The sequence below is a fragment of the Capra hircus genome, chromosome 24 (assembly GCF_001704415.2).
Source record: "Capra hircus breed San Clemente chromosome 24, ASM170441v1, whole genome shotgun sequence".
Classification (NCBI taxonomy): domain Eukaryota; kingdom Metazoa; phylum Chordata; class Mammalia; order Artiodactyla; family Bovidae; genus Capra; species Capra hircus.
The window spans coordinates 15826165-16114522 of NC_030831.1; positions in this window are offsets into that span (position 1 = coordinate 15826165).

A 288358-nucleotide genomic window follows, 5' to 3' on the forward strand; every position below is an offset into this window, starting at 1 on the left:
TTCTCAACATTTTGGTAAATAAATGGTCGATTTTTAATAAGTAGTATTTTTCTATAATTTATATGTCTTATAGATCATTGGTTTTGTTGTATAGAGAACAAATATTAAAAGGGAAGGTTTCAAAACCATGAATAAAATTAAGACATCACAGAAAATTAGAATGGAAAAGATATGAGAAGATAATTGTTTGAGCTAAGGTAGAAGTATTGGAAGTGGCAAAAATTCTCCAGGTTTTGAACAAATTTGAGTATATATTATAAGGGACATGAGGGAATAACTGGTGAAGGAATTAACAATAACAAGTATATTTTTGTCTAAGTGCCAATATTAATGATTTATTTACTGTCATGAAAACACTGGGAAGGATAGGATGGAGTAGGTTAAGAAAAATCTAGTATATTAGATATGTTAACCTAATATCAGAGAAGATATTGCAATATTTAAGTTTGAAACATAAGAAAGACATTGAGGCTGAAAAATATAAATTTTGGAGTAAAAAAATATATACATGGAACTTAGAAGAAACATTGAAAATAGAAAGAAATTTAGTCTATTCACCACTAAATGCTGATTTTGCTACAGAGATAAGATATTCTGGAACTAGCCAGGATAATAAAATTTTCTAAACAATGTCAGTGAAACAATGAGAAATATGTCTGTATCTAGAGATAAAAATAAGTTTTGACCTAATCTTAAATCATCAACCTCTGAAAACCAAATTACACAGGCAGACTATTGAGTGAACTCACAATTTAGCATAAGTGCAAATCATGCTCCCAAATTTCAGTTACTCTAATAACAAGGTAATTACAATATAGTCATAGAGTAAATCATCTAGTTATTGACATCCTTTGAAATAAAGTACAACACAAGAGAAGACTCTTCCAACAGCACAAGAGAAGACTCTACAAATGGACATCACCAGATGGTCAACACCGAAATCAGATTGATTATATGCTTTGCAGCCAAAGATGGAGAAGCTCTATATAGTCAATAAAAACAAGACCAGGAGCTGACTGTGGCCCAGATCATGAACTCCTTATTGCCAAATTCAGACTTCAATTGAAGAAAGTAGGGAAAACCACTAGACCATTCAGGTATGACCTAAATCAAATCCCTTATGATTATACAGTGGAAGTGAGAAATAGATTTAAGGGCCTAGATCTGATAGATAGAGTGCCTGATGAACTATGGAATGAAATTCATGACATTGTACAGGAGACAGGGATCAAGACCATCTCCATGGAAAAGAAATGCAAAAAAGCAAAATGGCTGTCTGGGGAGGCCTTACAAATAGCTGTGAAAACAAGAGAGGTGAAAAGCAAAGGAGAAAAGGAAAGATATAGGCATCTGAATGCAGAGTTTCAGAGAATAGCAAGAAGAGATAAAAAAGCCTTCTTCAGGGATCAATACAAAGAAATAGAGGAAAAGAACAGAATGGGAAAAACTAGAGATCTCTTCAAGAAAATTAGAGATACCAAGGGAACATTTCCTGCAAAGATGGGCTCGATAAAGGACAGAAATGGTATGGATCTAACAGAAGCAAAAGATATTAAAAAGAGGTGGCAAGAATGCACAGAAGAACTGTACAAAAAAGATCTTCATGAACAAGATAATCACGAAGGTGTGATCACTCATCTAGAGCCAGACATCCTGGAATGTGAAGTCAAGTAGGCCTTAGAAAGAATCACTATGCACAAAGCTAGTGGAGGTGATGGAATTCCAGTTGAGCTGTTTCAAATCCTGAAAGATGATGCTGTGAAAGTGCTGCACTCAACATGCCAGCAAATTTAGAAAACTCAGCAGTGGCCACAGGACTGGAAAAGGTCAGTTTTCATTTCAATCCCAAAGAAAGGCAAAGCCAAATAATGCTCAAACTATCACACAATTTCACTCATCTCACATGCTCGTAAAGTAATGCTCAAAATTCTCCAAGCCAGACTTCAACAGTTTGTGAACCATGAACTTCCTGATGTTCAAGCTGGTTTTAGAAAAAGCAGAAGAACCAGAGATCAAATTGCCAATGTCTGCTGGATCATGGGAAAAGCAAGAGAGTTCCATAAAAACATCTATTTCTGCTTTATTGACTATGCCAAAGCCTTGACTGTGTTGATCACAATAAACTGCGGAAAATTCTGAAAGAGATAGAAATACCAGACTACCTGGCCTGCCTCTTGAGAAACCTATATGCAGGTCAAGAAGCAACAGCTAGAATTGGTCATGGAACAACAGACTGGTTCCAAATAGGAAAAGGAGTACATCAAGGCTGTATATCGTCACCCTGCTTGTTTAACTTATATGCAGAGTACATCATGAGAAACCCTGGACTGGGAAAAGCAGAAGCTGGAATCAAGATTGCTGGGAGAAATATCAATAACCTCAGATATGCAGATGACACCACCCTTGTGGCAGAAAGTGAAGAGGAACTAAAAAGCCTCTTGATGAAGGTGAAAGAGGAGAGTGAAAAAGTTGGCTTAAAGCTCAACATTCAGAAATGAAGATCATGGCATCCAGTCCCATCATTTCATGGGAAGTAGATGGGGAAACAGTGGAAACAGTCTCAGACTTTATTTTGGGGGGCTCCAAAATCACTGCAGTTGGTGACTGCAGCCATGAAATTAAAAGATGCTTACTCCTTGGAAGAAAAGTTATGACCAACCTAGATAGCATATTCAAAAGCAGAGACATTACTTTGCCGACTAAGGTCTGTCTAGTCAAGGCTATGGTTTTTCCTGTGGTCATGTATGGATGTAAGATTTGGACTGTGAAGAAGGCTGAGTGCTGAAGAACTGAAGCTTTTGAACTGTGGTGTTGGAGAAAACTCTTGAGAGTCCCTTGGACTGCAAGGAGATCCAAGCAGTCCATTCTGAAGGAGATCAGCCCTGGGATTTCTTTGGAAGGAATGATGCTAAAGCTGAAACTCCAGTACTTTGGCCACATCATGCGAAGAGTTGACTCATTGGAAAAGACTTTGTTGCCGGGAGGGGTTGGGGGCAAGAGGAGAAGGGGACGACAGAGGATGAGATGGCTGGATGGCATCACTGACTCAATGGACGTGAGTTTGAGTGAACCCCAGGAGATGGTGATGGACACGGAGGCCTGGCATGCTGCAATTCATGGTGTCACAAAGAGTCAGACACTACTGAGAGACTGAACTGAACTGAAATAAAGTAATCTAGCAATCTCCTCTCAATAATGACAGCACATTGCAGGTTTTCAGAGAAGTAACATGCTTTTTATCACACATTTTCCCATAACCCAATATCTTAATTGACATCTATTTTCTATCCTTCTATTCTCTTCCCTGGGGTTACTTGGTGTCTCACCTGGTAAAAGAATCCACCTGCAACGTAGAACACTCCAGTTCAATTCTTGGGTTGGGAAGATCCACTGGAGAAGGCATAGGCTACTTACTACAGTATTCCTGGGTTTCCCTGGTAGCTCAGGAAGCTTCCACAAGCCTCTTATCATTGTGCAACAGCGGGCAGACAGATTGGAAACCACAGTTACAGAAAATTAACCAAATTTAGATCACAGCCTTGTCTAACTCAATAAAACTGTTAGCCATGCCATGTAAGTCCACCCAAGAGAGACAGGTCATGGTGGAGAGTTCTGACAAAACATGATGCACTGGAGAAGGGAATGACAAACCATTTCAGTATTCTTGCCTTGAGAACCCCATGAGCATTATGAAAAGGCAAATATACATGACATTGAAAGATGAACTTCCCAGGTCACTATGTGCCCCATATACTTCTGGAGAAAGGTGGAGAAATAGCTCCAGAAAGAATGAAGAGACTGTGCCAAAGTGAAAACAATACCCATTTATGGTTTTGACTGGTGATGGAAGAAAAATCGATGTTGTAAAGAACAATATTGCATAAGAACCTGGAATATTAGGTCAATTAATCAAGGTAAATTGGAAATGGTCAAACCGGAGATGGCCAGAGTGAACGTTGACATTTTAGGAATCAGTGAACTAAAAAGGACTGGAATGGGCAAACTTAATTCAGATGACCATTATATCTGCTACCATGGGCAAGAATCTCTTAGAAGTGGAGTAGCCTTCATAGTCAACCACAGAGTTCAAAATGCAGTACTTCAGTGCAATATCAAAAATGACAGATTGATTTCTGTTCTTTCCAAAGCAAAACATTCAGTATCACAGTAATCCCATGTCTATGGCCCAAACAAGATTGCCAAAGAAGCTGAAGTTGAATGGTTCTATGAAGACCTACAAGACCTTCTAGAACTAACACCAAAAAAAGATGTCCTTTTCATCATAGGGAAATGGAATGCAGAAGCAGGAAGTCAAGAGATACCTGGAGTAACAGGCTAGTTTGTCCTTGGAATGCAAAATGAAGCAAGGCAAAGGCTAACAGAGTTTGGCTAAGAGAATGCACTGGTCATAGCAAACACCCTCTTGAACAATACAAGTGATAACTCTACATATGGACATCACCAGATGGTCAATAACAAAATCAGATTGATTATATCCTTTGCAGCCAAATATGGAAAATCTCTATATACTCAGCAAAAACAAGAACAGGAGCTGACAGGATCAGATCATGAACTACTTATTGCAAAATTCAGACTTAAATTGAAGAAAGTAGGGAAAACCACTAGGCCATTCAGGTGTGACCTAAATCAAATCCCTTATGATTATACAGTGGCCTAGAGACTGTCTGAAAATGGATAAATTTCAGAATGGAAATAAATCTGGAAAAATCTATCCCCAAATGTGTATAGATATTTAACTACATAAATTACTTCTCATTTACAGATCCACAGAAGAGAAACAAGGGCCGTTGCAGAAATTACACCTAAAATACTGAATATAGACTTCAACTACTATTACAAAGATAAGAATTACAGGCTTAGGTGAAGCTAAGTTCAGTTCAGTTCAGTTCAGTCACTTAGTTGTGCTGACTCTTTGTGACCGCATGAACTGCAGCACACCAGGCTTCCCTGTTCATTATCAATTACCAGAGCTTATTCAAACTCATGTCCATTGAGTTGGTGATGCCATCCAACCATCTCATCCTCTGTCATCCCCTTTTTCTGCCTTCAATCTTTCCCAGTATCAGGGTCTTTTCAAATGAGTCAGTTCTTTAAATCAGATGGCCGAAGTATTGGAGTTTCAGTGTCAGCATCAGTCCTTCCAATGAATATTCAAGACTGATCTCCTTTAGGATGGACTGATTTGATCTTACAGTCCAAGGGACTCTCAAGAGTCTTCTCCAACACCAAGTTCAAAAGCATCAATTCTTCAGCACTCAGCTTTCTTTATAGTCCAACTCTCACATCCATACATGACTACTGGAAAAAGCATAGCTGAGATTCAGTTCAGTTCAGTTCAGTTCAGTGGCTCAGTCATGTCTGACACTTTGCAACCCCATGAATCGCAACATGCCAGGCTTCCCTGTTCATCACCATCTCCCGGAATTCACTCACACTCACGTCCATCGAGTCCGTGATGCCATCCAGCCATCTCATCCTCGGTCGTCCCCTTCTCCTCCTGCTCCAATCCCTTCCAGCATCAGAGATTTTTCCAATGAGTCAACTCTTCTCATGAGATGACCAAAGTACTGGAATTTCAGCTTTAGCATCATTCCTTCCAAAGAAATCCCATGGTTCATCTCCTTCAGAATGGACTGGTTGGATCTACTTGCAGTCCAAGGGACTCTCAAGAGTTTTCTCCAACACCACAGTTAAAAAGCATCAATTCTTTGGTGCTCAGCCTTCTTCACAGTCCAACTCTCACACCCATACATGACCACAGGAAAATTCATAGCCTTGACTAGACGGAACTTAGTCGGCAAAGTAATGTCTCTGCTTTTAAATATGCCAACTAGGTTGGTCATAACTTTTCTTCCAAGGAGTAAGCGTCTTTTAATTTCATGGCTGCAGTCACCAACTGCATTGATTTTGGAGCCCAAAAGAATAAAGTCTGACACTGTTTCCACTATTTCCCCATCTATTTCCCATGAAGTGATCCGACTGAATGTCATGATCTTCATTTTCTGAATGTTGAACTTTAAGCCAACTTTTTCACTCTCCTCTTTCACTTACATCAAGAGGCTTTTTAGTTTCTCTTCACTTTCTACCATAAGTGTAGTGTCATCTGCATATCTGAGGTTATTGATATTTCTCCTGGCAATCTTGATTCCAGCTTATGTTTCTTCCAGTCCAGCGTTTCTCATGATGTACTCTGCATAGAAGTTAAATAAGCAGGGTGACAAGATACAGCCTTGACGTACTCCTTTTCCTATTTGGAACCAGTCTGTTGTTCCATGTCCAGTTCTAACTGTTGGTTCCTGACCTGCATACAGATTTCTCAAGAGGCAGGTCAGGTTGTCTGGTATTCTTATCTCTTTCAGAATTTTCCACAGTTTACTGTGATCCACACAGTCAAAGGCTTTGGCATAGTCAATAAAGCAGAAGTAGATGTTTTTCTGGAACTCTCTTGCTTTTCCATGATCCAGTGGATGTTGTCAATTTGCTCTCTGGTTCCTCTGCCTTTTCTAAAGCCAGCTTGAACGTCAGGGAGTTCACGGTTCACGTATTACTGAAGCCTGGCTTGGAGAATTTTGAGCATTACTTTACTAGCATGTGAGACGAGTGAAATTGTGTGGTAGTCTGAGCATTCTTTGGCATTGCCTTTCTTTGGGATTGGAATGAAAACTGACCTTTTCCAGTCCTGTGGCCACTGCTGAGTTTTCCAAATTTGCTGGCATAATGAGTGCAGCACTTTCACAGCATCATCTTTCAGAATTTGAAACAGCTCAATTGGAAATCCATCACCTCTACTAGGAGGTGATGGTATTCCAGTTGAGCTATTTCAAGTCCTAAAAGATGATGTTGTGAAAGTGCTGCACACAGTACACCAGTAAATTTCCATTCCAATACCAAAGTAAGTGAAGTGAAGTGAAGTGAAGTCTCTCAGTCATGTCCGACTCTTTACGATCCCTTGGACTGCAGTCTACCAGGCTTCTCTGTCCATGAGATTTTCCAGGCAAGAGTACTGGAGTAGGCAATGCCAAAGAATGCTCATACTACCACAAAATTGGGCTCATCTCACACAATAGCAAAGTAATATTCAAAATTCTCCAAGTGAGACTTCAACAGTAAATGAACTGAGAAATTCCATATGTTCAAGCTGGATTTAGAAAAGGCAAGAGGAACCAGAGATCAAATTGCTACCATCCGCTGGATCATTGAAAAAGCAAGGGATTTCTGGGAAAACATCTATTCTGCTTTACTGACTATGCCAAATCCTTTGTGTGGATCACAACAAACTGAAAAATTCTTAAACAGATGGGAATACCAGAACACCTTACCTGTTTCCTGAAAAATCTGTATGCAGGTCAGGATGTGGAAAAACAGACTGGCCCAAAATTGGGAAAGCAGTATGTCAAGGCTGTTAAATTATCACCCTTCTTATTTAACTATATGCAGAGTACCTCACGAGAAAAGTTCGGCTGAATGAAGCACAAGCTGGAATCAAGATTGCTGGGAGAAATATCAATCACCTCAGATATGCAGATACCACCCTTATGGCAGGAAGCAAAGATGAACGGAGGAGCCTTTTGATGAAAGTGAAAGAGGAGAGTGAAAAAGCTGGCTTAAAACTCACCATTCAAAAAGAAAACATCATGGCATCCCGTTCCATCCTTTTTATGAGCAATAGATGGGGAAACAATGGAAACATGACAAACTATATTCTTGGGCTCCAAAATCACTGCAGATGGTGACTGCAGCCATAAAATTAAAAGATGCTCCTTGGAAGAAAAGCGATGACCAATCTAGACAGCATATTAAAAAGCAGGGACATTTCTTTGCTGACAAAGGTCCATGTAATAAGAGCTATGGTTTTTCCAGTGGTCATGTTGGATGTGAGAGTTGGACAATAAACAAAGCTGAGCACCAAATAATTGATGATTTTGAGCTATGGCGTTGGAAAAAAACTTTTGAGGGTCCCTTGGACTGCAAGAAGATCAAACCTATCAATCCTAAAGGAAATATCGACCCTGAATATTCATTGGAAAGACTGATGCTGAAGCTGAAGCTCTAACAATTTGGCCACTTGATACAAATAACTGAGTCATTGAAAAAGCCCCTGATGCTGAGAAAGACTGAAGGCAGGAGGAGAAGGGGATGACAGAGGATGAGATGGATAGCATCATCGCCTTGAGGGACATGAGTCTGAGCAGTCTCTAGGAGTTGGTGATGGACAGGAAAGTCTGGCTTGCTGCAGTCCATGGGGTTGCAAAGTGTCAGACATGACTGAGAGACTGAAATGAACTGATATTTAGCATACTCAAGAATACAAAAGAGAATGCTAAGTGAATTTGCCTAGAGTAGTAGTAAAAGAACCATAAGGAAAATTTTTGAAACTATTTTTTATATTTATGTGTATATTTGCCATTGTTTGTTCTTTTTGTGCATTTCTATAGATTCGTCTTCCTTTGATATTTCTTTCCAGCCTGAAGAATTTTTTAAAAGACATATGACTTTCTAAAGAAAAGGATATATCACTCTCTTGTGAGTGATGATTTTTCCAACATATGTAAAAGGAGTGCATATGATGATAGGATAAATAGTGGAAAGAAATTACAGATATCTAACAACATTTAATTAAGCTTTTTTAAAATATAAATTGATTTATTTTAATTGGCTTTACAACATTTAATATAAATTGAGTCCATTTGTTAATCATACACTAAAATTTCCAGAACAACTAGTAAAGAGTGAAATTAGTCATATCTAAAATCCAATAAATATATTAAAATATAAAACCAAAAATTTATTTAACTCAAAATAAAATTAGAAAAAAATCTAGCAATATCAATAATTACATTGCTTGTATTTGAGATGAAAACTCCAGTTTTAAGTTAAAGATTGCCAATAAGATAAAAATTAAGATTTGTCTATGAATATTCTAAAATATGATACAGATAAGATGAAAATAAAAGTATAAAAGTTATATACTATAGAAAAATTAAGCAAAAGAAGACTGATTTATTAGTTTCTCTTTTAAATAATCTTTATTTTTATTGAAGCATAGTTGATTTGCAATAATATATCCATTTCAGGTGTACAGCATAGTATTCAGTATTTTTATAGATTATACTCCATTAATAATTATTACAAGATAATGGCTATAATTTTCTGGGCTATGCAATATATTCTTTTTGCTTATGCTTTTTTAAAATAGAATTTTCTTGATGAAAAAATAATCCTATGGTTACCAGGCAACAAGTGAAATTCGGGTAAATTGGAAGATCTGGATTGACATATACACTCTACCATATACAAACTAGATAATAGCAAAGGATACTCTACTCAATACACTGTAATGACCTATAGGGATAAAAATCTAAAAAAGAGTTGATATATGTATTACTGATTCACTTTGTTGGTCTATTAATTTCTTACTACTATAGTGGCAAATTATCACAAATTCAGCTTCTTAAAACAATACAAACATGTTATCTTAATTTTGGAGGTCAGAAGTGAAAAATGAGTCCCACTGACCTAAATTCAAGGTGGAGGCAAGTCTGTATTGCTTCAAAGGAAAAATCCATTTCTTTGCCTTTCCCACTTCTAGAAACAATAGGCAATCAAATCATTCTGAATTTTGATTTTTCTGTGCCACACTCCCTTCCCTGCGTCTAACGTTTACTCACTTTTTAGTCTATAAAAATCCTTGTGTTTGCACTGGACCCACTCAGACAATTCAGTATAATCTGCCCATTACACGGTCAGCTGATTTAAGACCTTAATTCCCCTTTTCCATAATTTTTTTTACGGTCTCCAGGAATTAGCATGTAGACAATTTTAGTGGGCCATTATTATGCCTGTAGCTGGATATACTACATTAATATTAGATGAAATAAACTACTAGACAAAAATTACTGGCTAAGATAAAGTGAAATATTGCACATTGATATGTTTACTTTATTAACAATTAAATATTTTAAAAGAAATATCTCTCAGTAATGTTGATAGAACATTAGACACAAAAATCAGTAAGGGTTGAAGATCTGAATAACACAGACAGTATGACCTATTTGATATTTATAGAAATATCAGAAGATAACTGCAAAATACACATTGTTTTTTAATGAAAATGGCATTTTACCAAGATTTGCCATATGCTGGCCCATACGAGAAGGTCTAGTCAAAGACAGCACACAGACAGTATGACCTATTTGATATTCACAGAAATATCAGAAGATAACTGAAAAATACACATTGTTTTCAAATGAAAATGACATTTCACCAAGACATGTCATATGCTAGCTCATACGAGAAGGTTTAGACAAGGATTGCAGCCAGCCATGCTCCTCTGTCCATGGGATTCTGCATGCTAGAATACTGGAATGTGTTGCCATGCCCTCCTCCAGGGAATTTTCTGAAACCAGGGGTTGAACCCAGGTCTCCCACACTGCAGGAGGATTCTTTACTGACTGAACCAGGGAAGCCCAAGAATACTGGAGTGGGTAGCCTATCCCTTCTACAGAGGATCTTCCTGATGCAGGAATCAAGTAGACGTCTCCTGCACTGAAGATGGACTCTTTACCAGCTGAGCTACCAGGGAAGCCCATATTTTCTCACTACACTGAAGTAAAATTAGAAGCTATTTATATATACCAAGGAAAATCCCAAATATTTTCAAACTAAATGGCATAGTTTAAATGACATAAATGCAAGCAATAAATCACAAGAGAAACTGCAGAATATTCAAAACAATTATAAAATAAAGTGTTAAATATTTGGGAGATGCAAATAAATAGTGTTTAGAGGAAATTTTATATTTTAAATAACCCAAGGATTAAAAGAAGAATAATTATTAAAGTTAATTATCAATGTTTATACCTCATAAGTAAATTAAAGCAAAAATAAGTAGAGATATAAAATAAACAGAATAGAAGACAACAAAATAAAAGACAGATTAGATAAGTTTATCAAACCAAAGATGACTATTGAAAAGACTAATAGCTAGAAAGACTGATCAATTGGATTAAGAATGAAAATTATATATTTCTGCATATTTTATAGAAATTAAAATTATAATAAAACATAATCATTAATAATATTTTTCCAATACATTTGAGACATTTGATGGAATGAGCAAACTCCTAAAAAGGCACAAAGTACAAAAACTGAAATGAGATGAAGTAGAAAAACTGAATAGTCTTCTTCCAACTACATAAATTATTAAAAACCTTCTCCCACAGACTTATCCACATCCAAATAGAATTTACTGTTAAACTAAAGAAGCTCCAGCACAGTAAAAAAGTAAATGAATACAAATTTTTAAAAAATTAACACAAAAAAATCTCTTAAACTAAAACAAAAATAATAGTTTACTTTTCAACTCTGTCAAATACTTAAGGAACAAATAATAATTTTAAAACACTATTTCAGAAAATATTGAAGGTAGGAAAGACAGGCTACAGAATAGGAGAAAATAATAGCAAATGAAGCAACTGACAAACAACTAATCTCAAAAATATGCAAGCAACACCTGCAGCTCAATTCCAGAAAAATAAACAAGCCAATCAAAAAATAGGCCAAATAACTAAACAGACGTTTCTCCAAAGAAGACATACAGATGGCTAACAAACACATGAAAAGATGCTCAACATCACTCATTATCAGACGAATGCAAATCAAAACCACAATGAGGTACCATCTCACGTCAGTCAGAATGGCTGTGATCCAAAAGTCTACAAGCAATAAATGCTGGAGAGGGTGTGGAGCAAAGGGAACTCTCTTACACTCTTGGTGGGAATGCAAACTAGTACAGCCACTATGGAGAATGGTGTGGAGATTCCTTAAAAAACTGGAAATAGAACTGCCTTATGACCCAGCAATCCCACTGCTGGGCGTACACACTGAGGAAACCAGAATTCAGAGACATGTGTACCCCAGTGTTCATCGCAGCACTGTTTATAATAGCCAGGACATAGAAGCAACCTAGAGGTCCGTCAGCAGATGAATGGATAAGAAAGCTGTGGTACACATACACATAATACATTTGAATCAGTTCTAATGAGGTGGATGAAACTGGAGCCTATAATACAGAGTGAAGTAAGCCAGAAAGAAAAACACCAATACAGTATAATAACACATATATATGGAATATAGAAAGTTGAAAACAATAATCCTGTATGGCGAGACAGCAAAAGAGACACAGATGTATAGATCAGTCTTTTGGACTCTGTGGGAGAGGGCAAGGGTGTGATGATTTGGGAGAATGGCATGAAAACATGTATATTGTCATATGTGAAATGATTCACCAGTCCGGGTTCAATGCAGGATACAGGATGCTCAAGGCTGGTGCACTGGGATGACCCAGAGGGATGGGATGGGGTGAGAGGTGGGAGGGAGGTTCAGGACGGGGAACACATGTACACCCATGGTGGATTCATGTCAATGTATGGCAAAATCAATACAATATTTTAAAATAAAAATAAATAAATAAAAAGATAAAATTTGTTTTTCCAACCTAAAAAAAAAAAAAAGAAAGAAAGACAGGGACACTTCCTAACTCATTGTATAAGGCCAGAATAAATACGATATAACAAAATGAATAAAAATTAACTTACAATAAAATATATCTTATAAACGTAGATGCAAATTTTCTTTAAAATATGTTAGCAATTTGCAATATATCAGTATATGAAAAGGATAGAGCAATATGAACAAGTAGAATTCATCCAAGCAATTCAAGGATAGCTAATAACTGAGAAGTCAACATAATGTACCTTATTAGTAAAAACAAAAGAATAATTCCATGATTATGTCACATGTTTTTTATGATAAAATATCCCAACAAATCAGGAATAGAACAAAACTATCTCAATCTGATAAAAGGTGGATGTAAAACATTGACGGCTAATTATACTTTCTGTGGCAAAATTTCCCATCCCATGTATTTCTTGCGCTGTGGCCTTCTATTCTGGCTCATCAAGAGTTGGAGTATATATTTGGTCCACTTCAATCTGTTCAGGTATATAACTACACTGACCAATGTAGCAAAGTAGAAGTTATACATTTGACTTTCAAGGCAAAGTCATAAAGGTTTTTTGGCCTAGTTTTCATATGTATGAGGGCACAGACTCTGACTACACGGTCGCTGTTAAAATGTTAGTTTGGAAAACCCAGAGAAACCATATGTAGGTCCTCCAGTAAACAGTTCCAGCAGAGGTCTCAACTGACAACCAGAATTAACCACCAGACATATGAGTGAAAGCACATAAACATAATTTTAGCCTCCACTGTTTGAGTCTTCCTTAGCCTTGCAAAAGTTTTAAGTCTTCCTCACAAAAGTCGCTGAGATTGAAGAACAGAGACAAATCATTTTTCTTGTTTAATATTGTAAGAAAATTGGTGATAATAATAAAATATTGGTTTTATTTTACTGCATTTTGACATAGATTATGAAGCAGCAATAGTAACTGCAACACCACCATGTAAGATTAGAAACAAAATATAATTATTTATTTTGGAGAAATGTCTATTTAGGTCTTCAGTCCATTTTTTGGATTGGGTGTTTGCTTTTGATGTTGAGCTGCATAAGCTGTTTGTATATTTTGGAAATTAATATCTTCTTCAGTTACTTTGTTTGTGAGTGTTTCTCCCCATTTTGAGGGTTTTTTGTCTTGTTTATGATTTTCTTTGCTATGCAAAAGCTTTTAAGTTTAATTATATCCAATTTGTTTTCTGTTTATTTGTTTTCATTATACTAGGAGATGAGTCAAAAGAGTTCTATCTGTGATTTATGTCAAACTGTGTCCTTCCTATGTTTTCCTCTAAGGGTTTTTATAGTGTCTAGTCTTATATTTAGGTCTTTAATCAATTTTTAGTTTATTTTTCTGTATGGCATTAGGGACTGCTTTAGTTTTATTCTTTTACATTTAGCTGTCCAGTTTTCCTAGCACCACTTATTGAAGAGGCTATCTTTTCTCCATTGTATGTCCTTGTTTTTGTCATAGATTAGGTGACTATGGAGAAGGCAATGGCAACCCACTCCAATACTCTTACACTGGAAAGTCCCATGGATGGAGGAGCCTGGTAGGGTGCAGTCCATGTGGTCGCTAAGAATCAGACATGACTGAACGACATGACTTTCACTTTTCACTTTCATGCATTGGAGAAGGAAGTGGCAACCCACTCCAGTGTTCTTGCCTGGAGAATCCCAGAGATGGGGGAGACTGGTGGGCTGTGGTCTATGGGGTCGCACAGAGTCGGACACGATTGAAGCGACGTAGCAGCAGCAGGTGACTGTAAATGTGTGGGTTTACCTCTGGATTTGAACCTATTTGCAGGGCAGGGGTAGAAATGCAGATGTACACAATGAATGTATGGACACAGCGGGGTGAAGAGGTGGGATGAATTGGGAAACTGGGATTATCCAATTGGGTAGGGAACTCAGGGAGCTGAGTTCAGTACTCTGTGTTGGCCTAGATGAGTGGAATGGAGAAGGGAGGGAGGGCCAAAGAAAGGGTATGTATAGATACACATGGCTGAGTTGTTTCAATGTATTGAAGAAACAAATACAACTTTGTAAGGCAACTATATCCCAATTAAATAATAATAATAATAAAAGACATAGTTATCTAATCTCACATCTTGTATTTACTATTATCTGGAAATCTCTTGAAAATTCAGTAAGAAAACACAGAAAAACAACAGGCATAAAGATTGGAAAAAGAAAACAAAATTCAGATGAAGTTATTGTCTACATAAAATAATCCCAAGAAGTCTACAAAACAATTAATTTAGAACACTCATGTGAATTTTGCAAGGTCACAGGACAGTTGGCCAATATATTGGGTTGACCAAAATGTTTGCTGTTTTCTTCCTGTATGATGGCTCTAGTAGTACTTAGTTGCCTTTAACTTTACTGAAATAATTTTCTTAGACTGTATTTTTTAATTTATTTATTTTAATTGTAGGTTAATTACTTTATAATAGTGTATTGGTTTTGCCATACATCAGCCTGAATCCTCCACAGGTGTACACATGTTCCCCATCCCAATGCCCCCTCCCTCCTCCCTCCCTGTACCATCCCTCTGTTAAAACAGCTGTCATATCATCATGTGTTTAAAAACAATTATCAAAATTGGTGGATTTTTGTGTAGCCATTTTTAACATTGAAGATGGAAGAAAAAGAGTACAAATTTAAACCTATTAAGCTTTATTATTTCAAAAAAGGTAAAAATGAAATTTAAATGAAAATAAAAGGTTTGTAAAGCATATGGAGAAACTGCTGTGACTGATCAAGAGTGTAAAAGTGGTTTGTAAAGCTTCATGCTGGAGATTTCTCACTGGACAATGCTTCATGGTTGGGTAGACCAGTTGAAGTTGATAGTGATCAAATCAGTATATTAATTGAGAATATTCAGTGTTATACCAATGCAAGAGATGGCTAATATACTCAAAATATCCAAATCAAGCTTTGAAAATCATTTGCACCAGCTTGCTTATGTTAATTGCTTTAACATTTGTGTTACACATAAATGAAAAACACTTCTTTATCATATTCTGTATGTGATTCTGTATTTAAATGTTAGAAAAACTTCTGATTTTTAAAACAAATTGTGATGAGCAATGAATAGTGAATACTGTACGATAATGTGAAATGGAAGATCATGGAGCAAGTGAAATGAACCACTACCAACCACACCAAATGCTGATCTTCATTTAAAGAAAGTGGTGGTGTATATATGGTGGGATTGGAAGGGACTGTTCTATTATGAGCTCCTTTTGGAAAAGTAAATTATTAATTCCAAAATGTACCACTCTAAATTAGACCAACTGAAAGCAGCACTTGACAAAAAGCATCCAGAATTAGTCAATAGAAAATATATAATCTTCCATCAGGATAACACAAGAGCATATGTTTATTTGATGATCAGGAAAAAGCTGCTACATCCTGGCTGGGAAGTTCTGATTCATCTGCTGTATTCACCAGACATTGCATCTTTGGACTTGCATTTAACTAGGTCTTTACAAAATTTTCTTAATGGAAAACATTTCCATTCCCTGGAAAACTGTAAAAGGCATCTGGAACAGCTCTTTGCTCAAAAAGATAAAAAGTTTTGGGAAGATGTAATTATGAAGTTGCCTTAAAAAATGGCAGAAGGTAGTGGAACAAACCAGTGAATATATTGTTCAATAAAGCTCTTGGTGAAGACAAAGAAATGTGGTTTTTTGTTTGTTTGTTTTTAATTTAAAATCAAAGGAACATTGTGGCCAATGCATTACAAAATCAATTTTTTTTAATGTACTAGGGATAGACACATTGAAAATAAAATAAAAATCAATATCATGCACTATAATATCAAAAAACATATAAAATACTTAGGGACAAATCTAACAACTCAGACAAAGTGTGTACATATAACTTTATAAAGTGTCACTGAAAAATAAAAACAGACCTATATTCATGGAAGGGTACATGATTATCAGACTTACTATTGTTGAAGTGTCAAATCTCTCAGATTGGCCTATAGACATAATACAATTTGATTAATAATGCCAGCAGGTATTTTTATAGTAATTTTATTATAAAAATATTAATCCCTGATTTTGGGTGGCTTGTGATTGAGTGGGAAACAATATAAAGGAATTTACTGAGGTAATGGGAATATCCTTTATCCAGATAGGGCTGTACTTTACATAGCTTATGAATTTGTCAAAATTCACTGAACTGTCCACTCAAGAATTATGCATCTACTGTATATAAATTTTACAAAGAATGATAACATTTCTTAATGTTAATATCTTCATTACTGAACTCTAGTTTGTGGATTTGCTTTTTTCCAATGGAATAATAGTATGAGTTAGTAACTGTTAACTAACTGCTGTCTAATTTCCTTAGGAAAATAAATACAAATATTAAGGTTAATGGGAACCATATTTGTCAGTGTTGGAGAAGGGATTGACAAATAATAAAAAGTGGGAACTTGATAATGAGCCTTGTGTTAAGGAAAATCTTAAGACAGAAGAAAACTTAAGCCAGATTGAAGGGGTTTGTATTGACCAAATCTAGGGATGTTTAATTATTTAAAGAAATAGTAATGAAAATGCAGTCTAATCCTTTGACTAAAAATAGAAATTCATGAGCTCATATTGATGCAAGTAAAAAAATTAATTAATTAATATGGGAGAAGGGAAAACTTATTCAGTAGAATCAGTTCAGTTCAGTTCAGTCGCTCGGTCGTGTCCGACTCTTTGCGACCCCATGAGCTGCAGCACGCCAGGCCTCCTTGTCCATCACCAACTCCCGGAGTTCATTCAGACTCACGTCCATCGAGTCAGTGATGCCATCCAGCCATCTCATCCTCTGTCGTTCCCTTCTCCTCCAGCCCCCAATCCCTCCCAGCATCAGGGTCTTTTATCAGCTAATAAATACAGAAGGAATGATAAAGTTAGATAATCTTCAAAATGATTGCTAAAATTAATAAAGATTATAAAAAGATATTTAAGTAATCTCAAAGCATCATACAAATTACTTATGACAATTCAGAAAAATCATAACTTTACTGTGAAGAAACCAGATGGACTCCATTTTAAGAGAATAATCAAAGTGACATCATTAATATGATGTGCTTCCTGTTACAATTTTGTGAAGAAAACAGCTTCATTTCTCTGATAATTGCCAAAAATGCATAGAAAATATATACTTATAAAGTACAATAATGCACAGTTATTGTGGGATATTTTATAAAATAATTGACTCTTAATAGTCAAGTTTAAGATAAAGAAATGCTGAGATTAAAAAAAACTAGGAAGATTTCACAAATAATTCTTACAGGTCTTCCTGTATCAAGGAATAGCTACAGAGAACATCACTGAGAAAATTTTAAAAATATTAAGCATTAACTATGGGTTAGATCATAATTTTGTGATTAATGTTAAATTTTCTGATTTTGGTAATTTTACATTGGTAATGTAAGAGAATACCCTTTTCTAAACAACTTAGAAAATCTAGTTTTAAAATAAATGTCATGAAGATATAATACAGTCAATAATATTGTAATAACTTTGCATGGTTACTGATGGTAACTAGACTTATCATGGTGATCATATCATAGCATATAAAAATACCAAATCACTATACTGTACACCTGAAACTAATAAAACATTGTAAGTCACCATACCTCATTAAAAAGTAAATTAAAATATTTATTTATAAAGATCATGATATCAGTTTTACTCTCAAATTATTTTGAAAAAAAATATGTTGCATACATGCACACACACACTCACAAAGACACATATACAGACAGATAATGATAAAACCAATGAAGCAAAAGGAAAAGGAGTCATTTTGAAGAAAGACTGTCATAAAGTTCCCTGTATTATTCTTGAAATTTTTCTCTAAGTATAAGGTAATGTAAAGATAAAATATTATACTCACAATGAAGCCTTATCCTATGGCTATTGGGTTGAAGTACATACCTTAAAACTCATAGAAAGCTGGTAATTCTGAAATCAAATATCAGAAAATTCTATAGGTTGATTTTCTCTTTTAAAAAAGAGCAGATATGGCTTTCATGAGTATGACTGACAAGTCTTGGAAACGAATTTCTTTTTCTCTAGAGGACAATTGCACTAGCCCTGTATCACCTCTGTTAATCTGCTTCAACCTTGGCCGTAGGTGCCACTGAAAATGAGAATGGTTTTGCCTTTGGGGCCTATTTCATTCATTGATCCTCTGCATAGGCTGACAACTGGAAGGGCAAGTGAATGTGTTTTGTGATCTGTAGGGTTGGTCTATAGGGAACAGAGTTGAAACCCTGATATGTTTCACATGCTTTTCAGAAACAGACCTGGGAAGGTAGTGATTCTACTGTTCTATTCATCTAGCTTGAGACTGAACCCAAGTATGAATGCTTAGAGGAAAATTACTATGGTTCAATGGCTTTGGTCGTGGTTTTAACTAAACTCATATTCGCTGAATACCTGCTATTTCCCTAGCTCTATGCCAGGTGGCAATAGTAGCAAAGACCACACGTGCCAATTCAGAAGATGTAAAGAGAAGTGGGTTTGATCCCTGGGTCCAGAAGATCCCCTGGAGGAGGGCATGGCAATCCACCCGATATTCTTGCCTGGAGAATTCCATGGACTGAGGAGCCTGGTGGGCTACAGACCATATAGTTGCAAAGAGTTGGATATGACTGAAGCATGTCTGCACATGCCAAGAACAGTGAAGAATAACACTTAAAGATTATGTGGTATCTGATTTCAGCATCTTAGATACAGCTTGGTAAAAAAAGAAGGGGCATGACTAAAACACTAATTAATAAACTTAGAGTTATGTGTTCAGAATGCATAGTCAAAGTTTCTCTTTCTAAATGACTAACTATATGTTTTAACTTCTCTTGGATACCCATCCAAATATTAAAAAAATTTTTTTTAAAGAAACAAAACTACAATATCAGAGCTAGAAAACAGAGATGAATGCTGACCTCATTCATTAAGGAAGAAGAATAACAATGGCATCACTTGTTGAGCAATTCTTATGAATACTTCTCATACATTATTTTATTTAATCCCTGAAGAATTATCATTATCAAATGTACCTGTAAACCATGACACATAAGGAAGTTAAATAACTGACCCAAAGTCATATATATTAGAAAGTTCTCTCTCAAGAGAACTGCATATGTAATAATTTAGCATTATGGAATGGAGGGGGTTATAATTTGTATATTCAGAAAAATAAATGATAAATCTCTACAGCCAAATAAGTATTAAAAATCTTTTCCACTAAATGGGCAATATAATTCAAGTCAATTTTAAAAATAGATACGTTACATAATATATTTATTAGGGGTATTTTTTTAGAAGATGCATAAAATAATGATGTGTCTTAAGATTCACTGTAACTCAGGCTTTATAAAGTTCAAAAAGAAGTATAATATCTTAAGAGTTAGATAACCAGGCAGAACATGGATGGGAAGTAGTCAAGGTATGATCCCATAGATATGGAGGATCCAGATTATTTCACAAGTCTATACGTTTGAATTAAAGATGCTTAAAAGTAATGTTTAATTTTCATGTGATTCAAACTTTTACAGAGTTTAGAAGAAGTAGGAAATATTCCCTTTTAAAGCAATATTTAGATAGTAAATGAAGAAGACGAAGTAAGAGCACGTTCTGGTAACACAGAAATTAAAAAAGGCTGCAGGATACAGGCAAGGATACTAAACAAAATATTGTCAAATAAATTAATCACTGTAGATAATATGCCATGACCAAGGAGACTTTAATCCCAATTAGCAAAGGATAACTCTATGAATATATTTTATCATTTTAATATTCCTGAGGGGAAATAAAAACATATTCTTTCAAGATTTTCCAAAAAACATTTGATAAAATTCTATATAATTCCAATAAAACCCCCAAGATTAATATAACATATGCCCAAACTAGTATATTTAATGAAGAAACATTAATCTTTACCATTAAAAATAAGAACAGGAAAATATCTGCCTAGAACACTTTTGAATAATATTTTGAAGGAGCATTTAATGCATTGAACCCACTTCTCATGTCTCCTACAGATTCTTCTTCTTCTTCTTTTTTTTTTTTTTTTTTAACTACTAAGGCTACCTGGAAGCCCCAGTTACATCATAAAATAATATATGGAGTTAGTAGTTGATGGAAAATATTTAATATTATATAATGTGATATCTGAAAAACTCAATGAAATAAAAAACCTTCATTTGCACAATTAAAGATGTAAGTTGTTTTCTTCTTGAGAGAAATGCAACATCTCTATATAACAGCAATTTGGGGGGCATTTCCATGAAAACTTTCCCAAATCACAATTGTAATAGCAAATATAATCTCTTGATGGGAGCTTTACACTATTTGGAATTTGTTTGTAAACAAATGTTTTACTATTTATTTCATTTTTTCTTTTGGTTTTTAAGATTTCTGCAGTAGGCAAAATACTATTAATGTTATTTTCACTTTTTTTTTTTTTTTGCCAATGGTCCTTGTTCTGCCAACCTCAACAGATCACACAGGTCATTGAACATGAGTGGCTTTACAAGCTTACCCTAGCTGTACCAAGGCAACATTATCAACAAGCATGGAGAAAATGTTGATTGTGATGAAAAAGGACTCACCGCCAAACCAAACTTCACATTATTAGGGCAATATTAGTCCCCATTTTCTCCTGGATAAAAGATTATATTGGGTTTTCACTATTTTCACTTTTTAATTTTTGTTCTCAAATATTTGATTTCTTTAAAAAAAAATTCTTATTTTGGGGACTTTTCTGGGGTCTAATAGCTAAGACTCCATGCTCCCAGTGCAGGGGGACTGCATCTCATCCCTGCTTGGGGGACTAAATCCCACATGCCACAACTAAGAATTTGCATGCTCAGCTAAAAAAAGATCCCACATGCTGCGATGAAGAGTGAAGATCTCACTTGTCTGAACTAAGACCTAGCATAACCGAATAAATTCATATAGTTTAAAAATTTTCTTATTCTGGGAGTTTCCTGGCATCCTAGTAGTTAGGATTCCTGGCTTTCACTGATGTGGCCTGAGTTCAATCCCTGGTCGGGTGACTGAGACCCTTTAAACTGCAGAATTACTGAAAAAAAGTTTTCATATTCTATTCTATTATACTGAAAAAAGCATGATGATATCAAGCACTTGGCATTTGTTGAAATTTCCTTTATGGCCTCAATACATTATGTAAGTCTTCCTTTGTTGAAAACAATGTATATATTTTATTTGCCTGTTTAATTTTTGCAATACTTATTTTTTGCCATTTTATTTTATTTTACTTTCTTCTTTATTTTATTACTTATTATTATTATTTTTTACTTTACAATATTGTATTGGTTTTGCCGTATATCAGCATGAATCTGCCACGGCTGTACATGTGTTCCCAATCTTGAACCCCCCTCCCACCTCCCTCCCCATACCATCCCTCTGGGTCAGATATAATTTATGAATTTTTTATTTTGTTATGTATATTTTAAAATTTCTCTGAGAAGTTCAGTTTTTTTCTTTTTTCAAGTTTTTATACCTCCTATCCTTTTGGAGAAATATTTTGGCATCTGGAATCTTGTATCATGAAATCCACTTTCATCCTTTATCCCTTATATCATCTTTATCTTCATCTCTTGTATCTTGAAATCGGCGCACCACCTACAGATATGCTTATTTAATCATTTTTCTTGTAGCCGATTAACTTCATCTCAAAGCATTAATCAAAACTTGAAATAGCATATTCCATGTAATGGAATATTACTCGGCCATAAAAGGATAGAATCTCACCATTTGGACAATATGGATGGATTTAGAGGGTATTATTCCAAGCGAAATAATTGAGTCAGAGAAAAATAAACACCATATGATTTCACTTACATGTAGAATCTAAATAACAAAAGAAATGAAGAAACATAAAGCAGAAACAGATTCATAGGTACAACGAACAAACTGGTGGTTGCCAGAGGGAAGGGGGAGGGCATGATTAGTGAAATAGGTGAGATTAAGATGTGCAGGTTTCCAGTCATTAAGTAAATAATTCACAAGAATGCAATGTTCACCAATATTGAATACAGTTAATAATATCATTATAATTTTATATGGTGTGATAGTAAGTAAATATCATGGTGGTAATTTTATAACATATTAATAAAATATTGAATTACTTTGTTGTACATGTGGACCTAATATAATTTTGTAAGTCAATTATATTCAATAAAAAATAAAATAAAAGTTTTGGTTCTTTAAAAGGTTAATGAAATGGACTATGTTTAGTAACATAGATATAATTTGATATGGCAAATAAAATATGCAGCGGTTCATAACTACCTTGTGGTGTTGTCCATCTAGTAGTGTTTATTAAAATCTCTTTGAATGCTTTCTCAAAGCATGTGATATCAAATATTTTTCCTGGCAATATAAATTCCAGATCTGGGTTTGAAGTAGATGCACATATAACGGATATCTTCTCAAGTCATTGTGATACACACTACCCTATATCATAAGGGATAAGAATATTAGCAATTATATAAAAATCCTAAAGGATTTCAGGGTATCCTATGAAAATATAGGTTTATCATAAGTTTTAGAGCCTTCATTAAGACACAGAGACTCTAACATATCTGGTGATGATTCTGTTATACATTCAGTCATTTATTCATCATATTTTCATTGTGATCGTGTGATACATCAGCTGTGAAATTAGAAATGGGTATATAAACTGAAAATAAAGCAATCCTAGTCCCTACTTTTAAGGATCCTAGTCAACAGAAGAGTAAAGCAGAGATGTATTTTAGGCTCTGATGAATGCTTTGAGATGAAGTAAAGTAGGCTACAGGAAAAGATGGAATATCTTTTTGGAACATCTGTAGGTAATATGCTCTGATTTCATGATGATACAAGAGATGAAGAAGAAAAGGAGCCAGATAGGAACATACTTTTCTATAAGGAAGGTTTTTCTTGCAAAGTTTCTCACTTCCTTGAAGACAATGTAGCAACAAAGTGTCTGACTCCATCCACTTCGAGTAACTTGTATATGAATAGTTATTTTGAGTAATTAGGCCAAGGGACTCACAGTGGGTCTCAGGGTAACATAATCATTCAGCCTACTTGGTTCCACACCACTACTCCTAAGGAGGAGGGAGGGGAACAAAGCTTTCCCAGTTCACACCTGCTTTCACTGCAAATTGACTTGCTAAGAGATTCTTCCATGGTTTGGGACAACCAGCTAGAAACAAAGCATGCTGCTTTCCTTCAAGTATTTGGGCTCTGTTTATCTTGAGTCCCTTTGGTGCCTCTGAGCATTCATGGAAAATTCAATTAATTGAGATCTTTTCCACATATTTTTAAGAGAGCTTAACAGATGATTAACAGCAAGCAGTATATTGTAAGAGTCATAAGAAATAACAATATAACTGTGAGATTTTAGTGGGTTTTCTATACTTGAAAGGTAACATGGAGAAGGTGGGACATTTAATGAATCTTGAAAAATCAATGGATTAGAGCATAGAGTCAGTGAAGCTAAATGAATTAGTTTTCATAGAGAAAACATTGTTGCCAGATCAAGTGTCTTTATTCAAAAACAGAAACCAAATGAGTAACTGTGGGTAATTTAGTGAAAACTTTATTTCCCATAGAAGAAGTTCAAAGACTATGTCTTATTGACAATGTATCAGTGGTATCATTTTCCTATATGAAATATGGCCCATTGAATTTTTCTTACTTCTTCTCCATCTAATTTTTTTTTTTTTTTTGGACCATTGATTTATTTTTAGGTTGAAATGAGCTCATTTTTTTTTTTCCTCTGTGGGGAGAGTATTTTCCTGGAACAAAAAGAAAAATGATTCATCTTTACATAGTAATAAAAGTTTCTAGCAGTTTTGCATCTGTCAAGCCTTGTCAGTTTATCTAAAGCACAAATTATAGAAACTTCTGGTAAGTAAACAATTGTTTCTTTAGAAACACTTACTACTATTTTTTATATTCCTACTGTGATTTACTAATCCTTTAAAAAAAATTACTTCCTTTTTTCCCATATTCAGTCACATCATCAAAATGCAAGGTCAGTTCTTTTAAGTGACAATCCCAATGCACTAGATAAATGGTCAGATGGCAAAGGGCAGATAATAAATGACCTTGGGAGCTAGGGTCTTGAAACTCTCAAGGAAACAATTACAAACGCTTTATATCATGGCAGTAAGTCATTGCCTAAAGCTTGGTCTGTAAGCACGTGTTTTCTCAATAAGGCAGGGAGAAAATGGAGGAACTGACAAGTTCTGTACATGCTTATCCATAATCCATACTAATAAAAATACAAATAACTCAAGAGAAGTTTTTAAAATGCCACCTTTTTTCAGTGTCCTAATCTTATCAAGCTAGATATGGGAAGGAAGTTTGGCTTGCATTATGACAATAGAGTTTTAGCATCTTATCATAAAATTACTTACTTTATGGTTCCTGATTTTTTTTAAAAAATGTTTAGCCATGCATGATCAGTTGTGAAAGTCATTTTACTTAAAGAAAGGATCTGAAATTATGAGCTCAAGAACCAAAATTATGTACGTATCTATTTCCCTCAGTATCTGCCTTTGCCTGTCTCTCTCTGTCTCTCTCTCCCTCTCTCTCACACACATATTAACATACATTAATCTTATTTTTTTCGTATGCCAATTCCATAATGAGTCTGGAAAAATCATTTAATTTTTCTAAAATTTGGTTTTTTCACTGTAAAATGTGTATAATATCTGGTCTGCCTACCTTAGAGTACCGTGATTTCCTCTCTGTTGGACTAGAATTGGCTGGTATTCATCAAACTTGCTCTGTCTATCCTAGGGTTCTAAGAAGGCTATGCAAGATTGTGTGGACATGGGGCATTTTAAGGGAATTAACTGTTAGATCCTCAAATTGCAAGCTTTTGCCTTCTTACAACAGAGCTACTGCAGTTGACAACTCAGTTCTGCCTTTCCCACTGTTTCTTCCACAATCACATCTTTTCTAATTTATAGAAGAAAGGCACATTTCTAATTAATAGAAGAAAGGCATCTTATCCACCCTATACTTAATCAGTAAAATTTTGACTTGTCTGCTCTAGGAGGGTATGAGATTACTCTACTTATGTAAGGTGAAGCGAGCCAAAAGAATAAACTGTGGTAACACTGAGCACAAGCGGCTGTGACGGCAGGCGCACTAAGCGCGGTGAGAGGAGCTACCCCACGTCCAAGATCAGGGGCAGCAGCCGAGAGTGCCAGGTTGCGATGGCGCAGGAATGGCTGAGATGAGCCACCCTGCGTCCGAGGTCAGGGGTGACAGTCTGGAGGAGCCAACCCACCTACAAGGCCAGGGTTGGCGGCCGGGAGGAGCCACCCCATGCCCGAGGCCAGGGGCAGCAGCCGGGGGAGCAAATCCACGCCCAAGGCCGGGGGCAGCAGCTGGGAAGAGCAACCACCGTCCAAGGAGCGGTGGCGGCAATGGCGCAGGAGGGCCTAGAGGAGCTATCCCACATTGAAGGTCAGGAAGGGCGGCAGTGAGGAGATACCCTTCGTCCAAGCTAAAGAGCAGCGGCTGCGCTTTGCTGGAGCAGCTGTGAAGAGATACTCCACTCCCAAGGTAAGAGAAACCCAAGTAAAATGGTAGGTGTTGCAAGAGGGCATCAGAGGGCAGACACACTGAAACCATACTCACAGAAAACTAGTCAATCTAATTACAGTAGGAACACAGCCTTGTCTAACTCAGTGAAACCAAGCCATGTCCATGGGGAAACCCAAGACAGGTGGGTCATGGTGAAGAGATCTGACAGAATGTGGTCCACTGGAGAAGGGAATAGCAAATCAATTCAGTATTCTTGCCTTGAGAACCCTATGAACAGTATGAAATGGCAAAATAATAGGATACTGAACGAGGAACTCCCCAGGTCAGTAGGTGACCAATATGCTACTGGAGATCAGTGGAGAAATAACTCCAGAAAGTATGAACGGATGGAGCCAAAGCAAAAGCAATACCCAGTTATGGATGTGACTGGTGATAGAAACAAGGTCCGATGCTGTAAAGAGCAATATTGCATAGGAACCTTGAATGTCAGGTTCATGAATCAAGGCAAATTGGAAGTGGTTAAACAAGAAATGGCAAGAGTGAATGTTGACGTTCTAGGAATCAGCAAACTAAAATGGACTGGAATGGGTGAATTTAACTCAGATGACCATTATATCTACTACTGTGGGCAGGAATCCCTCAGAAGAAATGGAGTAGCCATGATGGTCAAAGAAAAGAGTCCAAAATGCAGTACTTGGATACAATCTCAAAAACGACAGAATGATCCCTGTTCGTCTCCAAGGCAAACCATTCAATATCACAGTTATCCAAGGCTATGCACCAACCAGAAACACTGAAGAAGATGAAGTTGAATGGTTTTATGAAGACGTACAAGACCTTTTAGAACTAACACCCAAAAGAGAAGTCCCTTAAATGATACTGGAATGCAAAAATACGAAGTCAAGAAACACCTGGAGTAACAGGCAAATTTAGCCTTGGAATGCATAATGAAGCAGGGTAAAGAATAATAGAGTTTTGCCAAGATAATGCACTGGTCATAGCAAACACCCTCTTCCAACAACACAAGAGAAGACTCTACACATGGACATCACCAGATGGTCAACACCGAAATAAAATTGATTATATTCTTTGCAGACAAAGATGGAGAAACCCTATACAGTCAGCAAAAAGAAGACCGGTAGCTGACTCTGGCTCAGATCATGAACACCTTATTACCAAATTCAGACTTAAATTGAAGAAAGTAGGGAAAACTGCTAGACCCTTCAGGTATGACCTAAATCAAATCCCTTATGATTATAGAGTGGAAATGAGAAATAGACTTAAGGGCCTAGATCTGATAGATAGAGTACCTGCTGAACTATGGAATGAGGTTCATGACATTGGACAGGAGACAGGGATCAAGAACATCCCCATGAAAAAGAAATGAAAAAAAGCAAAATGGCTGCCCGAGGAGGCCTTACAAATAGCTGTGAAAAGAAGAAAAGTGAAAAGCGAAGGAGAAAAGGAAAGATATAAGCATCTAAATGCAGAGTCCCAGAGAATAACAAGAAGACATAAGAAAGCCTTCTTCAGTGATCAATGCAAAGAAATAGAGGAAAAGAACAGAAAGGGAAAGACTAGAGATCTCTTCAAGAAAATTAGAGATACCAAGGGAACATATCATGCAAAGATGGGCTCAATAAAGGACAGAAATTGTATGGACCTAACAGAAGCAGAAGATATTAAGAAGAGGTGGCAAGAATACACAGAAGAAATGCACAAAAAGATCTTCACAACCAAGATAATCACGATGGTGTGATCACTCATCTAGAGCCAGACATCCTAGAATGTAAAGTCAAGTGGGCCTTAGAAAGCATCACTAAGCACAAAGCTAGTGGAGGTGATGGAATTCCAGTTGACCTATTTCAAATCCTCAAAGATGATGCTGTGAAAGTGCTGCACTCAATATGCCAGTAAGTTTGGAAAACTCAGCAGTGGCCACAGGACTGGAAAAGGTCAGTTTTCATTTCAATCCCAAAGAAAGACAATGCCAAAGAATGCTCAAACTACTGCACAATTGCACTTATCTCACACACTTGTAAAGTAATGCTTAAAATTCTCCAAGCCAGACTTTAACAATTTGTGAACCGTGAACTTCCTGATGTTGAAGCTGGTTTTAGAAAAGGCAGAGGAACCAGACATCAAATTGCCAACATCTGCTGGATCATTGAAAAAGCAAGAGAATTCCAGAAAAACATCTATTTCTGCTTTATTGACTGCCTTATATGTCAAAGCCTTTGACTGTGTGGATCACAATAAACTGTGGAAAATTCTGAGAGAGATGGGAATACCAGACCTCCTGACCTGCCTCTTGAGAATTCTGTATGCAGGTCAGGAATCAGCAGTTAGAATTGGACATGGATCAACAGACTGGTTCCAAATAGGAAAAGGAGTACGTCAAGGCTGTATCTTGTCACCCTGCTTATTTAACTTCTATGCAGAGTACATCATGAGAAATGCTGGACTGGAAGAAACACAAGCTGTAATCAAGATTGCCGGGAGAAATATCAATAACCTCAGATGTGCAGATGACACCACCCTTATGGCAGAAAGTGAAGAGGAACTAAAAAGGCTGTTGATGAAAGTGAAAGAGAAGAGTGAAAAAGTTGGCTTAAAGCTCAACATTCAGAAAACGAAGATCATGGCATCCGGTCCCATCACTTCAGATGGGGAAACAGTGGAAATGGTGTCAGACTTTATGCTTTTGGGCTCCAAAATCACTGCAGTTGGTGACTGCAGCCATGAAATTAAAAGACACTTATTCCTTGGAAGGAAACCTATGATTAACATAGATAGCATATTCAAAAGCAGAAGGTCCATCTAGTCAAGGCTATGGTTTTTCCAGTAGTCATGTATAAATATGAGAGTTGGACTGTGAAGAAAGTTGAGTGCTGAAGAATTGATGCTTTTGAACTGTAATGTTGGAGAAGACTCTTGAGAGTCCCTTGGACTGCATGGAGATCCAACCAGTCCATTCTGAAGGAGATCAACCCTGGAATTTCTTTGGAAGGAATGATGCTAAAGCTGAAACTCCAGTACTTTGGCCACCTCATGCAAAGAGTTGACTCACTGGAAAAGATTCTGATGCTGAAAGGGATTGGAGGCAGGAGGAGAAGGGGACGACAGAGGATGACATGGCTGGATGGCATCACGGACTCAATGGACGTGGGTCTGAGTGAACTCCGGGAGTTGGTGATGGACAGGGAGACCTGGCGTGCTGCAATTCATGGCGTCGCAAAGAGTCACACAGGACTGAGCGACTGAACTGAACTGAATAAGTACAGCAACTCACTAAGAATTTCTGGACTTTCATCTTCATAGCGCACAATAGGATTGCATTGTCTTGCCAGTGATCCAGTAGTCACAGTGGCACATGTCATTTCTCGGCTGGCATATTTAATTTCTGGTCATATTTTGCCTTCTACCATTGTCACGAACAACTCTCATGATGACAGTTTCTCTAAAGCGTGAATACTGGAGTCATAGATAAGGGCCAGAACCCACAACTGAGTTGAATTGAATTCAAAGAGGGAGAAAGAAATAGATGAAAGCTATAGGGAGATTGGGCTCCCCAGGTGGTAGTAGTGGTAAAGAACCAGCTGGACAATGCAGGAGAGAGAGATGCGAGTCTGGTTCCAAGGTTGGGAAGATCCTCTGGTTGAGGAAGTGGCAACCCTCTCCAGGTATCTCCCCTGGAGAGTTCCATGGCCAGAGGAACCTTGTAGGCTACACTCCATGGGGTTGCAAAAAGTCAGACATGACTGAGCGACTTAGCACATCCCTAAGGAGATTCTGTTCTCTACCTCTTCAAGGATTCAATGATTCTGTGAGTCCCTTGGCTTGAAGTTAAGTCATCCCAGTCATTGTTGCACAGTCACCTTGCCTTCTTCTCTGTGTCTTCTCACCTTTTCCCTCAAATTTCCTTCTGTTTATCTCCTATAAGGGGATTTATCATTGGATTTCTCTTGCGAAGAGTTGACTTATTGGAAAAGACTTTGATGCTGGGAGGGATTGGGGGCAGGAGAAGAAGGGGACGACTGAGGATGAATGGCTGGATGGCATCACTGACTCGATGGACGTGAGTCTGAGTGAACTCCGGGAGTTGGTGATAGACAGGGAGGCCTGGCGTGCTGTGATTTATGGGGTCGCAAAGAGTTAGACATGACTGAGCGAGTGAACTAAACTGAACTGATTGAATTATAGTCGACATTACATTGTGTTGCTTTCTGGTACACAGCAAAGTGACACACACACACACACACATATATGTATACATTACATATATATTCTTTTTCATATTTCTTTCTACCATATTTTATTATAAGATAGTGAATATATTTGCCTGTGCTATACAAGTAGGGACTCATTGTTTTATCTCTTTCCATATAACAATTAATATAGTTAACCCCAAACTCCTCATTGATGTCCCCCATCATTGGATTTAATTACATTTGCGAAAATTGTTTCTCTTCCTCCAAATAGTCTCAGTTTCTAGGGATTAGAATATAAATATATCTTCAGGGAAGCTACCATTCTAACCTACTACAGATAGCAAAGGTAGGTAACTTCTTTCTGCATCATGAATAAGTGGCCACACCTGGAAGTGAAGGTTAGCAACAGAACTGCAGGAGCTTGTAGGGCAGGGTGAAGCAGTTTCTAAACAGAACCTGAGAAATAGCATAGACGAGGCCTCAGTGGTGGTTGTGGTGGTATAGTCGCTAAGTCGTGTCCTACTCTTGGGACCCCCCCAGACAAGAATACTGGAGTAGGTTGTCATTTTCTTCTCTAAGGCCTCTCAGTAATACTCTCTTATTCCCCTTCCCATCATTCACTCAACCATGATCATGCAAACAGCTAAGGAGAACAGATTAACAGCAAGGACATTAATAGAGGCCTAGAATTTAGGTGGCTGAGCTTTGGGCCTGCATGTATAGGAATCTTTGGGGGAATCGTTTTTTCCAAAAATAAGGAAGTAAAGAGAACACTGCTGCTTGAGAATTCTTAGCAAACTTCACATGGGCTGTTGGGTTGGCTTTCTGTGTGTGTTGAGTGACCTTTGTGGCCTATTTTTTGTTTGTTCTTTTTCACTATTAGTGTGGTAAACAAAAAATGGCAGAAAATTTTGGTGTAGGCCTAGGCACAGGCTTGTGACTGGTTCTAAGTGGCTAGTTCTTGAACTTTAGTGGGCATTTAATTCACCTTCAGGGCTTGCAAAATCCCTTACGGCTAGACTTTACTCCTGGAATTTCTGATTCAGCAAATCTAGGTTGGGACTAGTAATCTGTATTTTCCCAAGTGCTGCTGCTGCTTTCTAGTCCAGGACACCCATATTTGGAGGACCACTGTTCTAGGCTTTAGGCTTATTTTTATCTTTTGCAAGGAATCCTGGTTGGATTCATCCAGCTGGCCTCACTAGTGACCGGTTTGAACTTTATAATATAAACCTCATAAGAACAGAGTAATATTTTTCAAAATTTGATGAGTAAATCAATGACCTGAAGTCTTGCTCAAACAAGGATCATGTCTGTGTGCCCTGCAATTCTGGTCTAAGGCAGGCCTGTCCATCCAGAGGATGGAACCCCTAGTTGACATGAAATCAAGGTGTTCCTTGCCCCCTCCCTTGTCCTTGGAATGTATGCTTTAGACACAGTTACCACAGTGAGAGCTGTTTTCAAGGGCAAGGACTGAGAAAACAATGTATTGTTAAGACCATCTGAAAATGAATGCGTGTCTGAACCCTATTTAAGTCTCTATATAAATTTTTTAGATTCTGCTAGCAGCTATGGGATCTGTGCATCTTGTACCACCTAGACAAGTCATTATTTAACTTCCCACCTACCAACCTGGATGACCTGCCTCTTTCCTTGGTCTCTTCTCACCCTCTGAGTTCGGGACTAGTTATGAATTTTACCAGGGGATATCCTGAGGTTGCAGACCATAGATTGCAGTTTGAATTGCCAATAAATTCCCAGAAAATGGCAATGTTACTAGTTCAAAGATCACACTCTGACTATCAAGATGATAGAGAGCATTCATTTTGCTGACTGTGTTCTCTGTGCTCAATTCTTATTGGAGCCTGGAGCAGAGAATGGTTTAGATTATAACAGTAAGTCCTAATTTGTGTGTATCTTCTCTGGAATGTGATTGAAATGCTTCTCTTCTCTTTGGCCTCCAGAAGTAGCTCAAATAATTTATCTACTTTCTTTACATTTTACCTACTCAATCCTATCCTCAACTTAATTCTCCCCTCACAGTGAGTCAGAATCAAGGGTTATATGTTTTATTTTGTCACAAGTTTAGAGGTGAAACCTTAACTAGAATATTAAGTGACTGGCATCCCAGTTGGATTATTTAGCTCTTCTTTAAATGGGAATCAAGTAGGTAGTGTCCAGGTCTTTCATACCCAAAAGCTTCTCAAATTGTAGAGTTTGTTGTTGTTGTTGTTGTTGTTGTTTTTAATATACTTTTAGTGTGATTTTCCTTGGACTGACAAATTATGCCTGGTAATTAGACTAGGAAGAACCAGTGGGCAGAGATTCTTACAAACAGCTGATCAGAAAGAAGAAAGGAATCTTTTGATGTTTCTGCTTTTTTTCTTGGCTGTTATTGCTGCTGGTTTGATCAAAGGATTACTTTAGGTGGTCTGGTTGAGGAGTTTTCATTTGGGTTTGGGGCAGAAACTCTGACCATGAATATATACACACACACACACACACACACACACACACACATATATATATATATATAAATTATATATGTGCATATATTTGGCCTTTTCCTGAAGACATCATTCTTTCTGAAGGCTCATAGTTGTGATGGGGTAGAGCAAAGTTGACTTCCAAGTGATGGCAGTGGCAAGAGCAACTGTAGGGACCTAGGGTCCATTTCCCTGCTGCTTCATAATCTCTATCATCTTAAATACCACTTAACATGAGTGGCTTATAAGGTAGATTTATAAACTAAACATATTATGCAAAAATGTAAGGTTTGAGGAAGTGAAGAAAAGAATGGAAAAAGATTAAAGATAGCTTGAGAACTTTTTGGTTCCTGAGAGTTATTTTAAGCAGTGTGTGTGTGTGTGTGTGTGTGTGTGTGTGTGTGTGTGTAGTAATATCCTCAAGTTATCTTAAGGCACAAAGACTAATAAACACTATTACTCCCATGGAATAGGTTAAGAATATAGAAATGCAGAGATATTAAGTAACTTGCTTAAGATGGCAAAATTCATAAAATTTAGGGTTGAAATTTGAACCTGGGTTTTTCTTTCATAAACATAATATTTTATAGGTCAATTGTTTTATGAATATAAACAGAGATCTAGATATCACTCAGAAATTACAATCTACTACTTAAAACTTCCTAATAAAATGTAAAATTATATAAATCTAAAGGCTTTTATAAATCATATGTAATTAAGACAAGGGAAATCTCCATTTTGGGGAAGCTCCTCAGATTCATGCAGATGGAATAATCTTGATAAAATGGTATCTTGGTGTCAGTGGGGTGCTATTACCTGTCAATATGAAAAGCAACAAGGAATTCTCCCCTTTTCTCCCCTTGCTCTCCACCTCCTCTGCTTTTTTCCTTTTTTTCCTTCCTGGAGTTCAGTCTGGCAGAAAGAGAAAGTGCCTGTCTGGTATAAGTTTGTTCTAAATTTCTGCTTAATTCTCTGGCTCTACCAAAAGGTGGTGACTCTTTAGAGAGAGAATTCCAGGTTGTAATTTGCACTTAGTGTTTTTAAACACAAATTAGTTTTCTTAAAGTGAATTATTAATGTGAACTGTGCTGTTTCTTCCTGGTTTCCTGCTCAACCACTTCTTGACCATCCATTCTAGAGTTCACAGAATGCACACAGTTTTATTTAGATTCACTGAAAAACAAGTTAAGATGCAAACCAGACCCTGCATGAAATGAATTTAGAGGTCAATTAGACAGCATGAGTAGCAACAATGATAACAGAATGGTAAGAATTATTGCTAGTATATATATATATATATATATATATATATATATATATATATATATATAAAACCCAGAGTGTTAACATTGAATCATTTTATTTTTTTACTGCAAATTTATTTATTTAGAATCATTTTAAACAATGGAAATTAATAGTACAATGGTAATAATACCAATATTTATTGAGTACTTTTTGTGTGCCAGGCACTATTCTAAGATTTTTGTCTATCTTTCCCATTCAACCTATGACTTAACTTCTAGTGATATTTTTCTTTGAAAGATGAGACTAGTGAAATATAGAAAGGGTCACATTGATACAGATACATTAAAATGATCCAAAGTACATATTCATGCTTATAGGATTAAACACCTTCTATCCACAAGCAGAGACTGAGTATGTATGTGCATACAAACACACATATTCACTCAAACAGAACGCCTATTATTTTGTTTTTGAACGACCCCAAACAATGGACCTCTACGATATTATAACTGTGGTTATTCCAACTAGTAGTAAGGCAGTATTTAGATAAACTATAGTAATGTAAGTATAGCATTTTTATCTGCAAGTAACATGGTGAAATATTATTAGTTTTCATGTCTATAAGTTTTACTGCTTTATCTTTGACAAAGTCTGAACTAGTACATTGGTGACATTTTTAAAAATTAGTCTTCTGCATTTAAAGACCACTCACTATTGTCATCTATCATCATTCTGGAAATGTCACATTGATTTTATCCTCCTTGCAATAAATGGTAACATCCAAAAAAAAACAAAACAAAACAAAAAACAACAACAAAAAAAAACAAATAATGGTCTGACACTTCAAAATCAGCTGCCAGTCTTGGGTAAAGCAAAAATGAATAAAAGGGCAATTTTACTTGAAGGGCAAGGAAAGGAAGTGAGAAGGAGAGCCATGCTCTGTCAGATACTGGCAATATTGACAGTAGTCCAATGTAACCTGAATTATAATATTTTGTCTTTTCTATTTAAGAAATGTCATATAAATGATAAATTTGGCATGTCATATCATAGGTCTATTAAATTTTGCAGATCATAGTGAATTTTTTGAAAATGAATTTAGATATAGAACCATAGTAAAGACTGAAAGTTGAAAAATCAATGTACACAGGAAGCAGATTACTTCTAGATAACATATTCTGGAATGCCCATGGATCATGTCAAATTAATGATGTATCCTATAATAAAAGATCGGGTGTAAAAGTCATTTGGAACTGCATTAAAAGAACTTGAGGTGAATAAATTAAAGCTGATTCCTTATGGGTACTGAATGAACTGAGAAGCATATTGGAAATAAGCATTTTTTTTTTTAACTGGGAGTCTAGATTCTTGGGTTATATTGCCAGCCCCCCCCCACCCCAGTGATGATTGATGATTTTGGACAGATAAAATGAGCTATCTGCAGCAGAGATTCTTCATTTCCCAATGATGCTAAAAGTATAGCTGTCTTGACCATATTCACAGGGCTTTTAACTTAGTGTGTATGAAATTATGGCTCAAGAACTTGTGTATTGTGTATTATCAAATTCCCTAGATCCATCTGATAATCAATAACGCTTGGAAACCCTTAATTTAGAATCACAGCTGAAGACATAGAGAGGAAGCTATTAAAGAACCTCAAATGGACTCAAACTTTGTCTTTTTACCATAAGGGGTGGACAAGATCTTGAAGCTGAATAATAGTCAAAGAAGTACGTAGAAAAGATATCTGTTTTGTAGTTGTTTTCTTCCAGTATTCTTCCAATTTCTTCCAGATTCTCTAACATCTATTCGGTTAGTGAAAGTCACTCAGTCCTGTCCGACTCTTTGCAATTCCATGGACTATACAGTCCATGGAATTTTCTAGGCTAGAATACTGGAGTGGGTAACCTTTCCCTTCTCCAGGGGACCTTCCCAACCCAGGGATAAAACCCCAGGTCCCCTGCATTGCAGGCAGATTCTTTACCAGCTGAGCCACACGAGAAGCTCTATCTTTATCTCAGTGTAAAGAATGTGTGGATATGGGACATTAGAATGGAGTGAGCAAGATGGACAGTGGACCATTTTTTTTTTTTTCCTTTCTCCCAGTGTGAAGAAGGGTTGATTTTGGGAAATCATTCATATACTGTATAAAGAAAAATTTAAATCTTTTCTCCATATTTCCATTCATCAAAGAATTCACCATAAAAATAACTTCTGTAGTTTGAAAACAAAAATGGCCACAATTATTTTATTTCTGTTAAGCAGTAGAGTTATTTCCTTCACTTTAAATCTAGGCAGCCTTTATGAAATGCTTTGACCAATAGAATGGGGCAACAAAAATGTGTTTTTGAGCCTGAGCTTCAAAGGGATTGTATGCTTTCCTTTCTTTCTCTTGTTATCCTTCCTACCACCAAGACCACTTCTGGGCCAATCCAATGCATGATGAGGGATTATGGGGAGATGATTTAGAAGCTCATAGCAGAGTCCTCTCAAGACCAATCAGGCACCAGTCAACCTGAAATTTGTTAAACCTAGAAGGGCTCAAGAAAGCTAAGTTAATATGGGAGAGTTAAAGTCGTCTCTGCTTGATGTTCATATTTATGGATTGTCATGGAGTTTACTCATGCAGTTTGATAATATATTCATTCAGATGATTTCAAAAAATACTGGGCTTCCTAAACAACATAAATTGATTTTAGATAGCAGTAGTGATATTCTTAGTTATTTTAAGTCACCAAATGTCCAGGGTCAGTGAAAGAATCAGAACCCTTGTGAGTTTTAGAGTAAGTGATTTATTATAAGAATTAGACATTACTCAGTTATGGGAAAGACTGTAAACTGAAGGTTCAAGAAGAAAGATAGAACATCAAAGGAGTCACAAAACCATTTAGAGAAGTGGAGCCACTGAAGAGGACTATGGAAGTGAGGTTAATGTGAAAAATCTATGGAACATTGTAATAATAGCACTTATAGGTCTTGCACCAAGGATCTGGGGGTGGGACTGGGGCTGTGGTTGGTTAACAGAGTCAACAATGAGGAAGACAAGCTGCATACAAAATAAGGAAAAGGGATCCTAGAATCTGAGACCATCTCTGAAGCTGTTTCTATCAAGTTCAACTTTGATGACTTTCAGAGAGTAATGGCTGCTGCTCCACCTCATCTTCAAAACCTCATGTAATTTCCTGTTGGCCAATTTTAATATGATACTATGTAGTGCACAGGTTTCTGGGATCTGCAGTTCCAGCTAAACCAATCTGATGTAGCTCAGTGACCACAGTTACTATATATTAGGTTGAGCATTATATACGTTTTGTTGAAATTATATTGCTACATTCTATTCAGTTCTTTTAAATTCAACCTTTGAAGAAAAGTGTTAAAACTATATGATCATAGAAAACAGAGACGTCATGTTTTTCCAGAAAAACACATAATAAACACATTATCTGGATATAATGAATAATAAACTTATTTGCTTACATTATCAAAGTGGCTTAGAAAGGAATTACGTAAGAGGAATTTGCCTGAACCAGATATAAGCTCTTATTTTCTCATCTACTTTAACCCACACAAAATAGTAGCAATCATTTTCTGTAAATTAATAAAATGATGATCATCTAAAATCACTTCCTGTGTATTCAATCTTCTTGTTTAACTACATTTACCCATTTTCTGAAATGCAAACAACTCTTTATAACCAGCTTTGTTCTATTAATATACTGCCATATATTAACCACCAAAATAAGATTTATAATTTTTCTAGAATGTTTTCAATATATGCTTTTATAGCCAAGCCCTCTTTGCCATCCCATTGAGCCTGTGGTAACCAGTGGCTAGTTTTCAGCCACTGAAATCTTATTTTTTGTGAATTTTCACACAAATAGGAGTGTTTTATCTTTTCTGTTTGGCTTCTTTCACTTAGTATAGTGCTCAAGAGACTCAGGCATGTATCAAAGTTCATGCATTTTAGTTGATAAGCAATATTCCATTTAATGATTATGCCACATTTTGATAGCCCATTCAACAGCTGGTGGAGAGGTGGTCAAGGTGGCAGAAGAGGAAGACACTATACTCACCTCTTTCAATGGACACAAAAATTACCACTACTTATGGAACAACTGTACATGAGAGTGACTTATAGACCAGCAGGAAAATGCTTGTACAACTAAAGATATAATGACAGAAGCATAAGAAAGGCAGAAGGAGCAGAAAGAGACTTAATAAAGTCAGGACCCACAGTTGGGTGATGATTCACAAACAGGAGGAATGTCAAATTGTAAACTTCTTCCCAAAAGATGATTTTGATTGTCACATGAGCTCCCCAACCCAGGAGCCCTGCATTGGGAATGTGAGCCCACAGAATATCTGGCTTTAAAAATCAGAAGGGCTTCTGTTTTGGAGAGCAAAAGGGCTACAGGAAATTGAGACTCTGCTTTAAAAGGGAATCTCACACACACTCGTCTTAGTGTAGAGGCCGTTGTTTGAAAGAATCCTGAGTCATACCTAATTGTTAATCTTGGAGAGAAACTGGAGAGGCAAGAGGCAACTGGGGCTCCTGCTAGGAATGGAGACACTGACAGTAGCTATTTGGGAGATCACATTCTACTGCTCATTTTGCTTGCTCTCTAAAACATAAGCCCTTCTGATTTTTAAAGCCCAGTGTTCTGTGGGCTCATATTCCCAATGCAGGACTACAGGGCTAAAGGATCTCATCATCTTAAGTCATGATGCTGTTGAAGTCCCTTGGACTGCAAAGAGATCAAACCAGTCAATCCTAAAGGAAATCAATCCTGAATATTCATTGTAAGTACTGATGCTGAAGCTCCAATACTTTGACCACTTGATGTGAAGAGCCATTTCATTGGAAAATACTCATGCTGGCAAAGAAAGGAGGCAGGAGAAGACGAGGAAGACAGAGGGTGAGATATTCTGATGGCATCACCTATTCGGTGGATATGAGTTTGAGTAAGCACTGGGAGGTGGTGAAAGCCAGGGAAGACAGGCATGCCGCAGTCCTCAGTGTTGCAAAGAGTTGGACACGACTGAGCGACTGAACATCCTACTCTGACAACACTGACATTGGCACATGGCATTTTGGAATGCTCCCTCTAGCTAGTTAATGATAAGGATTCAGCCCTGACCTCCAGAAAGCCAGCACCACTCTGGAAAACACCAGATCATACAGACTGCTGCATACATACGCAGGTTAGTGTTCCAACAGACCTGTAGCTCCGCATGGGGCACAGCCTCAGTCAACCAGGTTGGGAACCTTTCCCACATACTAGTGCACCCCCAGTAGTCAGCCTTGTTACAAAAACGGGCTCAAACTGCCCACACAAGAGGGGAGCAGCTAGAACATATGCCTCTGCTTATCAGAGGGGAGTGTACTGCTGGACCTCATAGGATGTTTTCTTCATAAGGCACTTCTTCAAGATCCGGGAGTATAAATGACCTACCTAACACATAAAAAAAGACACAGAACTTGAGCAAAATGAGGAGACAGAGGAATATGTTCAAAATGAAGGAACAAGGCAAAACCTTAGACAAGGAACTAAACAAAGCAAAGATAAAAGTTTAAGATAACGATCATATCCTTGTCTTGAAAAACCCATGAACAATATGAAAAGGCAAAAAAAAAATGACACTGAAAAATGAACTCCCCAGGTCAGAAGGTGCCCAATATGCTAATGGATAAAAGTGGATAAATAGTTCCAGAAATAATGGAGAGGCTAAGCCAAAGTGAAAATAAACTTTAGTTGTGGGTGTGACTGGTGATGGAAGTAAAGATGGATGCTGTAGAAACAATATTGCACAGGAACCTGGATGTCAGGTCCACGAATCAAGGTACATTGGAAGTGATCAAACAGAAGACAGCCAAGAGTGAACATTTACATTTTAGGAATCAGTGAACTAAAATGGACTAGAATGGGCAAATTTAATTCATATGGCCATTATGTCTCCTACTGTGGGCAATAATACCTTCAAAGAAATAAAATAGCCCTTAGAGTCAAAAAAAAAAAAAAAAGAGTCTGAAATGCAGTTCTTGGGTGCACTCTCAAAAACAACAAAGTGGTCTTTGTTCTTTTCTAAGGCAAACCATTTAGTATCAGACTAATCCAGGTCTATGCCCCAACCACTAAAACCAAAGAAGTCAAACAGTTCGATATCTACAAGACCTTCTAGAACTAACAATAAAGAAAAAAAAAAAGTCCTTTTCGTTATAGGGGACTGGAATGCAAAAGTAGGAAGTCAAGAGATACCTGGAGTAACAGGCAAATTTGCCTTAGAATACAAAAAGAAGCAGGGCAAAGGCTAACAGAGTTTTGCCAAGAGAATACACTGGTCGTAGCAAACACACTCCTCACACAACACAAGCGATGGCTCTACACAGGGATATCACCAGATGGTCAATATAGAAATCAGATTAATTATATTATCTGTAGCCAAAGATGGAGAAGCTCTATACAGTCAACCAAAACAAGATCAGGAGCTGACTGGCTCAGATCATGAACTCCTTATTGCAAAATTCAGAGCTAAATTGAAGAAAGTAGGGAAACCACTGGACCATTCAGGTATGACCTAAATCAAATTCCTTACTATTATACAGTGTAAGTTACAAATAAATTCAAGGGATTAGAGCTGATCGAGTACCTCAAGAACTATGGACTGACATTTGTAACAATGTAAAATTGTGCAGTAATAGGTGATCAAAACCATCACCAAGAAGAAGAAATGCAAAAAGGCAAAATGGTTCTCTGAGGAGGCCTTACAAATAGCTGAGAAAAAAAAGAGAAAAGAAAGGAAAAGGAGAAAAGGAAAGATATATTGATCTGAATGCAGAGTACCAAAGAAGAACAAGGAGAAATGATCAAGCCTTCCTAAGAGAGCAATGCAAAGAAATAGAGGAAAACAATAGAATGGGAAAGACTAGAAATTTCTTTAAGAAAATTAGAGATACTAAGGGAATATTTCATGCAAAGATGGGCACAATAAGGGACAGAAATTGTATGGACCTAACAAAAGTATAAGGTATTAGGAAGAGGTGGCAAGAATACACAGAAGATTAAAAAAAAAAAACAACAAAAAAAAACACCTATCTGAATGACCCAGATAACCACGATGGTGTGATCACTTACCTACAGCCAGACAACCTGGAGTGTGAAGTCACATGAGCCTTAGGAAGCTAGTGGAGATGATGGAATTCCAGCTGAGCTATTACACATCCTAAAGAATGATGCTGTGAAAGTGCTGCACTCAATATGCCAGCAAATTTGGCAAACTCAGCAGTGGCCACAGGACAGGAAATGTCAGTTTGCATTCGAATCCCAAAGAAAGGCAATGCCAAAGAATTTTCAAAGCACAATTGAAGTCATGTCACAGGATAGAAAGTAATGCTCACAATTCTCCAAGCTAGGCTCAATAATATGTGAATTGAGAACTTCCAGATGTTAAAGATGGATTAAGAAAAGGCAGATGAACCAGAAATCAATTTTCCAACATTTATCATAGATAAAGCAAGAGAATTCCAGAAAAATATCTACTTATACATTGATTATGCTAAAGACTTTGATTTTGTGGATCACAACAAACTGGAGAAAATTCTTAAAGGGATGGAAATACCAGACCACCTTACCTGCCTCCTGAGAAATCTTTATGCAGGTCAAGAAGCAACAGTTGGAACCAGACATGGAACAACGGGATGAATCCAAATTGGGAAAGGAGTACGTCAAGACTGTATATTGTCACCTTGCTTATTTAACTTATATGCAGAGTAACATCATGTGAAATGCCAAACTGGATGAAGCACAAGCTGGAATCAAGATTGCTAGGGGAAATATCAGTAAACTCAGATATGCAGATGGCACCACTCTTAAGGAAGAAAGTGAAGAACTTCTTGATGAACATGAAAGAGGAGAGTGAAAAAGCTGGCTTAAAACTCAACATTTGAAAAATTAAGATCATGGCATCCAGTCACATCAATTCATGGCAAATAGATATGGAAACAATGAAAACAGTGACAGACTTTGTTTTCTTGGGCTTCAAAATCACTGCAGTCATCAGTCACACTTGCTCCTTGGAAGAGAAGCTATGACAAAGCTACACAGAATATTAATAAGCAGAGGCATTACTTTGCCAACAAAAGTCCATCTAGTCAAAGGTATATTATTTCCAGTTGTCATGTATGGATGTAAGAGTTGGACTATAAAGAAAGCTGAGCACAGAAGAATTGATGCTTTTGAACTGTGATGCTGGAGAAGACTTTTGAGAGTCCTTTGAACAGCAAGGAGATCAAACCAGTCCCTCCTAAATGAAATCAGTCCTGAATATTCATTGGAAGGAGTGATGCTGAAGCTGAAACTCCAGTACTTTAGCCACCTGATGAAGAATTGATTTATTGAAAAGGACCCTGATGCTGGAAAAGATTGAAGGCAGGAGGAGAAGGGGACAACAGAGGATGGACTGATTGAATAGTGTCACCAACTAGTCTAGGTTATGGTTTTTCCAGTGGTCATGTATGGATGTGAGAGTTGGACTGTGAAGAAGGCTGAGGGCCAAAGAATTGATACTTTTGAACTGTGGTGTTGGAGAAGACTCTTGAGAGTCCCTTGGACTGCAAGGAGATCCAACCAGTCCATTCTGAAGGAAATCAGTCCTGGGATTTCTTTGGAAGGAATGATGCTAAAGCTAAAACTCCAGTACTCTGGCCACCTCATGCAAATAGTTGACTCATTGGAAAAGACTGATACTGGGAGGGATGGAGGGCAGGAGGAGAAGGGGACCACAGAGCATAAGATGGCTGGATGGCATCACTGACTCGATGGACGTGAATATGAGTGAACTCTGGGAGTTGGTGATGGACAGGGAGGCCTGGCGTGCTGCGATTCATGGGGTCACAAAGAGTCGGACACGACTGCGCGACTGAAATGAACTGAACTGAACTGAACCAACTAGATGGGCATGAAACTTCACTTATCTGTGGTGGACAGGGAAGCCTGGTGTGATGTGCAGTCCTTGGCATCACAGAGACTCGGACATAACTGTGACTAAAGTATAGCAGTTGGTTTCAATATTTCTGTGCAACATTGTATGAAAAATCTGCTAGTAAAACAAATCTAGACTTATGCAGAATGCTATATGATGTTATATGATGTTAGTGTTATATGCAGAATGATTTTTATGTGATGGTCCTTTTGGTGTGGTCTAAGGTGGCTCAGAGGTTAAAGCGTCTGCCTCCAATGCCAGAGACCCGGGTTCGATCCCTGGGTCAGGAAGATCCCCTGGAGAAGGAAATGGTAACCCACTCCAGTATTCTTGCCTGGAGAATCCCATGGATGGAGAAGCCTCGTAGGCTACAGTCCACGAGGTCGCAAAGAGTCAGACATGACTGAGCGACTTCACTTACTTACTTAAGAGAAAAGATAGGAGATACTCAAGAAACAGTGTTTTATACTCTAAGTCTTTGATATAAGAGCCATGGCATTCCAGACAGAGTGTATTTTGAAGCATCACCATAAGGCTAGGGATGCAGAAAGAGCAAGAGCAAGGGAATAGTGTAAGCCCTCCATTTACTGGAATTTCTAAGGGAAATGAAAAACTAGGGAGGGTAAAGAGTTTAGGATTGGCTAGTGTGAATACTAAATGTAAGCTTTCAGCTATATTGTGTTCCCTGATAGCTTGGTAACTGATCCTGGGATGATTAAAGTAAAAGTGAAAGTTGCTCAGTCATGTCCAACACTTTGCATCCCCATGGATTGTGCAGTCCATGGAATTCTCCAGGCCAGAATACTGGGGTAGGTAGCCTTTCCTTTCTCCAGGGGATCTTCCCAACCCAGGGATTGAACCCAGGTCTCTCGCATTGCAGGTAGATTCTTGACCAGCTTAGCTACAAGGGAAGCCCAAGAATAGTAGAGTGGGTATCCTATCCCTTCCCCAGTGGATCTTCCCAACCCAGGAATTGAACTGGGATTTCCTGCATTGCAGGCAGATTATTTACCAACTGAGTTATCGGGGAAGCTTCCCTGGTAGCTCAGCTGGGATGATTAAAGCAGAGGCATGTTGCTACTTTGGGTGTATGGGCCAAACTGAGAAAGTCTGGTTCTGGGGTGGTTAATTTGTAGGTCAAAGGCATGCTCCTGTCTGAGCCCTTTGTCATTCATAAAAATTGACTAGCCCTAAGAGGGGCAATCTCTCCGCCACCATAAAAGTTCTTAAGATGTCAAACATCATGATATAAAAAAATATAAACAATGCATGTGCACACATATATATACATATGATTGTATACATATATAATTTATACTGTGAATTATAAAGTTTACACACACAATGACAAGAAACAGGAAGCATTAAATTCAGAAAGAGCCATATTATTAATAAAATCCCACCTTGTCTGCATGTTCCTAGGCAATTGATTAATCACCCGTAATGCTTAAGAATCTTATTCTGTGAAATTGTAACATCTATTAGCATTGTTCTTATGAGGATGCAGGTGCATAGCTATATAAGGATGGAGTAGCAAAAAGTTACTGAGTGCTTGTTATTGTCAGTGTCCTACGTACTTTACATGTATTTACTCTTTTAAATCTCACGTTTAGCCTTTCTGATAGATACTATTATATCAAAATTTCCCTAAAATTATGACACATTCATTTATAGTATATCTTCTGTGAGGGCCAAGATCCATCTGTTTTGTTACCAATTAAGCACAGCACCTGGATGAGCATGTTTAAATTCTGACCTCAGGGTAAGCTTATAACCAGTGACAGACATGGGTCACCATAAACTATCTGCCTAGGCTCACCATTTGTTTGTTCAAGACAGACCAATTATACTTTAATTGCAGGAAGAGGGATTCTCTAGGAATGGTGCAAGATGAATGCAGTTTTCTTTCTCACCACCTCGTAAATTCCTCTGAGGAGGAACAAGTCTTTTGCCTGAACGAAATCCTAATTAGAGCATGTAAGTCCTTGCAAAACCTGAAAGTTGATCTTGTGTCCAGATTTTGCAAAAAGGATTAAAACCTTTCTATAACAAGCAAGAAAAATGTCCTCTTTGAGAAGGTAGAAAGAAAGATGAATAAAAAAGAGAGATGAGAACAGAAAGGAGGAGAGGAGGGAAGTAGTGGGAGGGGATCTGAAACTTTTCAATAAAGTTACTGAAGCTTACAGAATTCCTAGTGCAGCAACTGTACATTTTTGTGGAAACCATCTGAAGGGCTGAGATTTGGGCCCCTCGTTGACATGGGAGAAAATAGCCCATGAATATAGAAACACAAGATAAAGCACATTATAAGAAATCAAAAATTCAAAATTTACAAGCATCTTAGGGGAGGGATATTCAGGACTAGTTTCCTTTAGTAGATATTTAGGAGATTTTTAGGATATTTAGGAGATAGGAGATATTCACAAGATCTTTAGGAGATCAAACCAGTCAATCCTAATGAAATCAGTCCTGAGTATTCATTGGAAGGACTGATGCTGAAGCTGAAGCTCCAAAAATTTGGCCACATGATGTGAAGAACTGACTCATTGGAAAAGACCCTGATGCTGGGCAAGATTGAAGGCAAGAGGAGAAGGGGACGACAGACAATGAGATGGTTGGTTAGCATCACCGACTTGATGGACATGAGTTTGAGCAAGCTCTGGGAGTTGAGCCTGGGGGTTGCAAAAAGTTGGACACGACTGAGTGACTGAACTAGGGGAAGAATTTGATCCGGTCCCCACAATGGAGTTAGGAGTTTGAACAAATATCAGCAAGATGCTCACATGACCTGAAATCCAACTGGGTTTTAAAAAAATAAAAACAAAATGCTGGTCTGAGAACACAGTGGGGTTGGGTGATTCAGAATCTTAATGGAGAAAGTGGGCAAGAAAATCCTATTTTATTTGAAAAACACTTAAAAACACTGAAGTGGCTTTCAAATGCAAGTGTTAAGGGCTTTTCTAATAACTCCCCCCCCAAAAAAAATAAAATAAAATCTTCCACCATCCTTATTTTCTTTGTAATAGGCCCTAGGAAGTGACAGAAGGAGAAATGCAGGATGCTGAACCCACCCCCCTCCACTCCATTCTGCACCACTAAGAATTTCCTTGGAGGTCACACACAACACTTAGCTTGGAGCTCCCAGGATTATTGATGGCAGCAGCCAGCAGAATAAAAATTCCATAGGTAGGCAGTAAATATTTGAAAAGACCTTTCAGTTTGGGGAATGGTTTATATTGTTGCTTAAAAATGTAGTTTGAGAGCCATGGGAGCCTACGATTGGGTGCGGCATGTTTTACAAATGATACCCATTTGTCCTGAGCGAGAAGCATTCCACCCTGTAAATGTCAGTTTCACAGTGACCAGATATGATGAATGAGTCCTCTGGTTCCTATTAATATGGAGGTCACACATTTAGGAAAAAAAAATTAGAGACCATTGCAAAATTAATTCTCCCTCTCAGTATGGCTAAAATGATAGGAAAGGAAATACGGAGAGCAAGTTTGCAAATATATGAAACATCAAGTTTCTTTCTGAATGTCTCTTTGAGCCTCCAACTTCATAAAGGAATTATCTTAATCATATTGAAAAAAAAGTGAGAGGGCTTGAAATACTATCTCAGATGGAAACTCTGACACCAGGAAGTATCGCATAAATTTCTAGGCACTCAAGCTTGGGATAGTGCAGGCATGATTCCATAGCTCAACTCCTGAAAGGAATAATAATTACTATTTGGCTATTTGTCAAGGTGAGCATTCCTCTGGAAGGAACGTCTTATTCAATTTGGGAGCTGAAATTACACAACTGGTGAGGTATTAAATAACAGCACAAAGCTGAAGAGGGAAAGAAGGCAAGCGAGTAGCTGAATTGTAAGTGAGGAATAAGTAGATAAAGAGTGTGCAGAGGACCTAAAGGAGAGGGTGGTTGGCTTCTCTGATGCTAATTTTGGGCATAATCTGATTATATTCAAATTTCCATGATTTTTGGAAATCCATTTATGCATCTGTTAATGACCAATGGTGTCACTTTGCAATTAGCATGTATGATACAATTAATCAATCAAAAATATTTATTAAAAACCTAATATATTCAAAGTGTCAAGTGTTGCAGAAGATACAAGTATAAATTATAGTACTTATCTTGCAAGTACTTGAGGGATAAATCTATATACATAAAATCTAGCAGTGCATAGAATTTCACAGAGAGAAACAGTCTATTCTTCTAGGTACAGGTGGACATGGGACAGACAGATATTTGCTGCACATTGAGCTTTGAGGATAAATTTGTGTTGCTTTCTCCACATATATTTAACAAATATGTATAATATGCACTTGCAATGCTCTAAGAAGGGTACTAGGTATTAAACATGTAAAACAAGTTAAGTCTCTACTATTTCATTTTTATTATTTCAAATTAGGTAAAGCGTTTTCCATTGCTTGATTTGACAGTGAGCCAGGAATATCATTATTCCTTTAGATAAGAATCAGAAAATTCCCTGGGGAAAAACTGTTCCTATGTATTATGGCAAGTTTCTTGGTGTCCTGACTTTAAATGCAGCCCTGCAGTAGACTCAGCAATTAATAATTTGTAGCAGAATACATGTTAAATATTAAACTATTTTATTTGAAAATCAATGTGTGAATGTCGTGGGTTGGTTTTTAATCTCTAGTATACTTATAGGGAAAACTGACATATATGAGTTATTGCAAAAATATTTAGTCATTGCCATGTTTTATGAAGGAAATACCTGAAGCCCTGGGTCGGGGTTAGAACAAGGACAGGCACTTTTTCTTGACAAAGGTATTAAGGTATTCATTATAACCCCCTGACCATCAAATTACTCTCTGTTTGTCATACCATTTTAAATTTACATGGTACCAGGGCCTTAAATGTCAGGATTACTGTTATAACTTAGACTCTAGTGTCTTTAATTAATGCTTCATGTTCCTGTTATGGTTATTTAGAATTTGCTCAAATCCCTAGAGCTATAAATTTCTTTTACAGGTCTTTGCGGTATGAACTTTAACAAAACAGCTATAACGGGGTAATAGGCAAGGGCAGTATATCACAGAATTGCAGTATAAAAATGGGAGGAAGGAGGGAATATTTTGCAAACAGATTAAAAGATTCTGTTTTTGTCAAGGGGTTTGGGACTAGAACAAATTGGACATAAAGCTTAGAAAGAAAGCCTAATCTCTTTTCTTGTTTTGAGAAGATTTTAAGTTGCCACTTTTTACAAGATAGACAATTTCATTTAAATCTTTGTTAATTCAAATCAATTTAATTCAAATGAATATTTTTTATTTGAATGCCTACTGTGTGTCTGCTATTTTGCTATTTTCTTGCTGCTATAGGAGTTACACAGAAAGGAAAAGGAAAACTCCTCTCACTAATTATTAAAAAAATACAGTTTTGGAGGCAAAGTTAGCATATATGAAGCAATTACAAATCATTACCAGAAAGAACATAAATCTGCCAAATGCACAGAATAGTCTGTGAATTTTGAGTGCTACAGCATCTCATGGGAAAAGATCAATGGGAACTAGAATTATCATGGGATCCGCCATAAAGTAGGAAATATGAAGTGTTTCTTGTAAAATGGACGGCCATTGGAATGTGGAAACACAAGGGAAGACCATTCCAGAGGAGAAAATATCTCACGGAAATTCCTTACAGTCAAATATACTGTATAGTGGATAGAATATATTTTTAGATTTGGAAAGATATAGCTTTGTTACTATTTTATTATATTATTTGTTTAAGGGAAAGGGAATAGCTGGACAGAAATGTAGTGTTTGTGATTTGAAGCATGAGTGTTTTAAATACTTCAAGAATGGCTTGTATGTTTCAAAGAAAAATTAGCATATCCATTGAGGGATATTTTAAATATAAACTGCTTATATAAATTTGAGTAATAGATTAATATACAAAGTGTGTTTCTAATGGCATAACAGTTCTTTAAGTTTCTGATACTACACATTTGCTGGAAGAATGAGAAAGGGGAAAAGGAGAATAAAAAGAGGGGAGAGGAATCCGTATTTATCTTGAACTTCAAAATTCTACAATAAAAGTGTTTTTAAAAGGAAAATAATTAGCTTTAGATTACTTCCTAAATAGTTTCACAGACCTATGCTTGTTTCACTGATCTTGAGTATTGCCTAAATTCAGGAATGGTAAACACAGTGGTAATAAACAGACATGCTAAGACAATGGATGTTCAGTATGTCAATAATTATTTTAGAGACCACTACTTCTATATTCCATAAAGAATACCAGTTATCTGGTGCATTACAATTGAATTCTTGACTGAGCATAATCTTGTAGCTGTTATATTAAAGTTGAATATATCCATTGTCTAAAGATTTGTTAAATATTATTTAACAAGGTCAGAGCAGGCTAGATTATGCTACAGCAATAACTTACCATAAAACCACAGTGCCTTAAGACACCACATATTTACTTTGTCATCTAAGCTACATATGCACTGTAAGTCTCAAATATTCTTTACAAGTGGTTCTCATTCAGGAAGTAGCATAGACAGGATCTATAAAATCTGGAAGGAGAAGAGAAGAAGACATGGCAAAGTGCACATAGACCTTTAAAGACTTCTTCTCAAAGTGATGTCAACTCTAGTCACCTGCCCATGCTTTTCTTAGGCGTGGACATGTTGTGGTGATGGTGGGGAGGGGATGCAAACTTACATAGGGGAAGGAAAACAAGAATTGGAAATATAGATGCACTCTATTGAGTCTGACAAAGAGCACTATAATTTCAGAAGAGAAGATACACAAAGTACCCGATCAAACAGAGCTCAGATATTCCCTGGGGAATAGAGGTATAAAGCATGTGAAAAATAATATCAGATATTATCAGATACATATCAGATAAAGAAAAAAAAATAAGGCAATGCACACAGAACAACAAGGGAAGGGAATACCTTTGCTATGTTAGTCAATAAAAAAACTCTGCTGTATTGAAAAGAGACTTGAAACTAAACGATTAAAAAGGTCAGCTGTGCAAAAATTCTACCAAGATAGCCCTCTTTAGGAAAACAGTCAAGAAGTGTTTCCAGATTAAGAATGAGATGACAAGAGGCTTTGTAAGGCAAAGAAATGCATTTTGCTTTTATTTTTTTTCACAAGTAATTAAAAAAATATTTTATTTTCACAAATGTATTCAGAAATGATAAAATTAATTTATATTTTGAGAGGCCACATGGATGTTCTAAGAGATTAAAGAGAGTAGATACAAGGTTTTGCAAGGGACATTAATCATGAGTGAAAAAAAAATCATATTGCTCTCAGGTTCTGGATATGAGCTACTGGCTGGAAGAAGTTCTCGTTTACTAAGAACAGAACTAAGGAAAGAATACTTAGACATGGTGTGGTTGTAAAGTCGAGGTTTAAGGATTGTGTTTTTTATATATTTAAACTAGTGATAAATGTTTGACATACAAGTGGATTTGTGGAATGAAAGTTGAAGTTGAGAAAAAAAATGTTAAATGCTTACAGGCAAATATTAGAATCTGAAATTAATAATATATTATTCAGAAGAATCTGAACGAAAATAATATAAGAAGATAATTTAGACAGTGGACAACTTCTGCTTCCAGTAATGATGTATTAGGAGAGAACATCAAACAGTTGTGATAAATAGTATTCAAATAGTAAGATGGTGAATTTAAAATCAAAATATCAGTAACTATTTTAAAGGAAAGTTAAATGCTCCAATGAGATATTTTGATGTAGAAATAATTTTTAAAAATAAAGAAAACTATTTTCATAGTGCTAAAATGTTGAATTCACTAAGAAGCTATAAAGGACAGAAACAGCATGGGACTAGCTGAAGCAGAAGATATTAAGAAGAGGTAGCAAGAATGTACAGAAGTACTGTATAAATAGTGTCTTAAGGCCCCTGGTAACCATGATGGTGTGATCACTAACCTAGAGTCAGATACCCTGGAGTGTGTAGTCAAGTAGGCCTTAGGAAGCATCACTATGAACAAAGCTAGTGGAGGTGATTGAATTCCAGCTAAGCTATCTCAAACGCTTAAAGATGATGTTAAAGTGCTGCAGTCAATACGTCAGCAAATATGGGAAACTCAGCAGTGGCCAGAGGACTAGAAAAGGTGAGTTTTCATTTCAGAAGGGCAATGCTAAACAATGCTAAAGAATGTTCAAACTACCAAACAGTTGCACTCATTTCACACAGTACTCGCAAGGTAATGCTCAAAACTGGAAGCTAGCCTTCAACAGAACCTGAATCGAGAATTTTAAATGTAAGCTGCTTTTAAAAAAGGCAGAGGAACCAAAGATCAAATTGACAACATCCATTGGATCAGAGAAAAATCAAGGGAATTCCAGATAAACATCTACTTCTGCACCACTGACTATGCTAACATCTTTGACTGTGTGGTCAAAGAGATGGGAATACCAGACCACTGTACCTGCCTCCTGAGAAATCTGTATGCAGATCAAGAAGCAATAGTTAGAACAAGACATGGAAAAATGGACTGGTTCCAAATTGGGAAAGGAGGAAAACAAGGCTGTATATTGTCTATCTGCTTCAGTTTGGTTCAGTTCAGTCACTTAGTCATTTCCAACTCTTTGTGACCCCATGAATCACAACACACCAGGGCTCCCTGTTCATCACCAACTCCCGGAGTTCACTCAAACTCACGTCCATCGAATCGGTGATGCCATGCAGCCATCTCATCCTCTGTTGTCCCCTTCTCCTCCTGCCCCTAATCCCTCCCAGCATCAGAGTCTTTTTCAACTAGTCAATTCTTCGCATAAGGTGGCCAAAGTATTGGAGTTTCAGCTTTAGCATCAGTCCTTCCAATGAACACCCAGGACTGATGTCCTTGAGAATGAATTGGTTGGTCTCCTTACAGTCCAAGGGACTCTCAAGAGTCTTCTCCAACACCACAGTTCAAAAGCATCAATTCTTCAGCACTCAGCTTTCTTCACAGTCCAACTCTCACATCCATACATGACCACTGGGAAAGCCATAGCCTTGACTAGATGGACCTTTGTTGGCAAAGTAATGTCTCTGCTTTTCAATATGCGATTTATGTTGGTCATAACTTTCCTTCCAAAAAGTAAGCATTTTTTAATTTCATGGCTGCAATCACCATCTGAAGTGATTTTGGAACCCCCCCAAAATAAAGTCTGACACTGTTTCCACTGTTTCCCCATCTATTTCCCATGCAGTGATGGCACCAGAGGCCATGATCTTAGTTTTCTGAATGTTGAGCTTTAAGCCAACTTTTTCACTCTCCTCTTTCACTTTCATCAAGAGGCTTTTTAGTTCCTCTTCACTCTCTGCCATAGGAGTGGTGTCATCAGCATATCTGAGGTTATTGATATTTCTCCCAGCAATCTTGATTCCAGTTTGTCCTTCTTCCAGCCCAGTGTTTCTCATGATGTACTCTGCATATAAGTTAAATAAGTAGAATGACAATATACAGCCTTGAAGCACTTCTTTTCTTATTTGGAACCAGTCAGTTGTTTCATGTTCAGTTCTAACTGTTGCTTCCTGACCTGCATATAGGTTTCTCAAGATGCAGAGTACATCATGTAAAATGTTGGGCTGAATGAAGCTCTAGCAGGAATCAGGATTGCTGGGGGAAATATCAATAATTTATGGCATGCAAATGACACCAGAGTAATGTCAGAAAATGAAAAGGAACTAAAGAGCCTCTTGATAAAACTGAAAGAGGAGAGTGAAAAAGTTAGCTTAAAACTCAACACTCAAATACCTAAAATCATGTCATCCAGTTTCATCACTTCATGGCAAATAGATGGGAAACAATGGGAACAGTGACACATTATTTTCTCACACTCCAAAATCACTGTGGATGATGACTGTAGACATGGTATTTAAAGACATTTGCACCTTGGAAGAAAAGCTATGAGAAACCTTGATGGCATATTCAAAAGCAGAGACACCATTTTGTCAACAAAGATCCCTAGAGTCAAAGCTATGGTTTTTCTAGCAATCATGTGGGAGTTGGATCATAAGGAAGGCTGAGAGCTGAAGAATTAGTGCATTGATGTTTTCCAATTGTGATGCTGGAGAAGACTCTTCAGAGTCTCTTGGAGAGCAACTAGATCAAAACAGTCAAAACTAAAGGAAATCAACCCTGAATATTCATTGTAAATACTAATGCTGAAGCTGAAGTTCCAATACTTTGGCCACTTGATGCGAAGAGCTGACTCACTGGAAAAGACCCTGATGGTGGGAAAAATTGAAGGCCAGAGGAAAAGTGGGTGACAGAGGACGAGATGGCTGGATGGCATCATCGACTCAATGAACATGAGTTTGAGCAAACTTCAGGTAATAGTGAAGGATAGGGAAGCCTGGCGTGCTACAGTCCATGGGCTACCAAAATTCAAACATCACTGAATGAACAGCAAGTAAAACAAAAAGATATAAAAATCCAAATTTGTTAAGGTTTAATGTGCATAAAACAGAAGAATATAATGGGAAAGGACCAATTTTCAATGCTGGAAAAAATTTAAAACAATTCTCCTAGTAAAGAGTAAGGAATAAAAGAACCATTAAGTTATCAATGAGAAAAAAATCCAACATAATTAACACATTAACCTAATTGACATATATGGAAACAGGACACCTAATATCTGAGATTTCATTGTATTTTCAAGCATTTATTGAGCATTTAAACATTTTATGTAAACTTGCACAATTGAATTTTTAATTAGATAATGTTTTTACTTGTTCCTCTTTGTCATATTGTTTTTATTTTCTTCCTTCAGGAGTCTACTTTACCTGATATATATCCACTCTAAATAGTTTTTATTAGTTTAGTGTAATATTTTCCATTCCTTTACCATTTAACCACTTATAGAATAATATTTGAAGTAAGATTTTTATAGACAGCATTATTTGAATAACATTTTCTTAATTCACTCTATCAATCTCTATTCTTTAACTGGTGTGTTTAGAATATTCACATTAAATAAAATTATTGATAATTTAGAATGAAAACTGACATTTTATTGCTTATTTTCTGTTTGCCTGTTGGGTTTTTTGGTTCATCTGTCTCCTCATCCTTGTTTGTCTCTGGATTATTTAAATGTATTTTACCTTCTATCTTGTTTGATAAATACTTCTTGAGTATAGTTCCCCCTGCCAGGTTGCTCTAGAGATTAAAATATACATATGGAGCTTATTGCCTAAGTCCTTTCATCCTCTTTTTATGGTATATGTCTCCAGTGGCACTACCTTCACTTATATTCAGAACAGCATCAGACAATTTTACTCATTAGTTTTGCTTTTAACTTTTACACAATACAAAAATCTGAAGAGAAAATAAAATTTTATTATTTTGCCCATTCATTTACCCATTTACCATTTTTTTGCTCTTTCTTCAGCTATACTTTTATTTCTTTTTATTTATTATATATTTTATTTTTTTCTGCATAAATAGATTTCTTTGATCATTCTTATGCAGCAGATATGCTATAGGCAGTGGCTTCTCAGGCGGCTCTAAGGGTAAAGAACCTGACAGCCAAAGCAGAAGACATGAGAGACTTAGGTTCGATCCCTGTGTCGGGAAGATCTGCCGGAGGAGGGCATGGCAACCAACTCCAGTATTCTTGCCTGAACAACCCCATGGAAAAATGAGCTTGTCAGGCTGCAGTTTATGGTGTCACACAGAGTTGGACATGATTGAAGTGACAGCATGCAGGCACACAAGTGCTGGAAGCACATTCCATTACTGTTCCTTCAATTGAAAGTATATTTTACCTTCATCATTGAAAGATATTTTAGCTGGACATAGAAGTCAAATGGCCATGACTTTTGAGTTGTAGTTCTTCCTGTCAGGATTTTTAGAATATTGTGTCTTTTCCTTCTGGCCTTTGTGGCTTGTGATGAGAAATTTGTTGTCATTTGAATTGTTCTCTAAAGAAGCAGTTCAGCTTAGAGCAGTTTGTCCTCAAGGGTACATTTGACAATGTCTACAGCCATTATTCACTGTCAAACTGAGGAGTGAGGCCAAGCAAACTGATAAACATCCTTAAATACACAGGACTATTTCCCTCAAAAAGAATTATCTAGCTCAATATGTCAGTAGTGCTGAATTGAAAAATCTTGCTCTGTTGGTAATGCTATTGTCATTTCTATCTGCCTGCTTCCAGTATATTTTGTGTTGTTGTCTACAGTTTTCAGAAATTTGATTATACTATGTTTAAACATAATTTTTTTTGTTTATCTTGTATGGTACTCACTGAGCTTCTTAAATTTCTAGATTTATACATTTCACCAAGTTGAAAATTTAGTCATTATTTCTTCAAACATATTTTCAGTACTATGTCTGTTCCCATTCTCTCTGACTCCAATGGCATAAATATTAGATCTTTTTAAACTGCCCTGCAGATCTCTGAGTTTTATTTATTTATTTTTTTGGCTAAGTTTTCTCTCTGTTGCTTAGGTTGAGTAATCTCTATGGCTCTATCTTCTGTTTTATTCTTTCTTCTAGCATCTATACATTTTTGTACTTTTATTTTTTAACTCAAATTTCAATTTAATTCTTTTTGAGTTCAGGTTTTGGAAACTTTTTGGGTTTCTTTCAAAAGTATTTGTAATTGCATTTTATCTGATAATTTCAGAATAAGGATCACCTTTGTTTTGGCCTGCTGATTGTTGTTTTTGCATTTGAGCTGAGATATTCTTGCTTCTTGGTATAACAAGTAACTTTGGACGGTATGTTCAACCTTTTGAGTATTATGTCATGGGACTATGGCTCCTTTTAAATATTTTATTTTAGCAGGTGTTCGACTTGCCTAGTTTAAAAATTCACATTCTGGTTCATTTGCATAATGAAGTGAAGTGAAAGTTGCTCAGCCATGTTCGAGTCTTAGCAACCCCATGGACTGTAGCCCACCAAGCTCCTCTCTTCATGGAATTCTCCAGGCAAGAACACTGGAGTAGGTAGCCATTCCCTTCTCAGGGAGATTTTCCGAACCCAGGGATCGAAGCCAGATCTCCTGCATTGCAGGCAATTCTTTACCATCTGAGCCACCAGGGAAGCCCAAGAATACTGAAATGGGTAGCCTGTCCTTTCTCAAGGGGATCTTCAATTCAGTTAATTGTCATGTCCAGCTCTTTGTGACCCCATGGACTGCAGCATGCTGGGCTTCCCTATCCATCACCAACTCCTGGGGTCTTACTCACCAAGAACTGAACTGGAGTCTCCTGCATTGCAGGTGGATTCTTTACAACTGTGCTACCAGGGAAGCCCCAATTTTCATAATACTTGATTCAAAATGATATTATATATGTATATACACATGTATATATACCATATATAATTATAATATATGGGGTCTTCTGAGGTGGTACAGTGGTAAAGAATTGTCTGCTAATGCAAAAGATGCAGGAGACAAATGCTTGGTCACTGAGTAGGGACGATCTCCTGGAGTAGGAAATGGCAACCCTCTCCGATATTCTTGCCTGGGAAAACTTATGGAGAGAGGAGCTTGGTGGGCTGCAGTACAGGGGATCGCAAAGAGTCAAACAGGACTGAGTGACTGGGCACACACACATAACATATATATAATAATATATATTATATATATAATATAAAATATAAAATAGGCAAAATCAACAAAAAAAAAATAAAAATATATATAATAATATATATATAATATAAAATATAAAATAGGCAAAATCAACAAAATCAAATGTTTATCCAATGATAGTAGGAAACATCTGAAGGAACAATCTAAATGCTGATTTCACAGAGGCATTCTGAAATAGGTGAGAAGAGATGAGATAGAGTACCCATAAGTAGTTGTTATTAGAAATGAGACATATCTTCCATTACAGAAGAAAAGACAGATTATGAAGATCTGGATTCAGATATGGGTTGTGTTTTCTAGTGAGAAAATTAATTGCTTCTCAATAGACTTCATCTGGTTTCTGAATGCAATATGAGGTGAGATCATCAGATGAGCTAAAGGAGGATGAAATGGAAATAGTACAAAATAGTTATCTTGGAATGTGGACAAGTGTGTTTTCTTGAGATATTTATTAGAATTGTTTTAACTGTATTGAATGTCTATTTGAGATTTTTAGCCATCTTGGAATCCATTTGATTAGCAAACATAAAAAAAAAGTTTTTTCAAAGGATCACAAACTCAGAAAATTAATGGAGAATGACTGAAGTTATTAAATGTAGTGTTAAATGTCTGAATGAAATTAATTCATGAAAATTATATAATTACAGTTCACTTTGTTTTATGTGGGCCAATAGAGCCTCAAGTAGGACTTCTGTCTGAATTACTTGTTTTTAGTCCCAAAGGAGATTATGCTAAAAGCATATTAATAATTCATCTATCTGTACCTTCATTGAAGCATTTATTGAATTACTTGTTAAGTCATACACTCAATTTTTTCTGTGACTATATATAAGATTACTGTCAAACAGTTTTTGCAAATTAGATTCATAAAGTGAATAATGAAAATGGTATGATTTTCTTCCTGAGGAACTATATTTTCTGACTAGAATTTTTTTTCTTTAAATGGTGGAGTGGATTACAGTAGTTATTTAAAAAATAAGGAAGTGTGGAACTCATAAAGAAATAAGTAAATTCACATACTATACCACCTGGAAAAATAATTTTTAAGAAGAAATGGAATCAATCCATCTTTAGATTTCATTTTATGCAAGAAGAAGCATACTTTACCCAAATACAAAATCAATTGTAAATTCTAAAATTGATTCAGGAAAGTAGACTAGCTTGTGTATGTAAGATACTCATGTCAATTTAAAATCAAACACTCTAATGTTGATTTTATTTTTTATTTATTTTAAAGGTTCAAAATACATCAGCTTGTTATTAAAATATATATATCAAATCAGACAAGTTGAGCCATATCATTGTGTTCAAAGGGAAAATTTAAAAAATAGGATTTCAATATACATGAGATGTAATATAAGAATTTTATCTTAGTAACTTTAGTGAAGAAAATGGGAAGTTCCAGAAAAGGAGAAAGAAACAATCTTGAATTATAGAAAATGAGGCCTGGGAAATTATTGGATTATTTATATATCTGATCACAGAGTATGAGACAAACATTAATATTCTGAAATGACTAACAGTAAATAAGACAACTTGGAAAACAGTTACATGTTTTTAATTTTTGAAATTTTCTAAATATTTCAAAACCTATATTAGGGAAAATTTCAAACATATATGTCAACATAGAGATCATTATGTATTATATACATTTATCAGTTATCCAGCTTCAATGATAATCAAACCATGGTCAATTTATCTAGACTCTTACAAAAATTTTAGAGATAATGTTATTGATGAGAGAGTTTAGTAAAGAATTTCTTAATTATGTATATTAAGAACATGCTTTGCTAATAGGCCACTTTGCATATTCAGTATTTATAATAACCCAGAACCATAGCTTCTTATCTTACAGAGAAGAAGCTGTAAAAGCTAGGGCAGCACTTCAGGTCCTCTTGAGTTTTTAAGATCTTTGTTAAATCTCTTGCCTCAGTTCTGTTCCAGCTGGGTTTGGACTTCCACACAGGTGCTAGTTGACAGTCCTTTTCCTCATGCCCATGTCTCAGATCTTTTTCCTCTTTCTCATGCTTCTCTGTTGCCTTTGTCAAACCTTAATTGAAGTCTGTGCATTCACAATAAAGAAAGACATGGGCCAACTTTTGGCTCATAAGAGATATGAAAGTGGTAATTTTCCCTTTGTTTCTCTTTAATGAATAGTCTTATGATGCCATTGACTTTTCTCCCTCCAGTATAATTCCATATAACAGAACAACTCATTTAAGTTGCTCCATCTTGATAATGTATCTTCCTTATGGCTCTCCCTGCTTCACCCTCCTCATCCATCACTCTTGCTCTCTAGGATTGATATCCATCATGAAGTAATGGACTACAAACCCTTGTCTTAGACCCTCTGCTCTGTGAAACTCAGGCTAAAGCATCAGTTAAATAAGAATTTTGCTCATGTTTAGTCAATTATTATGTGACAGAATTAATATTTAAACTAAGACTTTTCTTTATCCATATCCAATGCTACTTAGGATCATGAGTGGGAACCAACTGTACTTGTGTATCAGATTACCATGGATAATATAGCCTGCTTTCCAAAGAATATTACAGAATATTAGATAAATTTTAAATTTATGATATGGAAGAGTGGGAATTATTTAGTCTGGGGCCATATATATATATATATTTAAGTATCAAGCCACTGTTGTGTGTCCATCACTGGGTGGAGAGTGGTAATAAATTACTGGTTGGAAGTTGTTTTGTGTGATCAGGTCCTGTTAAGTTGTAGACTTTACCAGTCAATCCATCTCTAAATATTAGTACCTGTAGGCTACTTTCCCTTCCATTTCTCTGAAGGGACCTTAAAAGACCTTCCTTTTCTCCAAAGTAGAAACCTTCAACACACAGTCTGGCAGAAGGAATCACTGCGGTTGAACAGCTGAGAGTCTTATTCGTTCCAGATTTTCATATAATATTTCTGTTTCAGTATAGAACTCTCCCTCAACAACCTTCCTTTCTTGGTATAGCTAAGAGACTGGAGGCAACCTGGTTTAGTTTTTCTGGATGACAAATATCTTATCTACTATGAGTTTTTGAGAAGAGAATGATAGAAGGGACATGGACGTGTTGTATCTTATGCCACGTATTTTAATTAATCTATTGATTCTCATCCCATATTTCCTTTTCACTAGTTGAGGTGATTGGAGCTTCACATCCTTAATTTATCTATGAGTTTCCTTATTTTGGAAACATCTTCTGCCTGTACAGAGAGATTTTACCACTCTTTGTCCTGCAAAAGATATTAATAATGTTACATCCTTGTTCATCTTCCAAAAATTAGTTCTCTCTCATCCATACTTATTCAGTTTACACTTGTGATACTACACCTTTTCATTCACTAGCAGTGATTATATTGCAGCTTGAGATAGATTAGCAATAAATGCACATATTTAACCTGCTTTAGCTGATAGCTCAGTGTTACATTATCCATAATCTATTCTTTCCTTTCTTTTAAATCTACCATTTTCTATTTGCCAGTTTTTCTTTCAGTGTTCACAGAGGATAATATTTACAAGTTAATGTTATATAACATATAATTATTTTCTATTTAGTCATAAGAATATTCCAGGATTTGACTCACTGGACATTTTTTAGAGGGAAATTAAACATTTGATAATGTTTGAAATAGAATAATTCATTCATCAATTAGTATGCACCAAATTTAAACTAGCTTTTGGTTTGTAGCAGTGAAAAGAAAAAAAAAAAATAGAAGCCTTGTGTGTTAGAGAAATTTAAAGAAAACAGGTATGATTTTAAGAATTGTAGCTAAAGGTAAGCAATAAAATACAGGGCCAGGGCAAAATGAGGACATGAATTTCTTGCAGGCTAGGGTAAACACTGGTTTTATTCTTAATGTAAAAGAAAAATATTGAGACATTTTAAGCAAAGGAGCAAATTGCAATAATGGATTGAACTACAAGACTGGATATCCCAAAGCGTCTTATATTGCCATCATAATAATATAGATGCTTGGGATTTGAGAAAAAAAGGATAACAGTATATAAGAGTAGGAGGAGAAGAAAAAAATGACTGATTAGAATTTGTTATGGATTGGACATGAGGAGTGATGAAGACAAATTTTCTAATAATTACTTTTAGTTCTTTGCTTTTGATAGAGACTGAGAGCTTTTATTTTTTTAATTCATTATTATTATTATTGAGCTAAGAAGGAGTGGCAAAAGCCCTGGAATAAGTGGCTGCAAGAATATGAAAATAGTGGGAGAGGTCAAATTTCTGATCTTGAGATATTTGCATAGTGATGTCAGGAAGACATTGGGATGGTAAAGTGTGAGTCAAGAAATAGAGTGTTCAGAGTCATCAGCACACTTATAATTCTCAAATATATGGAAATTGGTTAGATTTTCTAGAGGATAAAGAGGTAGGGGATGTGGTGGTTAACTTGCTTCAGTTTTATAAGATAGATTCAGGGAGAAAAAAAAAGGGCTACAATCTTTAGAGTTCTGGTGAAAGAATAGTGACCATTAAAGGATTTTGACAGGGAGAGACAGTAGTAAGAAAGAAGAAGAAAAATAAAAGTTACATTATGTTTCAAGATGGAAAGAACAGTCAACACTGCTGAATGATGCTGAAAGTAAGGACCAAAGCTACCTATTGGGTCCTTGGCAAGAGGTACGTGAATACAGTGGTAGAAAAAGTATTCACATGGAAAAGAGTTGAAAATGATAATAGGAGTAAGTAGTTGTGTATATTGATGTAAAAAACAGTTTTGGGAAATGTGTTTAAGATGTGATGTACTACAGCTTAGTTTATCAGTGGAAATTATCCAGTTGACAGAGAAAAATAAAGATATTAGAGTGGGAGTAGTGTCCCACAGGTTTTGGGTTGTTGTGTTTTCATTTTCATTAGTTTCTATGCATATTTTGATTTCTTTTTTTATTTCTTCTGTGATTTGTTGGTTATTCAGAAGTGTGTTTTTCAACCTCCATATGTTGGAATTTTAAATAGTTTTTCTCCTGTAATTGAGATCTAATCTTACTGCATTGTGGTCAGAAAAGATGCTTGGAATGATTTCGATTTTTTTGAATTTATCAAGTTTAGATTTATGGCCCAGGATGTGATCTATCCTGGAGAAGGTTCCATGAGCACTTGAAAAAAATGTGAAATTCATTGTTTTGGGGTGAAATGTCCTATAGATATCAATTAGGTCTAATTGATCTAATAGAGTGGGAGTAACTGAAAGAAGAAATGTCCTGAGAAAGCAAGGTCTACATTCAGAGAAGCTGATCTCTGATTAGAGCAGGGTCATTTTCACTGTTGCAAAAAAAGGAGAAATTAAATATTGATGATGGTGGTAGAAGGTTGTGTCTTTTATTTTGATAGTAAAACCCTGTATAGAAGTTATCTAGCTTGTTCAAGTTGGAGGGTATAGAAAGATACAAAAGTATTACTGATGGTTAGAGAATAAATAACAGTATTTCTGTGCGCGGTTTATGTGCCCCTCTGAAGCTGGTCATAAAGAAATGTTATTGAATTATACTCATCTGTTGCAACGAACCTCAATTTGAGTAGTACTTCACTGAGCATTTGTGCAGAGACCAAAAACAAACAAACAAAAAGAAAACAAAAGGAAACTCAAGTGATTGATTTCATATAATTACATGCTTTTATCTGGTAAGTACAATGAATGGAGTGAGGCTTACCGACGTTGGTTATATACATTAACTATAGATATGGAAACAGTAGTCAGAAAGATAAAAACAAGGTGGTATAGAAGCAACAGATATTTAGAAAGGAAGGAAATGTAATTCAGTAAGTTAACAGAGAATTCCAAATCAGATACTTTACCAAGTGAATTTGAGTTCAAAGTGAGTTTGGATGATAAGAAGTAACTATAGGAAAATAGGCAGTTGGGCTTCTGATTTTACCTGTGGCTTCTGAAGCTTGATAAAGTTTGGGCATTTGCCCTGGGAGTAAGCATATAAAATGGAATAGAGGCCAAAGAAGTTAGATGAAAGGTTCATGGTAGAAGAGGCCAAAGAAGTGAGAGTCTAGGTGTTGGATTTATAAAGATGTGTACTACTGTAAGTAAAGTAGAGTGACTGGTGTTGGGTGGAGATGAAGGAAGTGAGATTGGATTAAATAACTATAATCCTTCTGAGGAGCCTGGCGGCTGTGACTGCTGTGATGGCACAGGAGCGCGGCCGAGAAGAGCAACCCCACGTCCAAGGTAAGGAGCTGCAGCTGCGCTTTGCTGAAGCAGCAGTGAAGAGATACCCCAGGTCCAAGGTGAAAGAAGCCCAAGTAAGACAGTAGGCATGGGGAGAGGGCATCAGAGGGCAGATACACTGAAACCACAATCACAGACAACTAGCCAATCTGATCACACAGACCACAGCTTTGTCTAACTCAATAAAACTAGGCCATGCCTTGCAGGGCCATCCAAGAGGGGTGGGTCATGGTGGAGAGTTCTGACAGAATGTGGTCCGCTGGAGAGGGAATGGCAAATCAATTCAGTATTCTTGCCTTGAGAACCCCACAAACATTATGAAATGTCAAAGATAGAACAATGAAAGATGTACTCCCCAGGTCGGTAGGTGCCCAATATGCTACTGGAGATCAGTGGAGAAATAACTCCAGAAAGAAGGAAGACATAGAGCCAAAGCAAAAACAACACCCAGTTGTGGATGGGACTGGTGATAGAAGCAAGGTTCGATGCTGTAAAGAGCAATATTGCATAGGAACCTGGAATGTTAGGTCCATGAATCAAGGCAAATTGGAAGTGGTCAAACAGGAGATGGCAAGAGTGAACATGGACATTCTAGGAATCAGTGAACTAAGAAGGACTGGAATGGGTGAATTTAACTCAGATGACCATTACATGGACAACTTTGGGCAAGAATCCCTTAGAAGAAATAGGGTAGCCATCAAAGTCAAGAAAAGAGTCTGAAATGCAGTACTTGGATGCAATCTCAAAAATGACAGGATGAAGGCAAACCATTCAATATCACGGTAATTGAAGTCTATGCCCCGACCAGTAATGCTGAAGAAGCTGAAGTTGAACGGTTCTATCAAGACCTACAAGACCTCCTAGAACTAACATCCTAAAAAGATGTCCTTTTCATTATAGGTGACTGTAATGCAAAAGTAGGAAGTCAAGAAACACCTGGAGTAACAGGCAAATTTGGCCTTGTAGTACAGAGTGAAGCAGGGCAGAGGCTAATAGAGTTCTTCAAGAGAACACACTGGTCACAGCAAACACCCTCTTCCAACAGCATAAGAGAAGAATTTACACATGGACATCACCAGATAATCAACACTGAAATCAGATTGATTATATCCTTTGCAGTCAAAGATGGAAAAGCTCTATACAGTCAGCAAAAATAAGACCAGGAGCTGACTGTGGCTCAGATTATGAACTCCTTATTGCTCAACTCAGACTTAAATTGAAGAAAGTGGGAAAAACCACTAGACCATTCAGATATGGCCTAAATCAAATCCCTTATGACTATACAGTGGAACTGAGAAATAGATTTAAGGAACTAGATCTGATAGAGTGCCTGATGAACTATGGAAGGAGATTAGCGACATTGTACAGGAGACAGGGAACAAGACCATCTCCAAGAAAAAGAAATGCAAAAAGCACAATGACTGTGTGAAGAGCTGTGAAAAGAAGAGAGGTGAAGCAAAGAAGAAAAGGAAAGATACACCCATTTGGATGCAGAGTTCCAAAGACTAACGAGGAGAGATAAGAGAGACTTCCTCAGTGATCATGCAAAGAAATAGAGGAAAACAATAGAATGGGAAAATCTAGAGGTCTCTTCAAGAAAATTAGAGATACCAATGGAATATTTCATGCAGAGATGGGCTCGATAAAGGACAGAAATGGTATGGACCTAATATAAGTAGAAGATATTAAGAAGAGGTGCAGAAGAACTGTACAAAAAAGATATTCACAACTCAGATAATCACAAAGGTGTGGTCACTCACACCCATCTAGAGTGAAATATCCTGGAATGTGAAGCCAGATGGGCCTTAGGAAGCATCACTACAAACAAAGCTAGTGGAGGTGATGAAATACCAGTTGAGCTGTTTAAAATCTTAAAAGATGATGCTATGAAAGTGCTGCACTCAATATGTCAGCAAATTTGGACAATTCAGCATTGGCTACAGGACTGGAAAAGGTCAGTAGTCATTCCAGTCCCAAAGAAAGGCAATGCCAAAGAATGCACATACTACCACACAATTGCACTCATCTCACACGCTAGTAAAGCAATGCTCAAAATTGTCCAAGCCAGGCTTCAGCAATATATGAGCCGTGAACTTCCAGATGTTCAATCCAGTTTTAGAAAAGGCAGAGGAGCCAGAAATCAAATTGCCAACATCTGCTGGATCATCGAAAAAGCAAGAGTGTGCCAGAAAAAAAGCATCTATTTCTGCTTTATTGACTATGCCAAAGATTTTGACTGTGTGGATCACAATAAACTGTGGAAAATTCTGAAAGAGATGAGGATACCAGACCATTTGACCTGCCTTTTGAGAAATCTGTATGCAGGTCAGGAAGCAACAGTTAGAACTGGAAATGGAACAACAGACTGGTTCCAAATAGGAAAAGGAGTACATCAAGGCTGTATATCGTCACCTTGCTTATTTAACTTTCATTTAGAGTACTTCATGAGAAACCCTTGGCTGAGGGAAACACAAGCTGGAATCAAGATTGCTGGGAGAAATATCAATACCCTCAGATATGCAAATGACAACACCCTTAAGGCAAAAATTGAAGAAGAACTAAAGGGCTTCTTGATGAAAGTGAAAGAGGAGAGTGAAAAAGTTGGCTTAAAGCTCAACATTCAGAAAACGAAGATCATGGCATCTGGTTCCATCACTTCATGGAAAATACATGGAGAAACAGTGGAAATAGAGTCAGACTTTTTTTTTCCAGGTTCCAAAATAACTGCAATTGGTAACTGCAGGCATGAAATTAAAAGATGCTTACTCCTTGGAAGGAAAATTATGAGCGACCTAGACAGCATATTAAGACCAGAGACATTTTTTTCCCAACACAGGTCCATCTAGTCAAGGCTATGGTTTTTTCCAGTAGTCATGTATGGATGTGAGAGTTGGACTATAAGAAAAGCTGAGCACTGAAAAATTGATACTTTTGAACTGTGGTGTTGGAGAAGACTCTTGAGAGTCCCTTGGACTGCAAGGAGATCCAGCCAGTCCATCCTAAAGGAGATCAGCCCTAGGTGTTCATTGGAAGGACTGATGATGAAGCTGAAACTCCAATACTTTGGCCACCTGAGGAGAAGAGCTGACTCATTTGAAAAGATCCTGATGCTGGGAAAAATTGAGGGCAGGAGGAAAAGGGGATGACATGGTATGAGATGGTTGGATGGCATCACCAACACAATGGACATGGGTTTGGGTGAACTCCGGGAGTTGATGATGGACAGGGGAGCCTGGCATGCTGCAGTTAATGGGATCACAAAGAGTCTGACACAACTGAGCGACTGAACTGAACTGATCCTTCTCAATCATAAGATTTGACGTTGTTGACTTTCAGCTTTAATTGCATTAATCATATAATGTATTTTCCTACTCATAATTACTTTGGGGTCAGTCTTCAATAAATATTTAATAAATTTGATTATGCAAAATAACCATATCTCTTTGTTTTGGTTTATCATCTGTAAAATGGAGATCAAATTGTACCAAAGTCACTTCAAGAACTCTTTCAGTTCCAACCAGCATCAGCCCATGAGCTTGTGTTCCAACATCAAGTTTGCTACACTGTTTATGGTACAGCATGACTGTGAATGTTTGTCATGTGAATGTGTGCAAATGTGGTAGGGGAATAAACTTGAAATCAGCAAGCTTGAACAGCATAAGATCTGTAAATGGGGACAGTTTCCGTGGATGCTGTTAGGCTGCTCTTCCTGTTCTGACTTTGGAGGTGGTATGCTACTTCAGGAAGTAACTCTTTTAGTAAATTTGACATTGCATTTTAGTAAAAGGATATACGATTAAATAAACATATTTCTGAAGACTGTGACCAGCAGTTTCTCATTTTTTCCTAAAAAATTAAATACAAATTTAAGGTGAAAAAATTGTTTAAATTACAGAATCATCATGAAAATTCTATAAAGAAAATTATGTCTCATTAATTAATTCTTTAATAGCATGCATAGCATTTATAAATTGAAAGAACTACTTTCATTTCAATTCCTTTGTTATTCATTTTTGTATAAATTGTCATGTCTTTGAGAAATAAAAATATGTATGTTTTTATTCACATGCAGAGTGTCAATAATAGGCCCTTATTTTAATTTTCTGTTTTCTTAAACTACTTGATCTACAGAGTTCAAGTGTCAAAGAAAAGAATGAACTACTTCATATGCATAGGATTTGGCTGATATAAAAATAAGAAAATGAAACTGTCTTTAAAAATGAGGTTTGAATTTTAACAATCATGTATTTTAAAAATCACATATTAGTTTCACATGTACCACATAATTATTCAACACTTTTATAGATTATGCTCCATTTAAATTAAAAAATATATTGGCTATATTTCTCGTGTTATAAAATATATACTTGTAGATTACTTACTTTGTACATAGTAGTTTGTACCTCTTAAGCTCCCTACAGCTATCATGGTCCTCTCCCTTTCTGCTGGTTTCACTGGTAACCACCAATTTGTTGTGAATATCTGGGAGTCTGTTTATGTTATATTTATTCTTTTTTTTTTTTTTTAGATTCCACATATATGTGATAGCACAGTATTTGTCTTTCTCTGACTTATTAAACCAAACGTAATACCTTTTAGGCTCATCTGTGTTGTTTCAAATGGCAGAATTTCATTCTTTTTTATGGTTGAGTAATATTCCATTGTATATGCATACTTGTATGATAAGTTGTTTATCTATTCAACTGTTGTTGAACACTTCTGTTGCTTCCATATCTTCACTATTATAAATAATGATGCTATAAACATATATTTTCAAATTAGTGTTTTCCTTTTCTTCAAATAGGTACCCAGGTGTGGAATTGTTGGACCATACGTGACTCTGAGTGAACTCCAGGAGTTGGTGATGGACAGGGAGGCCTGGTGTGCCGCGATTCATGGGGTTGCAAAGAGTTGGACACAACTGAGCAACTGAACCGACCGATAATTGTTCTGTATTTAGTTTTTTGAGGCACCTCCATGCTGTTAACCATAACAGTATTTTAACAGTATAATTGTTATATTTTTAACTGTATAATTGGCTGCACAAATTTCCAATCCTACCAACAGTGTACTAGAGTTTCTTTTTCTCTACCTCTTTCCTAACATTTGTTGTTTGTAGGCTGTTTTTGAAAGGTCTTCTGAAAGATGTGAAGTAATATTTCACTGCACTTTTGATTTACATTTCTCAAATCTAACCTTTTATTCCAGATTATACGTTGCAGTCCCCTTCATGGAACCCAACCTTGTCATGTCAAAGGGGCTTGCATAAATCAATGAAGCTATGAACCGTGCCAAATAGGGCCACCCAAGACTTGTGGGTGATGGCACAGAGTTCTGACAAAAATTGATCCACTGGAGGAGGGTCTGGCAAACCACTCCAGTATACTATTTGTGAGAACTCCATGAACTGGATAAAAAGACAAAAAGACATGATACCTAAAGATGAGGCCCTCAGGTAAGAAGGTGTCCAATATGCTACTGGGGAAGAGTGACAGACACCACTAAAGCTCCAGAAAGAATGAAGCAGCTGGGTCAAAGTGGAAATGATGCTCAGTTATGGATGTGTCCAGAATTTATGAAACATTCCACAACAGTATGAAAGTAATATCTGATGCTGCAAAAAATAGTATTGCATAGGGACCTGCAACATTAGGTCCATGAATGAAGGTAAATTGGATGTGGTCAAGCAGGATATGGCAAGAGTAAAATCAACATCTTAGGAATCAGTGAACTAAAATGGATGGGAATGAGTGAACTTAATTCAGATGACCATTATATCTATTAATGTGGTCAAGAATCCCATAGAAGAAATGGAGTAGCACTCACAATCAACAAAAGAGTCTGAAATGAAGTACTTGGTTACAACCTTAAAAATGACAGAATGATCTTGATTGTTTACAAGGCAAACCATTTAGCATCACAGTAATCCAAGTCTATGCCTCAAACACCAATGCTGAAGAAGGTGAATTGATCAGTTCTATGAAGATCTAAAAGACCTCCTAAAATTAACACCAAAAAGGATGTCCTATTCATCATAGGGGATTAGAATGTGAAAGCAGGAAGTCAAGAGATATCTGGAGTAAAAGGCAAGCTTGGTCTTGGAGTACAAAATGAAGCAGAGCAAAGTCTAATGGAATTCTATCAAGAGAATGCACTGGTCATAGCAAACAACCACTTCCAACTACACAGGAGACAATTTTGCACATAGACATCACCAAATGGTCAATACTGAAATCAGATTAATTACATTCTTTGTAGCCAAAGATGGAGAAGCTGTATACAGTGAGCAAAAGCAAAACCTGGAGCTGACTGTGGCTCAGATCATCAGCTCCTTATAACACAATTTAGGTTTAAACTAAGGAAAGTGGGGAAAACCAATCGGCAAGTCAGATATGAATTAAATTAAGCCCCCTATGAATACACAGTGGAGGTGAAAGATAGATTCGAGGGATTAGATCTAGTAAACAGAGTGCCTGAAGAACTAAGGACAAAGGTTTGTAATATTGTACAGGAGGCAGTGAACAAAACCATCCCAAAGAAAAAGAAATGCAAGACAAAAAGCTTTTCTGAGGAGGCTTTACATATAGCTGAAGATAGAAGAGAAGTGAAAAGCAAAGGAGAAAGAGAAAGGTACACCCAACTAAATGAAGTTTCCAGAGAATAGCAAAGAGGTCTTCTTCAATGATCAATGCAAAGAAACAGAGGAAAAACAACAGAACAGGTAAGATTAGAGATCTCTTTAAGAGGAAGATGTGAGGGAGGGACAAGAAGGAGGAGACATATGTATATCTATGGCTGATTCTTTCTGATATTTGACAGAAAACAATAAAATTATGTAAAGCAATTATGCTTCAATTAAGAATAAATTAAAAAACAAAATTGGAAATATCAAAGGAATATTTTATCCAAAGATGGCACAATGAAAGACAGAAATAGTAAAGATTATCAGAAGCAGAAGAGAGGCAGAAGAGATGGAAAGAACACACAGGACTGTATTAAAAACAAAACAAAACAAAACAAAACAAAACTTAATGACCTAGATAATTACGATACGGTCTCTCACTCAGGAGCAGACATTCTGGAGTGTGAAGTCAAGTGGGCCTTAAGAAGCAGTTCTACCAATAAAGCTAGTGAAGCTGATGGAATTCCAGCAAGCTATTTCAGACCCTAAAAGATGACACTATTAAAGTGTTGCACTCAATATGTCAGCAAATTTTGAAAACCCAACAGTGACCACAGGAACAAAAAAGGTCAATCCTCATCCCAGTTCCCAAGGAGGGCAGTATTAAAGAATGTTGAAACCACTGGACAACTGCACTCATCTCCCTGCTTGTAAGGGTAAGCTCAAAATCCTCCAAGCAAGGCTTCAACATTAAGTGAATCAAGAACTTCCAGATGTTCAAGGTGGGTATAGAAAAGGCATCGGAACCAGAGATTAAATTGCCAACACCCACTGGATCATAGAAAAAGCAAGGAAATTTCAGAGAAACATCTACTTCTGCTTCATTGACTACACTAAAGCCTTTGACTGTGTGGATAATAAAAAAAATGTAGAAAACTCTTAAAGAGATGGGAATACCAGACCACCTTACCTGTCTCGTGAGAAATCTGCATGTGCAGCAAAAAGAAACAGTTAGAACTCTGTATGGAACAACTGACTCCTTCAGGATTAAGAAAGGAGAATGACAAAATTACTTGTTTTCAGCCAGTTTATTTAATATACAGTCACAGCACACAGAATCAAGATTGTCAGGAGAGATATCAACAACCTCAAATATGCAGATGATACCACTCTAATGTCAGAAAGAGAAGAGGAACTAAAGAACCTCTTGAAGAGGGTAAAGTAGGAGAGTGAAAAATCCGGCTTAAAACTCAAAATGGAAAAAAAAGAAAACACACAAAAAAACAAAATCTAAGACAATGGCATCTGGTCCCATCAGTTCAGTTCAGTTCAGTTCATTTCAGTTCATTTCAGTTCAGTTCAGTTCATTTCAGTTCAGTGGCTCAGTCGTGTCCGACTCTTCGCGACCCCATGAATCGCAGCACGCCAGACCTCCCTGTTCATCACCATCTCCCGGAGTTCACTCAGACTCACGTCCATCGAATCAGTGATGCCATCCAGCCATCTCATCCTCTGTCGTCCCCTTCTCCCCCTGCCCCCAATCCCTCCCAGCATCACAGTCTTTTCCAATGAGTCAACTCTTCACATGACGTGGCCAAAGTACTGGAGTTTCAGCTTTAGCATCATTCCTTTCCAAAGAAATCCCAGGGCTGATCTCCTTCAGAATAGACTGGTTGGATCTCCTTGCAGTCCAAGGGACTCTCAAGAGTCTTCTCCAACACCACAGTTCAAAAGCATCAATTCTTTGGCGCTCAGCCTTCTTCACAGTCCAACTCTCACATCCATACATGACCACAGGGAAAACCATAACCTTGACTAGACGGACCTTAGTCGGCAAAGTAATGTGTCTGCTTTTGAATATACTATCTAGGTTGGTCATAACTTTTCTTTCAAGGAGTAAGCGCCTTTTAATTTCATAGCTGCAGTCACCATCTGCAGTGATTTTGGAGCCCCCAAAAATAAAGTCTGACACCGTTTCCACTGTTTCCGCATCTATTTCCCATTAAGTGACGGGACCGGATGCCATGATCTTCGTTTTCTGAATGTAGAGCTTTAAGCCAACTTTTTAATTCTCCTCTTTCACTTTCATCCCTTCATGGCAATTGGAAGGGGAAAAGTTGGAAGCAGTGACAGTTTTCCTCTTTTTGAGCTCTAAAATCACTGTGGATGGTCACTGAAGCCATGAAATCAGAAGACGATTGCTTCTTAGCAAGAAAGTTAGACAGTGGGTTAAAAAACAAAGACATAATTTTACCAACAAAGGTTTACATATCAAGGCTATGATCTTTCCAGTAGTCATGTACATATGTGAGAGCTGGACTGTAAAGAAGGCAGAGCTCTGAAGAATTGATACTTTGAACTGTGGTGCTGGAGAAGACTCTTGAGAGTCCCTTGGACAGAAAGGAGATCAAACCAGTCAATCTTAAAGTAAATCAACCCTAAATAGTCATGGAAACTGTTGATGCTGAAGCTGACGCTTCAATACTTTGGCCAGTTGATGTGAACAGCTGACTCTTTGGAAAATAAGATCCTGAAGCTGGGGAAGATTGAAGGTAGAAGGAGAAGAGAGTGACAGAGGATGAGATGGTTGGATGGCATCACCAATTCAATGAACATGAACTTTGGCGACATTGGGAGATGGTGAGGGACAGGGAAACCTGGCCTGCTGCAATCCATGGGTCAAGAGTGGGATATGGCTTCCGATTGAACAACAACAAAATACATTTCAGTGCAATATAGTAGATTCACCTGATGAAAATTAATTTTCAAACTGGGACTGCATTATTATTTAAAAAGTACTCCTTGTTTAGTTATTCCGTGAACATTTAAATGTTTAAAGTTGTTCAGGGAAATATTAGGCAAATAGTTTAACTTCTTTGACTCTAGTCATCTCTCTCTCTTTCACTACATTATGAAGTCTGCTCAGTCGCTTCAGTCGTGTCCCACTCTTTGCAACCATATGGACTGTAGCTTACCAGGATCGTCTGTTCATGTGATTCTCCAGGCAAGAATACTGAAGTGGGTTGCCACGCCCTCCTCCAAAGGACCTTCCTGACCCAGGGATCGAACCCAGGTCTCCTGAATTGCAGGGAGATTCTTTATTGTATGAGACACCAGGAAAGCCTTCACTCTGTCTCTATATATGCATGCTAAGTCACTTCTTTCTTTTGGGTCCTGGTGCACACAAGATTTTGCTTGTGGCCTCCAAGAGTCTGTTTCCCCAGTCCTGTGTAATTTCTGGCAGATCTATGGTGGGGTTAATGGTGACCTCCTCCAAGAGGGCTCATGCCGTACCCAGGTCTGCTGCACCCAGAGCCCTTGCCCCTGCAGCAGTCCACTGTTTACCTGTACCTCCACAGGAGACACTCAGACACAGTTCTGGCTCAGTCTCTGTGGGTTGGGCATGTGTTTTGTGTCCTCCCTAGGTCTGAGCAGCTCAGGCGAGCAGGTGCTTGATGAGCGTGCTGTCCCAGGTGGGCTGTGCATCTTAATTACCTTTCCTGTCCTGGCCTCTTTGTTTCCCAGGTGTACTGCGAGAGGACCATCTCAGGTGCCTTATGTCTCCTCTGTAGACCTGATCTCAGGCTGAGACCCTCCTGGCAGGTGCCAACCATATAGAATCTCAGGAATACATGGTTAGCAGCTGGGAACCTGCTCACAGATGGGTGGAAGATGTAGCAGCCCCTTCCCTTCTGACTCTGGCTGTCACAAGCCTGCCTATCTACCTCTGGGCTGGGTGGGGCCTGTACACAGTGGCAAGCTCTCCTTTTGTATTCCTACAATATTTTGTTCTGTGAGCAGGCCAGTTTATTAGGTTAGAGCCTTTTGCAGGAAAGTTTTATTTTCCACAGTTGCAGTTAGGCTTCTATTCTGTAATTTTTTTTTTTTTTTCCTCCCAGTTATGTTGCCTTCTGAGATTCCAAAACTCCCCACAGACACTCCTGTGAGAGGATTCCCTACTGTGTGGAAACTTCTCCTCCTTCCTGACTCCCTCCCTAGGACTGGTCTCTGTATCTAACTCTTTTGTCTCTTGTTTTTTTTTTTTTTTTTTTTTTTTTTTTTTTTTTTTTGTCCTACCTACATTCAAAGAGAATGGGCTGCCTTTCTGGGTTCCTGGTGTCCTCCACCAGTGTTCAGAAGTTGTTTTGTGGAAGTTACTCAGTATTCAAATGACCATTGGATAAATTTTTGGGTGAGAAAGCAGTCTCCCCATCCCATTCCTCTGCCATTTTGGCCAAGAGAGACCCTCTGGCAGAGGCGTGAGTCAGCAGTGTCCTGTTGCAGGGTCTGGGGCACTGAGTGCAACAGTGTATGCATGGGATCTCTTGAAGGAGGCCACCATTATCTTCATTACCTCCACCTTAGTTTGGCCTCAGGTCAAGCAAAAGGGAGGAAACACAGCTCTGCCCATTGATGGAAAACTGGATTAAAGATTTGCTGAGAATAGCCCCGCCCATCAGAACCAGACCCAGTTTCCTCCTCAGTCAATCTCTCCCATCAGGGGGCTTCCATAAGCCTCTTATCCAACAGAAGGCAGACAGGATAAAAACCAGAATTACAGAAAACTAATCAAATGGATGACATGGACCACAACCTTGTATAGCTCAATGAAACTATAACACATTCCTTGTAAGGCCACCAAAGAAGGACGGGTCATGGTGGAGAATTCTGACTAAACAGGATTCACTGGAGAATGGAATGGCAAACCAATTCAGTATTCTTACCTTGAGAACCACATGAACAGTATAAAAATGCAAAAAGGTATGACCATGAAAGAGGAACTCCCCAGGTCAGTAGGTGCCCAATATGCTACTGGAGATCAGTGGAGAAATAACTCCAGAAAGAATGAAGGGATGGAGCCAAAGCAAAAACAATATCCAGCTGTGGATGTGACTGGTGATAGAAGCAAGGTCGAATACTGTAAAGAGCAATATTGCATAGGAACCTGGAATGCTAGGTCCACGAATCAAGGCAAATTGGAAGTGGTCAAACAGGCGATGGTAAGAATGAACATGGAATTTTAGGAATCAGTGCTCTAAAATGGACTGGAATGGGTGAATTTATTCAGATGATGAATATATCCACTACTGTTGGCAAGAATCCCTTAGAAGAAATGGAGTGGCCATCATAGCAAACAAAAGAGTCCCAAAACCAATACTTGGATGCAGTCTCAAAAAAGACAGAATGATCTCTTTCTGCTTCCAAGGCAAACCATTCTATGTCCCAGTAATCCAAGCCTATGCCCTGACCAGTAATGCTGAGGAAGCTGAAGTTGAATGGTTCTATGAAGACCTATAAAATCTTCTAGAACTAATACCCAAGAAAGATGTCCTCTTCATTATAGGGGATTGGAATGCAAAAGTAAGAAGTCAAGAGCTATCTGGAGTAACAGGCAAATCTGGCACTGAAGTATAAAATGAAGCAGGGCAAAGACGAACAGAGTTTTGCCAAGAGAATGCACTGGTCATAGCAAACACCCTCTTCCAACAACACAAGAGAAGGCTCTACTCATGGACATCACCAGATGGTAAATACTGAAATCAGATTGATTATATTCTTTGCAGCTAAAGATGGAGAAGCTCTATACAGTCAGAAAAAACAAGACCAGGAGCTTACTACGGCTCAGATCATGAATTCATTATTGCCAAATTGAGACTTAAGTTGAAGAAAGTGGGGAAAACCACTAGACCATTCAGTTCAGTTTAGTTCAGTTCAGTTCAGTTCATTTGCTCAGTCATGTCTGACTCTTTGCAACCCCATGAATTCCAGCACGCCAGGCCTCCCTGTCCATCACCAACTCCTGGAGTTCACTTAAACTCATGTCCATCGAGTTGGTGATGCCATCCAGCCATCTCATCCTCTGTCATCCCTTTCTCCTCCTGCTGCCAATCCCTCCCAGCATCAGAGTCTTTTCCAGTGAGCCAATTCTTTGCATGAAGTGGCCAAAGTACTGGAGTTTCAGCTTTAGCATTATTTCTTTCAAAGAACACCCAGGACTGATCTCCTTTAGAATAGACTGGTTGTATCTCCTTGCAGTCCAAGGGACTCTCAAGAGTCTTCAACAACACCACAGTTCAAAAGCATCAATTCTTCGGTGCTCAGCCTTCTTCACAGTCCAACTCTCACATACATGCATGACTACTGGAAAAACCATAGCATTGACTAGATGGACATTTGTTGGCAAAGTACTGTCTCTGCTTTTGAATATGATATCTAGGTTGGTCATAACTTTTCTTCGAAGGAGTAATCATCTTTTAATTTCATGGTTGCAATCACCATCTGCAGGCCTGAAAGATGATGCTGTGAAAATGCTGCACTCAATACGCCATCAAGTTTGGAAAACTCAGCAGTGGCCACAGGACTACAAAAGTCTTTTTTTATTCCAATCCCAAAGAAAGGCAATGCCAAAGAATGCTCAAACTACCGCACAATTGCTCTCATCTTACACGCGAGTAAAGTAATGCTCAAAATTCTCCAAGCCAGGCTTCAGCAATATGTGCATTGTGAACTTCCAGATGTTCAATATGGTTTTAGAAAAGGCAGAAGAACCAGAGATCAAATTGCCAACATCATCTGGATCATCGAAAAATCAAGAGAGTTCCAGAAAAACTTATATTTCTGCTATTTACTATGCCAAAGTCTTTGACTCTGTGGTTCACAATAAACTGTGGAAAATTCTGAAAGAGATGGGAATACCAGGCCATCTGATCTGCCTCTTGAGAAACCTATATGCAGGTCAGGAAGCAACAGTTAGAACTAGACATGGAATAACAGACTGGTTCCAAATGGGAAAAGGAGTACATCAAGGCTATATATTGTCACCCTGCTTATTTAACTTCTATGCAGAGTACATCATGAGAAATGCTGGGCTGGAAAAAGCACAAGCTGGAATCAAGATTGCTAGGAGAAATATCAATAACCTCAGATATGCAGATGACCCCATTCTTAAGGCAGAAAGTGAAGAGGAACTAAAACACCTCTTGATGAAAGTGAGAGGAGAGTGAAAAAGTTAGCTTCAAGCTCAACGTTCAGAAAACTAAGATCATGGCATCTGGTCTCATCACTTCATATGAAATAGATGGGGAAACAGTGTAAACAGTATCAGACCATTCAGGTATGGCCTAAATCAAATACTTTACGTTATACAGTAGAAATGACAAATAGATTCAAGTAACTAGATCATAGACAGAGTGCCTGATGAACTATGGATGAAGTTTCATGACATTATACAGGAGGCAGTGATCAAGGTCATCCCTTAGGAAAAAAAAAGAAATGCAAAAAGGCAAAATGGCTCTGAGGAGGCCTTACAGGTAGGTAAGAAAAGAAGAGAAGCAAAAGGCAAAGGACAAAAGAAAAGACATATCCATTTGAATGAGGAGTTCCAAAGAATAGCAAGGAGAGATAAGAAAGCCTTCCTCAGTGATCAATTCAAAGAAATAGAAGAAATCAATAGACTGGGAAAGACAAGAGATCTCTTCAAGAAAATTAGAGATACGAAGGAAACATTTCATGCAAAGATGAGCAAATAAAGTACAGAAATTGTATGGACCTAGATCGGGAAACAGTGGAAACTGTGTCAAACTTTAGTTTTGGGGGCTCCAAAATCACTGCAGATGGTGACTGCAGCCTTGAAATTAAAAGACGCTTACTCCTTGGAAGAAAAGTTATGACCGACATAGATAACATTGAAAAGCAGAGACATTACCTTGCTGACTAAGGTCCGTCTAGTAAAGGCTATGGATTTTCCTGTGGTCATGTATGGATGTGAGAGTTGGACTGTGAAGAAGGCTGAGCACCGAAGAATTGATGCTTTTGAACTGTGGTGTTGGAGAAAACTCTTGAGAGTCCCTTGGACTGCAAGGAGATCCAAATAGTCCATTCGGAAGGAGATCAGCCCTGGGATTTCTTTGGAAGGAATGGTGCTAAAGCTGAAACTCCAGTACTTTGGGCACCTCATGCGAAGAGTTGATTCATTGGAAAAGACTCTGATGCTAGGAGGGTTTGGGGCAGGAGGTGAAGGGGACGACCGAGGATGAGATGGCTGGATGGCATTACTGACTCGATGGATGTGAATCTTAGTGAATCCCGGGAGTTGGTGATGTACAGGGAGGCCTGGCATGCTGTGATACATGGGGTTGCAAAGAGTTGGACAAGACTGAGAGACTGAACTGACCTGAACAGAAGCAGAAGATATCAAGAAGAGGTGCCAAGAATACACATAAGAGCTATACAAAAAAAGATCTTCCTGACCCAGACAACCATCTTGTGATCACTCACCTAGAGCCAGACATTCTGGACTGTGAAGTCAAGTGGGCCTTACAAAGAGCATTACAAACAAAGTGAGCCTTATATATAAAGCTAGTGGAGGAGACGGAATTCCAGTTGAGCTATTTCAAATCCTAAGAGGTGGTGCTGTGAAAGTGCTGCACTCAATATGGCAGTAAACCTGGAAAACTCAGCAGCGGCTACAGGATTGAAAAAAGTCAGTTTTCATTCCAATCCCAAAGAAAGGCAAAGTCAAAGAATGTTCAAACTATCACACAGTTGCACTCATCTCACACGCTAGCAAAGTAACGCTCAAGATTCTCCAAGCCAGGCTTCAAAAGTACGTGAACCATGAACTTCCAGATGTTCAAGCTGGATTAAGAAAATGCAGAGGAACCAGGGATCAAATTGCCAATACCCACTAGATCATGAGAAATGCTAGACTGGGTGAAGCACAAGCTGGAATCAAGATTGCTGGCAGAAACATCAGAAACCTCAGATATGCAGATGACACCACATTTATGGAAGAAAGCAAAGAATAACTAAAGAGCCTCTTGATAAAAGTGAAAGAGGAGAGTGAAAAAGTTGGCTTAAAACTCAACATTCAGAAAAATACGAAAATGTCATCTCATCCCATCAGTTCATGGAAAATAGATGGGGAAACAGTGAGAGACTTTATTGTTTTCTGCTCCAAAATCACTGCAGATGATGACTGCAGCCATGAAATTGAAAGACACTTGCTCCTTGGAAGAAAAGCTATGACCAACCTAGAGAGCATATTAAAAAGCAGAGACATTACTTTACCAATAAAGATCTGTCTCCTCAAAGGTATGGTTTTTCCAGTAGTCATTTAGAGATGTGAGAGTTGAACTGTAAAGAAAGCTGAGTGCTGAAAAATTTATGCTTTTGAACTGTGGTATCAGAGAAGGCTCTTGAAAGTCCCTCGGACTGCAAGAAAATCCAACCAGTCAATCCTGAAGGAAATCATCCCTGAATATTCATTTGAAAGGCCGATGCTGAAGCTGAAACTCCAACAATTTGGCTACCTGATGAGAAGAATTGACTCATTGAAAAAGACCCTGATGCTGGAAAGATTGAAGGCAGGAGGAGAAATGGACAACAGAGGAGAATATGATTGGATGGCATCACTGATGAGGTGGACATTTGTTTGAATATGTTCCAGGAGTTGATGATGGACAGGGAAGCCTGGCATGCTGCAGTCCATGGGGTCGCAAAGATTTGAACACAACTGAGCAACTGAACTGAAGTCACTTCAGTAATGTACGACTCTATGAGACCCTATTAAATGCAGCCCATCAGGCTCCTCTGTCCATGAGATTCTCCACACAGGAATACTAGAGTGGGTTGTCATGCCCTCCTTCAGGATATCTTCCTGACCCATGGATCCAACCTGTTTCTCTTACATCTACTTTCACTGGCAACCAGATTCTTTACCACTAGTGCCACCTGCAAAGCCATATATGTGTATGTGGCTTGTATTTGTGTGTGTGTGCACATACACATTGTACTTAGTCTCTGTCATGTCCAACTCTTTGCAACCCCATGGACTGCAGCTCACAAGGTTCCTCTGTCCTTGGCAATTCTCCAGGCAAGAATACTGAAGTGGGTTGCCATGCACTCTTCCAGTGGATCTTCCCAACTCAGGGATCAAACTGAGGCTTTCCACATTACAGGTGAATTTTTTACCAACTGATCCATCAGTGAAACCCAAAAATGCTGGAGTGGGTAGGCTATCCCTTTTCCAGTGGATCTTCCCATCCCAGGAATTGTACCAGGATCTCAGGCGGATTCTGTACTAGTGAGCTACCAGGGAGGTTCCATATAAATATACATATCATATCTATATGAATACCATATGTATATACATATTGTATCAATATGAGTGAAAATATGATTAATAAAGAATAAACATTAATTTCTGCAGTGTAGAACAAAACTGTAGGAATAGCAGACTTGTTTAAAATTAAATTCAGTTCTTATGACAGTATATACATTCAAATTTTATTTCAAAATTATTGTACCCAGTTATACTCAGATTTTCACAGAATTCTGATTATCAGAAAATTAAAATGATCTATTAAAAGATGTGATTGCAGAGGTGAATGCAAATGTGTGGTAAAAATTTGTACAATTCCTTTTAAAAATCCTAAAGCCTAAACTGACTGAGGATTGTACATATGCATAATAAGCTAACAATAAGGCCTTTAAAACATCTGTTTGAATAGAAGGAACAGGTTCAGATAGAATTTGCAATGATAAAGTAAAACTATTCCTCCGTAACATGGTTTGCTTTGATGTGTTACATATGTTTTCTGGGTTCAAACTGCCTGCAGAATAATTACCCATATTTTAGTGGCTCTACTTGTCCTCTTAAAAAGGATCTTTTACTCTCCACTGCCATTCCTGAGTGCAGTTTCCACTTGTACTAGCCAGTATCACTGTATGTGCCAGACACCACTGCTTCCACCAGACCCAACAGGCAAGGTGGGGCTGAGCTAGTGTGGCTGATGAGTAGTGACTAAGCCTATAATATTCAACAGGGTGCATCCAGAGGTTAGCATAGTACTGGGAGCAGTACTGTGCTTTCAATTTCTTTGTTGTGGAAATATGTAGATTTAATGTACAAGTGAACAGAAAATGACAATGGAAATGATAAATTCTGGTGCAAACCAGCATTAGAAGCGGCTGTGGCAGGGATTTACTGTTGGCTAGTCACAAATATTCAGGAATCAAAAGGCCTCCAGGAAACACTGGTTTACTTTGGACTCACTAGGAATGTGTATGTTTGCATGCATTCTACATTCTTCTTCCAGTTTCAACCGGCTCTGATTTTTTTTTTTTTTCTTTCTTTTTTGCTACTGGTGTTGATTTACCACCTGCAGGTATCTCATGTGGCCAGTGCAGAACCCAAGTGTGTATAGAGGGCAGGCAGTAAAAATGAGGAAAAAAAAAAAAGAAAGAGAAACTGTGGTGGAGGAGTCTATGCTCCATTTAAGGAGCACACGCCTTCAATGGCAGTTGGCCTATATCCTGGAAATGCTAATCCAGTGGTGCTGGATCTTTTGCATGGCAAGAGTAGTTGAAATAACTCTCTATTTTAATACATTGGAAAATAAATCCCCAAAATCAAAAACAGTGCTTCATCAGAGACCAAATAGAACACATCTGTAACTTAGACCAACCCATGATCACTGGTGAAGTCCTCTTTTTCATCCTATTTTGTGTCTCATCTTCAGCTTCCCATCCCTTATTGTGCAAATTTTAAATGTGTAAAATGCAAAGGCTTTCCTTATCAATATTAATAATACACAGGTATCTTAAATGGTTGACAAAAGGAAGTTTTCACCATGATCTGAGCTGTGTTGCAGTATTGGTGAAATAAGTGTACAAGTTACTCTGTCAAGTAGTTAACATCAGTTGTTTCTCCTTGTACTGCACTTCTTAATCATGTTTTTTCTCATGCCCTTAGTATTGTCTGACTTGTGGTTTCCTTGTTGAGGAGAGTAAAAGCGAAGGAGAGGCCTGTATTGCTTGTTGTATGAAACAGAGTGCCGTGGGACACCTGCATGGAAGAGCTAACATAGACTAGGAAGGGGAAATATTGACCAAGTCCTGTGTTTTCTGCAGGCTAGTCAAATTCCTAATCTTGGTGTGTTCAAGAAGGCAAAATAACTTTAGTGAAGGTTGTCATTCAAGATTATTGTATGGGATGGGGCTTGAAATAGAACACATTCCTTAGATTCTTTACAACACTGAGCTTTTCACAAATGAAATAATTTTTCATTTGTAGCTCAAATTCTAGAAATTTCCTTAAGTCTAGGTCTAAATATCAATGTTTAAACTTCCTGAACTGTAAAGGTCTGAAATAATTTGTGATTGCCTTCTGTTTATGGTAGTATTTTGATCATGACAGCTGTGCATATTTAGGATACTAAACACATAGTAAGTGATCAATAAACACTTGCAAAATCAAATTTAATTCACAGCTACATATCTCAGCCTACCACATACACATATGGTCTTAATTTATGGTGGAGTCAGGATATTTAAGAACAGATTAAATTAAAGCAGCACCTGCCAAATTTCTAAAACTAAGGGGAAACAGATTTGCAGAATAATTGGAATAGAAGATGAGAAAATAAGCACAGAGGACAAAGACCAGATTTTACTAAATCCATTTCAATTCAGCACATATTAATGAGTTTTTAGTCTACAGAGGTTCAGTGCTGTGGTGATGTGAAGGTGTTTAAGGACAGTTCTGGCCTGAATTGTAAAGATGTAATTTTCCCCTTTGTCTTCATGATTCCAGAAACTACAAGCAAAGTGTTCATAAGGCAAGAACTATATGAGAACATTAAAATCACTGGGTTCATATTTACCACATCCAAGTAAAAACAGTCATGAATGTTATCTCTCAGGGGTATGGTGATATTACCATTAATATTACCATTAATGCTTTAACCAGTGTAAAGTTATATTCAAAACAGAACCCTGGGAGTTGTGAAGTCTATGAACCAAATGGACAGGTAAAAATGGTAGTAATCACACCAGAGCATCCTGAGAGGCCATATGACATGAAACTTTGAGAGCAGTCCTTTTCTAAAGAATGTGAGCTTGATTAGATGACAGCCTGCCCAATCTTATGACAACACAGAAACACAACTAGGTCATGTGTAGGAAGGCAATCAGTCTTTCCTGCATATGAATAGGCCAATCATTCCTAAAATGATTTACATTCAAAAGGAGAATTCTTGTCTTAACCCATGACTGAAGTGGTGTGGTAGTCTAACTAGAGAAAAGGTCAGTCCTGGCAAGGTTCCCTGTGTTGGGGAATGCTGGTATGAGAGGATAATTTTTAGTCCTATTAGAGGTGTTGATATGGGCATTGATGCATAGAAGCCAGATATAGTGGGAAAAAAATAATGAAAAATGCTGATTAGGAGCTCAGAGAAAGGAATGGAACATTTGTGCTCAACAATAAAATGTAATGCTCTGTTAATCTATTTCTTGGCTGTCCTTACTGTGTTGGTTTTTAAAATACTGTTTCGTTCCTCATTTAGTTCCTTACACTATATTTCTTCCTTTCTCATCACTTTTTCTGTTTTGACACTAACTTTAATTCTGAATAGATTCAACTCCGCCAGTACCTGAATATGAGATGCAATGTCAGCATCAAGAGAATCAATGTTTTTTGCTTTACATGAAATCAAGAAGGTTAGATATGGATAGTACATACTACAACCATTCCCAGTAAAGGTTCAGGAAAAGATCTCTGTCAAAACAATGCAGAGAATTTCTGAATTTCTGGGATAGAGAAATGCCTCATGCCCTTAAATCCATGCCACAGGTTCAAATATGAATGCATATGTGTATATATGGGCTTTCCAGGTGGCTCTGTGGGTAAAAAAATCTGCCTGCAATGCAGGAGAGGCAGGAGATATGGTTCAATTTCTGGGTGGGGAAGATCCCCTGGAGGAGGGCAAGGCAACCCACTCCAGTATTCTTGCCTGGAGAATCTCATGGACAAAGGACCCTAGCGGGTCCATGTCACAGAGCCAGACACAACTGAAGTAACTGAACACGCATGTATGTGTATATATACCATCTATTAGATCCACTAATGTATATTTGTCAAGATAGCTTTTAGACTTAAATGAATCTTTGTTAGTTATTTGTCAGCGATGATCAAATTATAAATATAACTTCATTTCAATTCTAGAAATAAGAGAAATTTAAAATGTGTTTGTCCCAATATCTAGCCATGAACTTAAAAAATAAATTTATGCAAACCTTACCATTTACAACATCTTGTAATTCTATTTTCAACCTTGTCACTTTACTCCTCTTGTCACTTCTGCATAATGGAAAATCTTGAGACTATAATCTACCAACCCAGCTGAGCTTCAGTTCTGTTAACCGCTCTCCTTTTCTTTTTCAACTTTTTATTTAATCTTACCTGGTGTTTATATTTGATTCCATGTATTTGGGCCTTTGATGCTTCATAAAAAATATTTGACATTTTAAAACAGTGTGTTGACGTCAACACATATTTTTTTTTGGATATCTGATTTATTTTCACATTTTGTAGTTACAGGATATCCACTTTCTTAAATGTCACCTCCATTCTTGCAGACACACAAAAAAAGTTGGCCTGTCATTGGTAAGATGCTATCAATGTTGATTTCACTGTGGGTGAAGTCTAGGTCATGAAATGAAGCAGCATGCTTACCTAGTGGGATTATACACACTAAGGGTGGCTATAATAAAGAAGGAAAATACAGATTTTCCCAGGGAGCAGCTTGGTTTTTGGTGTCTGTCCTGAAAAGAACCACAATGGAATACCTATCCCTTCACTCCACAGGAGATGCACCCTCTCCTTCAACACAACCATCATCTATGGAAATAAAGAAATGAGCTCAGACAGAGAGTGCATGTGGCCAAACCCTATAGGGTGCCACTGCTTTCTGGTGGCACAGATTTAATCTCCAGGCACAGAGCTGTTGGTTTTATTTAGGGTAGCAGTTGTTAAGAGCAGAAGGAGCTGCTGGCACCAATGGCGACCCTCTCGGCCAAGCATGATTTCCAACTGTCCTGAATTTAGGAGGAAGGAAAAAAGAGCCACAAGAGGGAAAAAGGGAGAGAGAGAGAGCATGGTAGCAGACCTATTGAAGAGTTGGACTGTAGCTCACACAGAGGAATTCCATTAAATGAACTCATCCGTCATCTTGCCTTTTATTGATGAGTGGCATTGCTTGGTGGCAAGTGACATAGCAGAACAAATAGCTTCAGAGTCCTGGCTCCTGTTCCACAGCACACACGGACGCGTGGGCCCCCAAACAATGAGTCATTACTTATTACATCCATTATTAACTCAGCTCAGCCTCATTAGGCTTAGAAATTGAGGAGAGGAAAAAAAAATCAGAAGCTAAGTAACACCAAGTACCCACACATTTAGGAGGAAGAGGGTGATGTGGGAGAGACAGTGAGCAATTGAAGGGCAGTTAAAACCAGCAACTCAGCAATTGTGACATTTTCAAATCCTGAGGGTCGTGGATAGTTGATTGTGTGTTTTCCCTTTTCTGACATGATTCCACTGAGGACTACATTTTAAAGTAGTAGGGCTGAAGTTAAGAATATAGGAAGTACATCATTAACACCAACCCTTCAAGATAAAGTTTATTAGGAAGCAGTGTAGTCCTTTTAGTAAGGGATGTTTGGAGATTGCTATATGCTGAAACTCACATGCATTGTCACAGCTTCTAAAGGGACTTCTAGAAGTAACAGGAACATCCTGTTTTTGCTGTAAAGCAGTATGCCTACTAACAGTATTACAAGAATGCAGGGGAATATTTTTCTTATTGTTGTTGCTTCTACATCAGTCTGCTGCTGCTGCTAAGTCGTTTCAGTTGTGTCCCACTCTGTGCAACCCCGTAGATGGCAGCCGACCAGGCTCCGCAGTCCCTGGGACTCTCCAGGCAAGAACACTGGAGTGGGTTGCCATTTTCTTCTCCAATGCGTGAAAGTAAAAGGTGAAAGTGAAGTTGCTCAGTCGTGTCCGACTCTTCGAGACCCCAAGGACTGTAGCCTACCAGGCCCCTCCATCCATGGGATTTTCCAGGCAAGAGTGCTGGAGTGGGGTGCCATTGCCTTCTCCACTACATCAGTCTATACTGTCTAAAAGATGATGCTGTAACTAAAAGTAAACATGTTCTTTGGAGTTTAATTTGTCTAACACAGAATTCAAATATTTAAAAGAGAAAATTTCTTTTATTTTTTAGCAATGCTTCATGATGATGGAAATACCATAAAGAATTGTAACTAGTTCTTTGGAAATTTTGTCCTCTGGGACAAAATAGGGACTCATGTTTACAATTTATGGAAGCATCTCTTCTTTTACTGTTAACCATGAGTAAATATAATGTTTCATAGGACTCCATGTCAGACTAATTGACCAACTCTGTCAGCTAAGCTTTTAGTTAAGTCAAAAAATTGGCTCTATGTTTCTCCCTGAATATTAATGAAATTTTAAAAAAATGCCCTTGTGGCCATGACTTTTTGATCCCTAATACATAATCAGTATTATTCCTAGGCTTTCACAAACTTTGTTTTTGAATGCGATCTTTAAAGATTTCAATCTTTTCAGACAGCATAAGAATACATTAGATTTCTTGAACATTCTTTCTCATTTGAATTGCTAAAACAATTATTTTCTATGAGACAGTTTTTAATGTTTATTTTGCATCATATATACAGTAGATTGTTCAGTTGAAGTATGTTTACAGACTGGCAGTTGATTAAGTTGCAAAGCTACTGAAAGAGGAGAAAAAAAAATCAAATCCATATTATTTAAGATAAGTGTTAAATTTCTTCCTTTCTTGAAATTGCTTTTTTGCTAACATAATATTTTGGACAGGAAGCAAAAGCAAAGTGGTCACGAAAATTGGTGTAATATGCAGCTAAATAAATGAATATGTATTGATGTTAACTTTCCCTCTGTGGCTTTTCTATGTCTAAGTTTAATCACGTATTAGAAACTAATGAAATGTTTCTAGAATGTGGAATTACATACACTAACAGATTGTAGGATACTGAGTTTGATTGCACATATATTTGAGATCTATTTTAATATCTCATAAAAATAATTGTTTTTTTTCCCATTAAAACATTCATCTATCTAATATGAAGTTATTTCATATGCATTATAATTATGAAATTATGAACAGTGAAGCCACACTATAACTCTCCTCGTACCATATAAATGGATGGTATTTCTATCTTGACATTAGTATTATAGAAGAAAAAAGAAGGAGATCAGAAACAGAAAATGGAAGGGGAGGAGAAGAAGGAGAGGGTGAAAAACAGGAAGAAAAGAAACATATTTTGGTTTGTCTTGCTAATTTTGAAATTTAAGTTTTGATTGTAATATTTCTAAAAAATACCAAATCTGTTTTATGTTGTTCTCCTTCAAACTGAATTAAGCATTTACTTGTTGGTCATTGTTTGGGTGAAGGCATCTAGCAAAGAAGAATGGATTATATATAAATGATAGTCACTTTTTTTTAAACAACTTCCACTTCAAAATATATTCATAGTTATTCATTCATTTATACTTTTATGCTAGAAGGGATAGATCTATCAGTTTAATGTATCTGTAAGTCTACATTGTTATGTTTTCTCCTTCTGGAATAACAGAATAAATCTATCTTTTCCATAAAATGTCCTTAAAACTATTCAAAGATAATTATGATGTCTTTCAACATATTTCTATTTTTCAGTTTCCGCACGCTCAGTTTGCTTGATTCTACTGTATAGAAGAGTCATTTCAAACCAAATCATCATAGAGAGAATACAAATGTCTCTGAAGTAGGAATGTGATAGCAAGTTGGTGGCTTCACTTGCTTTCCAATCCACCCTTTTGCCCAGGAGACTCCTTCTTCTTTGTTCTTCTATTTTGAAGGGGCTGGACACAAAGGACAGCAAATATTTTCTTAATGTAGAGCTATTTCTCTGATGATGAAGTCATGAGCCCTAGAAAATATCACTGACAAAGTTTTCTTCCTACAGTGGAAGTTTCTCTACTAAACAACTGTTTTTTGTCCAATTCATCTTATTTCCCACTAAAAATTGCTGCAATGTTTTCTTTTCCAGTGCAGCAGAATTTTCTGTGGATTATTGATGAGAGGTGACCTTCTCCCAATAAAATACCTTATACTGCAGAGCAAAGCTGGCATTTGTCTTCATTTTTCACATATAAGCACCACTAGTTTAGAAGTTGACTTGATTTTCTCTTTGTTGCCACCTCTTCTTCAAACTCACCCTAAACTGAACAAGACAAGAACACAAGAAAATGTGAGTATATTTCACTACCATATAATCAGTGATCTTCTGATTCTGGCCATTATCTCCCATCAAGTTTAAGTCTCTCTCTTGCAGGTGAACTCACCTTCCATCCTATATACCACCAAAGACATCCAGTGGTTGCTCATGTTTCTCATAGCTTATGGATCTCAGTTCCTGTGAATTTAATGAGACTTGCTTGCCAGCCAGCCACCAGTCAACCACTTTTGAATATTCAGGAGATAACTCAATTTAAACCCCTCCCTGAAATTCCTTCTACATATTTTCTAAGATTTATAAACCATTTGGTCTCAGATATTCCTATGAACCCCTTTGACAGTTGTTCAGTCACTAAGTTGTGCCCAACTTATTGTTACCCTCTCTGTCCTTCACTATCTCCTGGAGTTGGTTCAAATTCATGTCTATTTAGTGGGTGATGCCATCCAACCATCACATTCTGTCACCCCTTTCTTCTCTTGCCCTCAAACTTTCCCAGCATCAGGGTCTTTTCCAATGAGTCAACTCTTTGCAACAAGTGATCAAAGTATTGAAGCTTCACCATCAGTCCTTCTAATAATATTCAGGGTTGATTTCCTTCAGGATTGACTGGTTTGATCTCTTTGCTGTTCAAGAGACTCTCAAGAGTCTTCTCCAGCACCACAATTCGAAAGTCTCAGTTCTTTGACTCTTAGTTCCCTGGTGGCTCAGATGGTAAAGCATCTGCCTGCCGTGCGGGAGACTGGGTTCAGTTCCTGGGTTGGGAAGTTCCCCTGGAGAAGGAAATGGCAATCCACTCCAGCACTCTTGCCTGGAAAATCTCATGGACGGAGGAGCCTGATAGGCTACAGTCCATTGGGTCACAAGGGGTCACAAAGTGTCACACACGACTGAGCGACTTCACTTCACTAGCCTTTTTTATGGTCCAACTCTCACATCTGTAAATGACTACTGGAAAAATCATAGCTTTGACAATATGCACTTTTGTTAGCAAAGTGATGTCTGTTTTCTAATATGCTGTCTAGGTATGTCATAGGTTTTCTTCTAACTAAGGAGAAAGAATGTTTTAATTTCGTGGCTGCAGTCACCATTCATAGTGATTTGGAGACTAAGAAAATAAAATCTACCATTGTTTCCATTTGTTCCCTATATTTTTTCATGAAATGATGGGTCAGATGCCATGATCTTAGTTTTTTGAATGTATTGACAGTCTTCTACTTTGTCAAAAATGTTCTTAAAGCATCATTAATTCTTCCAAGCAAAGCTTTTCTATGTCTTATTCTTTGTCTATGGGGTACAGGACATCAGCCTCCTGGCTTCTGGGTCTAGTGGAAGGTGCATCCTTTGTTGAAATACAGCTAATCTGATTAGGTTACCATTTAATGCATGTCACTGCCTGATCTGACTTATACTTTCACTACCCTGGCTACTCAGGTTAAACTAAATCTACTCTGCCAAAATGAATGTCAACGTTTTTCCACTTTAAATATATTTTCCCTTTAGATTCCAAATAGAAATGCTAGATATTTTGATGTTCATCATAGATAAGCTCATGCATTTTTTTTCCCCCCAGAGGTACTGACCTGTGGAAAAAATAGGAGATTTACTCACCCAAGTAGAGAGCTGTAGAAGCATAGGACTAAAAAAGATTCAATGTGTGATTGAGTGGGTTTTTGAATGGGACTTAAAAGCCCTATAGAATTAGCCACAGGCAAGAGTTGAATAAGAACCTGTCTGCTGATATGACTGAGGGATGACAGGTAATCTCACTGCCCAAATGTATGCATATTGCCTAAACTACTATGCTGATATTAGAAAATCATTCCTTTGAGTGCTATTTCTAAAGTGCCTCTGTAAAAATGCAAATACCTAGAAGTAATGGAACATTAAACCATTTATAGTCATTTAAATTTCTGTTAGGCTTATAACATTGAAACAGAGCTAGAGTCAATCCAGAAAAATAGTGTATATAAAAGAATTATTGATTTAGAAGATGGAAAATAGAACCTCAAAGAGGGCTATGAGAACTTTGAGATGGGAGATAGTTTCAAATTGGAGACAACAATACCTCCATAGGGCAATTTAAGGATCAGTAGGTAAAAAACAGCAGTGAAACAGTATCAAAAAATATGTTTCCAAAATTTGCCAAATTCACCCAAGATCTGTAGAGTTTTATTTTTTATAAGGAATTGTTATTAGGGTTATGAGTGTCCTGGAACAAATTCCCCAGGGATACTGAGTTATGGCTGCAAATTTGGAAAACACAGCAGCAGCCACAGAACTGGAAAGGTTAGTTTTCTTTCAAATCTCAAAGAAAGGTGATGCTAAATAATGTACAAAGTACTGCACAATGGCACTCATCTGACACACAAGCTCCAAGCTAGGTTTCACATTTGCATTTTATGACTCCTTTCTTCCATTGGCCTAACCTATACTCCCCATCTTCCAACTCCTGTAACTACCAAACTGATCTCTGTAACTATGAGCTTTTTTCACTTTCCACATGAAGGTGAGATCATATAGTATTTGTTTTTCTCTATCTGACTAATTTGCAAAGGAGTTCATGATCTGAGCCACAGTCAGCCTCTGGCCTTGTTTTTGCTGCCTGTATAGAGCTCTTCCATCTTTGGGAGCAAATAATATAATCAATCTGATTTTGGTATTGACCATCTGGTGATGTCCATGTGTAGAGTCTTCTATTGTGTTGTTAGAAGAGGGTGTTTGCTATGACCAGTGTGTTCTCTTGGCAAAACTCTGTTAGCTTTGCCCTGCTTCATTTTGTACTCCAGGCCAAATTTGCCTGTTACTCCAGGTATCTCTTGACTTCCTACTTTTGCATTCCAGTCCCTATAAGGAAAAGGATATCTTTTTTTTTTTTTTTTTTTTTGGGGGGGGGGGTGTTAGGCCTAGAAGGTGTTATAGGTCTTCATAGAACTGTTCAATCTCAGCTTCTTCAGCATTACTGGGTAGGGTATGGACTTGAATTACTGTGATATCGAATGACTTGGGAATGAACAGAGATCACACTGTCATTTTTGAGATTGCACACAAGTATGGTATTTTGGGCTCTTTTGTTGATTATGATGAGCACTCTACTTCTTCTAATGGATTCTTGCCCACAGAAGTCAGAAAAACAACTCCAGGAGCTGACTGTGGTTCAGATCATGAACTCCTTATTACCAAATTCAGACTTAAGTTGAAGGAAGTAATGAAAACCAAAAGGCCATTCAGGTATGACCTAAATCAAATCCCTTACAAGTAAACAGTTGAAGTGACAAATAGATTCAAGTGATTAGATCTGATAGAGTGCCTAAAAACTATGAAGGGAGATTTGTGACATTGTACAAGAGGCACTAATGAAGACCATCCCCAAGAAAAAGAAATACAAAAAGGCAAAATGATTGTCTGACAAGGCCTTACAAATAGCTGAGAAAAGAAAGGAAGTTAAAGGGAAAGGAGAAAAGGAAAGATATACCCATTTGAAGGCAGAGTTCCAAAGAAAAGCAAGGAGAGATAAGAAAGCCTTCCTCAGTGATCAATGCAAAGGAAGAGATGAAAAGAATAGAATGGGAAACTACAGATCTCTTCAAGAAAATTAAGGGGACAATTCATGCAAAGATGGGCACAGTAAAAGACAGAAATGGTATGAACCTAACAGAAACAGAAGGTATTAAAGAGAGGTGTCAAGAATATACAAAATAGCTATACAAAAATCTGCATGACCCAGACAACCACAATGATATGATCACTAACCTAGAGCCAGACATCCTGGAATGTGAAGTCAAGTGGGCCTTAGGAAGCATCACTATGAACAAAGCTGGTGGAAGTGGTGGAATTCCAGTTAAGCTATTCGAATCACAAATGATGATGCTATGAAAGTGCTGCACTCAATGTGCCAGCAAAGCTGGAAAACTCAGCAATGGCCACAGGACTGGAAAAGGTCAGTTTTCATTCCAATCCCAAAGAAAGGCAATGCCAAAGAATGTTCAAACTACTGCACAATTGCACTCATCTCACATGTTAGCAAAGTCATGCTCAAAATGCTCCAAGCTGGACCTCAACAGTACCTGAACCATGAACTTCCAGATGTTCAAGCTGGATTTAGAAAAGGCAGAGGAACCAGAGATCAAATTGCTGATATCTGTTGCATCATTGGAAAAGCAAGAGAGTTCCAGATAAAGCATCTACTTCTGCTTACATCTACATCTACTTACATCTGCATCTACATATACTTATGACAAAATCTTTGACTGTGCGGATCAATTTTCCACAAACTGTGGAAAATTCTTAAAGAGTTGGGAATACCAGACCACATTACCTTCCTCCTGAGAAATTCATATGCAGGTCAAGAAGCAGCAGTTACAACTGGACATGAAACAACAGACTGGTTCCAAATTGGGAAAGGAGTACATCAAAGTTGTACAATATCACTCTGCTTATTTAACTAATATACTGAGTACATCATGCAAAATGCCAGGCTCAGTGAAACACAATCTAGAATCAAGATTGCTGGGAGAAGTATCAATAACCTCAGATACACAGATGATACCACCTTTATGGCAGAAAGTGAGGAAGAACTAAAGAGCCTCTAGATGAAAGTGAATGAAGAGAGTGAAAAAGTTGGCTTAAAAAAAAAAGTTGGCTTAAAACTCAACATTCAGAAAACTAAGATCATGGCATTTGGTCCCATCATTTCATGGCAAATAGATGGGGAAACAACGGAAACTGTGAGAGACTTTATTTTGGGGGCCTCCAAAATCACTGCAGATGGTGACTGCAGCTATCACATTAAGACACTTGCTCCTTGGGAGAAAAACTATGACCAACTTAGGCGGCATATTAAAGCAGAGACATTACTTTACCACAAAGTTCCATGTAATCAAAGCTATGGTTTTTCCAGTAGTCATGTATAAATGTGAGAGTTGGACTGTAAGGAAAGCTGAGTGCTTCAAAATCGATGCTTTTGAACTGTGGTGCTGGAAAAGACTCTTGAGAGTCCCTTGGATTGCAAGGAGCTCAAGCCAGTCAATCGAAAGGAAATCAGTCCTGAATATTCATTGGAAGGACTGATGCTGAAGCTGAAACTCCACTACGTTGGCCTCCTGATGAAAAGAATAGGCCCATTGGAAAAACCCCTCATTCTGGGAATGATTGAGCAACTGTACTGAACTTTTAATTTGTCTTTTAATTCTTTTAACTTGTCCTATATGCTCACTGTGAGAAGAAATGTTGTCTTTTCCTCTTTTTCACTATTATTTCATCAAGGTCTTGAAGTGATCTGGATATAAAGTAGATTAATGAGTGTTTGTTGAACACATGAAAAAAAAAATCTGCCTGTCCTGCCCCAACTCAATGCTTAAGCTTGCTGGTCCTTTTATACTCTGAATAAGCATATATTATTTCACGTAAAGATAAGTTTTAACTGAAATATCTTCCTTGTCCTTCTTAAACAGTAAATTTTGTAGGCAATGAAGACTGAGAGAACACATTTGAATGAGATTTGATGAAAGTATATAAAGAAAAAAATTACAATTTTGCATAATTCTCAAAAGCAGAAATCTTAGTCATTAAAATTTATAAAGTAATATCTTCCTTAAAGCATTTTCATCTCTTTTGGACAACTATAAACTTGATTGGCCAAGACACTAAAGAGCATTGTGCAAATAATTATGGTTCATTAGGAGATTCATGGTCTAGTGCTTAACAGTGAAAATTTATTATTAGGTGACCTCAGTTCTCTTTGCATCTTTTAAAAATAGGTAATATGTCTCATTTTTGCTTTCTTTGCCTAAAGCTTAGTGAAACACTAGTATCTGCAACTCTGCCAGTTTACCACAATATTTCTATTGTAGCACTTGAAACTTCCAAAGTTTCTTTAAGTTTTTATAGAAAGCAAAAAGCATTACAAAATTATATATAGAAAACCCAACATTTTTTAAATAGATGTGATTTGTGATAGAAAAGATCATCTTCTACAAGACCATATCGTAAAAAAAAAAAAAAAAAAAAAAAAAAAAATCTTAATAGTTCATCTTTTTTGCATTTTGTTTGATTTCTGAGACCAATTCCTTATCTACAAAATCAGGATATTAATGTTTACTTTTCAAAGTTATTGTGAAGGTTCATGACAATTATCATAAAGCACCTGGCATTTATAAATATGTTTTAGCATTCTTGTTCTGTGCTGTGCTGTGCTTAGTTGCTCAGTCATGTCCAACTCTTTGTGACCACATGGACTGCAGCCACCAGGCTCCTCTATCCTCGGGGATTCTTATGTTAGTGATTATTGTTTTATAATTCTTCCTCATGATTTCATAAGTTTATTATATTAGTAAAGGGACTCTTTTTTTGTTATTCTGAGGGTAGAATTTATTTGATTTAGATATTTTTGGAGAAATTTGAGGGATACAAAAATATCCATTTCACAAAAATGTATAAAATACTGTTTATTGAAAAAAAATGTAGCACAATGTGTGAGTTAAGATTTATGGGGGCAAAATGAGGACTACAGCCCAGGAGACAAAATCTCTGATAGTTCTGAAGAACTGCTCCAAAGAGGCAGGTTGATGGTAAGCATTGTACTGATTTTAGTGAAGAGGGAGTGTACATGTAATCAAGCACACATTTTGACAGAGGCTTGCTGCTAGTCACAAGGAGCATATGTCACCATTAATAATTTTAGTGCTTTTCTAGATATGCAAGAATTTGAACTTGGAAAATATCCTCAAAATATGAGTCTGAAAACCTGTTCTGCCAGTTTTTCCCAGAGCACAGAGTACCTCATTCCTGATCTCCACCTTGAAATTTTAGGATGTCTTGAAGCTCAGGGGCTGAATTAGCCAGTGATTTAATGCTTGTAGAGGCAGATGACAAGTGACAATTTTTCATTGGCAATACCTACCTGCTTTGTTCTAGCTACAGCACCAGGAAAGTAGTATTTATTTTTAAGGAACACTTTTTCATGAAAAAGATACTAATATTTATCCCATAATACAAAGGATGTAATAAACATTCAAAGGGACTGACACTATAGAAGTGCAAAGGACATGCCACTGGACAGGGAACACCCCTGACTTTATACTGGAAGCAGGAATAGGACACACAGCCCACAGGCTATTTTTGCAAAGGCAAAATAATAACTAATCATTTGATGTTTGCTATGGTGTGTGAGGTAGGTTAAGGGAAGCAGCAGATATCAGAGGGAAAAAAGTATTGCTTAAAACCATAATTTCACTCTATGGAAGCAGCATAAAAACTTTTTGTTTAGAGAAATCCCTTGACTGACTGATATGAATACAAAATGGGAAAATCCCAGAGAAGAATCTGGTACTTTGGAATATGGATTTCTACCATATGACATAAAATATTCTCTGTGCCACATTGTGATATAATCTTTTCTTTGCAACCTCCCAAAATTTTAATAAAATCTGTGACACAAAGTCATACATCAGTGTGGCATTTTGGGAAATAGTTGCATCTAGTGTGGTATGGGAGTATTAGAAGAGAAAAACACAGATGAAGATGGTAAATGAGATTAAGAAACCAACAGAAAACATTGAAGTCATAAAATATATAAGGAAGTGAAAGGATCAGATTTGATCTTGAGAAAAAGTTATGTAAGTGATTTCTATGGATGGGAGTCAGGCAGACCAAGTTGCAATTGTCCTGGTGTATCAGTGGTAAATTGTGCTGGTGTATCAGATTAAAGCAATTAGTATGCATATAAATTAATAAGCAGAGAGATCAAAGAAGGAAACGTCAGTAAGACATAATGTCAAATGTGACTGAAGTTTGCAAGTTGAGGAACTAAGTGAATGGATTTCAGTACCAAATAGATGTGTTTGAGCAATAGACAGGAGAATTAACTAGTTTGAAAGATAAAAATTAAGAAATTCATGATGAATGCTGATCATAATATTATATCTAATTGCTTCTTTTCATGGTGATTTTCTTTCAGAGGAGTATTAATTTTAACTCTCTGTTCAGAGCCAAGTTTTATCAACAATACTTCCTATGGTACTGACACCCTATAGTCTATTCTCATTTGTAGGATTGATTTTATTTATTTAAAAATATGATTCCTCTCACTTCTTCTACTAAAATTTTTCTAAGACTAGTATTCAAAGACAGTATTTTCTTCTTCCTTAATTAAATTGTTTAGACTATAAGCTACTTTAAGGTATTGTTCATTTGTTCAACAATAATGCTTCAGCTTACTTGTCTAGATTAGTCTCTGTCTTTACTCAAAATCACTGAAAGGATCAGCACAGCACACTACTACTAGTACCACTCCTGACTCTTCTTCTATTACTACTACTCTATCTCTAAAGGAATAAATGGCAGATAAGTTATATTCATAAAAAACAATGGCTACAAAAATTCAAGGTCAAAGAAATATGTACTTCTTTAGATTGAAGACATAATAATAGCTAACCAGATAAGAGGAAAGATCCTCCCAATTTTGAACCGTTAGATCCTGGAGAAGGCAACTTTAAAATGGGGACAATTTTATTACCAAGATTGTAAGGAATAGACAATGTCTCTAAACTCCCTGACATTCAGAAGAGGGAAAGAAAATAAAGAAAAAATAAAAGGGAAGGAAAAGATGATTTGTAGGCAGTGGCAGAACTAAGAGTGATTAGTGTTAAGAAAAGATGAACAGACAAGAAGGCATATTTGCCCTGAAAGTAGATGTCAATAGCATTACTGAGATCTTGATCCTGAGCCACTGTCAAGCAGCATGATATGGGAATTGAGCCCAGAATATCTATATTGAGCTATAACCCTCAGCTGGGGACTGAATTGGTGTTATTAGCATTTTCTGGTGCCCAGAAGAATTCTATGCAACTCCAGTCCTAAGGAAATTACCCTTAACGTATGCATCCAGAGATTCCATGGCTTAATATCATCTAATCAGTCCACAATAAAATATACCCAAGAATAGAGAAGTAATGATGCATGAATGTCAGAAGAGGAAAAACTAATAGTGCTCATAACGAAATGCATAGGATGAAAATATAGAAATAAAGAAGAAAATGAAAAGACATAGAAGAAAACTTCCAGTTCAAGATAGTCAAGTGGAAGGATGTGTGTTCATCTCCTGCAAGAGCACCAAGATTGCAACCACAAGTAGAACAACCAAGGAGGAGGCTGAGACCCACCACAAAAAGATATTCCACATCTAAAGACAAAGAAGCCATAATGAGATGGTAGGAGGGGGTACAATCTTGATAAAATCAAATCATACACCTTTCAAGTGGGTGACCCACAAATTGGAGGACAATAATACAGAAAAAGTTTTCTGACTGTTGTGAATGTTCTGAGCCCCACGTCAGGCTTCCCAGACTAGGTATCCAGCAAAAGGACTAAGAAGCCCTGGGGAATGCCAGTGGGATTTGATTACAGGACTTCCACAGGACTAGGGGAAGCAGTGACTCCAGACTTAGAGAGCACAAACAGTATCTTGTATGTAACAAGAACCAGAGGAAAGGAGCAGTGACCCCACAAGAGATTGAAGTAGATCTACCAGCTAGTGTTGAAGGGCCTCCTATAAAGGTGCGGGTTGACAGTGGCTCACTACAGGGACAGGGGTACTGGCAGCAGCAGCCTTGGAAGATGCCGCTTGGTTTAACCCTCTTAGGGGTTACCATTAACTCTACCATAGAGCCCATAGACTTCAGAGTTGGGTTGCTTCAGGCCAAACAATTAACAAGAAGAGACTGTAACCACATGCATTAGCAGATAATTGGATTAAAGCTTTCCTGAGCAAGGCCCTTCTCATCAGAGCAAGATCCAGTTTTTCCCTCCCAACGCCTTCCAGCAAGAAGCTTACACAATCCTCTTGACCACATTTACAAGAGAGAAGACAGAAGAAGCAGGCAATACACAATCCCACAGAGACTAAAATGAAAATCACATTACAGAGAGTTGAGTTCAGGTCAGGGTGAAAAAGCAGTTATGTCCCAGATGAAGGTGCAAGATAAACAGCCAGAAAAACAACGAAGTGATGAGGAGATAGTCAGGCTACCAGAAAAAGAATTTAGAATAATGATACTAAAGAAAATACAGGATCTCAGAAACAGAATGAGAAGCTGCAAGATGTATTTATTTAGTTCAGTTCAGTTCAGTTGCTCAGTCGTGTCTGACTCATTGTGACCCCATGAATCGCAGCACGCCAGGCCTCCCTGTCCATCACCAACTCCCGGAGTTCACTCAGACTCACATCCATCGAGTCAGTGAAGCCATCCAGCCATCTAATCCTCTGTCATCCCCTTCTCCTCCTGCCCCCAATCCCTCCCAGAATCAGGGTCTTTTGCAATGGATCAACTCTTCTCATGAGGTGGCCAAAGTACTGGAGTTTGAACTTCAGCAACATTCCTTCCAAAGAAATCCCAGGGCTGATCTCCTTCAGAATGGATTGGTTGGATCTTCTTACAGTCCAAGGGACTCACAAGAGCCTTCTCCAACACCAGAGTTCAAAAGCATCAATTCTTTGGCGCTCAGCTTTCTTCACAGTCCAACTCTCACATCCGTACATGACTACTGGAAAAACCATAGCCTTGACTAGATGGACCTTAGTCAGTAAAGTAATATCTCTGCTTTTGAATATGCTATCTAGGTTGGTCATAACTTTTCTTCCAAGGAGTAAGCGTCTTTTAATTTTATGGCTGCAGTCACCATCTGCAGTGACTTTGGACCCGACAAAAATAAAGTCTGACACTGTTTCCACTGTTTCCCCATCTATTTCCCATGAAGTGATGGGACAGGATGCCATGATCTTCGTTTTCTGAATGTTGAGCTTTAAGCCAACGTTTTCACTCTCTGCTTTCACCTTCATCAAGAGGCTTTTTAGTTCCTCTTCACTTTCTGCCATAATGGTGGTGTCATATGCATATCTGAAGTTATTGATATTTCTCCCGGCAATCTTGATTACAGCTTGTGTTTCTTCCAGTCCAGCATTTCTCATGATATACTCTGCATAGAAGTTAAGTAAGCAGGGTGGCAATATACAGCCTTGATGTACTCCTTTTCCTATTTGGAGCCAGTCTGTTGTTCCATGTCCAGTTCTAACTGTTGCTTCCTGACCTGCATACAGATTTCTCAAGAGACAGGGCAGGTGGTCTAGTATTCACATCTCTCTCAGAATTTTCCACAGTTTATTGTGATCCACACAGTCAAAGGCTTTGGCATAGTCAATAAAACAGAAATAGATGTTTTTCTGGAATTGTCTTGCTTTTTCCATGATCAGTGGATGTTGGCAATTTGATCTCTGCTTCCTCTGACTCTTCTAAAGTCAGCTTGAACATCAGGAAATTCACGGTTCACGTATTGCTGAAGTCTGGTTTGGAGAATTTTGATCATTACTTTATTAGCATGTGAGATGAGTGCAATTGTGCAGTAGTTTGAGCATTCTTTGGCATTGACTTTCTTTGGGATTGGAATGAAAACTGACCTTTTCCAGTCCTGTGGCCACTGCTGAGTTTTCCAAATTTGCTGGCATATTGAGTGCAGCACTTTCACAGCATCATCTTTCAGGATTTGAAACAGCTCAAGTGAAATGCCATCACCTCTACTAGCTTTGTTCATAGTGATGCTTTCTAAGGCCCACTTGACTTCACATTCCAGGATGTCTGGCTCTAGATGAGTCTAGATCATACCATCTTGATTATCTTGGTCGTGAAGACCTTTTCTGGAGAGTTCTTCTGTGTATTCTTGCCACCTCTTCTGAACATCTTCTGCTTCTGCTAGGTCCATACCATTTCTGTCCTTTATCGAGCCCATCTTTGCATGAAATGTTCCCTTGGTATCTCTAATTTTCTTGAAGAGATCTCTAGTCTTTCCCATTCTGTTCTTTTCCTCTATTTCTTTGCATTGATTGCTGAAGAAGGCTTTCTTATCTCTTCTTGTTATTCTCTGGAACTCTGCATTTAGATGCCTGTATCTTTCCTTTTCTCCTTTGCTTTTCACTTTGCTTCTTTTCACAGCTATTTGTAAGGCCTCCCCAGACAGCTGTTTTGATTTTTGCATTTCTTTTCCATGGGGATGGTCTTGATCCCTGTATCCTGTAAAATGTCATGAACCTCATTCCATAGTTCTTCAGGCACTCTATCTATCAGATCTAGGCCCTTAAATCTATTTCTCACTTCCACTGTATAATAATAAGAAATTTGATTTAGGTCATACCTGCATGGTCTAGTGGTTTTCCCTACTTTCTTCAATTTCAGTCTGAATTTGGCAATAAGGATTTCATGATCTGAGCCACAATCAGCTCCTGGTCTTGTTTTTGTTGACTGTATAGAGCTTCTCCATCTTTGGCTGCAGGGAATATAATCAATCTAATTTCGATGCTGACCATCTGGTGATGTCCATGTGTAGAGTCTTCTCTTGTATTGTTAGAAGAGGGTGTTTGCTATGACCAGTGCATTTTCTTGGCAAAACTCTATTAGTCTTTGCCCTGCTTCATTCTGCATTCCAAGGCCAAATTTGCCTGTTACTCCAGGTGTTTCTTGACTTCCTGCTTTTGCATTGCAGTCCCCTATAATGAAAAGGACATCTTTTTTGGGTGTTAGTTCTAAAAGGTCTTTAGGTCTTCATAGAACCATTCAACTTCAGCTTCTTCAGCGTTACTGGTTGGGGCATAGACTAGGATTACTGTGATATTGAATGGTTTGCCTTGGAAATGAACAGAGATCATTCTGTCGTTTTTGAGATTGTATCCAAGTAGTGCATTTCGGACTCTTTTGTTGACCATGATGGCTACTCCATTTCTTCTGAGGGATTCCTGCCCACAGTAGTAGATCCACTGGTCATCTGAGTTAAATTCACCCATTCCAGTCCATTTTATTTCGCTGATTCCTAGAATGTCGACGTTCACTCTTGCCATCTCTTGTTTGACCACTTCCAATTTGCCTTGATTCATGGACCTGACATTCCAGGTTCCTATGCAATATTGCTGTTTACAGCATCGGACCTTGTTTCTATCACCAGTCACATCCATAACTGGGTATTGTTTTTGCTTTGGCTCCATCCCTTCATTCTTTCTGGAGTTATATCTCCACTGATCTCCAGTAGCGTGTTGGGCACCTAATGACCTGGGAAATTCCTCTTTCAGTATCCTATCATTTTGCCTTTTCATACTGTTCATGGGGTTCTCAAGGCAAGAATACTGAAGTGTTTTGCCATTCCTTTCTCCGGTGGACCACATTCTGTCAGACCTCTCCACCATGGCTTGCCCATCTAGGTTTGCCCCATGGGCATGGCTTAGTTTCATTGAGTTAGACAAGGCTGTGGTCCTAATGTAATTAGATTGAGTAGTTTTCTGTGAGTATGATTTCAGTGTGTCTGCCCCCTGATTCCCTCTTGCAACACCTACCATCTTACTTGGGTTTCTCTTACCTTGGGCCTGGGGTATCTCTTCACAGCTGCTCCAGCAAAGTGCAGCAGCTGCTGCTTACTTGGATGAGGGATATCTCCTCACCACCACCCTTCCTGACTTAACTCCTCCAGGCCCTCCTGCGCCCATTCAGACTCTGCTCCTTGGACATGGTGTGGCTCCTCCTGGCTGCCGCCCCTGGCCTCAGGCTCAGGATGGCTCCTCTCAACCGTCCCCCTCAACCTCCGACTTGGGGTAGCTCCTCTCGGCCGTTCCTGTGCCATCGCAGCCTGGCACTCTTGGCTGCTGCCCCTGACCTCGGATGTGGCGTGGCTCCTCTCGGCTGTGCTTAGTGCACTGGTCCCCATCGCCTGCACTTAAATACCTAGAAAACGAAAGAACAAACAGATGAAAAATACACTAGAATGAACCAACAGCAGAATAACTGAGAAAGAAGAATCGGTAAGTAATACGGAAGACAGAATGGTGAAAATCACTGCTGCAAAACAGAATATAGAAAAAAAAAAAAAAAAAGAAAAAAGAAGACAGCCTAAGAGATCTCTGGGACAACATTAAATGCACCAACATTAATATTATAGGGATCCTAGAAGGAGAAGAGTGAGAGAGAAAGTACCCCCAAAAGTATTTGAAGAGATAATAGCTGAAAATGTCCCTAAAATGGGAAAGTAAATAGTCAACCAAGTTCCTGAAATGCAGAGTCCCAGGCAGGATAGACACAATGGGAAACGCACTGAGACATAGTAATCAAACTGACAAAAATTAAAAACAAAGATAAAACCATAAATGTAACCAGGGAAAAAAAGGACAAATTATGCATAAGGGAACTTCCATAGGTTATCAGCTGATTTCTCAACAGAAACTCTACATGCTAGAAGGCAATGGCACAATGTATTTAAAGTGATGAAAGGGAAGAAAGTACAACCAAGAATACTCTACCCAGCAAAACTCTCATTCAGATTTGATGGAGAGATCAACAGCTTTTCAGACAAGCAAAAGTTAAGATAATTCAGCACCACCAAACTAACTTTGCAACAATTGCTAAAGGAATAGTTCTGGCAAGAGAAGGCAAATGCAAGAGAAGGGTAAGACCTACAGAAAATAAATCCCAAACAATTAAAAAATGATAATAGGGTCATATATATTGATAATTACCTTCAATCTAAATGAATTAAGTGCACCAACTGAAAGACATAGACTCACTGGGCAGATGAAAACATTTTCATGTATGTATATCCACTCACCATTTCACTGTACTTAACCCCTCATTTGTATGTAATTATTTTATATCACTAGGTTAATCATGTTTATATGATGACTTTGTAATTGTAATTGTAATTATCATTTTTGTCTGGTTATTGATGATGAAAATTGATAAATAACTTACCATTGCTGATTATGTAACTATGAATCACTTAATACTACTGTATCATAATAGGTCAACAGAAAAAAAATAGAATTTTATATAATTACAGCTACCATTTAACAGAAAAACCTGCAATAATTTTTAAAAATTCAAATGCATATCAGAATTATCTTGGAATTTTTTGAAGGATATAAATATCTAGGGATTTCTTTTTTTCTTTTCTCTAAACTCCAGATGGATTTCTAATGAGCATTCATGCTTAAAAAACAACTGGACTGTATGATGATTTTTTACTTTTTTCTAGTTTGTTTCTCTTTTTTATTTCTTACTCAGTGATACCATTTCATTTAGTTCATGTTTTCTGATTTCTTTCTCTCTTTTTAAAATGTTTTTTCTCAAACCTTTATAAACTGTAGTAGAAGAACTTGTGTGTGTGTGTGTGTGTGTGTGTGTGTTAGTCGCTCGGTCATGTCCAACTCTTTGTGACCCCATGGACTATAGCCCTCCAGGCTCTTCTGTCCATGGATACTGGTGTGGGTTGCCATTTCCTTCTCCAGGGAAACTTCCTGACCCAGGGATCAAACCCAGGTTTCCTACATATAAAGTGAAAAGTGAAGTCAGTCAGTCATGTTCGACTCTTTGCAACCCTATGGACTGTAACTTGCCAGGCTCCCCTGCTCATGGGATTATTCAGGCATGAATACTGGAGTAGGGGTGCCATTTTCTTCTCCAGGGGAACCCAGGGATCTAACTCAGGTCTCCTGAATTGCACGCAGACTCTTTACCATCTGAGCTACCAGGGAATCCATATATATATATATATATATATATATATATATTTTTTTTTTTTGCCCAGTTAAAAAGTTATGATATTTTGATTCCTCTAGTTTGACTTAGTATGAATGGAAATGGAATGCTAGATTTCTAATTTATATTCACTCAAAATTTTAATATAATTCCATGTATTTTGTCTGGAGAAGGAAATGGCAACCCACTCCAGTATTCTTTCCTAGAGAATTCCATGGACAGAGGAGTCCATGAGTCACAACTGACATGACTGAGCGACTAACGCACACATGTATTTTGGCATCTAGTATTACTGATGAAAGTCTAGAAAATTTATTATCTTAGTGCTCTTAATTTTTTTAATGAGAATTGAAATTCTAACCCAGTTCTGAGAATATAAAGAAATACCATGCTGTAAAGAAAAAGGAAATTAATATGCAATACAATATTATTAACTAAATTACAGATGTTTTTCAAATTTTACACAATTTTATGTTAGAGTCCATTATTTATTTTCATACCTTATTCAAGAATCCACATTATATTTAATTGTATAGAGCAGCTTCAACTGCATGCAAGAAATTCTGATAAAAATTCTTTTCGTTTTTACTCTGTTACAGATATTTTCTATTTGTTGGTTCTGGCTTCTTAGATACACACATCATTTAAAAGTGGACATTTAATTTTCAAATGTGCAGAATTTTTAAAGTATCTTTGATATTAATTTATTATTTTGATATTCATTTCTCATTTAAATGTTTTCTTCTCTACAATCACCCTCTGTGTTTTTTCATTTCTCTATTATAACTTTATTGAAGATTTCAATGTCATTGCTCTTGAAAATATGTAGGCTTTTTTCAGTGTCTTTTGATATTAATCTCTAACATACTTCCACAGTGATAAGAGAACAGAATCTGTTTGACTTTAACAGCTTTAGAGCACTAAATTTTTGCACCTGATCTTATGTCCTTGGATATGTACCAGTGTCTCCTAGTTTATAGTCTATGGGAACTTGAATAGAATTTGTATCCTATTGTTGTGTGAAAAATTCTATAAATTTTAATTATATTGAATTGGTTAATAGTGTTTGTCAGTTCTACTGTATACTTCTAAATTTCTGTATATTCATTCTATTAACTTTTGAGAGTTTGATATTGAAACTCTATCTAAAAATCTTAATTTATCTACTTAAAAAAATAATTGCAATATATAGTGGAAGTATATGTAACTTTGTTCTATATATTCCAAGTCTCTTGTAAATGTGTTATCATATTTTCATAATTTAATTTTAAAAAAATATAAAAGATATAGAAAATGGAATGAAGAGACTCAAAATAATTCTAATTGAATCCTCAGGGGAAGGCAATAAACAACAAGGGACAATATTTATAGAGACCATTATTCCAAATATTCTAGAATTGATTAAAAGTGTGAATACATAGATGCATACTTTAAAATACAGTCAAAGCAGAATTATGAAGATATATATACAATGATACACTGTATTACTTTGAAAGGACAAAAAAAATCAAGGAATAATTAGTGTTCTTGAATCACAGTACAAAACCAAGAACCGATACCAAACCTGTAATGTAAAAGCCTCATTTTTTTTTAAAGTTTGAAATCAATCTTGAGTACAAAATAAAGAATAATAAAAATTTAAAATTCTTAAAAAATCTAAAAGTCAAATACACTACATAACTTTTTGGGTGAAATAAAAATCTTTACTGTGTTTGACATTGAGCCTTATATTCTGATATTAGTGTTAAAGTAGAAGGAGTGAAGTTGCTCAGTCGTGTCTGACTCTTTGTGACCCCGTGGTCTGTAGCCTACCAGGCTCCTCTGTCCATGGGATTCTCCAGGCAAGAATACTGGAGTGGGTTGTCATTTGCTTCTCCAGTATTAAAGAAAACTAAATATAACTTAACTAAGGTACACATATGGACACCTTATCTTTGACAAAGGAGGCAAGAATATACAATGGAGTAAAGACAATCTCTTTAACAAGTGGTGCTGGGAAAACTGGTCAACCACTTGTAAAAGAATGAAACTAGATCACTTTCTAACACCATACACAAAAATAAACTCAAAATGGATTAAAGATCTAAATGTAAGGTCAGAAACTATAAAACTCCTAGAGGAGAACATAGGCAAAACACTCTCAGACATAAATCACGGCAGGATCCTCTATGATCCACCTCCCAGAATTCTGGAAATAAAAGCAAAAATAAACAAATGGGATCTAATTAAAATTAAAAGCTTCTGCACAACAAAGGAAAATATAAGCAAGGTGAAAAGACAGCCTTCTGAATGGGAGAAAATAATAGCAAATGAAGCAACTGACAAACAACTAATCTCAAAAATATACAAGCAACTTATGCAGCTCAATTCCAGAAAAATAAACGACCCAATAAAAAAATGGGCCAAAGAACTAAATAGACATTTCTCCAAAGAAGACATACGGATGGCTAACAAACACATGAAAAGATGCTCAACATCACTCATTATCAGACGAATGCAAATCAAAACCACAATGAGGTACCACTTCACACCAGTCAGAATGGCTGCGATCCAAAAATCTGCAAGCAATAAATGCTGGAGAGGTGTGGAGAAAAGGGAACCCTCCTACACTGTTGGTGGGAATGCAAACTAGTACAGCCACTATGGAGAACAGTGTGGAGATTCCTTAAAAAATTGCAAATAGAACTACCTTATGACCCAGCAATCCCATTGCTGGGCATACACACTGAGGAAACCAGAACAGAAAGAGACACATGTACCCCAATGTTCATCGCAGCACTGTTTATAATAGCCAGGACATGGAAACAACCTAGATGTCCATCAGCAGATGAATGGATAAGAAAGCCTGTGGTACATATACACAATGGAGTATTACTCAGCCGTTAAAAAGAATTCATTTGAATCAGTTCTGATGAGATGGATGAAACTGGAGCCGATTATACAGAGTGAAGTAAGCCAGAAAGAAAAACACCAATACAGTATACTAACACATATATATGGAATTTAGGAAGATGGCAATGACGACCCTGTATGCAAGACAGGAAAAAAGACACAGATGTGTATAATGGACTTTTGGACTCAGAGGGAGAGGGAGAGGGTGGGATGATTTGGGAGAATGGGAATTCTAACATGTATACTATCATGTAAGAATTGAATCGCCAGTCCATGTCTGACGCAGGGTGCAGCATGCTTAGGGCTGGTGCATGGGGATGACCCAGAGAGATGTTGTGGGGAGGGAGGTGGGAGGGGGGTTCATGTTTGGGAATGCATGTAAGAATTAAAGATTTTAAAATTTAAAAAATAAAAAATAAAATTTAAAAAAAAAAAAAAAGGAGCAATTGACAACAACTAATACCCAGGAAAAGTGGTAGGGAAGAAGGTTAAATGTAGAAAGCAATTGATAGTAGAAACCAAAATATAATAATGCAAACAATAGAAAACAGAGGTTCAAGAAAGCCAAAACTTGATTTTTACACAATTTATAATATATACAAATCTAGGGTTAAATTAATGAAGCAAAACAGAAAAGACACAGAAAAACAAAATTTACAAAGTAAAATATTACAAAATTTTAGATATAGCAAACAGTTTAAAGATAACAAGACAATATTTTGCCACAAGCTTTAAAGACTTATGCAAATAGATACATTTTTTAAAAATGCCATAGTAGAATCAAGAAGAAATAGAAACTCTCAATAGTCCTATCTATCTTAAATAATTTATGTAGTTTTTAAAATATCCAGAAAGAAAACATGCAATAATAAATGCTAAAGAAAAATGTATCAAACATGTAGATCACATTTTTATAAAATTCAGAATTATTTTATGAATACATTTTTAAGTAAACAGGGGAAAACTCTTGATCTGGTAAAGTATTCTATCAAAAAACAAACAAACAAACAAATAAACAGCAATTTGTCTTAATGGGAAAACATTAGAAGCTTGCATATTAACAATGCTCTTATTTAATCATTATTTAACTGGTGGGCTTAGCTGAAATTCCAGCCTCTGCTATTATTATTGTATTTTTTTCCACATTATTCTGTGATTTTCATTATTTTTATCTCCTTATAATCTGGCAGTGTCCACATTTCTTTGAAGTCATGATCTCCACAATGTTATTGACGTCTTCATTATTGAATTTAAAAGTATGAATCTGATAAATACAGCTAGATTCTTAAAACCTTATATATAATCAAATTTTCATCACTGCACTTTACTAATTAATAAAAATAAAAGTATTTTCCTTAATATTTTTTATCAGCTTTTAATATTTATCAATTAGATGCCTTCTTTATAAAATTTTGTATACATTTAACACACAAGCGCACAGTGACATACACACACACCCCTGATGTTAGGAGAGTGGATTTTATCCATTCAGTATAGTTCACCTGGAACTACCTTTTCAAGCTATCACCTTCCCTGTGAAGTTCTGAAATCACATGGACTTTGAGCAATACTTTGAGATTTAGAAAATAAAAAATAAAGCTATAATTTTATGCTTGAAAAGTCAGTGTAAGATTTCCTGGAACTCATATACACTTTCACATATGGATGGGTGAGTTCATCCTGTTTGTGTGGGTGGGACAATAACCTGCCCTACAGCTCCTTTGGCTTCCACTGGTTCCTTTATAGTTTTTTTCAGGTTATGAATCACATATTTTGCTCCACGACAAAGGTGACCAGTTTTTTTTAAGGTCATTCACATCATTGAAGTTTGACATTTTGATGTAGTGAAATAAACATGTTTTTCCATCCTGTGGGTTTTACTTAAACCTCATGGTTTCCAATTTGTCCTTAACTTCCTCTCCATCTCTAGCTATCATCCCTTTCTGTGTCTCCTGATTATTTCAGGCTCAATTGCAAAAAAAAAAAAAATGCTTTGCATTTGTTCTCAGAATTGAATATGGTCAATCAAAATGTTCAATTTCTCTCTCTCTCTCTCTCTCTCTCTCTCTCTCTCTCACACACACACACACACACATACACACACACACACACACTGATGGCTGAGATGGTTAAGAACCCATCTGCCAATGCAGGCAACCTGAGTTCGATCCCTGGGTGGGGAAGATCTCCTGTAGAAGGGAATATCTACTGACTGCAGTATTCTTGCCCAAAATACCCCATGGACAGAGGAGCCTGGCAGGCTGCAGTCCATGGGGTCACAAAAAGTTGGACACAACTGGAAACTAAGCAGGCACACATGTATATACATATGCATATTTAGTTCCCAGTAGTTCTGTTTTATGGATCAAATCTTGATTAATGGAGTTTTACATGTTGCTATAAATCCATGAATATTTTGTATGCTTCCTAAAACCTCATCCAATAACTCCATTAAATATCCTATCTCAAGGCTCCTCTGAACTGTGCCCCTAAACATAACTACTGTTCTCATTTTTTATGATTTCTCTGGGCCCAAGAAATTAACACCTACTCCTTTATTGGCTGTTAGATGGTTTTTCCTACTAAAGATGGCTGAAACATATGCCTATGAGATTAGTTTTGCTCAGGTAGAAAATTAGGATGATAATGCATGTCTTATTTCAGAAGGCTGTTGTGAAGTCAATCAGGACAGTTTAAAGAAATGTTTTAATGCAAAATAACATATAAACATAAAATTTTAGACATTTTCTTTTCTGTGGTCTAAGAGTTTTCTGACTCTCGAATTCCTAAGCTAAATCTTAGAGACCTAAGCGATTTTTCCCCAAAATCTGAAATTTGTCAAATTTAGTAAGAAAAAGCTTTATTTGCCTACTCATTATTATTGATTTACTTAGTCATACTTTGAAGTAAGCTCTAGTTGGTTAACTTCAAATTTCTTGGATATAGTGTGAGTCTTGGGCTTCTCCCATGGCTCAGCAGTAAAGAATCTGTTCAAAAAAAAAAAAAAAAAGAAGAAGAAGAATCTGTTCAGGAGAAGCTAAAAGGACAAAGGATAATTTGTCCCATCATTCAGATAAATAGAATCAAATTAGATATATCTGGGACTTGAACCAATAACACTGCCTGCTTCCAGGTGGTCTGAATACTTCTTCAACTTGGTATAATTGCAACTAAAAGCCACTTGACATAATGCAAAGTTGAAAGGTTGTTAGGTGAGTTTTGATCAAATCATATCATTTGATCTACTTCATATTATAGCTTCTCTTTTCCAATTGCTTTCACCTTGGCTTTGGCCTATAAAGTTGTCTATTAATAATTTAATATGTTCATATTGTCCATATTATACTGAAAAGTGAAAGTGAAAGTCACTCAGTTTTGTCTGACTCTTTGTAACCCCATGGTCTATACAGTCCATGGGATTCTCTAGGCCGGAATACTGGTGTGGGTAGCCTTTCCCTTCTCCAGGGGACGTTCCCAACCCAGGAATCAAACCCAGGTCTCTCGCATTGCAGGCAGATTCTTTACCAGCTGAACCACAAGGGAAGCCCACTTTTATACTGAGGAGACTTAAATAACAGCTCTAAAAATACAGCTGCCTCTGGACTGTAATAGTTCATCTTCTCTATCGGTTTCAGGAACATTCCAGAGTGATCAGGATAAGAGATTAATGCTTTGCCCTACACTTTGATTTAAGAATTATGTATCACTGATGAAAACTTCTTTTTTAATGTCAAGTCTATGACTGTTTACTTTTCTTATACCTTTAACAGTGGTTTCCAAAGGGTCTTTTACAGAAATGAGAATGCATGTGAATTTTCTTAATTAATGTAATATCATTTTGATTTATAAGACCATAAAATTGTGGTAATTAAATATGTAGACATCCTAATATTATATTTCATTTCATTTACTCTGCCATTTGGAAAATATTTCCTGTGAACTTACAATGTACCCAGCATAGTACTCAGGATAAAAGCAGCCTTTTTCTTTAAGCTCTCACCATTCAATGAGGAGACAATTGAAAGAAAAACATTCTAATAGAATGTAAAAGAAAGTCCCTTTCCTAACTTTGGACAAGAAGGATTACATGGAAAGATACAGCAGATACACAGTACTAGTATCAGGCAATTTCTATAGGCCATCCATGTCATCTCTTCCTTTGTCTCTTTCAAGAAAGATGAAGCAATAACAGCCTTCCACGAATAGCGAGGCTACAGTTGGGACTAGAGGAATAAAGTGAAAGATAAAGGGCTAAAGGGAAGGGAGGCTACAGAATAGAGATTAGGGCTGTTGAAAACAGCCTGTTTCAACTTTCCAGTTATGCCTAAAGTTGATCTCATTAAGTCTGTAAGGTCTTAGAATTCACTCTTCAGTAAATTTGCTTTGGGGGTCTTAGAATTTTAGATACAGTATAATAGTACGACAGTGGTCTGAGTGGGAACACCATGAATTCTGCTATTTAGTTTCAGGTTTAACTTTAATCAAGAGTTTCAGTTTCCTAATTTCTAAAAAGACAGTATCAATTCTTGACAACTTCACAGAATTTATATAGGAATTAAGGGATTATATGGATATAGGTAAGTTTCATTCAGTTCAGTTCAGTTCAGTCGCTCAGTCGTGTCCAACTCTTTGCGACCTCATGAATCGCAGGACGCCAGGCCTCCCTGTTCATCACTATCTCCCGGAGTTCACTCAGACTCACGTCCATCGAGTCCGTGATGCCATTCAGCCATCTCATCCTCGGTCGTCCCCTTCTCCTCCTGCCCCCAATCCCTCCCAGCATCAGAGTCTTTTCCAATGAGTCAATTATTCCCATGAGGTGGCCAAAGTACTGGAGCTTCAGCTTTAGCATCATTCCTTCCAAAGAAATCCCAGGGTTGGTCTCCTTCAGAATGGACTGGTTGGAGTTCCTGGCAGTCGAAGGAACTCTCAAGAGTCTTTTCCAACACCAGAGTTCAAAAGTATCAATTCTTCAGCGCTCAGCCTTCCTCACAGTCCAACTCTCACATCCATACATGACTACTGGAAAAACCACAGCCTTGACTAGGCGGACCTTAACGGGCAAAGTAATGTGTCTGCTTTTGAATATACTATCTAGGTTAGTCATAACATTTTTTCCAAGGAGTAAGAGTCTTTTAATTTCATGGCTGCAATCACCATCTGCAGTGATTTTGGAGCCAAAATAAATAAATAAAGTTTGACACTGTTTCCACTGTTTCCCCATCTATTTCCCATGAAGTGATGGGACAGGATGCCATGATCTTCGTTTTCTGAATGTTGAGCTTTAAGCCAACTTTTTTGCTCTCTGCTTTCACTTTCATCAAGAGGCTCTTTAGCTCCTCTTCACTTTCTGCCATAAGGTTGGTGTCATCTGTATATCTGAGGTTATTGATATTTCTCCTGGCAATCATGATTCCAGCTTATGTTTCTTCCAGTCCAGCGTTTCTCATGATGTACTCTGTATAGAAGTTAAACAAGCAGAATGACAATATACAGCCTTGACATACTCCTTTTCCTATTTGGAACCAGTCTATTGTTCCATGCCCAGTTCTAACTGTTGCTTCCTTACCTGCATAAAGATTTCTCAAGAGGCAGGTCAGGTGGTCTGGTATTCCCATCTCTCTCAGAATTTTCCACAGTTTATTGTAATCCACACAGTCAAAGGCTTTGAATAGTCAATAAAGCAGAAATAGATGTTTTTCTGGAACTCTCTTGCTTTTTCAATGATCCAGCAGATGCTGGCAATTTGATCTCTGGTTCCTGTGACTTTTCTAAAACCAGTTTGAACATCAGGAAGTTCACGGTTCACGTATTGCTGAAGCCTGGCTTGGAGAATTTTGATCATTACTTTACTAGCATGTGAGATGAGTGCAATTATGCGGTAGTTTGAGCATTCTTTGGCATTGCCTTTCTTTGGAATTGGAATGAAAACTGACCTCATCCAGTCCTGTGGTCACTGCTGAGTTTTCCAAATGTGCTGGCATATTGAGTGCAGCACTTTCACAGCATCATCGTTCAGGATTTGAAACAACTCAACTGGAATTCCATCACTTCCACTAGCTTTGTTTGGAGTGTTGCTTTCTAAGGCCCACTTGACTTCACTTTCCAAGATGTCTGGCTCTAGATTAGTGATCACATCATCATGATTATCTGGGTCGTGAAGATCTTTGTGTACAGTTCTTCCATGTATTCTTGCCACCTGTTCTTAATATCTTCTGCTTCTGTTAGGCCCATACCATTTCTGTCCTTTATCGAGCCCATCTTTGCATGAAATATTCCCTTGGTATCTCTAATTTTCTTGAAGAGATCTCTAGTCTTTCCCATTCTGTTCTTTTCCTCTTTTTCTTTGCATTGATTGCTGAAGAAGGCTTTCTTATCTCTTCTTGCTGTTCTTTGGAACTCTGCATTTAGATGCTTATATCTTTCCTTTTCTGCTTTGCTTTTTGCCTCTCTTCTTTTCACAGCTGTTTATAAGGCCTCCCCAGAGAGCCATTTTGCTTTTTTACATATTGTTTCCATGGGGATGGTCTTGATCCCTTTCTCCTGTTTAATGTCACCAACCTCATTCCATAGTTCATCAGGCACTCTATCTATCAGATCTAGGCCCTTAAATCTATTTCTCACTTCCCCTGTATAATCATAAGGGATTTGGTTTAGGTCATACGTGAATGGTCTCATGTTTTTCTGAAGGGTTAATGCAGCCATAATAGGGAAAGTGGAGATGTGCCCGCAGGCGGGGCTCACTTCGTGGGCTGAATGTCCTTCCAAGGGACACGTTCTGCCAAGGAGTCTGGACACAGCCTTGAGTTTAATGGTCCCTTGCAAACGAGGGAACATTCCCTTCTTGTGATAAGAAAAAGGAGGAAGGCTCTGGACAGACTCTGTAGTAAGCAGAAATTTCACTCCCTTTTGCTGCACGATAACATGCACATGCGTTATCCTGAAAAGGCTTGGTCATACTGTCTGGAATTCTGTGCAGGGGGGCTATATAAACCTCAAGGCTGCTTGCTTGGGCAGTTATTATTTTTTCCTCTGGCCAGAGTGGTGTCTGTCTCTTGTGTGTGTCTTGTCCTTTATGTCATTTCACTCGTAATCTCTAACATCTGGCGCCCAATGTGGGGCTTGAGTGAAACCGAAAGTGTGAGTAACCTTGGGGGGATTTTAAATCCATAGCAGGGGAACTTTCTGGAAAATCATGGGGAGTTCCTCATCCTAGCAGGGGAACTTTCAGAAAATCATTGGGAATTCCTCATCATCATTACGGACACAGTACATGGAGTTAGTCAAAGGACTTCTCCATCCATAGGCGTTAAGGTCTCGACTCGTCGATTGAGTGAGCTCTTTCCCTTGGTGGAGAAATATTGTCATTGGTTTCAATATCAAACTAAGTTACAGTTAAATTTGAAGGAATGGAAAATAATTCAAAAAGAATTGAGAAAGCAACATCAGAAGGATAATGTGATCCCTTTGAAGTTATGGACTTTATGTAATGCTATAACACAGGATTTGACTTTGCTATCTACTGATAATGAGACTAAATCTAATGCTTCAATGAAGGAAGAGGCAATTTATGAAGATGTGCCAAACGTTGGTGGGGTTTCTGCATTGCCTGAAGGTAAGGATACAAGTAAGCCTCCTTCTGGAAATTGTGAAACATCTGATAGTTCAGAATCAGATTCAGAGGCTTCTTTGGTTTCGTCAGAGGAGGGTAAAGAGATTAAAGAAATGACCCATCTATTCCAGGAATGGTGGAGATCCCATAGGGAGAAGAAATCTGTGCCTTTTGCTCCTCCTTATGCTTCTCTTTTCCCCACTGCGGTTGGTTGGCTCGATGTGGGCAGGGAACATTGTCGGTTCTCCTTTCCTTTGTCTATGCTTCATGATGATGACTTGCCTGCTCCCCCTAGTGGTTTTATCAATCCTCCACAATTATTTCCCATCCAGAGACAACAAGATGACGAAGTGATAAATGTTCAATACACTCCTTTGGAATATAAATTTTTAAAGATCTTAAAGCTGCAGTAGTGCAATACAATCCTCAATCTCCCTTTGTTTTGGCTATGCTGGAATCATTGGGAAAAGGCAAATTAATCATTCCATTAGATTGGGAATCCATTGCCCAAGCTGTCTTGGAGGGTTCTCAGTGGTTGCAACTTCGTAGCTGGTGGGAAGAAGAAGCTAGAAAGCAGGGTTGGATTAATGAAGGACAGAATCCCCCTGGTCCTCTGAAGGATAAGTTAATGGGAGAGGGCTGTTATCGGGCTTTAAGAGAACAGGCTCAGTACTCTGATCAGGACTTACAAGTCTGCCAGGTCTTTTTACATGCATGGTGTCCTGTGATGCCTACTGGCCATGCCCAGCCCTCCTTTGTTAAAATAATGCAAGGCCCCAATGAGCCATATACTGATTTTCTAGCAAGATTGAGAGTAGCTGTGGAATGAGCTGTAAGGAGGGATGAAATTTCAGAGATATTATTACAAACTTTAGCATTTGAAAATGCAAACACTGAATGCAAACATATACTGGGACCATTAAAAGGTCAGGGTGCATCTATAGCTGAATAAACCAGAGCCTGTTCGGGAGTAGGAGGAACAGAGCATCAAGCTAATGTCTTTGCTACAGCCTTGGCCAAAGCTATGAAACCACAAAAGGGAGGTAACTGCTTCCATTGTGGAAAACCTGGTCATATGAGAAGAGAATGTCAGAAATTAAAAGCTGATCAAGGTGCAATTTCTAAAGACAGATCTTTTGCTAAGAGGAATAAGACTCCTCCTGGACCTTGCCATCGATTCAGGAAGGGGCTTCATTGGGCTAATGAGTGCAAATCTAAAACAGACAAAATGGCAACCAGATACCAGGAAACTATCCTGCGGGCCTAAGTCCTTGGGGCCCAGGAACAATACCGGGGACTTTTCCTCCCTGTCCTCCTGCCGTCCCACATACCCCAACCGTGTTCCCTCCCAGCAACAGTTACCAGCCAATGCCTCATTAAAAGCACCTCAAATGATGATTTCAGACTTGTGGTCTGCTACTTCAGGGAGTGCTGCCGCTGATTTGCCATTAGCTGAGAATGTTCTTTTGTCACCAGGAGGAGGCATTTGCAAATTAAAAACAAATGTATTCAGACCACTGCCTAAAGGAAACTTTGGCTTAATATTAGGCCGTAGCAGTGCGGCTTTGAGCGGTCTAACCATAATTCCTGGGGTAATAGACTCCGACTATGTTGGGGAAATCTTGATTATGGTTTCTACTTCTACCACACTTTCATTGTTAGCCAGGAAACGTATTGCTCAAATACTTCTCCTACCTTATCATCCCTTTTTGGCTCTTCCTAATGAACGAACAGGAGGATTTGGAAGTACTGGGTGACATATATTTTGGGAAATGCTTATTAAAGATTCTCGCCCTGTTCTCTCCTTTGTTATACAAGGAAAAAACTTTGAGGGACTAGTAGACACAGGGGCAGATGTTTCAGTTATTTCTTCTCAACAATGGCCCCAAGACTGGAAAAAAGAAAAAAGCCCTTTAATGCTGATGGGACTAGGCTCTATTGCAGATGTCTGGAAAAGTACCCATCCCTTGCAATGCCAATTCCATAATGGAAGATCAGTGTCTGTTACCTTTTATATTGTAAACATATCTATTAATATTTGGGGAAGAGATCTTCTCTCTCCTTTGGGGGCTTTTGTAACCATTCCACTGGAAAACTAATAGCCACTGCTCAAATTCTTCGAGCACTCCCATTAAAATGGTTAACTAATACTCCAAAATGAGTTGAACAGTGGCCATTACCACAAATGAAACTCGAGGTGTTAGAACAACTAGTACAAGAACAACTCCAACTTGGTCATATAGAGCCCTCTACCTCTCCCTGTAATTCTCCTGTTTTTCTTATAAAAAAGAAATATGGAAAATGGAAAATGTTAACTGATTTATGAGAAGTTAATAAATGTATTGAACCTATGGGAGCATTGCAATTGGGACTCCCCTCTCCAGCTCTTATGCCTCAGAATTGGTCCTTAATGGTGCTAGATCTTAAGGACTGTTTTTTTGCCATTCCCCTACAATTGCAAGATAGAGATAAATTTGCTTTTACAATTCCTGTTCTTAATCATGCTCAGCCTGTTAAGCGTTATCAATGGACAGTCTTACCACAGGGAATGACAAATAGTCCTACTATATGTCAAGAATTCATAGCTCGCTTTTTACAATCCCTCCATGAAGAATACCCCAATTATATTCTATTTTATTATATGGATGATCTCCTATTAGCAGCTCCTAGTATTGCTGAACGTGATGAATTCTTTCTAAAAGTACAGGAGGCTTTAAAACTATAGAATTTGCAAACAGCCCCAGAAAAAATTCAAAAAGACTTTCCTATTTTGTATTTAGGAACGTTATTGGAACAACATAGAATAAGGCCACAAAAATTGCAAATCAGAAGAGATCACCTCAAAACTTTAAATGATTTTCAAAAGTTATTGGGAGATATCAATCAGCTATGCCCGGTACTTGGGATTCCTACTTACCGATTACTACATTTGTTTTCTACTTTAGAGGGAGACACAGCTCTGGATAGCCCCCGAACTTTAATCCCATTGGCTTTACAGGAACTTCAATTTGTTGAGGAATGACTAAATGACGGTATTTTGACTTACTTACATGAGTCTCAACATATTTTGTTTATAATATTTCATACCCCTTATTCTCCATCTGGTGTAATTGCTCAAGAAAAAGGATTAATAGAATGGGTTTTCTTACCTAACAGCTTTTCCAAAAAATTGACTACCTATATGGATAAATTAGCCTTCCTTATACAGAAAGGTCGCCATCGTATATTACAATTGTCTGGATATGAACCATACCAGATTGTTACTCAGTTAACAACTGCTCAAATATCTCAACGTTTACAATTTAATGAAAACTGGCACATTTCTCTTGCCTCATTTCCTGGTTCGTTTTCTAATCATTATCCGTCATCTAAATTGATTGACTTTCTCTGGACTAACTCTATGATATCTCAATACCCAATTTCAGATGTTCCAGTTAAGGGACCCACTATTTTTACAGATGCAAATAAAAGTAGTGCTGGATATTGGACCCTGGAAAGTTCTAAGGTTCTTCCCCACTCATTTTCTTCTGTACAGCCCGCTGAGTTGTGGGCTATCTATTTAGTTTTGCAAGATTTTCCCCAAATTCCTATTAACATTGTTTCAGATTCTCAATATGCTGTTCTCTCTTGTGTACAGCTTCCCCATGTCTCCCTTCCACTGACCCTTAAAACAGCTATTGATAAATTGTTTTGCCAAGTACAACAATTGCTCTTACAGCGTTCAGAATTAATTTTCTTTACTCACATTCGTGCACATTCCGCCCTTCCTGGACCTTTATCATTCGGAAGTGCTACAATTGATGCCTTACTTTATCCTATAGAAGAACATCTCTTACAGCATACCAATTCCAAAGGGTTACAAAAATCTCATGCTATTATGTGAAAACAAGCTCAAAATATTGTTCGTTCTTGTTCCATATGTGCACCCTTTGCTTTACCGTTTACCTCACCAGGTGTCAACGTAAGAGGACAACAAGCAAATCAAATATGGCAAATGGATGTAATTTACATTTCTTCTTTCGGACAACAAAAATATGTGCATCGTACTATAGATACGTATACACATTTTCACTGGGCCACTGCATTACATTCTGAAAAGGCTGACGCTGTTATTACTCATTTGTTATCTTGTTTTGCAGTTATGGGATTACCAATTGAATTGAAAACTGATAATGCACCTGCCTACCAATCCGCAAAATTAGCTCACTTTTTATCCCAATATCATATAACTCATACTTTTGGTATTCCTTATAATAGCCAAGGGCAAGCTATCTTTGAAAGAGCTAATCATACCTTGCATGAATATCTTGAAAAAATAAAAAAGGGGGATCAGGAGTGATTTATGAAACCTAAAGACATTTTGAATAAAACCTTACTTACCCTAATTTTTTTGAATATTTGGAGCAAGGGAAATCTATCAGCAGCAGAGTTGCATTTTCAAGGGAAAGAAGAAGACAAGAAGATCTTGAATACACCTATTTGGTATAAAGATAAAGAGAAAGGCTGGATCCCAGCATCATTAATATATCTGGGACGAGGGTATGCTTTCATGTCTGTTAATAATTACAGGTTTTGGACCCCAGCAAGATTAATCAAAATCAACAATGTCTGATCCCTTTGTTCAAAAATTCGAAAAGCTTACTATGCAGAGAAGCTTTACTTTTCCTACAAGGAAGCAACACCTCCTACGTGGGGTCAAATTAAGAAGTTGACCTAGGAAGTAGAAAAACCGTTAATGAAAGTGGGACAACCTCTGAATCCTACCAATCTTTTGCTTGCCATGATGGCAGTGGTGACATGTCAGGTAATTGGTGTATTGGCAAGTAATCATACATATTGGGCATATATACCTAATCCTCATTAGTAAGAGTAGTTTCCTGGGGGGAGCCAGAAGTGCAGGTATGCACTAATGAGACTGCCTTGCTTCCCCCACGAGCTTGCGGGGGAATAGAACAACTATCTCATCATAAACAACAACATAATATTAGTAATTTGACTATTGCAGTGGAAGGTATTCCTTTGCGCTTAGGAGGACACCCCTTTTGTCTGTCCACCAAGGAACAGTCTCATCATTCCTATAATACATGGGGGGTAAAGTACAATAATTATCATTTTGCTACTTTTACTGTACTTGTTTCCACCACGGGCTTTAACACCTCGACAGAACCGATAGACAATCATAATGGAAAAAATATGTCACTATGTCCTGTTAACTTTTTTGTCCTTCTCTAGAATCTTTGAAATGGGAACGTTGCCGAGGTCATCGACCCTTTAGAGTCATGAATTATCCTGGGTCTATCATTGTAGACTGGAGTCCAGATGATGGGAAATTCTTAGAAAAATGGTTAAATAAATCTCTTAGGTGGCATCATGCAAATGGCACTTTGATGGGAATGGAAATGAAACAATTAAATGGCAGCAATTTGCACTTCTCCCTCCTCAATTACAATTGCAGGGATATCCACACATTCAAGGGGATATTTGGAAACTGTGGGCAGTTTCTGATAGTCTCACTGTCTGGTCAGGAAACTATACTTTGGATAGTGGAGACTCTTCGGGTCCATTTCATGTTAATTTACATGTTAATAAATCTTATTCCAAAATGACATGTGTAAAATATCCTTTTGCATTGTTATATGGGAATTGGACCTGGAATGATACTGTGGGATCTGTGTCATGTGATTATTGTAATCTAACTCAATGTGTAAATCAGTCTTGGTGGGAAGAATTTGAAAGACGAGCCTGTAACTCCAATTTTTCGTTAGTAATTGTTAAAGCTCGGACAGAAGTATGGTTGCCTATAAATTTGACTAGGCCATGGTCAGATTCTTTTGCTGTTTCTCATCTAGTAACCGCTGTACAGACTTTGCTACATCGATCTTGACGTATGCTTGGTGTGGTCATTGCTTCGATTCTAGCAGTTGTGTCAGTAACTGCAACAGCGGCGGTAGCAGGCCTCACATTACACCAAGGAATTCAAACAGCTGATTTTGTTCAGGACTGGCATAAAGACTCTCATTTGTTATGGCAGCAATAGTGAGATTTGGATGCACAACTTGCTACTGACGTGCTCAATCTTCAACACACCGTTTCCTCGCTTGGAGATCAGTTAGCTGTTTTATCTACACAAAGTGTATTGAAATGTGATTGGAATTCTTCTCAGTTTTGTATAACACCCGTACCATTTAACATGAGTGAGGGATAGGAAAGAGTAAAATGATCTTTGACTGGACATCAAAATTTCACTACGGAGATTATGGACCTGGAATGACAAATTTTGTCTACTTTTAGCAGGACTCTACCTGACATTGCAGGGTCTGATTTGTTGAAAAGTCTTCAAGAAGGATTGAATAACTTAAATCCATTAGGACATGTACCCACACTAATTGGGACTACCTTTGGGAACACTGTGTTTATATTACTTTTATGTTGTGTTGCTTTTCTAGTCTTTCAGCGATGGCAGAAAAGGAAACAACTAAAGGGTGAAGCAGAGAAGATCCAGACCATGCAACAGTTTATCAAAGCAAATAAAAAAGGGGGAGATGAAGGGTTAATGCAACCATAATAGGGAAAGTGGAGATGTGCCCGCAGGCGGGGCTCTCTGTGTGGGCTGAACGTGCTTCCAAGTGAGGCGTCTGCTAAGGAGTCTGGACACAGCCTTGAGTTTAATGGTCCCGTGCAAATGAGGGAACATTCCCTTCTTGTGATAAGCAGGAGGAAGGCTCTGGACAGACTCTGCAGTAAGCAGAAATTTCACTCCCTTTTGCTGCACGATAACATTTATGCACACGCGCTATACTGAAAAGGCTTGGTCATACTGTCTGGAATTCTGCCCGGGGTGGGGGGGGCTATATAAAAGTAAACCGCAAGCCTGCTTGCTTGTGCAGTTATTATTTTTCCTCTGGCCAGAGTGGTGTCTGTCTCTTGTGTGTGTCTTGTCTTTTATGTCATTTCAGTCGTAATCTCCAACATTTTTCCCTACTTTCTTCAATTTAAGTCTGAATTTGGCAATAAGGAGTTCATGATTTGAGCCACAGTCAGCCCCTGGTCTTGTTTTTGTTGACTGTATAGAGCTTCTCCATCTTTGGCTGAAAAAAATATATTCAATCTGATTTCAGTGTTGACCATCTGGTGATGTCCATGTGTAGAGTCTTCTCTTGTATTGTTGGAAGAAGTGTTTGCTATGACCAGTTGGCAAAACTCTATTAGTCTTTGCCCTGTTTCATTCCATATTCCAAGGCCAAATTTGCCTGTTACTCCAGGTGTTTCTTGACTTCCTACTTTTGCATTGCAGTCCCCTATAATGAAAAGGACGTCTTTTTTGGGTGTTAGTTCTAAAAGGTCTTGTAGGTCTTCATAGAACCATTCAACTTCCGCTTCTTCAGCATTGCTGGTTGGGGCATGGACTTGGGTTACTGTGATATTGAATGGTTTGCCTTGGAAATGAACAGAGATCATTCTGTCGTTTTTGAGATGGCATTCAAGTAGTGCATTTCGGATTCTTTTGTTGACCATGATGGCTACTCCATTTCTTCTGATGGATTCCTGCCCACAGTAGTAGATATAATGGTCATCTGAGTTAAATTCACCCATTCCAGTCCATTATATTTCGCTGATTCTTAGAATGTCAACGTTCGCTCTTGCCATCTCTTGTTTGACCACTTTCAATTTGCCTTGATTCGTGGACCTGACATTCCAGGCTCCTATGTAATATTGCTCTTTACAGCATCGGATCTTGCTTCTATCACCAGTCACATCCACAGCTGGGTATAGTTTTTGCTTTGGCTCCATCCCTTCATTCTTTCTGGAGTTATTTCTCCACTGATCTCCAGTAGCGTGTTGGGCACCTAATGACCTGGGGAGTTCCTCTTTAAGTATCCTATCATTTTGCCTTTTCATACTGTTCATGGGGTTCTTAAGGCAAGAATACTGAAGTGTTTTGCCATTCCCTTCTCCAATGGACCACACTCTGTCAGACCTGTCCACCAAGACCCGCCTGTCTTGGGTTGCCCTGCAGGCATGGCTTGGTTTCATTGAGTTTGACAAGTCTATGGTCCTAGTGTGATTAGATTGCCTAGTTTTCTGTGAGTATGCTTTCAGTGTGTCTGCCCTCTGATGCCCTCTTGCAACACTTACCATCTTACTTGGGTTTCTCTTTCTTTGGGCATGGGGTATCTCTTCACGTCTGCTCCAGCAAAGCACAGCCGCTGCTCCTTACCTTGGACGAGGGTTATTTCCTTACTGCCGCCGTTCCTAACCTTCAACGTGGGATAGCTCCTCTAGGCCCTCCTGTGCCTGCACAGCCACTGCTCCTCAGGATGCTCCTCCCAGCCACCGGTCCTGGCCTTGGGCGTGGGTGGCTTCTCCCAGCTGCTACCCCTGGCCTCGGGCTCAGGGTGGCTTCTTAGGGGCACCGCACCTGGCCTCGGGCACAAGGTGTCTCCTTCCAGCTGCCGCCCTTGGCCTCGGGGTTGGGGTGGCTCCTCAGGGTCACCGCCCTTGGCCTCAGGTGCGAGGTGGCATCTCCCTGCCGCCCTTGACCTCGAACGCGGGGTAGCTCCTCTCGACCGCTGCCCTGTAATAAAATATTTAAAATGTTGCTTTTATATTGTTATTTTCATTATTCTGTTCAGTTCAGTTCAGTTTAGTCGCTCAGTCATGTCCGACTCTTTCCCACCCCTTGAATCGCAGCCTGCCAGGCCTCCCTGTCCATCACCAACTCCCGGAATTCACTCAGATTCATGTCCATTGAGTCAGTGAGGCCGTCCAGACATCTCATCCTTGGTCGTCCCCTTCTCCTCCTGTCTCCAATCCCTCCCAGCATCACGGTCTTTTCCAATGAGTCAACTCTTTGCATGAGGTGGCCAAAGTATTGGAGTTTCAGCTTCAGCATCATTCTCTCCAAAGAAATCCCAGGGCTGATCTCCTTCAGAATGGACTGGTTGGATCTCCTTGAAGCCCAAGGGACTCTCAAGAGTCTTCTCCAACACCACAGTTCAAAAGCATCAGTTCTTCGGCGCTCAGCTTTCTTCACAGTCCAACAGACTAAAAATTCTTAAAATGAGTAGACTTCTGACAAAACCTAGAATTTTTCAATCTGCCCAATCACTTTCCAGATCAGGCACATTCATTCAAATTTGACTCTTTCTTTTTAAGGGCCAGAGTAAAACCTCTTTAATTAACAACAGTAGGATCAGCTCTGTTTATCTAAGAGTTATATTGGAATATCCTACTAAGATGAAAAAAAGAAGAAAAGATAGTGAGATAAATCAAGAGGAAAATAATTGAAGTATACCATTAGAGTCCCAGCTTTAATAATGTCAGTATTTTCTGTTGTGAATATTATTTTAGTGCTTAGTAAACACTGCCTTATATTTTTGTGTACTGTTTTTCTTGTTCTAGATTTTAAGAGTAAAATTTTTGTCTACATCCACTTGTACTATTTAATTCTCCCTGTAGGTTCTTGCACAGAATAGATGCCCAGTAAATTTTTTTAGCTTTTACTGATGGTAGTCAGAAACATATGAAAATTAGCAACCACTGGCAAAGGTTATAACATCCAAGGAAGTACAAATATTGAATGTGTATTATTAGAGGAAGTACTGTTTGGCTTGAGTCTACACTCATGAAGCAAATTGTATAAACTCCCTGTCATTCTCCTGGTAGACTTATGAAAACAAGTTGAAAGCAGCTGATCAGCGGCATCTGTTAAGTGGCATTGACATTTTGATGTGTAGGGCAGCTGTCAAGCAGTTCGACTTCCCTCTGTGTTTCTTTTTATAACTAATTAGCATTGTGAGACACTCAAATACTCACTCACTTGCCAAAAAGATTTTAGAAGCCAGCTCCTCAGAGAATAACGTGGAGGGGATCTGCACCTTCACAACTCATCATTCTCTAACCCCCTTTTTCTGGACTCACTGGCTCTACTGGAATCAGCTCTTTGTGAGTTTGGGACAAATATAATATTTTGAGACCAAATTAAAAAATGAGATTGATAAGTCAACTGAAACCCTTAGTGATAAAAATTGCACTTTAAATTTGCACAGCATGAAACAATGTGTCCTCATATAAAATGGTGTCTGTCCTCAGTTGTAAACTAGGCCTGCTTTGTTTGGGTTAGTATCAAAGAAAATTGTTAAAGTAAATTATATAAATTATTTGAAAAAATAAGAAGTGTAAAGTGTGAGTGTATAAAGTGTAAAGTGTAATGGTATAAATAAAAAATGACAAAATTTAACCCAATAAAAAAGTTTAACTGTTACTGCTGTGCTTTTATATATATATATATAATATCTGGAATATAATAATGATATCTGGAATAAAGGGGAAGAGGGAAAAATCTGGGACTATTAGTTGAGATTAAGCTGGAGAATGGAGAAGGAAATGGCACCCACTCCAGTGATTTTGCCTGGAGAATCCCAGGGACAGGTGAGCCTGGTAGGCTGCCATCTATGGGGTTGCACAGAGACGGAAATGACTGAAGCAACTTAGCAGTAGCAAACTCTGGAAAGATATGAACAACTAATTACTTGAATTTCTTTCTTGACAAAGGTAGCCTTATTGTTTTCCTCAGCTTGACTGAACTTTATTTTTTACTGAAATATAGTCTACCATGCTCCACTGTCCAGAGGATTTCCCAGGCAAGAATACTGGAGCGGGTTGCCATTTCCTTCTCCAGGAGATCTTTCCAACCCAGGGATCAAATCAATGGCTCCTGCCTTGGCAAGCAGATTCTTTACCACTGAGCCATCAGGGAACATCTTACTGAAATACAGTTGATTTACATTTTATTAGTTTAATGATCCAATATTTTATACATTAAAATATTATAAAATTATTACAAAATATTGCTATATTTATCTGTGCTATACAATATATCTTTGCTACATATTTATTTTATCATAATAGTCTGTATTTCTCAATCCTGTTCCCCTGTCTTGCAGATTCATTTCTTCTCCTCATTAGTACCACAACCTGTTCTTTAAATCTGTGAATTTGTTTCTTTTGTTAATATCCTGTAAATAAGTGATAAAAGAGTACTTTTTTCTCTGACTTATTTCACTAAGCATAATGACCTCTACTTCCATCTGTATTGTGGCTAGTGGCAGAATTTTCATTCTTTTCACATTTATCTGTTTATCCGTTTATCTGTTACTTGACAGGTTGTTTTCATATCCTGACTATTGTAAATAATATTGCTATGAACACTGTGGCACATGTATCTTCTTGAATTAGTGTTTTCATTTTCTTTGTATATATACCGAGGAATGGACTAGGTAGACCATAAGGTTACCAGCAATATACATATTTTAAGGAAGCTTCATACTGTTTTCCATAGTGACTGTACCAATTGACTTTTCCAACAACAGTGTACAAATTTTCCCTTTCATTCACATCCACTCTAACATTTGTTATTTGTAGATTTTTTAATGGTAGCTATTTTGATAGATGTCAAGAGATATCTCACTGTGGCTTTGACTTACAACTCTCTGATGATTAGCAATGATGAGCATCTTTTCATGCACCTGTTGACCATCTATATATCTATCTTCTTTGGGAAAAGGTTTATTCAAGTCTTTTTCCCATGTTATAGTTAGGTTGTTTGTGGGTTTTGTTTTGAATTATATAAGCTGTTTATATATTTTTATAGCATCCCATCAGTTATATCATTTGCAAAGATATTTTAAAACAAATTCTATACAGGAGACAAAGAAGGACATCATATAATGATAAAATGATCAATAAAAAGAAGACATTACACTCATTATCACATATGCACCCAGTACACAACACTTAAATATATAATGCAATCATAATAAACATAAAGAGAGAATATGACAGTAAAATAGAAATAGTAGAATATGTTAATATCCCACTTATATCAAATGAAAATCACCCAAACAAAATCAATAAGACAACAGTGGTTTTAAATGTTTGATACAATAGAAAAGTTAGATTTAATAGGTATCTACAGGACATTTCATACAGAAACAGCAGAATCATCATTTTATTCAAGTGCACATTGAATGTTCTCCTGGATAGGTCATATGTTAGGCCATAAAACAAAATTAAGAGATAGAATTGATATCAAACATTTTTCTATCCACAAAGGTATCCAAATAGAAATCAATTACACAAGGACAGATGGGGAAGCTAAAAACACAGGGAGACAAAACAATATGCTACTAAAATCAAATAGGCCAATAAAGAAATCAAAGAGGAAATCAATAAATATTTCAATACAAGTGAAAATGGAAACACAACTTTCCAAAATCTATGCAATGCAACAAAAGCAGTTCTAAGAAGGAAGTTTATAGATACAAAGCTAGCTTAAGAAATAAGAAGATTATTATAAAAATAACCTAACCTAAAGGAATTAGGAAAAGGATAAAGCTGAAAGGCAGCAGAAGGAAGGAAATAATAACAATCGGAGAATAAATAAATAAAACAGAGACCAAAAAGAAAAAAAAAAATTGATGAAACCAAGACACATCTTTTTTTTTGAAAAGATAAACTTCATAAATCTTTAACCAGACTGTTCAAGAAGAAAAGAGAGTGGACCCAAATAAACAAAATGTTAATTGAAAGAGGAGATATATCATGTGATATATGATATATCAGAGTATATCATGTGAAATGCCTGGCTGGATGAAGCACAGGCTGGAATCAGAATTGCTGGGAGAAATAGCAATAGCTTCAGATATGCAGTTGATATCACCCTTTTGGTAGAAAGCAGAGAGAAACTAAAGAGGTTTTTGATGAAAGTGAAAGAGGAGAGTGACAAAAAAGGCTTAAAACTCAGCATTCAAAAAACTAAGATCATGACATCCCCTCCCACCATTTCATGACAAATAGATGGGAAAAAATGGAAACAGTGAAAGACTTTTTTTTTTTTTTGGTTTCCAAAATCACTGCAGACGTGACTGCAGCCATGAAATTAAAAGACTCTTGCTCCTTGGAAGAAAGAAATGACAAACCTAAAACGTGTATTAAAAACAGAGACATTTTGCCTACAACATTCCATATAGTGAAAGCAATGGTTTTTCCAGTAGTCATGTATGGATGTGAGAGTTGGACCACAAAAAAGGCTGAGAACCAAAGAATTCATGTCTTCTAACTGGGGTGTTGGAGAAGACTCTTGAGAATCCATTGAACTGCAAAGAGAGCAAACCAGTCAATCCTAAAGGAAATCAGTCCTGCATATTTATTGGGAGGACTGACGTTAAAGCTGAAGCTCTAATATTTTGGTCAAGTGATACAAAGAGCCGACTCATTGAAAAAGACTGATGCTGGAAAGAATGAAGGCAGGGGGAGAAAAGGATGACAGAGGATGAGATAGTTGGATGGAATCACCAACTCAATGTACATGAGTTTGAGCAAACTCCAGGAGTTAGAGAAAGGTAGGACGTGCTGCAGTCCATGGGGTCGCAAAGAGTTGGACATGATTGAGCAACTGAACAACAATTACTCTGATGCTAAAAATAGAATAAAAAAAAAAACAGTGCAAAAAATGAAAATTCAAGGTCAATATACCTGATATATATAGATACAAAACTCTTCAGCAAAATATTAGCAAACTGAATTCAACAATATATAAAAAAGATCGTTCACCACGACTAAACTTTACAGCAGGATTCTTACTAAAAGGTACTCCCTTTCCTTAGAACATTTACTTTAAAAAACTTTCAATTATAAAATCTTTCTCTTTCTCTTTGAGATGCAAATCTTATACAATCTGAAAATGTCTTTTTCAAATATCCATGTGTCATCTTTCTGAAATGCAATCATTGAAGGATACTGCATTCTCTAACTCTCAGTCACTGTGAGAGGGTGAGAGTCTGATTTTAATAACAGACAATTAGCAAACACAGATGCCCTGATCATACTCACAAATACCTGTGAATACAAAGTTCTCCAGTATTTTTCCATTAAATACTTAAGCTTTTAATAAACCTCTCCCATGAGATATCACCTTAAACTTATTAGAATGAATATATATATTCATTTATATATATATGAACAAGAATTAACAAAAGGTTGTCAAGGAAGTGGAGAAAATGGAACCTTAGTGCATCACTTTGAGAATGTAAATCAGTGCAGCCATTATGGAAGAAAGAATGGAGTTTCTTTAAAAAATTAAAAATAAAATTTCCATATGATCTAGCAATTTTATTGTGGACATTTTTGAAAAGAACTTTTGACTTTATAAATATATGTACCTACATGTTTATTGCTGCATTATTTATGATAATCAAGATAAGGAAAAAACCCAAGTGCCCATCTATTGAAGAAACAATATGGAATAACATTGTAATATTATTCAGCCATAAAAACAGTGAGGGCATTAGTCAGACAGTCAGTTCAGTCGCTCAGTAATGTCCGACTATTTGCAACCCCAGGGACTTCAGTACACCAGGCTTCCCTGTCCATCACCAACTTCAGAAGCTTACTCAAACTCATGTCCATCAAGTTGGTCATGCCATCCAACCATCTCATCCTCTGTTGTCCCCTTCTCCTCTTGCCTTCAATTGTCCCCAGCATTAGGGTCTTTTCCAGTGAGTCAGGTCTTCACATTAGGTGGCCAAAGTATTGGAGCTTCAGTTTCAGAATTAGTCTTTTCAATGAATATTCAGGACTGATTTCATTTAGGATTCACTGGTTTGATCTTCTTGCAGTCCAAGGGACTCTCAAGAGTCTTCTTCAACACAACAGTTCAAACGTATCAATTCTTTGGTGCTCAGCTTTCTTCATAATACAACTCTCACATCCATACATGACTCCTGGAAAAACCATAGCTTTGACTAGACAGAACTTTGTTGGGAACGTAATGTCTCTGATTTTTAAAAATGCTGTGTACGTTGATCATAGCTTTTCTTCCAAGGAGCAAGCATCTTTTAATTTCATGTTGGCAGGAACCATCTGCAGTGATTTTGGAGGCCATAAAAGTAAAGTCTGTCACTGTTTCCACCATTCCCCATCTATTTCCCACGGAGTGATGGGACTTTAGTTTTGATGATGTTAGTTCTCTGAATGTTGAGTTCGAAGCCACGTTTTTCACTCTGCTCTTTCACTTTCATCAAGAGGCTCTTTAGTTATTCTACTGCTTTCTGCCATAACGGTGGTGTCATCTGCATATCTGAGGTTATTGATACTTCTCCTGGCAATCTTGATTCCAGCTTGTACTTCTTCCAGCTTGGCATTTTGCATGAGGTATTCTGCATATAAGTTAAATAAGCAGGGTTACAATATACAGCCTTGGAGTACTCCTTTCCCCATTTTGAACCAATCTGCTGCTCCATGTCCTGTTGTTGTCCATGTAACTGTTGTTTTTTGATCTGCACACAGATTTATCAGGAGGCAGGTAAGGCCGTCTGCTATTCCCATCTCTTTCAGAAATTTCCACAGTTTGTTGTCATTCACACAGTCAGATGCTTTGGCATAGTCAATAAATCAGAAGTAGTTTTTGTTGTTGTTTTTTTTTTTTAGTACTCTCTTGCTTATACAATGATCCAATGGTTGTTAGCAATTTGGTCTCTGGTTCCTCTGCCTTTTCTAAATCCAGTTTGAACATCTGGAAATTTATGGTTTATGTACTGTTGAAACCTGGCTTAGGGAATTTTGAGCATTACTTTGCTCACCTGTGAGATGAGTACAATTGTGTGGTAGTATGAACATTCTTTGGGATTGCCTTTCTTTAGGATTGGAATGAAAACTGATCTTTTCCAGTCCTGTGGCCACTGCTGAGTTTTCCAAATTTGCTGGCATATTGAGTGCAGCACTTTAACATCATCATCTTTTAGGATTTGTAAGAGTTCAGCTGAAATTCCATCACCTCCACTAGCTTTGTTCATAGTGATGCTTCCTAAGGCTCACTTGACTTCAAATTCCAGGATGTCTGGCTCTAGGTTAGTGATCATACCGTTGTGGTTATCTGCGTTATGAAGATCTTTTTTGTATAGTTCTTCTGTGTATTCTTGCCACTTCTTCTTAATATCTTCTGCTTCCATACCATTTGTGTCCTTTATTTTGTCCATCTTTGCATGAAATATTCCCTTGCTATCTTTAATTTTCTTGAAGAGATCGCTAGCCTTTCTCATTGTATTGTGGGAATGGAAAAGAGCTTTACTGGTAATTAAAATGCATGTTTGCAGGTACTCTGAGTGAGGCACATCCTTAACTAGGCTTGGAAGGTTCAAGAAGCCTTTCCATGCTAAGTGCCAACTCACCTGAGCAACTCCACAGAGAAGCCCAAAGAAGAGCATTGCATGAGGAGGGATGCACAAAAGAAAAGTTTATTGACAAGAAGTGATGTCAGTTTCCAGAAACTTAGTATAGCTGAGATGTAACTGGAGGGAAATTGTGTCTCATACCAATATGCAAAATACAGCAGGTATCAGGGGATCAAAGGAGAGCATTAAAAATTCTCTCCTAAGATCAAAACAACAATAATGACAACAGAAACAATCCTGATACTTGTTGCTTGGCATTATTATATTATATACCATTTAAACTTTATTTCCTGTAGTCTATTGTTACCTGTTATCTCCCAGAGCCTCTCATTAAAATGCAAGTGTGTTAATAGTTGGAAGGTGTATTAATCAAAGCTCCTTTATAAACTAAAAACTTGGTGGATTTTAGAATAACTGAGGAGTGAAGGTAGAAAATTACCAAAGAAAACTTCATCCAGTCTACAGATTTGCTGCAGGCTATCTCCACTTGTAATCATCATACCCCCTTTTTAATCCCTGTGAGGAGTTGTATTAATGTTTCGGTGCTAAGACTTTAAGGCAGGGACTTTCAGGCTGGCTGTAAGCAAACAGTAGAGGAAATGTCATAAACACATCCTCAATAGATTTCCACCAATTTCAGCAGACTCTGAGATGTGATACCAAAGCTTTCTGGGTGAGCACCCAACTCTGGCCTTCTGAGATTCACCCATCACCAGTCTTTAATCCTTTCAAATGTTTGAAAATGATAATCATATCCCTCTCCCCTTGAGTTATGAAGATTGCATTTTACTTGGTTTTTCATAAACCAATCCTTCTTTTTTTAAAATATAAATTTATTTATTTTAATTGGAGGTTAATTACTTTACAATATTGTATTGGTTTTGCCATACATCAACATGAATCCACCACTGGACCCTGTGGGAAAGGGAGAGGGTGGGATGATTTGGGAAATAAATACTTGACACATAGGTGATGCCTTTGCAGCAGAGAGATTTACAATTGCATTGTTAAATTATGACATGATCAGTATATTTCCAAATGCACATTAATTTAAAAAAATCTAAAAGGATAGGCAGGAAGAACAACTCTGCCATATTTAAATGTGAAGTTATCGATTCTGGATATCTATATTGCTCATTCATCTCTACTTCACCTCAGAGACACAATAGGAAAGTCCTTAAGATAGGATGTGTAATTGGTTTAACACTCTTGGTATTCAGTAGTCTTTAATTTATGATGTTGAGACCCATTCCCAGTTTAAATTTTGAACCTAGTGACAGATACTTTTTCTTAAAGGAGAGAATACTTAATAGGTCTTAATAAACAGTTAAAAGAAGTGAGAGGTATAGTTAAAAGTATGGAAGAGAAGAATGCTAACTGGGTGACTTGCAGATATCTTTAAACAATGCACATAAGGATACTATGGACTTTCAACTGTATCACAATTCAAATTTTTTTCATTCCTTTCCTTCTTTTTGTCCTAATAACTGATAGGACTCATGAATTTTAACATTTGGAGAGTATATAAAATATCCATTTATATAAGATTTAGACAAGGTTGAGTTTAGACTTTCAATGACTGTTTTTTCCTCTGACTAGACACATGTGCACTGAATAATGGAACAGAATGTGGAATAATAAGAACAGAACTTATAATATGCTTTTTATTTATTTAAAATATTACAAAATTATGGTAGATATCACTAAGACTCATTGTACTATGCAGATATAATAGTGTATTTTGAAAAAGTCAAGTAACTTCACTATCTATTTTACCTGTATAAGGAATATAATTATAAAATTCATATAATTTGACTTTGCCTCATTCTCCCTTCCTAAACCTTTTTGCCAAACTAGACATATCCCTTTGGCTGTTGACTTGATGAAATGAGCCAGATAATTACCAAATTTTTACTTTATTATGTGCCCATGTAGACACAGTCTAATTGGACCATATAATGAAATGTTTAAATATATCCATACATTTTACAAAAAATGAAGCCCCAAACTAATCCTCTTCCTAGAACTTGGTCACTAGGGTATTTAAGGATGCACAACTGCAGCTGATGCAGAAGTTCTTTCCCAGATGTTCAATTTGACCTGGGGCAGCTCAATCAAAGTTTGTAAGGTTTCCAACGTTCCTAGTGGGAATTTTCAGAAAAAGAGGCATATGGATTATTCTGGCAAGTGGATATACAGACAGAAACTTGTGTGCAATGACTCCAGAACTTGAAATCTCCCTGAGAGCAAGTCAAATAATAACATTATTTGTAACAATAATATTAATAAATAATGAAAGTCACACTGTTAGAGTTTTCAAGGAAATGAATCAACCGTCCACAAAGCAATGAGATTAGAGAAATTGAGGCTTCATGCTGAGAGCCAGAGAAGAGAAACAGAAAGAAGAGGGAAAAAAAGAGATTAAAACTTCCTGCACAACACCATGCATATATGATAAAGGACATAGGGAGGTAGAGGTTTAGAGAGAATACCCTTCTCAAAAGTATTTGTCCATATCCCAAATCAGTTAGGTTTCATTACATCTTTATTTCAAGATGTCCAAGCTGGATCTTGGAAAGAGCAAGAGAGTTCAGGAAAAACATCTATTTCTGCTTTATTGACTATGCCAAAGCCTTTGACTCTCTGGATCACAATAAACTGTGGAAAATTCTGAAAGAGATGGGAATACCACACCACCTAACCTGCCTCTTGATAAATCTGTATGCAGGTCAGGAATCCACAGTTAGAACTGGACATGGAACAACAGACAGGTTCCAAATAGGAAAAGGCTGTATATTGTCACCCTGCTTATTTAACTTATATGTGGAGTACATCATGAGAAACACTGGACTGAAAGAAACACAAGCTGGAATCAAGATTGCCGGGAGAAATATCAATAACCTCAGATATGCAGATGACACCACCCTTATGGCAGAAAGTGAAGGGGAGCTGAAAAGCCTCTTGATGAAAGTGAAAGAGGATCGCGAAAAAGTTGGCTCAAAGCTCAACATTCAGAAAATGAAGATCATGGCATCTGGTCCGATCACTTCATGGGAAATAGATGGGGCATCAGTGGAAAAAGTGTCAGGCTTTATTTTTTTGAGCTCCAAAATCACTGCAGATGGTGACTGCAGCCATGAAATTAAAAGACACTTACTCCTTGGAAGAAAAGTTATGACCAACGTAGATAGTATATTCAAAAGCAGCGACATTACTCTGCTGACTAAGGTCCACCTCGTCAAGGCTATGGTTTTTCCAGTGGTCATGTATGGATGTGGTAGTTGGACTCTGAAGAAGGCTCAGCACCGAAGAATTGATGCTTTTGAACTGTGGTGTTGGAGAAGACTCTTGAGAGTCCCTTGGACTGCAAGGAGATCCAACCAGTCCATTCTGAAGGAGATCAGCCCTGGGATTTCTTTGGAAGAAATGATGCTAAAGCTGAAACTCCAGTACTTTGGCCACCTCATGCGAAGAGTTGACTCATTGGAAAAGACTCTGATGCTGGGAGGGATTGGGAGCAGGAGGAGGAAGGGAAGACTGAAGATGAGATGCCTTGATGGCATCACGGACTCGATGGATGTGAGTCTGGGTGAACTCCAGGTGTTGGTGATGAACAGGGAGGCCTGGCGTGCTGCGATTCATGGAGTCGCAAAGAGTCGGACACGACTGAGTGACTGAACTGAACTGAACTAAGCTGTGTCCAAGACATAAGGAAAATAGAATAAGCAAACTCATTTTTATTTTGGAGATATTAAATTCAAGTCAAAAGTTAAACTTTAAGGGTTTAATCATGTGTTCAGCAATGTCCTGGGCACTTTGAAGGAAAACAGGAGCTCAGGAATGTAGACTCAGTAAAGTTTTGCAGGCCATTAGAATTTTAACATCATTTTGATCAGTTATAAAAACAAAGGTATTAAACTTCCATATCCATTAGTTTCTTTCTGAGGGTTAAAATATGTATAAATATTAAATTATTAGCAAAGACAACCCGTGTACAATTTGTGGATTAAAGACTGATTTGTGATGTAGGTAGTACAGTTATTCTAAGAAAAGAGAGCTCAATAGTGATTGAACAGATTGGAAGAGATTTCCTGAGATTGAAGATTGAGTGGAGCTTAGAAGATCTTATTAGCTAGAGAGGATTACAGAGAGCATCCTCTCCAAGTACCAAGCAGCAAAACATGAATCATGATATTAGAAGAATTACCAGACAAACCTAGATTGGAGAGGAATTGTGCTGAGGATGAAAGATGAGAGCAGTGGGAAATATGACTGCATGAAGTAGGCAGAATTATCAAAATGAAAGAGACATCAATAATGTTCAGAATTATCATTTCCTGTATCCTGATGGTGTTGGAGTGAACTGATTGTTGAAATTTTTAGCAGTCTTTATTAATGAACTCTGCTTCTGTCTCATACACTTCAACTATTACCTCCCCTCACTCTCTGGGAATCCTGTAGGTCTATGACTACATCTGTGGATCCTCTGTTTTAGTGACATGGTGGTCATTACACACAGAGAAGACCTGTTACTTTCTTCTCCTCCTTCAAAGTAGGTTATGTCAAGGTATTTTTGCAGGTACTGTTGCAAGACTAGAAGGGTGACTGTTTGTCTTGGTGATTAGGAGAAGGAAGAGCTGAAAAATGAATGAAACATATACCTGGGAGATATTTCTGGTTCAAATCTGAGAAAGAAAATCTGTCATAAGGCCCACAGAGTACAAATAAAGCTTAAGATGGAATCAAAGTTAGAAGGTTGGAAGTCAGACTGCTCTCAGAAACACACAGAGAGGTTAAAGAAATAGAAAATTAAAAAAGAAGGCATTCAAGAATTGAGTCACAGATTAGGTTTAAAACTGTATATCTATCTTCATTAGGAACTAGATATTTGTTCAAGGAAAGAAGGGAATCACTTCAATCTTTTCCTGAGAATCAGATTCCATGACATATAGTGTTTATACTTAATATCCAAAGAGTATGTAGTACTCTAATTTTCTTGAGCTTTTCTGTTTGGGACAAAAAAACATTCTTTACCTTTCTTAACCTTCTTAATCAACAGTATATGTTTCCTTGCTGGACCTTCTTTGCGTGTTTCTTAAATTCTGGCATTCTAAAAATTTGAAATGAAGGGATCACAAGAAAAGAAGTCACCTCTCTCATTCCCATGCTTAATAAAGTAACATTTTTCATCCTTTCTGCTCTCATTGCATTGAAAGGAGGCATTTATCTATGACATATCACACTCTATCTTCAAGCAAGTATTTCAGGGCATATCAGCATAACTCAACTTTGAAATCCTTGAAGGAAAGGGTCATCATTGCAGAAAAAATGAATATATCAATAGATTTAATGAATGAATACTAAATATTTGATTGTCATTACTCAAATTGAATCAAGGGTTCAAAGATACATGTGAACATAACCCAGTAGCTTAATACTTTTCAGAATTACTTTTCTCTCATTTATCTATTCACACATATCACCTATACTTTTATCCTGTTACAGGTCACAATCATCTCACGTCAAAACATCAAAAATTTTCTCTCTGAATCTAGCTTTGAAGGATCCAATCCATTCTAATTATGGGGATGGAGAAATTGTTTTAAAAACAAATCTAATTCTTCCTATTCCTATTCTACTCCCACATTAAATCATTAAAAAATCCCCAATGCTTTTCAGTTCAGTTCAGTTCAGTCACTCAGTTGTGTCTGACTCTTTGCAACCCCATGAATCGCAGCACACCAGCCCTCCCTGTCCATCACCAACTCCTGGAGTTCACTTAAACTCATGTCCATTGAGTCAACAATGCCATCCAGCCATCTCATCCTCTGTCATCCCCTTCTCCTCCTGCCCCCAATCCCTCCTAACATCAGAGTCTTTTCCAATGAGTCAACTCTTCGCATGAGGTGGCCAAAGTACTGGAGCTTCAGCTTCAGCATCAGTCCTTCCAAAGAACACCCAGGACTGATTTCCTCTAGAATGGACTGATTGGACCTCCTTGCAGGACAAGGGACTCTCAAGAGTCTTCTCCAGCACCACAGTTCAAAAGCATCAATTCTTCGGTGCTCAGCTTTCTTCACAGTCCAACTTTCACATCCATACATGACCACTGGGAAAACCATAGCCTTGACTAGATGGACCTTTGTTGGCAAAGTAATGTCTCTGCTTTTGAATATGCTATCTAGGTTTGTCATAACTTTCCTTCCAAGGAGTAAGAGTCTTTTAATTTCATGGCTGCAATCACTATCTGCAGTAATTTTGGAGCCCCCCAAAGTAAAGTCTGACACTGTTTCCACTGTTTTCTCATCTATTAACCATGAAGTGATGGCACCAGATGCCATGATCTTTGTTTTCTGAATGTTGAGCTTGAAGCCAACTTTTTCACTCTCTTCTTTCAGTTTCATCAAGAGGCTTTTTAGTTCCTCTTCATTTTCTGTCGTAGGGTGGTGTCAGTTGCATCTCTGAGGTGATTGATATTTCTCCCAGCAATCTTGATTCCAGCTTATGCTTCTTCCAGCCCAGGGTTTCTCATGATGTACTCTGCATGGAAGTTAAATAAGCAGGGTGACAATATACAGCCTTGACATACTCCTTTTCCTATTTGGAACCTGTCTGTTGTTTCATGTCCAGTTGTAACTGTTGCTTCCTGACCTGCATACACTTAAAATAAAATTAAAAATTCCTAACATAATTTAAGTATTTTACTCTATTTTTCTTGATTTATATTAAGACATAATTGATATACATGACTGTTTAAGGTGTACATCATAAATATTTGACTTGAAAACATCATTAAAAAAATCATAGCTTGTTTAATGATCATCCATCATCTAGTATGGATTCAAAATTAAACAAATAGGAAAAATGTTTTTCCTTATAATGAAAAAATAGAATTTGCCCTTAATAACTTTCATTTATAACATACAACAATGTTCATTATATTTATCATATTGTACACTTTTTAACTTACAACTGGAAGTCTGTACCTTTGCACTGCCTTCATTCAATCCCCCCTACCCCACTTCTGGTAACGAAAAATCTGATATCTTTTTCTGTGAGTTTGGTTGCTTTTGAAGTAAAATTGACTTGCTAAACTTTTAGTTCTTGTTATACAACATTATGATTCCATAGTGCTATAAATTTCAAAATGACCACCATAATAATTTTAATCATGTGTCACCACAAAAATATTTATTTATATATCTTTGATCCCACATACTGTACTCATACTGTGTACTAAGTTCCCATGAAGTATGTGAACTGTGAACTTGCAGATGTTCAAGCTGGATTTAGAAAAGGCAGAGGAACCATATATCAAATTGCCAACATTTGTTGGATCATCAAAAAAGCAAGGGAATACTAGAGAAACATCTACTTCTGCTTTATAGATTATGCCAGAGCCTTTGGCTGTGTAGATTACAATAAACTGTGGAAAATTCTTCAAGAGATGGGAATGCCAGACCACCTTAACTGGTCCTAAGAAATCTGTATGCAGCTCAAGAAGCAACAGTTAGGACTGAACATGAAACAGACTGGTTCCAAATTGGGAAGGGAGTATGTCAAGGTTGTATATCGTTACCCTGCTCATTTAACTTATATGCAGAGTAAATCATGAGGAACACTGGGCTGGATGAAGCACAAGCTGGAATCAAGATTGCTGGGAGACATATCAATAACCTCAGATATGCAGATGACACCACCCTTATGGCAGAAAGTGATGAAGAACTAAAGAGCCTTTAATGAAAATGAAAGAGGAAAGTTAAAAAGTTGGCTTAAAACTCAACGTTCAGAAGGCTAAGATCATGACATCTGGTCCTATCACTTCATTGCAATTAGATGGGGAAACAATGGAAACAGTGAGAGACTTTATTTTTTTGGAACTTTAAAATCAATGCAAATGTTGACTGTCATGAAATTAAAAGACACTTACTCCTTGGAAGAAAAGCTATGACCAACCTAGATAGCATATTCAAAAGCAGAGAAATTACTTGGCCAACAAAAGTCTGTCTAGTCAAGGCTACTGTTTTTCCAGTAGTCATGTATGGATGTGAGAGTTGGACTATAAAGAAAGCAAAGCACGGAAGAATTGGTGCTTTTGAACTGTGGTGTTGGAGAAGACTCATGAAAGTCCCTTGGATTTCATCCCTTGGATTTCAAGATCAATCCAGTGAGTCCTAAAGGAAATCAGTCCTGAATATTCATTGGAAGGACTGATGCTGAAGCTGAAATCCAATACTTTGGCCATCTGATGCGAAGAACTAACTCATTGGAAAGGACCCTGATGCCAGGAAAGATTGAAGGCAGGAGGAAAAGGAGATGACAGAGGTTGAGATGGTTGGATGGCATCACTGACTTGATGGACATGAGTTTGAGCAAGCTTAAGGAGTTGATGGGTAGGGTAGCCTGATGTGCTGTAGTCCATGGTGTCGCAAAGAGTCAGATACGACTGAGCAACTGAACTGAACTGAACTGAAAGTGCCCACACTATATTTCATAGCAGTGACTGATTCATTTAGTAAATGTAAGTTTGTAACTCAATCTGTCTCATATTTTTTTCTTTCCTCACTTTCGGTGGTTACCTGTTTGTTTACTGTATCTATAACACTGGTTCTGTTTTATGTTTGTTCATCTGTCTTGTTTTATAGATTCCACATATAAGTGAGATCAAATATTAGTAGTACCTGCCTTTCTCTGTCTGAGTTTTTTTAATGAGGATAATACCCTGTAGGCCTGTTGTCTCAAATGGCAAGATTTCATTGTTTCTGGCATCTGAATAATAGTCCTGTAATATATAATACATATGTGTGGTATATAGATAGCCTTATTTATCCATTTATCTATCTATAGGCATTTAGGTTGCTTTCATATTTAGCAGGAGTTTCTGTGGTGGCTCACTCAGTAAAGAATCCTCCTGTAATGCAGGAGACCTGGGTTCAATCCCTGGGTCAGAAAGATCCCCTAGAAAAGGATATGGTAACCCATTCCAGAATACTTGCCTGGGAACTCCCATAGACAGAAAGAGTTTGGTGGGCTATAGCCCATGTTGTTGCAAAGAGTCACGCACGACTTAGTGAATAAACCACCACCACATACCTCAGCAATTGTAAATAAGGCTACAATGAATAAAGGATTAGATGTATCTTTCCAAGTTAGCCTTTCCATTTTATTTGGACAAATATCCAGGAGTGGAATTCTTGGGTAATGTAATATTTCTTATTTTTAAATTTTTAAGTAATCTCTCTTTTTTTTTTTTTTTTTTCCAGTGGCTGCACCAATTTACTGTTCTACCAATAGCGCACACTGGTTCCTTTTACTCCAGAACCTTGCCAAATCTTAATTTTTTTTAATTTTTATATTAGTGATTTTGACAGGGGTGAGGTGATATCTCATTGCCATTTTCATTTTCATTTCCTTGATAATTAACAATGTTGAGCATCTTTTCCTGTGCCTCTTGGTTGTCTGTATGTCTTCTTTGGAAAAAATGTTTATTCAAGTCCACTGCCCATTTATAATTGGATGTTTTTTCTTTGATGTTGAGATGTATAACTTTTTTGTCAAAGGCCCTATCTGAATCTATTGAAAATATTACCTTATTTTTCTTCTTCAGTTTGTTAGCGTGGTATATCACCACATTGATTGATTTATGGATACACTTGCATCCCTGTGGTAAGTCCACTTGATCATGGTGTGTGATCCTTTTAATATATTGTTGAATATGGTTTGCTAATGTTTTGTTGAAGATTTTTGCATCTATGATCATTAGTATATTGGTGTGTAATTTTCTTTGTGATATCTCTCTGATTTTGATGTCAGCATGATGCTGGCTTCAAAATATGAGTTCAGAAGTGATTTTTTTTTTCTCTGAAATTTTTCATTTTGGAGCAGTTTGAGCAGGTTTGGTAGAATTCACCTCTGAAGTTATCTGGTTTTGGAATTTGTTTGTTGAGAGGTGTTTTTTTTTTTTTTTTTTAATTTATTCAGTTCAGTTCATTTCATTCACTCAGTCGTGTCCAACTTTCTGCGACCCTATGAATCACAGCATGCCAGGCCTCCCTGTCTATCACCAACTCCCAGAGTCCACCCAAACCCATGTCCATCGAGTCAGTGATGCCATGCAACCATCTCATCATCAGTCATCCCCTTCTCCTCCTGCCCTAAATCTTTCCCAGCATCAAGGTCTTTTCAATGAGTCAACTCTTTGCATCAAGTGGCCAAATTATTGGAGTTTCAGCTTCAACATCAGTCCTTCCAACCAACACCCAGAACTGATCTCCTTTAGGATGGACTGGTTGGATCTCTGCAGTTTTTTAATTACTGATTCAATGTATTTACTGGTAATTTATCTCTGAATGTTGTCTATTTCTTCATGATGCAGTCTTAGAAGACTGCACACATCTAGGAAGTTGTCTGCTTCTAATGATCTTTTATGACCCTTTGTTTTTCAATTGTAACTTCTTTTTCATTTCAAATTTTATTGATCTGAGGTCTCTCAGAATTCTTTGAAAATTCTAACAAACTTTCTCAATTTAGTGTATCATTTCAAAGAACCATCTCTTAGTTTTATGGATCTTTTCTCTTGTTTATTTTTTTTTGTTGTTTTTTTTTTTAGTCTTTTATTTATTTCTTCTTTTATCTTTGTACTTTATTCCTTTCTACAAATTATAAGTTTAATATGTTCTTCCTTTTTCCTTTAAGTGTAGATTTTTAACCTGAATTTTTTATTATTTCCTGAAGTACACTTGTATAACTATAAACTTACTTGTTAAAGCTGCTTTTACTCACCCAATAGACTTATGAAAATTGTGTTTTCATTTTATTTTGTCTCCAAGGTGTTTTTGATTTATTTAATTATATATTGGCTGTTTACTAGGGTATTGTTTAATCACTACATGTTTTGTTTTGTTTGTAGTTGATTCCTAGTCTCATACCATTGTGGACAAAAGAGAACCTTGATGCAATTTTGATTTACTTCAAAATATTGAGACATGATTATGACCCAACATGTCATCTATACTGGAGGATGTTTCATGTATCAGTTCATGTCAGTTTAGTCTCTCAGTTGTGTCTGACTTTTTGCAACCCCATGAATTACAGCACACCAGGCCTCCCTGTACATCACCAACTCCCAGAGTTCACCCAAACTCATATCCATCAAGTCGGTGATGCCATCCAGCCATCTCATCCTCTGTCATCCCCTTCTCCTCCTGCCCCCAATCCCTCCCAGCATCAGAGTCTTTTCCAATGAGTCAACTCTTCACGTGAGGTGGCCGAAGTACTGGAGTTTCCGCTTTAGCATCATTTCTTTCAAAGAAATCCCAGGGTTGATCTCCTTCAGAATGGACTGGTTGAATCTCCATGCAGTCCAAGGGACTCTCAAGAGTCTTCTCCAACACCACAGTTCAAAAGCACCAATTCTTCGATGGCTCAGCCTTCTTCACAGTCCAACTCTCACATCCATACATGACCACTGGAAAAACCATAGCCTTGACTAGATGGACCTTTGTTGGCAAGTAATGTCTCTGCTTTTGAATATGCTATCTAGGTTGGTCATAACTTTCCTTCCAAAGAGTAAGTGTCTTTTAATTTCATGACTGCAATCACCATCTACAGTGATTTTGGAGCCCCCCAAAATAAAATCTGACATTGTTTCCACTGTTTCCCCATCTATTTCCCGTTAAGTGATGGCACCAGAGACCATGATCTTTGTTTTCTGAATGTTGAGCTTTAAGCCAATTTTTTCACTCTTTTCTTTCACTTTCATCAAGAGGCTTTTTAGCTCCTCTTCACTTTCTGCCATAAGGGTGGTGTCATCTGCATATCTGAGGTTATTGATATTTCTCCCAGAAATCTTGATTCCAGCTTGTGTTTCTTCTAGCCCAGCATTTTTCATGATGTACTCTGTATAGAAGTTAAATAAGCAGGGTGACAATATACAGCCTTAATGTACTCCTTTTACTATTTGGAACCAGTCTGTTGTTCCATGTCCAGTTCTAACTGTGGATTCCTGACCTGCATACAGATTTCTCAAGAGGCAGGTTAGGTGGTGTGGTATTCCCAAGTCTTTCAGAATTGTCCACAGTTTATTGTGATCCACACAGTCAAAGCATTTGACATAGTCGATAGCAGAAACAGTAGTTTTTCTGGAACTCTCTTGCTTTTTCGATGATCCAGTAGATGTTGGCAATTTGATCTCTAGTTTTTCTGCCTTCTAAAACAAGCTTGAACATCTGTAAGTTCATGGTTCATGTATTGCTGTAGCCTGGCTTGGAGAATTTTGAGCATTACTTTACTAGCGTGTGAGCTGAGTGCAATTGTGTGGTAGATTAAGCATTGTTAACATTGCCTTTCTTTAGGGTTGGAAAGAAAACTGACCTCATCCAGTCCTGTGGCCACTGCTGAGTTTTCCAAATTTGCTGGCATATTGAGTGCAGCACTTTCACAGCATCATCTTCCAAGATTTGAAAAAGCTCAACTGGAATTCCATCACCTCCATTAGCTTTGTTCATAGTGATGCTTTCTAAGGAAGGCCCACTTGACTTCACATTCCAGGATCTATAGCTGTAGGTGAGTGATCACACCATCGTGATTATCTGGGTCGTGAAGATTGTTTTTGTACAGTTCTTCTGTGTATACTTGCCACCTTTTCTTTATATTTTCTGCTTCTGTTAGGTCCATACCATTTCTGTCCTCTATGCAAAGAGCCCATCTTTGCATGAAATGTTCCCTTGGTGTCTCTAATTTTCTTGAGGAGATCTCTAGTCTTTCCCATTCTGTTGTTTTCCTCTATTTCTTTGCATTGATCACTGAGAAAGGCTTTTTCTTATCTTTCCTTGCCATTCTTTGAAACTCTGCTTTCAGAAACTTATATCTTTCTTTTTCTCCTTTGCTTTTCACTGCTCTTCTTTTCACAGCTATTTGTAAAGCCTCCCCAGACATTTTGCTTTTTTGCATTTCTTTTCCATGGGGATGGTCTTGATCCCCGTCTCCTCTACAATATCATGAACCTAATTCCATAGTTCATCAGGCACTCTGTCTATCAGATCTAGTCCCTTAAATCTATCCCTCACTTCCACTGTATAATCATAAGGGATTTAATTTAGTTTATAGCTGAATGGTCTAGTGTTTTTCTCTACTTTCTTCAATTTAAGTCTGAATTTGGCAATCAGGAGTTCATGATCTGAGCAACAGTCAGATTCTGGTCTTGTTTTTGCTGACAGTATAGAGTTTCTCCATCTTTGGCTGCAAAGAATATAATCAATCTGATTTTGGTGTTGACCATCTGGTGATGTCCATGTGTAGAGTCTTCTCTTGTGTTGTTGGAAGAGGGTGTTTGCTATGACCAGTGCCTTCTCTTGGCAAAACTATTACTCTTTGCCCTGCTTCATTCTGCATTCCAAGGCCAAATTTCCCTATTACTCCAGGTGTTTCTTGACTTCCTACTTTTGCATTCCAGTCCCCTATAATGAAAAGGACGTCTTTTTTGGGTGTTAGATCTAAAAGGTCTTGTAGGTCTTCATAGAACCGTTCATCTTCAGCTTCTTCAGTGTTACTGGTTGGGGCATAGACGTAGATTACCATGATACTGAATGGTTTGCCTTGGAAACGAACAGAGATCATTCTGTCGTTTTTGAGATTGCATACAAGTAGTGCATTTCGGACTCTTTTGTTGACCATGATGGCTACTCCATTTCTTCTGAGGGATTCCTGCCTGCAGTAGTAGATATAATGGTCATCTGAGTCAAATTCACCCATTCCAGTCCATTTTAGTTCGCTGATTCCTAGAATGTCAACGTTCACTGTTGTTGTCTCCTGTTTGATCACTTCCAATTTGCCTTGATTCATGGACTTGACATTCCAAGTTCCTATGCAATATTGCTCTTTACAGCATTGGACCTTGCTTCTATCACCAGTCACATCCACAGCTGGGCATTGTTTTTGCTTTGGCTCCATCCCTTCATTCTCTCTGGAGTTATTTCTCCACTGATCTCCAGTAGCATATTAGGCACCTACTGACCTGGGGAGTTCCTCTTTCAGTATCTTATATTTTGCCTTTTCATACTGTTCATGGAGTTCTCAAGGCAAGAATACTGAAGTGGTTTGCCATTCCCTTCTCCAGTGGACCACATTCTGTCAGACCTCTCCACCATGACCAGCCCATCTTTGGTGGCCCCACATGGCATGGCTTAGTTTCATTGAGTTAAATAAGGCTGTGGTCTGTGTGATCAGATTGACTCATTTTCTATTATTATGGTTTGTGTGTCTACCCTTTGATGCCTCTCACAACACCTACTGTCTTATTTCATTTTTTCTTATCTTGAACATGGGGTATCTCTTCACGGCTTCTCCAGCAAAGTACAGCTGCTGCTCCTTACCTTGGAAGAGGGGTATCTCCTCACAGCCCCCATTCCTGACCTTGAACATAAAGTAGCTCCTCTTGGCCCCCCTACCACTGCTCAGCCACCACTCCTTGGACGTGGATACTTGAAATAACATACATTCTGCTGAACTTGAATGGAATACTCTCTCTCTCTCTCTATGTGCATACATGACATGATAAATCTCTTCAGTTATGTTCTACACTTTGCAAAACTATGTTCTGTAGCCTGCCAGGCTCCTTTGTCTATGAGATTCCCCAGACAAGAATAATGGAGGAGGTTGCCATGTCCTCCTCCATGGGATCTTCCCAACCCAGAGATAAACTTGAGTCTTTTACATCTTTTCCATGGCAGATGAGTTATTTACCACTAGCACCACCTGGGAAGCCCCTATGTCTATATGTTAGACTTTATTTTGTGATATATATATATATATATATATATATATTCCAGTTGGTATTATGAGTCATTTAAGGTGAGCATTTCATTATTGATTTTCTGTCTGGATGCCCTATTCAGTTATGTTAATGAGGTGTTAGTGCCCCCTACTATTATTGTATTACTTTCAATTTCTCCCTTTAGGTCTGTTAATATTTGCTTGGTGTATATTTATCTACAGTTGTTATTTCTTCTGCTTGGATTGATCCCTTGATCATTATGTAATGTCCTTCCTTGTTTCTTGTTACAATCATTATTTTAATGTCTATTTTGTGTAATATAAACATTGCTTTACCATGGTTTTTTGTTTCCATACATATGAAATGTCTTTTTCCATCCCCTCACTTTCAGTCTGTGTGTGTCTTTAGATCTAAAATGAGCATTTATGTGAGTGCTGATTTTATACTCCTTCAGCCACTCTATGTCTTTTGATTGGAATATTTGGTTCATTTATATTTAAACAAATTATTGATATGTGTGTACATATTGTCATATTTTAATTGTTTCGGGGTTGGTTTTGTTTCTTATTGTTGCTTTATATTTTCTACCTTGGCTCTCTTTCCTTGTAACTTAATTATTCTTCTTAGTGTTGCATTTGGATCTTTCCCCTTTTTTGGTGTGTGTATCTATTATAGATTTTTGGTTTGTGGTTATCATGAGATTTAAATCTATCGTCTATCTATCTATACAAGGTTGTTTTAATTTGTTGGCCTCTTAAGCTCAAACATGTTTTTAAAATGTTTCATTCTTACTCCTTCTCTCAGGTTTACTGCCATCAAAGTTCTGCATTCACTATGTCAGCAAATCTGTATGACTCAGCAGTGGCCACAGGACTAAAAGGGATCAATCCTCATTCCAATTCCCAAGAAGGGTAGTGCCAAAGAATGTGCTAACCAGACAATTGGACTCATCTCCCATGCTACTAAGGTCATGCTTAAAATTTTGCACTTGGCTTCAGCAAAATGTGAACCAAGAACTTCCAAATGTCAAACCTGGGTTTAGAAAAAGAAGAGAAATTAGACATCAAATTGCCAACACTCACTGGATTATAAACAAAACAAGGAAATCTCAGAAAAAAAAGAAAAACTATCACTATTTTGTTGACAATGATAAAGCCTTTGACTGTGTGGATCATGACAAACTGTGGAAAGCTCTTAGAGAGATGGGAATACCAGACCTTCTTACCTGTCTCCTGAGAAATGTATATGTGTGTCAAGAAGCAACAGTTAGAACCCTATGTGGAACAACTGATTGGTTCAAGGTTGAGAAAGGAGTGAAATAGGGATGTCTGCTGTAACCCTATTTGTTTAACCTATATGCTGGGCACATCATGAGAAATGCCACACTGGATGAGTAACAAGTTGGGATAATCAGGAGAAACACCAACAACCTTAAATATGCTGATGATGCTACTCTAATGGCAGAAAGTGAAGAGGAGGATTGATGGTTTCAAACTGTGTGCTAGAGAAGACTCCTGAAAGCCCCTTGGACAGCAAGGACATCAAACCAGTCAATCTTAAGGGAGATAAACCCTGAATATTTACTGGAAGGACTGATGCTGAAGCTGAAGCTCCAATATTTTGGTCATCTGATGTGAGCAGATGACTCACTGGAAAATTTCCTGATGTTGGAAAAAAATGAGGGCCAAAGGGAAAGAGAGCCTTAGAGGATGAGATGGCTAGACAGCATCACTAGTGCAGTGAACATGACCTTGGGCAAACTCTGGGGGATGGTAAGGGACAGGGAGGTCTGGCTTCCTGCAGTCCATGGGATTGCAAAAAGTTGGAGACAACTGGGTGAAGAACAACAACAACAAGCATTTACTTTAATGTCTATTTCTTTTAGTGTGTTTTTGAATATCAGTTACTTTATTATTTATGTTTATTTCTCCTTTATATTTTTAATTCTTTGTTAAAAACATCTAACACTGTTCATCCAATCTCTCCTGAGTTCCTTGAACATCTTTACAGTTATTACTTCGAATTCTTTATCAGGTAGTTTGCTTACCTCTCCTTTGTTCTTCTGAAGTTTTACTTTGTTTCTTCTTTTGGAACATCTTCCTCTGTCACCTCATTTTGGCTAATTTACTGCTTTTATGCCATGTATTTGGTAGGTTGCCTACATTTACTTCATCACCAGAGCTATATGCTCTATTTTTGCACCATACATCAACTGTGTGAATCCTGTTTCGGTAGGATGACTACTTAAGGCATTCTGGTAAGTGTGGCTAGCCCCTGGATCATGACTTGGGATACTACAGGGCTGTAGAGATCTTTGGTTAGGGTTTGCTTGCTTCTAGTGTGTGATTCTGGAGAAGGCAATGGCACCCCACCCCAGCACTCTTGCCTGGGAAATCCCATGGATGGAGGAGCCTGGTAGGCTACAGTCCATGGGGTAGCTAAGAGTCGGACATGACTGAATGACTTCACTTTCACATTTCACTTTCATGCATTGGAGAAGGAAATGGCAACCCACTCCAGTGTTCTTACCTGGAGAATCCCAGGGACAGAGGATCCAGGTGGGCTTCCGTCTATGGGGTCTCACAGAGTCGGACATGACTGATGCGACTTAGTAACAGCAGCAGCAGCAGTGTGTGATTCTGGTCTGGAGAATCTTGGGGTTGGAGTGGGCTTATTGGTGGGTGAGGCCAGGTCCAAAGGCTAGTGTCACACACTGATTGGTGAATCCACATCCTATGGTCTCTGGCTGCAGAGCTTGAGAGTCCCATAGCTGGTGTCACCTTGTTGGGAGGTGGGACACGGGGTTAATGCCAGCTTTCTGGTGGGAAGAACCAGGTTCCAGAGTCTCTGGCTGTGGGGATCTGAGGGTCCTGGAGTTGGGGTGTTGGGTCACTGGTTGGTGGGGCCAGGGCTCACCAGGGTGCCCTGAGATTGTTACTTGGCCATTGCTGGGTGAGGCTAGTCTTAAGCCTAGTGCAAGCCCACTGGTTCCTGGTCTCTCTGATTGTAGGGCCTTGGGGTCCTGGAGCGGGTGCTAGTGTACTGTGTGGGGGGTTGGACTGCACCTTCTGGTGAACGGTACCACATTCCAGGGTGGCTGTAGGCTCAGAGGATTTTAAGGCAGCAGTCCTGCTGGTGAGAGAGGTTATGCCCCTGTCCAGCGAGCTGCTTGGCCTGAAGCATCCTAGTACTGATGCCCATAGACTAGTGGCAAGGCTGAGCCCCAAAATTATTAAACTATATAGAGGATACCAAAATGTCTCTGGCTATCACCAGTGTCCTTGTGGAAGAATGAGCTCCCAGTAATGGCTATCCCTGGTTTCTATGTCTCCAGGGCGAGCTCCAGTTGCCTCCTGCCTCTCCAAGAGGTTTTCCAAGATAAGCAGGTGGGTTTGACCTAGGATGCTTTCAAATTTTGCTGAAGTGCCAATACTTTGGATACATGATACAAAGAGCAACACATTGGAAAAGACCCTGACACTGGAAAAGACTGAAGTCAGGGGAGTAAGGGGACGACCTATGATGAGATGGCTGGATGGTGTCATTGACTCAATGGGCATGAGTTCGAGCAAACTCTGGGAGACAGTGAAGGACAGGGAAGCCTGGCATGCTGGATCTCATGATGTTGCAAAGACTCAGACATGACTGAGCAACTGACTGCAAACAACAGCTTTCTCATTGCTGCTTCTTCAATGGGTCCTACATTATGTAAAATTTTATGTGTACTCTGTCAGAGTGGAGTCTATTTCTCCCCAAAATAAGTTATCTGGCCTTCAAACTCAAATATTCTGAGGGCTAATCTTCCAGTAAAAGATTCCTGGGCTGGAAAGCCTGATGTGGGACTTGGACCTCACGTTCTTTGGGGGCAACCTCTGCCATTATTTTCCTGTTCATGTGTTGCCTAAATGAGGGTATGCATGCATGTGTGCTCAGCCATATCTGACTCTTTGCAACGCCATGGACTGTAGCCTGCCAAGCTCCTCTGTCCATGCGATTTTTCCCAGCAAGTATACAGGAGCAGGTTGCCATTTCCACCTCCAGGGGATCGTCAGGACCCAAGGATTAACCTGCATCTCCTGAATGCATTGTCAGGTAGATACTTTACTGCTGAGCTGCCTGGGAATCCCAAATGAGGATATAACTCTTGATTATACTGCATCTTCACCACCCTTATGCATATCAATGTGGTTTCTTCCTTATACCTTTGGCTGTGGGAGATCTTTCCTGCTAGTCTTCTGGTCTTTCTCATAAGTAGTAAATAGTTGCCATTTTGGTTTGCCCATGGAAGCAAGTGAATTCAGAGTCTTCCTACTCCACAACCTGTGGCACTTTCCCCTTAAAATAATATTTTAAATATTTGGAGAAAAGCCCATTAGTGAACCATGATAAACTATTAGAATAATAGAAACACCAAAGAATATAATTCAAATTTAGTTAATCATGGTTTTAAGAAAAGAGTGTGTGTGTATGTTCAAATGTACAGGTTATCAGCTTACAATATAGAATGCAATTTAAGTCATAGTTTAATAATTTTGCAAACTCTGGCTTCTGTTGCTATTGCTATTTTCAATTCTTGTTATTATTCCATTTTTTCTCCTTCTAGGCATATCGGTCTTCCTTTGGTCATTTTATCTTTCCCATTTAAAGGACTTTTGTGCACCAGTTCTTGAAAAGCTCTTCATCTATTTATCTTCTTTCCTAAATAATACTATAATTTTGTAACATAACATCTTCAGTGAAATTTTTTCAACCTTAAGGTGAGATTAGTTCTTTTCATATATTAATATTATTCAAATATTTAAATGTGTGCTATGTTTTCCTGGGTTCAGTGGTAAAGAATCCATCTCCCAATGCAAGAGATGAAGAGGATGGAGGTCTGATCCCAAGATTGGGAAGATCCCCTAGTAGAGAGCATGGCAACCCACTCCAGTAGTCTTGCCTAGATAATCCCATGGACAGAGAAGTCTGGCAGGCTAAAGTCCATGTGGTCTCAAAGAGTCAGATACAACTGATTGAACACAAATACACACACATATGTTTTCTTAACATAGAATCTTTGTCCTGGTCCATTATTTATTCAACAGTATTATATAATTATTGTGAAACTATTATTAACTTATGACTTTAATTATTCAGCTGAAGGAATTTACCTTAATGCATAAGGAATTTTAAGATATACACATTTTTGGAAAATTAATGACTATTAATAAATTTCTTCCATTTTTAACAAAATAAAGCTTTATAGCACAGACTCTCCTCTGTCTCCCTGCTTAAGAATTCTACTTTGTCATTTCAGTTTATTCTCAGTATTTCTATTCTCCTCTTCAAGCACCTCTGGAAAATCAATGTTGCACTGCCATTTCTCATTTGTTTCTTTAGGCATAATCCAGGTATTTAGGCTCAAACTACGTTAATTCATGGATCCATTTATGTAAACATTCTATCATTCCATTCAAAGAGCAAGGTATTAATTGCACATTAATTGTAGTACTATAGGTAAAGTTACTATAATTGTTCAGTTGTTGTCATGTCTGACTCTTTGTGATCCCATAAACTGAAGCACACCAGGCTTCCCTGTCCTTCACCATCTCCCAGAGTTTGCTCAAACCCATATTTATTGAGTTGATGATGCCATCGAACCATCTCATCCTCTTCTCCTCCTGGCTTTGATCTTTCCCAGCATCAGGGTCTTTTCCAACAAGTTGCCTCTGCATGAAGTGGCCACAGTGTCAGAGTTTCAGCTTCAGCATCAATCCTCCCAGTGAATTTTCAGGGTTGATTTCCTTTAGGATGGACTGGTTGGATCTCCTTGCTGTCCAAAGGACTCTCAAGAGTCTTCTCCATCACCACAGTTTGGAACCATCAATTTGGCGTTCAGCCTTCTTTATGGTGTGATTACAAAAAAAAAAAAAAAAAAAAAAAAGAAAGAAAAGAAATGTATATCTCTTTTACACAAGAGTCAAAAGTGAGGATTTCAGAATGTCAATAGTCCAACTCCAGGGACCAAAGATGATGGCAATTTTGCTGTCTCCAACATACTATCTTTAAATTCATTGTTCTTATTGGCATACCCATTGGCCCAAAGGTAAAGGAAAGTTCAGAATCGGAGAAGTTATTAAAAAAAAATTAAGTGAAATTTCACATACTTTATCAAGTCATTCCATCATTGAGAGTTTGTTCACATGAACATATCTAGTTGAAGGTAAACCTGGGAATCATAGCCTCAGATAATTACAGTGCTCTGTCTTTACTTATGTTATTATAGAAGAAAGCAAAAACAAATTAGGTCGACAATTTTCAGTTTCTACCATATCAACTCTGAGAAAAGAGACATGAAATATAAAGATAATTTTAATATTAGATTATGTTTTATGGAGCTTGGGGTTGATATATACACACTGTTATACTTAAAATGGATAACCAACAAAGACCTACTATATAGCACTATAAACTCTGATCAATATTGTGTAACAACTTAACTGGGAAAATAATTTGAAAAATAATAGATACATGTACATATATAACTCAGGCACTTTGTTGCACAACTGAAACTAACACAGCATTGTTAATCAACTATACCCTAATATAAAATAAAAAGTTATAAATTATATTTGAATATAAGAATAGACAAAGGGTATACATATATATATATATATATATATATATATAATACTATGTAAAAACACTGTAGATGATATCTAGGAATCATAAATTTTACAGAACTTCCCAGGAGAGAGAAAAATTGCAGGTCATGTGGTTGAAAGTTTGAAAGTTTCAGGACATTGATGAGAAGTGTACTGAATCTTAAAGAATAAACGAGGCTTCAGCAGGTTAAAGTAATTGTTGTAAATTTATATTTTCCATAAGCTCTCTGTTGTTCAACAATTTTCTTTCCCAAACATAATTTTAGCTATTCTAGAATCTATAGTCACATAGGTAAAAATATCTTATTTTAAGAAATTATTATTTATTCATAGTAGCTGCTCAGTGTCCTATATTTTCAGTTTTGTTGGAAACACATTTGTTTTCATGAAATTGAATTTCTTGAAAATAATCTTTTATAACTCCAAAATATTTTTATCAATGTGATTGACATAAGCTCATTTTGGCATCCAATCATCTATATTGAAATATTTTATTAATTGTTCTGACTATGCTGACATATGAGTTGAGTCAAAAGCTGATCATGGACCATGGGCTCAAAGATATTAGTCAAAAATCAGAACAAGCTCAGAAAGCTGCAAAAGAAACCTCTGATGATTATGGCCAGATGAGAGATGATGCTGTTATGTCATATTGCCTCCAAGGTGACATAAAAATGTCTTTTTGTCATGCAATTTTTATGGGTCAAGTACAATGCTCATAGTAGTGGGTATTCAAAGTCTAATGTGCAAATTTGCAGTTAGTTAATATATGTTGACAAGAGAAACTAAGAGGGACTATCATATGAAAGATTATCATATTGTCTATCCCAAGAAAAGGAATTTTTTTTTTTTACTGCTTCTATCAACTAAATGTTTATTCTCCTACAGACTATTTCCGTATCACCTTTTTAACCTTCCACAGGAATTTTGACAATAAATGCAACAAATAGATTAACTTCTACTTAAAAAGTGTTAACATTTCAAGGGTCTGAAATTTTAACCTGTTGAGCTGTATTTCTACCAATCTTTCTTGCCCATCTCCTATCTCTTCAAACCAATTCTACAACCCCAACTGGTATTTCAAAGGCATAAAGTTTTCAAATTCTCGCAAATTTTAAAATTTACTATAGCAGGTAGGCTTATACAACCTGGTTCCTAACACAACAGAAGTAAGGAGACACTGTTGTGAGATACTAGATTGTAACTGGTGAACATTAGCATCTAGTCATAATATATATATGCTTTCTATCAATTATTTTCAAGGTTTAAACTTCATTTCAAACCAGCTCACAACTTTTGATAATGGTGTGGATTTTATTAACAGAATTTTACTCTTTTCCTTTTGATTTGTTCCTCTTTTTGTTTTCTTTTTTTGGTCTCTGCTGCTTTCCTACTTTCTAATAAAATTACATGACTTTTTTCAATATATGATTTAGTACTGTACACGTGTGCCATATACGAGTGCATTTGTTATTCAGTCTTCCATGAATAACACTGTACTCTATTAATTAACACACTTGAAAAATCTGTGTTATATTAAATTAATTGTTAAAGCAAGCAAAGTATTGATATTAGTTAGTATATTAGTTAACCTTTGTGAAGAAGGAGATAAAGAAAAAGATGACTTTGATATTGGGTCTGAAATAGAAGCTGATTTTTATGTTGTGCAATGATCAAGTTATATTCTAGAATTCCAGAGCTTACAGTGGTACCATAATTCTTCAAATGTGTTTTCTGAATATGGAAAATATCCAGTTCTCACCATTTTTGACCAGCTGGTAAGAATAAAGAACCAGGATAACCCACAGTTTATGTTTGTTTGTTTGTTTGTTTTCAGGGCAATACCTGGGACTTATACACACTCATTCTCCTTATCTGTTTCTTTAGAACATGACCATATGGCTAAAGTTGGCACTAAAGGATGGTGGGCAGTGTTTCTTTTAGCTGAATGGCCATGTGCCTAGCTAATATGCTATTACTATAAATTAAGTAAACATGGATATTAGACTACAACTAGACATCTTCAAAATTCTCCAAGCCAGGATTCAGCAATGTGGGAGCCGCAAACTTTCAGATGTTCGAGCTAGCTTTAAAAAAGGCAGAGGAACCAGAGACCAAATTGCCAACATCCACTGGATCATCAAAAAAGCAAGAGAGTTTCAGAAACAAACAAACAAACAAACAAGCAAAAAACACATCTATTTCTGCTTTATTGACTATGTCAAAGCCTTTGACTGTGTGGATCACAATAAACTGTGGAAAATTCTTCAAGAGATGGGAATATCAGACTACCTGACCTGTCTCTTGAGAAACCTGTATGCAGGTCAGAAAGCAACAGTTAGAATTGGACATGAAATAACTGACTGGTTCCAAATAGGAAAAGGAATATGTCAGGGCTGTATATTGTCACCCTACGTATTTAACTTATATGCAGAGTACATCATGAGAAACGCTGGGCTGGAAGAAACACAAGCTGAATCAAGATTGCCAGGAGAAATATCAATTACCTCATATATGCAGATGACACCACCCTTATGGCAGAAAGTGAAGAGGAACTAAAAAGCCTCTTGATGAAAGTGAAAGAGAAGAGTGAATAAGTTGGCTTAAAGCTCACCATTCAGAAAACGAAGATCAGGACATCTGGTCCCATCACTTCATGGGAAATGGATGGGGAAACAGTGGAAACAGTAAGACTTTACTTTTCGGGGCTCCAAAATCACTGCAGATGGTGATTGCAGCCATGAAATTAAAAGATGCTTACTCCTTGGAAGGAAAGTTATGACCAACCGAGATAGCATATTGCAAAGCAGAGATATTACTTTGCCATCAAAGGTCTGTCTAGTCAAGGTTATGGTTTTTTCTGTGGTCATGTATGGATGTGAGAGTTGGACTGTGAAGAAGGCTGAGTTCTGAAGAATTGCTGCTTTTGAACTGTGGTGTTGGAGAAGACTCTTGAGAGTCCCTTGGACTGCAAGGAGATCCAACCAGTCCATCCTAAAGGACATCAGTCCTGGGTTTTCACTGGAAGGACTGATGCTAAAGCTGAAATTTTAGTACTTTGGCCACCTCATGCGAAGAATTGACTCATTGGAAAAGACTCTGATGCTGGGAGAGATTGGAGGCAGGAGGAGAAGGGGACGATAGAGGATGAGATGGCTGGATGACATTACCGACTCGATGGACATGAGTTTGAGTCAACTCCGGGAGTTGGTGATGGACAGGGAGGCCTGGCGTGCTGCGATTCATGGGGTCGCAAAGAGTCGGACAAGATTGACTGAACTGAACTGAACTGAACTGAACTAAAGCCATCTTCCATATGTGCTTTTTGTGCTGTAAATTTCTAAAAGGTAGGGCTTCACTAATCACATTAGCATCCTTTAATTGAACATACAAAAGTAGACAATTTATCAAAGAGTAAATTCTTGATTTGCCTCCTTTCTGAGCATAAGTCAGAGGTTTCTAGCAAGTTACTTTACGGTGTAGCTCACAGACCAAATTTTTATAATGCTATAGACTTTCCAGTTGAAACAATGAGCAATCAAAATCAAATTCTAAATTATCTAAGTTGTTTTTTTTTCTTTTTTCCCCCAATGTGCCACATCTAAACAATACTTATTAGGAATTTCTTAAAAAACAAAACAAAACAAAACAAAAAAAACAAAAAATAAACCTTGTTTTATGTCATCTTCATTTAAAAAATTCCACGCATTTATCCTAAACTTAAATTTTTATTAAATTTAAATGTTTCCTCTTACTTTAAAATCCCTGAGGTAGTATTTTATGTGTATACTTCTCTCCATGATGAAGACTTAACCTGTAATAACCTTCACACATTTTTGTAAAGCTCTGTTTTACCTGAGGATTTCTGATATAACAAATAATAAATGAGCTAGCCTTAATTGGCATTGGTTATGTACTGAAACCTGTTCTATTATTAAATAAACAAACAAACAAAAACTTAGCTTTAGTTTTCTTTATATGAATGTTTAATACACAGATTTTTTAAAATGGTTTTTTAAAACATGGTTTGGTACTTGAACATAATAAAACAAAAACTTTAAAATCCCACTTTATAAGCTAGAACTTATGCGGAATTAAGACAAAAAGTACCATATAATGCACTTTTCTTTTAATGAAGGAAAACAGAATTCACTTTCATTGAACTATTAATGTGAAAATACAGAGCATCAATTAAGGGGCAAATGTTATGCTATAGACAGTAAAGACTTTTAGGTATTTAAAGAAGAGGAACTCCTAAAATACAACTCTTCTCTCTTCTTTTTCTATATTTCACCTTCTACTCAGTTGTTATACAAAAAATAAAGATTTGCTAAGTGTGTTAGGATTTTCTGTACTGAATCAGGCCATTAAATGGTTGACCCTAGGTTGAATGGAAATGAAAGAAAGAAAAAGGATCTTATCCAAGAAGGAGAGTATAAAAAAGAAAGAGATCAACATTAAATGAAAAATGACTGCATTAGGTCAAACTAGCTAATTAGAAAAAATGGTTTTTAATAGTTATTATGTAGTTAGATTTTGCTTCCTGTGCAGGCGTTCAAACTGCTAACTTCTCTGTGAGGTGGTTTGCCATCAAGATTAAGAGGTGGACACAGCATGAAAACTTTCCATACTGAAATGCACACTAGTTCATATTCAGTTATATGTGGTCATTTGTGCATCATAAAATCTTCTCATGATAAAAATTTCCCTGGGTCTACAGCAAGAAGGTACTAAATTTCAGGGCAAAGAGGTTGATCTACTTGGCCTTTGATTGTCGTGTCAGTAGAACACATTAACTTTTCACAGTGCACTCAATTGCCCTGTCCTTCACAACTGCATCACTATGCTGAAAAATGTGATTTTCATAGAAATGTTCAATTTTGCAGCTTGGAGACTTTGTGAAGGGAGAAAAAGTATCATTTTTGCACTTAAAATGCTCTTCAAATTGCTCACTTTAGAAAGTTAAGATTGTCCGTGAGTATGACACCGGACCAATACACATTGGGATATTTTTAACCCTTTCATCTTTAGTAAGGTAGTTCTGCTGTCTTTTGAGTGTCTGAAGTGAAGTGAATTCTCTAAGTCGTGTCCAACTCTTTGCGACCCCATAGACTGTAGCCTATCAGGCTCCTCCGTCCATGGGATTTTCCAGGCAAGAGTGCTGGAATGGATTGCCATTTCCTTCTCCAGGGGATCTTCCCGACCCAGGAATCGAACCCGGTCTCCTGCATTGCAGGCAGACGCTTTACCGTCTGAGCCACCAGGGAAGCCCTTCTGAGTGTCTACCTTCGGTACCTTGGGTCAAATCTCCAAACACGAATGAAGTAAAGCCCTTCAAACTTTAGTTTTCTCACCCTCCCTCAAACAATTCCAGGTATTTGCATATTAAGAAGCACTCATTTTTTTTTTTTTTTGTCTTTTCTTACCTGTAGATGAGCATAAGTTTTTACAGTGATTTCTGCACATTAGGACTGCACAAGACAATGGAAATCTTTCCTTGAGAGAAGCTGCTTTTAGCTCATTATCCTTCATCAAATGACCTCCCTCTCTCAATACATCAATGAGTTCTCACTGCATTTTTATTCTCAGTCTGTAGGTTTATAAGGCTTCTGTAAAGGAACTTCCCTTCCTGTGGTCTGTAGACTAGGTTAAAGCGGTAAGGTTTTAGTCACACATATTTAAAAGTGCAGTTGCAAGAGTCTTCACATCAGAAGAGAAGACTGTATATCTTTTTTTTTTTTTTTAATCATTGAGTAGTTTCTGAAGTTCTCTTTGACAATTTATCTATCAAGGTTCCCCTATTGAATATTCTAACAGTGTGCCTAGTTAATCTTCTGATGTAAACAAAAGTTTAGCTTTTTACATCTCCTTCACTATCTGACAGATTTGAGACTGAATATCAATTGATCTCTGAAAAGCAACTATCCAAAGTAATGAAAATACCCCCACTACACAAAACGCTCATAGCATGGCTAATACTTTATGGTTTATTTTTTTAAATCTCTCTTGCATTTTCTTTCCTTCATGATTAATATCACACATATTTATGTAATCATCACTATAAATAAAGCCACTCTGTGGCAATGTGGGGAAGAACTAAAAAGCTATGCTTGTCTTTCCACATCTGCCTTACTAATATTATTTAATAATAATAATAATATAAAAGTATCCTATATTGACAAAATCCTATTATCCCTCTCTTCATCACCCCTATCTCCGCTCCCACCAATAAGCATTTATTTGACACTGACCATTCACAATACAGTATTTTTTACAAGTAAGGAGGAAACAAAAATATTATGTATAGTCCCTGTGTTTAAGTGGGATTCCCTGGTAACTCACACAGTAAAGAGTCTGCTTGCAATGCAGGACACTCGAGTTCGATCCCTGAGTCAGGAAGGTCTCAGGAAGATCTTGAGAAGGAAATGGCAACCTACTCCAGTATTCTTGCCTGGAAAATCCCATGGAATGAGGAGCTTGCTGGGCTATAGTCTATGGGTCTCAAAGAGTTGAATATGACTTCACTTTCACTTTGTGTTTAAGTAGTTTGCATTTTAATAGGAGAGAAAACCATATGGCTATGTAATTTAGGAGCATAGACAAATAAATAATCAATAACTTAGTTGAGGTTCCCATGTTTCTGATCACAATAATTTCCTGATGTGCTTTTTCAAAATAGTTTCCTGAGCCCTTCTGAGCTGGAGGTTAATTCTCACCTCTGATAGTTAAGTGAAGCTGCTGGTTCACCTGCTCACTGTGACTACCAAAGCCCAAGGAGGTACTGAATCTAATTTTGTGGGAAAGGATCAGATAAATTGTATTTTTTATAAGGACCCAAGTTTTATCATACTATATTCCATAACTCTGACCTTATTTTCACAGATGAGAAAAAAGAGAGCAGGCTGACTAAATCAGTGTTTCCAACTCTAGCTGTGGATCAGGTGGCTTTTCAAAAAACTCTTACTTTTCTCTACTAAATAACACACTCTTTGGAGGTGGCCTGGGAACTGCACTTTTGAAAAGATGCTCATAGGATATTATGCATAATCAAGTCTGCTCTAGGATTTACCCACATTTACTGCAGCAAGTTAGAGGCTGAGCTAACACCTTTTCTCATATAAAGGATTACGATGTTAGTGACTGGAGTGAAGTGTGAATCTGAATCATTACTCAGTTTTATAATCTCCGCTAACCACAGCAGTCACTGTTATTGTTCTCCTCCCAGGCACAGGATAGACTGCATTTCCTTGCCCTGGGTTGTTGGGTTAGGCCAAATGACAAGTTCATTTTGGAGGGGAAGGAAAAGGGTGAAATTGAAATGTCAAGGCCTTTCTCAAGCATCTTTGTGAAACTCAAGGATGAGATTTAGAGTAGATTGACACTTTACTTCATGTAGCATGTTAATAAACCTTTAGATATATTTTTTAAAAAAGTAAGTATGGCAATTTTTTTTATTTTTCAAATAAAGTATCAAAATGTCCCACATGATCAAGGATTTGGAAAGAAGAGTCATGAACCAAAGAAGAGGGACTCTACAAAACTAAGGACCAGGGACCTGAGATGAGAGAATAGCCCAGAGGCAGAAGAATGGAGGTAGGTGTGGGAAAGAAACACCTAAAAAGTAAGTAATAAATTGTATGAAAACCTGAACTACACAGAGATAAGAATGGTAAACAAACTGGCGGGGTTAAGGACATAAGAAAAGGATGACTAGTATCTAATTTTAGTAATTCATATATGGCTCAGTGGTAAAGAATCCTCCTGCCAATGCAGGAGATGCGGGTTCCATCCCTTGGTTTTGGAAGATCCCCTGGAGAAGGAAATAAAAACCTGCTCTAATATTCTTGCCTGGGAAATCCCATGGACGAAAACACCTGGTGGGCTACCTCTGTGAGGTTGAAAGAGTCAGTCATAACTTAGTGACTAAACAACAACATATCTGTCATATAACCTTTAGTAGAGGTGCGTTAGGGTTTCCCTGGTGGCTCAGATAGTAAAGAATCCATCTGCATTGTGGGAGACTTGGCTTCGGTCCCTGAGTTGGGAAGATCCCCTGGAGGAGGGCATGGCAACCCACTACAGTATTCTTCCTTGGAGAATACTCAGGGACAGAAGAGTCTGGTGGGCTACAGTCCATGCGGCTGCAAGAGTCGGACATCGGACATGACTGAGTGACTAAGCATGGCACAGCAGAAATACCTTAACTAGTTGTGTGTCTCTGTGTATGCTTGTATTTAATAGGTATGTGTTGGAGACTTGAGGTTAAAGAAATGAGTTCTAAGAACTTGAAAATATTTATAAGGTTTTGTAACTTAGTACATGTTTTTTCCAAAATCCAAATAAATCAAAAGTATCTTTGATGTCTACTTATTCCCCTTGTAAACTGCTGTTCATTATTACCTATAGACCTACCTCTTTCCTTCGTAGAAGGATATGGCAACCCACTTCAGTGTTCTTGTCTGGAGAATCCCATGGACAGAGGAGCCTAGCAGGCTGAAGTCCATGGGGTCACAAGAGTCAGACACAACTTAGCGACTAAACCACCATTACTACCTCTTTCCTTTCCTGACATTATCAGCATAAACATCTGTATTATTTGTTTTTGTTTTCCTTTATTTCCTATGGATTTCAACTCATCTCTTTTGGCTGTTGATAATGTTTTATGTTACTTATGCAAGGTCATTTTCATATTGGGAAATCCATAACCAAATAAATATTTATAGGATATGAACATTTAGGGTTGACATTATAGGAACTGTGTGAAGGTGCAATAGATTGATACTTTGGCCAGAGAAAGTACAGTACAAGAATATCTAATAAAATTAATGTAATTAATGAAGTATTTCAAGGGCCAACATTAAAAAGAGGAAAATAATGCTTTCTTTGACATTTTGCAGAGTTTTTCCACATATAAATTTCTCAACAATCTGTGAACATATGAGCTAGATATTTTATCACCAACTTATATATGACCACTAATAAGTCACTGACTCGATGGACATAAGTTTAAGTGAACTCCGGGAACTGGTGATGGACAGGGAGTCCTAGTGTGCTGAGATTCAGGGGATCGCAAAGAGTCGGACAGGACTGAGCAACTGAACTGAACTGAACTGAACTAATAAGTCAACAACAAATTGAAGTGAGGCATAAGAACTTTGTCTACACAACACGTCTATAGAGGGTAGATGGAACCCAAACCCAACTAATGACTGTAAGATTCTGAAGATAAGTCAGTTTTCATTCTGTCTCAACTCACAAAAATCGTTAGTCTGTTTTGCACAAAAAAGTCGATCTAGAAACCTGGGTGGAATTTAAAAGATGAACATTTTGTTATTATTTTTTTAAACATAAGTCTGCCTTACGAAGGAATAAGTTTTCTCAGAAGTAGTTTCTCTGCCACACTGAAAGTGTTCCAAGAGAAGAAAGATACTATCCCGTAATATTGCAGATTGGACTCTGTTTTTCTTCTCTGATGTTGGATCAGACGTCAGCTAAATTTTCTTCTAAATCCCCAATTCTATGCCTCTAGGGTCCTAACTACTTTGTAGTGTGGTGCAGAATACAAATGAAATAAGTTAAGGGAAGTGATTACCCAACAGATATTTATTACCTTTCTGCAAATGTTCCAGGTTGCTCACCTCATGCAATGGACATAATTGTATTCCTGCTCACTACCTCATCTTTCAGATTGTGAATCAAACTGGGTGACAGGAAGGAAGTAACCAAGAGAAAAAGGCCTCTGAAAAAAAAAAAAAAAAAAAGACCAGAAAAAAAATCAGATGTTAACTTCTCACCACTTGCTCAAGTCTAGCTTTTCTAACAGTATTTTCTTAGAGTTCTATTTTGACCTCTATCCCTCCCCTGGGTGTCAGAATGTGGAAGAAGAATCCGGCTGATTGACTCAAGAAACACATTACCAGAAGCTCTCTATTTTAACAGTTAAGGCCATGGAAGCAATTTGTACTTTACTTAGAAGTTTATTGCATTTTGATAATTGCTTTTCCCCTTGAACTGTAGAGTTTTAAAATATAATTTTTCACTGACTATAAAAAGATAAAAAAATCCATATAACTTTAAGAGCATTTTCAAAGCTTTTAAAGTCTTCACTACACTAACGCAGCCCAAAGTTACCTTGTTGGGTTGTTCCAAGTTAGCATCATAATTATTTTTTTAACCCTCTCACATCCAATGTACCCAGAGAAAAAGAAATAACAGAGATATTCTATTATTATAGAAAATTCTATCCAGGAACTATGTTTCTGAAGAACTCAGTGAAAGGAAGAGGACATCAAATAGATTGTCAAAGAGTTTGGCATGGTTCTGTTTGTAAACAAAAAAATCAACAACAAGTCTGAAGTGCTCTAATTCATAGAGCTCAGTAGCTAGTCAAACAGTGTCACTGAACAAACTTAGCTGATAATTTTTTCTGTGTATGGCTGTTTCCAAGTGTGAATATGAATACAGCCTATTAGTTAAAGGTCTACACTAGTTTCTAAGTATCATGAAAATAGCTTACAAGGACTAGCCTCTTATGGGTTATAAAACAGTTGCACAAATCTTCCCATATAGATTGTCTACACATGGAAATATTTGCTTTGCACAGATCTGAACAGATAGCAATAATAATAGTAGTTTAAAGCTCTATATTTCATTCTGAAATGTTTCTTCGGGTTGCTTTTGAATTTTCTCATTTCCCTCTAGCCTTGTTTATATTAGACTTAGATTTGATTAAACTCTGTGTGTGTGTGTGTGTGAGTGCACTTCGTCACTCAGTCACAACTGACTCTTTGCGACCCCATGGACTGTAGCCCAACAGGCTCTTCTGTCCATGAGGATCCTCTAGACAAGAGTATTGGAGTGGGTTGCCATGCCCTCCTCCAGGGGAAATTCCGAACCCAGAGATCAAACCCAGATCTCCCATATTGCAGGTGGATTGTTTACTGTTTGAATCACCAGGGAAGCCCTTAACTAAACTAACTAGTTTGATTTCAACACACGACTCTACAAAAGTTGTGGTGAGCAAACCATCCAAAATACACTTGTCTATAATAATTTATGTTTAATAAAACTATGTTCAAACTGTTGATCATGCTTCTTTTATAGTATTATAATTTATACTTTCTTGATTAAGTCATGGAAAATGCCAGGCTGGATGAAGCTTAAGTTGAAAACAAGATTGCCAGGAGGGATATCATAATCTCACGTATTCAGATTACACCACCCTTATGGCAGAAAACAGAGAGGAACTAAAGAGCCTCTTGATGAAGGTGAACAATGAGAGTTAAAAAGCTGGTTTAGGCCCCAGTTTCATCCACCTCATTAGAGCTGATTCAAATCTATTCTTTTTAATGGGTGAGTAGTAATCCATTGTGTATATACCTGTGGTGGATTCATGTCAATGTATGGCAAAACCAATAAAATATTGTTGAGTAATTAACCTCCAATTAAAATAAATAAATTTATATATAAAAAAAAAAACGCTGGTTTAGAACTTAACATTCAAAAAACTAAGATATGGCATCCAGTCCCATCACTTCATGGCAAACAGATGTGGAAACAACGGATACAGTGGGAGATTTTATTTTCTTGGGCTCCAAAATCAATGCAGATGGTGACTGCAGCCATGAAATTTAAAGACTCTTGCTTCTTGAAAGAAAAGCTATGACCAACTTAGACAGCATATTAAAAAACAGAGACATTACTTTACTAATAAAGTCTATCTAGTCAAAGCTGTGGTTTTTCCAGTAGTCAGGCATGTATGTGAGACTTGGACTATAAAGAAAGCTGAGTGTCGAAGAACTGATACTTTCAAACTATGGTGCTGGACAAGACTCCTGAGAGTCCCTTGGATTGCAAGGAGATCAAGCCAGTCAATTGTTAAGGAAATCAATCTGGGATGTTCATTAGAAAGACTGATGCTGAAGCTGAAGTTCCAATACTTTGGCTACCTGATGCGAAGAGCTGACTCATTAAAAAAATTCTGATTCTGGAAAGATTAAAAGCAAGGGTGGGGACAACAGAGTACAAGATTTTGGGATGGCATCACTAACGCAATGGACACGGGTTTGAGCAAGCTCCGGGAGAAGGTGAAGGATAGGCAAGCCTGCTGTGCTGCAGTCCATGGGGTTGCACAGAGTTGGACATGACTAAGTGACTAAACAACAACAAGAAGAGGTCACCAGGTTAGCACAAACTTTTATTAACTTGCCATGACCCCCAGAGGTAGATAGCAAAAAAGCCAGAATAGAAACCAGAATGATTTATTCAATATCTATAGTAAGATTATTCCTCTCAACACCAGTGAGGCAAATTATCCTCCACCAATGATCTTCATCTCCATCAATGATCATGTAAAATTGTGAACTTATAAAGGAATGAATAAGACCATGGAGTAGCATATACTTTTCCACAAATGACTTATTGTCAAGTAAGATAGAAACATTTCAAAGAGCGGGCATTTCATAGAAGACTCTCATTTTGGAAATGTGTTTCCTTTTCTAGTGTAAGCAATCTCCAGTTTATTATCCTATCTATTAATAAATTCATGGATGATGGATCCATAATGGGTGATAAAGGGAAATTAGGTTAATAACAATAACTCACTTATCTAATGCTCCATACTTTTCAAAGTGCTTTCAATTATAAATGGTATTTGATGAAACATCTTAGTGAGATTGACAAGTCAGAGATTTGTAGTGTTTGGAAACAAGATTCATTAAATGACAGTGTTATTTTGCACAGTTGAAAGTCTAATGAATAACATGTACTCAGTTATATACCTAAATGTCCTACAAGATTAATGATAATGTTCAGTATGAAGCAATAAAAAATGAACTCTTCAATTGAATCCTGGTGCTTGTACACATACAAGTGCACCATCTTCCATTTAAAGGTGAGGAGACAAAGGCAGTTAGAAAAGTGAACTTGGCCACTCAGTCAGTTAGTGCAGAACCAGGAAAAAACTAAAGTCTTGAAGCTGAATAAGGGGCAATCAGAGTTCTTTTCATTGTGTCATCAACTGTCTTTGAGAGTCAAACTCTTTTCTAAGTGAGCCGTGAGCTCAAGTATTTTGGCATTTCTTGTCATTTTTTATAAGAAGCTGTATCCTAGTGGTGTACTTCAAAACATTGTCTTTAATCGATGGGATCTGTGGAAGCTTTTTCCTCCTTGTATCACAAGGTTGTTCAATACTGTATTGGGAAGCACTTTGAACTCCTAGGAAGTTAAGTGCTATTTAATTGCAAAGTGTTATTAGTCCTATGGCTGTCATTATATGCACTAGGACAATTTTACAGTTAATGCATCTCAATATTACTGCTGTTGACATCCTTCACTTTTTTGTTTTAAGCTGGCTCAGTGGCAGAATTGGATGTCTCAGGGGACTGGTTATTGGAAATTTGATTCAGCATCTCTTGCTTTTAGGTCTTTAATATCCAATGTGTTGCCCTATTACTCCCCCCACCTTCTTTTTTAGTAGCATCAATACTGTCCTCATGCTTGATTCACAATCCTGCAACAATATGTATCAGGTCTATGTGATGGGAAAATATCAATTTACAGAGAGATGCAATTCTTATCCAAATATGATTTTAACATTTTTACCTGCAAAAATAATTTATTTCACTAATTGTGTTCTATTTGTCTTTTTTTTGTAGAAGAGACATTTTCAGTTAAAACATTTAATCTGTACTTGCCAAGACAATCCCATATGCTGGGTGTATTTTTTTTAGGTTCCCACTTCCCTCTACTACTTCTGCCCACAATTCACTCCAAATGCACATCTCTTACTGAGATACAGGGACTCATTTCTGGTTTCTGTTGACAAGCAGGGAAGTGATATGTAACATTTATCATGTGATACTTTCCATTTGATCAACTAACAACTCAATTCTTTGATATACTACAAAGCTTATTGCTCTCATTACTTACCTCTCACCCTATCTTATTAGGATTTCTGCTCTTAATTGTGAATTTCTCCATTTGCCACTTATCATATCCTGGGGTTGGCTATGTAAAAGTTTGAAATCGTATTTGGGGATGAGGTAGGTAGAAATTTTGTGCAGAAAGGAAACACAGACATAAATGTCCAATGAACCAAAGAGGTAAATAACTATTTCATCTCCCCGAAAACTTTTTTCCATCTGTAAAACTATGAGCAAAAATTAGAAATACAAGAAATTATGGCAAGTGGAAACATAGAATATGGAACAAAATATGCCAGTTTAAAAGAGTTAGGGTATGCAACTTTATTATCAAAGTTTTATACTAAACTTCTGCTCTCTAATAATTGGTGTGCATTTTATCGAGTGCAGTTCAGTTGGTTCAATGTATCACATGTTCAGTGCCAATCTTTAATAGCATATATCACAATTATTTCTGCATATAGTTTTCTTAAAGGACCTTAAAATATCACTGAGTAAATCTAGCCAATATATGTGAAAAAACAATAAGGCAAAATATATTGTTTAATAGATTCTGTAGCTCAAAGCATTCTGGCATATAGAATTATACAACATCAAATCAATATTATTATCATGACATAGTAAATTATGAAGTAAAAACAAGTTGTACTTTAGGGCATCAGAAAGGAGACAGTAAAGTGATTTAGATGAGGGTAGAAAGACATGAAGAAAAAAATTTTTTTATTTTAATTCTAAGTGCTATGTCAGACTTGGGTAATCAGATACAGGAAGTTGTTTTTTGTTTTAGGTTGTATTCTCCCAGATGTAAACTCTGAGGCAAGGATTCAAATGCACAGAGTTTACATGGCAGGTGCCAGAATGGGAAGTGATGCTGGGAACACAAATTGGTAAGCCTAGGAGGCAACTAGAACCTAGGAGGCAAACAGCACCTTGGAGGGGATACAAAATTAGGTGTTTCAAATTACTCCATCCTAAAGGAAAGGGAACTAGGTTATTTATAAACCAACTACAAAGAGTCATTGGGTGAAGACTGCTAGTAAGGCTGTTAATTCCTGCACAATGCTAGATAGACAAAGTGGCCTTCAAGAGTTCATGAACATAACTCGAATAGAAAGACATCCCTCCTCCTCTTTACCTAACCCTCATATAAATGACTGTTCTTTGGGAGCATAAGTGTTATAAATAGGTCAGAGCCCTTCCTCTTTCACTGCTAAAGGCACAAAACTGAAATGTCCACAGCAGGCTCTGCTCTATCTTTTCTCAAAGTAATTCTACTTCCTGAAGGAGAACTAGAAGGCAGAGAGTACAGTCACCAAAGAATGATTTTGAATTGGCAATACAGAGAAGAAAATATAATTCACTGGATTAAAATTTCAGTGGAAATGTGAATTGGGAATGGGTTTTATAAAGGAGACACTGTCAGTTACACTAAGAAACTAATAAGCTGATTTCTATCCACTGGGACAAAGGAGAAGGGGAGTAGAATGAATCACCATTTTCCACTATAACAATGACAGTTGGAAGACTGTTATGACTCTTCTGATGATAATAATTTCCATTTCGATAGGCTCCTTTTCCAAGACACTTAAAGTATTGTACAAGTGATTTTTGCCATCCATTCTCATGTCTCAAAGAGGAGAGGTACAAATATTTGTATCCTCATTTCATAGACAGCAAATGTGTCTAAAGGTTTCTGAATACACTGCAATTTTTGCAAAGATATTTTTAATAAGATATGCTTAAAAACTGAACATTCGGTCATATATAAGCAGAAAAAGAAAGACAGAAGTATAATATCTGGACACATAACTCCCTACTAGTTCTTATTTTCATCTCATAACCCATGTTTGACAAGGAGAATATCAAAGTATAAAATACTGTTGTTTGTATATATGACGTATTTTTTTTATTAATAGCAAGTTTAGTCTTTAATATTATTTTAGTCTTTAGTATAAAGACATCCTTCTCTGATTCAGATATTGTTCTTTCCTCCCTCTTATCATAGTACTTATTTTCTATCTATGTCAATATCTAGGATGGGATGAGCATGAATTAGGTGCTCTGTATATTTACTTGTTAAGGGTACATAATGTCAGGTACTCTCAAATAAAAATTATTAAAATCAAAATCTACAAAATCATTAAGGACATGGAAGGAACTAAGATCCATTAAGAGGAGAGAGATAGCCTGTAAATGGTGATAGTTTTCATCCCATTCTTCAGCTTTCTTCCAATTTAGAATATAATTGCACAATGGTATTGTCTTCCACGGAGAAGCCAATGGCACTCTACTCAAATACTCTTGCCTGGAGAATCTCATGGATGGAGGAGCCTGGTATGCTACAGTCCATGGGGTCGCTAAGAGTCAGACAGGACTGAGCGACTTCACTTTCACTTTTCACTTTCATGCATTGGAGAAGGAAATGGCAACCCACTCCAGTGTTTTTGCCTGGAGAATCTCAGGGATGGGGGAGCTGGGTGGGCTGCTGTCTGTGGGGTTGCACAGAGTAGGACACGACTGAAGCGACTTAGCAGCAGCAGCATTGTCTTCCAATTTTTTACTCATTAAAAATACATGATTTATGATAATTTCATATGGTAGGAGAATAATTATACCCCCAAATGTCCACCATCCTAATTTCTCAAACCTCCGAAAGTGCTATGTTTGTGGAAAAGTGGAATTAAGGTTGCAAATGAAATGTGTTGCTAATCAGCTGACCTTAAAATAGGAAGAATATCTTTAATGGTTCCAATATAATATACCAAATATAAATGTAGAAGAGTGAGGCAGAAGTCTCTGTGTCAGAGTGAATAATGTGAAAAAGACTACTTAGCTATTGCTGGTTTTGGCTTTCCATGAACCAAGGAACATAGATAGACTCTATGTTCATGAGTTTGGATGAACTCCAGGAGTTGGTGATGGACAGGGAGGCCTGACAGGCTGCAATTCATGGGGTCGCAAATAGTCGGACATGACTGAGTGACTGAACTGAACTGAACACCCTGGAAAAGGGAATACATTTCTCTTGAGCCTCCAGCAAATAATGTGGCTCTGTTGACACCTTAATTTTAGTTATATGAAATCCATCTCAGACTTCTGATCTCCAGAACTGTAGAATTATGACTTTGTTATTTTAAGCATCTAAGTTTGTGGTAATATGCTTGAGCAGCAATAGGAAACTAATATGGTATGAAGTACATGTTTAGTAAATAATTGAATGATGGATGAATCAAGAAGAATAAGTAAAATCTTATCACTTAGTCACATCCAAAATATGAAAATGAGTTGGGAGAACTAGAGTTCATGGATTAGTTTCAAGAAGACAAAAATTCAAAATTTCACATGGCAATTGCAATGCCAATCTATATCATTTTAATGCCAGTTTCATGCCTTCACTGACATCATCTGTGAAGAAGAGCATGGTACTGGAAAAAAAAAAAAAAAAAGAATTGTTCATGAGATGTCCCAGAGGCTTTTTCAGAAGTGCTCAATTTCTACAATAATAACTATACTAAAATAGTGCTTACTTTGTACATTGTTCGAAAAAAATGACATATATCAACTAGTTTAGTCTTCACAACAGTTCTATGAGGAAGGAACTTTCATTATCTTCATTTTATGGATGGGTGGTATAAATAGATACAGAGAGGTAACATGACTTGTCCAAGATCACAAAGCTAGGGAGTAGCAGGGTCAGAATTCAAACTCTTAACATATATTGAACAATGCATTCAACCTAAAAATAACTCCCCCACTTTCTAATGCCACTTTTAATAGATAGCCTTTGATTTGAGCATTCATTATGTTTTATTGGCCTAAGTGATGGTTGAGACTAAAGATATTCTACAGTGAGGAAACAGTATAAGAAGGAAGGCCAAGTGAAGATCAGAGAAGTGTTCTGTGATCTAAGGTACATGAAGACTACAGTGAAAAATGAAACTACGATATTTGAGATTGGTTTTCAGAAATTTCTAAGCTCTAGCATGAGAGATTCAATTCTATCCTCCATCAGTAGAAATATTAGTATTTAGCTGCTGTGATTGTTTCTTTTTTTTGTTTTTTTTGTTTGTTCTGTTTTTTTTTTTTTTTTTTTTTTTTTATTTTTTTTAATTTTTTTTTTCTTCTTTCCCATGTTGATCTTGTTTGGCCTGTTAACTGTTGTTAATAGAATAAAGCAATCAGGGTTTTCATGTTGAGCAGGTTAATGTATCTCTGTTCACATCAAGGGTGATGACTATAGTCGATGAGGCATGTCTTTCTGTGAAAAGACCACTGTAGTCTCAAAGCTCAAGACCTTTGGGGTTCTGACAGGTCTGATGGAAGGGAAGTGACTGCTGGAGTAGAACAGAGGGGTTTAGATGCAAGCCGTATTATGGAGGTAGAACCGACATACAAGTCTCCTGAAAAGTGAGAGAAACAAGCATGTTTTGAGCATGTGAGATTAGATTTTCCTCTGGGAAACAGAGGGACTTGAGTTAAGGGAAAGCTCAGAAAAATAGACCAGCTTGAGGATGAAGTCTAATGAATTTGGTTTGGGGAAATGCCACTGATTTTGAAGGGGTTATGTACATCTCAAGTATGCAACCCCATGAAGTACCCGGTTTGTGATCAGCTTTTAGACATTTTGCAAACTCCTTCTATCAGGCCTTCACTCAGAAGTTAGTAATCTAATTTTCATTGATATAATAATGCATATATCACATTAAAAAATAATAGGATGTCACTTTGATTCCTAAATACTCCATCAATCATTTCTAAGTCCTGTAGCCCTACCACCTGGTCATACCCTCAATTTCAGCTCAGTAGTCACTCAACACACAGAGATGAGAACCTCCTGATATAAATATTAGGCTGTCCAATACATTCCTTCAGTTTTTAAATAAAAATAAAAGGCATATTTTTCACCAAGAACTTTATGGAACAATGTATTTACCATTCTGTTTCACTACCTTCTGCCATTTTCCAGGCAACTTCATAGTTTCTTCATCCCAAAACTTTTTATCTTTTTGAGCAAAGAACTGTTCCAGGTATTTTTCATAGTCTCCAGGAAATTGAATTATTTTCACTAAGAGAATTTTGTAAAGACCAAAATAAATGGAAATTCAAAGGTGCAATGTATGGTGAATATGATGGAGGTATCAAAACTTCCCAGACAGACTCTAACAGTTTTTGCCTAGTCATCAAAGGAACATGCTGTCTTGTATTATCTTAATAAAGTTTATGCACTTTCTGTTGACTAATCCCAGATGTTTTTCATTGATTGCTGCTTTCAGTTGATCTACTTGGGAATGATACTTCTTGGAATTAATCCTTTGTTTTTTCATGAGGAGCTCATAATAGAGGACTCCCTTCCAATCCTATCATATACACAACAGCACCTTCTTTGGATGAAACCCGGGCTTTGATGTGGTTGGTGGTGGCTTGTTTTGCTTGACCCATGATCTGTTCCATTCAGCTTTATTGTACAGTGTTCATTTTTCATCACTGGTTACAATTTGCTTTAAAAATGGAACATTTCATTAAGTTTAAGTCGAGAATCACATATGGAAATACAGTCAAGAAGGTTGATTTCTTTTTTTTTTTTTTTTCCCCACTTAACTTCAGTGGAACCCAAACGTCACAGCAATTAACATAACCAAGCTGGTGCAAATAATTTGCAACTCTTAACTTGGATATTTTGAGTCTTTTAGCTATATTCTGCTTGATATGATTTTGATTGTTCTCAATTTAATTGCTATCAGCTCCAACTGGTTTACCTGAGCATGTAGCATCAATCAAATAGGGAGAAACTTCCAGCATGACACTTCTCAAACCACTTTTGACATGTTTCATCTATCACAGCACATTCTCCATACACTGCACAAATCCTTGTGTGTGTGTGTATATATGTTTCAGCTGTATTTTTACCTTTCTTGAAATAATAAAGCCAAATGCCAAAATGTTACTTTTTATCTTTAAATTCACCAAATTTGATACTTTTTTAATGGTTGTTGATATGACAATTGTCAAAGTACAATCTAATATAATTAATTATGCCGATTAACAATGTTGTAACAGTGTCTGGAGAACAGTGAAGGGACTCAACCATATATGTATATGTATTCATTTCCCCCCAAACTCCCCTCCTATCCAGGATGCCACATACCATTGACCATTCCCTCTGCCATACACTACAGTACTTATTTCTTACCAACTTGTTACAGATGTGTTTGACCTGAGAGGCTGTTGGAATATTTTCTACCTCTCTGTTTTAAAAATCTATATGGAATTTAGAAAGATGGTAATGATGACCCTGTATGCAAGACAGCAAAAGAGACACAGATGTATAGAACGGACTTTTGGACTGTGAGAGAGAGGGAGAGGGTGGGATAATTTGGGAGAATGGCATTGAAACATGTATACTATCATGTAAGAAATGAAGCACCAGTCTATGTTCGATACAAGATACAGGATGCTTGGGGCTGGTGCATGGGGATGATCCAGAGAGATGATATGGGGTGGAAGGTGGGAGGGGGATTCAGGATTGGGAGCTCATATACACTCGTGGCAGATTCATGTCAATGTATGGCAAAACCAATACAGTATTGTAAAGTAAAATAAAGTAAAAATAAAATTTAAAAAAAAAAAAAAAAAACAAAACTATGGATCTTAATAGTGCTTTTCCCTGGGGAGGTACACGCTTCAGACTTAGAAATGGGGCCTAAATTCACCAGCCCACACTATGCACTCCTCTGCTGTAAAGTGCGTCTTTATTGTTTATATCAAACTCAGCCATGGATGTCTATAATGCTGCCTGACAATCTTCTTTCAATTGACTGCCCAGTTTCTTTGTAGTTGAAAAATTCATCATTCTTGAAAGTCATAATGAATACGCAGATTCTCCTTTTTGTTAGAATCCATCATAATGCCTCACAATCCATTGCAACAATTACATTCAATCATTATAGTAAAACTCTCACAAAGTTTATTACAATAATGTTAAACACAGCTTTTCCATTGGTCTTTAACCAGAACAATTTTTTAATGTTGGAATATAGTTTTATGAAGCTTGTCAAATGCCAATGTTCTCTTATAGAGCAAAGAAATATCCAAATGAGTGTTTAGTTATTTGAATCCTCCTTGATCCCACCTGCTTTACTTCCAATTGAAATTTTCTCCTTTTTTGCTTCTTCTACTACGTCATCCCCATATTTCTGTTCTTGTACCTATAATACAATAGATTTTAATTTCTATTCATCTTCCATCCTCTCACAGAATTTTGAGATCACTGATGGCAGTATGGTTTGGCCCATGAATGTAGGAATAAGAAAATACTAGCTCTGTATTTAGGTTCCATCACATCGCTGTAGAATGTGACCAAATTTCTCTAATCTTCACTTTTCTCTTTTTGAAATATGGGACTGATCACAGTATCTTATTTCTTATATACCTCAAAGGGATATCATGCAAATCAAACAAGAATGCTTTGTCAATCAAAGATGCTCTAGAGCTACAGATCTGATTCTCACTTGCCAGTTTATTATCCTTCTTCAGTTCAGATTTCTTGCCAACCATGCCTCATTGTTGTTCAATAATAACATGATATTATTCCTATTATAAAAGAAAAGAGAATAACAAAAACACATATTTGAATTTTCAGACAAACACACACAGATAGCAATTGCTGCCTGTAGTGTCCTCCTTGAACAGAGATGGCAATGATATAAATAGCCCATGTGTGCAGGAATAGTGATTCATACCATGTCAGCCCCTTCCCAAAGTTCACTGGGAAATTAGACCTTATCAGTGTCAAGCATCAATTCACAATCACCACAACAAAGTGGCAGAAGTTGCTAGAATGACACACTCTGCTACTGAGGCCAGGACTCTGTCACAAAGAAATGAAGAAGGATAATTATCTTGAGATTTAAGCTGTGTAGACAGCCACCTTATATCATTTAGAACCTAAATTTTCACATTATTAGAGTTCCTCAATGACCATCCTCAACAACTGCCATATCATTACTTTCAGAGTGTAAACTGGATCTGAACTTGGAGTCTAAAATGGAAGAAGGGCCACCATAAAATTATACTTGATAAGTCTTGACAGCTTCAGGCAATCTGAGAAGCTGGGAGTTTTTGTCCCCCCAGGGTCTCCCTCAAAAATGACACATGTATCTCATGAAGATATCCTAGCAGGTAGCATTTGGAAATAAATAAATAAGTCTCACTTTCAAACACTGTCAGGTAATAAGTATTGAGTGGCTTCAGCAACTAAAGACATTGGCCTCTTGGGGATATGTTAATCTGCTTGTGTCTGTGAGGAGGAAGAATAAACTGGCAGATAAAAGACTGAGGCTGTCACTGCCTACAGGGAGTGATGAGTGAACATCAAGTTTCAGTTCAGATGATCATCTCAACACCAAATGGGAATTTCACTGCCAGAACCAGTTGAGCAGGAGGGGTCCAAAGCAAAGGAAATATACAATACATGTACCTTAGGGTGGTAGTGAATTTCCATAAAGGGCAAATGGAAAAAATAGCTGCTGAGTCCTAAACATGATAGACTATCAATAAAAGTTAATGTCAAGAGGAAAGAAGCTTCTGAACTGTCCCTTATGAATTCTGGCCTCAAGTTATTGCAGTACACTAGCAAATAATAATACCCCTGAGATGTGTATGCTTACCAAGAAGGGAAAGATGTTCATATTTAAGTGAAATACATATCCCAACACAATGTTTAATATTCAGGGTAAATAAGGTCATGCCATGAAGTTACTGTCATGGGGGCCAGCCTTTTGCTTATCAGTAAGGCAAGAATTCTACCTAAAGCCATTTTTGCTACATTTTTTGAAAGCTTTTTTCCTAATATTCAGTAGTTTGGTTGGTTCACAACCAAATTTTACAAATAAAAATTTTAAGAAAATAGTTGTAAGTTATCAGATTGTAATATATCACTTGACTCTAACATATGGGATCATTTTGAGATTTTTAACTCTTAAATATTCACTTCAAAATAGTATCTTGCCTCTATGCAATGACAGATTGACTTCCAAATACAGAAAACTACACCATCTTACCAATCAAAATACAAATATTTGGGGTGTTTTTCTATACAAGGCTGTATGTCTTGCATTTTAAACAAATTATGCCATCTGATCCTTACAATAATCATATAAGGTGGGTGTTATTATTTTCACTTTATAGAAAAATTAACTGAAGCTTAGAGAATCCCGTGGAGGGAAGAGCCTGGCAGGCTATAGTCCATTGGGTTGCAAAGAGTCGGACACGACTGAGCGACTTCACTGACTAGAGGATCTAAATAATAGAACCAGGATTATATAACTAGTAATGGGTAGAGCAAGAATTTGGACTCAAAGAGTCTAAACTTTAAAGATATTTATTATGCCAATTTTCTCTTATTTAACTCGTGTGATCAGACCTGACCAGATTCTGTGCTGAGTTCTAACATTACTATAAAATGCACATAAAATGGCCATGCAGTATTACAGTGTACAGCATCCTTTCCTTCAGACAACACATAATCCATCAAAACTGTTGATCAAACAAACTCGAAAGCAAATAATTTAGCAGAAACAACCTGGAAAGTTTAGTTATGAAAACTACTGTGGTAAAAATTATGAGCTATATTATTATTATTTTAACATTTAAATTTGGAATGGGAGAACAAAATATCCTTCACTGAAGAAGTATAGCTATATGAAGGACACTCCCTGGACATATCGTTCATAAGGCTTATTTACACTATATAGTTCTTGATTTTTCCAAGACAGGTCTAAATCCATATGGTGTGTCATTCTGCCTCTGTTTTTGTAATACTGTGAATTCCATCATTTTGAAAAACACAACCACTCTATTTTTAAGGGTAAAGTCTATTTTTAAGAGTACTCCTTAATTAAGAAATGAAATATGGTTGTGTTTATCCATATAGATATTAAATAATGTATATATATTGATACATGCATATTGAAGCTATTCATATCTACACTCTGGACTGCATGCAGTAAATTTTAGTTTTATATTGAGAAATCTGTATACAGGTCAGGAAGCAATAGTTAGAACTGGACATGGAACAACAGACTGGTTCCAAATAGGAAAAGGAGTACATCAAGGCTGTATATTGTCACCCTGCTTATATAACTTCTATGCAGAGTACATCGTGAGAAACGCTGGACTGGAAGAAACACAAGCTGGAATCATGATTGCCAGGAGAAATATCAGTAACCTCAGATATGCAGATGACACCACCCTTATGGCAGAAAGTGAAGAGAAACTAAAAAGCCTCTTGATGAAAGTGAAAGAGGAGAGCGATAAAGTGGGCTTAAAGCTCAACATTCAGAAAACGAGGATCATGGCATCCGGTCCCATCACTTCATGGGAAATAGATGGGGAAACAATGGAAACAGTGTCAGACTTTATTTTTTTGGGTTCCAAAATCACTGTAGATGGTGACTGCAGCCATGAAATTAAAATGGCCATGGAAGAAAAGTTATGACCAACCTAGATAGTATATTCAAAAGTAGAGACATTACTTTGCCGACTAAGGTCCGTCTAGTCAAGGCTATGGTTTTTCCTGTGGTCATGTATGGACGTGAGAGTTGGACTGTGAAGCAGGCTGAGCACCGAAGAATTGATGCCTTTGTACTGTGGTGTTGGAGAAGACTCTTGAAGTCCCTTGGACTGCAAGGAGATCCAACAAGTCCATTCTGAAGGAGATCAACCCTGGGATTTCTTAGGAAGGAATGATGCTAAAGCGGAAACTCTACTATCTTGGCCACCTCATGCGAAGAGTTGGCTCATTGGAAAAGACTCTGATGCTGGAAGGGATTGGGGGCAGGAGGAGAAGGGGATGACCGAGGATGAGATGGCTGGATAGCATCACGGACTCGATGGACATGAGTCTGAGTGAACTCCAGGAGATGGTGATGAACAGGGAGGCCTGGCATGCTGCTATTCATGGGGTCGCAAAGAGTTGGACACAACTAAGCTGCTGAACTGAACTGAACTATCATAAAACTAAACATGCATTTTTGGAGAAGTAAACAAAACACATCTTAACTCTAAGACATAATATTGTCATACTTAAGAAAGCAACAAATTACTTAAAAACATGCATTGCAAAAATTCAATCTTATGATAAGAGGTTAATGATACTAGAAATATGTCATATATTACCAATGAAATTAGTTTTTTTTATGTTTGGAAAAATATAATGAACATCCACAGGGAAAAATAAATTGATAGACTGAGAGAAAAGAACATAGTAGAGTATACATTTCTCCAGCTTTCAAAGATCCTTGGTACCAACATTCTTATAGAGGATCACATGTCACTGTCCTTCCTCAAATCCTCAGATCAGCACTTCATGGAAGCTGTTACCTTTAAGAAGTTATATAGATGAATCTGAACTAATAGGGAGTGGGTTACTCATTTCCTTTGTTCCCATTACCCTCTGCACAGAGACACAAGCACATACACATTCACATATTTACATAATGTAATGGTTAAAAAAAAAGAAAGAATACCTATTTGTTCTGATATATAAAAAGGGTGTATTCACAGTAAACATTCTGAAAATGTAGAAACAGTAGAAAGAGAGCATCAAACATAATCCAAAATCTTAAACCCAAAGTAATTGGTGAATCTTTGCTCTCAATTTCTGTATGCATTTGAATAGAAATACATATTTATATCACAATTATTTTCCCATATATATTTTAAAATCCTTTTCTGGTGTATTTAATAGACTTTTTAATGACTAAGATAGAATGAAGAAAGGTATTTTATTTATTATACATGTATTTATTTGTATGTTTATTTATTGTAGGAAAGATGTGATTTGTTCTAGACAAAGAGTTAAGGACCTTTGGAGGAAAGAGTAATAGAACGTCTCAAGGTTTCACAAAAGAAATGTCACCAAAGACAGAACATTTAAGAAAGGGAGTTGGGAGATCTGAAGCTCACCAGCCAGGAGAATATTATTTAAAAGACACAAAACTTTTCTATGTACCAAGGAGCTGTAATTAAAAAAATGTTTAAATTATCAGAGGGAAAAAGAGCCCACATGTGAGATAAAAAACAAACATACAAACAAATAAACATCCCAATTATATACATTTTGATATTAATAGAATTGTAATACAATAATATTTAAATTCTTAGGAAGTATCACTATGAACAAAGCTAGTGGAAGTGATAGAATTGCAGTTGAGCTATTTCATATCTTAAAAGATGATGTTGTGAAAGTGCTGCACTCAATATGCCAGCAAATTTAGAAAACTCAGCAGTGGCCACAGGACTGCACAAGGTCAGTTTTCATTCCAATCCCAAAGAAAGGCAATGCCAAAGAATGCTCAAACTACTGCACAATTGCACTCATCTCACATACTAAAAAAGTAATCCTCAAAATTCTCCAAGCCAGGCTTCAACAATATGTGAACTTCCAGAGGTTCAAGCTGGATTGAAGGCAGAAGAACCAGAGATCAAATTGCCAACATCTGCTGGATCACTGAAAAAGCAAGAGAGTTCCAGAAAAGCATTTATTTCTGCTTTATTGACTATGCCAAAGCCTTTGACTGTATGGATTATAGCAATCTGTGGAAAATCTGAAAGAAATGGGAATACCAGACACCTGACCTGCCTCTTGAGAAACCTATATGCAGGTCAGGAATCCACACTTAGAACTGGACATGGGAGGGTGGTGGCAGGGGGGTTCGGGATTTAGAACTAATGTACACCTGTGGAGGGTTCATGTCAATGTATGGCAAAACCAATACAGTATTGTAAAGTAAAATAGAAACAAATAAATAAATAAAAGAACTGGACATGAAACAACAGACTGGTTCCAAATAGGAAAAGGAGTACGTCAAGGCTGTATATTGTCACCCTGCTTATTTAACTTCTATGCAGAGTACATCATGAGAAACCCTGGACTGGATGTACCACAAGCTGGAATCAAGATTGCTGGGAGAAATATCAATAACCTCAGATATGCAGATGTCACCACCCTTACGGCAGAATGTGAAGAGGACATAAACAGACTCTTGATGAAGGTGAAAGAGGAGAGTGAAAAAAGTTGGCTTAAAGCTCAACATTCAGAAAACTAAGATCGTGACATCTGGTCTCATCACTTCATGTCAAATAGATGGGGAAACAGTGGAAACAATAGCAGACTTTATTTTTGGGGCTCCAAAATACTGCAGATGGTGACTGCAGCCATGAAATTAAAAGACGCTTGCTCCTTAGAAGAAAGTTATGACAGAACTAGACAGCATATTAAAAAGCAGAGACATTACTTTGCCAAAAAATGTCTTTCTAGTCAAGGCTCTGGTTTTTCCAGTAGTCATATATGGATGTGAGAGTTGGACTATAAAGAAAGCTGAGCACTGGAGAATTGATGCTTTTGAACTGTGGTGTTGGGGAAGACTCTTGAGAGTCCCTTGGACTGCAGGAGATCCAGACAGTCCATCCTGAAGGAAATCAGTCCTAAATATTCCTTGGAAGGACTGATGTTGAAGCTGAAACTTCAATACTTTGGCCATGTGATGCGAAGTGCTGACTCCTTGGAAAAGACCCTGATGCTGAGAAGGTGCGAGGATTAGGGGATGGCAGAGGATGAGATGGTTGGATGGAATCACCAACTCAATGGAAATGAGTTTGTGTAAACTCTGGGAGTTGGTGATGGACAGGGAAGCCTGGCGTGCTGGAGTCCAAGGAGTCCCAAAGAGGTGGACACGATTGAGAGACTGAACTGAGAATTTAAATAAGCTAAATTTCACCTAAGTGTTCCTCTACTTTGTTATTGGACTTGTATTTGCAAATGAATATCTCCTTGGTAATTTACCTATGTCAGTTCTATTGTAGAAGCTTCCTTTTTAAAAGAAAATGCGAATTTACTAATATATCTTTCTGCGCTGCTTTTAGTTCCCAAACAAAAATCAGTACGTTATTGCAGAAATATTTGACTGTCCCAAGAACTTAAAAACAAGGAAAGTAAAATTGGCCTCCAGGTCCTAAGCTATGAAATAAGTACATAATGCACAGTCAACGTGTGTGTTAGTTGCTCAGTTGTGTACAGGTCTTTTCAATCCCATAGACTGTAGCCCTGTAGCCCATCAGACTCCTCTGCCCATGTAATTCTTCAAGCAAGAATACTAGAGTAGGTTGCCATTTCTTTCTCCAGGGGATTTTCCCTACCCAGGGATTGAACCCAGATCTCCCAAATTACATGTAAATTCTTTACTTTTGGAGTTACCTGGGAAGCATAATTAATGCATAGACATATTAAAGAACTGGAATGAGTCTAGAGCTAGTCTGGCCAGGAAAATAGACAGATGCAGATTAATTCAACCAAAAAAGAAAAAAAAAAGAGAGAGAGAGAGTGAGAGAAAGAAACAGTCAGCAATAGAGTCTTAGGTAAAGGAGGGGCTAACTAGAAATGTTCATCTAAATTCACTTGTGATGGAGAGTAACCTGGCTCAACAGTGTGACATACTCTTCCTCATGTCAGGAATATTGACATTTTCTGCTCTTCTATTCACTAATTAAGTTTTTGATTATAGGTTGACTTCCCATGTAGTACTGTTAAAATCAGAGGGTGAGGTGCTCAGAGTACAGATTTATCCAGGCAGTTTGACAATTATTTCACTGTCAATTATTATATTGACAGATTAGAGAGTACATATTCAGAATGTATACACTTGTATCTGTTCCTTCCAAGGCTAAGGGCCATATCTTACATAAGGCTGTCACTTACATATATGTTGTCTAATAATACATGATGTATGATCCATGACTTCTCTTGGCCACTCAGAGTTGATATCTCTGCGGCAGCAGCACAAATGCCTCACACACCTCTATCTGCAAGTCCATACAAATAGGTTTCCACACCACTGTGCTCAGCCTGGGCTCAGTGAATGGGGTGGTAAAAGAATAAGAAAGCAAGATAAAAGTGGATTCAGTGGAGGCTGGACTCTCAAAGGGCAGCAATCATATGTAAGAAATGAACAAAAGAGAATTCCCTGAAGAATCCAGTGGGTATGACCCCACACTTTCAATGCCAATAGCACTTTAGATTCTTGGATGGGGAACTAAGACCTCATAAGCTGCAGGGTGTGACAAAAAAAAAAAAAAAAAAAAGAAAGAAAAAAGTGACCAAAGCCTAGATAGATAAACAATACAAGATTACACAAATGTGATAAGAACACATAGTATCAATGCCCGCTTATATTGCATAAGCAAGCAAAGAATAAAGAAATGAAAAGAAATTCTGCTTCTGTTTGAGAGAACAGGAAAGAACTGTCTAACATACTCACATCTCTGCAATTAGGGAAAAAACTAATGATCATTTTGGGCAGAAAGGACACTTGTGATGACAGTATCCTGAGGCAAAAGGTTCCATGATAGCCCTGATTTTCAAAAACCTTTTTGAACTTTCTAATTAGATGATGCTTCATTATGTTCAACATGCCTTTTTCTATAATTTAATTGAGTAGAGTATGTGGATCCTAATTCATTAAGAGCATTCCTCTGGCAATTTCATATCTTATTATTATTCAAGTAAAATGCTTTTTTTAACCAGAAAAATTCTTAAGATAATTTACCAATATCCATTTCTCTATAAAATATATTTCCATATAATGATATTTGTCCTGTTCTATATCATAAGGCTTTGTTAACCTCAAAAGTCATCATTTAATAAGTATTTATTTAACACTTGCTATGTACATGGGTAGGATCACCCTGATTTACAATTCCTGGGGCACTATCAACACCACCGAATAGCACATTAGAGTTGTACAGGGTGAAAGCTTCATGGCCATAGGTGCAAGCTGATACTATTCTCTGCTGAAAGCTCTGAGTGAAAAAACCTGGGCGGGTGCCTGAGCCCTGTCCAAGAGATTGTAGCTCTCAAATCTCCATGATACCTGCTATATATAAAATAGAAAACCAATGAAGACTTACCTACTGTATAGAATGGGAAACTATACTCAAATATGCAAAAACTGAATCACTCCACTGTATGCTTAAAACTAACAAACATAATAAAACAACCATGTTTCAAAACTCCTTTATAAAAAAACTCCATGATAGGCTGCTGCTGCTGCTGCTGCTGCTAAGTCACTTCCGTCGTGTCCGACTCTGTGTGACCCCATAGATGGCAGCCCACCAGGCTCCCCCGTCCCTGGGATTCTCCAGGCAAGAACATTGGAGTGGGTTACCATTTCCTTCTCCAATGCGTGAAAGTGAAAATTGAAAGTGAAGTCGCTCAGTCGTGTCCGACTTTTCGCGACCCCATGGACTGCAACCTACCAGGCTCCTCCGTCCATGGGATTTTCCAGGCAAGAGTACTGGAGTGGGGTACCATTGACTTCTCCACCATGATCAGCTAGTTTACTGTAATGTGTGTTTGTCTCCCACCAAAGTTCATATGTTGGAATCCTAACCCTCAATATGACGGTCTTAGAAGATGGAGATTTTGGGAGGTAACTGTCTTGGTGGTAGAACATTTGTGAATGGAAATAACACCCTTATTAAAGAGCAATCCTACTCCTCTTTAGGAAGCATCACTATGAACGAAGGCAGTGGAGGTGATGGAATTCCAGTTGAGCTATTTCAGATCTTAAAAGATAATGCTGTGAAAGTACTGCACTCAATACGCCAGCAAATTTGGAAAACTCAGCAGTGGCCACAGGACTGGAAAAGGTGTTTTCATTCCAATCCCAAAGAAAGGCAGTGCCAAAGAATGCTCAAACTACCATAGAACTGCATTCATCTCACACGCTAATAAAGTAATGCTCAAAATTCCCCAAGCCAGGCTTCAACAGTATGTGAACTGTGGATTACAGATGTTCAAGCTAGATTTTGAAAAGACAGAGGAACCAGAGATGAAATTGCCAACATTCACTGTATCATCGAAACAAGAAGGGACATCCAGAAAAACTTCTGCTTCTGCTTTATTGACTACGCCAAAGCCTTTGACTGTGTGGATCACAACAAACTGTGGGAAATTCTTCAGGAGATGGGAATACCAGACCACTTGACCTGCCTCTTGAGAAATATGTATGGAGGTCAGAAAGCAACAGTTAGAACTGGACCTTGAACAATGAACTGGTTCCAAATGGGAAAGGAATACATCAAGGCTGTATATTGTCATCCTGGTTATTTAACTTATATGCAGAGTACATCATGAAAAATGCTGGGCTGGCTGAAGCACAAGCTGGAATCAAGATTGTTGGGAGAAATATCAATACCTCAGATATGCAGAAGATACCACCCTTATGTCAGAAAATGGAGAAGAACTAAAGAGCCACTTAATGAAAGTGAAAGAAGAGAGTGAAAAATCTGGCTTAAAGCTCAACATTCAGAAAACTAAGCTCATGGCATGTGGTCCCTTCATTTAATGGCAAATAGATGGGGAAACAGTGGAAACAGTGACAGACTTTATTTTGCGGGGCTCCAAATTCAGTGCAGATGATGACTGCAGCCATGAAATTAAAATACACTTGCTCCTTGGAAGAAAAGTCATCACCAACCTAGACACCATGTTAAATAGCAGACATTACTTTGCCAACAAAAGTCCATCTATTCAAGGCTATGGTTTTTCCATTAGTCACATATGTATGTAAGAGTTGGATCATAAAGAAAGCTGAGTGCTGAAGAATTGATGCTTTTGAACTGTGGTGTTTAGAAGACTCTTGAGAGTCCCTTGGACAGCAAGGAGATCAAACCAGTCCATCCTAAAGGCAACCAGTCCTGAATATTCATTGGAAAGACAGATGTTGAAGCTGAAGCTCCAAAAATTTGGCCACCTGATGTGAAAAACTGATTCATTGGCAAAGACCCTGATGATAGGAAAGATTGAAGGCCAGAGGAAAAGCAGATGACAGAGGATGAGATGGTTGGATGGCATCACTGACTCAATGGACATGAGTTTGAGTAAACTCCAGGAGCTGGTGATGGACAGTGAGGTCTGGTGTGTTGTGGTCCATGGCGTCTCAGAGTTGGACACAACTGAGTGACTGAGCTGAACTGAACTGAACTCCTCCCACTACGTGAGGACATAGTGAAAAGGCCATTTGCAGTTTGGGAAGTACATACTCACGAGACATTGAATATGTCACCACCTTGCTCTTGAACATTCCAGTTTTCAATTCTATGAGAAATAAGTTTCTATTGTTCAAAAGCCACCCAGCCTATGATGTTTTTGCTGTAGTCATATGAACTAAAACAGTTCTTTTGAAAGGGCCACTGCCAATTGTCTGATTGGAGTGTGAAGGAAGTAACATTACCTCTCTCTACATAAAATATGAGCTTCTTAAAGGACCTATAATGTATCAAGACATTTACAACTGTCATAGGAATGTTCTGTCTTTCTTGAGTTGTAAGTGGCACAGGTTTTTTACTTCTAACCATAATTGGAGTTCAGTTATAACCAGACTTGTCTTCTGAATAGGATAACACTAAGGGAAATTGAATTTGTATAAAATACGATGCAGATTCTGTGTAAATGCATCAGTGAAAATGGCTGAAAGTGGCTGAAACATAGTGGGGGTAGTGTGCCCAGGGATCACCGGTGGGGAGAACCTTTTGGAAAGAGAGGTTAGGCTGTCTCTTCTGAGCAACCGAGTTTACTAATCAAGTGCACTACTTTTACTAGGAATAAGTGTTTTTCTCATGTGTGCTTTTTCAAGAAAGAGATTGAGATTATAGCTTGGATACTCCCCTCTCCCTTCTTAACCCTGGTTGATAGAAAAAGAAGGAACCTCTTTAAGGATAGAACTGAGCCAACCTAAAACCCACACTCTGTTATCTGAAGCCTAGAGCTCCATTGAGTCACATGTTTGTAAAAGTCCTGGGCTGGCTAATTCTCAGGTGTATTGTTCTCTTTTATTTTTCAAAGAAAAGTTATGACCAACATAGATAGCATGTTGAAAAGCAGAGACATTACTTTGCCAACAAAGGTCCATCTAGTCAAGGCTATGGTTTTTCCAGTGGTCATGTATGCATGTGAGAGTTGGACTGTGAAGAAAGCTGAGCACCGAAGAACTGATGCTTTTCAACTGTGGTGTTGAAGACTCTTGAGAGACCCTTGGACTGCAAGGAGATCAACCAGTCCATTCTGAAGGAGATCAACCCTGGGATTTCTTTGGAAGGAATGATGCTAATGCTGAAACTCCAATATTTTGGCCACCTCATGCAAAGTGTAGACTCATTGGAAAAGACTTTGATGCTGGGAGGGATTGGGGGCAGGAGGAGAAGGGGACGACCGAGGATGAGATGGCTGGATGGCATCACTGACTCAACGGACTCGAGTCTGAGTGAATTCCCGGTGTTGGTGATAGACAGGGAGTCCTGGAGTGCTGTGATTCATGGCTCACAAAGAGTTGGAGACGACTGAGTGACCGAACTGAACTGAAATGTATTTTCTCGCTTTCTTGCTCCAGCCTATGAAGCTTGTTTCTGATTTAACACGCGTAATAAATTCATTGAATTAAATTCTATTTTAGGTACTAAGGAACTTCTGCTTCTCTACTTAGATGCTAACCTGATGCTATTTGAGATGAATATGCTCTCTGCTGGAGGCAAAGAAAGCCTCAATATCCTAAGACTTGTGATACTACTATATATATTCAACAACTCAGATAGCAAATGAAACTTGGGCCATCTTGGTTGTTCAATTCAGTTCAGGACTCTCAAGAGTCTTCTCCAACACCAAAGTTCAAAAGCATCAATTCTTCGGCGCTCAGCCTTCTTCACAGTCCAACTCTCACATCCATACATGACTACTGGAAAAACCATAGCCTTGACTAGACAGACCTTAGTCGGCAAAATAATGTCTCTGCTTTTGAATATGATATCTAGGCTGCTCATAACTTTTCTTCCAAGGAGTAAGCATCTTTTAATTTCATGGCAGCACTAACAATCTGCAGTGATTTTGGAGCCCCCAAAAATAAAGTCTGACAGGTTTCCAATGCTTCCGCATCTATTTCCCATGAAGTGATGGGACCAGATGCCAAGATCTTCGTTTTCTGAATGTTGAGCTTTAAGCCAAAATTTTCGCTCTCCTCTTTCACATTTATCAAGAGGCTTTTTAGTTCCTCCTCACTTTCTGCCATAAGAGTGGTGTCATCTGCATATATGAGGTTACTGTTATTTCTCCCAGCAATCTTGATTCCAGCTTGTGTTTCTTCCAGTCCAGCATTTCTCATGATGTGCTCTGCATATAATTTAAATAAGCAGCATGACAATACACAGCCTGACGTACTCCTTTTCCTATTTGGAACCAGTCTGTTGTTCCATGTCCAGTTCTTACTGTTGCTTCCTGGCCTGCATACAGATTTCTCAACAGGCAAGTCAGGTGGTCTGGTATTCCCATGTCTTTCAGAATTTTCCACAGTTTATTGTGATCCACACAGTCAAAGGCTTTGGCATAGTCAATAAAGCAGAAACAGATGTTTTTCTGGAACTCGCTTGCTTTTTCCATGATCCAGTGGATGTTGGCAATTTGATCTCTGGTTCCTCTTTTCTAAAACCAGCTTGAACATCAGGAAGTTCACAGTTCACGTATTGCTAAAGCCTGGCTTGGAGAATTTTGAGCATTACTTTACTAGCATGTGAAATGAGTGCAATTGTGCAGTAGGTTTAGCATTCTTTGGCATTGCCTTTCTTTGGGATTGGAATGAACACTGACCTTTTCCAGTCCTGTGGCCCCTGCTGAGTTTTCCAAATTTGCTGGCATATTGAGTGAAGCACTTTCACAGTATCATGTTTCAGGATTTGAAGCAGCTCAACTGGTATTCCATCACCTCCACTAGCTTAGTTTGTAGTGATGCTTTCTAAGGCCCACTTGACTTCACATTCCAGGATGTCTGGCTCTAGATGAGTGATCACACCATCATGATTATCTGAGTCGTGAAGATCTTTTCTGTCCAGTTCTTCTGTGTATTCTTGCCACTTCTTCTTAATATCTTCTGCTTCTGTTAGGTCCATACCGTTTCTGTCCTTTATCGAGCCCATCTTTGCATGAAATGTTCTTTTTGCAGCTCTAATTTTCTTGAAGAGATCTCTAGTCTTTCCCATTCTCTTCTTTTCCTCTATTTCTTTGCATTGATCGTTGAAGAATACTTTCTTATCTCTTCTTGATATTCTCTGGAACTCTGCATTCAAATGCTGATATCTTTCCTTTTCTCCTTTGCTTTTTGCCTCTCTTCTTTTTACAGCTGTTTGTAAGGCCTCCCCAGACAGCTGTTTTGTTTTTTGCATTTCTTTTCCATGGGGATGGTCTTGATCCCTGTCTCCTATACAATGTCACGAAGCTCATTCCATAGTTCATCAGGCACTCTGTCTATCAGATCTAGGCCCTTAAATCTATTTCTCACTTCCACTGTATAATCATAAGGGATTTGATTTAGGTTATAACTGAATGGTCTAGTGGTTTTCCCTACTTTCTTCAATTTAAGTCTGAATTTGGTAATAAGGAGTTCAGATCTGAGCCACAGTCAGATCCTGGTCTTGTTTTTGTTGATTGTATAGAGCTTCTCCGTCTTTTGCTGCAGAGAATATAACCAGTCTGATTTTGGTGTTGACCATCTGGTGATGTCCATGTGTAGAGTATTCTCTTGTGTTGTTGGAAGAGGGTGTTTGCCATGACCAGTGCATTTTCTTGGCAAAACTCTATTAGTCTTTGCTCTGCTTCATTCCGCATTCCAAGGCCAAATTTACCTGTTACTCCAGGTGTTTCTTGACTTCCTTCTTTTGCATTCCAGTCCCCTATAATGAAAAGCACATTTTTGGGGGTGTTAGTTCTAAAAGGTCTTGTAGGTCTTATAGAACTGTTCACCTTCAGCTTCTTCAGCATTACTGGTTGGGGCATAGACTTGGATTACCGTGATATTGGATGGTTTGCCTTGGAAACGAACAGAGATCATTCTGTCATTTTTGAGATTGTATCCAAGTACTGCATTTTGGACTCTTTTGTTGACCATGATGGTTACTCCATTTCTTCTGAGGGATTCCTGCCCGCAGTAGTAGATCCAATGGTCATCTGAGTTAAATTTACCCATTCCAGTCCGTTTTAGTTCGCTGATTCCTAGAACGTCGACGTTCACTCTTGCCGTCTCTTGTTTGATCACTTCCAATTTGCCTTGATTCACGGACCTGACATTCCAGGTTCCTATGCAATATTGCTCTTTACAGCATCAGACCTTGCTTCTATCACCAGTCACATCCACGGCTGGGTATCGTTTTTGTTTTGGCTCCATCCCTTCATTCTTTTGGAGTTCTTTCTCCACTGACCTCCAGTAGCATATTGGGCACCCACTGACCTGGGGAGTACCTCTTTCAGTATCCTATTGTTTTGCCTTTTCATACTGTTCATGGGGTTCTCAAGGCAAGAATACTGAAGTGGTTTGCCATTCCCTTCTCCAATGGACCACATTCTATCAGACCTCTCCACCATAGCCCGCCCGTCTTGGATTGCCCCATGGGCATGGCTTAGTGTCATTGAGTTAAACAAGGCTGTGGTCCTAGTGTGATTAGATTGACCAGTTTTCTGTGAGTATGGTTTCAGTGTGTCTGCCCTCTGATGCCCTCTTGCAACACCTACCATTTTACTTGGGTTTCTCTTACCTTGGGCCTGGGTTATCTCTTCACGGCTGCTCCAGCAAAGCACAGCCGCTGCTCCTTACCTTGGACGGGGGTTATCTCCTCCCTCTGCCCTTCCTGACCTTCAATGTGGGATGGCTCCTCTAGGCCCCCCTGTGCCTGCACAGCCACCTGTCCTTGGACGTGGGGTTGCTCTTCCCGGCCACAGCCCCTCGTCTTGGGCTAGGATTGCTCCTCCTGGTGGCTGAGCAATGGAGATTTATAATTCCCTTAAGTAGATATCCTGGGGTTTTCCTGGGGGTTCAGATGGTAAAGAATTTGCCTGCGATGGTGGAGACCCAGTTTTGATCCCTGGGTCTGGATGGTCTCCCAGAGGAGGAAATGATCAACCATTCCAGTATTTTTGCCTGGAGTATCCAAAGGACAGAAGATTCTGGTAGACTACCGTCCATGAGGATGACAAAGAGTTGGACACAATTGAGTCACTCTAACACATGAAGTAATTATTTAATATATTAACAACTTGGTATATGGGCCAGGTCAGGAACTTCAATATTTTTAATTTTTGTTTTTGTTTATTTTTGGCTCCTGCTCTTTCTGAGTCTTGAAGTTCTGAAAAGTGAAGACAATCTTGAGAAGTTTTTAAAACTAGTAAAATTCCATTTCAATATTCACCATTTTGTTTATGATGGTGATTAAAACAATATATAGTCTTTTATTCAAGAAAACATAGAGATTTGATGCAATCAAATTGTATTTCAGTTAGATTATAAAGACACAATATGTAAATAGATGCTACATGTACAAAACTTCAAGGTATTCTGAAATGGTAGAGACATCTCTTATAGCAAATATATTTGGATACATTCCACAAAAACGCAGATTTAATTCAAAACATTAGTAGAAAGAAACTGAGATTTGTTCTGTTAATTATGAAGATATCCATCTCAATGAGGGTGGAAACTTTCAATTTGTTTGCTTGTTTTCTCTTTTCCTTGAAAGTTTTTAAAACATCAAAAATAGTCTTCAAGAGCTACATTAATAATTGACTTTTCACTGGGGAAATGTAAGGGGAACAGTTCAACTTTAGGGTGTTTCTCCAAATTTAGAAAAATCAAGTATGTGACTTCAAAGAGATAACAGTTAAAGATAAAATGTCCTAGGGAGACTACCTTATAGATGGGCAGAGCTCTCGAGTTTTTGAGGTTCAGTTCACCAAAGTATCCACATGTTAGAATAACCTCTAACTTGTCTGAATATGTTGCGACTATAAATTGAATCTGAAAATATCCTCAGGTTATTCGTTTTGAAACTTGTCTACTTCTAGACTCTCTTTATTAAATCTAAAGAGTAGAAAAACATCACTCTTTATCCTCTCCCACTATCTAGGTTCTGAGGAGGTCATATTAAACTATTTACACCAAGTATTACTAATTTTAGTGTTTAAGAATGTGATCCATCTGTCATATCTAGATGGATAGGTGTTTAGAGAAGTAAGAAAGAGAGAAACTAAGTCTAAGTATAAAATAAGACCCAAACGCATGCTTATTAATTAAATATTATATTCTAAGAAATAGAAGGAAGAAAAGAACTGTGACAGGTGATCGGGATTTAATGGGAAAAATTGTAAATGAGTTGTTTTTGCTATAATGCATTTTGTATTGTATTTTATAGCAAGTTTTAGACAAATAGTTCTAGAAGGGAAAATGAATCTGAACCTGCTTTTAGGTTTCCATATCTATTTCTTAAAAAAAATAATCTAAAACTATTTTAAAATAAAATGAAGATAAGAAAGTGCAAGCAGTTCATTCAATAAACCATAATAATTATAGATTTCACTAACAGTTTTCCTGATCTGTTTTAAAAAAAAAAAACATTTTTAAATCTTTAAACACATTCTGTCTGTGAGAAATACAGTTGTTATAAAATTTCATATAAAGCAAGGTTGCATTTGGGGATTAAAAAATAACAAGTGTTCACATCAAAACTCTCAAGTCTATGTTTCAAAATTCTACTTCATAGGTAAGAAAATTTCTGAAAATTGTTTGGGGTAAAAGCATGTGACCCACTTTGCAAAACAGAATAGCAAGCATAGAGTGTATTCTTTAAAATAAAAATAGATTAGGGAAAGATTTTTTAAAAGTGCAATGCTTTATATTTTGGGCTCTAGCATATCAAAATGGTAGCAGGGATACTGAGAAATAAATATACATAATCTCAGCTTTAACTAAGTAATTTTATCAAAAATCATATAATATATAAAACATTTTTAGGGAAGAAAAGGAATGCACAAAATCTGTATTTGTCTGTGTAAATAATGTTTAGAAATATTTCCAATAAAAAATAAAGGTCTTGACTATGTGTAATATATCTCTGAGAGAAAAGCAAAACTAATTAATTTTGCAAGGAAAAGGCTGAAGGATTTAGTAGACATTTTTCAATACAAGCTTTGAAAATTATCTAGATGTGGAAAACTTTTCACTGATCTTTTCAGGAAAAGATTGGAAGGCCTATTGGACAGTTTGCTATAAACTTTGCTAATTACTTAAAATGGAACTATTTGAATTCCAAGAGAATGAAGTATGTAGGAGAGAATGCCTTGTCCTATAAAATTACACCTCTGCTTTCTGCAGATACTGGTATCCTTTAACTATTTACTGAAAATTCTAGCTCAGTCATGCTTCATGTGTATTGTAACTTCCTTCTTTTCTCTCAGAACAATTATCTAGTAAACATTACTAAGCCTGACACAAGGCACCTAAACAAAAGCATTTCTACCTGCTGAGCAAGATTATCAACCATTGGTAGCCTGCATGGGGCTTTTTGCAAGTGAATTTCACCCTTCCAGATGGAGGACCTGTGATCACAGGCTCACCACTTGTTAGAAGGCAGCAGCTGGATTTCAACTTCCTTTTGTCCCTCAGCTGACTACCCTGATGCAAAAGATCAAGTCTTGGATCCAGAGTGGTATTAGTCAGTTTAGTTGCTCAGTCGTGTCCAACTGTTTGCAGCCCCATGGACTGCAGCACACCATGCTTCCCTGTCCAACACCAGCTACTGGAGCTCGCTCAAACTCATGTCCATTGAGTCAGTGATGCCATCCAACCATCTCATCCTCTGTTGCCCCCTTCTCCTCTTGTGTTCAATCTTTCCAAGCATCAGGGTTTTTTTTACAATGAGTCAATTCTTTGCATCAGGTGACCGAAGTATTGGAGCTTCAGCTTCAGCATCAGTCCTTCCAATGAATATTCAGGACTGATTTCCTTTAGGATTGACTGGGTTGATCTCTTTGCAGTCTAAAGGACTCTCAAGAGAATTCTCCAACACCACAGTTCAAAAGCATCAATTTTTTGGCACTCAGCTTTCTTTATGGTCCGACTCTCACATCCATATGTGACTACTGGAAAAACCATAGGTTTGACGCTATGGACGTTTGCTGGCAAAGAAATGTTCCTGCTTTTTAATATTCTGTCTAGGTTTGTCATAGCTTTTCTTCAAAGAAACGAGTGTCTTTTAATTTCATGGCTACAATCACCAACTACAGTAATTTTGGAGCCCAAGAAAATAAAATCTGTCATGGTTTCTGTTGTTTCACCATCTATTTGCCATGAAGTGATGGAACCAGATGCTAGGTTCTTCATTTTTTGAATGTTGAGTTTTAAGCCAAATTTTGCACTCTCCTCTTTCACTTTCATAAAGAAGCTCTTGAGTTTCTCTTCACTTTCTGCCATAAGGGTGGTATCATCTGTATATCTGAGGTTATTGATATTTCTTCCAGCAGTATTTATTCCAGCTTGTACTTCATCCAGTTCAACATTTCACATAATGTACTTTATGTATTAGTTAAATAAGAAGAGTGAGAATATACAGCCTTGATGTAGTCCTTTCTCAATTTGGAACCAATCTGTTGTTCCATGTCCAGTTCTAACTGTTGCTTCTTGACCTGCATACAGATTTCTCAGGAGGCAGTTAGGCAGTCTAGTATTCCCAACTCTTTAAGAAATTTCCACAGTTTGTTGTGATCCACGCAAAGACTTTGGCATAGTCAATAAAGCAGAAGTAAATGTTTCCCTGGAACTCTCTTGTTTTTTAAATAATCCAATGGATATTGGATCAGTAGAGGGAGAAGGCTAAAAACTGTTAGTTATCTTATTGGTGGACTCTGAGACTCTTCTACCAACAACAATTTCCCAGAAAAGATGGTTAATTTTTTTGTAGAGTCAGGCATGAGAGTCCTCTCTCCATCTTTTCAAGAAATCAAGCATTCTGGCACTTTGAAAATATATGATTTTGGAAACAGCTAGAGACCACATCCTTTTCATAAAAATGCATGCTTTCTCAGCTATCTCTATTAGCATTGTCAGCATAAAGGCTCTTTCCAAAGTTTTGGGAGACATTAGCCATTGCCACCTGGAAATTAAGATGGCAGACGTATCTGGTTGATGGACTGTTGAACACGAATCAGATTCTTTGTCCAATCCTTTGTATTTACTAAATTCTTCCATAGTTGAGAGAATTCTCAAGTTCATTTAAATTTGGACAAAATTGTAGCATAACTTCACTAAGTAGTCAAAGATGATCTAATCCAGGCAATACTGAGTTACAGTTGTCCAATGGTAGATACAATTCCATGTGAAAATGATGAAAGATTGCATTTCTGGACATGATCATTGAAAAGAGATAATTTCTTTATTACTAAGTGTGCCATCTCTGGGATAAATGTAACAGAGACAATTCTCTTTATCACTGCTAGAGTTGGAGGTAGAAGAGCGAGAAGATGAACTTTCTCCCAATGTACTAGGTAGACAATTTGGGAGAAAATAAAACAAAAGCTGTTCTTGTTTATTTGCTAAGTCTTGTCCAATTCTGCAACACCATGGACTGTAGCTTACCAGGCTCCTCTGCCATGGGATTTCTAAGGTAAGAATATTGGAGTGGGTTGCTATTTTTTCTTCCAGGTGGTCTTCCTTATGCAGGGATCAAACTCAGATCTCCTGCTCAGCAGGCAGATTCAATGAGCCACCTGGGAAACCCCTAAGAAAGCAGCTCTGACCAATAGTATGGGAAAAAATAACAAAACAAAATTAAATACAACAAAACTTAAAGTTCTACTACCCATTATAACTGATATGAGAGAGACATAGTAATGTTTACTATGTAATTTTCCTATTAAGGACGAACGATTTTATTCTTATTTGTCTAATTTCTACACAAACCTCCAAATAAAGTTTCATTATTCCTCTTTACAAAAGAGAAGCCTGGAATATAGTGAGTTTAACTTATCGAACTTGTAGAAGTAAATTAAACATCAATATTTGAAGGCCAAATTCTCTGATCTCCCACATGTTCTTTCTTCACCTTCCATCCTTGTACCTTAAATGCTGTTCTCTAAAACTTATCCTTTTTTTTAAATTTTTAATCTCAAAATTTATCATGGGGGGTTCCAGAGGAATTCAAAGTGAAATAGTTAAGATTTTAAATGATTCAAGATGTCTTTGTACCTAAAATTGTTAGGGTTAGTTCTACTTGTTGGAATTTATTTCAAATCAACAAGCAGTGGGTATTTGAAATAAGAAACCCTCAAGTACTCAATGTCTAGGGGTTTTTAGTCTTTGAAAAATAAATTTGGTTTCACTAGAGATTTCCTAGAGATGTGAATACTTTTTGTCCATCTATCCATCTTCTCCTTGGACTTTTATTGAGCATCTACTGTGTGTCTGATACTCTCTGTGGAATTCAAAGAATTCAGTGATATTTTCTGGATTTCAGTTAGGCTGTTTGAAAATATTGACTCTTCTCCCTGCTTTATACACTAAAAAGAAGTAAAAGGTGAGCCCCATCATGAGGCTCCAGTTTCATTGGCTAGAGGATTAAACATGTCTATTTTTTTTTCAGCAAAAATTTTAAAATAATAAATTATATAGCTGATATTATTTCTTGAGACAGGAAGATTGTGATAATCCTGGTAATTAACATTAGTTAACATAATACAAAACTTACAGTGGCAATAACACAGCAAGATTTCCTCTCCCCCAGGTCACGCTCTGATGTGGGTCGGAGAGTTCTCTTCCATCTGTGACTCTGCCTTCCAGAGCATGTGTCTTCCTAGACTACTGTGGCAGAAGTAGGGAGTGATGGAGGTCACAAACTTGTTCTCAGCTGTCTAGGTCAGAAGTGATATGCATCAATTTCTTTCACTTCACTGTCTAGAAGTGGTCATATGACCTCCTTTAAAAACAAAAACAAAAACAAAAACAAAACAAAACAAAAAAAAAAAAAAAAACCTTGGGAAGTACTGGAAAGCAAACATTTGCAATTTGAATACTGCATCTTCCACAGAGACATCACTAAACATGTGGTCACAACTAAATTTGTTTGGGGAGTGGTGGTTGAAGGTGTGCTAGGCAATCTATATTTCCAAGAATTAGAAAGCAGTTATACCTTAGACTTAAGTTATTACATGGAGGCAGTCCTTTCTTTGGATACACGGACTACAGTGGACCAAAGACATAGGTATAAAAGAACATTCCTTTATACCACTTTGATATGCTGCCTGCTTGGAATTTCTTATCTCTAGTATAAGTCTAGCCCAACTGTCCCTTGAGTCAACCCTCAAGTTTAAGATTCTAGGTATAATTTAGTTTAAACAGTTAATTTCAAAAATAGATGTTAAATTTTGCTTTAAGAGAGAGACAGTTACACTTAAAGAGTAGCTCTTAAAAGCCATCCAGAGATTCTCAAAGAAACTAATGGACATGTTATAGTGAATATGGTTTACTACCTCTCTGGAAACTAGGGCAAAACCAGCAATCTATAACTCAGTAAAACACAGTTTTCCCCTCAAATTGAGTAGGCATATGGCTTTCAATTACAATTCAGCAACCGTGTCAAATCTTGAGATCTAACTGTAGCTCATACTTCCTCTTCTGAAATAGTTGATTTGGGAAAGCAACCAACAACAGAAGCATCAGGCAGGTGTTCCTGAATTGTCTGCTGGTCCATTTGGTAATTCTTGCAGACCCGTTGGCAAGGCTGCCTGCTGATAAACTCAAACCTGCTCATTGTTAGAGATTCATGGATCAGGAAATGAATACCTTAAAGTGAATGATTTCATGGGCAGCGAACACCCAGGGATTTCTATTTACCTATGAGACTGTGTGGGCACCATTTGATTATGGGACATATGCTGAGACAGCAGGGTTTGAACTAAACACAAACAAAAATGTACCATTTGGCTTGGGCATATTGATAAACAAGAGCAAACTATGTTCCCCAATGATATTCAGGTTATGAATGGACAAATTAAAATTCTGAGTCTTTGGGAGTCGAAGTGACCCAAAGTTACACTGATAGGTGGTTAATTAGCATGAAAATGTGTGATATGGAGGCAGACTCTAGAGTTATCTTTCTTTTTGCATTGAAATCAACTACTATCCCAGATCTGATCAGTATTACTATACAGACTTGGGTCAAAATAACTTGGGTTAAAACCGTTTTGGCAGTTTGAAAATATGTAAGGATTAGAGGACTTCCCTAGTGGTCCAGGGGCTAAGACTTCTCCCAGTGCAGGGGACCAGGGTTCAATCCCTAACCTGGGAAATATGTCCCACATGCTGCAGGTAAGATCAAAGATCCCATGTGCTGCAATTAAGATCCAGAACAGCTAAATTCATAAATGAATAAAATAAATGCAAATGAACACTTAAAAAAATATGTAGGGATTGCATAAGAAGAATGTTCAATCTATTCTCAGCCTATTAGTTTGAAATGTTTTGTAAGTGAAAACTTGTTTTTGTAGGTAAGATACATGGTAGACAGTAACCCTATGTTGTTCCTCAAAAGGTAGAATAATTTTTTAATAAATTGGGATACATTGCAGTGACTCTCGATCTTTTTTTGTACTTTATTTTTATCAAGGGAGATTTATAAAATTCTGATACCTAAGTTGGTCTGCAGGAAGGATAAGCACCAGGATTTTTAAAGTGCTTCAGGTGATTTTAACATAAAACTATGGTTAAGAATCACAGTTCAAATGCTTGATACAGGCAAAGCCCTCTTTGGGTCAATAAAAGATACTTAGAAAACAATATGAGTTGCCAAGGGTAGATATACTGGACAGAATTATTATCTAAGATGCTTATAAATGGGCTCCAAAATCACTGCAGATTGTGACTGCAGCCATGTAATCAGAAGGTGCTTGATTCTTAGAAGGAAGTCTATGACAAACATAAACAGTCTATTGAAAAGCAAAAGCATGACTTTGCCAACAAAGGTCCATCTGGTTAAAGCTATGATTTTTCCAGTAGTTATATATGGATGTGAGAGTTGGACTATAAAGAAATCCGAGTGCCGAAGAAGTGATGCTTTAGAATTGTGATGCTGGAGAAGACTCCTGAGAGTTCCTTGGACAGCAAGGAGATTAAACCAGTGAATCCTAAGGGAAGTCAAGCTGTAATACTTTGGCCACCTGATGCAAAGAGCAGACTCATTGTAAAAGACCCTGGTGCTGGGAAAGATTGAAGGCAAAATGAGAAGAGGGCAGCAGAAGATGAGACGGTTGGATGGCATCACCAATTCAATGGACATGAATTTGGGAAAACTCAGGGAGATGGTAAGGGACAGGGAGGCCTGGTGTGCTGCAGTCCATGGGGTTGCAAAGAATTGGATACGACTTAGGGACTCAACAACAACAACAACAACAATGACATGTTTACAAAATTGTCTTTAACCTTAATGGAATCATAGGAAAATAAAGAGAGAAAAGGTGATAAATTCATAGTAAAGAAATACCTCAATATATAAATCAGCTTTTATCAATTTCACCTTTGAGATTTTGTCAGAATGACAAAATCTAAGAAAGCCTTAGAAAGAAAAGGTGTTCTAAGCCCCCTAAGAAAAGGCACTCTGTGTACTTTGGAAAGGACTCAGGGAAAAAGATAATCAGGTTACATATATTTCCTTAAGTCTTACTTTCTTCATCTTAAAAATGATATTAATAGGTAAGAATACCATGAAAGTACCTTCTAAGTTCAAAGTTCTGTGATTCAATGGTTCTTCTTTGATTTCTAGTCCCTGCTACTTTTTTTTAAACCAAAGTACAAATCTTTCAAAAATTATCAATTTAATCATTTAATTCAAAATTCTAGTTGGGCCCAGGAAATTGTGAAGTTCAAACATATTATGGGCTATAGCACAGTTTATATATAGGCCTTTGCACCGAGAAGAACACACCCGGAAAAATAAGCTTCTGTTATCACAGATAATGCTTCTGAATGACTTCAGCCCAAATGGATCTGTGTAGGAACTGCATAGGCCCAGCAAAGCACAAAGTGTCTTTCCAATAAATATGAAAAGGCAGTTGTGTCCTTCAGATAACTAGTTAATTATCAAATAGTTTTAATGAGGAAAAAAAGATAACTAGATGTCAAAAACAACTTTATTCCCATGTAATAGTGGGATTTTTATTATAAAGACAATTTTTCACAGAAAAATCACAAAATAAAGTACAAAAGCATGTGCTATTAAAGTTACAGGAAGGTGAGCCTTTTATAAAAATTCACTTTCATTTTATTCATTTCTGTTTGAAGAACTTCTTACTGATATGTTTTATTAACATTTAATTTATTTATTCCAATTTTGATATTTCTAAAGCACTTTCACAACACAGCCTCCCTTTTTTTGTTTATTTTAAGAAGAGAAAGTGATTGACTATTAAGTGAAAGTTACTCTGTCATGTCCAACTCTTTGTGACCCCATGGGCTATACAGTTCAGGGAATTCTACAGGCCAGAATACTGGAGTGGATATCCTTTCCCTTCTCCAGTGGATCTGCCTGACCCACGAATCGAACTGAGGTCTCCTACATTGCAGAAAGATTTTTTACCAACTGAGCTATCAGAGAAACCCTGATTTGCCATTGGATAGGTGAAAATGGAAATCAAGATAGGAAAGTAGTGACATAGCGAATTTAAAACGAAATTTTAGAATCTAAGAGGTTAGAATCTAATAATCTAATAATCTTAGTCCAGATCCTTGGTCTTCAGGAATATCCTAAGGCCATAAGATATAAGATTTTTCTAAATGTCACTTAGCTAGTTAGTTACAGTAGAAGGACTATAGTTAAGTCCTTTTTTCTTTGCAGTGTTTCCCGTTGCGTTCATTTTGGCAAAGCCAAATGAATACTTAGAGGTGGTGGCAATTCTAAAACTCAATAATTTATTAGGACAATCACTACCTCCAAGTGCAAGAAATCTCCCCTGGATGCTCCTTTGTAAGCTCACAAACAATGGGAGGGCTACACGATAGTATTATGATCACAATACTCCAAACAGAACTTGGGAAGACATTAAGACCTATTTATCATAACATATTCTAAGCAACTTAGTATGGAGTAGTGAGGGAATAGTTTTGGATTATTCACAACAGATGGCTAAATAGCATCTGTAACTGATTTCTTTATCCAAATGGATCTTAAACAACACTACTGCATTTATAGACATAGCATTTTTAAGTGATAGATTCTGTACCACCCAAAGCGAAAGTAAAAGTGTTAGTTGCTCAGTTGGTGTCTGACTCTGTGCGACCCCATGAACTATAGCCTGCCAGGCTCCTTTGCCCATGGCTTTCTCAAGGCAAGAATACTGGAGTGGGTTGCCATGCCTTTCTCCAGGGGTCTTCTCCACCCAGGAATTGAACCTGGGTCTCCTGCCTTGAGGGAAGATTCTTTACAATCTGAGCCACCTGGGAAGTCCATATCACCCAAAGGATAGTGTATTTTTACCACCCAGTTATCTTTGGTAAGCCTGTGAAGTCTAGTACTTCAAATTCATCTTGCGGAGCTCAAAGTGCATATGCCACATATAAGTATTCTCATCCTCAAAACTTTCTCTGTTTTCTACTTATCTTTCCTCTTTTGAGTTCATACAATCCAAATAATAAGGTAATGGAAAATAGATGTAAATGGCATCTTGGAGTTAACTTATTTCATTTCCTAGAATTTGGTAATGAATAAAAGTTATGACAAAGATCCTTGACTTGACTGATTGCTTATCAAATATTTTAACTCCCCAAGATCTTCTAACAATCTACCTGTATTATTGTCCATCTGTTGAGTATTGATTGATACAGCCAAATCCATGAAATGCACTTGGCATCTTCTATAATGGTTTACATATCAAATTGGTGATACTACCTGTCCTATAAGATTTTATTCCTTTAGACAAAACTGTTTTCTTTGAAGCTTATGTTTTGCAGCTTAACATAAGGGGGACATGCAGGGGGCATGTAAATAACACAGTTGGTCAATCAATCAAATATCTATTCCATAAAGAAAATCAAAAGTTATTTTGGACCAAATTATGCTTGTTTTGATCTCCAACACCTTCCCAACCCCCAGTCATTCAGTGTTATAGTTGCTCTATAGCTAAGCAAAGAGCAGAGAATGAATCTCAGAAGTGAAATGTGGGGAAGGAAACATTTATCCCAGGTGTTTTGAGAATTAAGAACTTGTTGGTTTACTGGGCAAGTGAGAATTTAGGTTTTAATAATGTCATTGCTAAACAATTAACTGAACACACAGGAAGAAATAGAAAAGGAGGTGGAGAAAAAGAACAGAAATTCATGAACAGCAGCATAACAAGCAGCTAAATGGAACTTAATTTTGTTCATCCAGAGGTAAGACACCCAGGAGAATTAGCATGAAATGTTGCTCTTTGTTGATTAGTACAAGATGGTTGCCTAGTGTCCTTAAGATCTTGTAAGGACCTTCCCTTTATTGAGACTGATTGAACACTGACAGCGCTGCATCCTTATTGTGCCCCTGTACTCTTCTTAATGGAAGATAATATGCTCTATTCTTGCTTATTTTTGCAAATAATCAGTTAAGATCAATAATCTTTAACATCTTTGGTGGAAATTTTTGCCAGAATAGAACTGCAATTTCCTGTTTCCATGCACATTTAGTGAAGTTTGCCTTTAGTGAATAGGATTTGACCACTACATCAATTGAATTAGTACTCTAAATGTGGGCAGAGAAACCAATGAGTGACTTGTAAGATATTGATTATTGGAGTAGAATGCTTTAAGAGAATTGAAAAAGCAAGACATTTGAGGAAAGAAAGGGAGGAAGAAAAAAATCTGTCATCATGTATTCCTAACTTTGTGATTGCCTATTGGAAGCATTTGGAATAGTTGTAGGTGTGGATGGAAGTTTTAGATAAAATACTACACATTTGTAAGGAAAGGTTATAACCCCACCACCCCCTGCAATCCTGAAATGACTGAAAATCAGATAGTTGGATGGCATCACCAACTCGATGGACATGAGTTTGAGCAAACTCCAGGTATTAGTGATGGACAGGGAAGCCTGGCATGCTGCAGTCCATGGGGCTGCAAAGAGTCGGACATGACTGAGCGACTGAAATGAACTGAACTGAATATTGCCTTACAAACCTCTCTCTTTAATTCTAAAATGGATTTCTCAATTGTCTTTTCAGAGAATCAGATTTTCAATATGATAATTAGCTACTTTACTTAACTGAGAAGCAAATATATCTGTGATCACTCAGATTGACAGAGAGAAAAAAAGCAGGAGAGCTAATCCATATTCTAATGACTGCAAATGGCAACACCATCATACATCTCATCTGCTCCTAAGTGGAAATTTTCTTATAAATATCCAAAATTATGTCCATTTCAGATTTTTTTTTATGTTACCACTTATTCCTCACTGGGGTTGGAAATTAAAACCTCTCCAGAGTAGATCATAGTTAATCTAAGTTTGTTCTTCCATCCAGAGCTTTATAATTATAAACTTATTACATTTATGGCTATATGTACTGCCTCATGTTTTATCCATTTCCAAAAGAACATCTTTTTTTTTTTTTTTTTTTTTTTAAGGCCAGAGATATGGCACAATGCATGGAATGAAATTTAACCAGGTAAAAAGTTTGTTAAAGTCAAAAAAACAAGCAAACGATATTCAGAGACAGTGGTCATTTTGGCAAGCATTTGTAAGGTCAATTGCATGGCAATGATGACAGTATACTAGGTAGCTAAACTCTCCTTTTGGTTTGGGAGCAAATTGTTTAGGCTGCCTCCTATTAAAAGCCACCTTTGTGCTGAGAAACTTATTGAAAACTTGGGCAGTGGAACTTAGTTCATTGCCTCATAGAAAAATCAACTTGCATGAACCACAGTACTGACACTTTTGTTGCCAGCTTTGATCTGAAATAATTATATACTTACTTGGACTTGACACATTAAATGTACATGTTAAGTTCTGTGGTTCTGATTTTTAAGGTAGTTGTAATATAGTGGTAAAAGAATATTAAGGAAATGAATACACATTTTTTTTAAAAAGCTGTAAAAAGAAGAACCACATTTACTCTAGAGATACCATTGTATTTTCTAAATCTAAATTTCCTTTAATAAGATATCATTTTGATTTAGATGCTTTTGTTATTTAATTAATTCCAAAAATGTAACATAAACTTAAAAGCATAAAAGTGAGTTCAACTATGATGGATTTTACACAACAGTAAATATACCTTTATTTTAGGGGAAGCACACTGACTGATCTGGTCCCATCAATTCATGGGAAATAGATGGGGAAACAGTGTCAGATTTTATTTTTTTGGGCTCCAAAATCACTGCAGATGGTGACTGCCACCATGAAATTAAAAGATGCTTACTCCTTGGAAGGAAAATTATGACCGATCTAGATAGAATATTTAAAAGCAGAGACATTATTTTACCAACAAAGGTCCGTCTAGTCAAGGCTATGGTTTTTCCACTAGTCATGTATGGATGTGAGAGTTGGACTGTGAAGAAAGCTGAGCAACGAAGAATTGATGCTTTTGAACTGTGGTGTTGGAGAAGACTCTTGAGAGTCCCTTGGACTGCAGGGAGATGCAACCAGTCCATTCTGAAGGAGATCAGCCCTGGGTGTTCTTTGGAAGGAATGATACTAAAGTTGAAACTCCAGTACTTTGGCCACCTCATGGGAAGAGTTGACTCACTGGAAAAGACTGATGCTGGGAGGGATTGAGGGCAGGAGGAAAAGGGGACGACAGAGGATGAGATGGCTGCATGGCATCGCTGACTCAATGGACGTGAGTCTGAGTGAACTCTGGGAGTTGGTGATGGACAGGAAGGCCTGGCGTGCTGCGATTCATGGGGTCGCAAAGAGTCGGACATGACTGAGCGACTGAACTCAGCTGAACTGAACACTGAAACTATCCACCCTGGCCAGACACCACAGTTACTATTTGCATGAGTTATTTTATGACAGGTGGTAAGAAACATGGAACTAATAAACCACCACCAACTGGATGAGTTCAGTAAGGATCAAAATCATGTCCAACTACCTCCAAGAATGCTTGCTGACATCCATCTTGAATGAGCAATGCATCAGGACTCTGAGTCAAAATGATTGGTCTAAGACAAGGGGAAACTAATCCTATTACCATAAATCCTGAGACTGTAAGCCATGTGGCAGAGCAGGTCTCCTGGGTTCCCTTACCCTCTGCTCTGCCTGGGCTCCCCTTCCCAATAAAATCTATTACTTTGTCAGCACATGTGTCTCCTTGGACAGTTCACTTCCAAACATTAGGCAAGAGCCCACTTTCAGCCCCTGGAAGGTGCTCCCCTTCCTACAACACTTTCAGTCAATATCATTTTGAGCAGTTGAGTGGGTCACTAATTAAAAGGCTGATAAAGAGTATTTAGTAATACTAGTAAACTCTTCATTTTCATTAGCATATTAAAAAAAGAAAGTCCCCTTGATCCTTTTTAAGAAGAAAGAAGTCCCTCTTATTTTCTTCCATAAACCCAAGGTCAAACACCCTTGAAAAATGCAAACAGCACTGTGTTTTCAGATCTGAATGAAAAGCACTAAATTCATTTTCATCAATCAAATTATAAGGTATTATCTATATGTTGAGGAGAAAATCCAAAGCCCATAGCTGAACTGTTTATTTTCCATTTTCAGAGATAAATTTAAGGATCATGAATTGCACTTCAAAAAGCATCCAAAAGTGGATGGGTAGATCTGTCATAAAGCATCTCATGGACTCAATTGAACATGTCTGTGTACTTAAAGTATCTTCCAATTTGGCTTAAGCAGGGTCTCACTTTCTTGAGGCATATTAGTCATTTAGCATGGCTGAATGACTGTAATTTTATCATTTTTTCTTCTTTTGGATTTAAAGTAAAATAGTCAAAATAATTATTGTAAAAGTTAAATTGTTTTTTTCTTCTTTCTTGTCAACATAATATATCTGGGTAGTTTCTTTAAAAAAAAAACAGACAAATCAAAAAAAGTAATTAAATTCAAGTGAGATAATTATTTTCAGCATAAGTTTATAGCCGATGTCAAAAGTACTCATTGAACAAGCTATTGTGTTACAAAGCAGTCCATAGAATACAAAATATATTGATTGTCCTGAGAGACTTTATATTTCAAATGCCATCATAAATTTAATCCAACTATATAAAGTAATCATTTGGGATGCAGGAAAATAATTTGTTTTCTACTAACCAAATGCCTTAGCCTACTATCACTTTTCTCCTTACCAAATTTTTCTGTACTATAATATTTGTATATTGTGACTATTTTTGCACCGTTAGTACTTTTTATTTAAATGGCAACTTTTTAAGGCAAAGAATATCTTTGTATCTATTTTCCCAGATAAATATTATAGGACTATTTTGAAGATAAATATGATTGTATTCTGGTAGTTCAACTTTTCTCTCCTCAACACTCAGTAACATGAACCTATTTTGTCAAGCTATGGGGCAAGTGATACCATGAATTAGCAACCCCTCTGCTTCTAAGGCATAAAACACCTTAAAATGACAATTAAGAAACACCAATGGGAAAAAGAATTGAGGTTTCCTTTAAAACTGACAAAGTTTAGCAATGATAGAGCAGAGAAGAGGAAAATAATAATTCTATCTGATTTTTGTAAAGACTATTACAAAATTATTTTGTAGCAGTCTCACATTAATTTTTAAGGAACTTTTACCATAATTAAATAACATAAAATAGACTAAAACATATTAAGTAATCCAGTTTACTAGATATGTAACACAAGTTAGGTAAGTGTTTTATCAAAGTTTAAATTTACAGTTAAGGAAGCTGAAACACATAGTAACTTTCTTGCCAGTGGCCACGGAAACTGCACAGTAAGCCCAAGACTAGAAGTCGTGTTTTTGCATCCTAAAGATTTTTTTTCAAGAAAAATCCTCCTCAAATTAATAAGCTGTTAATGACCTATTAACAACAATTAACAAGATGAAAGCAATCATAGGATTTCCTTTAAGACTCTCTGTGATGAACAGAGGCTGAAATCAAATGGATTGACCAGTATGATATTCCTGGGACAGCTCCTTGTGAAATGATTTTCAACCCTCAATCTTTTTCTCAGCAACACTTGATTATAAGATTTAGGTGCTTAAAGTGCACAAGATGGAGCTACTTTCTAAGAAGAATGCTTTTGAAAACGCTGTGCAGCTTAAATCTCATCATCAAAGCAGTGTGCTTAAGAAAGCAGAATCATAAATCTGCATGTTAAACAGAGACTTAAAACTGATCCAGGTAATCCAGGGACCTCTAAATGGAGGTCTGTTTAGACTTTTGATTAGTTTAGGTAATTATTAAATGAAAGAATGCAACAATGAGATAGGTATGTTATTAGATATCATGTAATATATATAAAACCTTCCCTAGTGGCTCAGTGAGAAACAGTCTGCCTGCAATGTGGGAGACCCAGGTTCAATCCCTGGGTCAGGTATATCCCCTGGAGAAGGAAATGGCAACCCACTCCAGTATTCTTGCCTGGAGAATCCCATGGGCACAGGAGCCTGATGGGCTACAGACCATGAGGGTCACAAAGAGTCAGACACAACTGAGTAACACACACACACACACACACACACACACACACACAGAAGATAAATAAAAGTTTCATTTATCCACAGAATAGACTATTACAGCAGAGTCCCCTGCACCCACACGGCCAGACCAGCTAGCCTCAATGCTGTTCTAAAGGCACAGTTTTTAGATGAAGGTTGCAGATTAATTTTCATGGCCCATTTAGTCCTTGGCCTCTCTGCTTTGCCTGGCAACAAAGGGGCCAATTACTGAAGATGGTTTCAGTACTTTTTTCGGAGACAAATCCCTTCCCAGGAGGGAATTACATAGCCCACCAACATATTTTAAATAACATGAGAAATCAATTCTAGGAGGGGCCAAATATTCTCATCGTGGGTTGAAAGAAAACAAACTCATTAATCTTTTGTGGATAAGTGAAAGGTTGGCCCATGTAGGTAGGGTCTTGGGAAAGATAGAATCAAACTTTCGCAAGGTGATATCACAAAGAAGGCAACACTTTCTGTGTGTTTTAACTGTAATGAATGATAACACTGAACTTTTGTACAATGTAAAAATGTACCTAAATAATGTAGTATATATTTATTCGGGGCTGTTATGAAAACAACACAAAATGAAGAGATCTGGCTACATAAAAGAGGAAACAAAATGTAATCTTTTACTCTAAATTTTCATAGCAGTATCTTATAAAATCTTCACATTATGGGAAGCTTTTAATCTATCACCCAACTTCTAAGTTTCCCATTGAAAGTGCATTTTATTGAATTGCATTTAAATTATTTAGCTGTTTTTATGGGTATAAGGTAATCAGAAACAGAATGTATCACACAGCTTCCCAAATGTTCCCAATGGATGTCTTTCTGCTAATTAAATGTACACCACAGTTAGGAGGGGAGAAAAAGGTTTTAGATTTATTTATTTTTTTTTCCTATCTCTCTCTCTCTCTTTTTTTTTTTTAATTCTGTTACTTTCTTTAAAAAGAAAATTAAAGGTCAGTTGTTAATTAGCTACTTTTGAAAAGTATCCATTAATATTATATAAATTGCTGCACACAAATCCAATCAAATTCTTAGGTCATATTGGAATTAAATAGATTATTTAATTTTCAGGGCACATTATGAAATGAAGTCTATAGGAGAAACTGATACATGCAAAGAGAAAGACTAAGCTATAAGAGGGTATGTGTGCAGAAAATCTGGGCTTCTCAGGTGCTAAAAGCAGTAAAGGACCTGCTTGCCAGTGCAGAATATTTAAGAGACCTGGGCTCAGTCCCTGGGTGGAAAAGATTCCCTGGAGAACAGCATGGCAACCCCCTCCAATATCCTTTCCAGGAGAATCCCATGGACAGAGGAGCCTGGCAGGATACAGTCCATGGGATCATAAAGAGTCAGACACAACTGAAGTGACTTAGGACTCATACACATTAAGAAAATCTATAGATTTTCTGTATATTTGTTCAAGTGCTAAGTTCTACTGTGACTAAGTAGAGGTGCACTGAATGCTTAGGTAATTCTCTGGGTTACTACTGAGACCAATAACCAAAATTTGCCTTAGAGTTACCTCAGGGGTTTAAAAAATGAATAAATAAAGGCTATGAGGGAAACAAATACATAGAAATTTAGAAAAACTTACATCTGAGTGCAAGATATGAAGTGATCTTTCATATGTGTACCAATTGATTAAATTAGGCCAAAAGAAAATATTCAATTGCACAAAATTTAGTGTGCATTAATAGTGTAAAGCTATTGGAGGTGATGGCATTCCAGTTGAGCTGTTTCAAATCCTGAAAGATGACGCTGTGAAAGTGCTGCACTCAATATGCCAGCAAGTTTGGAAAACAGCAATGGCCACAGGACTGGAAAAGGTCAGTTTTCATTCCAATTCCAAAGAAAGGCAATGCCAAAGAATGCTCAAACTGCTGCACAATTGCACTCATCTCTCATGCTAGTAAAGTAATGCTCAAAATTCTCCAAGCCAGACTTCAGCAATACGTGAACCGTGAACTCCCTGATGTTCAAGCTGGTTTTAAGAAAGGCAGAGGAACCAAATATCAAATTGCCAACATCTGCTGGATCATGGAAAAAGCAAGAGAGTTTCAGAAAGCATCTAATTCTGCTTTATTGACTACACCAAAGCCTTTGACTGTGTAGATCACAATAAACTTGGAAAATTCTGAAAGAGATGGGAATACCAGACCACCTAACCTGCCTCTTGAGAAATCTGTATGCAGGTCAGGAAGCAACAGTTAGAACTGGACATGAAACATCAGACTGGTTCCAAATAGGAAAAGGAGTACGTCAAGGCTGTATATTGTCACCCTGCTTATTTAACATATATGCAGAGAACATCATGAGAAACGCTGGACTGGAAGAAACACAAGCTGGAATCAAGATTGCTGGGAGAAATATCAGTAACCTCAGATATGCAGATGACACCACCCTTATGGCAGAAAGTGAAGAGAAACTAAAAAGCTTCTTGATGAAAATGAGAGGAGAGTGAAAAAGTTGGCTTAAAGCTCAACATTCAGAAAATGAAGATCATGGCATCCGGTCCCATCACTTCATGGGAAATAGATGGGGAAACAGAGGAAACAGTGTCAGACTTTATTTTGGGGGGCTCCAAAATCACTGCAGATGGTTAGCGCAGCCATGAAATTAAGAGATGCTTACTCCTTGGAAGAAAGTTATGACCAACCTAGATAGTATATTCAAAAGTAGAGACATTACTTTGCCGACTAAGGTCCGCCTAGTCAAGGCTACGGTTTTTCCTGTGGTCATGTATGGATGTGAGAGTTGGACTGTGAAGAAGGCTGAACACTGAAGAATTGATGCTTTTGAACGGTGGTGTTCGAGAAGACTCTTGAGAGTCCCTTGGACTGCAAGGAGATCCAACCAGTCCATTCTCAACCCTGGGATTTCTTTGGAAGGAATGATGCTAAAGCTGAAACTCCAGTACTTTGGACACCTCATGTGAAGAGTTGACTCATTGGAAAAGACTCTGATGCTGGGAAGGATTGAGGGCAGGAGGAGAAGGGGACGACCGAGGATGAGATGGCTGGATGGCATCATGGACTCGATAGACCTGAGTCTGGGTGAACTCTGGGAGATGGTGATGGACAGGAAGGCCTGGCATGCTGCGATTCATGGGGTCGCAAAGAGTCAGACACGACTGAGCGACTGAACTGAACTAAACTGAATAGTGTAAATTATAATCAGATTAGGAATTTTTCTCATAGCTCAGTCAAGAATCTGCCTGCAATGCAAAAGACCCAGGTTCAATTTCTGTGTCAGAAAGATATTCTGTAGAAGGAAATGGCAACCCACTCCAGTATTCTCACCTGGAGAATCCCATGGACAGAGGACCCTGGTAAGCTACAGTCCATGGGATGACAAGAGTCAGACACAACTTATCAACTAAACCACATAATCAAATTACATCAATGTAGAAGAATTGATGCTTTTGAACTATAATGTTGGAGAAGACTTGAGAGTCCCTTGGACTGCAAGGAGATCCAACCAGTCCATTCTAAAAGAGATCAGTCCTGGGTGTTCTTTGGAAGGACTGATGCTGAAGCTGAAACTCCAGTACTTTGGCCACATCATGCGAAGAGTTGACTCATTGGAAAAGACTATGATGCTGGAAGGGATTGGGGGCAGGAGGAGAAGGGGATGACAGAAGATGAGATGGCTGTATTACATCACCAACTTGACGGACATGAGTTTGGGTGAACTCTGAGGGTTGGTGATGGACAGGAAAGCCTGCGTGCTGCAATTCATGGGGTCACAGAGAGTCGGACATGACTGAGTGACTGAACTGAAGTGAACTGAGTAGAAAAATTGAATATTTAAAAGAAATACAAGATAAATTATTATTCCCAAATTATTTTTGCTAAATAATTTTCAATGTTGCCTGTGGCCTTCATGTCCTCTGAGTCTTCGCTCCTTGTCTTACAGATGACAACCTTCTTGCTAGATTTCCTCACAAACTTTTCTTGATTTTCCTATCTCCTTGGTATCCCCCTGTGTGTCTTAATCTCTTTTTATAAGGATTGGATTAAGGTCCACTTTAAAGACATTTTATTTTAATCACTTCTTTAATTATCCTATTTCCAAATAAGGTCATAGTCTGATATACTGAAGTTGAGGTTTCAAAATATGAATTTTGAGGAATCACAAATCAGCCCATAACTGAAGAATACAATAGTATATTACAAACAGCATTGAGTGACTCTTAGCCCTAGTATGTGGCATAACTAAGGAATTATTATGTGACTCTAATAAACTCAAAATGGATTAAAGATCTAAATGTAAGACCAGAAACTATAAAACTCCTAGAGGAGAACATAGGCAAAACACTCTCCGACATACATCACAGCAGGATCCTCTATGATCCACCTCCCAGAATACTGGAAATAAAAGCAAAAATAAACAAATGGTATCTAATTAAAATTAAAAGCTTCTGCACAACAAAGGAAAGTATAAGCAAGGTGTTGCTAAATTAAAGACAGCCTTCAAAATGGGAGAAAATAATAGCAATGAAGCAACTGACAAACAACTAATCTCAAAAATATACAAGCAACTTATGCAGCTCAATTCCAGAAAAATAAACAACCCAATCAAAAAATGGGCCAAAGAACTAAATAGACATTTCTCCAAAGAAGACATACAGATGGCTAACAAACACATGAAAAAATGCTCAACATCACTCATTATCAGAGAAATGCAAATCAAGACCACAATGAGGTACCATTTCACACCAGTCAGAGTGGCAGTGATCCAAAAGTCTACAAGCAATAAATGCTGGAGAGGGTGTGGAGAAAAGGGAACCCTCTTACACTGTTGGTGGGAATGCAAACTAGTACAGCCACTATGGAGAACAGTGTGGAGATTCCTTAAAAAATTGCAAATAGAACTGCCTTATGACCCAGCAATCCTGCTGCTGGGCATACACACCGAGGAAACCAGAATTGAATTTTATTATGTTGAGGTATGTTCCTTCAATTCCTGATTTCTGGAGAGTTTTTATCATAAATGGATGTTGAATTTTGTCAAAGGCTTTTGCTGCATCTATTGAGATAATCATATAGCTTTTATTTTTCAACTTGTTAATGTGGTGAATTACATTGATTGATTTGCGGATATTGAAGAATCCTTGCATCCCTGGGATAAAGCCCACTTGGTCATGGTGTATGATCTTTTTAATGTGTTACTGGATTCTGATTGCTAGAATTTTGTTGAGGATTTTTGCATCTATGTTCATCAGTGATATCGGCCTGTAGTTTTCTTTTCTTGTGGCATCTTTGTCAGGTTTTAGTATTAGGGTGATGGTGGCCTCATAAAATGAGTTTGAAAGTTTACCTCCCTCTGCAATTTTCTGGAAGAGTTTGAGTAGGACAGGTGTTAGCTCTTCTCTAAATTTTTGGCAGAATTCAGCCGTGAAACCGTCTGGACCTGGGCTTTTGTTTGCTGGATGATTTCTGATTACAGTTTCAATTTCTGTGCTTGTGATGGGTCTGTTAAGATTTTCTATTTCTTCCTGGTTCAGTTTTGGAAAGTTGTAATTTTCTAAGAATTTGTCCATTTCTTCCACGTTGTCCATTTTATTGGCATATAATTGCTGATAGTAGTCTCTTATGATCCTTTGTATTTCTGTGTTGTCTGTTGTGATCTCTCCATTTTCATTTCTAATTTTATTGATTTGATTTTTCTCCCTTTGTTTCTTTATGAATCTGGCTAATGGTTTGTTAGTTTTATTTACCCTTTCAAAGAACCAGCTTTTTGCTTTGTTGATTTTTGCTATGGTCTCTTTAGTTTCTTTTGCATTTATTTCTACCCTAATTTTTAAGATTTCTTTCCTTCTACTAACTCTGGGGTTCTCCAATTCTTCCTTTTCTAGTTGCTTTAGGTGTAGAGTTAGGTTATCTATTTGACTTTTTTCTTGTTTCTTGAGGTATGCCTGTATTGCTATGAACTTTCCCCTTAGCACTGCTTTTATAGTGTCCCACAGGTTTTGGGTTGTTGTGTTTTCATTTTCATTCATTTCTATGCATATTTTGATTTCTTTTTTGATTTCTTCTGTGATTCGTTGGTTATTCAGAAGCGTGTTATTCAGCTTCCATATGTTGGAATTTTTAACAGTTTTTCTCCTGTAATTGAGAACTAATCTTAATGCATTATGGTCAGAAAAGATGCTTGGAATGATTTCAGTTTTTTTGAATTTATCAAGGCTAAATTTATGGACGAGGATGTGATCTATACTGGAGAAGGTTCCGTGAGCACTTGAGAAAAAGGTGAAATTCATTGTTTTGGGGTGAAATGTCCTATAGATATCAATTAGGTCCAACTGGTCTATTGTATCATTTAAAGTTTGTGTTTCTTTGTTAATTTTCTAATTAGTTGATCTGTCCATAGGTGTGAGTGGGGTATTAAAGTCTCCCACTATTATTGTGTTATTGTTAATTTCCCCTTTCATACTTGTTAGCATTTGTCTTACATATTGCAGTGCTCCTAAGTTGGGTGCATATATATTTATAATTGTTAAATCTTCTTCTTGGATTGATCCTTTGATCATTATGTAGTGGCCTTCTTTGTCTCTTTTCACAGCCTTTGTTTTAAAGTCTATTTTATCTGATATGAGTATAGCTACTCTTGCTTTCTTTTGGTCTCTTTTTGCATAGAATATCTTTTTCCAGCCCTTCACTTTCAGTCTGTATGTGTCCCTTGTTTTGAAGTGGGTCTCTTGTAGATAACATATATAGGGGTCTTGTTTTTATATCCATTCAGCCAGTCTTTGCCTTTTGGTTGGGGCATTCAACCCATTTACATTTAAGGTAATTACTTATAAGTATGAACCGGTTGCCATTTACTTCATTGTTTTGGGTTCGGGTTTATACACCTTTTTTGTGTTTCCTGTCTAGAGAATATCCTTTAGTAATTGTTGGTGAGCTGGTTTGGTGGTGCTGAATTCTGTCAGGTTTTTCTTGTTTGTAAAGCTTTTGATTTCTCCTTCATATTTGAATGAGATCCTTGCTGGGTACAGTAATCTGGGCTGTAGATTATTTTCTTTCATCACTTTAAGTATGTCTTGCCATTCCCTCCTGGCCTGAAGTGTTTCTACTGAAAGATCAGCTGTTATCCTTATGGGAACCCCTTGTGTGTTATTTGTTATTTTCCCCTTGCTGCTTTTAATATTTGTTCTTTATGTTTGATCTTTGTTAATTTCATTAATATGTGTCTTGGGATGTTTTTCCTTCAGTTTATCCTGTTTGGGACTCTCTGGGTTTCTTGGATGTGGGTGATTATTTCCTTCCCCATTTTAGGGAAGTTTTCAACTATTATCTCCTCAAGTATTTTCTCATGGTCTTTCTTTTTGTCTTCTTCTTCTGGGACTCCTATAATTCGAATGGTGGAGCATTACATATTGTCCTGGAGGTCTCTGAGATTTTCCTCATTTTTAAAAATTCGTTTTTCTTTATTCCTCTCTGATTCATTTATTTCTACCATTCTATCTTCTATTTCACTAATCCTATCTTCTGCCTCCGTTAGTCTATTTGTTGTCTCCAGAGTGTTTCTGATCTCATTTATTGCATTATTCATTATATATTAACTATTTTTTATTTCTTCTAGGTCCTTGTTAAACCTTTCTTGCATCCTCTCCATCCTTGTCTCCAGACTATTTATCTGTGATTCCATTTTGATTTCAAGATTTTGGATCATTTTTGCTATCATTATTCAGAATTCTTTATCAGGTAGATTCCCTATCTCTTTCTCTTTTGTTTGGTTTAGTGGGCATTTCCCCTGTTCCTTTACCTGCTGGGTATTCCTCTGTCTCTTCATCTTGGTTATATTACTGCATTAGGGGTGGCCTTTCTGTATTCTGGCAGTTTGTGGAGTTCTCTTTATAATGGAGTTTCCTCACTGTGGATGGAGTCGTATCAGTGGTTTGTCAAGGTTTCTTGGTTAGGGAAGTTTGTGTCGGAGTTCTGGTGGCTGGAGCTGGATTTCTTCTCTCTGGAGTGCAATGAAATGTCCAGTAATGAGTTATGAGATGTCAATGGTTTCGGAGTAACTTGAGCTGCCTGTATATTGAAGCTCAGGGCTATGTTCCTGTGTTGCTGGAGAATTTGCTTGATGTGTCTTGCTCTGGAACTTGTTGGCCCTTGGGTGGCGCATGGTTTCAGTGTAGGTATGGATTGATTAATGTTCCCTGGAGTCAGGAGTTCTCTGGTGTTCTCAGGATTTGGATTTAAGCCTCCTGCTTCTGGTTTTCAGTTTTTTTTTTTTTTTTTTTTTTTTTTACAGGTAGCCTCAAGTTCTCCATCTATACAGCACTGATGATAAAACATCTAGGTTAGAGATGAAAAGTTTCTCCACATTGAGGGACACCCAGAGAGGTTCACTGAGCTACATGGAGAAGAGAAGAGGGAGGAGGGAATTAGAGGTGGCTGGAATGACATGAGGTAGGATCAGAAGAGGAAAGAGCAAGCTAGCCAGAAATCACTTCCTTATGTATGCTCCACTGTCTGGACTGCTCAGAGATGTTCACAGAGTTATACAGAGAAGAAGAGAGGGAGGAAGGAGACAGAGGTGACCAGGAGGGTAAAAGAGGGAAATGAAAAGAAGAGAGACAGATCCAGCCAGTAAACAGGTCCCTAATTGTTCTCCACCGTCTGGCACACACAGAGATTCACAGAGTTGGGTAGAGAAGAGAAGGGGGAGGGAGGAGACAGAGGCAAATGGGTGGAAAAAAAGGAGAGTCCAAAGGAGGAGAGAGAGGTCAAGCCAGTAATCTCACTCTCAAGTAAAAATGGGTACTGAAGATTGGGTTTTTAAAGGTACAAAATTGATAACAAATATAAAAAAGCAAAGATTAAAAATCTAGAAGTTGGATTTTCAAAAATGCAATATTAAAGAAAAGAAGAAGAAAAAAAAAGTCATAAGAATTATTAAAAAAAAACCGCACAAATTATATATGTATATGGCATTTGCTTTAAGAACTTAAAAATCAAAAAATGTTAAAATTAAAAAATTTAAAAAAAAAACAAGAAGAAAAAGAAAAGAAGAAGAAGGAAAAAGAATGATCATACAAATAGTAAAGGTATATCTGGGACTTTCTCTGGTGTTGTTGTGGGCAGTGTGGGGTCAGTTCATTTTCAGATAGTTCATTGGTCTGGCTTATATTTCTTAAGATCTATACTTCCAAGGCGGTTCCCCCTGTTTTAGCTTCTTCTGTTTGCTGGTCTCTTCAGTGTCTGTTTTCTGCCCTGACACAAGGGGGACGGTGGTGGACACTTTTTTTTTTTTTTTTAGGCTCACTTGTTCAGTCGCGTTGTGGGGAGGGAGGGATGCTGCAAACAAATAACACTGGTGTGTGCTCGTAGTGTCTCAGCCACGCTGGGCCGCCCCCACTCATGGAGCACACTGCTCAGGCTCTAGGTTGCTCCACCAGGATCCATCTGAGACTGGCCCTGGGCTGCATACACCTCCCCGGTCTAAACCGCTCAGGCTCAGGCACTCAGGTAGTCCTCAGAGGTGCAGACTCGGTTGGACCTGCGTTTTGTGCCCTTCCCAGGTCCGAGCAGCTCGGGGGTTTGGCGAGCGCGGTCGCTGCGACTTATTGCCTTTCCCATCCCTGCTGCTCAGTTTTCTGGGTGTACAGCTGGCGCCCCTTTTTAGGCAGATGGTGACTGCCCAGAACCCCAAGAAGGCTTAGTTAGCAAAGAAGCTTGCTTGCAGTTTGGAAGTTAATATTTCTCTGGGGCTGCAATTGCCCCCTTCCGGCCCTTCTGGCTCTGGCTGCCTGTCACCGGAGGGGGATGGTCTGCAGCCAGCTAATTCTATTCCATCTTTTGTTCTGTGTGTGAGCCTGGTGGTGTCTTATGTTAGAGCTTTTCGCATGGTAGCTATCCCACAGTCTGGTTTGCTAGCCCAAGTTAGTTCACTCTGGTTACGCTCGGGCATTCTGGCCCGATTCTTAAAAAACACTGCAGCCCATGCCTACCTGCCCTGCCCCCGCTTAGTAGTGGTGGATGGGCATCTGCGGTGCTTCTCCACTGGGGGAGTTACCATTGGGCTCGTAATCTGTTGTTTTTAATTATTTTTATTTTTTCTCCCTGTTATGATGCCCTCTGTGCTTCCAAGGCTTGTCACAGACTCGGCAGTGAGAGTGTTTCCTGGTGTTTGGAAACTTCTCTCTTTAAGACTCCTTTCCCGGGATGGAGCTCCCTCCCTACCTTTTTTGTCTCTTTTTTCCATCTTTTATATTTTTTCCTACCTGCTTTTGAAGACAATGATCTGCTTTTCTGAGTGCCTGATGTCCTCTGCCAGCATTCAGAAGTTGTTTTGTGAAGTTAACTCAATGTTTAAATGTTCTTTTGATGAATTTGTGAGGGAGAAAGTGGTCTCCCCGTCCTATTCCTCTGCCATCTTAGGACTGCCTGTCCCACTTATTTAACTTCTATGCAGAGTACATCATGTGAAATGCCATGCTGGGTGAATCACAAGCTTGAACCAAGTTTGCCAGCATAAATATCAGCAACCTCAGATATGCAGGTGATATCATGCTAATGGCATAAAGTGAAGAACTAAAGAACCTCTTGATGAGGATGAAAGAAGAGAGTGAATAAGCTGGATTAAAATTGAACATCCAAAATATAAAATCATGGCATTTGGTCCTATCACTTCATGGCAAATAGAAGGGGAAAAATTGGAAGCAGTGACATATTTTATTTTCTTGGGCTCCAAAATCACTGCAAGTGGTGACTTTGTGCATGCTCAGTCACTTCGGTCATATCTGACTAATTGCGACCCTGTGGACTGTAGCCCTCCAGGCTCTTCAGTCCATGAGATTCTCCATGCAAGAATACTGGAGTGGGTTGCCATGCCCTTCTCCAGGGTATCTTCCTAACCCATGGATTGAACCTGGATCTCCTGTATGGCAGGCAGATTGACTGAGGCACCAGAGAAGACCATAAAGAAGGCTGAAATGAAGTGAAAGTCATTCAGTTGTGTCTGACTCTTGGTGAATTCATGGACTATACAGCCCATGGAATTCTCCAGGCCAGAATACTGGATTGGGTAGCTGTTCTTTTCTCCAGGGGATCTTCCCAACCCAGGAATCCAACCCAGGTCTCCCTCATTGAAGGAGATTCTTTACCAACTGAGGCACCAGGGATGCCCAAAGAAGACTGAGCACTGAAGAACCGATTCCTTTGAATTGCTGTGCTGGAGAAGACTCTTGATAGTTCCTTGGACAGCAGGGAAATCAAACCAGTCAATCCTAAATGAAATAAACCCTGGATACTTGTTGGAAGGACAGATGCTTAAGCTGAAGTTCCAAAACTTTGGTCCCATGATGCAAAGAGCCAATTCATTGAAAAAGACTGATGCAGGGAAAGACTGAAGGCAAAAGAAGAGAATGGCAGAGAGAATATGGTTAAATAGCATCAGTAATTCAATGGACACAAATTTGAGCAAACTCCAGTGATAGTGAAGGACAGGAAAGCCTGACATGCTGCAGTCAATGAAGTTGCAAAGAATTAGACATGACTTAGTGACTGAACAGCAGTGATGACTTTTAGCCATTATTTTCTTTCAATGTCATTAACCTGGAATGGGTATGGGATCATTTCCAGGCTAAAACAACATATCTTTCCTCTTTTCACTAAGGTTCAAAAGTTTTTTGAATAAAATCTGCTCAAGTTACTATTTGCTCTTTGTCAGAGTCCAGAGTACAGATGTTGCTGTTTTGACAACTTTTTTCCTAGTTTTAGTATTGCTTTTTAAAGAGAATATTTACTGTGTTTGTTGTCTAGCCATTTCAGGAGTCACTCCCTATCACTACATAGCTATTATTCTTGAATGAATTCAATTTTCGACTTAAATTTTCCTTTTCTGTAAACAAGATTATTAACACTCCATTGGGTTTTTGGAGATGTTAAATAGGTAATATATTGGAAAGTGATGGTGTACTGAACTACCTTGTACATAGCATATTCAGTAAATATTTATTGCATTTGAATTTGCATTATTGAATATTCAATTGCATTGAATATTGCATTCATTGCATTAATAGAACAGGGTCATTAAGAGGTGATTGAACAGTGTTTGTGGGATTTCACTACAACCTGGGGAGCTCTTTTGACTCCCCAGTTAAACTAATAAAGACTGATGCATTATTCTTCCTTGTTCTATTGGATAGACACTTTCATACCGTTTTATAGTCTACTTGCTTTTTAAATAAGAGCTACCTTGTGACAATCTGTCTTTCTTCTTGAGACTCAGAACGTTTTATTTTCAGCTGCCCCTTAGTTAATAAAAGTAGAAGAAATCTTGATATACAAGTGACTCTCAAAAAACAGGGTTTTGAACTGGCTCCACTTTTATGCAGATTCTTTTTTCAACTGTAAATTCTATGGTACTACATGATCTGTGATTGATTTGAATCTATGAGTTCAGAATCGAGGATAAAGAGTAACTGTCATTGGAGGATGGACTGTAAATTATAAGTAGATTTTCAAATTTGCAGAGTGTTAGCTAGCCTGCCACCTGCATTGTTCAAGGGTCAGCTGTAAATCTTATTTATTGGGTCCTTTGAAAAGGCCAATAGCAATACCCTAGGTATCAACTTACCATAATAACAAAGATCCATTAAAAAATGTTATTGCTTATGGGTAGGTTTTGTATATCACAAATATATAACATCAATAAGCAGGCGAAAAAAAGACCCTGATATGTCCAGAGAAAATAAAATTTGCTGTCTTCCAGCTTGTTTTTGAGTCCTGTCCCTTAAGGTTTTAGTTTTCTGCTGTGGATTATGTTTTGTTATGATATGTGTATTGGAATAGTGGCAAACTTGTAGAGAAATAAATGGCAAGGAAGAAACAAAACCTTTATATGAAACTTTGATATGAACTAAGATTCGGCCCTATCTAGCAAGATTCTATAATTTTAACTAACCCTTATGGGATCAAAGCAATATTCTGGAATTCTCTAAACTGAACTATTCTGTCTCCTTGCCTTAGATTGCTCATTACTACAATTCAGTATCCACAGCCATGGCTTCTAGTGGGGAACATGTTATCCTGGTAGGGATATTACATTTATTTCACATAAGTATAGATATAGACTATAAATAGATATCATTTTAAAGTTTCCCAGTAGAAAAGGTGTTAAATATGTAGGAAGAAAATATAAGAAGTAATGACAATTGGACTTGGCTATTTTTTATCATGTATGCATTTCTTGATTTATTCTTTATTCTATTATTTATATCCCTCCTCTTTTTATAACTTTTTTAAACACTTTATCTTATTTCTCATATCTACTTTTCTTAATAATTTTTAAAATATTTTTTCTGCTTCATCCATGTCCCCCTTTCTTTTCCACATAACACCTCACTCACACGTGTTTGTCTTTGTCTTTTTGGTACTATTTCAAATATGTCCAAGTGTACTGGGAGCAGTTTACACTCTTCAAATAAGCCACTTGAAGAAACAGTTAATGTTATCTTCCTAATAAAGAATTTCAATAGTTGTAGCCATAAATATCTCAAAGATGATTATCCTTGTATTTTCATTAGAGCCAAGGTTTTGTTTGGTGTTTTGGTTTTAAACAAACACTTGTCCCAGCAGTGCAGCTCACCAATATAGAAGAGAATTACAATGTACTTCCAGCCAAATTCAGTTTATGTCAATTTCAGCAGTGTTTCTTATGGTAGCAATTATTCTCTGTAAGCCTGCAAGCAAGCAGCAGAAAACTGAAATCATCAAAGAGTTTTTATCTGCAGCAATTCCAGAAATGGCAGGTAGCTGATAGTTTAAACTTTACTTCTCTGCAGTGGAATAGTGCAAATAGGAGAATGCCATCTGCCTGCTCCTGGAGGCTTTCTGAAAAATATAACCAAGTTAATAAAGATTTGGGGTGATATTTGATGACTTTGGTTACTATTGCACTGGATGCTACGACATAACTGTAATCCTATGCTGCTGCCCTGGACACTTTTGAGACAAATTTCATCAGCATTGCTTTTTTTAACATATGAATTAGATATTTGGGTATTTGTCACAATTTTCTAAATACCTGGAGCGAGATCTTCTAACGTTAGTTCTTTGATGTAATCTGGAAAATAGGGTAATTGCTGAGATTTATGTGAATAGGAGGTAATGTAAAAGTGGGCAACCAGATCTGGATTTATTTTTAAAAGAATTCTTAGGAGATTAGATTAAAGAATAATTTTAAATGTCACCCAGGTTGCTCTTCCTGTTGATGATAATTTATTTAGAGCATACTAGACAGCAAGTGGACTACTGCTTTCTATAAATGTTTTAAAAGAAGGTTTTTCTTTATTTCTTTGATCATTGATGCAACAAATATGTATTGATTTTATTTGCTGTGCTGTGAAAATACAGTGATAGGCAAAGATGTGAGTTTGAAAAAGTGACCAAGACAAATGCACTCTTTCATAACTTACATTCCAGCATAGAAGAGTATTAGCATCAAAACTTAAGCACAATTTTAATAATTGCACAAAGCCATCACTGAGATGGAGAATAAGGGCATAAAATACGATTATATGATCTGAGTATTTGCATTTCCTTCAGAATTCATCTTAAGTGATCTTAAACCCTGAATATTTGCTGGAAGGACTGATGCTGAAGCTGAGGCTCCAGTGTTTTGGTCATCTGATGCGAAAAGATAACTCATTGGAAAAATCCCTGATGCTGGTAGGAGAAGAGAGGGTCAGAGGATGAGATGGCTGGATGGCATCACTGATGCAATGAACATGAACTTGAGAAAACTCTGGGAAATGGTGAAGGACAGGGAGGCTTGATGTGCTGCAGTCAGTGGGGTTGCAAAGAATTGGACACAACAAGGTGACTGAACAACAACATAATTTATATGTTGAAATAGTGATGCTCAGTGCAGTGGATGTTTGGTAGATAGACAATTAAGTCATAAGGGGGGAACTCTCATATAATTAGTGCCATTATAAGAGTCCTTTGAGTAATCTTGCCTCTCCCATCAAGTGAAGATATAGTGAAAAGTCAGCAGACTGCAAGCCTTCACCAGGAACCAGCTATGATGACACCCTCATCTCTGATGTCCAGGCCCCAGAACTATGAGAAATGTTTCCATTGTTTATAAGCTACCCAGTCTGTGTGTGTGTGTGTGTGTGTGTGTGTTTTTTTTTTAACAGCATCCTAAATAGACTAAAATGTAAGGGAACTTGCTCTTGCCTCTAGAAACTTCCTTAAATAATTTGATGAACCATAAAATATGATTCATAATTAACTCAGTAAATGAAGATGTGAAAGTGTAAAATGTCAATCCAAGATGAGTGGACAGAGTAAGCAAAAGTCCTGGAATAGAAAAGAATACTCAAAAAAAAAAAAAAAAAAAGCCGGTTGTAGGGAAAGAATAAATTACCCAAGATAGCATGGTCAGGCTATCTTACCCTATGGCCTCTTGCTCTTGCCCCACATTTTGTAAATTATGATTGTGTAAAAGCTGAAATCACTTATAGCACTGCACATGAGCCTCTTGTAGCACTGCACATGAGCATCATGAGGTACTGACTTGGTCATGGACTAGTTTCTGGGCTCCCCCTGTATGAGCTTTGCCATGAAAGCACTGGCTGCTGCTGCACTGGGGCTACACTGGAGTGCATCCTGGTAATGCAAAGCGAGTTTATATTACGACTCCGTTACAGCTACCTTATGGTTATGTTGTGTCCTCTGCTTTGGTTGTTGAGGAGAGATGCTGTGTTATGGCTGCCGTGCCAGCCAGGAGAGAATAAAAGTGTTTGCCATTCCTATGGTTCCTTTAGTCTTCTTCCAGCCTCTTAGCTCGTGCCTTGCATACCACGGGTTCAGGGAACAGTGCAGTATTGTGAACAGTGAGACAACTGGCGCTGTGAGCAGGATCAGTGACACACCAATGTAGTTAGAACACAAACAATAAGGAAAGAGTTGTTTTAGGTGAGTTTGAGGGGTAAGCAGGGTTAGACTGTGCAGGAATTTATAGGTTGGGTCAATATTTTAATCTTTAAAAATGATGGAAATCTACTTTATGAATTTAAGCTAGGGAGTAACATGGTTTGTTCTTTCAAAATAACTCAATTGGCAATGTAGAGAGTCACTGTTCGAGGACAAGAGTGGATATTAGGAGGCTAATGCTAACACCCCAGAGTTGAAAAAGAGATGAGAAGATGTGGGTATTTTCAAATGTTTTAAGTGGCAAAGTGATATATATCAGGATGAATGGAATAGGGAATAGAAGATGCCAAAACTGGTTTCTGTGTATTTGAAGTGTATCAGTAGAGGTAACAGGGTCAGAATTAGCAGAGATATTAAGCAGAAAGTTGGCAACACATGAATTTTAACTGTGAAGTAACCTAAACCAGTAAAACATATTGACATGTGGCCACTGAGGTCATAGCAGAAATCACCTAAAAAAGTATGGAAAAAGAAGCAAAAACTTAGGTTCTAGTCTACTAGAATTTCAATATTTAAAGTTTGGTTAGAAGATGATGAACAGTAAAGGGTATACTGGCAGAGATGTAGGAGAAAAATAGGATAATTTGATTGCTAGGGTGTCAAGAAACACAACATTCTCTTTCAGTCATATGCTGCCAGGAAGTTAAAACACCTATCTATAGGAAGTGTACTTCATTCTAATCAGCCTCTTCATTTGCTTGACCATGAAATAAAGGGGACATAAAAACTGCTTACTTTCATTATTGATTATGGGCATTTCTTTTTCTAGTAGGCTAAAATTAGTCAGAGTACTGCCTGGCTATATGGAAAATCTCTTTTTCATACAAATAGAGCTGTAAGTTTAAGCACAGTATTCAAGTGGATAAAAGCAGTTCAGTTGCACCTAGGGATCACAATTCTGTGTTTTATTAACCTTTCCTCTACATTTTTTTTCCCCTATAATATTAAGGAAAGAATAAGGATTATATTGAGCAGTAGTGTGGATTGCATTTGTAATGCTCTGATACATTAGGTAATTCTTAGAGTTTTAGGGATCAAGGCTGTGTTTTAATAAGGAATTTATAAGAAGGTAAGGAGAAGGCAATGGCACCCCACTCCAGTACTCTTGCCTGGAAAATCCTATGGACAGAGGAGCCTGGTAGGCTGCAGTCCATGGGGTCGCTAAGAGTGGACACGTCTGAGCAACTTCACTTTCACTTTTCACTTTCATGCATTGGAGAAGGAAATGGCAACCCACTCCAGTGTTCTTGCCTGGAGAATCCCAGGGACGGGGGAGCCTGGTGGGCTGCCGTCTATGGGGTTGCACAGAGTTGGACACCACTGAAGTGACTTAGCAGCAAATTGTATTCTTATAATGTGTTAATATTAGAATATATCAGCAGTATTTTCTCTTGGAGGAATGTGTTAACATGAAATGATTATTCTTGATATACAATTTTGATTGCAATGAGGTTTACCTCATATACATTACCTAATTTTATCTGTAAGCATTCTTTATTTTAAAATGTACTTTGATAATAGAAATAATTGTATTTTATATTAATGAATTTTTCTTATTTTAATGCAAATTATAGTTGTTTTAATATTACAGTAAAAATATAGGTTCATCCATATTCACAATGACTATATATATATTTATATATATAGACTGCTGCTGTTAAGTCATGTCACTCATGTCTGACTCTGTGCTACCCCATAAACGGCAGCCCACCTGGCTCCCCCATCCCTGGGATTTTCCAGGCAAGAACAGTGGAGTGGGTTGCCATTACATACTTACATATATATACACACACACACATGCACACACACACACACACGATATATTGGGCTTCCCAGGTGTTGCTAGTCGTAAAGAACTTGCCTACCAATGCAGTAGACCTACCTAAGAGATGGGAGTTTGATCCCTGGGTCAGAAAGACCCCCTGCAGAAGGAAGTGGCAATCCACCCCAATATTCTTGCCTGGGCAGGCTACTGTCCATAGGGTTGCACAGAGTCAGACATGACTAAAGCAACTTAGCATGCACAATATCTTACATGAAATACATATTTCAAATTTAAATTTTCTGTATAGAAATTAAATTAGTAACTCAGGGTAAAGAATCCACCTGCCAATACAGGAGATACAAATTTGATCCCTGAGTCAGGAAGATCCCTAAAGGAGGGCGTAGCAACCCTCTCCAATATTCTTGCCTGGAGAATCCCATGACAGAGGAGTCTGGCAAGTTACAGTCCATAGGGTTGAAACTATTTGGATCCTACTGAAGCAACTTAGCATATATGTAGCATTTATATTTATACAGATATAGTTACATAATGCACTAAGATTACTGACCCTTTTCACTTTGTTTCATGGGTTAATACACTCTTATCAGTTTATATGTTTTTGGTTTTTGAGATTCTTATACATACCTTTTCTTTGTAACTATTGAAAACTTATACTTTGAATTTCCATTAGTTTTCTCATAAACACTACTGTAGTTGTACCAATTTAAGAGGGATCTAATCAGTCCTACAGTTTGAAGGAGTTAATTCTCTATAAATATAAGATGTCAGTTATCATTAGATATTGAAATGATTTACCTGATCAACAGGGAATTCAATGATGAAAAGCAAAAGTTCTGAAATTTCTTTCTTATGACAATAGTAGTTGATTTTTGAGGGAAAATTTATAGGCTCTTTTCCATGGAGGATAAAGAAGTAGATTTACCTGTGTTTATAGAGTATCTTTTAAGTTCATGATCCATTAAGACATTGAAGCAGATATAAGCTGATTTTGAATGAACTTCTACCAAAGCATCTCTGATCAGTCAGTGAAGAACTGATCCTGTTTTCTACTACACATTCCACTGTGTATGGTGATTTGAAAGAAACTTAGGATACTGTGGCTACTTGTATAGAAATGAAAAATGGCATTTTATATTCAATCTTTAAAATTTTATGGTGTTCAGCTTCAAATATTTTAAAAGCAATTTGGCAATAAATGAAATAGTCACTTTTGATAATTTCTAACTTTTTTCACTGATAATTTTAAATGTATCTTTTCAGGTTATTTTCTCTCCTTACTTCTCCTTAATAATTAGTTTCCTCTTGTGACTGCTACCATGAGTAACTCTAATCTTCCTCCATTATTTTGTTATAGCATCTTATACTTTACCAAAATGTTTATAATAATTGTCACTTTTGATAACAGTCACTAAAACTCAATAAAATATTTGAGACACATCCCATTAAACTTAATTAATGGATAAAGGAAACTGAGACACACAAAATATGGTAAAGTTCTGACGGTGTCTTTGAGTTATGTTTTTGAACCTGGAGCTGAGACTTTCTGTGACCTTGACTACTGCATGATTTCCCTCTTTGTGAATGAGAAATTTTGCTCCCAGGACTATTTCATAAGGTTGTTTGAGCATTCTCTACATGCTCAGGGCTTCACAGGTGGCTCAATGGTAAAGAATCTATCAGTATTATTCTGGGAAAGGTAGCTACAAAGAACAGCCATTCTTCCTGTACAAGTGTATAAACTTAAGCGCTTGCATGGTCAGTCACTCAATCATGTCCTACTGTTTGTGACTCCATGGACTGTAGCTCACTTAGCTCCTCTGCCTATGGGATTTTCCAGGTAAGAATACTGGAGCGGTTAACATTTCCTACTCCAGGGGATCTTCTCGACCCAGGGATTAAACCTGTGTCTCCTGCATCTTCCGCATTGGCAGGTGGATTTTTTTTTTTTTTTTTTTTTTTACCACTAAGCAATATGGGAAGCCCCATAAGCTAATTAGGAACCATAAAATGCCTCCTAGAAAATATCTAGAATAAACTTCCATAACCATAACTACATAGAATATTTTCCCAAAGCTTCTTGGAGCTTTCAATTTTTATTTAGGTTTATTGGAATTAAGAAACATAAATTTTAAAATAATGGTAATGAAATATATCACAAGGAAAATTACATCATACCAACTTTGAGGTTTATGAAGAAAACTATTTCCTTCTATATCCTCTTTTGTTCAACTCAGTGGTTCAATCTGCCTTACTGAGTGTTTCCTCCAATTCCATAGAAACAGAAGGAGATCTATGGAACTGTAAAGGACTATTGAAGAATACACAGAAGCATACATGTATAAAGCATATATATTTTTCAGTATGACTAAATCCCATATCTATGAAGACACAGTCCCAGGTTTTATTCTACGTTCTAACTAAATCAACGCTTGAGACCTGATGAAATCATAACATAAAAGTAATGTATTTTTATAATGCAGGGCAGATTGGATTTGCTCCCAACCTTGAATGGTTCTCTTTCTCATTTTGTAACAATCTGGGTAAGTGTTGCGACCAAATGTGCTACCTGCCTAATTGTAACAGGACAATAAAATCGCATTTATAATACTGTTGTTTTCCTTCCCCACTGTTGGCAACCAAAGAGAAGAGAGAGATCCAGTCCAAACTCATTTTCTCTGCATTATGCCTTTGTGATGTATCTCTGTATAATAAGAAATAATGGCTTGCAAACCATTCTTCTCCTCAAAATATGAAGAGATCTGTCACAGTGGGACTGAGGAGAGAGATCACCCAATGGCAGAGTGTGATGTTCATAATGGAAACCTAAACGTTGGATTTGTAAAAAAAAAACTTTTCACTTTATATTCCAGTATTAGCCAATTAGCAATGAGGTGATAGTTTCAGGTGGACAGCAAAAGGACTCAGCAATACATATACCAAAGTTGGACTTTCAACTCTATAGAAAATATATGGATTCACTTAAAATAACTGGAATTCAAGTGTCCCTCTGGTCTTCAGTTTTTTCTTTCTCTCCCTTTATCTTCACTCTTATCCTTCTTCCTGCCTCCTTTCCTTATCTTCTCTATTAACACAGCACTTCTGATGGGGTAGGCATTGTATTAAAGAGATGCATTACAGCTTGTCCTTGCCTTCATTTAAAAGGCATCATTGCTGGAATTAAGGATGAAGAAAAGATTTGTACACCTGTGGCGGATTCATGTTGATGTATGGCAAAACCAATACAGTATTGCAAAGTAAAATAAAGTAAAATTAAAAAAAAAAAAGCAAAAAAAATGGAAAACAAACAATTTAATTGGCATAATTGATAGCTACAGGAAAGCATAGAAGGCAAAGAATGCAAGATAGTTGCCACTGAAAGTTCTGTTAATAAGACAGTAACTTAGCTTTAGATCCAGTATATCAGTAAATACATAAAGAAAAACATGCACAAAAGAGGTAACATTCATGGCATATTAGGGTAGTTCTAAGTTGTACAGCCCCTTCATGGACCACAGCCTTGGCATGATGAAGGGACTTGCATAACTCAATGAAGCTATGAGCCATTTCGTGCAGGGTCACCCAAGATGGACAAGTCACAGTGTAGAGTTCTGACCAAATGTGTTCTCCTGAAGAAGGGAATGGCAATACACTTCATTATTCTTGCCTGGAAAGCCCAATGGGCAGCATAAAAAGGCAAAAATTTATGACACCAGAAAACGAGTCTGCCAGGTCAACATATGTCCAACACACTACTGGAGAAGACCAGAGGGCAATAACTAGTAACTTTAGTAAGAATGATGCAGCTGGGCCCAAGAGGAAATGACACAGCTGTGGATGTGTCTAGTGGTGAAAGTAAAGTCTGATGCTGTAAAGAACAATATTACATAAAAAAAAAAAAAAAAAAAAAAAAAAAAAAAAACGGAAATGTTAGGTCCATGAATCAAGGTAAATTGGACATGGCCAAGCAGGAGATGGCAAGAGTGAACATTGATATATTAGTGATCAACAAACTAAAATGGATGGGAACGGGTGATTTTAATTCAAATGAACATCATATCAACTACTGGGGGCAAGAATCCCTTAGAAGAAATGAAGTGGCCCTTATAATCAACAAAAAAATCCGAATGCTGTATTTAGGTGTGACCTTAAAAATGGAAGAATGATCTCTGCATGTTTCCAAGGCAAACCATTCAACATCACAGTAATCAAAGTCTATGCCTCAACAGCTGAAGTAGCTGAAGGTGACCAGTTTTATGAAGGCCTACAACACTGTCTAGAGCTAATACCAAAACAAATGTCCTTTTCATCATAAGGGATTAGAATGCGAAAGTAGGAAGTCAAGAGATACCTGAAGAAGGACATGGAAGCAACCTAGATGTCCATTGGCAGACAAATGGATAAGAAAGCTGTGGTACATATACACAATGGAATATTACTCAGCTATTTAAAAGAATGCATTTGAATCAGTTCTAATGAGGTGGACGAAACTAGAGCCTATTATACAGAGAGAAGTAAGTCAGAAAGAAAAACACAAATACAGTATATTAACGCATGTATATGGAATTTAGAAAGATGGTAATGATGACCCTATATGCGAGACAGCAAAAGAGACACAGATGTAAAGAACAGACTTTTGGACTCTGTGGGAGAAGGCAAGAGTGGGATGATTTGACAGAATAGCATCAAAACATGTATATTATCATATGTGAAATATATTATCAGTCCAGGTTCGATGTATGAGACAGGGTGCTTAGGGCTGGTGCACTGGGATGACTCTAAGGGATGGAGTGGGAGGGAAGTGGGAGGAGGGTTCAAGATGAGAAACACATGTACACTCATGGCTTATTAATGTGAATGTATGGCAAAAACCACCACAATATTGTAAAGTAATTAGCCTCCAATTAAATTAAAAAAAAAAAAAAAAAAGAGAGAGAGATGCCTGGAGAAACGGGCAAGTTTGGCCTCAGAGTACAAAATGAAATGGCAAAGGCTAACAGAGTTCTGTCAAGAAAACACACTGGTTACAGCAAATACCTTTCTACAAAAACCCAAGTGATGACTCTACACATGGACCTCACCAGATGGTCAACACCAAAATCAGATTGATTATATTATTTGCAGCCAAAGATGGAGAAGTGCTATATACTCAGAAAAAACAAGACCAGGAGCTGATTGTGTCTCAGATTATGAGCTCCTTATTGCAAAATTCAGGCTTAAATTGAAGAAAGTAGGCAAAATTACTAGCCCATTCAGGTATGACCTAAATCAGATCCTTTCTGAGTAGACAGTGGAGGTGATAAATAGATTCAAAGGATTAGCTCTTGTAGACAGAGTGCCTCAAGATCTATGGATGGAGGTTCATAACATTGTACAGGAGGCAGTGGTTGTTTGAGGAGGCATTGAGAAATAGCTGTGGAAAGAAGAGAAGCAAAAGGCAAGGGAGAGATGGAAAGACATATTCAACTGAATGCAGAGTTCCAGAGAAGAACAATGAGAGGTTAGAAGACTTTCTTAAATGAACAATGCAAAGAAATAGAAGATCACAATAAAACAGGAAAGACTAGAGTTTGCTTTAAGAAAATTGGAAATATCAAGGGAATATTTCATGCAAGGATGAGCATGATAAAGGACAGAAGTGATAAGGACTTAAGAACTAGAAGAGATAAAACAGAGGCAGCAAGAATACTTAGAACTCTAGTGTAAAAGTTAGACACAACTTAGAGACTGAACAACAACAAAGATTGTACAGCATAATTTTTGAGGATGGATATTTTAAATATGCATAAATGGCTTTTGTTTTTCTAAAGCTATTTATTTCTCCATGCTATTGTTCTCATCTTTTTAGTTTGAAAATTTTAAACTTCCAGAGAATTTGAAAGAATAATATATTGAGTCTCTATCCCCTTCACTTGGATTAACCAATTGTCAATATTTTGTCTCATGTTTTCTCTTTCTTTCTCTGAAGACAAACATACACACACAGTCTTTTTTCGCTAAAGAATTTGACAATTGCAGACATCATGATGCTTTAACCTCAAACGTTCCATTGTGAGCGTTCTATATAAAAAGACTCTCATGATCATACACAAGATCTTTAACACTCGTGCAAAACAATATCTAACATACAGCTGTTTTTCAGTCGCTCAGTCTTGTCTGACTCTTTGTAAGCTTATGGATTCCAAACATCAGGTTTCCCTGTCCTTCATCATATCCCACTGTTTGCTCAAACTCATGTCCATTGAGTCTGTAATGCCATCCAACCATCTTGTCCTCTGTCGTCCCCTTCTCCGCCTGCCTTCAATCTTTCCCAGCCTCAGGGTCTTTACTAATGTGTCAGCTGTTCACATTAGGCTATTGGAGCTTCAGCTTCAGTCCTTCAAATGATATTCAGGGTTTATTTCCTTTGACTAGTTTGATCTCCTTGCAGTACAAGAGATTCTCAAGAATCTTCTACAGTAGTTAAGCAAATTTCCCAACAACCCCCATCTTTTAAAACAATGTTTTACAGTCTAGGATTCAACTAATATTCATACATTGCTTTTATTTGTCATATGTCTCAGCTCTGTTTTGGTCTAGAAGTGTCATATGTTTAACTCTTTCAGAGATGAACTGCTTTTTGTTCTTTATGTTGACTCTTGACTAATTATTTTATAGTGTATCCCATGTTCTAGACTTGCCGTGCTGTATTCTTGGATTCTGCCTGCAATGCAGAGACCCTGCTTGGGTTGGGACGATCCCCTGGAGAAGGAAAAGGCTGCTCACTCCAGTATTCCAGCCTGGAGAATTTGATGAACTGTATAGTCCATGGAGTCACAAAGAGTCAGACACGAAAATTCAGGTCAAATATTTTGGTCAAGAACACTATATATGTGACAGTGTGTGATGTGTACTTCCTATTGAATTCCATTAGAGGCATATAGTATAAAGTTGCCCAATCATTGGTTATGCTAAATTTCAGCATCAAAGTAGTATAACACAACACAGTTTTATGGTTTACAATGTGATGGTTTAATATGGGTACATGTGACTTTCAATTTACAATGGTTGGGTTTATAATTTTTCATCTTTAGGATGGTGTGAAAGTGATATGTGTTTAGTAGAAAACTGTACTTTGAAATTTAATTTAGGTGGATATCTCTCTTGATGCAGGCAGTGGCTGTGAGCCATAGTTCCTAGTCAGCCACACAATCAGTGGAGAATATAACAGATACAAACATCTGTTGTCAGACAATCCCACTATTATAAAATAGGCTCTGTGTAGGCAAATATAGGCAAATGTAATTATGCTGAGCACCTTTAAGGTAAGTTAGGCTAAGTTTTGATGTTCAGTAGGCTACATGTTTTAAGTGCACTTTCTACCTGTGATATTTTCAACTTTTAATGTATTTATCAGAACATAATCCCATCATAAGTTGAGGAGGATCTGTACATTGTGAAATGACTACTACAATCAAGTTGATTAACATATCTTTTACTGAGTGTAATTACCCTTATTCCCAGTGGTGAGGGAGGTTATAAACACTTAAAGCCTACTTTCCCAGGAAATTTTAAATGTACAAAATGTTATTTTTAATTATCTTTTCTCATCACATTGTGATCAGAAATCAAGTTTTTAGAATGTCTTGAAACTTCTTCTATAACGTTACTCAGGGATATTTTTAAAAGATTATTTTCCAGTTGTTGGTGAACTATTCTGATATGTAGTCTAGATTTTGAATTATGTCATTTAAACATTCTTTATTCATGTTATTTTCTTTTTATTTTAGTTTTATACACTGGTTTAAAAAAAAAAAAAAGGTACAATAATGCATCCAAAACAGATTTTTCCTTGCAGTCTAATAATATTGATATAAATGTGCTTTGGTGTGTTATTAGATTCTTATAATTTTTTGTTGTTGTTGTTCAGGCACTAAGTAGTGTTCTACTCTTTTTGACCCCATGAACTGTAGTAAGCCAGGCTCCTCTGTCCATGGATTTCCCAGACAAGAATACTGGAGTGAGTAGCCATTTCCATCTCCAGGGGATCTTCCCTATCCAGGGATTAAACCCATGTTTCCTGTACTGTCAGGAGACTTTTTTTATCACACTGGGGAAGTCCTCTTATAATTTAGGATTTTATATAAGGTTAAAAATATATATATTTCATTGTAATGTTATTAGTCCTCTATTTCTAGCAATTCTTTTGCTTTAAATTCTGTTTTGTCATATATCAGTATTGCAAAAGTTGTAGTATCTTTCATATTTTTCTTCATCCTGAGTGGTTTTGTTTTTAGTTTCTTTATTATTTAGCTGAATATTTATTAAATTTTTTAAAAAATTTTCAACTCCTGATTATACTGTTTGGATTTTTTACTATTATTGTACTTTATGCTCTGAGTGCTTCCTAGTTTAGGATTTCTCAATATCAGCACTGTCACTATTTTGGATTACAAAATTGTTTGTGAGTAGGGGACAGTCCTGTTCATTGCAAGGTGTTTAGTAGCATTCCTATTCGTCAGTAGCATCTACCAAAATCTATATACCCAGTTTAAAAATACTGAGAATCTCTCCAGAAATTGCTAAATATTAATTGAGAGGCAAAATTGCCCTTAGTTGAGAAACATTGTTTTGATTTTAGTTGGTTTGACATTTTCATTATTTTCTTCTATTAATATGAGCATTATATAGTTTGTTTCCATTATTTTAATTATTTTTATGAAGATGTCAAATTTTTAATTTAAATTATAAAATTTAAGAGAGGTCAACTTCCAGATAAAACCTTATCTATGACTATCCCTTCTCAATATATTTGCTATGAATTTTTGGCATTTTAGTTCTGTTACTAAAAAATGTGTAAATAAGACAAAACTGCTGTTGTACACAATCTATGGTTATCATATTTACCTTATATTTCATCATTTTTGCTCATAGTACTTTTCTGTTGTGTTTATCTACATTTCTATTATTATACTGATTTTTATTTATTCTGAATGCTTCCAGTTTCCTTCTTTTATTTTTCTCTGAAAAGCAGATTCTAGCAAACATTTAGAGCAGGTTTATCCATGACAAATTTTCTTATTTTACTTACAGCAGAAAATGCATTTTTTACTTGCTCTTCATAAAGGTAATTTTGCTGAACATAGAATTTCGACTAGACAGTTGTTTTTATTTTCCTTCATCACTTACAAAATGTTGTGCCAATTTCTTCCTGTTTTCATAATTTATGATAAGCAACCCACTTTAATTTTTCTTAACTTATATGTAAAGATGTATTTCTCTTTGCTTGTATTCAAGGTTTTATTTTATAAATTTTTTAAAATTTAGTTTTCATAAATTTGAGTGTAACAGTCATGGGTTTCTTTACATCTATCCTGAATGAGATTTGCTCAACTTGTTAAATTTATGCCTTTCAAATTCAGGCAATTTCAGCATGATTCATCAGTCCTCACTCTCTTCTCTACTTTGGGATTTCTATGATACAAATAATAAAACTTTTGTAACTGCTCTACAGGTTATTCAACTCTGTTCCTTTCACAAAAATATATATTTCTCTCTGGTTCAGATTGGATGAATTTTTTGTCTATAATTAATTTTACTCACTCTGTCACATTAATTATGCAATTGAATATATGAAGCAAATTGTTTTTTTTTCTAGTGTTATCATATCTTTTTAGTTACAAAAATGTAATTTGGCTTATACTTTTACCTTCTATGTATTCAATTTATCTATTTTTCTTCCATTTCTTTGCTGAAAAATTTGCATTTTTTTCCAGAATATCCCTACTTGCCTGTTGGAATATTTTAATGAAATTTGTTCTAAAGTCCTATCAGATAATTTCAACATCTGTATTACTTTTGCATTTCTGTCTGTTCATTGCCTTTTCCCAGTTAAGTTGAGATTTACCTGGTTCTAGATATGATGAGTAATTTTTAAATTAATTTTCTGGACAATTTGACTCTTTGCAATTTATTATTCATCCACATCATTTGTAGTTTGCTGTCTACTCTTTTGGGTTCAGAATGTATATATTTGTCCATTGTGAGCTGTGGTTTGGATGTTAGTATAATTTTTTTTAAGTTTATATAGCGTTATTTTGAAATGCCCATGTAACACTTGGGTGTTACACAGAGAGTAATCTGAATACTTGGTGAGAGCCCACTTTCTAGTTCAGTTCTCAAAACACTCATGATATTGATTACAGTTTCAAAAATAGGATATTCCAGAATTTGCATATGACTAAATGTGCATGCTAAGTTGTTTCAGTCATGTCTGACTCTTTGTGACCCTACGGGTTATAGCCCTAAAGTCTCCTCTGTCAATGGGGATTGACTAGGTAAGAATACTGGAGTGGGTTGCCATACCCTCCACCAGGGGATCTTCCCAACCCAGGGGTCAAATCTTGCTTCTCTTAGGTCTCTTTCATTGGCAGGAGAGATCTTTACCACTAGCGCCACCTAGGAAGTTCAGTCCAGTTAAGTTCAGTCACTCAGTCGTGTCGAACTTTGCGACCCCATCATCTAGAACATGCCAGGCCTCCCTGTCCATCACTAACTCCCGGGGGGTTTATTCCAACTCATGTACACTGAGTTGGTAATGCCATGCAACCATTTGATCTTCTGTCATCCTTTTCTCCTCCCAAATTCAATAACTCCGAGCATCAGGGTCTTTTCAAATGAGTCAGCTGTTCACATCAAGTGGCCAAAGTATTGGAGTTTCAGCTTCAACATCAGTTCTTCCAATGAATATTCAGGACTGATTTCCCTTAGGATGGACTGGGTGGATTTCCTTGCTGTCCAAGTGACTCTCAAGAGTATTCTCCAACACCACAGTTTAAAAGCATCAATTCTTTGGTGCTTAACTTTCCTTATAGTCCAACTCTCACATCCATACATGACTAAAGGGGAAAAAAACACATAGCCTTAACTAGACGGATCTTTGTTGGCAAAGTAATGTCTCTGCTATTTAATATGCTCTCTAGGTTGGTCATAACTTTTCTTTCAAATAGTAAACATTGTTTAATTTCATGGCTGCAGTCACCATCTGCAGTGATTTTGGAGCCTCCGCCAAAAATAAAGTGTCTCACAGTTTCCCCATCTATTTACCATGAAGTGATGGGACCAGATGCCATGATCTTACTTATCTGAATGGTGAGCTTTAAGCCACTTTTTCACTCTCCTCTTTCATTTTCATCAGGAGACTCGTTAGTTCTTCTTCACTTTCTGTCATAAGAGTGATGTCATCTCCATAACAAAGGTTATTGATATTTCTCCCAACAATCTTGATTCCAGCTTGTACTTCATCCAACCCAGTGTTTCTCATGATGTACTCTGCAGATAAGTTAAACAAGCAGGGTGACACTATACAGCCTTGACATACTCATTTCCCTATTTGGAACCAGTCTGTTGTTCCATGTCCATTCTAACTGTTGCTTTCTGACCTGCATACAGATTTCTCAGGAGGTAGGTCAGGTGGTCTGGTATTCCCATCTCTTGAAGAATTTTCCACAGTTTGTGGTGATCCACAAAGTCAAAGGTATTGACATAGTCAATAAAACAGAAATAAATTATTTTCTGGAGCTCTTATTTTTTCAATAATCCAATGGATGTTGGCAATTTGATCTCTGGTTCCTCTGCCTTTTCTAAATCCAGCTTGAACATCTGAAAGTTCATGGTTCATGTACTGTTGAAGCCTGGCTCGGAGAATTTTGAACATAATTTTGCTAGTATGTGAAATGAGTGCAATTGTGTGGTAGTTTGAGCATTCTTTGGCGTTGTCTTTCTTTGAGATTGGGATGAAAACTGACCTTTTGCAGTCCTGTGGCCACTGCTGAATTTTCCAAATTTGCTGGCATATTGAGTGCAGCACTTGCACAGCATCATCTTTTAACATTTGAAATAGCTCAGCTGGAATTCCATCATCTCCACTAACCTTGTTTGTAGTGATGCTTCCTAAAGCCCACTTGACTTCACATTCCAGAATGTCTGGCTTTAGGTGAGTGATCATACCATTGTGATTATCTGGGTCTTGAAGATCTTTTTTTGTACAGTTCTTCTGTGTATTCTTGCTGCCTCTTCTTAATATCTACTGCTTCTGTTAGGTACATACCATTTTTTGTCCTTTATTGTGCCCATCTTTGCATGAAATGTTCCCTTGGTAACTCTAATTGCCTTGAAGAGATCTCTAGTTTTTCCCATTCTATTGTTTTCCTCTATTTTTTGCACTGATCCCTGAGGAAGCCTTTCTTGTCTCTCATTGCTATTCTTTGGAACTCTGCATTCAAATAGGTATATCTTTCCTTTTCTCCTTTGATTTTTCACTTTTCTTCTTTTCACAGCTATTTGTAAGGCCTCCTCAGAGAGCCATTTTGCTTTTGGCATTTCTTTTTCTTGAGGATGGTCTTGATCCCTGTCTCCTATACAATCTCACAAACCTCAATCCATAGTTCATCAGGCACTCTATCAGATCCAGTGCCTTGAATCTATTTCTTACTTCCACTATAAAATTGTAATGGATTTGATTTAGGTCATACCTGAATGGTCTAGTGGTTTTCCATCCTTTCTTCAGTTTAAATCTGAATTCGGCAATAAGCCGTTAATGATCTGAGCCAACGTCAGCTCCCAGTCTTGTTGCTGACTGTATAGAGCTTCTCCATTTTTGGCTGCAAAGAATATAATCAATCTGATTCCAGCGTTGACCGTATGGTGATGTTCATGTGTAGAGTCCTCTCTTGTCTTGTTGCAAGAGTGTTTGCTATGACCAGTGTGTTCATATCCTTTGTCCTGCTTCGTTCTGTATTTCAAGACCAAATTTGCCTGTTACTCCAGGTGTTTCTTGACTTCCTACTTTTGCATCCCAGTCCCCTATAATGAAAAGGACATCTTTTTGGGGGTATTAGCTCTAGAAGGTCTGGTAGGTCCTCACAGAATAATTCAATTTCAGGTTCTTCAGCATTACTGGTCAGGGCATAGACTTGTTTTTCCATGATATTGAATGGTTTGCCTTAGAAATAAACAGAGATTATTCTGTCATTTATGAGATTGCATCCAAGTACTGTATTTAGGACTCTTTTGTTGACTCTGTTGACTACTCCATTTCTTCTAAGAGATTTTTTTGCCCACAATGATAGGTATAATGGTCATCTGAGTTAAATTCACCAATTCCAATCCATTTTAATTCACTGATTCCTAAAATGTCAAGGTCACATCTCCTGTTTGAACACTTCCAATTTTCCTAGATTCGTGGACCTAATATTCCAGGTTCCCATGCAAGATTGCTCTTTACAGCATTGGACTTTGCTTCTATCACCAGTCACATTCCACATCTTGGTGTTGTTTTTTCTTTGGCTCCATCTCTTCATTCTTTCTAGAGTTATTTCTCCACTGATCTCCGGTAGCATATTGGGCACCTACCGACCTTGGAGTTCATCTTTCCCTGTCCTAAGCTTTTGCCTTTTCAGACTGTTCACAGGGTTCTCAAGGCAAGAATTCTGAAGTGGTTTGCCATTCCCTCCTCCAGTGGACCACATTTTGTGAGACCTCTCCACCATGACCATGGTGGCTGTGTGGTGCTGGAGCATCCTTGAGGAGATACCCCACACCCAAGGTCAGGAGCCATGGCTGTGCTTTGCAATAGCGACAGTGAGGAGATACCACATGTCTAAGGGCAAAGGAGAAGCCCCAGTAAGACGGTTCACTTCAGTTCAGTCACTCAATCGTGTCCAACTCTTCACAACCCCATGGATCACAGCATGCCAGGCCTCCCTGTCCATCACCAACTCCCAGACTTCATTCAAACTCACGTGTATCGAGTCAGTGATGCCATCCAGCCATCTCATCCTCGGTCGTCCCCTTCTCCTCCTGCCCCCAATCCCTCCCAGCATCAGAGTCTTTTCCAGTGAGTCAACTCTTCCCATGAGGTGGCCAAAGTACTGGAGTTTCAGCTTCAGCATCATTCTCTCCAAAGAAATCCCAGGGCTGATCTCCTTCAGAATGGATTGGTTAGATCTCCTTGCAGTCCAAGGGACTCTCAAGAGTCTTCTCCAACACCACAGTTCAAAAGCATCAATTCTTTGGTGCTTTCTTCACAGTTCAACTCTCACATTCATACATGATCACTGGAAAAACCATAGCCTTGACTAGATGGACCTTTGTTGGCAAAGTAATGTCTCTGCTTTTCAATATGCTATCTAGGTTGGTCATAACTTTTCTTCTAAGGAGTAACCGTAAGGAGTAGGAGGGGTGAATTCACATTTAGAATCAAAGCCCATTCCCTTCAGGGATTCTCAGAGGGCACAGACAAGCCCAGGACCCCAGCAGCCCCACAGAGACTGAGACAGAATTGTGTTTGAGCATCTCCTGTGATGGTACTGGTCAGCAGTGTACTGCCACAGGGACAGGGTATCTGGTTGCAACAGATTTGGGTATAGCATAAGCCCTCTTGGAGGAGGTCACCATTAACTCACCATAGAGCTGCCAGAAATTATACAGGCCTGGGAAATAGACTCTTGGAGTGCACAAAGAGAACCTTGTGTGCACCAGGCCCCAGGAGAAAGGAGCAGTGACCCTACATAAGACTGACCCAGACTTACCAGAGAGTGTCCAGGAGTCTCCAGTGGAGGTGTGGGTTGGTGGTGACCTGCTGCAGGGTTGGGGACAGTGAGTGTAGCAGTACATTCATGGGATCATTTGAAGAAGGTCTCTATTATCTTCATTACATTTGCCATAGTTTGGTCCCAGGTAAATAGCAGGGAGGGAACACAGCTCCATCCATCAACAGAAAATGGGATTAAAAATTTACTGAGCATGGCCCAGTCCATCAGAACAATATCCAGTTTCCCCCTCAGTCAGTCTCTCCCATCAGGTAGGTTCCATAAGCCTCTTATCCTTCTCCATCAGAGGGCAGACAGACTGAAAACCACAATCACAGAAAACTAACCAATCTGATCACATGGGCCACAGCCTTGTCTAACTCAGTAAAACTATGAGCCGTGCTGTGGAGGGCTACCTGGGAAGCCCAGGATTTAATCTCTCTCTCTCTCTTTGGTTGCTAAGTAGCTGAGTCATGTCTGATTCTTGAGACTCCTATAGACTGTAGCCCACTAGACTGACTCCACAGAGGTTAAAAATAATTTTCTTCAGATGCTTCCTACCCAAGATTTACTCTCATTGTTCAGATTTGAGGAAGAGGACACTCTTTCTATTACTTAATTAAAGGATGCAGGGATAGGCAACAGGACCTCAGAACATGATTTTTTAAGTGCTTGAGGGGAAAGAATGTGCCATGTATTGTTATTATTTTACAAGTATTCTATGTATATCAATCAGATTGTGTTTTTGATAACTCAGTTCTCAATATAATTAACACTTTTATTTGTAGGTGAGCTACTTTTTCTCTGTGGTGGATTCTAGGATATTTTATCATTTTCAGGTTCACTATGCTTAAAAAAATTCCATTGTATTTGAAATTTATTTGTTTTTGAATTTAAATACAATGTGTCATTTATTAATGATGAAGAATCTTTGTCCATCTTCTCTTCCAATATAAGTACTTCACCTTTTTCTCTAGTCTCTCCTTGTATAATTTCTATTGGATATATTTCATTCATTCCCACTTTGTCCTTTATTTCTATTCTAGTTCATGTCTTCTCTTTTGTTGATTCTTTGTATTTTGTGATGTAGTGGAAATGGCTTATAGCAGCTTCCTAGAATCAATTGTAAAATATTCAGAAAATTTTTGAACCAGTTTTTAAACCATCATTGGCTTAAAATGGTTGTGGTGAGAATATTTAAAATTGGCAAATGCTACAAATTAGAGGTTATTTTTGAAGGTGTGATATCATTAATACCAAAACTTGTGATGTTAAAAAGGTTAAATATCTATATGATGCAAAAACAAACCAGAATATTAGCACTTGCTGATTTTAGATGACTTGTTCCAATGTATCATCCAACTTCCCAATTATCTCTGTAGTTCTGTCTAAACTTGTATTTAATAATCCATTTATTTTCTTTTTTTATCCATTTATTTTCTAATTTCAGTATCACAATTCAACAAGAAGATGAAATTGATTCTATGTAAAATTCACCATATAATTTTAAATAAACCTACTGTATTCTAAAATGTCTTTATGGACATATAGTTGATATATAGAACTATGTTAGTTTCATGTATATGACAATGCTTGACATTTGTATACAGTGCAAAATGATCACCACGATAAGTCTAGCTACCATCCGTCACCACATAGAAATACACATTTTTCTCTTTTGATGATAACTTTGAATATTTAATTTCTTAGCAACTTTCAAATTTGAAATATAGTATTATTGATTATATTTACTATGTACATTGTATCTTGTGATTTATTTACCTTATAGCTGGAAGTTTGGATAGTCTAGTCTAGTCTAGTCTAGTCTATAACTTTCCTCCTGTTTTATTTGACTTTAGTCCACCTAGTGGGCTAGTCTTTAGTCCACCTAGTATAGTCTTAACCTTTCCACATGTTTTACCTACCTCCAACTCTTGTCTCCTGTGGCAACTTCCAAACTGTACTCTGTAGCTATGAATTTCATTTTATATCATTTCTTTGTTTGTTTGTTTGTTTGTTTTTTAGATTCCACGTATGGCTCAAGTGGTAAAGCATCTTCCTACAATGCAGGAGACTGGGGTTCAATCCCTGGGTTGGGAAGATCTCCTGGAGAAGGAAATGGCAACCCACTCCAGTATCCTTGCCTGGAAAATTCCATGGACAGAGAAGCCTGGTAGGCTACAGTCCATGGGGTCGCAAAGAGTCAGACACGACTGAGTGACTTCATTTATAAGTGAAATCCCACAGCATTTTGGATTTTTTCTTTTTTAATTTTGGCTTGACTTATTTTGTTTAGAATAATTCCATCAAGCATTCATGCTGTCACAAATGGCAAGAATTCATTATTTTTATATCTAATGATCTGTTTGTGTGTATTTATGAAACTGATTATAAGATATTAATATCTTTATATATATATCTTTATCCTTTGATCCATGAATGGACACTTAGTCTGTTTCCATATCTTCAATATTGTATTAATAAATATGCTGCTGTGAATATTGGGGTGCATTTATATTTTTGAATCAGTATTTTTATTTTCTTCAGATTAATACTATGAAGTAGGATTGTTGGATCATACAGTAGTCATATGTTTAACTTTTTGAAGAACCTCCACATTGTTTTATGTAGTGGCTGCCCCAACAGCAGTGCACTCACCCCACTAACAATGCACAAGTGTATGCTTCTCTTCACATTTTTTTCCCCAATCTTTCTTATTTTTTGTCCTTTTGATAATTTATTATCATCTGACAGGTGTGAGATGACATCTCACTGTGGTTTTGATTGTATTTCCTTTATGATTAGTAATATCATACATATTTTCTTGTTCCTGTTGGCCATCTGTAGGTCATCTTTGGAGAAACATCTATTCAGATACTCTGTCATTTTTTAATAATTTGCAATTTTTCCCATTCAGTATTTTGCTTTTTCATTTCACTGATGGTTACCTTTGCTTTTCAGAACATTTTAATTTGATATAGGGTTATATGTTCATTTTCCTTTCTGCTTCCAATGCCTTTAGAGTCAGATCCAAAAACTGTTGCAAAGATCAAAGAAAAGGAAATTTCTGCGTGTTTTTTTTCTTTTTTTTTATTTAAGGAGATTTGTTGCTTCTCATCTTACTTTCATTTTTTAAAAACTCATTTTGAGTCAATTTTTAAGTATGGTGTAAGACAAGTCTATTCTTCTGCTGTGACTCTTTTTTTCTTTTTTTTTTTTAAATTTTATTTTATTTTTTACTTTACAATACTGTATTAGTTTTGCCATACATTGACATGAATCCACCACAGATGTACATGAGTTCCCAACCCTGAACCCCCCCTCCCTCCACCCTCCCCATATCATCTCTCTGGGTCATCCCAGTGCACCAGCCCCAAGCATCCTGTATCCTGTATTGAACCTAGATTAGCGATTTGTTTCTTACATGATAGTATACATGTTTCAATGCCATTCTCCCAAATCATCCCACCCTCTCTCTCTCCCACAGAGTCAAAAGTCTGTTCTTTACATCTGTGTCTCTTTTGCTGTCTTGCATATAGGGTTATCAAGTTCCTCTCATACCACTTATTGAAGAGACTGTCTTTTTCCCAGTGTATATCCTAGCCTCATTTGTCATATATTAGTTGAATATATATGTTTGAATTATTTCTTGGCTCTTTATTCTATTTCATTGAGTTGTGTGTCCATTTTCATGCTGACACCATACTGTTTTGATTACTATAGCTTCATTATACATTTTGAAATAAGGGAGCATGATGTCTCCAGGTTTGTCCTTATATGTCATGATTGCTTTAGCTATTTGGATCTTTTGTGTTTCTATACCAATTTTGTGACTATTGGTGCTATTTATCAGAAAAATGCCACTGAAATTTGATGAGAATTGCATTGAATCTGTGTATTGTTTTGTATAAAATTAACCTTTTAACAATGCTCACTCTTCTAATTCATTGGTATGAATTCATTGTTGTTGTTGTTTCTTTATATCTTCTTCAGTTTCTTTCATTGATACCTTCTAGTTTTCTATGTAGCAATCTTCCACTCCCTTGGTTAATTTTATTTCTAACTGTTTTATTAATTTTCATGTAATTGCAAATGAGACTGGTCTTTTAATTTCTTTTTCTGATAGTTCAATGTTGCTGTTTCAAAACATTACATTTTTGTATATTGATGTTGTACCTTGCAAATTTACTAAATTAGTTTATTAGTTGTAAATATTTGGGGGCAGAATCTTTAGTGTTTTCTATATAATATATAAAATTGGGGTTTTCTAGGAGGCACAAATGGTAAAGAACTCACTCGTCAATGTAGGAGCTAAAAGAGACATCGGTTTGATCCCTGGGTTGGGAAGAACCTTGGAGGAAGGCATCCTACTGCAGGATTTGTGCCTGGAGAATCTCACGCACAGGGGAACCTGGTAGGCTGCTGTACATAAGGCTGCAAAGAGTTTGACATGACTGAAGGGACTTAGCACACATGCATATATAAAATCACGTCCTCCACAAACAGTGACAAGTTTACTTCTGTCTTTCCAATTTGTATGACTTTTACTTTTTCCTCTATTTGCTCTGTGAGGTCTTCTAATACTATGTTGAATAACATTTATGAGAGTGGGAACTCTTGTCCTATTCCTCATTATAGAAGTTTCAGTCTTTTATCGAGTATAATGTTTAATATGGGTTTATCATATATGTTTTTTGTTATGTTGTACTTTCTATAGCCACTTTCTTAAGAATTTTTATGAATAGATGATGAATCTTGTTAAATTATTTTCTGCATATATTGAGATGATTATATGATTCGTATCATTCATTTTATTGATTTGGTGTATAAACATTGATTGATTTCTGTATGTTGAATCATCCCTGGAATAAATCTCATTTTATCATACCACATAATATTTTTAATTATTGCTGAATTCAGTTGGCTAATATATTTTTTAGAATGTTGCATATGCTAATCAGATATATTAGCCTCTTTTTATTTCTTTCTTTACTGATTTTGCTGTCCTTGAAACATGAGTTTGGGAGCATTTCTTCCTCTTCAGCTTTTTGGAAGAGTTTGAGAAGGATAAGTGTTAAAGTTTCTTTGAGTCATTGATAAAATAAACCAGTAATACCCACCAGTCCCAGACTTTCAGATATTGAGTTTTCAATTGATAGTTCAATCTCCCTACTCCTTTTTCAGTTCTCTTGTTGCAGTAAGATATTTACATACATATATTTTCTTGATACTAATGAGTGCCCTTTCTTTTAAGCTTAAAAAGTCCCTTTAACATTTAGGTCAGTGTAGTGCTGATTAATTATTTCTGCTTTTGTTTGTCTGGAAAGCTCTTCCTATCCCTTTCAATTCTGAATAATAGCTTTGCCTTGTAGAGTATTTTTGGTTGAAAGTTGTTTTTTTTTTTTTTTTTCCTTTCTGCACTCTGAATACATCATGCCAATCTTTCTGGCCTTCAGAGTTTCTTCTGCAAGAATGGGGGTCCTCTTGTACATAGTAATTTTTTTTCCTCTTGCTGTTTTTAAAATGTCTTTCTTTAAGTGTTATCACTGCAGTTATGCTTTATGCAGGTATCTTTATATTTACTTGTTTGGAACTCTCTGGGCTTCATGAATCTGGATTTTTGTTTCCTTCCACAAGTTAAAGATGTGTTCAACTATAATTTTGTATATATGTTTTCTGTTTGTTTGTTTGTTTGTTTTTTCTCTTTTTACTCCTTCTGGGACTTCTATAATGTGAATATTACTTTTCCTGATAATATCCTATAGATCACTTAAGCTATCTTCATTTTTTATTTATTTTTTGTTGTGTGTGTGTTGGAAGGGGGCATGATTTTTTAGATAAGTTTCACTGCCTTATCTTCTAGATCATTGTTTTTTCCTACCGCTGCATCTAGTCTGATTTTAAACCTCTCTATTCTTTATTAAAGAAGATCAGCCCTGAGATTTCTTTGGAGGGAATGATGCTGAAGCTGAAACTCCAGTACTTTGGCCACCTCATGCAAAAGGTATGACTCATTGGAAAAGACTCTGATGCTGGGAGGGATTGGGGGCAGGAGGAGAAGGGGACAACAGAGGATGAGATGGCTGGATGGCATCACTGACTCGATGGACGTGAGTCTGAGTGAACTCCAGGAGTTGGTGATGGACAGGGAGGCCTGGCGTGCTGCGATTCATGGGATTGCAAAGAGTCGGACATAACTGAGCGACTGAACTAAAGTGAACTGATTATTTACTTATTTATTTACTTTTTTCCTTTTAAGTTAATGTAGTCTTTCACATTCTGACTTCTGTTTGATACTTTCTTATATTGTCTGTCTCTTTGTTGAAGTTCTCACTGTGTTCATTCATCTCCAGAGTTTAGTGGGATCTTTGGTATGGCAACCCACTCCAGTATTCTTGCCTGGAAAATCCTATGAATGGAGAAGCCTGGTGGGCTATAGTCCATGGGGTCGCAAAGAGTCGGACACGACTGACCGACTTGACTTACTTACTTACTTATAACTAATTACTTTGATCTTTTTATCAGGTACATTACTTATCTCCATTCTATTGAGGAATTTTCCCTAGGCTTTTATCTTGTTCTTTTGGGGAACATATTCCTCTTTCTCTTCATTTTATTTGATTATGTTTCTATCTGTCAGACAGAACAGTTATCTAAGTCATGAAGGAGTGCCCTTGCATAGGAAATGCATTTTATCATTTAACCCTCCAACTCTTCAATGTTGCCCCCTGCATTTTTGTGATTGCTTGAGCAGCCTGATTTATTCTTGATAGGTCCCAGTTGTTGATGATGTGTCAAGGCCTGTGAGTTTTCCAAAGGGAGATATCTCAGTCAGCACCAGTTTCAGTCTGATTAGAAGGTGGACCCTCCAGCAGTAGCTTTTAGAGGATGCAAGTATATACCTAGTCACCAAAGCCAGGCTCTCAAGGACCATTCCTTGTGTGGGTTGCATGTGCCTTCCCAGTTTTTGTGGCACCACAGGATTGGTAAGGGGATGGGCCACACCCCCTGACACTAACAGATTAGGAAGAGTGTGAGGAACTGGTGCTCAGGTCCCTTTAGAGAGGGCCTACAGCTTCTACTCATTTTGCAGATGCTTTAAGATTTGAAAATGTGTCTCCTTCACATTGGTCTGGAAATTTTTCAAACTGTTGCTTTTTCTCTGGGTCCTAGAGTAAATGAGTGTATTTGCAAACTATTTAAGAATAGAATCTCCATTCTCTACACTACTGTAACTAGTGATTTACAAAATTCTGAATATAACTAGTGATGTACAAAATTCTAAGTCTCCTGTTCTTCCTGGAGTACCCTTCCTTGTCTTTAGTAATGGCTATATAACTTGTTTAGGCAGTGAACATAAGCATAAGTGATATGTGTCATTTCTGGATAAAAGCATATCAGAGGCAGTATGCCATTGTCTATGTTTTTTCTCTTAATCTGGAAATATATGTTAACATGAAGACTCCACAGATTGAAACAGCCTAAAATATGGACCCATCACAAGAAAGACATCTGCCTTTAAGAACTGCTTAGTCTCTAAGTGAATACTGACAGAATAAGAAGTGAACTTTTATAATCGAAAGACATTGAGAGAGATAATAGAGAGATATATAAAAAGGTATAGATATATAGATATTTGCATAACATAGCCTAGCCTGACTGATATTTTTATTTTCTGTTTTGCTTTATACCCATATGTTAGTTTCTAACTTGTAAATATTTGCTACATTATTCTACTGCATTATATGATATACTTATTCTTATTTAAAATATCCTTGGATCCTAGGCTCCTTTGAACACTTTTTAAATATTTCATTTACTTCATATGAAAAAGGCAGACAACTTTTCTAACCATATGATTTATAAATTCTTGGTAATATTGATTATATATTAAAATACTTTTATTTCACTAAGCCATGCAGTCCAATTTAGCACCTGCAGTCTATTTTCAATAATCATTGGTAAATAAAAAATAATGTATTCATAAAAGATGTAGTTAACAAGAAAAAGTAAATTATTTGGATTAAAATGTTCCTTTAAAATAATAATAATAATAATGATAATAAAATAAGTTATGTTTATTTTTTGGCCATTCAATTACTTCAAAATAATACTGACTGGTTTTAGTCCATACCCCAAAGCTATAGCACATGTTTTATAACAGATGTTTTATTGCCTGGCAGTTTGCAAAACTCATCCATCCAAAATACTATAATATGCCCCTAACTCCAATCACTATTGAAATAAAACAGCAAGAATTTTAAAGCAACCCAAAAACAAACCCAAAAAGTAATTTTGGAGTTTAAGAACTCTTTTGTTCTTAGTTTCTCCACATGATGTACTTTATCTTTCTTAATTAAACTTTGGTCTTAAAAATTGAGTACTGTGAAGTTTTATTTTTCTGCTTTTACTTTGCAAGAATATATCTTACTCATCAGAAATTATGACTCTGGATATTTCTTGAACAATGTCATTACTTTGATCTTTATAAACCATCTGATTAAGATTTGCCCAAAAACCTTTAAAAAAAAAAAAAAAAAAAATTCTTAGCATAATGACAATGGTGGATACCAGAGAGGAAAATTTATTCTTACTTTATTACATGCTTTTGTAACAATTAATTGATTAGACTTCCCAGGTGGTGCTAGTGTTAGAGAAACCAACTGCCAATGCAGGAGATATAAGATAGGAGATTTGATCCCTGGGTAGGGAAGATCGCTTGGAGGAAGAAATGGCAACCCACTCCAGTTTTCTGGCCTGGAGAGTCCTGTGGACAGAGGAGGTTGGAAGACTACAGTCCATAGGGTTGCTGAATTGGACATAACTGAAGCAACTTAGCACATCTACCTTCTTTATAGTGTTAACCCATGTTTTTTAAGTACTGATGCTACAATATTGCCTCTCTGCCGGCTCAGGGTCTTCTCTGATAACTCAGTTAGTAAAGAATCTGCCTGCAGTGCAAGAGAGCCCAGTTTGATTCCTGGGTCGGGAAGACCCCTTGGAAAAGGGAAAGGTTACCCACCCCAGGATTCTGGCCTGGAGAATTCCATGGCCTGTATAGTCCATGCGGTCACAAAGAGTCTGACACACCTGATCAACTTTCACTTTCACTGGTGGCTCAGATGATAAAAATCTGCCTGCAATGCAGAAGACAAGGGTTTGATCCCTGGATGGGAAAGATCACCTGGAGGAGGCCATGGCAGCTGACTCCAGTATTCTTGCCTGGGAATCTCATGGAGAGAGGTTCCTGGTGTGCTGCTGTCCACAGGGTCCCAAAGAGTTAGACAGGACTAAAGCAACAGAATGCACCCACATTTATTTCCCATGAAGTGATGGGACCAGATATCACCCACAGTGTTTACAGTGAGATTATTTTGTCTATGGTACTCCTATACAAAGTATAGAGGTATACAAAGTAACCAGTGCTTTAAGTATACAAAGTAACCAGTCAGTGGAGAAGGGAATGGTGGTTAGGAATACAATAACAATCAAGCAGAGTACATCATGAGAAACTCTGGGCTGGAAGAAGCACAAGCTGAAATCAAGATTGCTGGGAGAAATATCAATAATCTCAGATATGCAGATGATACCACGCTTATGGCAGAAAGTGAAGAGGAACTAAAAAGCCTGTTGATGAAAGTAAAAGAAGAGAGTGAAAAAGTTGGCTTAAAGCTCAACATCCAGAAAACAAAGATCATGTCATCTGTTCCCATCACTTCATGGGAAATAAACGGGGAAATGGTGGAAACAGTGACAGACTTTATTTTCTTGGGCTCCAAAATCACTGCAGATTGTGATTTCAGCCATGAAATTAAAAGACACTTGAGACTTAGAAGAAAAGCTATAACAAACCTAGACAGCGTATTACAAAGCAGAGACATCACTTTGCCAACAAAGGTCTGTCTAGTCAAAGTTATGGTTTTTCCAGTAGTCATGTATGGATGTGAGAGTTGGACCATAAAGAAAGCAGAACCCCAAAGAATTGATGCTTTTTAACTGTGGTGTTGGAAAAGACTCTTGAGAGTCCCTTGGACTTCAAGGAGATCCAACCAGTTCATCCAAAAGGAAATCAGTTCTGAATATTCACTGGAAAGACTGATGCTAAAGCTGAAGCTCCGATACTTTGGCCACCTGATGCAAAGAACCGACTCATTGAAAAAGACTGTGATGCTGGGAAAGATTGAACACAAGAGGATAAGGGGATGGCAGAGGGTGAGATGATTGGATGGCATCACTGACTCTATGGATATGAATTTGAGCAAGCTCCAGGATTTGATGATGGACAGAGAAACCTGGTGTGCTGCAGTCCACAGGGTCACAAAGTGTCGGACATGACTGAGCCACTGAACTTACTGAACTGAGCTTAACTGGATATTAAATGTATCTACTTTATATGAAGATTCATATGGGGAAAAATTGTTTACAGTGAGATTATTTTGTCTGTGGTACTTCTATACATGTAAAGGAATGCCCTGAAATATACCAACACTTAATCCCAAGGCTGTCTATTGTTGCATCTATTCATTTATTCATACTTCAAGCCTAATGGACCCACAAACAATAACTTTCCATTTATTTTTCTTCACTTTTGTTACTACTTCCCTAAACATTAGCTTCTTATTCAAAATCTTCCAGAGGAAAGGACTCTGTTATGTTTCTGTGATTTCATCAGTTCATTGTACATCCCAAGGACATTTCTCTCATCTACAAACAAGACATTCTATGCGAAATGATTGCCTCCACAGTTTTGTTTTGTTTTGAAAAAACAGGTTAATAAAGCAAATCAATTTTAACATTATTTTATAAGTCATCAAAGGAGGCCAACAACATTTTAAAAATAATTACTAAATATTTTCCTCTTGACACTTGCTCCAATTTTCAAAACAAGTGATTAGAAAGGAGGGGAGGAAGGAAATGCAGAAGCCACTGTTTTGCTTTGTCATGAAGTCATGAGAATATAATGGCTATGTGATCAAAGTATAAGAGATTTGATCTTTATTCTAAAGTTGTGGGCATTATGGGAAAAAATAGCCTTACAATAAATGTTCAAATAATGCTTACTGGTCTGAAAATTGTTCCCATAAATTAGCAATCCTATCATGGCATCTGGTGCCATTACTTCATGGGAAATAGATGGGGAAACAGTGGAAACAGTGTCAGAATTTGTTTTTTTGGGCTCCAAAATCCCTGCAGATGGTGATTGCAGCCATGAAATTAAAAGATGCTTATTCCTTGGACGAAAAGTTATGACCAACCTAGATAGCATGTTGAAAAGCAGAGATATTACTTTGCTGGCTAAGGTCCGTCTAGTCAAGGCTATGGTTTTTCCGGTGGTCATGTATGGATGTGAGAGTTGGACTGTGAAGAAAGCTGAGCACCACAGAACTGATGCTTTTGAACTGTGGTGTTGGAGAAGACTCTTGAGAATCCCTTGGACTGCAAGGAGATCCAACCAGTCCATCCTAAAGATCAGTCATGGGTGTTCATTGGAGGGCCTGATGCTGAAGCTGAAACTCCAGTACTTTGGCCACCTCATGTGAAGAGTTGACTCATTGGAAAAGACCCTGATGCTGGGAGGGATTAGGAGCAGGAGGAGAAGGGGATGAAAGAGGATGAGATGGCTGGATGGTATCACCGACTCGATAGACATGGGTTTGGGTGAACTCTTGGAGTTGGTGATGAACAGGGAGGCCTGGCGTGCTGCAATTCATGAGATCTCAAAGAGTCACACATGACTGAGCAACTGAACTGAACTCAACTGAAAGTATTTGAAGCTTTTCCTGTCTAAAATGTGGTTTATGTTCACCCTGTAACTCCCTATGAATTCTTCTGGCATAACATGTTATCTTCAATAGGTAACAATGTCCTCAATTTTAACCTATGTTAGGAACCTTGATAATTCTTTGCTCTTATGTTATTAAATAGAACCTATATTCTTTATCATACCAGGTAATTGAGATGGATCTTCCTTGCTTTGGAATATATAACAGTTGCTTAAATATTGTAGATGGTATGAACCTTCTGGAAAGTTATTTCCTCGTGAATACCTGAGAGGCACCTGAGCAAGCTATATTTGAGGGTTGGGAAGGAAGACTGATCATAAACTACATATTTTCCTTTGCAGAGGACATTAAACATTAGAAGAACTGGGGTTCTCACACAATATATAATGAGTGATCATCCACAAAGCACTCCTGTAAAGGACCTGGAGTAGAAAATAGATTATATAATTCCTTCTTTGGGGTCTTTTGTGAATCTGGAAATTTCCCACAATGGTCTAATGACATAAGATCATAAAATTTCTCCAATGTGCATTTGATTTAATGGATGGGGTAAGATTCAAGAAGTATCCATAGGAAATATGAGACTATAAGAAATCCCTCACTAATCTTATTCACTTAATTTTGTTTGAAGTCCTGAAAGTTAGAATCTTCCTCCTTTTTCCTACCTTAATCTTCCTCAGCTTCCCCAAATTGGGTCTATTCTCCATTTTTGAATGAAATCATGTTACAAAGTGGAGCATGAAACTAGGGTCTAACCAGCCACTGAATTCCTTGTGTTCCCAAAATCCATGGCTGGCAACTTGGCCTGGCTTCATTGTACAAGAACTATACCCTAAACCTGTGTAGCCACAAAAGACAGCACTCCTACATTTCCTTTATTAAAATTCACTAACACTTTTTACAGGACCTAGTTCTAAAGGAGAAGACAGTTTGCTGGAGGCCCCAGACTCCAGTTTATTTATCTTCCCTCATTGCTAATGGGACAAAGATGAAGCTGCTAATAGAAAGATATGCTGTGTTGATGTCTGATGAAAGTCAGGAAAGTGTTGTTTACTTCAGGAGATGTAGACACCAAGAAACGGAAATGACATTTGAGACTATTAGGAACTGAATGACTAAGACAGAGACTGTGTGACAGAATATTTTAGTTTATCACATTTGCTAATTATGAGATGACCTGGTCGTATAAAGTACAGGGTTAAGTTGTAATCTAGATAGAGATGGGGTTGAGGGCAAGGTTGTGTGCATAGTCAGTTCTGATTACTCATGGATTCTGTATTTGAAGATTCTCTATTCATGAATTCACCTGTTCAGTGAAAGTTGTTTGTAACCCCCAAACCAGTACCTGCCACAGGTTTATGATCATTTCTGTGCATGCACAGAACAGCAAAATATGTAGTTCACCCTAGTTGAGGGTGAACAAAGCAAGGCTTTGCTTTCTTATTTCAGCTCTCATGATTTAAAAAAGTTTCCTTTTCATGCACATGAATTTAGTGCCACATTTTTTTTTTTAACATATTGCACTTTTTGTTGGTGATTTCCCTGGCTCAGATGGTTAAGCATCTGTCTACAATGTGGAAAACCCGGGTTCGATCCCTGGGTCAGGAAGATCCCCTGGAGAAGGAAATGGCAATCCACTCCAGTACTATTGCCTGGAAAATCCCATGGACAGAGGAGCCTGGTAGTCTACAGTCCACGGGTTACAAAGAGTCGGACACGACTGAGCGACTTCACTCACTATACTGTTTAAAACAGCAACCAAAGGAAGAACTGAATGCTGCCTAGAGTTTGAAGTGTGAGAAGCCTGGGATGTGCCTGCCTTACAAAGAAAACACATGTGTCAGACAAACTTCATTTAGACATGGGTTTTAGTGAGGTTTTTTAATTCAACATTAATGAATTTATAATATTTATTAGGTAATTATCTATATATATGTGTACAAAATAAATTTATGTTTTGATTTATTGATGAAAATGTTGTAACTAGAGGCATACAGGATCCTAACCACCTGTGGTTCTGCTAAGTCGCTGCCAAGTTGCTTCAGTCGTGTCCGACTCTCTGCAACCCCATAGACAGCAGCCCACGAGGCTCCCCTGACCCTGGGATTTTCCAGGCAAGAACACTGGAGTGGGTTGCCATTTCCTTTTCCAATGCATGAAAGTGAAGTCGCTCAGTCATGCCCGACTCTTAGTGACCCCATGGACTGCAGCCTACCAGGCTCCTCTGTCCACGGGATTTTCCAGGAGAGTACTGGAGTGGGTTGCCATTGCCTTTGCTAATTTAGTGTTTGTAGTAACTTTATGAGATATAAGGTCCATGAACAATAAAAATCTACTGTAATTTTTTCAACCTGTTTGTTCAGTATTTTTGTGCTCAGGTTAGAATGAATGTCTCTATGGTGCATTGAGACAGTGAAATTTTTCCTTTAAGCAGAGTACCAGGGTTTTTCAGGTCACATTCTAAATGCTTCATTCAACCCCTTGATCGTGACCTGTATCCAGTCATACCTTTCTCCTCTCTGAAAAATGATTCTGGATTTTGCAGTGATGAAAATTTGTAGCAGACACCTGACATATTTATTCCAGTAGTGGGCAAGTCTGCCCTTCTAGCTTTAGAGGTATACTTAATACTGCAAGGGTGAAGTTCATTTCAAAACTCAAGATGATTATTTCTTTTTGCCTTGTAGGGCAGAATCAAGACACTCTGAAGTTCAGATTTTTATTGTTTCTAAATAAACCCTGAGCTAAGGGGATAACCACTATAGTCACTGGTGTCTTTATTTGATCACTCCCCCCCCCAGCTTTTTTTTCCTGGAAATTATTGGGATTCATGTGAAAAGAACCAACATTTCACCATAATTTTTGCTAACTTCAAACTTGGTCTGCTTTTAGGAGTGAGAGAAATTTGAAGTTAATATTGAATTCAACAGAGACAGGTCTGCAAATTTATCTATAAAAATACCATTTCTTCTAGAGACTCTGGCTAGCCAGAATTCCAACACAAAGCCTTGTAATAAAGCTGCAAAATATCCACTTGGAATCTTGGAGTAACTAATTCTTTGTTATAACATGGTTCTCATAAAATTATGCAAAAAAGTCATTTTACGGTTGTCAGGGGAAATAACTACCCAGATAAATAGGCATGAAAGTACCATAACTGCAGCATAGAAAGCCAATTCAAAATTGGGCCCCATCCCCAAACTCCTAATTGGCCTTATTATAGTGTCATAGGAATGAAAAGTTCTGCTAGCAATAGACTTAGGTTCGGCTGACTGTTCTATATAATAGTGTCCTATATGCACTATTGCTTAGAGATTATGCTGTATTTTGCTATGGCAGAACCCATTTTTGCATTGATTCTTAGGTGAACTTAAAATGCTTAGGCAAAACTGTAGGCAAGATCTCTGTTATTTAATTCTCATAAGCATTTTAGTACTTATTTTATGTAAGAAAGACTTTTTATTAAATGAATGTTATTTTTAAATACGTTTTCCTTTTGTGAGGGTTTCTTCTCATACAATGCAATATTTTAAAATAAATGACTAAGATATAACATTTTGTTTATATATATATATATTTTTTATATATAAAGAGAAAAGACAGTAGCAGCATTTCTGTGTTCTCAGAGTCTGAAAAGTATTTGAGTTCATATAAGTAATTACATCAAACCTTTAGGATAAAAATTGCTTTGTTAAAAATTACATATTTTAATAAACATCTTCATGTGCACGTGAAATTATATAAAATATATATGGAAAAGTGAAATGTAATGTTGAAGTTAGAACAAAGAAAAATTTGATGTATATTGCTGTACATATATATATACACCAATGAACACAATTAAATAGTAGAGACTTTAACATAACCCTCTAAACCAGTGTTCCATAAGTGAATAAGCCTTACAACCACTTTCTTTAAAATAGAATTATATATTCCCTCTTTTCCTGAAATCCCCAAACCTAGAAATAATGTTCCATGAGAACTTTATGAGACAAGCCTACCAATATAAGATTCATTGGCTTGGGAACATGGAGATAAAAATTCAAAACTTGGCAGAAAATTGATGAATCTCTTTGTCTATTTGCCTTTAAAACCGGATTGACAATGAAAGAAAGGTGATTCAAATGCAGCTGGTGGCATGAGGTATTATATTTTACCTTATGTAGAAGTGGGAGATATTCCTAATCCAAGAAAACCTGCATGGTAACTATGAAATGGTGAGTGTATGGTGCTAAATGTCTTTCATCTTACCCTGATCATGTTCAGTCTCGAAAATAAGAAAAATGTAGTGCATATAATTAACATATTCACGTTTTTAATATTATTGTGAACTCCCAGCATCTACTAGGCACTGTATATAATGCATACTGTCTGCCTTGTTTTCACAGTAGAAATGAGTAGACAGTGAGTTGTGGGGGGAGCTGGTGGAAGCATAGCTCGGCTTAGGACAGCTCATCTAAAGACAATAGACACAGCCAGAGCCTTTATTTATTTATTTTAATTACTTTTCTCAGCCTCCTATTAAATGCCTCCTCTTTTGTTCTTAATTTGAAAGCACCCTCATCCCCATTTAATTACTGTGGTTTTGATTGACAAGAGCAGGGGACAAGAGAAATAGAAAGCTGTCTTCTTCATGTTCTATTTGACACAATATAATGAATGTGTGATGGATAGTTTATTTTTTCCTTGACAACTTAAATATTTGAAGATGAAATGTGGAACTTAAGCGCGTAATGACATAGAGCAAGGAGAGAGAGAGAGGGAAAAAAAGAAGAAAGGAAGTTAATTAGACTAGGAACCAAAAACAATACTCATTTGTGCATTTGCCTAATAGTTTAATAACTACCAATTTGGTGCAGGGATTCTGTGTAATTGTAATAAGAATTCATCTTGAGCTCTTCCCAGGCAAAAAAGAGTCAGCAAATAGACTGTGTCCAGTGGATGCCCTGGTCCTATGTTTTATTATGTTTACTTTATAATCCCATCATCCCCATGCCACCAGCATGCTTGAGGGGTAGAGAAGGCAGCAGCGGCTGCTCCCACTTGGCCCCCTGTCTTTCAGAGCTACCCTAAGGTACTTAAGAATGACAGTATAAAGAATATCTGTGCAGATGAGCCTGTAGATTTGGGGAATTGGCTGCTTATAGACAGGGATTCTTTTGGTAGACTTAATTCCTTTAGCAAGGGTGAAGTACCATCTGTGGGGATTCCTGTCATGTATAAGGAAGTTAGTCATGCTCTCTGTGGAGTTGAGTTTCTTGAATTTTAATGAAACCCGTGTCAATCTGTCTCCTCTATACCCTAGTGCTAAAATCAGTGGTCAGCTACTCAACAGTCACAACAGTAAATCACAGCAGATAAACCAACGAGGACAGCTCTAAAGAATTTAAGGCTGTGTTCCCCCATTAGCCCCCCTTCACAGCTAAGATGCTGAAAGAATACATAATGAACTGATGGCATTTCTGTTTTAAAGGGACATCCTTGTGTTCAAATACAGAATCTAGATATTTTTAAGTATCTTTCTTCATTGGGAAGTTTTTCTTCTCTGTTATCATATGTGTTCTTTTTCATATATCTGTCACGGATTTGGGGGCTTTTGTATAGGTTATGTGTGGTAAAGCTGTACTTTTACAGAATACTTGGAGATAAATGCTGATTCTAACCAAAGAAAATGAACTGTTATGCAGAAATTAAGAGAAAATGATGTGTGTGCCACCTGAATATAAATTAACTGTGAATGATGTAACTGAGAGAAGCAGGTGGCAGTTCAATATGAGATATTTACAATTAGCTGTATGCATCACTCTGAGAACATAGGGTAGGAAATATCTCACCCAGATTGGATTGGCTCCCAATGGGTTATAATAGCATTACAGATCTCAATGTAACTTTCTAATTCTACTACAATGTGTCACTACCATCTCAAAGACAAGGTCGTTGGAACGTAACTTTCATTGTCAGTTTGCATGTATAAAAGCCAAAACTGTTTCTGTGGGGAGGACTGACAGAGCAAGTTGGAACTGAAAGTTCTTTTTGGCAGAACTGTTTTGGCACAAAATGGAACTCTAACTGGTTCCTTAATGGTAAAAGCTACAACCTCCATTTATCTTCTTGTTTGAGCTAGTAGTTGGAATTGCTAGCTGGCCATTTCACAGGTCTATTGTCTTCATTCAGGGTTGCATTTCTCTTTGTTTGGTTCTTTTTCTTGTAGGTAAAGGTATATGCCATGATAGAAGTCTGGCAATTTTTATATTTTGCATAAAAATTTGCACCCTCCATTTAAATTACAGTGTATTTTCTTCTCAACTCCTTATTTAGATTAAGGACATTAATATGTCAGTGTATGCGCTAACCCACATTAAATCTCCATTTAAAAGATTGCTTGTCTTGCTTTCAAATTAATGTCTGGATGTGTGTTGAGTTTTCTTTGCATTTTTCATGGCTACATCCATTTACTATTATTTGACATTTAAATGTGATGAAAATTAAATTGATGCAAATATCTTAATATATAGAAAAAATGTATTGAAATAAAAAATTGAAAAAAATGAAAAGAGACATCTCTGTTTTTACTGTGGTTGATTTTTCTGTTTGTTTGATTGTTGTATGAAGCATCTCAACTTCCTCTTAGCGTTTGCTGCCTGATCTTTTCTTGTGTGTGTGTGTATGTGCTACATGCTACATTGCTTCAGTCATGTCTGACTCTTTGAGACTATGGACTGTAGCATGCCACATTCTGTCCATGGGATTTTCCAGGCATGAATATTAGAGTAGGTTGCCATCCTCTCCTCCAGGGGATCCTCCTGACCCAAGAATTGAACCTATGTCTCCTGAGGCTCCTGCTTTGCAGGCAGACTCTTTACCACTGAGTCACTGGGAAAGTTTAGATCTTTTCTTACACCTTCTTAATTTATTCAGTGGAAGGCCTATATTAGATATTCAACAAAGGAATTTGATGATGATTATATACTGGAGTGGGGTAGACTTTCCTTTTTCCAGAAGATCTTCCCTAACAGAAACTGAACCCAGGTCTCCTGCATTGCAGGCGGACTTTACCATCTGAGCCACCAGGAAAGCCTCATATAATATGTTAGTTATTATGTAAAAATCCAGTTCTTTATTTTGCTGCAAACTCAGTTTTATGGAAATCTTCATTTCCATCTTGAAAACCAGCTGTCTAAAATACTATATAGTGGGTAATTATTTACTAATTAATTTAGTTATTCATTTCAGTAAATATTTAGTGAGCATACATTATGTCCCAGTTAGAGCTCTCAGCTCTGGAAGGATAATGAGGAGCAAGACAGTTAGGTCTTTCCTCTCTTGAGGTGTTACGATCTAGAAAATCCCATCTATAAATGACTCAAAAGGACCAATGTCTTTAATGCAGATATCAGTATTTTACGATACTTTACCCAGATCTCCCCTACAGCACTGATGCACTTATTTCTCCAATTACTAGAAATTTTAGCAATCGATTACTCAAATTTAGATTCTCTCCAAAACCCACCATCAAAGCAAGCTTCCTTCAACTTTACATTCCTTCTGTGGGATATCCCTCATCCACTGAAGAGTGAATGTAAGATTCAAAGTCCTGAACTTTATCCAGTATGGGACTGTTCTGAAGAGCCCACCAACAACAGGTTTCAATCAACTGAAATGAAGGCCATTGTTGAAAGGTCATCACAGTTCAGTTTCTCTCTCTGCCTAATCCTACCTCCCTCACTTTCATGGAAGAGAAGTCCCTATATAGTTGTCTCCAACAATTTGTGGATTTAAACTTTGCCACCTTAAATACTGTTTCTTGTGAAAGCCAACTTAAGACCTTGACAGCTATCAATGATAAAGTGTAATATGAATTTCTAAGGGTAACCCAGTCTTGCACCAGGAGTAAGGGGGAAAAATCAAATGAAGTGGCACCCCACTCCAGTACTCTTGCCTGGAAAATCCCATGAATGGAGGATCCTGATAGGCTGCAGATCATGGAGTCGCTAAGAATTAGACATGACTGAGCAACTTCACTTTCACTTTTCTCTTTCATGCATTGGAGAAGGAAATGGCAACCCACTCCAGTGTTCTTGCCTAGAGAATCCTAGGGATGGGGGAGCCTGGTAGACTGCGGTCTATGTGGTTGCACAGAGTCAGACAGGACTGAAACGACTTAGCAGCAGCAGCATATACATATATATATATATACTTAATGATTTCTGAACACTTGAGACATGAAAGAAGAGGAACTAAGTCTATGCATTCCTTTCTTAGAAGCCTTGAAATTTATCTGGAAAATCAAAACAAGTACATTAAAGTTGAACATTAACTCTTTGCTCTTGCTTTTATTTGGCTGATAAATGTTCAGAATGCAGTCTTGCAATTATAAATTTTGAAACTGAGTTATAATATTGTCTATTAATAACTGCATATAAATATTAAAAATAAACAACAGACTCAAAAATGAATTAAAACCATTGAAGAGTATGGTACATAATTTATTACTATAATATAATGGATATTAAAATTGCCTAAAAAAATGAATCCAAATATAGTATTCCCTTCATAAAATGTGACTGTGACTTTTACTTGAAGCTAATAGTAACTTCTAAAATAATATTTCTTGTGCATTTTTTTTAGTGCAGTTTTTTGTGTTTTAAAATGTTAGGCTCTGTCTTGTCATCTCCATAAAGACTTTTTTTTTTTTTTTTTTTTGCTAGTAGTGTAGAGGCTGGACTTCTTAAAATTCTGAGATGTTTGAATACTCCTCATTTTCGGGAAGAAAATTCATTTCACACAAGGAACCCATTTCTAGAATTGGTTAGAGTGTCATTTGATCACTTGGATACAGTCAAATATCATCAATATCCCTTTTCCTTCTATAGTATAATAAATGAGATGATTTCTTTCTTATTTTATTTTGGAAAGCTCAGTAAAAATTAATCAAACATGTTTTACTAAACCACAGTTGTTAAGTCCCACAATTAATATATTTACTGCCTCTAATTTAAAGGATGGGTTGTATAGGGCAAAAGTATGCATCAGTTTTCATGAATACATATAAACATATCATATGAATTTCAATTACAGTATTTGCATCATAACTTTATTTTTAAGATTGAATTTGGTGCCCCATAATTGCTTATTTATTATTCATAAAGTATGTTACTTTGATTTTTTACATTAATGGTCTTCTCAGCAGCAAAGATATCAAATCCAAACCACTTTTTCTGACATTACTGACATCTATGGAAAACTACTTTGAGATGTTTTAAATTTTAGCATTTGCAAAAAATAAGAAGTATTTCAATAAAAAAAATTATTTCATTTATAATATAGGAAAATAATTTACCCCATTAATAAGAATATTTACATATGAAATCTTAGAAAGTATAGAGGCATTAAAAAGGAGAGACATTACTTTGTTGACAAAGTTCTGTGTGGTCATAGTTGTGGTTTTTCCAGTAGTCGTGTATGGATATGAGAATTGGACCATAAAGAAAGCTGAATGCCAAAGAATTGATGCTCTTGAGCTGTGGTGTTAGAGAAGACTCTTGAGAGTCCCTTGGACTGCAAGGAGATCAAAGCAGTCAATCTTAAAGGAAATCATTCCTGAATATTTATTGGAAGGACTGATGCTGAAGCAAAAGCTCCAATGTGTTGGCCATCTGCTGTGAAAATGAAAGTTGCTCAGTCTTGTCCCACTCTGTGTGACCCCATGAACTATACAGTCCATGGAATTCTCCAGGCCAGAATACTGGAGTGGATAGCTGTCCCCTTCTCCAGAGGATCTTCCCAACCCAGGGATTGAACCCAGGTCTCCTGCTTTGCAGGCAAATTCTTTACCAATTGAACCACATCTGATGTGAGGAACTGACTAATTTGAAAAGTCCCTGATGCTGAGGAAGATTGAAGGCAGGAGAAGAAGGGGACGACAGAAGATGAGATGGTTGAATGGCATCACTGACTCAATGGACATGGGTTTGAGCAAGCTCCAGGTGTTGGTGATGGGTAGGGAAGCCTGGCATGCTGCAGTCCTTGGGGTTACAAAGAATCAGACATGACTGAGTGACCTGAACTGAATATATAATTGACTTACATATGTGTATATATTCTGAATATATAAGTGACTTACATATATGTGTATATTCTCTGCTCTATATTTACTATGTATATATATATAATATACTAAATAATGGCTTTACAACTTTTCCACCAAGATTCAGATAAAATATTCATTTTTATGGGTCTAGTCCAAATTAAAAACCATCATTATTTCCTTAGGGTGGAAAATTGAACTCAATTATCTATTTTGTTTACATCTTCAGTATCTACTATAGTATTCAGCCCATAGGAGGGACTCTGCAAATCCAACTGATTAATAAATTAATAGTGCAAATAATACATGGTATTATGATATCATAAATAGGGGGAATATATGCTAATTCCTTCTAACATTCCCTTATTTTCCTCCAGGCTTCCCACTTTTTTCTTCCTAGTTCCAGTTTTCAGTTCAATCCCTAGAGTAACAAAGAGACACTCATATCTTTTCATATCCATATGTGAATTGAGTATTGTGTGGGACCAGGGTTATAATAATAATAAATGTAAATGAGAAGTTCCATCTCAATCAAAATGAAGTACTGAGCCAAAGTAACTGCTGCTGTAGTAGAATACAAAAATGAGAAATCAAGATTTTTGATTCCAAGTGTTTATCATGTCAACAGGAGACAGATTCTATAACTCTAATATGTGCTAAAATTTAGAGGTCAAATTTTGCATGATATTACCTAATAAAGGAGCACTTACATTTTATTTCAGAAGAATAATCATTTTTAAAATTTACAATCCATGATACAAGATCCCTTACATAAAATATCCTGCATATCTGTTATGCGCTATATAGTGTAAAATGAAGGTTTACTGTCGATTATCTTCCTTACCTAATGAGAAGTATAAGGTCAACAGATCATGACACACTTCTTCCTGATGTGAAATTCAGTGGGACCTTGAAGATATAAATTCACTTTCTTGCACTAAAAAACATATTCATTTCAGTTAATCAATATAAAACAAAAAAAATTAGTATTGAAGATAGTCTCTCTTTCAGTACATTTCAGAGGGAAAATAACAACCAATGTGCCTGTGTAAGACCGACATTTCAACCTTCTTCTTCTAAGTTTTCCTGTCCAGAGTGGTTGTCTCTCCAGCTCCAGGACAGTGCTGTCTGAAAGCTCAGTCCAGTTATAAAGTGAAACAGTCAGAGCCCAGCTTTTGACTTTAACCTGATGCATAAAAGATTCTACTTTCACTTCTAGAGCTGGTGGCTCAGATGGTAAAGAATCTGCCTTCAATGCAGAAGACTCAGGTTCGATACCTGAGTCAGGAAGATCCCCTGGAGAAGGAAACAACAACCCACTCCAGTATTCTTGCCTGGAGAATTCCATGGACAAAGGAGTCTGGTGGACTACAGTCCATGGAGTCACAAAGGGTTAGAAAATTCCAGAGTATATACCAGGGATGAAAATCAGTTGCTTTAAATTGGGGTAATTTTTCCTTTAAAACTTATCTTCACTCTTTTCTCAACCCAGCAACAGAAAAAAATATTGTACTTAAAGCTTCATGGTTAACCACTGAACACAATTTTCTGTTTTATTTAAATCTTCAGAATCTATACTGCTAGATGTACAGACGATGCTCTGGAATGTAGGTGGATGTAATTGGATTAATAACCTCAGATATGCAGATGACACCACCCTTACGGCAGAAAGTGAAGAGGAACTAAAAAGCCTCTTGATGAAAGTGAAAGTGGAGAGTGAAAAAGTTGGCTTAAAGCTCAACATTCAGAAAACAAAGATCATGGCATCCAGTCCCATCACTTCATGGGAAATAGATGGGGAAACAGTGGAAACAGTGTTAGACTTTATTTTTTTGGGCTCCAAAACCACTGCAGATGGTGACTGCAGCCATGAAATTAAAAGACGCTTACTCCTTGGAAGGAAAGTTATGACCAACATAGATAGCATATTCAAAAGCAGAGACATTACTTTGCTGACTAAGGTTCGTGTAGTCAAGGCTATGTTTCTTCCTGTGGTCATGTATGGATGTGAGAGTTGGACTGTGAAGAAGGCTGAGTGCCGAATAATTGATGCTTTGAACTGTAGTGTTGGAGAAGACTCTTGAGAGTCCCTTGTCCTGCAAGGAGATCCAACCAGTCCATTCTGAAGGAGATCAGCCCTGGGATTTCTTTGGCAGGAATGATGCTAAAGCTGAAACCAGTACTTTGGCCACCTCATGCGAAGAGTTGACTCATTGGAAAAGACTCTGATGCTGGGAGGGATTGGGGGCAGGAGGAGAAGGGGATGACAGAGGATGAGATGGCTGGATGGCATCACTGACTCGATGGATGTGAGTCTGAGTGAACTCCGGGAGTTGGTGATGGACAGGGAGGCCTGGCATGCTGCAGTTCATGGGGTTGCAAAGAGTTGGACTCAACTGACCAACTGAACTGAACTGAACTGAGTGGTTATCTGAAATGAAAATGGGGAGGTGAAAGACAGAGGGGTAAGCATTAAATGAATATTTGCTCTCACTAAATTCCAACAGCAAAGTCCAGCATGGGCTGGGATTTAATAACACTCAATATCCATGTTATCTTCTTTTCCTTTTTGTGAAGAGGTTGGTGCCCTTGTCTTTCCTTTATCAATTGAAGTGAAGTGAAAGTCGTTTACTCATGTCCAACTCTTTGTGACCCCATGGACTTTACAGTTCATGGAATTCTCCAGGCCAGAATACTGGAGTGGGTAGCTGTTCCTTTCTCCAGGGGATCTTCCCAACCCAGGGATCAAACTCAGGTTTCCCACATTGCAGATGGATTCTTTATCAGATGAGATACTAGGGAAGCTCCCTCTCTAAAATTTTTATTGTCCTGATTTTAATTTCAAAGGAAGAAATTTTTCAAGCTAAAATTCCTCCTTGGCCATCAGAGAAAGTTTAAAACAAGCCAAATAAAACTACCAAAAACAAAACAAAACCATAAAGTGCCAAAGAGTGATGTTTATAAGTTTTCAAATAGAAGCTGAAAACACCAATAAAGTTTGGATTTAGCTCCAATGTACCATCAACCTCAGGCAGCTCCCGCCTGCCCCTTCCCCTTTTTAATGGTCCATTTGTCTAGTCCCCCTGGAAGATCTATAGAGAAAATTACCAGTGCAGAATGTAGATCCAATTGCACATCCTGCTACAGGAGAAACGATTCCTGTTCTCATCATTGGGATCAATAATTTGCTAACACAGTATTAGCAAGAGCAACAACTCTACCAGGTTAAAGGAGTTTTACACTGAATAATGACGGTCTAGGAAAGCGAAAAGCTGAGCGAGTAAATCCTGGCAGCCTTTTACTATTGAGAGAGCACACGCCAGTGAATCAATAGTGACTCTGGTGAGTCTGGGCTGTAAAGATGCTTTATTGTTCTGCCTAAGTACATTGGCAGAGATGCTCCTCTTAATATCTGTACACGGGGGCCACTGGGGTTCAAGCCCGCACTATTAACAAAAGCATTTTCTCTGCTGAAGAATGGAAGTCCCTCCCAGGGAGGCAGAACATGGATGCTTTGTATCTATAAAAACTCCAAGGGGAAAAAAAAAAAGCCGAGGATGAACAGAATGATAAGCAAATCCCCAGAGAGAATATGGAAAGGGACTCAGAGCTAGAAAATGCCACTTTACCTCAACAGATTTAAAAAAAGAAAGAAAGAAAGGAAAAAATCAAGAGACCTTCACCCTTAGAGATCTTCCTGAGTCATTTACTTATATCTGTATTGCTAGAGGCAGAGACTATTAAAATCAATGCATTTCTCAGTTATCCTCTAGGACAAATAAGTCATCTCTTGTTTAAAAAAGTTAAATTTTTGAACAGTGACTTGATTTACCCAAAATCATCAAATATGGAAGAGTGGTGGCAGGGGTAGTTTCCCCAGTGTTGTTCGTTAGGCTGGACTGGCCTTCACACTGTCCTAGTGATAATGTGTGATTCATGTTCCATTGCTCATTTGGCATCCCATTGCCCATATGCCCATATGGCATCATCAACTCGATAAACATGAGTTTGAGTAAGAGTTGGTGATGGACAGGGAAGCCTGACATTTTGCAGTACATGGGGTCTCAAAGAGACAGACATGACTGAGTGACTGAACTGAACTATGTCCCATTGGATAATCTTGCAGTTGAGGAAGGGATCTGTCCATTTAATGTCTGGCTCTGTGCATTTTTGTACACACAGAGACATTGTATTTTCTGTCCCCACTGTAGTCAGACAGAGCATGGGACAAGTTTCGTTCATGAATAGTGAGGAGATGTCCTTCTTATTCTTGTTCAATCGTGAAGTCATGTCTTATTCTTTGAGACCCCATGAACTGTAGCATGGCAGCTTCCCCTATCCTCCACTATCTCCCAGAGTTCGCTCAAATCCATGTCCATTGAGTCAATTATTATATCTAATCACTCATCTTCTGCCTCTCTCTCATGCTTTTGCCTTCAATCTTTCCCAGCATCAGAGTCTTTTCCAATGAGCCAATGGTCCAACTCTGACATCTGTACATAACTATTGGAAAAATCATAGCTGACTAGATGGATCTTTGTATGCAAAGTTATGTCTCTGCTTTTTAATATGCTGTCTAGGTTTTGCTATAGCTTTCCTTCCAAGGAGCAAGTACCTTTTAATTTCATGCCTGCATTCACCATCTGTAGCGGTTTTGGAGCCCAAGAAAATAATGTCTGTCACTGCTTCCACTTTTTCCCCTTCTATTTGCCATAAACTGATGGAACTGAATGCCATGGTCTTCATTTCTTAAATGTTGCGTTTCAAGTTAGCATTTTCACTCTCCTCTTTCATCCTCATTAAGAGGCTCTTTAGTTACTCTTTGATTCCTACCATTAGAGTGGTATCATCTGCATATCTAAGGTTGTTGATATTTCTGCTGGCAATCTTAATTCCAGCTTGTGGTTGATCCAACTTGGATTTTCACATGATGTATTCTGCAAAGAAGTTAAATAAATAGGAAAGAAATATACAGCCTTGTTGTACTACAGTTTGAACCAGCCAATTTTTCCATGTCTGGTTCTAACTGTTGCTTCTTGACTTCACATATAGGTTTCTCAGGAGACAAGTAAGGTGATCTAGTATTCCCACCTCTTTAAGAATTTTTTTCCACAGTTTGTTGTGACCCACACAGTCAAAGGCTTTAACATAGTCTAGAAGCAGAGGTAGATATTTTTTTGGAATTTCCTGGCCTTTTCAATAATACTATGGATGTTGGCATTTTGATCTTTGGTTCCTCTGCCTCTTTGAAACTCAGCTTGCAAATCTAAAGTTCTCTGTTCACATACTGCTGAAGCTCAACTTGAAGGATTTTGAGCATAACCTTGCCAGCGTGTGAAATGAGCACAACTATGCTATAGCTTGAACATTTTTTGGCATTGCTCTTCTTTGGGTTTGGAATGAAAACTGGCCTTTTCCAATCCTGTGTCCACTTCTGAATTTTCCAAATTTGCTGACATATTGAAAGCAGTGCTTTAGTAGCATTACCTTTTAGGATTTCAAATAGCTCACCTGCACCAAAATGTGGTAAGCTGTACAGGGAAAGGATATTTTTCTTCCTTATATTCTTTTCATATTTCCAAGATTTTCATAATATGTACATATTCCTTTTCCAAATTTACTGGCATATTGAGTGTAGCACTCAAACAGCATTATATTTTCAGATTTGAAATAGCTCACCTGGAATTCTATCACGTCCACCAGCTTTGTCCATAGCTATGCTTCCTAAGGCCCACTTGAATTCACATTCCAGGATGCGTGGTTCTAGGTGAGTGACCACATCCTTAAGGTTGTCCTGGTCATTAAGATGTCCCTCTTATAGTGGAACAATTACTTGTCCACTAAATACTTGACGTGAAAACATAGTTAAGAAAAAAGAGATAGAATGGGAATCTCTCCCATGGAAAGCTGACATAATCACAGGAAACCATAATTAATTATAAGAAAGACAGGCATATAAATGAGAATGTAGGGGAAAGTATCTTAAAATATGTTTAGGAACAAACAAAATCTCTGGATGTGCCTGTTGTCACCTTTAAGTTTACTGCAGTTAAATAGATGAGAAAAGAACTATATTTCTCAGTTATGCTTCCAGAAGAACCCCTATCCTGATCTGAAAACTTCACCTGTTTAAGATTTAAAGCAACTCTTGGCTCTCAGTCTCTGGGTTTTGTAGAATTTTTTAGTGCCACTTCAAATTGTGTGTATGAATGAAGGAGATGAGAAAGGCTCCTGTGTGTAACTAATGCCCGTGGAGAACAGTGGTCTGAGTGCTCTTCTCTGGAAACTGATTCAGGTTTTAATCAACAAACATTTCCCACCCATAGAGTAGGACCCATGAGACAGATGCTAAGAGAATCTGAGAATTGTTGCAAGTTAGAGACACTTTTGTGTATTTGGAGATTGTTTCTGTGATTACCTTCTTCCTCTTTCATTAAAGGTTGTGAGATAGTAGAAGCAATTAACTAGTCTTCCAAACGCAGAGATTTATTAATCAAGAAGGTCTTCAGGTAGACCTGATTAAAGGCTCCCCACATATAACATTCTGATGTACTATTAATGTCACATTCCATAGAACTGTAAATGAGACCTTTGGGTGGTCTTTCTTAGGGAAAGAATAAATATATTTTGTTTGAGGAGACAGTGTTATCTACTGTTTTGTGAATAGAAGGGTAAACTTTGGTTATAATTAATACTGTTAATCAAGTGTTTCTTGCTTTCTGTCATTTGATCAAATGTTTAAATTATATTTCCTGTATTCTTTGAATTTGGTAAGGTTGTGTTCCTAGTCAATGAGCTTTGAACAACTGTAATATTTGTTATTTCTGAGCAAAGGCATTTAATCGATAATTTCAAAAGTTCCAAAACTCTCTCCCTTGTCTGTCTTAGAAGTGGTTGGATGCTTAATAGATGGGATACCAGAGTGAGGGATAAGGCAGGACCCAGTCAATCCATAAGAGACCTGTAGATAAGAAAGAGCAAACATGTCTTTACAATGTGGAGATTTTATTTACTTTGGTATAATATTGCTTATTCTGACTGGTAGAAAATCTCTGTCAGCAGTTTCTCTTGCAAATCTAATACACGCAAACCAGTGCTATGCTTGAAGTAGGTGGCTATCATAAAAAGAATAAACAAATGCACAAATAAAAATATAATAGAAAAGTATTTTAAAGGGATTATTTCACCTACTTCTCCCTCTAACATTGTTCTCATTTTTATCTTCTGAAACTGAAAATCTGAATAACTATACACACTTATGCAAACCCTGCCATTCTGCAGTTGAAAGTACATAGTTATTGCAATGAACCTATAATAATAATTCATAATTTCCATAAGGTTTTATGATATACCCTCTTCTAATGATTCCAGAAGTAAGTAGATATTCTCAACCAGCAACAATAATATGTTTGATTACATGCATTGAGTTGTAAAGAGCACTATTAGCTCAAAATATTCCTGCATAGTTCATCACATAGTTTGAATAGAATCCTTAAAAATTATTTCTTCAGGTTGTCTTTTCTAATTTTAGATCAAGCTTACCACATGGCATTCAGACTTTGGCTGCTTGATAGGCTTTAGAGATTTGGGGATTCAATTCTTTTCTTACCTTGGAGGTTGGATTTGCAGAGTCTTCATTTCCTGTACATATTTAGAGTTTATTTAATAACTAAAGGAATGTGCTTGGGGATCTACCACCAGCTTTGGATACTATAGCTGGCACTTCCTGGAAAGAGGAACTATAGTTGCAAAGGTAATGAACCTTCATACTAGTAGCTAGAGAAGATTTATGTAAAGTCCTTCTCATATTTGTTCTTTTAATGTGCCTACATATGCCATTGCCTGAGAAAAGTAGTTATTTAGAGCAGTATTTTCCAAAGTAATCTACTTTCATTAGAGCACACCACCTGCACATTTCAGAAACATTTAGGAAAATTTTAACTATATTCAATAGTACTTGGTTTTTCAGAGTCCAGCCAAGTGAAATAAGTGTCTGGCAGAAACAACTCTGTTCTCCAATGAATCTCATTTGCAGTATCCAACATTCAAGTTAATTAATATTGGAGAAGACTTCACAGGGGACTGTTTTTTCTCTTATCAATCTCTTGTTATTTATCTGTGGGAATAACTTTCTATAAGTAGAGTTGTGAAATGCTACAAACTGTTCCTGAAATCTACCTTAAAAGGCAGGGACTGATTATCATTGTGACAGCAAATGGAACAGACTGAATTTCCCAAGGAAAAATATATCTAGTTTTATAGAATAAAAGAAAATTAGGGACAGAGGGAGTTTCATGTACCAGTCCTTCATTTTGCAGCAAAAGAAACTGAGGTCCATGTATACAAATAACTCCATTTCACGGAGATAATTATCAGAAGAACCTCTACTGTTACTAAAATATATTAACTCCCTCTAGCATTTCAATCATCAGAAAGCCCAAATCACTAATGTTAACATATATAAATCAATCAGCAAAAACCATATAATGCTATAACTTTGCTCATCAGCTCTTCCTGTAATGAGTATGCAATATACTAAAATAAATAAATCTAAAGTCATATCTTTATGCATGTCAGCTAAATCACAAATATTTCAAATAAGTGCCTTTGCTCAGTGATTTTTTAGAGAGGTCCTGATGCTCCAAGATTCCTCTAAGATATCTCATCAAAAGGATGGCCATATAGCATATTGTTCAAACTGGTTCATTTTTGAGAGTGAAATAGATCACTGCTTGTAACTTCTCCAGGCATCTGGGCAAATCAGTTTGTAGAGTAACTTTTTACATTGTCTGCCAGAGTAAAGGAGACTGACTCTGAGCAAAGAGGGCACAGCTGGAGGATAGTGTGTTTCCTTTCTCTCACTCAGAGGAGATCTACATTTCCAGCTTATGGACCTGCAATGCATAAATTCATTCAAAAAAAAATAAAGTTTTCTATAATAATAACAAAAAGATTTGAAGCCAATGCTTTGAATGAAGCATAATCATTTAGGTACCCAACATAGCTATAAGATTAACAAGCATCCATCCATGAGCTTTTCATAAACCAAGTCTTCTCTGAATAACATAATGATTAGAAAGTTAGTGATTTCCTGGTATCAGTCCTCTTCCCTCCCTTCCCATTTCTTCTACCAAGATTGATGGTATCTCAGACCTACACATTCAGTCTTATCTGTGATGCAAAGTGAGAGTTCAGAACAGAGAGGTCAATCTTCACCATACTTCCTTCTTGTATTGTGCTAAGTCGCTTCAGTCATGTCCACCTCTTTGTAGCTCCACGGACTGTAGGCCACCAGGAATTCTCCAGGCAACAATACTGGGCTGTGTGGTCATTTCCTACTCCATACTTCCTTTTTAGTCATATTTAAATAAACAAAACCGAAAATATCATTAAGGTAAGAGAAAGATAAGGGGCAAAAATGGAGCAATGGTAATAGGTTTCCAATCTTTAATCATGTGAATAATTCTTTAAAATTTGTTAAAAACAGCAGGTTGTTTTTGTACCAAGAACAACTTCCTCAGAGGTCTTACTTTCTTTGTGAACTTAGGTGTAGCCTCAATTTTTCTAAAAAGATTGTAGAGAAGAGGGAATATATTACTAAATCTTATTTCCCAATCTTCCAGGTGAAGGTCAAAAACAATGCAAGGTGCTAAAGGACTAGGGATGAGTTTATATTATTTTTGCATTCTACCAAATATTAATACTTTTTTTTTTTTTTTTGCAGAGAATGAATGTGTTCCTTGAACTTCTATTAGCATGTTTTTCCATCCTTGACACACCATTTTCTTGTTTCAGTGTACCTTTGATAACCACAAGTTCTGAATTATTCTAATTTTTAGCTTTGTACGTTCAGTTCAGTTCAATTCAGTGGCTCAGTCGTGTCTGACTCTTTGCGACCCCATGAATCACAGCACGCCAAGCCTCCCTGTCCATCATCAACTCCCAGAGTTCACTCAGACTCGCGTCCATTGAGTCAGTGATGCCATCCAACCATCTTATCCACGGTCGTCCCCTTTTCCTCCTGCCCCCAATCCCTCCCAGCATCAAAGTCTTTTCCAGTGAGTCAACACTTCCTATGAGGTGGCCAAAGTACTGGAGTTTCAGCTTTAGCATCATTCTTTCCAAAGAAATCCCAGGGCTGATATCCTTCTGAATGGACTGGTTGGATCTCCTTGCAGTCCAAGGGACATTCAAGAGTTTTCTCCAACACCACAATTCAAAAGCATCAATTCTTCGGCACTCAGTCTTCTTCACAGTCCAACTCTCACATCCAAACAGGACCATTGGAAAAACCATAACCTTGACTAGACGGACCTTAGTTGGCAAAGTAATGTCTCTGCTTTTGAATATACTATCTAGGATGGTCATAACTTTTCTTCCAAGGAGTAAGCGTCTTTTAATTTCATGTCTGCAATCACCATCTGCTGTGATTTTGGAGCCCCAAAAAATAAAGTCTGACACTGTTTCCAATGTTTCTCCATCTCTTTCCCATTAAGTGATGACAGCATATGCCATGATCTTCGTTTTCTGAATGTTGAGCTTTAAGCCAACTTTTTCACTCTCCACTTTCACTTTCATCAAGAAGCTGTTTAGCTCCTCTTCACTTTCTCCCATAAGGGTGGTGTCATCTGCCTATCTGAGGTTATTGATATTTCTCCCGGCAATCTTGATTCCAGCTTGTGTTTCTTCCAGTCCAGCGTTTCTCATGATGTACTCTGCATAGAAGTTAAGTAAGCAGGGTGACAATATACAGCCTTGATGCACTCCTTTTCCTATTTGGAACCAGTCTGTGGTTCCATGTCCAGTTCTAACTGTTGCTTCCTGGCCTGCATACAGATTTCTCAAGAGGCAGGTTAAGTGGTTTGGTATTCCCATCTCTTTCAGAATTTTCCACAGTTGATTGTAATCCACACAGTCAAAGGGTTTGAATAGTCAATAAAGCAGAAAGAGATGTTTTTCTGGAACTCTCTTTCTTTTTCCATGATCCAGCGGATGTTGGCAATTTGATCTCTGGTTCCTCTGCCTTTTCTAAAACCAGCTTGAACATCAGCAAGTTCACAGTTCACGTATTGCTGAAGCCTGGCTTGGAGAATTTTGAGCATTACTTTACTAGCATGTGAGATGAGTGCAACTGTGTGGTAGTTGGAACATTCTTTTGCATTGCCTTTCTTTGTGATTGGAATGAACACTGACCTTTTCCAGTCCTGTGGCCACTGCTGAGTTTTCCAAATTTGCTGGCATATTGAGTGCAGCACTTTCACAGCATCATCTTTCAGGATTTGAAACAGCTCAACTGGAATTCCAGCACCTCCACTAGCTTTGTTCGTAGTGATGCTTTCTAAGGTCCACTTGACTTCACATTCCAGGATGTCTGGCTCTAGATGAGTGATCACACCATCGTGATTTTCCAGGTCATGAAGATCCGTTTTTTTACAGTTCTTCTGTGTATTCTTGCCACCTCTTCTTAATATCTTCTGCTTCTGTTAGGTCCGTACCATTTCTGTCCATTATTAAGCCTATCTTTGCATGAAATGTTCCCTTGGTATCTCTAATTTTCTTGAAGAGATGTCTAGTCTTTCCCATTCTGTTGTTTTCCTCTGTTGTTTTCTATTGAGTCTTTCCCTTTCTGTTGTTTTCCTCTGTTGTTTCCTGTTGAGTAACAGGAAAATTTGGCTTTGGAATACGGAATGAGTCAGGGCAAAGACTAATAGAGTTTTGCCAAAAGAATGCACTGGTCATAGTGAACACCCTCTTCCAACAACACAAGAGAAGACTCTACACATGGAAATCACCTAATGGTCAACACTGAAATCAGATTGATTATATTTTCTGCAGCAAAAGATGGAGTAGCTCTATACAGTCAACAAAAACAAGACCAGGAGCTGACTGTGGCTCAAATCATGAACTCCTTATTACCAAATTCAGACTTAAATGAAGAAATCAGGGAAAACCACTAGACCATTCAGGTATAACTTAAATCAAATCCCTTATGATTATACAGTGGAAGTGAGAAATAGATTTAAGGGCCTAGATCTGATAGATAGAGTGCCTGATGAACTATGGAATGAGGTTCGTGACATTGGACAGGAGACAGGGATCAAGAACATCCCCATGGAAAAGAAATGCAAAAAAAAAAAAAAAAAAAAAAAGGCTGTCTGGGGAAGCCTTACAAATAGCTGTGAAAAGAAGTGAAACTCCAAGGAGAAAAGGAAAGATATAAGCATCTGAATGCAGAGTTCCAAAGAATATCAAGAAGAGATAAGAAAGCCTTTTTCAGCGATCAATGCAAAGCTTTGTACATTAAACACAATGTATTCTCCAGCTCATATATCCATGACTAGGCACATGAGATTAAATGGCTATCATATTATTTTTCCATTATTGTTACTCATGTTCATAATTCTAGTCCCCTTGGAGGTCATAAGAATATTTCAAAATGAAGTGCTTTCTAAATCAAGTTAACATATTTTAATGATGTAAACAACCTGAAAATAACACCTAATCCCACATACTACAAATAGAACTTATTCAGTAATCCTGTTTTTTTTTTATCATTTAGAACATTTCCTCAGCTATTTATTCTTCTTTAAACAAACATTAGATAATATAAACTACTGTATTTAACTTCAATGTGCCTAGAACTATCCACTTACTGAGATACAAAATAAAAATCTGTGCTACCTAATTTCTGGAAGTTAATAGTCTAATAATCAAAATAAAATAAACTCAGTAATAATGCCTTACAATAATCAATTCAATCACAAAATAGAAGCTAAACAATGATTGTCTCAGGAGTTATCAACAGGGAATCAATGAAGGCAGCAATAAATTTGGACACCTATATCTTTGAGGTTATATATCAAAGTTTAACAAAGTTCAGATAAAGAGAGGCTAAAATATGACAAATATTCTTGAGTATCAGCTTAATTCTTACCCTCCCTTTCCTTCAAAGCAGAATGCAAACTTTGCCATTTTCAACATTTCCATCATTAATGCCTTAAAAACTTTGCCATTATTCCCAGGAAGATAAACTATAGTTTCTAGTCTTCCTTACTTCTGATGATGAGAATGAAGAAACTATGACATGTAACCAATGAGATGCAAGTGGAAAATCTATTGGAAAAGTTTGTCTTCCCTGGTATAAATTATATTTTTTATGGCTTTCTTATTTTGCACAAAATGCCTATATGATACCAGAGGTTGAACAGCTAATTTATGGTTAGGAGGAGACTACTCAGATAATAACTATATTCCTCACATGGCAAAGAAGAAACTAGAAGTAACTGCTTTATTGATCTATTCGAGAGACTGTACTAGCCTTAACCTGTCCACTTCAGGGTTCCAGCTGAAGATGTAATATAAAACTTCTGTTTGGTAAGTCACAGTAAATGTGTTTCTGTCACATGAAGCCAGACACAATATTTTACTGCTAACAAGAGGGTTAGAGTGTTCCAAATTAGAATAGAAATAAGCTTTGATGGAATATAGATAAAGGAACTGAGAGGAATGAAGGCAAACATACTTATGAGGGTCATGACTGTGGGATAGAAAGCTATGATATCAACTTTGTTCAAAAAAACTATTGCAGCTGAAACTTACCTGATTCTGTCATTTTACATTTGCAAATACTTGATTGGGTCATAGTAGTATTTATGATTTATTTCAGCTTAAATAATCTACCCCATGTAAAATTCCAGAAGAGAAATAATACATTTTAAAATATGTTTATGCTTTTCCTTTTCTTGATTTTAACATTTTTATCATGAAAGTCAACATACTCTCTACCTCCAACTTTATTTGTTTTTTAAAGTGAGTTTATTTTTGGCCTTTCTATTTCATTGTCTGTTTTTAATTGCAACATCATATTATTTTAATTATGACAGTTTTGCAATTTAGTTTGAAATAATGAAGCATGATGCCTCCAGTACATTCTTCTTTCTCAAGACTGCTTTGTTTTTTTTTTTTTGTTTTTTTTTGGAGATAGAAAATTTTATTTTTTTTTCCCTTTTTTTTTAATTTTTATTTTTTTAAATTTTAAAATCTTTAATTCTTACATGCGTTCCCAAACATGAACCCCCCTCCCACCTCCCTCCCCCTAACATCTCTCTGGGTCATCCCCATACACCAGCTCCAAGCATGCTGTATCCTGCATCAGACATAGACTGGCGATTCAATTCTTACATGATAGCATACATGTTAGAATGTCATTCTCCCAAATCATCCCACCCTCTCCCTCTCCCTCTGAGTCCAAAAGTCCGCTATACACATCTGTGTCTCTTTCCCTGTCTTGCATACAGGGTCGTCATTGCCATCTTCCTAAATTCCATATATATGTGTTAGTATACTGTATTGGTGTTTTTCTTTCTGGCTTACTTCACTCTGTATAATCGGCTCCAGTTTCATCCATCTCATCAGAACTGATTCAAATGAATTCTTTTTAACGGCTGAGTAATACTCCATTGTGGATATGTACCACAGCTTTCTTATCCATTCATCTGCTGATGGACATCTAGGTTGTTTCCATGTCCTGGCTATTATAAACAGTGCTGCGATGAACATTGGGGTACATGTGTCTCTTTCAATTCTGGTTTCCTCGGTGTGTATGCCCAGCAGTGGGATTGCTGGGTCATAAGGTAGTTCTATTTGCAATTTTTTAAGGAATCTCCACACTGTTCTCCATAGTGGCTGTACTAGTTTGCATTCCCACCAACAGTGTAGGAGAGTTCCCTTTTCTCCTCACCCTCTCCAGCATTTATTGCTTGCAGATTTTTGGATCGCAGCCATTCTGACTGGTGTGAAGTGGTACCTCATTGTGGTTTTGATTTGCATTTCTCTAATAATGAGTGATGTTGAGCATCTTTTCATGTGTTTGTTAGCCATCTGTATGTCTTCTTTGGAGAAATGTCTATTTAGTTCTTTGGCCCATTTTTTGATTGGGTAGTTTATTTTTCTGGAATTGAGCTGCATCAGTTGCTTGTATATTTTTGAGATTAGTTGTTTGTCAGTTGCTTCATTTGCTATTATTTTCTCCCATTCAGAAGGCTGTCTTTTCACCTTGCTTGTATTTTCCTTTGTTGTGCAGAAGCTTTTAATTTTAATTAGATCCGATTTGTTCATTTTTGCTTTTATTTCCAGAATTCTGGGAGGTGGATCATAGAGGATCCTGCTGTGATTTATGTCGAAGAGTGTTTTGCCTATGTTCTCCTCTAGGAGTTTTATAGTTTCTGATCTTACATTTAGATATTTAATCCATTTTGAGTTTATTTTTGTGTGTGGTGTTAGAAAGTTATCTAGTTTCATTCTTTTACAAGTGGTTGACCAGTTTTCCCAGCACCACTTGTTAAAGAGATTGTCTTTACTCCATTGTATATTCTTGCCTCCTTTGTCAAAGATAAGGTGTCCATATGTGTGTGGATTTATCTCTGGGCTTTCTATTTTGTTCCATTGATCTATATGTCTGTCTTTGTGCCAGTACCATACTGTCTTGATGACTGTGGCTTTGTAGTAGAGCTTGAAGTCAGGCAAGTTGATTCCTCCAGTTCCATTCTTCTTTCTCAAGATTGCTTTGGCTATTCGAGGTTTTTTGTATTTCCATACAAATCTTGAAATTATTTGTTCTAGTTCTGTGAAAAATGTGGCTGGTAGCTTGACAGGGATTGCATTGAATTTGTAAATTGCTTTGGGTATTGCTTTGACTATGTAGATATTTTGTTGTTCCATACAAATTTTCAGATTATTTGTTCTACTTCTATGAAAAATGTCACTGGAATTTTGATAAGGATTTCAGTAGATTGTGTTGGGTATTCTGGCCATTTTAACAATATTCTTCTAATTCATAAGAAGACAATATCTTTATGTTTATCTGCATCTTCCATTTCTTTCATTAGAGTATTATAGTTTACAATATACCAATATTTCATTTTCTTGATTAACTTTATTCCTAGGTATTTTATACATTTTGATACAATTTCAAATTGGATTTAAAAAATTTATTTTTCTGTCAGTTCATTATTAATGTACAAGATGCAAAATAATTTTTGTATTGATTTTATATCCTATAACTTTGTTGAATTTGTTTATTAGTTTTAACAGGTTTTCAGAGATTCTGTAGGATTACTATATATAGTATTGTCATATGAAAGTAGTGTCAGTTTTCCTTTTTACTTTCCAGTTTGAGTGCCTTTTATTTATTTTTTAACCTAATTCTCTGGCTACGACTCCCATTACAGTGTTGAATAAAAGTAGTGAGAGTGGGCTGCTGCTGCTGCTGTGGCTGCTAAGTCGCTTCAGTCGTGTCGGATTCTGTGCGACCCCATAGACGGCAGCCCAACAGGCTCCCCCATCTCTGGGATTCTCCAGGCAAGAACACTGGAGTGGGTTGCCATTTCCTTCTCCAATGCGTGAAAGTGAGTGGGCTACATTGTTGCTAATTTTTGAGAAAAATTTCTGAGCTTTTTACCACCAAGTACAGGGAGGCCTGGCATGCTGCGATTCATGGGATCGCTAAGAGTTGGACATGACTGAGCAACTGAAATGAACTGAACTGAACTGATGTCACCCCACTCCAGTACTCTTGCCTGGAAAATCTCACGGGCAGAGGAGCCTGGTAGGCTGCAGTCCATGGGGTCGCAAAGAGTCGGACACGACTGAGCGACTTTACTTTCACTTTTCACTTTCATGCATTGGAGAAGGAAACGGCAACCCACTCCAGTGTTCTTGCCTGGAGAAACCCAGGGACGAGGGAGCCTGGTAGGTCTATGGGGTCGCACAGAGTCAGACACGACTGAAGTGACTTAGCAGCAGCAGCAGCATAAAGTTAACTCTGGGCTTTTCATATATGGCCTTTATTATGTTGAAGTATATATAAACTATAACTACTTAGTTGTGATTTTTGTCATAAATGGAAATTGAAAATGTCAAATGATTTTTCTGCATCTATTGGGATGTATTATACAATTTTCACCTTTCATTTTGCTGTGGTGGTACCTCACACTGACTGGGTTGGGGCTGTTGAAACTTTCTTGACATCCTGGGATAAATCACATTTGATTATTATATATGATCCTAGTTATGTTGTGTTGAATTTTGTTGGTTAATATTTTATCGAGAATTTTCCATTTATATTCACTAGAGAGATTAGCTTATGGTAATCTTTTCCTGTGGTACCTTGTCAGGTTTTGTTATCAGATTAATGTTGGTTTCATAAAATGAGTTTGGAAGAGTTTCCTTCTTATCCATCTTTTAGAAAAATTTGATAAACATTACTATTAATTTTTCATTAAATGTTTGGTAGAATTTACCAGTGAAATTTTCATTCCAGTTCCAAAGAAAGGCAATGCCAAAGAATGTTCAAATTACAACACAATTGCACTCATTTCACATGCTAGTGAAGTAATGCTCAAAAGCCTTCAAGCTAGGATTCAACAGTACATGACCTGAGGTCTCCTAGATGTTCAAGGTGGATTTAGAAAAGGTAAAGGAATCAGAGATCAAATTGCCAACATCCATAGGATCATAGAAAAAGCAAGCGGATTCCAGAAGAACATCTACTTCTGCTTCATTGACTATGCTAAAGTCTTTGACTGTGTAGGCCAAAACAAAATGTGGAATATTCTTCAAAAGAGATGGGAATACCAGACCACCTGACCTGCCTCTTGAGAAATCTGTGTGCAGGAAAAGAAACAACAGTTAGAACTGGAAATGAAACAACAGATTGGTTCAAAATTGGGAAAGGAGAACATCAAGGCTGCTTATTGTCACCCTGCTTACTTAACTTATATGCAAAGTACTTCATGCAAAATGCTGGACTAGATGAAGCGCAAGCTGGAATCAAATTACAAAGAGAAATATCAATTACCCCAGATATGCAGATGACACTAAGCTTTTGGCAGAAAGTAGCCTCTTGATGAAAGTGAAAGAGGAGTGAAAAACTTGGTTTAAAACTCAATATTCAAAAAATGAAGATCATGGCATCTGCTCCCATCACTTCATGGCAAGTAGATGGAGAAACAATGGAAACAGTGACAGACTTTATTTTCTTGGGCTCCAAAATCACTGGAGCCATAGTGACTCCATGTATGGTGACTGCAGCCATGAAATTAAAAGATGCTTTCTCCTTGGAAGAAAAGCTATGTCCAACCTAGACAGCATATTAAAAAGCAGAGACATTACTTTGCTGACAAAGGTACATCTATTCAAAGCTATTGTTTTCCCAGTAGTCATGTATGGATGTGAAATTTGGACCATAAAGAAAGCTGAATGCCAAAGAACTGATAATTTTGAACTGTTGTTTTGGAGAAGACTCTTGAGAGTACCTTGGCTTACAAGATCAAACCAGTCTATCCGCAAGGAAATCAGTTCTGAATACTCATTCTAATGACTGCGGCTGAAGCTGAATCTCCAATACTTTGGCCACCTGATGTGAAAAATTGATTCATTGAAAAAGACCCTGATGCTGGGAAAGATTGAAGGCAGGAAGAGAAGGGGGAAGCAGAGAATGAAATGTTTGGATGCCATCACTGACTTAATGGGCATGAGTTTGAGCAAACTGGCAGATAGTGAAGGACAGGGAAGCCTGCCATGCTCCAGTCCATGGGGTAGTGAAGAACTGAACAGAGCTTAGTGAATGAAGAACTCAACTACTGAAAGAATTTAACATGAGGGAAGCTGGTGAAAAGATTCCAATTTTCAACACTAATGGTGGTTATGTGTTTTTTGGGAGGCATAAGCATGATTAGTGGCCTCTGCCAGGAACTGAGTCAAGTTAGCAACGTGGTAGCATAAGATCTGATAGATTTTTATAAGAACTGAGACATTATTGCAATGCCATTTCCTCAACTCTGAATAATATCTTCAGAAAAAAGGGAGATAAACACCTCAGAAGAAAGCTTGTTTGTTGGAAAAATATCAAACCCTGTGGAATTTTGGGTTTCTAAGTATTCATACTCAGTGGAATCTCTACAAATATTCCAATTCTAATTCTCAGGATCCTATACTTTACCATTAGTATACTTTGATTTACGAGATATGGTATAACTTTGACTTCAACATATGTTTACCTGAGCCATCAGTAGACCAAACATTGAGAGTGAGGTTTAGAAACATTAACCTTGAAGTTTTGAGAAACTACGGAACCTTTCAAGTCAAAGAAAAAATTATCTGCTTTTTTAACTAAGCTTTTCCCTGGTAATTTAAATCCCCATATTTGTCACATAATTTCTGCAAGCTTTCCAATGCAGTCTGCTCCATAGTCCTTTTTGGTCATATGTAGTCATTTTTGGCAACCTACTCCAGTGTTCTTGCCTGGAGAATCCCAGGGAAGGTGGAGCCTGGTGGGCTGCCATCTATGGGGTCGCACAGAGTCAGACATGACTGAAGCAACTTAGCAGCAGCAACAGCAGTCATATTTACATTAAATTGTTCTAATTCCAATAGCAACTTGGTGTCCAATGTCTTGCCTTTTACAGACACTTGATTCCAAACACCTTTAAGCTATAATGGAAACAGATTCATCATTGTCTTCAATTGACCCCCAGGGTCACACTTTACACAGGCAAATATGTACACTGATTTAAATCTAATTTGATCAAAGTATCTATTTCTGAGTTTCATCTTTAAACTTCTGTTTTCCAGGAAACTGTTTCCTGTAAGACATAACTGTGTAAGTCAGAAGTCTATCAGTTCTTGCAATTAGTATTCTTTTGATACAGATAACTAGTTGTATACAACCTTTGGATGAGTTAGGGGATTGTATTCAAGGAAGTTGTTGCAATAATAAAAATTTGCAGCATCAAAATGATCATCCCACGAGTTTACCGGGAAGCCATAGGTATTTACACAGTGGTTCAGATTCTGCTAATCTAAAATGATATCAAATATTACCAATTTTCACTTCACAAATGGTTTTACAATGTATATTCTCACCATAACCATTTGAGTTTGCATTTTCCTACAAATTTATCAATATATATATATTAATTTTTAAATATGTGCCAATATCATAGGAATAAAATAGTATCTCAGTTTTAAAATCCCTCTTTCCTACCGTTAGAATAAATTACTATTTCCTAACTAAAAAGAATCTATGATTTTAGTTGCATTTTTCTATCTATTTGGACACCTTTAGAATCCTTCATATCAGCCTTTGCTGTGGATAACTTTCTCTTGGGTTCAGGATCTAATCTCAGACAACCTTTGAGAAAGCAGATAGGAAATAGAGAGAGACATATGCATTTTCACTTCTGATGATTGATTTGGTGCCAAATCCATGAGTTGAACATCATCCACCATCACTGTTGCCAGTTACATACATAAAATATCATGCAGGCAATGGATCTGAAAGGACCTGCCAAGTACAGTGTTGAAAACCCTAGAGATATTGATTTTACAGTTTCTCTAGTGATTCTACATCATGCTCCTTTACTTTCTGGCAATCTTTATAACTTTTACACTGACATAAATTGCCATAAAATAAGCATCCAGTACACCCCTCCCCTTCCTCCTCCAGAAATGGTTAAGGACGCTCCATTATTCTATTAACATGTTTGACCATTAATTCAGCTGATCTCCCTGGGAATGACGAGGTGACTTTAAACTTGGAGGGCAGTATGTACTACCCAGCAGATTTATTATTAACCTCTCTAGTGGAAAGCAGATGAATTCATCTAAACATTTATTTTCCTTAGTGTGCTGCTATTTTTCTTTTTATGTTTTTTAAAGTAGATTTAGTGGCAGAATATTAGCAGCTAAGGATATCAGAGTTGTCTACCCAGTGAAGCAGGCAGTTCAGCTTTCTGAATGTGGACTCAGCCCTGAGACTTTCCCTTGGCTGTATGAGGGAAAGGCATATGTAAAATGGGGAGGGCAGTACTGTGTTCCCTAACTGGTCAGAAATTAACCAGTGTTTAGGCCAGGAAAAAAGAGGGCTCCAGGCCATAAAAACAATTATACAGATGAGACCACTGCTAGCCTAAAATACTGCTGCATTAGTTTTCTGTTCCTTCTCTGACACATTAACACAAACTTCATGTCTTAAAACAGCATGTTTATAATCTAACAGTTCTGTGAGACTTCCTGCACAGGTCTCACTGGGTTAAAATCAAAGTGTCAAGAGAGCTGTGATTCATTCTGGAGACTCTAGAGGGGAATCCAACTCCTTGCCTTTCCTTCTGGAGCCATCTGCATGACTTGGCTTGCGGCCTGCTTCCTCCATTTTCAATGTCACTACAGTGACTTGAGTTCTTTTCACAGTGTATTTCTCTGATCCTCTTTTCTGTCTCTTCATCTTCCACTGTAAATACTAGTGATTAGATTGAGTCCATTTGTTTAATCCAGGGTAATCTCCCCTTATCAAGGCCAGAAAACTTAATTGCATCTTCAATCTTACTTCTCTTTCATGTAAGACAAGATATTCACAGGTTCTGAGGATGAGAATTTGGGGATCTTGAGAACTTGGGGAGGTGGTTGTCATTTTGCCTACCATATCTAGTAAAATCATATGTGTTTTTAAATTATAACAAACAAGAACATAAAACTGGGTGGTACCTTAATGATACATATTAGCCACCCTAGGACTTCCCTGGTGGCTCAGATGGAAAAGAATGTGCCTGCAATATAAGAAACAGGTCCTCACCCTGTATAAGGAAGATCCCCTCGAGAAGGGAATAGGTATCCACTCGAGTATTCTTGCTTGGAGAATTCCACAGATAGAAGAGCCTGGCAGGATACACTTCATGGAGTTGCAAAGTGACAGATAAAACTAGCCCTTTTTATTTTCAGAGTTCACAAGCTAAAAGAAATATGCTAAACCCGGATTTTTCCACACTAAAGAAGCAGGTAAAATAGCCAATTGGCTTTTGCAATGATGCCAAAAAATTCAATGGAGTAAGAATACCTCTTTTTAGGAAATAGTGCTGGATAAACTAGACATCTGCATGCAAAAGACATTGAACCCTTTTCTTAGACCAAACACACACACACACATAAATACACAACACAAGTCTTAGACCTAAATGTAAAACTAAAACTATAAAGATATTGCAAGAAAGCATAGGGATAAATCTTCATGAAGTAAATAACTTCTTCTTTCATATAATACCAAAAACATAAGCAGCAATAGAAAAGGTAGATAAATTGAATTATACCTAAACTACAAAAATTTCTGCTACAAATAATACCATCGATAATGATGACACAACTTGCAGGATTGTATAATGCATTTGCAAAAAATATATTTTTGCTTTTGTTCAGTCTCTAATTTGTATCTAAATTTTTTGAGACCCTAGCATTCCAGGACTACAGCATGCCAGGCCCCCCTGTCCTTCACTATCTCCCAGAGTTTGCTCAGATTCATGTCCATTGAGTCAGTTATGCTATCTAACAGCTTCATTCTTTGCTTCTCCCTTCTCCTTTGCCTTCAGTGTTTCCAGCATCAGGGTCTTTGCCAAGGAATCAGATCTTTGCCAAAGAATCGGCTCTTTGCATCAGGTGGCAAAAGTATTGGAGCTTTAGCTTCAGTATCAGTTCTTCCAGTGAATATTGATGGTTAATTTCCTTTAAGATTAACTGATTTGATCACCCTGCAGTTCAAGGGACTCTGAAGAGTCTTCTCCAACACCACAATTTGAAAGCATCAATTCGTCAGAACTTAGCCTTCTTTATGCTCCAAATCTCACATCTACACATGACTACTGGAAAAAACATAGGTTTGAGTAAACAGACCTTTGTTGGCAAAGTGATGTCTCTGCTTTTTAACATGCTGTTTAGGATTGTCATAGTTTTTCTTCCAAGGAGAAAGGGTCGTTTAATTTCTTGGCTTCAGTCACTGCAGTGATATTGGAGCCCAAGAAAATAAAATCTGTCACTGATTCCACTGTGTCCCCTTTGGTTTGCCATGAAATGAGGGGATGGGATGCCAGGATCGAGTGCTGTTGTTGTTTTAAATAAATGTATTTCTTTTTTGTTGAAGGGTAATTGCTTTACAGAATTTTGCTATTTTCTGTCAAATCTTAACATGAATCAGCCATAGGTATACATATATCCCCTCCCTTTTGAACCTCCCTCCCGTCTACCTCACCATCCCACTCCTCTAGGTTGATACAGAGCCCTTGTTTGAGTTTCCTGAACCTTATAGCAAATTCTTGTTGGCTATCTATTTTACATATGGTAATGTAAGTTTTTATGTTTCAAGCCACCTTTTTCACTCTCCTCTTTCAGCCTCATCAAGAGGTTCTTTAGTTCCTTTTCTCTTTCTGCCATTAGAGTGGTATCATCTGCATATCTGAGGTTGATAATTCTCCCAGCAATCCTGATTCCCACTTGTGATCCAGCCTGTGTGAAATGAGTGCAATTGTATGTGACTTATATCAAAAATATATTTTTTAAAAGTAATTCTTGCAATTCCATAATAAAAATATAAAAACCTAAGTTAAAATGGACCCATGATTTAAATAATCATCTCTCCAAAGAAAACATAAAAATGCAAAATAAATATATGAAAAATGTTCAATATCAATAGTTAGGAAAATGAAGTTTAAAACCACAATAAGATAAAACTTCACAATAACAGGGAAGTAATAATTGTTAAAGATGAACAAAAATAAGTGTTGGTGAGAATTCAGAGATATTGCAACTTCTATGTATTACTGATAAGATTGAAAAACAGTGCATCTATTTTACAACACAATTTGGCAATCCCTCAAAACGTTAAAGGTAGAATTACCAATTGACCAAGGAATTTCATTACTATTAATATAGCCAAAACAAATTATAATATGTCTTCACAAAAAATTACACAATGTCCATGGCAGCTTTATTCATAATACCCAAATATTAGAAACCATCTAAAGAATATCCATGAAATGGTAAGCAGGAAGATAAAATGTGATATACTTATACAACAGAGTATTATTTCCAATAAAATATAATGAAATTTTGATACATGAAAAAATATAGATTGACCTTGAAAACATTATGCTAAATGAAAGATGTCAAACACAAAATCAATGTCTGATTCCATTTATACAAAATATATGTTTGTATAACCCACTCCAGTATTCTTGTCTGGAGCATCCCATGGACAGAAGAGCTACAATCCATGGGATCACAAAGAGTGGGTCACAATTGAAGTGACTTAGCACATGCAAAGCACATGCTTGTATCTATATGAAAGGTCCAGAATAGGCAAAGAAGGTAAATTAGTGACTACTGGAGTGGAGAGAGCAGGGACAGGAGGAACAGGAACTCAATTTAATAGGTATGGAGTTTTTCTTTTAGGTGATGAAATTGCTTTGGAACTATATTGTATTGATAGTTGTATAGCTCTGTGAACATCAGGGAGTTCACAGTTCATGTATTGCTGAAGCCTGGCTTGGAGAATTTTGAACATTACTTTACTAGCATGTGAGATGAATGCAATTGTGCAGTAGTTTGAGCATTCTTCTGCATTGCCTTTCTTTGGAATTGGAATGAAAACTGACCTTTTCCAGTCCTGTGGCCACTGCTGAGTTTTCCAAATTTGCTGGCATATTGAGTGCAGCACTTTCACAAAATCATCTTTCAGGATTTGAAACAGCTCAACTGGAATTCCATCACCTCCACTAGCTTTGTTTGTAGTGATGCTTTCTAAGGCCCATTTGACTTCACATTCCAAGATGTCTGGCTCTAGATTAGTGATCACATCATCATGATTATCTGGGTCATGAAGATCTTTTTTGTACAGATCTTCGTGTATTCTTGCCACCTCTTCTTAATATCTTCTGCTTCTGTTAGATCCATACCATTTCTGTACTTTATCGAGTCCATCTTTGCATGAAATATTCCCTTGATATCTCTAATTTTCTTGAAGAGGTCTCCAGTGAACTCCCTGATGTTCAAGCTGGTTTTAGAAAAGGCAGAGGAACCAGAGATCAAATTACCAACATCCGCTGGATCATGGAAAAATCAAGAGACTTCAGGAAAAACATCTCTTTCTGCTTTACAGACTACACCAAAACCTTTGACTGTGTGGATCACAATAAACTGTGGAAAATTCTGAAAGAGATGGGAATACCAGACCACCTAACCTGCCTCTTGAGAAATCTGTATGCAGGTCAGGAAGCAACAGTTAGAACTGGACATGGAACAACAGACTGGTTTCAAATAGGAAAAGGAGTGCGTCAAGGTTGTATATTGTCACCCTGCTTATTTAACTTATATGCAGAGTACATCATGAGAAATGCTGGGCTGGAAAAAATACAAGCTGGAATCAAGATTGCCAGGAGAAATATCAATAACCTCAGATATGCAGATGACACCACCCTTATGGCGGAAAGTCAAGAGGAACTAAAAAGCCTTGGTCCCTTCATGAGAAATAGATGGGGAAACAGTGGAAACAGTGTCAGACTTTATTTTTGGGGGCTCCAAAATCACTGCAGATGGTGACTGCAGCCATGAAATTAAAACACACTTACTCCTTGGAAGAAAACTTATGACCAACCTAGATAGTATATTCAAAAGCAGAGACATTACTTTGCTGACTAAGGTCCGTCTAGTCAAGGCTATGGTTTTTCCTGTGGTCATGTATGGATTTGAGAGTTGGACTGTGAAGAAGGCTGAGCCCCAAAGAATTGATGCTTTTGAACTGTGGTGTTGGAGAAGACTCTTGAGAGTCCCTTGGACTGCCAGGAGATCCAACCAGTCCATTCTGAAGGAGATCAGCCCTGGGATTTTTTTGGAAGGAATGATGCTAAAGCTGAAGCTCCAGTACTTTGGCCACCTCATGCGAAGAGTTGATTTATTGGAAAAGACTCTGATGCTAGGAGGGATTGGGGGCAGGAGGAGAAGGGAATGACCGAGGATGAGGTGGCTGGATAGCATCACAGACTCGATGGACATGAGTCTGAGTGAACTCCAGGAGATGGTGAAGGACAGGGAGGCCTGGCATGCTGCAATTCATGGGGTCGCAAAGCGTCGGACGCAACTGAGCAACTGAACTGAACTGATAGCTCTGTGAGCCATGCATCTTAAATGGGTGATGTACATGGTATTTGAAATATATTTATATAAGGCTATTTTTTTAATGTTGGTGCAGCTACTATGTCATTGTGCAGTTAGATCTCTGAGGGGCCATCATGACTCTTCTTTGATGACCAGTTAGAGGCAATGCTTGACAGTCAAATAATGAGTAGAATTTTTTTAAGAGTACTTTAACAGCCATCTACTAAGATGAATACTTGCTGTCAAATATTACCTTCACTCTCACACCCATTTGATGATCATTAGAAGAATCAGGCTTTAGCATCATTTTGATACATCAAATTGCATATGGTTGTCCATGAACAACAGGACTGATTACCTTAAAAAACTGACAAATGAGTGTTTTTATACTTAAATGAGGATAATGATTTTCAATGGCTGTTGTCATTTGAGAGAGCTGCAATGCAAGTTCTCTGCATAACGCTTGGAACCTTGTGGTTGCTCAATAACCTAGAAGACACCTTAAAGCAAAGGCCCTGAAAATGTTGGCTGAACATCTTTACATCATCTGCTTTCTGAACATTTCACCTTATTATCCTGAGTGAACCTCTGATTCAACATATCCCAAACACACCCTCTATTTCCCAAGGTCACTCCTCAGTTAGCTCAAGTCCCTCCTCCTTTCCCAGTCCCCACTTCCACATCCAATTTAACCTCAGTTTAATCAGCCACTGAGTTATATGGATTCTGCTTCCTAAGTGGCTTTTGGTTCTCTTGTTCAGGCCCTCATCATCTTTCACCTAAATAACTGCTACACCTTTCTGACTGATCTTCCTTTTTTTAATCTCACCTGTATTCCACATTTCAAGCTTCTATAAATTGATTCACCTACAACTCAAAACTGAAAATATTTTTCTTCTGGAGATATTTTGCAGTAATTTCTCAGGAAGTATTTTTCTTTCTTTCTTTTTTTTATGATTTCAATTTTGCATTTAGAGTTAGAAATACATGCTAATTGTTCAAGCATTTTAAAAGTATATATTTTTAAAAGTATATAGGGAAATTTCATTTCTTCTGCCCTAGTTGTTCATCTACACAATTATTGCCCATTCTAGCAAACAGGAGAATACTATTATTAGTTTGTTCCTTCTAGAGAAGATTTATACAAATACAACAGTAAAGCAAATATACAAATATTGTTGTTCATTTGATAAATCCTCTCCAACTCTTTGCAACCCCATGGTCTGCAGCATGCTACACTCCTCTATTCTATCCTTCAGTGTCTCCTCGAGCATGCTCAACTTAATGTCCTTTGAGTCAGTGATGTTATCTAACCATTTCATTCTCTGCCACTCCCTTCTCCTTTTATCTTCAACCTTTCTCAGCATCGGAGCATTTTCCAATGAGTTGGTTCTTCACATAAGTGGCCAAAGTATTGGAATATCAGCTAAAGTATCAGTCATTCCAGTGAATGTTCAGGACTAATTTCCTTTATGATTAACTGGCTTGATCTCCTGCAGCCCAAGAGACTCTCAAGAGTCTTCACTAGTACCACAAATGAGAAGCATCTATTCTTCAGTGCTCAGCTTTCTCTGTGGTCCAACTCTCACATCCATACATTACTACTGGAGAAACCATAACTTTGACTATAGGAATCTATGTCAGCAATGTGACATCTCTGCTTTTTAATATGCTGTCTAGGTTTTTCATTGCTTTTCTTCCAAGGAGGAAGCATCTTTTTATTTTGTGGCTGCAGTTACTATCCTCAGTGATTTGGGAGATCAATAAATGAAAATTTGTCACTGCTTCCATATTTTCCCCTTATATTTGCATGAAGTGAGGGGACTGTATGCCATAATCTCAGGTTTTTAATGTTGAATTTCAAACCAACTTTTTCACTCTCTTCTTTCAAACTCACCAAGACTCTTTAGTTTTTCACTTTGACATTAAAGTAGTATCATCTGCATATCTGAGGTTGTTAATATTTCTCCCAGCAAACTTGATTCCAGTCTGTGATTCACCAGCTTGTAATTTTCCATGATGTATTGTACATAGAAGTTAAATAAGCAGAGTGAGAATATATAGTCTTGTAATACTCCTTTCCCAATTTGAAACCAGTCCATCATTCCATGTTCAGTTCTAACTGTTGCTTCTTGACCTGCATATAGGTTTCTCAGGAGACAGGCAAGGTGGTTTTGTATTCACATATCTTTAAGAATTTTTCATAGTTTGTTGTGATCCACCTGGTCAAAGACTTTGACATAAATGATGAAGAAGAAGATCTGTTTTCTTTTTAATGGCTGAGTAATACTCCATAGGGTATATGTACCACAGCTTTCTTATCCATTCATCTGCTGATGGACATCTAGGTTGCTTCTATGTCCTGGCTATTATAAACAGTGCTGTGATGGATGGTAATGTTAACCCTATATGCGAGATAGCAAAAGAGACACAGCTGTAAAGAACAGACTTTTGGACTCTGTGGGAAAGGGAAAGGGTGGGATGATTTGGGAGAATGGCATTGAAACATGTATACTATCATGTAAGAAATGAATTGCTAGTCTAGGTTCGATACAGGATACAGGATGCTTGGGTCTGGTGCACTAGGATGACCCAGAGATAATATGGGGAGGGTGGTGGGAGGGGGATTCAGAGTTGGGAACTCATGTACATCTGTGGTGGATTCATGTCAATGTATGGCAAAACCAATACAGTATTGTAAAGTAAAAAAAAAAATAAAATTTAAATTAAAAAAAAAAAAGATCTGTTTTTCTTAAATTCCCTTACTTTCTCCATAATCCAAAGAATGTTGGCAATTTGATCTCTGGTTTCTATGCCTCGTTGAAAACCAGATTGTACATTTTGAAATTCTCAGTTTAAATACTTGTAAAGCCTAGCCTGCGGGATTTTCAGCATAACTTTGATAGCATGTGAAATGAGTGAAATTATATGGTAATTTAAACATTTTTTTTTTTACATTATCCTTGTTAGGAATTGGAATGAAAACTGACTTTTTCCAGTCTTGTGGCCACTGCTGTGTTTTCTAAATTTGCAGACATGTTGAGTGCTGCACTTTAACAGCACTATCTTTTAGGATGTGAAATAGCTCAGCCAGAATTCCATCACCTCCACTAGCTCTGTTCATAGTAATTCTTCTTAAGGACCAGAAAGTCTTGCTCTAGGTGAGTGACCACATCATTGTGGTTATCCAGGTCATTATGACCTTCTCTGTACAGTTCTGCGTATTCTTGCTACTTCTTAATCTTGTCTGCTTCTGTTAGCTCCTTATCTTTTCTGTTCTTTATCATGCCCATCCTTGCATGAAATGTTCCTTGATATCTCTGATTATTTAAGATAATTGTAGTCTTCCCCATTTTATTGTTTTCCTTTATTTCTTTGCATTGTTCACTTAAGAAGGCTTTTTTGTCCCTCCTTGCTGTTCTCTGGAAATCTGCATTTTTATTGGCTATA